Source organism: Taudactylus pleione, unplaced genomic scaffold, assembly GCF_031769625.1.
Source record: "Taudactylus pleione unplaced genomic scaffold, aTauple2 ptg000372l, whole genome shotgun sequence".
In the NCBI taxonomy this organism is placed as follows: domain Eukaryota; kingdom Metazoa; phylum Chordata; class Amphibia; order Anura; family Myobatrachidae; genus Taudactylus; species Taudactylus pleione.
Genome location: NW_028284773.1, coordinates 2,019,284 through 2,307,641, shown reverse-complemented (window position 1 = coordinate 2,307,641; position 288,358 = coordinate 2,019,284). Strand labels below are relative to the sequence as shown.

The window sequence follows — 288,358 nt, the reverse complement described above, 5'->3', positions numbered from 1 at the left end:
CTCCGGCCAGTAACAGCACGGCATGGGGTATTTAGGAAGGGTCAGTGCCTTCCTTCTTTGCCAGTGCAACGTGTATCTCAGCCTAGCTGAGAGGGAGTTCTCTGTGCTTTCCTGTTCCTGTGAATTCGCTGTCTGCCAGTCTGCCTGTCAGCTCCTAGTTCCCACTGGACTACCCCGCTACCTCCACCACCCTTGCCCATACCTGAGTGCCTGAGCCTGCTGACATCCTACGCTTCAGTTCACTACCTGCAAACCTGGCTTGATTATTTTCAGTTCACTACCTGCAAACCTGGCTTGATTATTTTCAGTTTCACTACCTGCACATCTGGACAGCTCTAATTGTTTCTACCTGGACATTAACCCTTTTGCTCCCACCACAGAACTCTTGTGCACATTTATATTTTCCTCGACTTTTATTTACTGCCACATTATATGTCTACTCAAGCACTTATTAAAAATCCTAGTTTTATTTTCAAATCTGCTTCTGTGATCGCTCCTGCTACCACCCTGGGTCCACAAGCAACCCAGAACATAACAGCCCAGTTGTGTCGCTTAGCATAGTCATCCAGCTACCTCGGTGCAACCTTTTGGCCTAAAACAATATTGTGAGGTGTGAGGTGTTCAGAATAGACTGGAAATTAGTGAAAAATAATGTTATTGAGGTTAATAATAGCATAGAAACAAAAAAAAACACAAATTCTGTGATTTTAGCTATTTTTATGCTTTTTTCCAAAAAAATACAGATCCAAAACACAAAACCCAGAACCCAAAACATGGAAGGGTGGTTTTGGCAAAAAAAATCCAGATGCAAAACACGAAGAAAGATCCAGATACAAAACCAAAACACGAAAAGTGGCCGGTGTACACCCCTAGTACAAATACATTCTGCATCTCGGAAAAATGGGGCCCTAGGCAAGATGCTGGTCTATGGCCCCCCTCCTTCATCACATCCACATAACAATTTACTTGTCCTATACATTCCCCTTCAATTATTTTTTTAATTTTAATTCCTTGTATTTAATACTAGGACACATATAGCCTAGTGCTGATATCAGTTTTTTCAGGGGGACTCCTTCTGCTTGTTCCCCCAATTTTGTCAAACACACGCCCAGGCTAGGAGCACTAGTTCCATTTGAGGTTTTAGAAGGGAAAGTGGTGCGCTTTTTTAAAAAAGTAAAAAAAAATGTTATTCAATTATGAGGCACAAAGCAAAGTGCTTCTGTTTTGGACATATAGCAGTTTTGTGTGCTTGAATCTTCATCTTACATTGATCTACAGTAAGTGCACCTGGAAATGCTCATGTCTGTAACAATGCAACTGGAAGGCGCTAGATGTGTCCCGTTAGAAGTATGGAACGAGACCAAATCTCTGCCAGCTGCAGCGCATGTACCGCCCCAGCTATGCTATGCATGCCTTTTAAAGGTGCTTGTGGCTTGGGGGAAGTTCCTAGACTGTAGAGTAGGTTGGCTGTGTTTTGATCAACTACAAAGTACACTGAGAGGCTTTTTTAAAATCTTGTTTCCTGCTAAATATTTCTTTCTTGTCTCATTACAGTACATGTAAGCAGACACTGTGTTGCATTGCTGCTCTGCTTGAGCTGCATTCTGTTCAACTCCTGTTAAATAGAAAGATAGATACAGAACAGAATGCAGCTAGAACAGAACATTAAAAAGAGATAATTGATCCCTCTAAGGACCACAAGGGCCATTCACATAACCGTTTCCCATGTGCATGTACCCTTAGGCTACTGACATTACAATTCTGCATTTAAGGTAAAAATCATTGTACCATTGTAGTGCTGGTTGGGGTATAGGAATAGTATATGGGAGGATGGTGATGGGGACCAAGTTGTATCTAAAGTGAGATATTGTTGAAGTGTGGAAATCACCAGTCTGAGCTGAGGCAGAACTGAATGCACACAGTTACTTCTAGAGATGAGCGGGTCCGGTTCTCAGAGAACCAGACCCACCTGAACTTCTAGATCTGAAGCGAGAATTGAGCTCGGCTCGGGTTTTCCCGCCTGACTTGGATCTCAACATGAGGCAAAACTTTATCCTCCCGCTGTCGGATTCTCACAGGTTTTGGATTCTATAAAGGACTCCATTGGCGCCATTTTTACTATGGGTGCGTATGGTGAACTGAACAGACGTGTTGCTGTCACAATCTATGTCAGTGTGCTGACCAACTTGTCCTGTCGGGCACTGGGGCTGAAGGCTGCTGCTGTGTTGTCCATAAAGGGGCTGGGGCTGCAGTACATAAAGGGGAACTACAGTGGGTGCTGCAGCTACTGTGTCACTTGTCCTGTCAATCAAGGGGCTGCTGCTATGTTGTTATCCTGTCTATCAAGGCGCTAGGGCTGCAGTCCATAAATGGGTGCTCTGTCAACCTGTCAATGGGTGCTCTTCCCCAGTGTAAAAAAAAAATAAAAGTGCTTTTTTAAGTGCATTAGCAACTTAGCTGCGCTATTATTGATTAGTGACACTGCTGGCCAGAACGCAGTTTATCATCCACATATTTGTGACCCTGCACTGCAGGTGTTCTGTCCACACTCAGCAGGGGTGCTTTGTTATCCATAAAGAAGGGGTGCTGTCTGTGTTGTTCATCAAGAGGCTGCTGTTTCATTCAGGGATGCTCTTCTCCAGTGTAAAAAAAATAAAAGTGAAATAAAATTAATATTATCAATCTACAAAAAATTATATATCAAAACATTAAAATAAATAAATTAAAAACTAATCAATCCTTCCGTCCGTTCCCTGTCTTCAGTCCATAAATATATTCCAACTCCGTTGGGCCTCTGACCTAGTTAAAGAAAACATTCTTGGTTTTCAATCTTCCACTGGCATCCTGTCTATCACTGCAGTGCCACTCTGTGCCATGTTGGAAGATGAACTGCCACATGTTAGTGCCGCCCACTGCTGTTGCTTAGCTTAATCAGCCAGCTAGCTGGATGCAACCTTAAACAAAATTAAATGTTATTGAGGTTAATAATACTATAGGACCAGGTACAAAAACAGGCCCAAATTATGTGATTTTAGCTGTTTGTATGATTTTTTTTAGATAAAAATACAGATCCAAAACCAAAACATGCAAGGGCGGTTTTGGCAAAACCAAATCCAGATCCAAAACACGAGGAGATACAAACCAAAACCAAAACACGGGGGTTCGGCGCACATCGGAGAGTACTTCTTGTGTGAGGAGATGGAAAAGGAGAGTACTGGGAGTAAAGGTGAGCAATCTGGGGAAGGGGATGTGAGCAGGGGCGCCGAGAGGGGGGGGGGAGCGGGTACAGATTACCCGGGCCCGGGCTTCCTGAGGGGCCCGGCGGGGGCCCGGGTCCGACGCCGCCCCCCCCTCCCTCACAGCAGCCAAGCACACAGCGTGTGCTTAGCTGCAGTTGGAGACTGCTCGTGGCTGCTGGGCAGCAGCCACAGCAGTCTCCTATGCCTGTGCGGGGGAGCGATCACACTGATTGTGCCCCCCCTGGCTTTGCGCCGGGCTGAGGGGGCTCAGAGCGCCCCCCTCCCCGGTGGGCAGCGCCGCGCAAATCTTTTTTGTTAAATTTTTCCGTCAAGGGGGCGTGGCCACACCTCCCACGATTAGGCCATGCCCCCTATTACCGGGGCCCGCCCTGGCTCTTGGCGGCACTGGATGTGAGCGGAAGTAACTGCACACAGTGCACAGGCATGATTACTTCATGTGTGAGGAGATGGCAGAGGAGAGTACTGGGGGAAAGGTGAGCAATCTGGGAAAAGCCGACAAACCATTGTGCAGATTACAGAGCAATTGCCACCCTAAATCATTCTTGCGCTACGAGCATGCAACTTCTGCTGATGTCACATAATAGCAAGAGCCAATTTGCTAAGTAACAGTGATGAAAGTAGTCAGTTTTGTAAATGATCACAGTAATTTTTTTATTACATAAAAGCATAATATAAAACTGTAAAAAAATATATTTATTTTGGAACAGGTAACATTTTGAATTTAATACAGATTTGATCACAAATTTTGCATCAATAAAGCCACAAAAAAAGCATTATATTCATATGCCTAGACGTACACATGTCAAAATGTGTGCAGGTCAGCATTGCCAGCATATGCTCCCAGTTTACAAGGCACATTGAATCTTGTCATTGTGGCTCCGCCCTCTGCTCTACAATGCCGTTAGAGTAACTCCCCCACAATGACTGTTGAGCTTGTGTTTCCCTAATTTGTGTTTTCAGAGTGTGTTTATTTTATGATTAAAATCAAGAATTCAACAAGAATTTTAAAGAACAGTTTTTGACAGGTATCATTTTTTATTTGCCATCAATCCTGGGTACGTCACTGCATATTACTCTAATGTGCAATACATCATAAACTTTGTTTTCCAATAACGTGTTGTGTATTAGACAGTAAACAAGAACATCTTGCACTTTAAACATTCAACACTAGCTTATCTCAAGTTCATACAGTTTACATTTCAGGAAGTTGTTTGAAAAGGTGTGCAATACAAAGTTTCCGGATGTGCAGTACATAGGTAGAGTAAACACAATCTGACTCTCTGGTTGTGAACTGTAATCTCTGCCTAAAGTTCTTGTGAAACTTCAGTTCACAGAACCGTATTTAAGCAGCACTGCACCACGAAGAAGTCCGCTTGTTCACTTCCTTCAAGAAATTTGTTATGGAGCTCAACAGAGACCAATGGAGAGCCATGATCTTCTACCACTACAAGAGTAAGCAGGATAGTTTAGACCATCTGCGAGCTGCTATTGGGGAGGAAGCATCTTCCGAACCACAATGTTTGAGTTGTTTGCAGAATTTCAGCGCAGGAGATGGTCCATGGAACGAAGAGTGCTGTGGCCGACCTGTGTCTGCCATCACCGAGGACAATATTGCTGCCATAGAGATGGACACCAGAGTGACTATGGAACAGTTAGAAAAGGAGATAGGTACAGTATCTTATAAGGATCCATCCGCTCAATACTCCACAAAAAACTTGACCTGAGCAAGGTTTCTGCATGCTGGATGCCCGATCAACTGACTCGAGAGCAGAAGGAGGCATGGATGACTTGGAGCTACAACATGCTGGCCAGGTTTGAATGCGGTCACTCAAACTCTGCATGGGAGATCATCAGTGGTGATGAATCCTGCATCTACAGTTTTGACCCCGAGACCAAACAACAGTTGGGCCAGGGGCTGTTTTTATAGTATGCCAAACAATGCCTGCCGGAAGTGCTGGGACCAATTTCCAGGTGCTGTTCAAGAACTTGCTCAATTGGTGCCCTTCTCCTTCACAACACTGCACCTGCCTACAAGTCCAGTTTCTGGTCTATGAACATATCCAGGAGCTTGGTCATCCACCGTAAGTCCAGACCTGGCCCTATGCGACTTCTTTGTGTACCCACAAATCAAGCACAAGATGTGTAGGATTAGTTTTGAATCACCAAAAGCTACATCCAGCATGTAGAAGACATACCTGCTAAGGGCTGGACCAACTGCTTCTCGAGATCACATGCAACTTTGCATAGACTCCTCTGGCGAATACTTTGAAAAAATATAATGTCCACTTTGTTTGTAAATATAATACATTTTGTGCATCTGGAAACTTATTGCACACCTCCTAGGTTGAGAGGTATTTGATATATTTTACAAATGGATATTGGGCCTGATTCAGAGATGGATGCTCTTTAAGAGTGCTTGCTCTCACAGGTTTTGTGAGCTGCCAGGTGATGGTCGCGATGGTCGCGACCATCGAGGCTTGCAACGAGACCTTTGTGGTAGGGTCTCGTCCGTCGCAAGCTCCAGAGAGCTTCCTGCTCTCCATTGACATCACTGGTGATGTCAGTGGTGCCTTCCCTTCGGCAACGCCTCTGTTTGTGTAGCCACCCTGTTTGTGTAGCCGCCTACAAAACGGGGCGAGCTGTCGATCAACATCGACAGCCGCCCCTTTTGTAGTGAGTCCTGGAGCAAGAGAATTTCTCTCTCGCTCCGGGGCTTGCGCATGCGCACGGCGCGCGCCGTGCATGCGCAGTAACCCACCATCGACCCGCTTGCGAGCGCTATGCTCTCGCGAGCGGGTCTGAATCAGGCCCATTGTTCAAACATTGTTTAATCAAAGTAATAAAGAGACAGCCTAGCTTTCAATTCTACTGTAAATGCAGATGTAGACATGTATAACATTTATTATTTCAGTGACCAAGAAAAACTAGTTAGCACATTCTACCAGATATTTATTACGTTGTGTGGATACAAATTTGAAATGAGATATATTAATATATTAAGTAATCATTTCAGACTGCCTGTTGTTTTTCTGTAAACCCCATACAATCGGGCACCATGGTCTGTTATGCAGTCAGGCCATACCTTGGGCCGGCATTGCAGAGGCCAATATGCTGCTATCCTCGTTATGCTTTCAAACATTTCACTTTTGCTTTAAGTGCTGGCACATTTAATTTCACATGGACTTTGTTTAGTTGAAACATAAAAGTTCAAATAACTGTGACCTAGACATATGAAAGAACATGCTTCTTGTCTGGGCTTGTAACAGGGGCGCATTTATAATGGGTGCAGGGTGCGCGGGCACATGGGCCCCTGAATCTAGTGGGGGCCCGCACCACACACCCTGCACCCATATTATATTTACGTCTTCGCAGCCCCACGTCAGCGCCGGTTTCTGCGCTGTAAAAAATGGCTGGAAAATGGCCGACACAGCCATTTTCCCGTCGTTTGCGCATGCGCAGTACAGTACAGGGAAATTGGTCGCCACGCCCATTTTCCTGGTAACCTGCCCATGCGCTATAGACTCTGGGCACACTCTAGTGCCCATAGTCTATAAGTGCGGCGCTGGCCATGCATCGTTCAGTGCGCTGCTGGCCACCAGACGAAGAGGAGGGGGCACGTGACGGAGACTGCACACGGGCCCCCTCCTCTCTAGAAACGCCACTGGCTTGTAATACTACTTTCTTTATCTCATACATATTGGTAATACATTTTTTAGAAAGTTCCCTAAGACATTCCAATATTCTGCTATGTTCTGATTCCTTTCTGCCAACACATATACAAGATAAGTAAAAGTTAACTGCTGAGGCTGAAGGCAATAGGACATTATAGTCAGGATTGCCAAAAGAGAGTTAAAGTTATTATCCACTAGAGGTCAGCAAAGTGCACTGGAGTACAGTCATTTATTAGAAAACATACTGTACAACTTTACTCTTAACTGCCTGGAAACTTTGGGTGAGATTTATCAAATCTTGGTTTTCCCTTTTTTGCAAGGGAGGGAAATTTGTTACTACAGAGGTGAGCGAGGATAATGTGTTACTACAGAGGAGATGGAGTGGAATGTGTTAGTACACAGATGAGTGAGGGTAATTTCTTACTAGCACTGAGGGAGAGGATACATTACTATAGACAATAGAGGTAAAGGAGTAATGTGTTACTGGAGTGGTGAGATTGAAATGGAAACAGTAAAGGTCTGTTCAGTTGAAACCAGATGCAATAGCTAGTATTATATTGTATATGTAAATATATATATATATATATATATATTTTTTTTTTACAGTGGTGTATCTCTAATGGGTGTAGGGTGTGCGGTTCTCGCGGGCCCCTGGGTCCAGTGGGGCCCACACCACACACCCTGAACCCACATTTATATAGTGTTATACTTACCTGTCCATATATACGCGTCCAAGCCGCCGCTGCAGAGTAGCAAAAATCACTTGGAAAATGGTGGCGGCCATTTTCCCAGAGACTTGCACATGTGCAGTAGATTTTGGCACCAAGCCAGAATCTACTGTGCCATCAGAGAAGAGGGTGCCCATACTGAATCTGCACATAGGACCGCTCCACTCTTAAAACACCCATGTGTATATATTGTGGTGGGAGGGGTTGGCTCTCACCTGAATTGCCCACATTCTGGTGGGATCAGCTCCCTCCAAGGGAGTCTGGAGTGAACCCTGTCCAGTTTGCAGCAAGGGAGGTGTGGAACTGTCCAGCTGCAACTCATCACTGAGCAATAGAGGAAGACTTTAAAACTCTTACACACCTGTTGCTTCTTGCCCTCATACTGACTAGCGGCCAGGTAGTAGCTGCAGTGTTATACTGCCAAGGTCCAAGGGCTATGCTGGGAAAGCATGGCCAAATGTAATGTGGCTGCAAGCCACTGGTGACTGCTAAGCACAAGGAGTGCTGGAACCTTTTATGTTTGTTTGCTTATTTTCTGTTATGTGCCTGTGTGTGTCCAGGCCTATGCTCATGTATGCTAAAGTGCAGTGTTTGCTGCCAGTAAAAGCCACTGCTTTACTAAGTACCAGACCGGCGACACTCTAAAATTATTATCACACACGCAACAGGACAGATGCTTCAAAGTTTCGATGTTTAATACATCGTCATCAGGATACAAAATATGTTAAAAACAGATGCTTACTTTATACCTTCACCACCCCATGTGCATGACTGCGGTTTCCGGGTCCAGTCTGGTGGCGCCCACTGATGACGTCACCGTAGCGACCCGTTGCCACGTTGACTATGTGTAACTAAAAACAAAAGGCATATACAGGAAGTCAAGAATGGTGGACATTATAATAATGGCAAAAAAGACACACATAAGCAATAAACCACATTAATAACAAACTAGCCACTGTTTTCATATTTGAACTCAGGAAATATAACTCTTAATATAAAATACACATCAAAATGAATGATACATCCCCCAGCACAGTACCCTCAAACTATATCACATTCGCCGTTCAGTGTCAAGAAAATATTGCTCGGGTCCGAATTTCAATAGTCATATCACAATTAATGTCAGCCTAAAGGAAATTACAATCACTAAAAAAGGGAGCCTTAGATGAACTATGCTAATACTATAAACATATGACATTTATTGTTACCACATCAACAACCCCTGGACTGACATATGTAGGGAAAGAGAGGCAATCCCATGTGATCAGACCAACCGATGTTGTGGTCACTAAATAATAATAAAGTAATATCTCCTAGCACATGTAAGACATGTACTACCAAAGGATCCTCACAAGATCATGGTATACAAAATGATGCTGACCCGTTTCAAAAATCTCTTCCTTAAAAGTAGACAGAATGGTTACAAAATATTGCATTACTAGTGTCTGCTTCACCAAAGTGAATTTTATTCAAACCATGGTATTGAAGAAACCTTAATGCGGATCTCCTAACCCTACTGTATCTTATCTTACCTTCACACACCACAAGTACTAGTGTAATCTTTGAAAATTAGTGTATTCTTATACTCCAAGACTGCACATCTAATAAGGCACAGTGAGGGTAAGACCTATTATATATATATATATATATATATATATGCTTTGTGTTAGTCTTGGGACTGGTATTGGGGCGCGGGCCTCTCTTGGCTGGTGTGGCTGGACTGTTTCATGGCAATATAATGTAAATTTTTTCACTTCTTTAGTTTGTTTTTTATATATGTAGCACTTTATACACTTTTGATTATAGCCTCTTGCTGCCTGATAGAGGTCACCAGGATGCGGTGGGGAGGCCCATAATTCTGGCTATTATTATGCTAAGAACCTCTATGATGCATTTTAGCAGCATTATTATTAGGTTTAGCATAGTTAGAGTGTGCACTTGCATTTTTCTCTTTCTGCTTGCAGCACTACAAGTCTCAGCAGGTAGCACCTCACATTGTGCTTAGGGTGTGCAATCTAGGGCCCCTCCCCCTATGTATTCTGTATTCTTTCATAGACCACAGACAGTGGAATTCCATATAAACTTATAAAAAGCAATGTAGACTCAAACTATCATTGAAGCCTCTTGGACACAAAGTGCCCAATCTATGTATCCAACATGACTCACATTGAAGCAATTTTTGGGACCTATTGCCCCTTCTACTAGATGGTGGAATATGGTCAATAATGATGTCCCGGAGTGGTGACAGATTGTGACCTTTGTGGGCAAAATGTCTATCCACAGGTAGGTCACTAAACCCTGAGCTAATGGCTGACCGATGTAATGCCATGTGGTCCCTCAAATTTCTATCTGTCTTGCCCACATAGCTCAAGTTATCAAGTAGACCACATATTTAGTAGAGCAACTTAACCTTTAATGCCATGAATTCACCTTTACTTAAATTGTTGTGGGTCTTAAACCTATCTACAGAAATCAATCTATTCACATTCCTGTCCAACATATTCATATACGGTTTGATAGATTAATTATGTGAATTAGGATCAAATACTGATTTATGAGATCATTTCTTTAAGGCCAGTGGGACATCAGTATTTGCTGTGTCCATCTGTCTGGCCTTTGAGCCTTTACATAGTTCATGAAGTTTGAATTGGAGATTTAATTTATATTTCTCGATCTCCCAGGAGAATCCATCAAATTTAACTGTGGGTATGTAAAGTAATCCTTTAGACAGTACCATGATGCTTCGGGGTAGGGGTGGTCTCCCTGGTCTTGTTCTTCCTCGACCACTGTCTTCCATGCCGCGTGAAATATTGGGGTGGTGGATAAGGGCCGGACACCAAACAGTTAAGCTTTCAACTGCCGGGATGCAATGGTCCTTCCCCCCTACACCCTGAGCCTGAGGCAAATCAGTTAGTTAACAAGCCCAAGGCAGGAGGAGGAGAGGACGGAAGGAAGACTGGAACACAGAACAATCATACCTCACATCAAAGAGATGGAAAACCAATGACCAGGAAACCCAACCCAGAGAAGCCAGGGGGTCAGAGCGGGCGCCCTGTGGACCCTATGGACTTTGAAGAAAGAGAGTTAACAAAAGTAATTTTTTAACATAACTCTAATTTTCTTCTTCATGGTCCATAGGGATCCACAGGGATACCATGGGGATGTCCCATAGAAGTATACAATGGTCGGGATGCTCCTGAGCTGAGAGGAGAATCTGGCATCCAAATGATGCATCCTGAGAGGCAAAGGTGTCGAAGGAATAAAACCTAAGAAAGGTGTGGACAGGATACCACGTGGCTGCCTTGCAAAGCTGTTCAGCTGAGGCACCATGGCAAGCTGCCCACGAGGGACCCACAGAGCGAGTGGAATGAGCAGTGACAGTAGCCGGTACAGGAAGGCCCGTCTGTGTGTAGGCCTGTGAGACAGTCATGCAAAGCCATCTGCCTAATGTCGGTTTATTGGCTGGCCATCCCTTCTTGTGAAATCCATAGAGATCAAATAGGGAGTCTATTTCCTCAGAGAACTGGTACGGTCCACGTATCCTGAGAGCATGGACAACATCCAAGGAGGCCTCACCTGCCGAGAGGTTTGGTGAATGGAAGGCCGGAACTACGATTTCCTCATTAACCACTATGGAAAGGAAACCAGGTTGAGTTCGGAGAACAGCCCTGTCCTGATGGAAGATTAGAAATGGGGAGCGACATGAGAGGGCCCCTAGATCTGACACCCGAAGAAAAAGAGTCTTTGCTGTGAGACACTTGAGATCCACAGATTCCAAATGTTCAAACGGAGTGCCCTGTAGGGCATGAAGAACCACTGACAAATCCCACGGAGCCACAGGGGGGAAAAGGTAGGTTGTATGCGAAGGACACCTTGAAGGAAGGTGTAGATATCCAGCAGTGAAATTCAAATACAAATTCATAGCTGCGGCGGCATTAGTGTACATTACTGACTCAGGCCCATATGTCAGTATTATGAATAATGGGATTCAATAGACCAAAGATCCAATGCCAATAAGTTAAATTGAATAACTACAACTACTTAACCGTAGCACCTACCTATTTATTTCTACTTGAAAGTATCATTTGTTTTTATCCATTATTTTATTTACTTGTTTTAAAGATATTTTATTGTACATTGTCATATATCATTAAATGACTTTTATTAAATTTAACTTATTGGCCTGGGATCTTTGGACTATTGGATCCCATTATTCATAATACTAACAGACATCAGGTTTTGAAATGAATGTCCAAAACATTCCTCAATCCTATTGATAGTGAACATACTATGTAAGATCTACATCTCAGTATCATTGGATACACTGATCTGCACTATGCTGGCACTTTATTTTTCTTCCCTTGGAACTTTTGTGTATAAGAAGAACCAATGGGAGCCCAGATGACATCTACATTGTTTACACAATCACCATGGGACAAGCAGGGGTGTCGAGAGGAAGGTGGGGAAGCGGGTAAAATTCACCCAGCCTGGGCTTCCAGAGGGGCCCAGTGGGGGCCCGGCCAAGTACCGCCTCTCCCTTCCTTCCTCCTCTCTCGCATCAGCCCAGCACACAGCGTGTGCTGGGATGCAGTGGGAGATTACTCGCGGCTGCTAAGCAGCAGCCACAAGCAAGCTCCTATGCCTGAGGGGGCCCCCCAGCTTTGCGCCGGGCTGAGGGGCTGCGGCACTGCAAAAGTATGTTTTTTGTTTTTGGTTTTCAAAGGGGCATGGCCATGCCTCCTGCGATTAGTCCACGCCCCTCTTTACCGGGGCCAGGCGGTGCTCTCTACGCCCCTGGGGATAAGTGTGACAGTTTGTCCAACGCCTACCATTCTTTTTATAAAGGAACACTATTGGAAGAACTACTCATAGGCTGAAGACAGTGTGAGAACCATTTTCCCTATTGATAAACTACTCCTGAGGGGCCAGGTAGAAATGGTCCTGCTGTTCCTGGCTGCATACCTTTGTCATGAACTTTTGCTCCCCAAAAGGGACCTGGCACCAGTCATCCACATCTCCAGTGTACATTTCTGTACTTACTGGGTGTAGTGTTCCTGTCAGCTGAAATTTCTGGTTTCAAAAAACATCTCAAGTCCTTTAATAAAATTGCATGGTAAAGGTAACAGTTCCGCAATTCCCTATCTCATTGTAAATTCACTTGGTGCGGTGGCAGTTAAGTTGAACTACAGCAGCTTTACTCCTGTCCTGGTGTAAACAAACAAAAACAATCATTAATAAGGCAACAGAACAGAAGCAACCCAGTGCTAGTCATAGTAATTCTGTAAAATCTACTTTTAAAACAGGTCAAGGTATAAGAAAGGACACTCCAAATCTAAACAATGTTAGACAATCTTTAAGAAAATACCACCTCTAATTATAAAGGGAAAATTTATTGATGAAAAATGTGAAATTGCTAATATGCCATACACCACACACAGTGGCAAGTAAAGGCTCACAGCATGGCCTTTATTTCTGAGTTGTGGTACTGCTTTTTCACTAGAATGCCTAGTGCGAAAGCCAGGGCCAAACACAGTCAGGTATTTTCTGTAATCTCGCATGCACCACCTTCTCACTCTGTGTCAAGAGGTGTAACCTTTAAAACAGGCAAATCAGAGCACAAAAAGAACACTAAAGATGAAGAACAAACCGTGGTTTCACAAATTTAACAGATCCCTGGGAGATTCTAAGGTTGTCCACGAGTGCTATGTATGAGTCTCACATTTGTGATCCTGACACTGTAATCATAGAAAAGTTTCAGGAAATATGCATATGAGTAGTAGTAAAAGTAATGATGATGATGATTTAGACATATAAATCGAGGATGCTACAGTGGAAGAGCAACAGTATGAGGGGGATAATTGTGTATCTGACACTAATGAGGATGTTGATGATGAATGTGTTGGACAAAAAGAAGTTGATCAAATTCAAGAGGATGTTGTTTTCTGTGTTGAAGAAAGTCAGTCATCAGTGCTAGCAGTTCTTGAGATAAAAAGAAGCACATTGTCATGCCCGGGCATAAGACATAAAATGTAACCTCTTCTGTGTGGAATAACTTTTACCCAAATCCTAACAACCTTTGTCAAGCCATCTGTACTAATTGTACTACCAAAGTAAGTAGAGGTAGGGAGGTTAACCAACTAAGCATCTCCTCTTTGTTAGGTCAGTTACAGCAAATGCATGTTAATTATTTATTCAAATCTGGAAACACATGTAAAATAATAACAAGCAGGTCAACATCAGCTATCAGAAGCATGGACAGATACCAGATCATGCAATTTCCACTGCCATCACCTTCATCATCAACCTCCTCTTTAATAGCTGCATCCAATTTGTAAAAGCAAACTAATTCCTCCCCTCTCTAGGATTCCTAAGAAGAATCCTTGTGTGCTAGGACTATTGCTGGTGCTGCTGGGGGTGAATCTTCATCACATAAGGGGACCAAGAAAAAGACAGCAGTTTCACACAATTGTTTGTGAAACAATCATTATGAAGAGAAACCAAGTATGACAGCCACCATTCTGTTGCACAGTGGATCACTGAAGCTATGTTGGCTATGATAACATTAGATCTGCATCCAATATCTGCCATCAATGCATCTGGTTTTGGATGATTAGCTGATGTCATGAGTCCATGCTGCCACAGTCCATCTTGATTCTATTTTACCAGAACAGCAATTCCCCACCTGTACTTGGACATTAAACAAAAAGTTATTCTTTGCCTAGAAAATGCCATTGTACCAACTATCCACTTACTTTCAGATATGTAGACATGTGGTACTGACCAAACTAGAGATTTCATGACTGTGACAGCCCCCTGAGTGGGTGTGTTGCCTTCAGCAGTAGCAGTATCTAACACACAATGCCAGCTCATTGATAGACTACTCTCTGAAATACTGACTTCACTAAGAGGCATACTGGTATCAGTCTGTTGCATAAACTCAGGGATGCAATAATGGCTTACCCCTAACACGCTCCTCAGAATTTCTAACTTCCGATAACGTAAGTTACATTGTACAAGCATTACAACTGGGTGAATTTAAACATGTACTAGAGATGAGTGGGTCCGGTTCTCCGAGAACCGGACTCACCTGAATTTTGGGGATCCGGAGGGATCCAAGACACAGCTCGGACCTCCCTGCCTGCCCCGGATCCTTAATCTAGGCAAAACCTCATGATTCCACTGCCGACACTGCTGGTTCCCTGCATTGAGGACACCGCCAGCACCCATAAACTGCCGACACCACCAGGACCCTCACACTGAGGACAACACTGGCACCCCTGCTCTGCTGACACCACCAGCACCCTGCACTGAGGACACTGCCAGCACCTTTGCAATGCTGCCCCACATACTGAAGACACCGACAGCAATCCCACACTGCTGGCACTCCCACACTGAGGACACCGCCGGCACCCACATACTGCCGACACTGTTGGCACACTTGCACTGAGTACACCACTGGCACCCCCACTCTGCCGGCACTCTTCACTGAGGACCCTGCCAGCACCCCAGCACTGCTTCCTCATGTACTGAGGACGCTGTCAGCAACCCCACACTACCGCCACTCCCACACTGAGGAAAACCCCGCACTGCCAACACTGTCAGCAGCCTTGCACTGAGGACACCGCTGGCACGCCCACTCTGTCGACACCCTGTACTGAAGACACGGCCAGCACCGCCACACTGCCAACATCGCTGGCACCCCTGCATTGAGGACACCACTGGCACTCTTGCATTGAGGACACCACTGGCACTCTCACATTGAGGACACCGCCAGCACCCCACACTGCCAACACTGCTGTCACAGTAAGAGCACTCTTGGTGTATCCAAACTACATTTTATAACACACTGTATCTGACCCGCACTGTATTCAACCCACACTGTATCCGACCTGCACTATATCAGACCAGCACTATATCCAACCAGCACTATAAACTGGACTGTATCCGACCTGCACTGTAACCGACTCACACTGTATTCAACCCAAACTGTATCCCGCATTATATCAGACCTGCACTGTATCCCACCTGCACTGTAACTGACTCACACTGTATCCAGCCCACACTGTATCCAATACTATATCTGACCTGTACTGCATCCAACCCACTATGTATCCTGCACTGTGTCCGACCCGCACTGTATTCAACCCACACTGAATCCGACCTGCACTATAAACTGCACTGTATCCGACCCGCACTGTAACCGACTCACACTGCATCCAACGTGCACTGTATCCAACTCACACTGTATAACACACTGTATCCGACCCGCACTGTAACCGACCCGCACTGTACCCTGCACTGTATCCGACCTGCACTGTATTCAACCCACACTGTATAACACACTGTATCCAACCAACACTGTGTCCCGCAATATATCAGACCCGCACTGTATCACACTGAATCCGACCCGCACTGTGGGCCTGATTCAGACCCAGTTGCTAAGCTGCGCTCGCTTGTTGCCAAAAGGGACCGGGTATGCAAATTCAGCGATCAAATTGTGTGGCTTAAGGATGCCCTCTATGTCTTAGAGAGTGATGGCACTATCTGTCACTCAAAGTAGTATCCAGTCTGTGTACTACGAGTGCACGATTCCTGGCCGCAGTGACTGGTTCGCGCATGCCTACTTTGAAGCATACGCATGCACAGATGTGCAATAATCACCCTAGCGAGCGTGCGCAGCTTAGCAACCAGGTAGTCCCTGTATCCGAACCGCACTATATATGACATGCACTGTATCTGACCTGCACTGTACCCTGCAATGTATCCGACCTGCACTGTTTCTGACTCGCAGGTACAGAGCACTGTTTTTAATGGTTGTGGAGATTTTGGGGATCTGCTTAATAAAAAGGCTGATTGATCGGGGCTTTACATGGGCCAGTTGTTGGTGGCCCAGCACCACCAGGAGGAAAATGCAGATTGGGCACTGAGAATAAACATGTGCTGTGGGCATGTGCACTTGTGTAGGGGCATTCATGTCTGCTGTTGCTATTTACACATGGTTTAGGAGTTTTTTTGTTTTCTGCTTGTTAACTACAACTAAGGGCGGTATTCAATTAGTTTTGCACCCGCGATAAAGTTTTGCCTGCCGGACGTTTTGCCTACATCGCATCTTTTGCCTGCGGAAACTTATCGTGCGCGTCCCTGCTATTTGCCATATTCAATTCCAATGGACACGAAAACGGTGACTCACGAAGTCAGAACAGGCTGAAAGTGGTGTCAGAATCTGGGAAATCAGCCTGAACTTTCCAAAAAGATGCAGAAACATTGGGGATCAATGTAATAGTGCCTGATTAGCCATATTAAAACTGTTGCCTCTAATTAGCGTCTTTGCACAAGTGGTGGCATAAAGCAGTATGTTTTGGAGAAAATATGTAGTCCTGCCAAATTTGGAGTACCTGAAAATGGGTGCAAACGTCTTTTAATGTCTATAAAATGAAGTTTTAATAAAAGTGAAATTCCTCCCTCATAAAAGCACCTGCAATCCCAAAAACTCTTGACCCCTTCTTAGGGCACCCCCAGAACCTTATTACGCTAGTTTGCGAAGTTGTCCCCCCAGAAGTTGTCCCCCCACTTTCTGCTTTTTCGCTCCCAAAATGAAAGTACTTTTTTGGGGTGTTCTTAATTTTTTTCCTGGAATTTGACGCAGTTGTCCTTTGGGGGGCTGTCCCAAGGGTTCTGAGTGGTTTCCCCTCCTTTGCACCCCAAAATCTTTTCTCCTGCTATTCAGAGGCAAATCTTTTTTACCTATTACATTGCATTGACTTTCCGCGTACACGAAAAGTGGTTGGAATTTCCGACAGGTGAAAAGACGCAATCGGCGATACTTTTTCGCAGATCTCGGCTTTTCGCGTCTAATTGAATATGGCCCTAATAGTTTTAAGCAAGGATATGCTACGTACGATTTTTAGTAAATTTATGTGTTTGTATTATTTTCTATTGAACGTATTTGAAGGTAGGTTTGGCCTATGTTGGTGAACAATATTGTTTGAGGTGGTCAAAATATACTTAAAGCGAGTGGAAATTAATGTTATTGAGGTTAATAATACTGTAGGAACAAAAAAAAGCACAAATTAATTAATTAATTTTAGCTATTTTTATAAATTAAAAAAAAAAAATATAGATTCAAAACCAAAACCAAAACACGCAAGGGCGGTTTTGGCACAACCATATCCAGATCCAAAACACAAAGGAGATACAGACCCAAAACATGGGGGTCGGCGTACATCCCTAACATGTACAGATATATCCTCATACTGTAGATCTAGCCTCAATATGCCACGTGGCATGAGATGCCTGGTGGGAGTTAGCCACCAAGCACCATGCAACTGCCAGCGTTAGGTGTCTTTTTTTGCCAAAAATGCATCTTACTTGAAATTTGATACAACTAGGACACTTCAGGAGACTGTACTAATTAATTTGATATGCAACACTTATCTGTGCAACTGAGTCTATGGACCTGATTCAGAGCCGGACGCTATTTGCGCTCGCTCGTCCAGAAAAAGGGGCTGGCTATTTAAATTAACCGTTCACTCTTTGCGGTCTGTTCACGCCTCTATGTCTGAACGAGCGAACAAAACATGCGAACGTAATTTTGAAAAAAACGCCCCCTGGCCGCTCGCATCATACATCATGTCCGCTATTTATTAGATTAATCGAGTACATCGGACGGCGTATGAACTGCTCGCTATTCTTGTGGTTGGTTTTTCCTACCACAATCATACGAGCAGTTCTAACTATAAAACAACCAAGTGACGTGGTCGATCACGCTGCTTTAGTAATTATGCACACCCTTTAAACGCCCGTTTTGACCTTTAGGCACGCCTGCGTTCGGATCTCCACTCCCCGTTTTCAAGCACCTTCCCCTGTTACCATCCACAAATGCCTCATTCTGTCACTCAAAATAGCAGGCATTCGCTATTTAGCGAGCACACGATTTTCGGCCGCACTGACTGGTACGCGCATGCGTATTAAAATCTGTATGCATGCGCAGTTGTGCGAACATCGGTCGGAACGAACGGCCGCTTACGAGCGGCTCTGAATCAGGCCCTATATACGATGCACAATGAAACTTGTTTTAAAAAACTGCTGCATCGTAGAACTTCATATACAGATTCAGATACTTAGTCGCACACAGATATACAAGTGTCACATTAATCAGCATAGTCTCCTGGAGAATCCTAGATGAATTGCATTGAGACTAAGACATATTTTCAGCAAAAAAAATGCAAAAAAGACAGTCCTGGTGCGCTGAGAGGGGCCATTTAGGGCGACTGCAGCAATGATGTGTGAGTACACATCATTATCATGTTTTGTGCACACAATAAACTTGGTGGTTCCATTTTTTTTTTTTAAATGACAGGTCCATGCAGGAGATGCTGGCTGTGGCCCTTAAACTTTCTGGGCATCTTCAGCATTCAGCAACCACATGTATAAGATTGCAACAGCTGCAAGTACAGTTTAATTTGTCATGTTACCAACAGAAGCAAGAGATAGCAACCTGGTGGAATTTGCACCTTTTATATGCTTCAGTGACTGGAAGAACAGCAACAAGCCATCAAAATGTACACATCATGCAATGATATAGGGTGAGGAGGACATTACATTACTGCAGCACACTGGAGAATACTCTTGGTTTTATACAAGCTACTGAAACCATTTGACATTGTAAACAATGAAGTGAGTTCAGACACTACCAGCCAGGTCATACTCTTAATTAAACTACAAACTACTGGAAAAGCAGCTAGAAAAGCTTAAGTAGAGGATTAAACTAAGCATTTCTGCTAAGTATGTTAGACTTGTAGATCAAGGTTTTTTTTTTGCATCATCAGGACCCCAAATGGTTTGCAACATCTTGCAATTGAATCCATACATTTTGGCAACCATGCTTGATCCTAGGTTCAAGTTGTATGTAATGTCTTTCCAACTGGCACAGATCTTAAGAGATGCGAGCAAGTTGTCAGCTCAAGTAGCACATGACACAATGTCTTCAGTTTCCCCTGCAAATGCTGCTTCTAGAAATGAAAACTGACCATCTCTAAGAGACCCATTGGTGATGATAAAGAGACAACTCAGCACACCAGAGTGAAACATTATGACTGTCACAGCACGCCGGATGCCAGAACACACTTACCGTGTCTGGCGGCGCTGGTCTGTGAGGGGATAGTGGGTGGGGTGTTCCCAGCACCTGCTGCTGGTCCCCATTGCTCGTCCTCTCTCCTGATGCAGGCAGGTGTGGCTCCCTATGGGAGCACGCCAACCTGTTAAATATTTAAAGGACCATACATGCCCCTTTTGTGATGTCACATGAAGTGACTGGAATTGCTCTGCATATATAAGGGAGACTCTGGGAGCACTCCAGTGCCAGAGTATAGGCTCCATACTATACTCCAGCGTTCCTGTGACTATGTTATTCTTCTGTACTTCATCCAGTGTGCACCAGCACCTGTATAGGGGAACCTAACCTGAGGGCCAAGACCTGTGTGTCAGACACAGCCAAGTCCATGCCTTCTTGCGAGGGTCCCTGTTGAAAACTGCTGGCACATTAGACTCAGGCATAGGTCTAGCCAATTCCCTAAATACGGGTCGCATCCATAATCGGTCCAAGAGTTTGTGACAGAATACTCTGGCCATAAAAGAAACATGGATGCCGCTGGTAATCTTTCACCTCGAGATCTATTGTGAAATCCTCCTCACTAGAGTCGAGAAGCAGGAACAAGATGAGGCCCAAATTATGCAGTGCCTTCAGACGCTTAGGCAAAAGGTGAGACCTGCTCAGCCACCACCGGTACAACCAGCTCCACCCCCTGTGGTGTACGTACAAGCTGCAGGAACTTCCTGCTCCATACCGGTCCTTTGAGGATGTATTCAGTAAGAAAGCCGCGGAAACACTTCCGTCCCATAGGGAGTGGGACTGCGTTATAGACTTACTTCCAGGGAAGATGCCTCCTCGATGAAGAGTGTTTTCTCTTTCACTTCCTGAAACCCAGGCAGTGTCTGAGTACATCCAGGAGAACCTGGAACGCGGATTCATCAGAGAATCAAAATCACTTGCAGGAGCGGGGTTGTTTTTCTTAAAAAGAAAGATGGTGGATTGAGACCATGTAAAGACTATCGTGGCCTGAATGCCATCACTGTTAAAGATCGATACCCACTACCACTGATCTCTGTGACGGTCTACACAAACCACAAGAATCTTATGTACCTCAGGACCGCTCACTGTCTAAACTATTGTCAGTCCAGATGGTCTCTGTTTTTTGATCGTTTCAATTTGGTAATCACCTATCGTCCAGGCAGCAAAAATATCAAAGCTGATGCCTTGTCCCGGACATTCAGTTCCGCTGAGGAGGAAGAAGTTTGGGAGAAAAAGCAAATTCTGAACCCAACGTGCTTCCTAGCGGTAACCACTAAGGTCAAGATACCACCAGGGAAGTCATTTGTGGCACCTAAACTCCGTGCAAAGCTGTTACATTGGGCACATGGTTTGTGCTATTCTGGGGGTGAAGAAAACTCTGGAGTTAATCCTAGGAATTATTGGTGGTCTACTATCCATCAAGATGTCAAGGATTTTCTGGCAGCTTGCACTGTTTGTGCTCAACATAAAATCCCACACCTCCCACCCTCGGGAGATCTGCATCCTTTATCAGTACCCAACTGTCCCTGGACTCATATTTCTATGGACTTTGTCACCAATTTACCATTATGCCAGGGTTTCAACACTATCTGGGTAGTGGTGGACAGGTTTTCCAAAACTGCTCATTTCGTCCCATTAAAAGGTATACCTTCGGCCCCAAAGCTTGCAGAGGTGTTAGTAAGGGAAATTTTCAGGTTGCACGGATTTCCTAAAGACATTGTGTCAGACCGTGGGGTGCAGTTCACTTCTAAATTCTGGCAGGCATTGTGCAGATGTTTTGGAGTCAATTTGAGCTTTTCATCAGCCTACCATCCTCAGAGTAATGGTCAGACAGAGCAGGTGAAACAAGATCTGGAAAAATTCATTCAAATGTATGTATCGGCCAATTAGGATGACTGGGTCTCTTTGTTGCCATGGGCCGAGTTTGCTCATAATAATTTGTTACATGAGGCAGCAGGTCACTCTCCATTTTATATACAGTATGAACTTCACCCTGTGTTACCAGAATTGCGAGCTTCAAGGTCGGTTTCATTTCCAGTCATTCATGATATGGCTAGATGTTTCCTCAGTACTTGGAAGGAAGTGAAAAAGAACTTGTGCAGAGCATCTTCTAGGTACAAGATGTTTGCAGACAGGAGCAGGAGCAGGATGCCTTTACTACAGTACATGCGGGCAACAGAGTCTGGCTATCAACCAAACATTTGCGACTGAAGGTACCTACAATGAAATTTGCCTCTAGATTTATTACTCCATTCCAGATTCTGCAAGTGATAAACCCAGTGGCATATCGCCTAAAGCTTCCTGACACGCTTAAAATACCAAATGTTTTTCATGTCTCCCTCTTGAAACCATTAGTTCTGAATCGATATTCAAAGCACAATGATCCTCCTGCAGCTTTTCCAGTAGATTATCAGGAGGAATATGAGGTAAAACAGATTTTGGATTCTAGAATATCTCGAGGTACAGTCCAATTCTTGGTAGACTGGAAAGAATATGGTCCGGAAGAGTGCTGTTGGATCAAGGCCTCAGATATTCCCGCACCCCAACTTCTTCAGAAATTCCATCGGAAGTTCCCTGGCAAACCATTTGTGGGGAGTTCGGTGCCCACCCCTAGAGGAGGAGGTAATGTCACAGCGCGCCGGATGCCGGAAAACCAGGTCCGGCGGCGCTGGTCTGTGAGGGGACAGCGGGTGGGTTGTTCCCAGCACCTGCCGCTGGTCCCCGTCACTCACCCTTTCTCCAGATGCAGGCGGACGCGGGCGGACGCGGGTGGAGCGCGCCGACCTGTTAAATATTTAAAGGGCCATACATGCCCCTTTTGTGATGTCACAGGCAGTGACTGGAATTGCTCTGCATATATAAGGGAGACTCTGGGTGCACTCCAGTTCCAGAGTGTAGGCTCCATACCATACTCCAGCGTTCCTGTGCATTACCTGTTATTCTGATCCTAACCCTGGCTTGTTTGTGACTGTAATTTTGTTTGACTCCCTGGTACCGCTTCTGTTATCTGGTTAGGACCTCAGCTATTCCATCTGACTTGTTTACATCTGCTCCCTGGTACCGTCTCGCCTGTTGGTATTGTCCCGACCTGTTGAGTACATTATTCTTCTGCACTTCATCCAGTGTGCACCAGCACCTGTATAGTGGAACCTAACCTTAGGGGCGCGACCTGTGTGTCGGATGCAGCCAAGTCCATACCTTCTTGTGAGGGTCCCTGGTGAATACCGCTGGCACATTAGACTCCGCACCTCAGGCATAGGTCTAGTCAATTCCCTAAATATGGGTCGCATCCATAATCCATCTGAGAGTTTGTGACAATGACATCTGGGCAGGCTTAAAAGAATTGCCCATATATATTGACATCTCTACTGTGGAGTATTACGTTAATGATAATGTTCAAATCATCTCACATAGTCTCTTTGAATACTGGGTGGAAAAAAAAGGGAATTTGGAGACCCTAGTCCAAACTAGCTATGGTTTACTTATGCTGCCAAACCTCCAGTGTGTACTTGGAAAGAGTGTTTACTAAAGCCAGGAACCTTTTAAGTGATCAGTTCAGGTGTCTACTTCCAAAAAATTTTGAAAAACTGACGGTCATCAAAATGAACTACATATTCTATTCTATGCCATCAATTATAACAAAGTAAAGAGACATCTGTAATGGTGGATTCCATTGTGGATGAGCTAATATTGTGTGATAATGATGTTAACAACTTTGATGAAGATGATGATGAGGATGATGGCATCTTCCAACTGTGATGGTGATTAACACTGTTAGTATTAAGCCCATTGGTAGCTTGGTTTAACCATTTGTGGGGGCCCAAACAAATCAAGAATTTCAGCCACAAAGTTGCTATTCCTGTAACTGAAGTGCTTGGTTTGAAAAACTGTGCATGACCTTTTCAATATACAACAAAAGGGTGGGTAGGAGGGCCCAAGGACAATTTCTTCGTGTATCACTTTTCATTATTGGCATTTCCAAGATTTGTGAGTTTGATAGGAAGCAGATATTACTGTACTTTCCTTGGGGTTTCAGCCCTGAATCAAAATTATATTAATACAAAGCAAATTTCTGACCACATGAAGACAAGGTTGCAAGTCTCTATGCGATTATCACCACTATGCTCCCGTACAATGAATGTGAATAGTGACAGAATGAATATGGCTTATAGTGGATTATCTGAGCTATGTCAAATTTATGGAAATACTAATATCTGGTAATGAGACTCTCTGTTATATTCCCCGTTAATTAATTAATTCCTTCCACCTCCAATCACCTGTCTTGGCCTGAAGCCTGTGATTTGCTGGTTGGAGAAGTTTGTTGTTAATCAATTATTTTTTTATTTTATTGTCTTTTCTACTAGGCTATTACAGTACTCTGACTTAATCTTTATTGGTCTGAGTCCTGTGATTTGCTGTTTCAAGAAGGGAGTTGGTAATATAGTATAATTTCTACTAGGCCACAGGTTCTCAAACTTGGTCCTCAGGACCCCAAACTTTGCATGTTTTTCAGGTCTCCTTACAGAATAACAAGTGATATAATTAGCTCCACCTGTGGAACTTTTAAAATATGTCAGTGAGTAACATATGGTTAAAAAAAGAGCTCTTAAACAATAATTTAATTTCTTGAGGGTATTAAATTCTGTACTCCCTCTTTTGTGTCATACAGGTCCATAGAAGATGTATATACATCCATAAGATACCAATAATGTTGCCTCATTATTGATGTAAGACATATGTCAAGAATGATTTTCACTATATCTTCCACTGTTGGATGTGAAGACAGTTTGGATTATTTAAAAATAAAAAACACACACAAGGCTATTTATTATACTGAGAAACATATTTGTATTCCTTAAAACAAAAAAGTTAAATTTTAATATAAATTCAGTAATCATTCCACATTGTTTGTTTTCTGATTCCAGGGAGCACCACTAACCATATTTCTTTGGGGAAAAAATGCTTCTTTTTCACATTATCTATGTATGAGTTGGTTATATACAGTACACTATATACCTTTAATACCCTTTGCAACTTTCCCTATACATGCTAGTGGTAAAAAGACATCACCTGTGCAGAATCCACCCAATACCCCATCCCAAACAAAAAGATACCTAGTTCTGTGCTACCACAGAGTTTGAAAAGTCATTATGTCATAAAACTGGAAGCAAGTCACTGGTCATTGTTATACAGTCCCCATGCTCATCACTATGGTACATTTATAATATAAAACACAGGACAGCAGTCAATCTGAAAGTAAAATTTAAATGAAATAGAAACAGTTGTGTGATCTCAAAAAATTATCTTAAAAACATACAAAATGAAACTCACAATGTAAAAATTATAAATACAGAATTCCTATTAATTGCTAATAAAAAATACTTGCTCATATCAAATGCATATAATAGCATATTTATTTGAATATGCTGTCAGACGCATTTCATGTTGCATTCAGCTCTGCACCAGGTCCATATGCACCTGATTTATGTCAAATGCTCATTGTATACATACTGTATAAGGAAAGTCAAGAAAACAATGCAATGTGGGAGAGGACTACAATAATAATACACTCTTACTACTGCTTGAAAATAAAGGTAATGTATTAATGATAGCTAAAACATTATGAGAATGATAAATTAACAAGCATGATATCAAAAATAATAATAATAAATAAATAATAACAAATTGTTTTAATAAATCTATTCTCTAAGATCATATTCAATTGTCATAAGCTCCAAATTTGTTCTCTGACAAACAGCTATTGAGAATTAAAGACACTATAATGAGACAAAAAGTTCCCACATTTTGTAAAAAAAAGTGATGAATGGGTTACCAGCTTAACCTAGTTCAATAAAAGAGAACCAGATGGAGGAATCTCACATCGGAGTCAAAGTGAACCACAGTCAGGGGCGGGCTGGGCCAGGATACCATCCACCCCCCAGGCCGGTACTATTCTAGATTTGTGGAACTGCCAGCACCCTAAGCATGCATATAAGTACCATACAAAGCCCTGCATCCAGTCATGCTGCCGAATGACAGCACTGCTACCTGCCCTGCTGGATTGGACAGACGTCCTACTACTCCAAGCGTTAATGAAGAGACGGAGCATCAGTGAGAGCCAGAGCAGGTTGTGCCGTATGGGCCAAATTAGAAGAGTGACTTTACTCACACATGAATTGGTATAACACAAGTACAAAATTGCAGATGAAGCACTACGGAATGTGGTGGGACTAATAGCTGTAGCCACTCATATCAGACATAGTCGCAGACAGTTGTTCAAATATCGGGATCTTTAGTGGTCAGTGTATACTAGCAATGTAGTTTTGTCACTTCTAAGTATTTTAGTAGTTAGAATAAGATGTACATTGTGAGTGAAAATACATGAGCCTGGAGCACCGAGAGGGCCTATATGAAGAGATTTCAGCCACAGTGTGAACACATTTTCCCTCCTCCTGAGTTTACTGTCATAAGGAGTAAGGTAGCTCAACTGTGGCAAGCAAAATCTGTATAAAGACATAGATGTATGCTTATTTTCTGGCCATTACAAATTTGCATATTTAACTGAAAAAGGTGTACACTGTGCTTAGCTTGAACTCCACTAACAGCATTTATTAGGAATCAATATTGACAATGATGTCTGTATTTTTGTTGTCCCACAATGTCTATCAAAGAATTAATACACAAGAATTCTGCCGAAATATAACAAAGAAGAAATAAAATATATATTATGGGCCTGATTCATTAAGGATCGCAACTGTTAAAGCGTATGCAGATGGCCGATTGTTGTGTACTGCGCATGCAAAGCAGTGTGCAAAGACACCACTGCTATCACCCAGAGCATGGAGAGCCATCGCAGAGTGATTGTCAGGCACTAAGCGCTTGGGGGTGGGGGTGGTGGTCAGAGAAACGCAGGTGTGCCTGTCCGTTCAACGCCGTTGCATGGGCGTGTATAAATTAGCTACTGTGATTGCATACGCTGCTTGAGTACTTACTGTGTGCTACAAGGTTAGCAATTTCTAAGTAAGGTCAGGGCTGCTGTAATTGTACACGAGGGGCCAATGGTACTCAATGTTACCAATGTTTATGGAGGTTTGCAGTGCATAACGGATATGAGATAGCGGTAGTGGGAGACAGTGGGCGTCTTTATGCTGACAGTGTGATGGCATTGCAATTGCAATCATTAGCATATTTTCGCAGCAGCTGCGGGCGAGTTCAGAGCTGCGATCACAATAGTGATCCTTAATGAATCAGGCTCTGTGTCTTTAGATGCTGAGTATCTAAATTTTTTGATTTACAGTATTAAAAATTACTTACGCCTCATGTAATTCCAGCACAACTGAACATCTGGAAACTCAAAAAAAAGGGAGTACTACTGTGTATGATAGGAAAGTACACACAGCATAAACATTTATATGATGTCAGCAAAACAAACAATACAGTGTATTTCCTTTTGTTTTACATATTTATAATTACTAATATTGTTTTACTCTTTCAGTATACAATTACTTATTTATAGCTTTATTTAGTGTGGAGGTGTAGTGTATCTCAAATAACTGCCCATATTAGTAAATTTTCCTCTCTCTCTCTCTTTCCCTCTCTCTATTTTTTTTTACTCATTAGGTACAGTTCTTCGTGACTTTTGAGACTATCAATTTCCATTACACATCGTAAACATAATTTTCGTGCATCTCTATCCAAATGCGTATATGTGTACTAAGTCAAAATGCACTTTTCCTGGATACACGACAGTTCATTAACCGCAATAGCACTACTCCAGGGTGTAGTTCATACAGTGACCTTTGCATGCTGTGTTGTATTTATAGGACTGTAAAATACAAACTTTCCCTAATTAGTGGGTAATATTTGGTTTCTGTCAATAATATAGGTGATTATTTCTAAATGATGATGACAGTTTAAGGTAGACATGTGTCTTGGCTCATTTTCTCATTGTATTTCTATATACATTAGAAATCTATGTTTTAACAATATATCCTAGAACTATGAATTCTCATGAGGTTAATCCACAGGTCATATATGTCTCATTACTGTGCCAATATTTTGGAATAAATTGGTAAAGCTATCCATCTGTCTGTCTGTCTGTCTGTCTCAGGAGTGCATCTGGGGGGAGAGGCAGATTGATCATGTGTCCCAGGTGACAGAGAAAGAGGGGGACACCAATAGGTGAAGTGTAGTTGCAGCTGCAAACCTAAAGAACAGTGAGAGCACGGAGGGGACGGAGTCAGCAAACAGTTATCTCCTCCTAGGGTCCATGCTCTGCAGCAATAGGCTGCACGGCCCCTTTCTCCCCTGACTGTGCATGGCCCCACCTCCTCCTCATTGATAGCAGCAGCCTCTGTGGGATCAGCCTGACAGGCAGCTGCATCCTGGGCATGGGGTATGGGGGAGGGGGGGGTTGGGTATAGTTTATGGTAGGTAATACTAAGAATAGGGGCTAAGAAGTTAATGATTTAATGGGGTTAATCAGGATTATGGGATTTTTTTAGAATGAGGGATGAAATTAGGAGTTTAATGCTGTCTGTATTATATGGAAGTCTCTAATGCTGTCAGTAGTATATGGCAGTCACAAATGCTGTCTGTATTATATGGAAGTAACTAATGTTGTCTGTAGTATATGGCGGTCACTAACACTGTCTGTATTATATGGCGGCCGCTAATGCTGTCTGTAATAAATGACATACACTAATGCTTTTTGTAATGTATACTGATCGATCGCTAATGCTGTCTGTAGTATATGGTTGTCACTAATGCTGTCAATAGTATATGGTGATTGCTAATGCTGTCTGTAGTATATGTGATCACTAATTATGTCTGTCATATATGATGGTCACTAATGCTGTCTGTAGTATATGATGGTCACTAATTATGTCAGTAGTATATGGTGGTCACTAATGATCTCTGCAATATATGGTGATCACTAATGCTCTCTGTAGTATATGGCAGTCCCTAATGCTTCCTATTATATGGTAATGTCTAATGCTGTCTATGGTATATGAAGGTCGCTCATGTTATCTGTAGTAGTTAGCAGTCTCTAATGCTGTCTGTATTACTTGCCGGTCACTAATTCTGTCCATATTACATGGTGTTCACTAATGCTGTTTGTATTATTTGTCAGCCACTAATGCTGTTTGTATAATATAGTGCTTATATAGATAGAGGGTGACTAGACTACTATCTACTTGGTTAGGCCGGACACCATCCCTGACCTATTGCATAACTATGTATCATATACATACATACCTACAGTAGCTGTCATCATTCTATCTACTGTATATAGATATTTTTTAGCTAGAGTATGAGTATATATCATATTGCTCTATCTGCCTACTGATTTATCTGTTGCAGAAAAATTCTGAGGTGGTTATATTTGCCTTTCAGCTCCAACTCTTTGCATCCCACTTCAAACACAAACAAATTGTAAAATAGATCTTTCTGAAAGGGTAAATAACCAAAGACACTTTTATTGTATTGAAGTAGATGCAAGAGAACTCAAACTACAAAAGGATCCTTTCAAGTACTGAAAAATCAGTTATGTACAACAAAAGATTGCCACCTGTATAGCTACAAGTTACAAAAAGAGCTTGAACAGAAAATTGCGCTTTTATATAAGTAACATCTGTTACTTTATGATACTTATTATGATGAAAAAGCAATGAAATAAGTGGAGAAGTGGACCTGTCGAGAAGTTGCCCATAGCAACCAATCAGCTTTGAGGAAACATTTATCAAGTACATTTTATAAAATAATAGACAGATGATGATTGGTTGCTATGGACGGGATTCTCCACTGGACCACCACTCCACTCTTTACACTGCTTGAAACATCAACCTCATAGTGTTTAGAACAAAACAGTTTACACTCCTCTTATCTGACACATAAGCATTTTCTCTTATCCCTAGTCATGGGGGTATATTTACTAAAGTGAGAGTTTTTAGAAATGGAGATGTTGCCAGGGCCAAAACTAGGATCATTGTCACCCGGGGCAAGGCAGTAATTTGGCGCCCCCCCCCAAACAAAAATGAAAAAAAAAACAAAGAGGATGTTCTTCTACATGGGCCGAAGGTGCACACACTCCCGAAAAGGGTGTTTGGTTTCGTGAAACACTAATGCCCTTTGTAACACATTATGCCACACATAATACCCCTTGTAACACAATATGCCACACAGAAATGCTGCTTGTAACACATCATGGCACACATAATGCCCCTTGTAACATTTTATGCCACACATAAATACCTCTTGTAACACATGCCACACAGTAATGCCCTTTGTAACACATCATGCCACACAGTAATGCCCCTTGTAACATTTTACGCCACACATAATGCCTCATGTAACACATTATGCCACATATAATGCCTCATGTAACACATTATGCCACACAATGCCTCTTGTAACACATTATGCCACAAATAATGCCCCTTGTAACACAGTCCACTCATGCCCAGCTCCTATCATTTGTCACTCCCCAGCCCCTCCATACATTACTCCAGCCCAGCTCGCCCCATGTGTCACTCTCCAGACCCCCAATGTGTCACTCCAGCTAGCCCCCTCATGTGTCACTCCAACATGAGCCCATATGAACTTACCTTCTAGGGCTTCAATCTGCACCTGTTTTAAATAATCCCCAATGAGCACACAACATGTAGCACCACACGCTGCCTCTAGAGACTCTTCCCTGTATGAGTTAAACCACTGGTGCTGCCTACCCATAAATCTACGGTGGCTGGCCTATTAAGTAGTGTAATCTATGTCACATGTTGAGATGTAGGCATTCCTGGATGTCAGGCATACATGGCCTGCAGCCGATGTCATGAAAACTGGCAGTGTCCGGATGTCAGGCATGCAAGGCCGCAGTGGATGCCATGGAAACCGACAGTTATACCTGGGAAGCTAGCAAGGTACCGGTAGGTACCCTGGTTCCTGCCAGAACATAGCCACTTCCCTCAACTCCCTCCTGCAATCCTTACTACTAGCCCATGAGCCCTAGTAGTGCCCTGATCTTCAATTCTAAAGTAAAAGAGATACACCCTATTATATGAATTAACCCAAAACCCATGTAAGAGTCTTAGGGGTATATTTATTAAAATGCAGGTTTTTAGAAGTGGAGATGTTGCCCATAGCAACGAATCAGAATCTACTTAACATTTATCTAGCACCTTCTAGAAGCTAATAGCTAGAATCTGGTTGGTTGCTATGGGCAACATCTCCATTTCTAAAAACCTGCACTTTATTAAATATACCTCTTTATGTTTAGGCAGATACTGAAGGATCCTCCCTTATTCACTTAAAAAGTACAATTTCAAAGAAAACTTCTGTGGCCAGTCTGATAATTGGACTAGAAGATAAGTGAGCTGTTGCTGCCTCTCGTCCAATAAGCAAACCACACTGAGCTTTATCTGCTAACTAAAATATTGTAGTTCAGACATCTAGCAGCAGAGAGTGAAAGGAAACTGGTTACACTCACAAAACAGAAACAGTGGGGTTGGTTGTGAGTCTCATGCTGCCCACTTGCAGAGTATTGCAGCATTACAAATTTGTCTGTGCATTTTCTCCACCTGACCGTGGCCTCCTGTGTGAGTGGTTGTGCATCTTTGGAGGCAGCTGCTTACAATGTCATGTCTGTATCTACTTAGCCACCCCCCTGGCACTTTCTAGGAACGCCCACTGAACTTAACAGTTGTGCGTCCGAGTCTGTTCTGCATTTAGTAGAGCTAACATTCAGTGTGATTCAGCTGCATGTGCAGACTTAATAAACATTGGCCACCTGCGTGTGGCATCAACACTGTGTGCTCCAAAGCAGTGGCGTAACTAGGGGGGGTCGGGCAGGGTGCGTGCCCTGGGCGCCGTGCGGTCCAGCCCGCCCTAGTTAGCCACCAGTGTAGCGCCGACAGCAATGAGTGCGGTCAGCGCTACACATTTACACAGGACCGGCGCTAGGCTTCCAGCGCCGGTCCTGTGCTGCACGCCTGAGCCCGTTCCCTCCCCCTGAGTGCTTGCCCAATAGCGCCAGGAGGCGGGCTCAGGCTGTGCATAACACACGCATCACCGCCAGCGCTGGCGGCGATGCGTGTGTTAAACAGCAGCCAATGAAAGTCAGACTCTCATTGACTGCTGCAGCACCCACTGCAAGAGCCGGACTTCCGTCCGGCTCCTGCAGTGGGTAATGGGACAGATGTCATGACGTCATGACGTCTGTCCCATTATGCTGAGCGCGCCAGCCCGGGAGGACTGGCGGGCGGCGGCAGCGGCGGGAGCGGCGGCGCGGACTGGAGGAGCAGCAGTAGCAGCGTGGATTCAGGTAAGTATGTTTTTATATATATATTTTTAAAAACCTGTCAGCACTACTGGGGGCACAACGGGGGTGGCTACCACTGGGGGGACCTCTACTGGGGTGGGGGCACAACGGGGGGGCTACTACTACTGGGGGCACCATTATTAGGAGGACCTCTACTGGGGGGCTATTACAGGGGGCACTTAATCGGGAGGGGGAACCTCAACTGGGGACCACTACTTGGGGGGGGAACTACTACTGGGAGCATTATAAAATGGTCCTACTACTAGGGACACTGCACTGGGGGGACCACAACTGGGGGCAATAACAGGAAGGACAACTACAGGGACCACTGGAGGTCACTACTGGGAGCCTGCATCAGGGGGACCACTACTGGGGGCACTGCATGGGACGGGGGACTTCTGCTGGGGGCACTATATAAGGGGCTTACTGCTAGGGGAACTGCGGGGACCACTACAGGGGGCACTAGATAGGGGGGATCACTACTGGGTGCCTGCATAAGGGGGATCACTACTGGCAAACCTGCATGGGGGGGACTACTGCTGGGGGTACTATATAAAGGGCACTGCATAGGGGGGAGGACTACTACTGGGGGCACTATATAAAGGGCACTGCATAAGGGGATACCACTACTTGGTGCACTGCATTGTGGGGACTGCTACTGGGGGCACTGCATAAGGGGGAACACTACATAGGGCACTGCATTTGGGGGGACCACTACTGGGGGCACTGAGTAAGGGGAACTAATTGGGGGCTGTATAAGGGGGACCACTACTGGGGATACTGTATAAGGGGCACTACTATGGGCCTGCATAAGAGGGACCACAACTGCATACTGGGGGTTCTGTATAACGGGTACTACGCCCATTTTTTCCCGCGCGCGCACATATCGGAGTCGTGGTGGGGGGCTCCCTTTTCAAATTTTCCCTGGGCTCCAAATACCCTAGTTACGCCACTGCTCCAAAGCCACCGTTCTGTCTCTTCAGTGTCAGATCTGAAATACCACAACCCTCTGGTTTCCAGACTACAATTTGCCTCTATGCATTCTTCAATCATACTTCCTCAACAAAAATATAGATATCAGAGTAAATGTATAGCTAGTTATCACAGCCTATGATCTAGAACAGGGATGGGGAACCTCAAGCCCGGGAGCCATATAAGGCCCGCAAATCATTTGGTCTGGCCCTCTGAGCATTTTTCTGATAGCCTATTCTGGCTAGCAGGGTGACTAGAATGGCACCCTGCAGCCAGAATCTATGCAGCAGTTCTTACAGCTTCCCGGAGCCTCCTCAGAAAGCTCCGGGTATACTGTAATCCCTGGTGATTGTGACCCCACCCCATGTGACATCAAACAGAGGGGCTTGGCCTTCACCGGGCCCACGAATAATGTTATATATATCAAAATGGCCCTCGGCAGAAAAAAGCTTCCCCACTCCTGATCTAGAATACCATATAAATACTCACACACCATACATCTAAACAGAATTTCCAAATAACTTATTATCAATTAATCACAACTCATATGTAATTAAAATCATAAATTCTACAGTTAAATAAATACATAGAAGATAAGATAAATAAACTTAAATAAACATACTCATAATCAACATATATTAATTTTAACAGTTTACTGAATAATGGGCTGAAGTAGACTTGAATGCAAATCATCTGCGTTTTTTCACTTGGAGACCTATTTATCAAGCTTTTTTTCATAAAATTATGTACAAATTGCAGTTTCTGTGAAATTTTATGAATTGTTGCAATGTGCTAACAGCCTAATGCAGGAAATTTCACAAAAATCACCTACAAAAGGCTAATTTGTGCTGCAGACCACAGTCCCCATTATTATCAAATGGAACTATGGTCTGACCCCTATGTACTATATGCCAAAAAGAGGAGCTTTTTGGAGTTTGGAGTGTTGGTTTATGCTACCCTCAGATGGAGAAACCTGCTCTATGCCTATAGAGGTATTCTCACAGGAGCTGGATCTTACGATCCCTCTCCCGCAGCCTCTGCTGGAGTCTGGAATCTGACATATGCACAATGTCAGATTCTTTGAAGAAGTCTTTCTAAAATGTGAAAGACTCCTCCAATGTGCTGGGGATGTAACTCCCAGGGTCATTGGTTATCACTCTCGCTATCCCTATTAGCTGATTATCATATACACAGACGTTATCATATACATAGGCCACGTTTCTAAAAAAAAAACCATCAGCATTTGCTGGGACACAGGGCCTGTTTCATCAAGGATCGCAACTGCTAATACGCATGCAATCAGCTGATTGCTGCAGTACGCAACAATCAGCCGATTGCATGCGTATTAGCAGTTGCGATACTTGATGACTCAGGCCCTTGGTATATGCATCGCAGTGCGCATGTGCGGACCAGCCACTGCGATTGGGACTGTGATCACAGTAACTACGCAGGCCCATAGCAGAGTGATTGACAGGAAGTGCCATTTGTGGGTGGTGATGGGGGGTGGTCTGTGAAACGCAGACGTGCCAGTGCGTTTGAACACCGTTGCATGGACATGCTTAAATTATCCACTGAGATGCCCTACACAGCTTGAGTACTCATAATGTGCAAGGAAGTTAGCAATTCCTGAGCAAGGTCGGAGCTGTGCAAGTGTGCATGAGGCTGCGATTGTACTTGATGGTACAGATGGTTTTGCAGTCTTGCTAAGGATTACGGATGTGTGTAAGGTAAAGGGGGCATCCTTATGTTGTTCTGCGGTGGTATAGTAATGGATTAGCATACTATCGCAGTGAGACTGCATGCGTAGTCGGTATTTAATTCGCAGTTGCGATCCTTGTAGAATCAGGCCCACAGTCTGATCTTCTAATGAAAATTATTCAATATGTTTAATTGTGTGTATGTCTGCAGAATAGTCAGTTTAAAAAAGAGCATTTACCACCATGGTACCAGATACTTTGCATGATTTTATATGAGTGACTGATACTCTGCATAACAACTTTATTTGCGTACCCTCTAATTGTACAATATAAAGAGAAAATGTCTGAAGCATGTAATGGCATTTTTGATAACAATCAATAATACAACAGTGTGGATTATACCAGTGTAACAGTAATTAGACATGATTAATAATACTACCTTACAAACAAATGTACATTTTGGAAAATATGTGACACTTCAATAGAGAACAAGTCTTATCTAAACATTTAGAAATAGAGGGACTGATTCAGCATTGAACGTAAGTAATAACCCAGATTTGCATGGAGCTTTTGATACCTGCCCATGATGCTCCCATAACACTCCCACACGTCAGGGGGGTTCCATGCAATCCCATTGTCGCCGTCCATTTCATGACCTGAAACATCCTATTTAATGTAAACAGATCAAGACAAGTTGCTTCCACCTCAGAATTGGACGGACATGCACAAAGTTGCGGAAATTCGCATCTGTAGATGCGCTGTATGCAAATACTCTCTGTTTGTATCCGTGAACAGTGGGCCTGATTCAGAGCCGGACGTTATTTGCGGACCGTCATTCAGGAAAAGGGGGTGGCTATTCAAATGAACCGTTCGCTCTTTGCGGTCTGTTCACACCTCCATGTCTGAACGAGCGAACAAAACTTGCGGTCGTTTTTTGGATAACTATGCCCCCTGGCCGCTCGCATCCTACGTCATGTCCGCTATTTTTTAGATTAATCGAGTACATCGACCAGCGTATGAACTGCTCGCTATTCTTGTGGTTGGTTTTTCCTACCACAATCTTGCGAGCAGTTCTGACTATAAAATAACCCAGTGACGTGGTCAATGACGCTGCTGTATTAATTATGCACACCCATAAAACGCCCGTTTTGACCTTTAAGCACGCCTGCGTTCGGATCTCCACTCCCTGTTTTCAAGCACCTTCCCCTGTTACCACCCACATACGCCTCCTCCTGTCACTCAAAATAGCAGGGATTCGCTATTTAGCGAACAAACGATTTTCGGCCGCACTGACTGGTTTGCGCATGCGTATTACGATCCGTACCCATTCGCAGTTGGGCAAACATTGCTCGGAACGAACGAGCGGCCGCTTATGAGCTGCTCTGAATCAGGCCCAGAGATCAGTGTGACTCAGAATCAGCCCCAACATCTGATTCTTACTGCAGGATATACTAGAAACTGTTTCAACTATGTATCAAGATATTTGCTAAAAATGAAACATTTAATTAGTTGGCAACCATAGCAATAACTGTATCAACTATCTGAGAGCTCTGAGAGCTCAGAACACACACCAAGAATCTCTATTATAATAGGAATCAGTGAGACTGTACAGCATTTTGAAGTTTCTTCCTTAAGGTGCCTACACACTTACCGATCTGCACACGATCCGACATCGTGTACAATTTCCCTTGAAACTCACCCCCGGCAACTCTGCACACGATTTGGTGTTTAAAGTGTCCAATTTACAAACGATCCATCGTGCATCCAAACTTTTTCCAGTGCATTTGTGTCCCAGATTGGCAGATCTGCCCTACAGCACACGCATCGCATCGTGATCGTGAGTGGGGACTCACGATTTGGGCATTTTTTTACACGATCTGTTGTGTTGGAATCGGCCAGATCGTGTAAAAAATCGGTGTAGGCACCTTTACACTTTCTATCAGATGTTTGTCTATTTGTTATAAAATATTTTGCTTGAGGATTAAACAGAAAGTTTTAGGAATTTCATTTATAAATATTATATTGCAATAAAATAAAGTACAATAATGTACAAAATGAGAGAAAACTCTCTTTTTAAAGTACAGTATATCCAATAAAATCTACAGATTTAATAAATGCGCCAATAGATGAATTTTTTTCTTACATTGTGTGTATACTCAGGGTAACACATTTGCCGTACTGGCTTTCTGAAGTTCTCGTGCATGTGCAGTTGCTTAAAATCATTCCACTGTGCCCGACATCCACAATGTGTGTGACTCACAATGAGGCCCTTATTCTTCAGATACAGCATTTTTTTTGTTTATTATTATTATTATTATTATTATTATTTTAATTAATTTTTTGTTAAATTTATCATCCAGTTTTTCTTTATTTATTTATTTTTTAATAAAACTGAAACACAAACCCAAGCAATATTTTATTAATACATTTTTGTGGTAAGGGATTTTTTTGTATTTCCACAATATTGTAATTGGCAATATGTTAAACCACCTTTGTACGGGCTGCTGAACAAGGGCCAGCGCTGTGGGCTTGCTCCCCAGTCTTAAGTTTGCCAGCCAGCCCCTGATTACTGCAATCTGCATTTTTGCTAATTGTCATGTCAGTAAATGCCCCCATACATCAGCAATTGATTGCAGCAATCGTGCAATTGATTGTGTATAAAAATCTTTCCCTTTTTCAAACGATTGCAGATTGCAAAGATGCCACAATCGATTGAAAAAGGGAAAGATTTTTACACACAATCAATTGCAAATTGCACGATTGCTGCAAACAATTGCTGATGTATGGAGGCCTTAAGCCCCAACCTGTATGCAGCCTTAATAATGGTCTCACTCCTACAAATCTTTGCTCGAGCAAAGTTGCAATTGTGCATCTCTGTTGGTTCTTCAGAGACTTGTTTTGTTTGACTTCATCATTTTCAACTTCGTCCCTTATTATTCTAACTTCTCCAACTCATTGACTTCACAGCTTTGTCCCTCTCAATTCTACCATCTGCAAACCTTCAGTTCAGCCTTGTCCCTGAGAAAGATTGTATGATTACATTTGTGTTATTCAACGACCACCAGCAAAGGAAGGGTTAAACTGCTACAAGCAGATATATATTTTTTTAATATACTTGGATGGAGTCATGCAGGAATCCTGTGGTATTTACAATGGATATTCATATAAATGTTTTAATGCAAACTTAATGCTTCAAAACAGAATAAGCCTGGGGATATCTTACTTTGAAAATGATTGAAAGCCTCTTATCTATTAGACAATAATGTTATTCACACACCAAAAGCATCTGAAGAAGTGTGTCACACAACAAAGGCTTTAATGCACTCACACATTAGCCAGAACTTATCCTATTTTGATTTTCTCACAGCTGCATCCTGAATATAATGATGAGATGGGTTTGTCACTGGTTGTCTATCTGCATTCCCACCACCTGAGGGCCTCTTGTGATTGTTTTCAGTTTTTCTTTCAAGACACCAGTTCTTTGATATAGAGTTCTCTGAAAGCGTCTTTTAAACATTTTTTTTAAATGTTTCTGTAAAACTAGTTAAATCTTCATTTGTGTATATCTTAGCAAAAATCAGACATTAGTTCTTACTTTCAGAGCCAATAGCACACAAACAGGTCTATTTAGTATAGGTATTGACCGGGGATAGGGCTTATCCTATTGGACTATAATGGGTCCAGGGGGGCCAAAACTGCACACCCTGCAACCATTATTAATACTTACCTCTCCAGAGTCCTGCGTTGGTGCTACAATTCACCGAGAAAATTACATGGCAGCCATTTTCCCAGAGATTTGCACATATGCACTAGAGTTATCTCCAGGACCATGGCGTATGCACAGTAGACTCTGGTTCAATGCCATAGTCTACTACCCCTCAAAGAGGAGAGGTCAGACATAAAGTAGTCCGCACATGGGCCCACTCCTCTCTTAGATGCCCCTTGCTCCTCTCTATCTATCAAACCCTCATAGTTGGTGAAGACTGTCGTAGGGTATTGCCAGTGATAGCCCTGATTAAGCTTCATGATACAGAGCAAGCACATGTGCCACCACAGTCCTCCTATTGCTATCGCCATAGCGATAGCAGGAGAGAATACTTAAAGAAAGACTTTATTTACATAAAGCCATTCCACATATTGGAATGGACAGATGAAATTAATATTTTGTAAATGTCTTATTTTTATTTATTTAAATATAACAAAGTGGTGTATTTCATTGATTAAATGTATTGTTGTAATATATTAGGATTAATGGCAATGTGAAGGAGTTATGAAGTTTTTCAAGTTGTATGTTGCTGCTGTAGAGCCTATGTCACGTCACTGGTGTTTTGTAGATTCAGGGCCTGATTCATCATGGATCGCAGTTGCAAAGACGCAAGCAATCAGTCGATTAATTTGCAATGCACATGCATCACAGTGCGCGTGCATGAGGCAGACGCAGCGGTCAGAACTGCTTGCGCAGAGGCTATGCAAACTTATGACAGAGTGATTGACAGGAAGTGCCATTGTGGGTGGTGATGGGGGTTTCCGTACAAATGCAGGCGTGCCATCACGTTTCAATGCTGTTGCGTGGGTGTGCATAATTTAGCCACTGCGATACCAGAAGCCTCCTGAGGTCTCATAGTGAGCTCAGAAGTTAGCAATTTCTGAGTGATGTCTGGGCTTCCTTAACTGTGTGTATGGGTCCGATGATACTTGATGTTACCGATTGTTTTGTTATGTTGCCCTAGTATACGGATGTGAGTAAGGGGAAGTGGGCTTCCTTATGTTAGGCTGCGCACACAATGTGAATGTACACATTTAAATATCACCACTGATATTAGCAACGCAGTTGCGTGCGTATAAGCAGAATTGCATTCCGTAGCGAATCAGGCCCTCAGATTGGAAAACCCTTGGGATTATGGGCCTGATTCAGCAGCAATCACAATTGCAAGTACAGTATGTATGCAGATCGAGCGATTTTTAGCCATTGGGTATTCGAATGCACTGCACGTACATGATGATTATGCACGCAGATAGGAATCCATTGCAGAGTGAGTGACAGGCTGTGAGCGTTTGAGGGTGGTGACGGCTTAGTGGTTGGAGAAAGGTAGACATGTCTGTCCATTTGAACACCGTTGTAAGGACGTGCATAAATTAGCCACTGCGATGGCATACGCAGCTTGAGAGCCTTCTGCGAGCGACGAGACTTGCAATTTCTGCGACAGGTCAGACCTGCTGTAATTGTGTGTGACTGGCCCATGTGTTTTGATGTTACCGATGTATACGCGGGACTGTGAGGTATTACGGATATGCGAAAGCAGCAGTAGGTGTTTCTATGCTGGCTGAGCTGTGGCAGACATTAGCATATTTTCACCATTACATTACATGCGATTGCACAGATTGAGATCCTGACGCCTGTCATTTTACCTATGCCAGGAGACCGATGCCCGGCATTCTGATCGAAGGTAAGCCGGGCGCCGGGTACGGACAGCCTCGCGGTGGAGGGATAGGTTAGGGGGCTCCTGGGGGGGGGACTTAGGGTTAGGCACTCAACCGGCAGGTTAGGGTTAGGCTAGGGGAAGGAGGCATTAGGGTTAGGCACCCCCAGGGGGAGGTTAGGGTTGGGCACCCCCCAGGAGACTTAGGTTTAGGCTGCGGGGAAGTGGGGGTTATGTTTAGGCACTTAGAGGGGGCTTAGGGTTAGGCACTTGGGGGGGGAGGTTAGGGTTAGGTACCCCTAAAGGAGGGTTAGGGTTAGGGGGTAGAATTAGGTTAGTTTATACTTACCTTAAGACATTCGGGATTTCCGCCTCTGCGGCCTGCGGTAAATCATACCGATCCCATGAAGTGGCCGTGGCAGTGGTGACAGGCAGTACAAAGTGTAAACACTTGCAGCTATACACTGCAGAGAGAAGAATGTAGAGGACTGTACCCCCATATAGTGAGACACCTGCTGGAATAGGTGTGAATTTTATAACAGCCCAGGTGGTAGATACTTGTGATAAATGCAGACTGAATAGGCTGCAGGATGAACTAATAGACGCAGGTGGTTGGTAACTGCAGACAGATACTGAACTGGAGCAGATGCTGGAAGCCACCATAGCCAGGAGTCAGGATACTGCTCTCAGGAAGAAGAGTGTTGTTCTGGCAATAAACTGGACACTAGAGAGGGTTTAAATAGGGTCTTCTAGTGCCTATTGATTAAAACAGGTCATGTGAGCATGACTGCTGGGCTCTGGTTGGCAAATGCAAATGTGAAGAATTCCATGATGGCAGTTCCCATGCTTCAACACCGCAGAAACTGCTAGGAAGCAAATGCCAGACCCATATGCAGAAGTGCCTGCATAGGTCTCAGGGATGCCAGACGCAGCCAGGAAAGGACCAGATGGCAGTGGTGGGATACCGCTAGACCCAATAACTGGGCTAAGATCCCATTGTGTGATAGCCTAAACTTTTAAATGAGGCTGGCTCAAACTACTGTTAGTGGACTTAACTGCAGTGGCATAACAAGGGTGGGGCACTTGCCCTGGGTACTGGGCAGGCCAGACGGTAAGGAGGAGCCAGTGCACCATGAGAATAATACTGGCCAGACCTGTTAGGGTTCTCAAGAGGTCCCATGTGGATGCTGCTGCTGGAGGATACCACCCTGTGTAAACTGCTCCCAGCATGCAGCTTTGCACACATGATATAATTACTTTGTGATGTGGCTGTCAGAACAGAGGAGTCAGGATGAGTTAGCCAAACAAGAACAAAGCTGTTCAAGTAATACAGGGGTTGGTATAGGGGCAGGCTGAAGAGGACTGGTAGGCCATCTATTGAACAGCCCTGTCCCACCGCCATTACTTCATATATCTTAAACTGTTCTGATGGGGGCTTTCTACTCATAAATCACCCCTTGTCTCCTCACTTTGATCTATAATTTTTCATAGGTAGCACAGCTGAGGGATTAGGGTTATCATACATTGCAGACTGGCTCTTCCCTACTTTACCTACATGTTGTTATTTGTCAAAGGCTCAGTGGCTATTAACACTCTGCAGAGTGTGCCCAATGGTTATCAATCTCACTTCTAGGGATTAACTAATTATGCAATTACTTTTCTACATGCCCTTTACTCCTTGCAGAAGCTTTTGAGAACACACATCTGTCATGACTGTATTAGATTGTGAGGTCTTTGGGACAGTACTGTAATTATTCATCTGTTACTGGAATCGCTTGCCATATCATGTATGCACACTTATAATGCTTATATTATTACGCTAATCACTAATGTGATTTATGCTCACATTAGTGACGTCCTCAATCTCTACTCCTATAATAGTAATTGAGATGTGTGATTGGATTATACAGCCCACCAAGAACATCTGCAATCGGGCTGGACCAATTTGCAATATGTAGCACCTATCCTTGTGTATCAACAACTATTTCCCTATAGATTGTAAGCTTGCGAGCGGGGCCCTCTCACCTTTATGTCTGTCTTTTACATATGTCTTTTATCTATGTATGTCTTTTGCAACCCAGTAAAATGTTAATGTTGATTCAAATTGTAAAGCACAACGGAATTTGCTGCGCTATATAAATAATTGTTAATAAATAAATAATAAATAGATGTCCCTTCCTCAAAATAATATAATGTTGTGCAGAGGAGGATGCCACATGATGTACTGCTGGTCCTCCCCAGCCACCACAAAGGCACAACTCTGCAACCCTGCTGTTACTAACAGAAAACATGTAGCAGGACCTACTACATGCAAACAATATCAGCGCCATAGATGCTTGATTGGTCATAGCGCTTCCAGGGTAAAAGAGACTCTATGAGGAAATTCAATGAACTCACCCCCACATGCAAAAGGGGCGAGTTGCCTTTGCAGCAGCATGTAAATGCTGTCAATAAAACTTGCCCCACTCGTGGCTTGCGCTCACACATTTTTGTTTACAAAAACCTGCAAGTCCGGAGGTACTGCAATATAGCCGCAATTACTCATGGGTGCAATATAATTGCACCTAATTGAATTCCACCCTAAGGGCTTGATTCAGAGGTGCAATCATGAAGGCGGCATGCACTCAATCTGTACTGTGCATGCATCTCAATGGTTACCGTTGAAAATGCAGAACAAATTTGAATGCAGAGAAAGGCAACTTCAGTGGGCATTTCTGGGTGGTAACAGGGGGCTGTCTAGCCAGTATCGGGCATGTAACGGTCAGTGACGGACACAGGTGGCCATGTTCAGATGGAGATTTTGCACCTCCATAGGGATCGTGCAATCTCCAATAGTGCTAACAATGGTGCATCTTAATATGCACAGTAGTGGATTAGTGCCACTGGGCATCTCAGTACGAAAACCATCGGCCACTACATTAGCATAAAGATGCAGTTGTGCTATGACAAAAGAGTTTTAATCTGGCCTAAAGTCTGGAATTCCATCTCATTAGTACCTTTTTGCTTCAGTTGGTGTAGACAGTGGGCCTGATTCAGACCCGCTCGCGAGTGCATAGCACTTGCAAGCGGGTCGATGGTCGGCCAGTGCACACGCAAGGTGTGCTCAATGTGCATGCGCGAGCCCCGGAGCGAGTAAGAACTTCACTTGCTCCGGGGCTCGCTACAAAATGGGGAGGCTGTCGATGTTGATCGACAGCTCACCCCGTTTTGTAGGCGGGGAGGGGGGGTGGCTGGACAAACGGAGGCATTCCCGAAGGAATGCCTAGCATTTGTGGGTGGCCCTACTGACATCATTCGTGATGTCAGTAGTGAACTTCCTGCTCTATTAGAGCAGGAAGTTCACTCGGGCTTGCGGCAACCGAGACCCTACCACAAGGGTCTTGTCGCAAGCCCGATGGTCGCAATAATCGTGACCATCACCAGGCCGCTCGCAAAAGCTGTGGGTGCTCACCCACAGCTATGCGAACGGCCTGGAGGCGGATTTTTTTTTTTTTAAATCTGCCCTGATTCAAAGCAAGCGCTCGCAAATAGCGAGCGCCTCTGAATCAGGCCCAGTATCTCATGAACAGACCTCTCATGTTGAAATTTGTCCAGTCATAATGCAAAAAGAATGGTCACTCCATTATCAGTAATAAGTTTTAACGAGGTGAGACATTTTGCTGTGACATTCCTGAGTTTTATCAACAAATTAACACTGGTATTTTCTTAGTAAAGCCAGTGATGCAAAGAGTAACTTGCCTGTGAATAACCTGGCATTGTGTACTAGCACTACTATGCTGACAGTAGGGGAAATTGGAGTGAGCAGTGGTCAGGGCGGAAAGGTGAAGTTTAGGCAGGTGGGTGGGATGACTGTCTTACTTAGAGCCAATGGAGGAGGCCAGGGAAAACTGAAAATAGGAAGAATAGAGCTGAAATAGAGGTGGTGGTGGGCACATCATGCACTCTAGGCTGAGAGAGTTGACCCGGGAACATGCCCCCTGTTCTCTGAAATCTGGCTCTATAGATCCTGGTCACAAACTGCATCTGATTCACAGCTGTATGTAAATCAGAGGCAGTTTGTTTCCAGAATCATTTGGTCGACCTGTCAGTCCAGGACCCTTACTATTATAACTCCCCTATCTCCCCCCCGTACTACCCTGTATGTGCCCCTCCCCAACTTCTCCCTACTTTCCAAAACCCCACTAGACTCTACATAGAGACTGTAGTAAAATTAGTAAACCTAAGGTAGTCCTGAATCAGCCACTGAATATCAATTCTGATGGTAGGCTTAGTGATTGGTGAATAGATGGGGAGTACAGTAAGGAATTCACCACGTAAAGGGGTTCAGAATCATTATTAAATAGCATAATCACTCCCCTATTTCTGTATATTATGAAATACATCCCAACAGTCCTGATTATAGAGAGTCCTGATTCACAGACTAAGATAATGTGGAAATTGGCATGGTTGGGTGGAATAGGTGTTTTGTTAATGTTGAAAAAAATGAATTGGAATACCATGTAGAAGTGGTGGTATGGAATATAAGTTTGCAGTCAGTCATTACTATACTTAATGGGGTAGTACCTAATTTGCATGACTGTAAGTGGACTTGAATCAAATGTGTCTGATGTCACTCTATTAAAATGTAGGATGTCATGATTATGCTATGGATCAGAAGATTTTAGGCAACATGTAACCATTTGTGTTTATTAAGTGTATTATTAAGTACTAGCATGATGACCTGCAAATGACCCTTGATTTTAACAGATAATGGTCATAGTATGGGCTTACACATTCTGTGTTTGCCCTTCACACCAACATGAGGTTGGCTTTTGTAGTATCAACCCACACCAAAAGAATGTTGCATTGGCAAGAATGATTTGGCTAATTTGCATTGACCCCTGAAGTCAAGAAAGGGAGGGGGGGGGCAACCTGTCATCCAGATAGGGGTAATTACCATATCCCACATGCAGAACTTTGTACAATTATTGGAAGCCAATCTGACATTGGGAATTGCTCCAACTTCTTGCTTGCCTCCGCAAACAGATTCATGTAAGTGAAACTGATATTTTTTCTTTTTGTTTATGAGAAAATTATTTATTAATTGTTTAATCAATGTATATACTTTAAGCATTGTGTCTTTGTCATTTTAAACTTAAATTAATAAAATTGTTCTCTGATTATTATCAGAACCATTTTACCTGTGGATTTGGCTTATCCATGCTACAAATCTGTACTACATGTAATGATAACTGGGACTTAATTGTAGTTGTAGCGAGGACTTAAGGCTTCCTATTTGAAGTGAGCAGCACTTGAAAAATCCTTAAGTTTAATTATACAAATTAAGGCCCTCATTCAGAGCCACTCGCTATTTGCGGTCGTTCGTTCTAAAACAAGGGGTGGCTATTCAAATGAACCGTTCGCTGTTTGCGGTCTGTTCACGCCTCTATGTCTGAATGAGCGAACAAAACTTGCGTTCGTTTTTTGGAAAAATACGCCCCCTGGCCGCTCGCATCCTACGTCATGTCCGCTATTTATTAGATTAATCGAGTACATCGACAAGGGTATGAACTGCTCGCTATTCTTGGGGTTGGTGTTTGCTCCCACAATTTTGTGAGCAGTTCTGACTATAAAATAACCCAGTGACGTGGTCAATGACGCTGCTGTTTTAAATATGCACACCCATAAAACGCCCGTTTTGACCTTTAAGCACGCCTGCGTTCTGATTTTCACTCCCCATTTTCAAGCACCTTCCCCTGTTGCCACCCACATACGCCTCTTTCTGTCACTCAAAATAGCAGGCATTCGCTATTTTGCGAGCACATGAATTTCGGCCGCACTGACTGGTTAGCGCATGCGTATAACGATCCGTACGCATGCGCAGTTGGGCTAACATCGCTCGGAACGAACGAGCTGCCGCTTACGAGCGGCTCTGAATCAGGCCCCAAGTTAGTGGGAGAGATAATGGGAGTGAAATCATTTCTGTAGACATAGCAGGTGGTTGTTTTTTGATTAACTATCTGTTAAGGCCCCCATACATCAGAGATGGATTGTAGCAATCGTGCAATTTGCAATCGATTGTGTATAAAAATCTGCAATGTATGGGCTTCACAGATTGCAGATTGCAACCAAAAAGTGATTGGAATTGTTTAATCAGATTGTCCAACATTTTGGATTTCACAGATCGATTGGGGCTGTAGATTGCTAGTGTATGGATATGATCAGCAGATTTGCAGACCATTACCATGAAAATGATGGAGTCTTACAAGATTGTCAGATCTGTGTTTGCTGCAATCGATCTGCAAATCACTGAAAAAGATCTGTAGTGTATGGGCGCAGATTGCTCGATTGGGAAATCCTAAGATCGGGCAATAAATCTTCAAATTGTTCAATTGTGGTTTTCAGATTGCTGATGTATGGGGGCCTTTAGACCCAAGTAAAGGCCCCCATACATCAGAGATGGATTGCAGCAATCGTGCAATTTGCAATCGATTGTGTATAAAAATCTGCAATGTATGGGCTTCACAGATCGCAGATTGCAACCAAAAAGTGATTGGACTTGTTAAATCTGATTGTCCAAAATGTTGGATTTCACAGATCGATTGGGGCTGTAGATTGCTAGTGTATGGCCAAGATCAGCAGATTTGCAGACCGTTACCAGTAAAATGATGGGCCTTTCAAGATTGTCCGATCTGTGTTTTCTGCAATCGATCTGCAAATCACTGAAAAAGATCTGTAATGTATGGACGCAGATTGCTCGATTGGGAAATCCTAAGATCGGGCAATAAATCTTCAAATTGTTCAATTGTGGTTTTCAGATTGCTGATGTATGGGGGCCTTAACACAGGTTCAAGTGAGTGCTGATTTTGACAAAAGGCCCCCATACATCAGCAATCTGAAAACCACAATTGAACAATTTGAAGATTTATTGCCCGATCTTAGGATTTCCCAATCGAGCAATCTGCGCCCATACATTACAGATCTTTTTCAGTGATTTGCAGATCGATTGCAGAAAACACAGATCGGACAATCTTGAAAGGCCCATCATTTTACTGGTAACGGTCTGCAAATCTGCTGATCATGGCCATACACTAGCAATCTACAGCCCCAATCCATCTGTGAAATCCAACATGTTGGACAATCAGATTTAACAATTCCAATCACTTTTTGGTTGCAATTTGCGATCTGTGAAGCCCATACATTGCAGATTTTTATACACAATCGATTGCAAATTGCACGATTGCTGCAATCCATCTCTGATGTATGGGGGCCTAAAGTTACGGACAGCAATTAGAGATATCTTGGAACTGGGTCTGTGACATAAGAGTACCTTATACTGCACATAACTAGTACTTGCAGTATAACTGTGGGTTTGGAAAACTGTAATCTTGTGTCATGAAAACATTGTCACTGATCTGCAGAGCAGAGGCATTGTCACTGTGTACAGTACAGGACTGGATCCCAAATTCTGGCAGCCATATGGGCAAAGGAGGTGTAGCAAAGATGGAAAATATGTGCCCAGGCCAATCCAAATTAAAATATAATGAAGATGCATCTTTAGTATAATGCATAGGTGCCAGCCATACAAATGCACTCCAACCTCCCCATGATACTTTTATAATAACCATCACTTCCTCCCACATGCAATTTACAAGGCATCAAACCTCTTCTGCATATAAGCAATTACAGTTACTGCATCTATAGAACATTTTTTTTTATTCTAAAGTCAATATCATTCCTCGCCCAATGAAACAATGAGCCATCCCACCACTACACAGCTTTCCTTGACAGCTCAGGCAATCGTCCATTATTAATAAAGATGTGCACCGACCCCCGTGTTTTGATTTTGGTTTTGGATCTGGATCTCCCCTGGTTTTGGATCTGAATCTGGTTTTGGATTTTTTTTCCTTGGTGTTTTGTTTTTAGGTTTTGGTTTTGGATCTTTATTTTTTCCCAAAAATTATATAAACAGCTAAAACTACCTAATTTGGGACTGTTTTTGTTACCACAGTAATATTAACCTTAATAACAATCATTTTCAGGCATTTCTAAGCATTTTTAACCACCTGACATCTCACAATATTGATTTCACTATTTTTCACCAATACAGGCCAAAGGCTGCAGCGAGCTGGCTGGCTAAAGAAAGCAACAGAGCAGCACCACAAACGCATGGCAGTGTAAAAAAATATAGGACATCTATGAAACATTGCCACACAGCAGTGGCAGACAGGATGGCAGTTTAATAAACTATAATAATGTCAGTCGGCAATGCCCCAAATTGTGCCAAATGTAAAGGAAAGAGGTGCAAGATGGAATTGTCCCCCCACCCAATCTTATGTGGGATATTAAAAAGGACATGCACAGTTTAACAAACCAAGCACTTTAGCCCCTAGGACTGACACTTTCATTGTTGAACGCCTTGGTTTGATTGGGCCCCCACAAAACATTTTTTTGGAAGGTCTACCTTCAATTATTAAGGAGTAGGTTGATGATGAGGGTGTTGGTGGTGGAGATTGCATGTGCTGGTCCAAACTGCTGGTAGCTGATACTGGAGTGCTTGTTATTAATTTACAAATTATAATTTTGTTAAACAAATTGGATGAACTCGCTGCAAATGATGTAACAGGAAGGAGGTGCCTAGATTGTTAACGTCCCTTCCTCTGCTAACTTTGGCTTTACAAATGGAACAGATGCCTTCACAACTTTTGTCAGAATTTAGATTAAAATAATTCCACACCCAAGACAATGATTTCTGGCTTTCTTTTTATCATTAGCAAGAACTGCTGCCACTGGTGGCTGATCTACGCAAACCACATCCTTATCGTCAACATCCACATTAGCATCAGATAGGACACAAATTTCCCCCTCATCCTCCTTTTGCACTTCCTCCACACTATCATCCTCATTTTTTATTATTTCACCATCTAATACTAGCACAGCCATCATGCGTCAGTGATGCGCTGTGAAACTGGGTGACAGCTGTTATACTTACTTCCTCTATCAAAGGACTGTTTAATAATCAGTTGTTTTTTTAAATTACTTCTGATCATGAATGAGGATGTTGAAGATGATGCAGGTGTTGGTGTTGGAGATCAAAGGCACTTGGATCCCACAGAGAGGGAGCAGGTAAGTGACACTGGACTTGTTACGTTTTGAGTTTTGGAACTTGGTGACATACACTTTGATATTTGATGAATGCGCTCCAAGTGATGTAACAAGGAGGAGGTTCCTAGGTGGTTTAGGTCCCTCCCTCTACTCACTCTTGCTTTGGGGTGGAAATAATTCCACACGTGAGAAGTGGATTTTTTTGTATTTTGCCCCGGCATGACAACAATGGACTTTGGCTTTTTCAATCCATGGGCAACAGCTGTTGCCTTACTTACACAAAGGACATCCTCAGCATCAACATCCTCATCACCAACATCTTCATCATCAACATCCTCATCATCCTTAGCACCTTCAACTACCAAAATAACCTCCTTCTCCATGTGCAATTCCAAAGAAGCATCCTCACTGACTACATCTGCAAGATGTTGACTGCCCTTCCCTACATTTATAGAGGGCACAAAAATGTTGGAACTTGGAGGATCCTCCAGTACGCTAGTATTTGGTCAGGATCACAAATGGCAGCCGCATACACACTTGCACTCTCCTCGGAGATTTGTGACTTCGATTTCTCAGGGCACACAGTTGTTTTTTCCGAAGGGCTATCAGAATCAGAACCAGCAGTCTTCATAAAGAAAGAGCAAGGCCTTATCCTTTCCTTGCCACTTTGTGTAGTGAATGGCATATTGCCAATTTTTTGTTTATCTAAAGGCAAATTTCCTTTCAATTTTTTTTTCTTAACTTCAGTAAAAGTAGCTTTACCATATTAATGGCGTGACTTAAGTCCTGGGGCATGGGCCTTCATAGAGGACGAGGAAGTTGATGGCCTTGCACTGCTGGCGACAGCTACAACATGTGGTTCTTGGCCTTGCTCTCCTGTCATGTGACAGCCCTCCATATTTTCTGCGGTCTTGAAGCAGTGTCACAAGCACCAATAGTGTAGCCAAGGTGTGGTTACAAAATTCACACACGTGCAGTCATGCATACACAGAAAAAAAAGTAAAAAACAAGACACTGTTTTTTTTTTTTTGAAGGCCCACAACTTGGGCCCAGAGCACGGATTGATGATGACTGGAGTCGGGCAGCACTAGGTTGCGTTGCCAACTTGCTAGATCTTGTGCGGTTAAGCCTAACACGCACACAGACAAATGTATATTATACAAAAAAATATATATTTTTATTTTTTGGGGGGGGTCCAGAACTTGGGCCCAGATGGACGCAGCAGACAGCACAGCAGACAGCACCAGCCCAGATGGATCAGCAACAGCCCAGATGGACACAGCAGACAGCACAACAACACCAGCCCAGAATGGATAAGCACCAGCCCAGGACACAGCAGACAGAACAGGACACAGCAGACAGAACAGCACACCTCTCCCTAGCCCTACACTACCCACCCTCCCTGTTTAGTCTCCACAGCCGGAGTGAAATGGCGCCCGCCGCGTCCCTTATATAGAGAGACGAAAGCTCGCGAACCATGAGATTTCATCTCTATGGTTTTGCCTCGATTTGAAAGATCCGAGTAACGTGGGAACATCTGAGCCAGCTTGGATCCGAATCGGATCTACAAAATTTGGGGGGGTTCTGATCTCTGAAAACCGAACCCGCTCATCTCTAATTATTAATAACATTTATTTATATAGCACTACCAATTCACTCAGTGCTGTACAGAGAATATTTATATCAGTCCCTGCCCCATTGGTGCTTACTGCCACATCACTGGGGTTTTGTAAATCTGGATCAGGACCCTTGGAGTTAGCTTTGTATATGGGAGAGTAACTGAAACTTAGGGCCTTAATTAAGCTTCTACTTATCTAGACCACTATAAGAATATGTATGGGTATATGTAATTGAACAGATATAATGCAGTATTTAGGAGAATACTCGATAGAGTGTCGGATGCACAACAGGTAAAGTCTCTTGATGGTACTGTACTAAGAACTGTAGTAATCAGAGGCAAGCAGAAGATCTAACCACAGCAAAGTGCCAGTAGTAGAGGTGTCAGCCTTCAGGAGGTGAAGATTCTGGAGTGCTGCACAGTACTGAGAGTAGGATATAGATGGATGCACCAGTTTATAGTTGGATTTCTGCTGGAATGGGTGCAAAGTGCAACCCAGATGGAAGATGTTTGAGATGAATGTGGACTGAATGGATGCAGGATGCACTTATATGCAGATAACTGAAGACTGAGGGCCTGATTCAGAGATGTACGCTAACCTGATGGTTAGAGGATTGCGCATGCACAGAATGTGCACTGAGCATGTGCAGCCCTCCATCTGTTAATCCAGCGTTTGGGAGGCAGAGTGAGGAATTCCTGGGCATTGTTCCTGGAACTGAGGCCGTGTCACCCCCATTTTCCGGGAGGCCAGGGTCTGCATAGGTGGACGCAGGTTTCCTGGCCTCACAAGCTGCCAGGACCCTGTCAGGATGCGTTAGGCTTCAGCTACCACAGTTTGGCCAAAGGTGCAACAATCGCGGTTATTGCAATGGTGATCGCAGGCTGCGACCTCATTTGCAGCACTGGGATCACAGATACAGCAAGGAGGTATCTGTCTACTATAGAAACCTCCTGCTGCATTTGAATTATAGATAGACGGAATTGCACAGCCGCTTGTGTGCTTCTCTGCAATTCCATCCATCTCTGAATCAGGCCCCGAGTCTGATACAGTATGTACATTGTAAATGCAGAACACTGGAAACTGAGGCAGATGCAAATTCATTCTGTAAACACAGCAGACTGGAAGCAGAGTTTGATGCACTTTGTAAGTGCAGATCACTGAAGGTTGAGTCAGATGCAGAAACTGGAACAAGGCTGGAAGCCACTGCAGCCCCAGACCACAGGGTGAACCATATGGCACGGACTGTAAAGATTCTGGTGCAGAGATATGGGAAGCTATTACAACACTTTACAGCATCTTACCCCTGGACAAACAAAAGGAGAGTCTCGGCACTATACATATCATAATTTAATATAAATATCAGATAACCAGTATAGTAATGCCTGTTATATCAGCCAAAAAAGGAAAGTATATTTTTCTCAAAAATATTATATATGTATAGTAAACAGCACAACTCAAAGAGAAGAAGAATACTCATTTGCGCGGGCACTCTTGAGAAATTATTTAAAAATAAACCAACATTTATTAGTACCATATACATAGTACACAAGGACTATGACCGACCACTATATTAGACATACATTAAAAAAACATATAACATACACATGGGGTAGGTGGATTTAAGCAAAGGTACATCACCATGTATGTTGAAGCGTTAATCATATTATTCCATCCAAAACATATTGCATTGTCATGTGAATGTATCATATTTTAACACTGGGTATAGATAGCAACCAGCGTTGACATTTAAACATTTATCAATTAAGCGATTGGCATTATTAACACGTTATCAACATATAAACCATTACATCAGCCAAACCTGTATATGTGTGTGTACCGCAAATGTATAGTTTAGATTGGATAAAAATTAAGAAAAGATACCTACCAATAATTGGTAAGCATCTACTGTTCCTCGTGTGTCTTGCGACAGTGAGTGAGTGATGAGAGTACTTTCTCCACCCAAGTCATACGAATATCAAAGGAATAGTCTGCATCTGCTGTCACCCAGGGGGATGGATAACCTAATGGAAGTATTGCCCTGTTTCAAATGCTCATCAGCATTTGAAACAGGGCAACTCTTCCAACTGTACCGCTAATTGGCACAAATATTTTATTTTGCCACATTGTTTTAAAAGGAATAACTTTTCTTCATACATGTGCAGGTTTAAAGATTGTACGCTGATGGTGGTTCACTGTACCTTAGTACTATTTGCTTGAACCCACCTGAGCCATGTGTATGTTATATATATTTTTTGTATATATAAAATAGTGGGCAGTCATGGGCAGCACAGATGGTGTAATGGTTAGCATTACTGCCTCACAGCACTGAGGTCATGGGTTCGGTTCCAACTATGGCCCTAAATGTGTGGAGTTTGTATATTCTCCCTGTGCTTGTGTGGGTTTCCTCCGATTACTCCAGTTTCCTCCCACACTCCAAAAAATATACTAGTAGGTTAATTGGCTCCCCACAAAAGTAATCCTAGTGTGTATGTATGCGTGTGCATGTGTAGGGAATATAGATTGTAAGCTCCACTGGGGCAGACACTGATGTGAATAGCCAAATATTCTCTGTAAAGCGCTGTGGAATATGTGCGCTATTTAAATAACTGGTAATAAATAAATATTCCTTGTTTTTATATGGTACTAATAAAAGTTAAGTTTTAATTTGAAATAATGATTTTTTTCTCAAGAGTGCTACTGCAAATGAGTATTCTTCTTTTTGAACATCTAACCCCTGGTCAGAGGGAGGTCATAGAAGGAGGGGGCCACAGCACCAGCCAAAGCAGGTGCTGTACCATAGGAGACAAAAAAGGTCCATAAATCACACAACTAGAGCCCACCATGTCCAGCATCTGCCCTTTTCCTAAGATCGGATCGGTAGCTGACCGACCAAGGGGAGGAAGCAGTCGGAAGACAAAAAAATACGCCCCCTTCTCGTACGCATTACATGTCATCTCTGGGCATATAAGGATTAATCGAGACCATAGGGAACCATCGGAACTGGTCGTAGAGCTTAAGGTTGACCATACTGTCTCTTAAGCTTTACGATCATGTCAGTGTACAAACCTCCCATGTCACGTGTGCCATGACACTACTTTGTTAATTATGCACTCCCATAATCCGTATGCACTCCCATAAAACGCCATTCGCATAATGAGGCACGCCTGCGTTCGGATCTCCACTCCCCCGTTTTCAAGCACCTTCCCCTGTTACCACCCACAAACGCCTCCATCTGTCACTCAAACTACCGACCTGGCTGTGTTCAAGGAGAGAGAAATTTCTGATCGTAGCGGCTAGTTTGCGCACGCACATTGCGAACTTTACACATGCGCAGTATAGTGAACATCGGTGGCGTACAACCGTGCGGCCGCTTCGACCGACTTTGAATGAGGTCCTAAGTGAGAGCAGCAAATGCAGATACAAAGCAGGGCCTATAACCAGAGACCCAACTTTGTGAGTGGAAGTAGACTACAAAAGCATAAGGTATGAATGCTTGCTGAGGTAGAGGGAAAGGAGGATCCAGAGGTACAGTAGAAATGGAAAAGGAACATTGGAAAAGAAGAGGATTGTGTCACAAAGATACTGTACAGGAGGAGAGGGAAGTCCAAAATGAGGTCCAGAATGGTGAGCAAGGAAAGTGTTCCTTTGACTTCACTGAGAGGATATTATTTGTTCTTTAGTAAGTGAAGTTTCTGCGGAGTACAGTGGAGTGTGTCACGTTCTGGGTCTTAAAAACCACTTTCTTACCTCTCCGGTGTCTGTCCAGGCTAGCGCTGAGATCTGCTCATGCTGTGCATCACTCCTGGATAGCACAGAGGTCTGCTCATGCTGCACATCATTCCCGACTAGTGCTGAGGTCTGTCTATGCTGCTCCTGCCCCATCCATCCTCCTTTCCCTCTACCTCAGCAAGCATTCATACCTTATGCTTTTGTAGTCTACTTCCACTCACAAAGTTGCCAGTACAATGGCCCTCATTCAGAGCCGTACGCTCTGAGCAGAGCGCACGCTCTGAATGAGGGCCAGGCTCCATTTTCATGGAGCGTCCTCCTGGACGCTCGTATAGCTGTGGGTCACCACCCACAGGCTATACGAGCGTGCTTTTTGATGGCCGCGATGGTCGAGACCATCGCGACCATCGAAATTGCGAGCCGGAGCCTGCGGTTGAGGTTTTCAACCGCAAGCTCCAGAGTGATTTTGGCTCTATCAGAGCCAAAATCACTCCCACTGACATCACTAGTGATGTCAGTGGGCCAGCTTCTGACGGGAGGCGTTCCCGTGGGAACGCCCCCGTCAGGGAGGCACGCCCCCGGCACGCCCACCAATGTTGATTGACAGCACGCCCCCTTTGATCGGACACAACGAGCGAAGGACTTTCCTTCGCTCGTCGCGTCTGGCGCATGCGCACGACGGAGCTCCCTCCGTCGTGCGCATGCTCAGTGCAGACCATCGACCCACTTGCGAGCGGACAGCCGCTCGCGAGTGGGTCTGAATCAGGCCCTATGTTGCTTCTGCTAAAGTTACAGCTCTGTGCTGAGCTCCCAGGTACTTTGTATCTAACACTCCAGTCTGGGTTTACCACAGAGACTCACTCATTTCTACCACCATTTGTTCCAGCCGACATCTTCAAACATTGATCCCAGCCGATACCTCCAACCATCGGTCCCATTTGATAATCAAATTATCGGTTCCATCCGATATATTCAACATCGGATGCAAACCGATCCAGTACTGCAATTTATCATCATTGGTCCCAAACCGATCCAGTAGTGAAATTCATCATCATTGGTCTCACACCGATTCAGTACTCAATTCATCATCATCAGTCTCAAGCTGATCCAGTACTACAGTTCATCGTGATCCGTCTCAAACCGACCCAGTATTCATCAACATCGGTTTCAAACCGATCAAGTTCTTCAATTCATCAACATCGGTCTCAGGGCCTGATTCAGACCCGTTCACTAGAATGTGTTCGCTTGTAGCGAGCCAATGTCTGGAGTCTGCACATGCATATAAGTCGCAGTGCACGTGCACGAACCAGTCCATGTGATCACTAAGCGATCACCCCTTATACAGACGCCTCGGTAGAATGAGTGACAGGACGAGCCGTTTGTGGGTTGTGACGTGGGCTGGTTGATGGAAACGGGGATGTGGAGGTGCGAATGCAGGCATGTCTGTGCATCTTAACTCCAATTTAAGAGGCATGCATAATTAAGACGCAGCATTATAATACACGTCACATGGCTGATTTACAAACTGAAGCACTTGCAGTGCTTGCGGCAGGGTATGGTCAGCCACAAGTGCTGCGTATGGGTCCGATGGTACTCAATGTTACCGACTGTTACATACACTTCCTGGAGATGATGTGTGTAACTAAAGGAAAGTGGGCGTCTTGTGACAGGCTGGTGGGCATCTAAATAAACACCGCGATCACACGCCCTGACATAGTGGGCGTGCTAATGTCTTGCTGTGCGATCTCGGGATTTGCATACTTTCATCAGGATCAGTCTCAAACCAATCAAGTTCTTCAATTCATCAATATCGGTCTCCAACCAATCCAGCTCTCAATCCAGCATCATCGGTCCCAATCAGATTCTGCCCATCTCTTCAGTGTCTTATGTCCTGTTCCCATTCCAACCTGCTGTTCAATAAAGACATTTACTTTACTGTCCTCGCCTTTGGGCCCATCATCCTCTACAGTCCATATAACTCCTCACATCATACATGAGGATGTCCTGGCTCAAGCCACCCAGTTTCATCCATGCCTCCCAAGTCTCCCCTTTGCTTCTCACATCTGTTCCAAATAAATCCAAACCTCAGATAAGAGAGAGTGGAGGGGACAGAAGTCAGAGTGGAGTTGGTCAAGTAGGGATTGAAAGGAGAGGAAGCTTGTGATGCATTTGTAGACAAGCTGGGCAAGTAATTTGAAGGCAAAGGAGAGGGCAGATATTGGGCAGTAGAGAAGCAGGGTTAAGAGTGGGTTTTTAAGGATGGTAGATTGGAAAATGTGAAAGGGCATAGGGACGGTATATGTTCGGGAAGCCGGCGGACGCAATACCGACCGCCAGGTTCCCAACTGCTTAATCCCAGCGAGGGTTAAATGACAGGTGCTTAAATCTAGATGCCTGTCATTTTACCGATGCCGGGAGACCGGCGCCTTGGAATCCCGATCAAAGGGATGCCGGGCACCGAGCGCGGACAGCCACAGGGGGGGGTTAGGTTTAGGGCTTCCGGGGGGGGACTAAGGGTTAGGCACCCCCCTGGGAAGTTATTGTCAGGCTAGGAGGAGGGGGGGTTAGGGTAAAACTTCCCCGGGTGGAGGATAAGGTTAGGCACCCCCCCCCGATGGAATTAGGTTTAGGCGGTGGGGAAGGGGGGTTAGGTTTAGTCACTTAGTCACTTAGAGGGGGATTAGGGTAAGGCACAGGGGGGGATGTTAGGGTTAGGCACCCTAAAGAAGGGTTAGGGTTAGGGGGTATATTTAGGTTAGTTTATACTTACTTTTAGGATGATCTGGATTTCCTCCTCTGTCAGGCTGCAGCAGCCGGGATTTGGTGAATCATACCGAATGCATAGGGACAAAGGATAGCAAAATCTTGTGTGGAAATGGAGGAGTGTAGAGGAAGAGCATCATGGTGAGGAAGGAAAAGTGTGTTGATGGGGGAGGGAGCCAAAGGTAGCAATGGTTTTGAAAGACAAGGAAAAAAATTAGAAAATTTAAGTAGGGTTGTTTAAAGAGGGAGTGAGGGCAAAACAGTAGAATTAATCTAAAGGGAGAAAGCTTGATTCAGGCAACTTAGGGCAGTTATTGGTGAGAACAGTGTTTCAGGTGAATATGAGAAGATGACAAGGTCAAGATCATTAAGGTTACATTTAGTGAGCATGGATTGAGGCTGCTAGAGGCCGAAGCAAAGGCCAGAGCAGTTGAATTAAAGTCCACTGTGAGAAGCCAAATAAAAACTGAAAAGAAAAACAGGTTGTTAATGGCAGCATCAGTGAGATTGTCAAAAGGATATTGAAGTCTCTCAGACGAGGGAAGGAAAAGCCAAGGAAACAAAGAGAGGGAGCCAAGCTAGAAAAAGTTTTCATAGATTTGGGAGAGGGGACCTAGGGGATCGTAGTTCGTAGATTACCTTGAAGTGAAGATAGACTGGGTAGATAAGGCAGATGGAGTGGAGCTCAAAGAGGAGAAAGAAAGAAAGAAAGAAAGAAAGAAAGAAAGAAAGAAAGAAAGAAAGAAAGAAAGAAAGAAAGAAAGAAAGAAAGAAAGAAAGAAAGAAAGAAAGAAAGAAAGCTAGGTCATAAAGGGTATAGTTTGTCAGGTGCAATAAGGAAAAGAAGGATGCCCACACCACCTTGCAGCTATAAAGGTCTAGGTGTGTGCAAAAAGGAGATGTCCCCATAAGATAGAGCAGCAAGAAATGAGGTATCAGATCAGAAAAGGAGAAATAGGTTTCGATTGTGGTAAGAATGTTAAGGAAGTAAAAAATGTTTACATCATTAATGGAGGACAGTTAATTGCACAGATCTGGCATTCCGGGGACGACAGGAGACAGGGAGAGAGGGAAGAGGAGAAATGTAGCTTAGATTAGCAGGATTGCAGGTACATAAGGTGATTGCGACAAAGGGATTGGAGGGAGCAGATTGTGGGAAAGGGGCCCATGGTTAGGATAGAGGACCTCGGCAATGAGTAAGAGGAAGGTGATAAGGAGAATGTGGGAAGAAGAGATGTGTGTGAGGGTTGGGATAGGAGCAGGAGAATGTTTAATACAAAAAAAATGAAATTACATACATACAAAGCACTGGTTAGGTTAATCTTTGCCAGAAGAGCTTACAATCTAGACTGCACAGAATAAAATAACAAGGTAAATTAGATTTTCAATTGCTGAATTGCAAATATTGCTTTTGAAGTGTTTCACTTACAAGGTAGTTTTTTAATTATTGTAGGTGTTAAATATTAATTATAGTACTTTAGAGTTTTACTTTGAAACAGCTAGAGCCTATTTATTACAACCTTCTTTCTTTCAAACTTAAGTACTTCTTTTAAAGTCCTGTCAGGTTTTTTTTCCGCTTCTGGTGAGGAACAGTTACAGACTGGGAGGCGTGACCAGGGTACAGAGTAGCAGCATTTACTCCCAGGCACACAACACAGGAACAGCAGAACAAAGATAGATCCAGGCAGAACAGCTATTGGGACCAGGCACACACACACATACACAAAGGAGATACAAGGCAGAGAACAGCACAGACTGCTAACATGAGGTTAGTAATAAAAGCACAAAGTGCCAGGTGCTGGGAAAACTTTATTAAGTCAGGACTAAGATGCTTTATGATGATTGTTTGGCTGCTAGTGCTCTGCTAGGGAGTTAGAAGACAGTTGGTATTGGGAAACTGTTTCATTATTAGCATCTAGTTCAAAATGTAATTTGCTCACACATACCCCTCTGTAACAGATGTATTAGTTAAGTTTAGGTATCTTGCTTAATTAAAACAATTAAAAAGCAATAAGCAGGTGACAGTATTACAGTCTGGTTCTGATCATGTTTCAGTGTGGTGGAAGGAAATGTGACCTAAAATGATGATAACTAGCTAACATACAGTCCTGTCTAAGAAGGCTTAGAGGGTCTATTAATTACATTTACTGTACTGACTGGTAGTGAGCACCACTTGTCTGTTTATTCTAAAGATTAACTAGCTTCTAAACCTTTACATTTTACAATGTGCAGTACGACGATTATATACAATGCTTTTCTCATTTCAGATGATGATGAATGGTAATTTATTTAATATAATATATAGAACATACAGCATTATACATTATACAGAAAGGATAAATTAATGAGGCATTGGAAGTACTCAGGTTATAATAGTGATAAGCAGAAAACTTTGTAGTGAGAACTTATACTGGAGGCCTTAATTGCAGAATTAGCAAACATACTTGATTTGTATAGATAGAAAGACACAATGTTTCTGGTTGATTCCTTTACACAGGACACTAGATAACTTAATGATAACTTTACATCACATCTAAGCTAAATAGTCCAGTATTTCTTATAATACTAAAATGTCATATTTAAAATCTTCAGAATAATAAGATCCGGAAATGCACTGGTCATAGTGTTCGGTTAAAAACAATCATTTTAAAAGTGTGACTGAAAAGCAAGATGTTAAGTGAAGAAGGAATATAGTTTATGTCCTCCCTGTAGGGGTTATGCTAGGTTTCCAGAAACAATCTGGAGTCTGGCCCTACAACCATATTTACCACATTCATAGTCATTCCTTCCATGCACATGGTATAAAGTTCTACAATATACAAGCAGAGGACATTTCTGATGTAAAAACTATATTGAAATATCTCAAGTAAATTTCTATAAATAAACTAAAAAATAAAATAGAGGAAAAAAAAATAACCTAATAAAATGGCAGCACAATATCTTGACTCAATTTCTCCTCTTATACTCACCTGCATCAGTCCATATGTAATTACAAAAACTCATGGCCTGCTGGGGTCACATGGCTGACACAGTTGCACAATGCAGTGCGTTATATAAGTTATGAGTAAAGCTATGAATTCGGAATTATAGTGCTGCTGATAATAGATGTTGTTATTTTTTATGTCTACCAAAATATTTGACAGATTTCCTTCTTTATAATATAAAGTGATATAAGAACTAACCAATTATAACTGTGTTTTGAACTGATAACCATAGTTATATTTACCTTTAATAGGTTAATTCTGAGGTTCCCAAACTCAGTCCTCAAGGCACCCTAACTGTCCAGATTTTAAGGTTATCCATGCTGGACTATAGGTGACTAAATTAGTACCTCAGTAAATTTGATTTATCCATCTGTGCTCAACCATGGATATCTCTAAAATTTGAACAGTTGGGGTGCCTTGAGGACCGCATCTGGGAACCTTTGGATTAATGTATCCCTACGATGTAAGAATATTGGATGCCCTAGGAAGTTCTGTTTCTACTCAATTAACACTCAAAAGTTACATAATATACAATTAGGTTTTAAGTAGGGGTCCTTTACTTCATAGTATTTGAGTATACACATTTGGGTTTCTTTTGAACTGTGGAGTATCTGTCTGCAGTAACTAAACACCCAAGGCCCAAATTTAATGGCCTGCGGGTTCGGGAAAGAGTTGACATTTCGGTGATTTAGCAGTTTGGGTTTGCCTTTAAAAAAATTGGTGCTTTAAGTCTCACAGCTAAATTCACTAAATCAACTTTCCACAACCTGCATAGTGATGAAAAACTGACAACTGGTTGAAAATTATATTTGCCTTTACTTAGAGGAAGATGTATCAAGCCTTGAGAGAGATAAAGAGGAGAAATTGCCCATAGCAACCAATTAGCTTCTGCCATTTTATAGCCTGTGCTAAGTGAAATGATATCTAGAAGCTAATTGGTTACTAATGGGTAGCATTTGCACTTTACTTTCTTGAAGGTTTGATACATCTCCCTTTTAACAAATATAAAGCAATGACATCACTAATTTACAAATATAAAAATGTGTTTCCCAGTGGTTTATACAGTACAAGTGTTCACACCACTTCTGTATATAAATAAATCTATACTGTGTACAGTATGTAATGTATACATACATGCCAGAATAGAATGCAAAGTGTATAGTTTTCTGGGACAAGGATAAGTTAGAGTTAGCTGTTATACAGAAAGATTCTTCTGGTGAATAATACAATTTCTACCTATTTTTTTACAATTAGCCCTATGAAAACTAATATAAAATCATAACACACTCTTTATGTATGTTAACAAACTCAGTACACAAAGTGAAGTGTGAAATAAACAAGTTTTAAGCTTGCCAAGAGTTTTTAAATTATTACTTTTTATTCTTTGCCAGTGAGAGTCAGGGGAGTATTAGTGAAACCTGTTACATTTTACAGCATCTCACCACCTGTATTTAAGCTGCCAAAGAAATCTCAAAACATGCAAGAAATGTTCTTTTATACTTTGAATAAGCTAAAAAAAAACAACTTAAAACAACTTGAAAATAATAAAAAAATAGCAAAAAATGAAAACAGTGGAACAAACAGTGTAGACGATTTTAATGTAACTAGTCTCAATTTACTAAAATGTATAATTTTGTTTGCTGCTAGCTTCTAATTGTTATGTAAGTTTGTTCTACTTCATACAAATGTGCATCTAAATCACTTGACTTATTCCAAAGACCACAATGAATGAGCTAATTTACATAAGAATTATATGCAAGAAGATTGACATCCATGTGCAAAATGGAAATCATTCTTGCAAATGCAGTTTTAAAAAAATTCTTTGAAATGCAAAGTGCCGCAGTAATGAAATCATTTTCACAGAAACACACAGCAACACCAAAATCTCAGCCCCCTGCCCCAGTTTGATTTTCTTGCCATTTTATAAACCCAGGTCATTTTGTTTACAACTAATATAAAAAAATGACTCTCCGCTAAGATCTACTTTTAAAGTTGGCAAGATTCATGTACTTTTTTTAGATATTAAATTCCTTTTTCATTCAACACATTATGGGATATTTATTTAGTAGGTGAAAACATTTTAAAAGTATATGCAGCCAGAAGACAAGCTTGGAAAGAGGGGAATAATTTAATAAGCATTTGTTTGTGTGGCTTGATTAACGTCTTTGCATCCAAGAAAACAAACTCTCTATAACACCCATGCTGTGGATTCATTATATCCTACAGAAATTTTATTTTTTATTCACTTCAAACATGCGGATACGTCCAAAAATTAGAACATGGGCCACTTCTTCCTGTAAACAATGATTTGCGTCTGATCTTCCTACTTGTTTTTCAGAAGGAAAAATATTTTTCTTAAACAGAAATAAAAGTAGAAAGAACAGTTGCAGAGAATCTTGCACGCATCTTTTACTCTTTAATATTTAGTGATTGATTCTGAATCACACACAGAGCCAGCTCTAGCATTAAGCAGCTGTTGGCAGCTGCCTATGCATACTGGCCCCTGAAGGGCGCCACTTACTCAAAAGGAAACTGAAGGATATCTCTGTACGAGACATCCTCCTTTTATAGTAAACTGGTGGCAGCGGGTCTGCTCATATGCAGCCGCAGCCTCAGCACTTCCTTCAGGCATCACCACAGCTACCCCTCATACATCTAATCCATGCGCCTGGATCCTGGCAACCAGGGCCAGCAAAAGAAGTTTTTGAGGTGCCCCCCTCCATACACCACCACCCTCGATATGTGTGTGTGTGTGTGGCAAGCACCGTCAGAACCCAAACTCAGTAATGGCTGCAGCCAGGAAGGTTCAGTGGAGGACACAGCGTGTAGCAGCAGCAGTTTTCTGATCCCCCACAACCTAGAGGACATGGGGTATAGCCTGAGCTCACAGAGCCAGCCGCCCGGCTCTCCATCCTGGCAGTGTGCAGGCATACATTACTCCCCTCCTCTCACACATCCACAGTGGGGATCGGGCAGCTCGAAACATGGTAAGGAACCATAACTGATTTAATGAGCCATTCGCAGTTTTACTGTACCGGCCATGTGTACTTACACGTGCATGGCTTAATCTTTGAGACAAGCATATGCTACTGGCATGATCAACCAGGTAGCTCTCACATCACCCGGCAGCAGCAAATCCCCGGCAGTGGCGTCAGATCCTGGGGCATGCTCAGCTCAGGCCAACATCCTTTCCATCCACACTGGGACTGGGAGGGTTACCCTGGCTGGCGGCACTATAGCCCCCGTTTTGTGCCCTTGAACCTCGGGGCCTCTCTAAACCTTGGTATATATAAATATATTAGGGATGTGCAGGCTCGCATAGGTTCGAGTTTGCACGTGGAGTTCGGATTTTTCCCTCCAAAAAAACGGAACTCAGAAAGAGGCAAAACGTCATCTTGCACGGACGAACATCATCATTCCTGGACTTTTGTCGCCGCCGGCCGGTGAAAGTGTGCGGACACAGAGAAACGCGTTGAGCAACTAAACTTGGACTCGTGGCATTCGACTTACAAGAAGCAACACCACTTCTCTTTTGAGCCGATCTATCACCTAAAGATCATCACCCAGATAATCACTACCTCCAACAGGGGGATCCCGGCAATAGGCTAACCGGCACAAAGTCTTCACTGTTAGCCACGCAATCACATCGTGACCGCAAGCACCTGCCCACAAGCGGGTCCCCAGTCAAGCCGGCCGGCGGCTCCGCTAGCCAGGGACACATTGCCTGATACGGAGCGGAGCTTTAATATCGGGAGTTCCCGCGATGAGAGGGGAAAAGGTTTCCATCCAGTGACAGATACACTTTCGGAGGAACGAAGGTATATGCACAGGGATTAACACAGCCATCTACACGTGAATATTGGTGTCTCTGATCTGCAGATCACGGGCTGTCACGCTAACCAGCATAATAAGAGACACACCCAACAAAAGCAGAATCTGGTGAGCTCATTCCATGTTGCCTTAATTTTTACAGCAACACTAAATAAGACTGTTGCATTAGTCACATTATTGCCACAGAAACAGTGTATATTTATTCAAAGGACACAGGGCCTGATTCAGAGCCGCTCGTAAGCGGCCGCTCGTTCGTTCCGAGCAATGTTTGCCCAACTGCGCAGGCGTACGGATCATAATACGCATGCGCGAACCAGTCAGTGCGGCCGAAAATCGTTTGTTCGCTAAATAGCGAATGCCTGCTAATATGAGTGACAGAATGAGGCGTTTGTGGGTGGTAACAGGGGAAGGTGCTTGTAAACGGGGAGTGGAGATCCGAACGCAGGCGTGCTTAAAGGTCAAAACGGGCGTTTTATGGGTGTGCATAATTAATACAGCAGCGTCATTGACCACGTCTCTGGGTTATTTTATAGTCAGAGAAACTGCACCTGCCATGGGGATCGTACAAATTTTGATAGTAGCGCATAAGGACTCACCAATCGGTATTACAGCATGCATGGATGTTAAAAGTAGGTGTCTCAAACCTTGCACATTCAGCACACGGATGTACACAAGGGAAGGAGTTTGTAGCGACATTGGCATAAAGTCGCAAGCAGGTGACCACCAACAGACGCTGCTGCGTGCGCTTCTGTGTGCGACTCAGAATCAGACCTTTATGTTTACATATCCTCTGATTTCAAAAAGATAAGCCCGACATACACTTTCTGCATTATGCTTTTGTATTTTCCAGGTGCACTTCATACTGTTTGAAAAAATGTTTTTATAGGCTCAATTGTATGTTCTTTAGTAACACATGAAGCAAAAGTAATCTCAGTGACTTTTCACTCTCATAATTTAAGCTCTAAATGAGGACTGACCTACAGAGTAGTATTTTTGTTTAAAAGTGATTAAGTTTATTTCAATAAAAGAAATGGCCCTATCAGTAGCAGGCACCATGTAAAAGTAGGGGACAAGTGATGATACAGGGGTAGTAAATAAGCAGCATGTGCATAGTAGCCAATATTTTAAAACGGGATGTAGTTAGTTTCCCGACTGTGAAATCCCGGCATGGGACTAATGATAGGTGTCTAAATACCAACGCCTGTCATCAGCCCATGCCGAAAATTCCGAAGCCCGGCATACCTACTGTATCTTAGGTAAACCAGGCGTCGGGAGCGCTTAGCCGCGGGGGGAATGGGTTAGGATTAGAGACTCCCGGGGTTACTTAGGGTTAGGCACCCCCCCCCGGAGGGTTAGGTTTAGGCTAGGGGAAGGGGTGTTAGGGTCAGGCTATACCAAGGTCAGCACCGTTCACACTGGTCTGCAGTGACCCGGCTCTTAAGGTAAGCAGCACTCTTCCGTTCCCTCCCCCTCCCTCTCCCTCCCTCTTACCTCACTCTCTGCAGCGATCCAGAGGCAGGGAGGGCAGGTGGTGAGCGCTGGTTGGGCCGGCCCTGGTTGCAGTGGATGCTTGGAGATGATGTCATTTCCAAGCACCACTGAAGCCGGCCAATCAGGCAGCATGCAGCACGATCCAGGTCATCCCATGTTTACACTGCAGGGTGACACGGGAACGACCTGTGGCCAACACTGCAAGCTACCCGAGTTGGATCCCCGGGTCCCTGGACCTGGATGGGTCCATTTACAGTGACAAAAATCCCGGGTTGATGCGCATTCATGTGCATCAACCCAGGATTTTTAAGTTGGTGTAAAAGGGGTATTAGTGAGTTACTTAACTTTGAGACAGTGGTGAATATTCAAATACAAAGAACAGATAAATTCCCCTCTCAATAACAACAACAAAAGATATTAGTGATGTTTAGGTTTTTGTGAATCAAAATGGTTAAAAGTAGTTTCTCATTCTCCCCTTTAATTCTGTTCACATGAATCATCCTGGATTTATTTTTCAGCACATTATTGGAAACACATTTAAGAAAAGAATATTCTAAAAACTGTAGAGTATACTCAAGAAAAAGTAGTAATTTGTAACAAGGAAGGAACATCATACTTCTTTTATGTACATGTACTGTAGCCAGTCTTTAGATTTTATGCAAATGTAAAAGAAAATGTAAATCTCAAAGTGAAAGCAAAATAAAAGTAAATTATATTGTCCCAATTTGTGGATATAGGGCCTGATTCTGATATTTACGCAACGCTGATATTTACGCAGACGATTGATTGTTAGCCATTGTGCATGTGCGAGTGCCACACTGTGCGTATACAGAGATTATATTGTGATTATGCTTGCACAGTGGATTCACTCGCAAAGTGAGTGAAAGGTAGTCAGCGTTTGGGGAAGGTAACGGGGGTGGCTAGGCAAACGCAGGCGCGTTGGGACCGTTTAAACTCCATTTCATGGGCTTGCATAAATTAAGCATTGTGATCTCCTTTGCAGCATGAGAGCTCTCTGCATGTCAGGAGAGAAACTATGTTTGAGGAAGGACAGACTTGATTTACAATCGGCATGGCTGGCCGATCTGCGACATTGTTATTGATATTTACGCTGTTGTGCATCATCGGATGGATATGAGAAGGCAGCAGTGGGCGTCCCTATGCTCGGCTAAGCTTTGGAAGGCATAAGCATATTTTAGCAATTGCGCTCTGTAAGAGATTGCAGCTGCGATTACGTTAGCGTAAATCTCGGAAATCTGGCCCATACTGCATTGAGGATTTCAAAGTCCTCAAAAGCCACAATTCCAACAGCTCAAAGGATTAAAGTTGTCAGCTACGGTTTTATCTTGGCAGTCTCTAGCAGTACTATAGACACGTTTCATGTAGTGCTACAAATAAAATTTAAATAAATAAAATCCTACTTGCATGCAGAGTTACATTTCCAGACTACAGTATTACAAATGTTAGGATTACTACTTTTGGTGGAAAATTTGATTAATTTGTTTATATTAAAACTAGGAGGCTAATAGTCTCATAAATGTTCAGTAAATAACTAATTAGTGCTGAATAGTTTCTATTATTAGGATACTATAGACCAGTGGTAGCCAACCCTGGTCCTCAAGAGCTACCAACGGTGCATGTTTTGCAGGTCTCCTCATAGAATCACAAGTGATATAATTAGCTCCACCTGTGGATCTTTTCAAATGTGTTAGTAATGAATACACCTGTGCACCTGCTAGGTGGTCTGGAAAACGTGAACTGTTGGTAGCTCACGAGGACCGAGGTTGGCTATCCCTGCTGTAGACCTTCCGGTCGGTAGACAATTTGAATAAGTAATACTGTTCCATCAGTTTTGGGTTTAATAGCTAGAGATGTGCGCCGACCCTCGTGTTTTGGTTTGGGTTTTGGATCTGGATCTCCCCAGGTTTTGGATCTGAATCTGGTTTTGAATTTTTTTCCTTGATATCTTGGTGTTTTGTTTTTCGGTTTTGGTTCAGGATTTTTTCTTAAAATATCACAAAAACAGCTAAAATCACATAAAATGGGCCTGTTTTTGTTCCTACAGTATTATTAACCTCAATAACATTTATTTCCAGTCATTTCAAATCATTTTTGACCACCTCACAATATTGTTTTATTCATCTAGTTAAGGCCAAAAGGTTGCATCCAGCTAGCTGGCTGACTAAGCTAAGCGACACAGTGGGCAGCACTAACATGTGGCAGTTCAGCTTCCAATTTCCAACATGGATACAGTGTGTTATACAGTGTGGGTTGGATACACCAATAGTGCAATTACTGTGACAGCAGTGTCGGCAGAGTGGGGTTGCTGACGGTGTCCTCAGAACATGGAATGGCAGTCCTGCTGTGCTGGCAGTGTCCTCAGTGCAGGGTACCGGCGGTGTCAGCAGAGTGGGGATGCCAGCAGTATCTTTAGTGCAGGTTTGCTGGCTGTGTCTGCAGTCTGGGGGTTGCTGACGGTGTCCTCAATACGTGGAATGGCAGTGTTGTGGTGCTGGCAGTGTCCTCAGTGAAGGGTACTAACGATGTCGACAGTGCGGGGGTGCCAGTGGTGTCTTTAGTGCAGGTTTGCTGGCTGTGTCAGCAATGCAGGGGTTGCTGATGGTGTCCTCAGTATGTGGAATGGCAGTACTGCGGTGCTGGCAGTGTCCTCAGTGAAGGGTACCGGTGATGTCGGCAGTGCGGGGTGCCAGCGGTGTCCTCAGTGCAGGTTTGCTGATTGAGTTGGCAGTGCAGGAGTGTTCTCAATGCAGGGTGCCAGCGATGTTGGCAGAGCGAGGGTGCCAGCGGTGTCCTCAGTGCATGTGTGCTGACAGTGTCGGCAGTGCAGGGGTGCTGGTGGTGTCCTCAGTGCGGGAGTGCTGGCAGTGTCGGCAGTGTGGGGGTCACTAACGGTGTCCTCAGTACGTGGGACAGCATTGCAGGGGTGCCGGCAGTGATGGCAGCGGTGGTGTCGGCAGCGGGGGATGCTGCCATTGGGGGTGCCGGCGGTGTCAGGCAGCGAGGGATGGCAGGCGCCATCTTCTTTTGCTTCCTGTGTGCATATTAAATAGGCTTAACGCTGATTGGCTGAGAGCCGTGACAGACGGCTCTCTCAGCCAATCAGCGTTAAGCCCCCTCAATGAAAAACCTCGCGACCCAACAGCGGCATCGCAAGGTTTTGCCTTGGGTGAGGGATCTGGGGCAGGCAGAGAGATCCAAGCTTGGCTCGGATCGCTCCGGATCCCCGAAATTTGGGTGGGTTTGGTTCTCTGAGAACCGAACCCGCTCATCCCTAGTTTGTACAGATGAATTTCATATAATTCAGATATATAAGGCCCCTTACTCACTGGTGTAAAATATATTATGTTTTTTATAAGCAGTTTCATTGATCTTAAAAGCATGTAAACAGGATTGTAGATGGAAACAATTGGTTATGACACCATACATAATAATCTTGTGTCTGTGGTTGGTAGCTGTGTGTCTTTTGGCTGCTGACTGCTCTGTTTACTCATATTCACTACAAGTAATTAAAAGTTATTCAGTGGAGTGGCCTCCATTTATTCCATTGTCCCAACAACAATAAACAAGTGCAATTGCTGTTTACCACCGCAGGCCAAGCACATTTGACATGCAGTGTTACTGGTGTTTTCCTAATGCCAGTTGATAACCAATTTTAAGCATAAAAAGTCCATATGGTTATGTAAATGCCATACAGTTACATACATTAATACATTTTGTAAATAACTAAATCAAAGCAGTTGTGAGTAGTTAGTGCGTTAAATGAAGTAACACTAAACCGAAACTACTAATTGCAACGACTTGACAGAGCTTGACCTATCTGACCTTGTATTTACATTGGCTATTTAGCTGATTTCTATTACTGTTCTCTATTATTTGCCATTTCAGACTGAGAAATAACCATCCTTGTTGTCCTTAAGTAGGCTTTTAAAGTGTTTACACAAATGACAATATCTGTTTTGGAACAAACTGATGAGAAATGTTTATGTTTTTGGAATCAAAATGTTCTCTAGGTCAGATCAGAATATGAAAGATTGGATGCAATAAACTACCTTACTGGCCGGCTTGTGTAGATATTGGCAATCAGGCAAAATTCTGGCTCTAACCATGTATCCAATTTTGCGGCCTTATAAAGTAGGAAATCTGCATGCATTGGAAAAAACATTCTACAATTATAACTCTTTCCCATATTTCTTCAGTTCTGATAATGTCCTGAAACTGTAAATATTCTTTCGGTTGGAAGAAGCTGTTTTATACAAGGCACATTGGCTTTAAGTGTTATCAAACTCTAGTTTAAAGGTGCGTATGCACTAGCAGATAGTGGAACGACAGTACAATTAAAACATTGTAATCGTACAGTCGTACCTCTTCCCCTGCAGTGCCTACACTGAACGTTCAGTGCACGTACCCTCCCTCATCCCTGAACTTGGTCAATCTGTCGTTATCGGCAGATTGATCTGCATGTTCAGGCGATGGTTGATGTCGGAAACGACCAGTGGGAGCACGCATCGCTGTACGCTTCCATGCCCGATTTGTGAACGATTAATGAGTGATTGAATGATTATGATGTTGTAATCGTTCAATCGCTCATTTAAATCGACTAGTGGATACACGGCATAACAGTCTATTTTTCAGTTTACTTGACTAGAATCAGATTTACGTTTGTTATCAGTATTCCTATCCTGTGCATCCATTAGTCTTCAGCTTTGAAATTGGTGGGGACCTACAACCAATTATAATACGAGAATATTCACAGCAAAAGCAAGATTTCAGGAGATGATTATGCTGCTGATTGTGAAGAATGCAATGACCTGTCCACTCATGTAATTATTTTAATGAGGACATTCTATCAAACCAATTTGGTGCATAGTACCTGTTTGCCATGCTCATCATCAGAGCCATAACTAGACTTTTTGATGCCCTGTGCCAGAGAGAGAATTGGCGCCCTCCCATCCCTATTTTTAAAATAGGGACAAAAGATATTGCACCTGAAAAAGGGCCATGGCTTCATGGGGAAGGGCCAGGGAAGAGATAGGGGAGGCCAGGAGATGCTGGGGATAAAAGAAGAGGAAGCTACAAGTGAGAATTATAATAAACAGGAAAATTGACAGGCACAAACAGTGCCCCCTGCCCTGCGGTGCCCTGTGCCATGGCACAGGTTGCACTACCCTAGTTAAAGCCCTGCTCATCATATACCTATCTACAAACATGTTTAATTAGGCATTTGAGCAGATAATTCTAGATTATTTCAATCCACTCTAAGTTTCTGCACATGAGCAATACTGTATGTTCTGCACCCTAGCTATTTGTGCTTCATATGGCTTATATCTCTATCCCAGTGTTGCCCAACCTCGGTCCTCAATGCACACTAACAGTCCAGCTTTTAGTAATACCCTTGCTTGAGCAAAGATGGTTAAAGCAAAATAACTGAGGTACAGTACTAATTAAGATACTTGTGCTCAAGTATGGCTATCCTTAATACGTGGACTGTTAGTGTGCCTTGATGACAATGGTCGGGAACCCCGGATCTATCCTCTAAGATTCTCTGTGTATCAGTGCACCTTGTTTGAAACATTTTCTTGCCACTGACCCTGACTTTTTTTTACCATTTGTGAGCCAAAGCCCCAAAGCGCCATATATTTGGACTATTAGATTATGAGCACGATTCATTTTACAGAAATGCTGGGGTTAAAAGAATCACCCATAACATATTAGGTAATAATTGTTGACAATTTTATTTTTTTTCATGAAATGTAATAATATTGTATCATTTTCTTCCAGGCTTTTCCTACTACTCTCTCCTTTCTTGTGGCTGCTCAGTAAAGGAGACATCATCGTGCTTAGGGAAATGTATGGTGAGATCCGAACACCAAATTTTCCAGATTTGTATCCCAGTGACTCAGAAGTGACCTGGAACATTACTGTGCCAGAGGGATTCAGAATTAGGATTTACTTCATTCATTTTGATCTGGAGCCCTCTTATCTCTGCGAGTATGACTATGCCAAGGTAAAATAAAAATACTCTGTACAGTTCCAAACCACAGAGAGAAACCAGTTTGTAGGAGCTGATTCACATTATTGCATTGTTTGCCAAATCCAGTCCTGCTGAAGCACAGGTGAATTCATTAGTGACTGACACATTTTCAAAGATTCAGAGACGGTGCTATTTATTTATCTTGTGACTCTGTAAAGAGACCTGGAAAACATGCACTGCAACTAGCTTTGGGAAACATTGCATTATTGTTTGCTTGTCATCTCTCCTGTAATGTCCAGAAGAGTCACAAATTTAAGGGGTCTATCCCGGTCTCTCACATGCCGCTCACATCCTGAGTGAAGTGGGTGGCTCGAGGCTTTGATGACGTGATTTGCATTGAATTGCATCATTATAGCTCCCATTCTTCAATGTAAAATGCTGCAAATTACAGCTTTGAACAGCAGGAGGGAGAGTAGTGATGTTGCAAATGTAGTGTAACCCCACCCCCTGCACACACAATACACACACACCCTCCTGCACCATGGACCAGAAAAGTCTGCAAGTATGCATTATAGTGATATCACTCTGCAATCAAATGCACATATCATACTATGGGCCTGATTCAGCATGGATAACTAGTCTGCTTATACGCACGCAACTGCATTGCTAATATCAGCGGTGCTATTTAAATGTTTGCATTCACATTGCATACGCAGCCTGACATAAGGACGCCCACTTCCCCTTACTCACATCTGTACACTAGGGCAACATAGCGAAACAATCAGTAACATCGAGTAACATCGGACCCAGATGCACAGTTAAGGCAGGTCAGACCTCACTGAGGAACTGCGAATTCTGCGCACGCTATGAGACCTCAGGAGGCGTATGATATCGGAGTGGCTAATTTATGCATGTGCATGTAACGGCGTTGAAACGCACTGGCACGCCTGCGTTTGCCCGACCACCCCCACGTCACCACTCAAAAACAGCACTTCCTGTTAATCACTCTGCTCTGGTTCTGCGCAGCCTCTGCAAATGCAGTTCACATCGCAATTGCTAGTTCGCGCGCTGTGATGCATGCGCAGTGCGAATTAATCAACCAATTGCGTGCGTATATGCAACTGCGTTCCTTGCTGAATCAGGCCCAATAAGCACAAGAATTCACTTTTTGGAAATGTCGTGCCTGGCCTTAGATTATTGTTCTCCAGAACTAAAAAATCGTATAGTACTATACTATAGTATACAGTAGGTATTGAGAATTGTGTAAATTGAAGTCTGATTACAGCTGGATGGGCTACACAGCGAAAGTATTATCAATTTGTTACGGAGGCTTAACACTGATGCACTTGCTCTCTCGTGATGTGCTTGTTTGTAGAGGATGAAAAAACTGTATAATGGAATATCACTTTAAATGCTTCATTCCAAACCAATTATTTAATTAAATTGTGCACAGAACCCTGAAAACAGTCAGGAATGTCTTTTTAAATATTGTAGAAAAGTAGTTAAGGACCTTATCTATTGCAGGGTTCATTCTATAGTATGTAGAGCAGAGAAGTGTCCTCTGCCCTAGAATAAACATAGTGGTCTCTGGCTGAGTTAATATTTGCTGTTTCCTGTCCTATCTCATCTCGCTGGCTAATGGATGTGCCAAGAGAGTTTGTTACTAATGAAATGTTTTTCTTGAACCCAGATAATGATGTAAACACGTTAACATGATTGACAGTTGTACCATTTGTCTTGCGGGAGATTGTCCTTTCCAGCAAAGTAAGGATTAAATAGCACATGGGAGAGGAAAATAGGTCGGGGGAGGGCAATAATCTCATGCACTGTTCACATAGCTGTGATTTATATATGTCAGTATTAATTATACTACAAATACTAATCATATAATTTATTTTACTTCTTACACATCAAAAGTACTATTGTGTTTAACAAAATCACGGAATCGGCGGCAATTATTTTCAATATCTAAATAGCACTATATTCTTACCCTTTGTCAGCAGTGCACACATCTCTATTCCCTTTGTGCACTGGAGAAGTTGGAGAACTGCTCCCCGCTGATTTGTCACAATACTTGGGACTGCTGACTATCTGAATGCAGCCTCCTATTGTTTCCTTTCATGCTCTCTCCATTCTTTCACAGCTTGCATAACCTTTGCCCTTAAGACATGAGTTTGGCGTCACTAGATCAAGTGGGCCTGTATAATTTATATGAGAACAAACTTCCTAACTCAATATTAGACACATTCATTTAAGATTCCCCCCTTTGCTGCTACTTGCTGCCTTCTGATAGATCTTTTACCCCCCTATGTCACATTGATAGATACAACCTTAAATTACTTTCAGTGACTGGGTGTTTGATGTACATGCAGGTCTTGTGGAATGTCCTTGACTCTACGCCAGTGTCCTTCACTGATGTGCAAATTTATGTGTACAGTACCTCAGACTTTTTGTAGCTAACAAATCAGGGAAACACAAAATAAAGAGAAACTAATGTCAAAATAAGTATATTTGGTTATATAATCAGGAGATGGTGTAGTTCGGTACCCTTTATTTCCCTAGCTACCACTTCTCTGCAATTGATAGCTATTTTTATACAATATGAACAAGGGGTACACTTTAGGCCAATGTTGTCTTTAAATGTTTGGCAGCAAAAGTGTCTTGGGAATTTGGCATGGTGGTGTATTTTGACCTGGATTAGGTTTTGGGCTATGTTTGAAGTTCGTCAGGGCCATGGAGGTCTACATGGTGCACATCAAGTAGGCCGTGGAGTCTCTGATTTAATTTTTTAGTTTAAACACAAGTGCTGCGTATGGGTCCGATGTCAGCCGATTGTACCGATTGTTTAATACACTTCCAGGAGATGATGTATGTTACTAAGGGAAAGTGGGTGTCTTGTGTAAGGCTGGTTGGCGTCTAAATACATAACACGAACCCACAGCAAAACAGTGGGCGTGCTAATGTCTTGCTAGTGAACGTGGGATTTGCATACTTTGGATGTGGACAGCTGCGTGTGAACGAAGCCTTGAGAACGGGTTTGAATAAGGCCTTAGGTCCCAGAGGATTACTGTGTACATAGAAGTAAAAATATAATAACATTCATATATAAAAAATTTATAAAACCACAATCTACATCAGTTTAAAAATCACTTCAACTCAATTTCACTGTTGAGACCCCTTGGGCACAAGGACATCAAATTGAAAATCCATCTTATTTCTGTTTTAGATACTGTAGTCTTAACTCCAAATCTTTGGCTCTACATGTGGGTGATACTTTTATTATTATTATTATTATTTATTTATATGGCACCACAAGTGTTCCGCAGCGCCTTACAAAGTACATGAACAAATAAGTAACCAGTGACTTACAATACAAAGCAGGACATGGACATGTATAATAAACATTGCTATATTAGCAAACTTTATGCCCACATAAGCAGCCGAGTGTTGGTTGCCCTAGTGGGCAGTAAGAGATAAATTAAATTACAGTAGGGAGAAGCACAAGAGGGTAGAGGGCCCTGCTCGAAAGAGTTTACATTCTCTAAGGGAGGAGCAGACGAACAGGAGTGATACAGATGGGGTAGGCGGGGAGGAAGGAAGATGTAGCAGCAAGTTTGGATGAGAGCTGGAAGGCTGTAATGAAGTAGTGGGTCTTAAGAGCTCATTTGAAAGATTGTAGAGAGGTGCAGAGTCTGATGGGGAGAGGGAGAGAGTTCCAAAGGTGGGGAGCAGCGTGGGCAAAATCTTGGAGGCGGGAGTGGGAGGAAGTAATCAATTGGCATGAAAGGCAGTGTGTATTAAGTGAACGAAGAGGGCGGACAGAAGAGTGAAGGGAGAGGAGATCAGAGATGTAAATGGGAGAGGAATGGGTGAGGGCTTTGTAAGGGAGTGTGAGGACCTTGAATTGGTTTCTGAAAGGGAGGGGGGGCCAGTGGAGGGCCTGTAAGAGAGTGGAGGCAGATGTAGAGCGTTTGGAGAGGAAGATGAGCTGAGAAGCAGCATTGAGCACAGACTGGAGAGGAAAGAGATGGGATTTGGGGAGGCCAGATAGGAGGAGGTTACAGTAGTCCAATCTGGAGATGACCAGTGAATGTATGAGGGTTTTATTGGCATCCTGGGTGAGAAAGTGTCTGATCTTGGAAATATTCTCGAGATGGAAACGACAGGACTGAGAGAGGTTCTGAATATGTGGTTTGAAGGAGAGGGAAGAGTCCAGGATGACTCCAAGACAATGCACTTTGGGACTAGATGAGATAGTTATGCCATCTATTGATAAAGAAATAGTGGGACATGATGTTATGTGGGAGGGTGGGAAGATGATCAGCTCAGTTTTAGACATATTAAGTTTGAGAAATCGCTGGGACATACAGGAAGAGATAGCAGAGAGACAGTTAGAGATATGAGTCAGTAGAGAGGGGAAAATATCAGGTGAGGAAAGGTAGATCTGAGTATCATCAGCATAGAGATGATAATGGAGGTCAAAAGAGCGGGTGAGTTTACCTAGAGAGGACGTATAGAGTGAGAATAGGAGAGGTCCAAGAACAGCACCTTGGGGAACACCTACTGTAAGAGGCTGTGGTGGGGAGGAGTTGTCGTGAGAGGAAACAGAGAAGGAGCAGTCAGAGAGTTAAGAGGACAGCCAGGAGAGAGCAGTGTCACGTAGACCAAGGGAGTGAAGGATATGCAGCAGCAGAGGGTGGTCCACAGTGTCAAAAGCAGCAGAGAGGTCAAGGAGAATGAGCAGGGAGTAATGGCCCTTGGATTTGGCAGCAAGGAGGTCATTGCTGACTTTTGTGAGGGCAGTTTCAGTGGAGTGGAGTGAATGGAAGTCAGACTGAAAAGGGTCAAGGAGGGGGTGGGAGGAAAGAAATGTGGTAAGGCAGTTGTAAACAATATGTTCAAGGAGTTTAGAGGCAAAAGGGAGGAGAGAGATTGGTCGGTAGTTAGAGAGAATTTTAGGATCAAGGGAAGGTTTTTTAAGAATGGGGGAGACAAGTGCATGCTTGAATGATGAAGGAACAGTGCCAAACATACCCCAAAACATAATCTTTATGTGACATTCTTTACAGTTATGTTTGGACTTGAAATTAGCAGACACTGTGGGCCAAATGTAATAGGGTGAGAGTTTAGAAAATGTGAGCGAAAACTCTCACATATTTAAACTCAGCCATATAATAGTCATGGAACATGCAAACTTGCATGTTTTTCAGACTCAAATAATTCTCGAGATTGAAACTCTCATGCAGGTGTTTCCTGTTTTGAAAATACAACTCGATCATTGTATTAGTGTGAGTTTTACTGCTAAACTCTCACATTTTCTAAACTCTCACCCTATTACTTTTGACCCTGTATGTTTCAAGACTGTTTCTAATATTGTTTATGTGTTCGGATAGATGTGTTTTCAGTTTTCCACCTATCTTCCCCACTGTTATGAATCCCGGATAAGATTCACCTTTGCTGAAGGCATTAGTGCTGAGAATTATATGATGCAATGGAGTCAACAGAAAAGATTGTCCAGTTGCAGCCTGGAGAACTGATTGATGTTTTGCAATGATGTGGCCCTGTGGCTAAGTTGCATCCTTGAAGGCTGGAGATGCTTGGCAGGCATGTGGTCTTGCGGCCAAATTGCAGCCTTGAGGGATGGAGATGCTTGGCAGAGATGGGGCCCTGTGGCCAAGTTACAGCCTTAAGGACTGGAGATACTTGACAGGGATGTGGCCTTGTGGCCAAGTTGCAGCCTTGAGGGCTGGAGATACTTGGCAAGAATGTCTGGAGATGCAGAGTGGTGTAGGTAGCTGAGGTGTATGGCAAAGAGCACTCAGACGCTGCAGTGCGACTGATGCCGCCGGGATGTAGTATGGCAGCTGAGATGACTGGAGACGCAGATCAGCGGAGATAGCCGGGGTCTTATGGCTTAGGGTACTTGGACGCTGCAGTGCGGCTGATGCCGCCGGGATGTAGTATGGCAGCTGAGATGACTGGAGACCCAGAGCAGCGGATATAGCCAGGGTCTTATGGCTTAGGGTACTCGGATGCTGCAGTGTGGCTGATGCCGCCGGGATGTAGTACTGCAGCTGAGATAGCTGGTGTCTTATGGCTGAGGGTACTCGGACACTGCAGTGCGGCTGATGCAACCATAATGTAGTATGGCAGCTGAGATGACTGGAGATGCAGAGCAGCGGAGATAGCCAGGGTCTTATGGCTGAAGGTACTCGGATGTTGCAGTGTGGCTGATACCACCGGGATGCAGTACAGCAGCTGAGATGACTGGATGCCACCGGGATGCAGTACAGCAGCGGAGATAGCCATGGTGTTTAGTCTGAGTACACTCAGATGCTGCAGAGTGTCCTGGAGCAACAACACAGCCAAGACAGGAGACACTGGAGTAACACAAGGAGAGAAACCAATACTATGGAACCGGAAACATGTGTAAGATGCTATCACCATCATCTGAGAAAAGCACAAGCGGGAAAGAAAAAGGAGGCGGAACCAATCTGATCCAGATAGAGATGACGGAGAAGCCAAATGGGAGGACTTCATGGATTGGCAGCATGGTATCCATGTCTCCCAGCAACAGCCCTAAGAGAGTTGCCAGGAGCACCGTTGTCCAACAAGATGCATTGGCGGCTTGTGACACCCACATACAACAAACCACATGTGCAATCAAGAACATACACAATGTTACTCGTGTTGCAAGAAATTCAACTTTCATATTTTCTCCCATTTGATGTAAAATCATTAAAATGTATGGTGTTGCTTTTTACCTGTTTTGCACATTAAACAGGTGCCACACCTATGAAAACACTTTGTACATATATTAACGCCTTTTATTTTCCATTAAGCAAATTTTCACAAGCTTATTTTTCATAGAAGAAGCCTTCCTATAAATAAACAACATATTTTTTGGTATTTAGTAGAATCTTTTAAAACCTGACCTTTACATAAAAGTTTCCAGTTGTTATTAATATTTTTCTCTATCTCCTTATATTAAGAATTTTATTGAGAAACAAAAGTCCACTCAAAGTGTGTGTTTTTCCCTGTTGTTTTTGGTTTACAGTACCTTTAAGGAGTTCTTACCTTTCTATTGTATCAATGCTTTAAAAAATCCAATGGTATTAAAAGCAAAAAAAACAGAGAAAATACTTGAGGGATGATCATCTTATTAAGTAAATCCCATGAAAAGACAAAGAAGAAAGAGAAGAGTCAGACTATAAAAGCTTTTAGTAGACCTAGGAATATCCAATATGAATTGTCTTATGCACAAAGAGAAAGAAACTGTTCTTCCTTTTCTATTGTGTCAATGCTTCCTTTTGCTTTTTAAGGGGTTCAAGCCTTTTACCATTACTAATATATCTTCCATTTAAATCTATGATTTGTTCTTTGTACGTACATATTTATGAGCAGTTTATTTTAACAAATGTAAACTATCAAAATGGAATACCCTCCAACCAATTATCATGATGTAAACTATCTCTTGATGAAAAATTATTGGAGTCCATATGTTTACAGTCAGTTTTTGGATGGATACCACCATCCCTGATGTAAATACTAAGGTCAAGGAAAATAATTTACTGTAAACTTTACTTATGGCATAGGTCAATTTGATATTACAGTCATTCACATTGAGTGAACTGCAAAATTGTGAGTCTCCTCACTGCCTCTTCGAATGAGGAGAATATCATCTATGAACCTCTGCTGTAGCACTTGGCATGCCCCCAGTTCATTGCCAACCAACACTATCTGTACTTGCCAGGGGAGTTTATCAAACAGTCAGAGAAAGACTAGAGGAATACTAATTACAAGATACTAATTGGAGATATTATACTTACCCACAGCTTAAGTATAATACATCCAACCTGGAAATTAGGAGATGGAGGAGTCATTAAATACTTCAAATAGATTCCAGAGTTTAGAACAAGAGAGTGACTCTTGTCTTCTCATGGGATTTACTTCATTCTTAATGATATGAACATCCCTCAAGTATTTTCTGGTTCTTTTTGCTTTTAATACCCTTCTATTCTTGAAAGGATTGATACAAAAGAAAGAAAATACCTCCTTGAAAGTAAGCCCAAAACAACAGGGTAAAATGCTAAATTTGAGTGGTCTTTTATTTCCCAATGTAGCTCTCAATATAAGAAGATAGAAAAGATTATTAAAAAACAACTGGAAACTTTTACGGGAAGATCAGGTTTTAAAAGATTCTAAACATGAAAATTGTACATTTATTTATAGGAAGGCTCCACCTATGAAAAATAAGATTGTGAAAATTTATTTAATACAAGATAAAGGGTTAATACAGTGCAAACAGATAAAAGCAACTCCATACATTTTAAAGATTTTACAGAAAATTGGAGAAAATATGAAATGAAAAGTTTACTTTCTGGCAACTTGATTAACATTATGTATGTTTTAATTATCAAATGCACATGTGGTTTGTTGTATGTGGGAAGATGGGTAGAAAACTTAAAACCCATATTGCTGAATACATATATAATATTGGAAAGGGTCTTGAAACACAAATGATCCAAACATAACTGTAAAGAATGTCCCATAAAGAATATTTGGAGTATAGAACAAGTAACACCCACATGGAGAGCCAAAGACTTGGAGTTAAGACTATCTAAAACAGAAATGAGATGGATTTTCAATTTCAAGTCCTTGTGTCCAAGGGGTCTCAGCAGTGAATTCGAGTTGAAGAGGTTTTTAAAATGATTTAGATTCTGGTCTTATTATGTTTTTTTTTATAAATTAATGTTATTATATTTTTTACTTCTATAGTATGTACACAACAATCCCCTGAGACCTGAATGTCCTTCAAACCTTCATTGATAATCTATCAATTCAAACAGACTAAATGGTGGAATGTAAACAAAATATGGCCATCTGATTTCCACTTTATGGAAAACATAGGGGAACACAAATATAATAGTGACCTTCTAATTTCCGGCAATCGGGAGATGGAATGCAGGGGGGAAGGTGCAACAGGATTTTCAGTTGTCATCATGCTTCGAGATTAACTGACATCATATCCAGAAATGGAAGGCAGGGTGGACTGCATAGAAAGAAGCCCTTGCTTCCATCTTGCTTCTTGTGTTTTAATGATATCGTATCCAGCTAATGCAGAATCTACAATGGAGGTATTATGGGGAACTGGACTAATTAACTATCTTTGTATGGGTATATAAGGAGTGAATGTTTAATATATCACATCCGCTTTGAGAAAAAAATATATTATTTGAAACGCGTCAGTTGGAAGAAAGTGAACTCCTGCCTTTTCATTGCTATATTACATCTAACCTATCATTGGTCCAGGGGGTATCCAACCACCTGCTGGCTCCAAGGAACCAGGCTTGGCACTTGCCTGATGTGTTCATCTAATCTATAACATCTGGTAGGCAGACTACACCAAGGGAAAGGGAGGAGGACCCATCTGTGTTTTTTTCTGATGAATTGCAATTTAATTATTTATGTTAGTGCATTATTTAGAGAATTAAAAGATGTTAGTTTTTGCCATATGGTGTTGCACTAGTGCAATGTTATCTTTCCCTTTTTATATCTACCGAGGAGGATTCCTGAGAGGATCTTCTAATGAGGATTAAAGAGGGACCTGTATTTTATTTATGATACGTCTATTGAAAAGGGATATCTAGTTAAGAGGACAACCCAGAGAGGGTTCTCTGTGAACCTTTGTGCTGTGTTGGTGGAAGTGACACACAACACTATTCTATATCTATCACTTGGGGAGCCAATCAATATTACTTTAGGTTGTGGCTCTTTTTGTGTTTTATATTTTGTGTATGAAAACTTATGAACACGTTATCAGTGGAAGCACCACTGTAGATCAACACTCAACATTCAAACTATGTATCTTAAAAAGTAAGGTGCATCTAACTTTGTTTTTTCCACAGGCTGATTTTATCTGTTTTATAAACTCAATACTATTGTACTGGTTAACAAAATAACTGGCAAAGGATCATCTGGTATTTTGTATACAATGTAAAACTCAAATTGTCTTCTCATGCTTTGATCTTCCACTTTCATTGGAAGTGGTAAGTTACTGCATAGAGATGAGGTGCCAGCACCTCCCACACTGTCGTCGGTTTTCTGTGTGTTAGTTTAACAGTGTTATGTACAGCTTCTGTTATGATGTGTGAGAGCTGCAAGAGTAAGGAATCTGACTACTAGGACAAAATAACAGCAGACTTCTGATTGGACAAAAGCAGAATTCTAATCTTTTTGCACACATATTTATATCTTTAGCTACCTTTTTCCAGAACAATTATTTCTGTTATTGATTCAGTCATGGTACCTTAAACCCTACTTTAACCATTCGTTATTTTTAATTTATGTATGACATTTGAAAAAAGTACAGTATCTGGGAAGTTGTTTATTAGTTTTTTTTTTCTTATTTTTTATTATACTGTACCACTAAATAGAAAGCTATATGCTGCTCACAGGGTTAGACTTATAATGACACAAAGCATCAGACTGCAGGTTCTGGGGAATAGGACAATGTAGGGAACCAATGAAAAAACACTATTTTGCTGCCTAAAGAGCCTATTTATTATTGTTTGCAGTTTTGCCATGTTATCTAACATCTGTTAATGCCACTATTTGAAGCGGGGACAGATTCGTTCGTGTGACTGTTTATCATTAAAGTTATGTCAGGAGAGTGCATCCAATAAGGCTGCATTGGCGAAACTGCTCTTTCCACGTGATGTAAAGGGCTGATAAGCTTGATAAATAGGTCACTAAGTTTGGGAGAAAAAAAATAATAAGGAAGGTAAGATAAAGATGCACCCTCGCCACCCTTCAAACTCAAGAAACTCCACACAGTAAAATCTTGCGGCAAATCAAAACACATAGCTCTGCCACAATATCTCGCTTTCCTAATGTGTGTTCTTTAAGCCTCTTGAGCTTATATCATATGTGCACTTACAAGAATAACCGTTTCAATATTATGCTGTAACTGGTCAAAACGCTGTGGGCTCTATTTATTAACATTATTTTTACTAAAATAAAGTGAAAAAGGGTGTTTTCACACCCTTTTCACATTATTTTAGTTTCACCTGTATTTATTACAGGGCAATTGGAGTAGAATTAGTAAAATTCTACTCCAACCCCCAGTATCACTTATTTTTAGTAAAGCAGATCGCATTTCCCATAATTGTAATGGGAAATGTGATCTGTGTGCAAGTTACTAAAAATAAATTGTAAAAAAATACCGGGGGAAGCCCTGTGATAATAACGCCACCTGGAGGTGGCGTTATCCAGGGTCTCCCCCGGTTACCGGGCTCCCACTCTGCTCTAACGGGGAGAGCAGAGGCGGGAGCCGGTACCAGTAATCAGCTATGTGGTCTAAAGAGACCACAAGCTGATTGCTGTAAAAAAAAGAAAAAAAAAATTAAACATTTTTTTTTTCACTTACCTGAATCCAGGCACCGGTGATCGGGCCTCCGGTGATGGCTCCTCTCCGGTCAGCTGGTCTCCCACAGTGCACTGGGGCCCGGTCATCAGGTGATCGGGCCCCAGTGCAGTATGGGAGATCACCTGATCGGGAAGCCCGGAGAAGACCACCGGAGGCCAGGAGGATGCAGGTAAGTGTAATGAAGGGAGGGGGGGTCGCGGGGGGGGAGGGGGGGTAGCAGTGGTCCGCGATCGTGGGGGCGGGGCTTAGCACCAGGGGGCGGGGCTTAGCGTCGGTGGGGGGGTAGTAGCGGTGGTCGGTCGGCGCATGCGCGTGCTCTTAGTCACGGTATTTTTTCCGAAAATACCGCGACTAGAGTGCGGATGGGATCCGCAGGGACAGAGCTTTATCGCAAGCTCTGTCCCTGCAAGGGATTTATAGTAAATCCCTGTGATATTACCTGAATTCGCAATGCGAATTCACTCGGTAATATCACACTACAATCCGCATTCAATATGCGGATTGTAGTAAATAGAGCCCTATATCACAGAATAGAGAGAAGTGATATAATGCTTTTAAGTTTCTTTGGATGTAAAGGCCCCCATACATCAGAGGTGGATTGCAGCAATCGTGCAATTTGCAATCGAGTGTGTATAAAAATCTGCAATGTATGGGCTTCACAGATCGCAGATTGCAACCAAAAAGTGATTGGAATTGTTTAATCAGATTGTCCAACATGTTGGATTTCACAGATGGATTGGGGCTGTAGATTGCTAGTGTATGGACATGATCAGCAGATTTGCAGACCGTTTCTAGCAAAATGATGGACCTTTCAAGATTGCCAGATCTGTGTTTGCTGCAATTGATCTGCAAATCACTGAAAAAGATCTGTAATGTATGGGCGCAGATTGCTAGATTGGGAAATAATAAGATCGGGCAATAAATCTTTAAATTGTTCAATTGTGGTTTTCAGATTGCTGATGTATGGGGGCCTTAAGAAGAGGGGAATGAAGGAGCCACTGCACTAGCTATTTTAAATCAATTAACCCCAATCCTATAAACTCAAAACAGGAATTTGTAATAATAAGTGGGGGTGCTGCCAAGGACACTATACAGATTCATATACACATTTCCAAAGGAGGAGAAGAAATGTCCTGTGGTGGCGAACAAGGAGCAAAAATATATACACCATAAAATACACCAAAAAATACATTGATTATATATATTTCTCCAGTTGAAGGTTTAATATATTCACATACTGTACACATGATATAATGAATGAAGGTTACCAATACTCATAATTAGGGGTGAGCGGGTTCGGATTTCTGAAATCCGAACCCCCCCGAGCCCCCCCGATCCGAGGCCGATCCGAGTTAGGCTCGACTTTTCCCGCCTGACTCGGATCTGAAATCTAGGCAAAACGTCATCATCCCGCCTTCCGGATCTCGCGGGTTTTGGATCCTATATAAGGTACCCGCGTCGGCGCCATTTTCTCACTCGGCTGTGGACAGTGAAGAGGGAGGGTGGGAGTTAGAGCTGGCTGGGCTGTGTAGTGTAGTGTAGTGCAGTGTAGTGTTGTGCTGTGCTGTGCTGCGCTGTGCTGCTGTTGTCCATAGGGGCAGTGTCCACTACTTCAAAGTCCATAGGGGCTGGCTGTGTTGTGCTGTGCTGCTGTTGTCCATAGGGGCTGTGTCCACTACTTCAAAGTCCATAGGTGCTGGAAGGACTGTGTTGTGCAGTCAGTTGTCCATAGGGGCTGTGTCCACTCCAAAGTCCTGTGCAGTGTCCCAGTCCTAAAGGGGTGCTGTAGTGTTGTCAAGGGGGTGCTCTGTCCATCAGAGGAGCTCCCCCCAAGTGCTAAAAAAAAATATATTTTTTCTGTGTTTGTGAATTGTGTGCGCAGTAGCCGCACGTGCATCAACAAAGTAGTGCCAAGCGTGCGCCTGTTTCATAAGTAAAGGGCCGGCTGGCTTGACCGTTAAAGGGTGCTGTAACCCCCAAAGTACACTCCAAACCAAATAAAAAAAAATATTTTCTGTGTTTGTGAATTGTGTGCACAGAAGCCGCACGTGCATCAACAAAGTAGTGCCAAGCGTGCGCCTGTGTCATAAGTAAAGGGCCGGCTGGCTTGACCGTTAAAGGGTGCTGTAACCCCCAAAGTACACTCCAAACCAAATAAAAAAATATTTTCTGTGTTTGTGAATTGTGTGCGCAGTAGCCGCACGTTCATCAACAAAGTAGTGCCAAGCGTGTGCCTGTGTCATAAGTAAAGGGCCGGCTGGCTTGACCGTTAAAGGGTGCTGTAACCCCCAAAGTACACTCCAAACCAAATAAAAAAATATTTTCTGTGTTTGTGAATTGTGTGCACAGTAGCTTCACGTGCATCAACAAAGGAGCAGCGCCAAGCGTGTGCCTGTGTCATAAGTAAAGGGCCGGCTTGCTTGACCGTTAAAGGGTGCTGTAACCCCCAAAGTACACTCCAAACAAAATTAAAAAATATTTTCTGTGTTTGTGAATTGTGTGCGCAGTAGCCGCACGTGCATCAAAAAAGGAGCAGCGCCAAGCGTGCGCCTGTGTCATAAGTAAAGGGCCGGCTGGCTTGACCATTAAAGGTGCTGTAACCCCTAAAGTACACTCCAAACAAAATAAAAAAATATTTTCTGTGTTTGTGAATTGTGTGCGCAGTAGCCGCACGTGCATCAACAAAGGAGCAGCGCCAAGCGTGCGCCTGTGTCCCATAAGTAAAGAGCCGGCTGGCTCATTTCTTAAAGGGTGGTGTAACCCACAAAGTGCACTACTCTCCAGCAAAAATAAAAAAATATTTTCTGTGTTTGCGTGCGCCTTAGCCGCACGTATATATCAAATCGATATAACATAAATGGAGGACCAAACTTTCTCCGATAAAAATAAAATAGAGAAAGATCAAGAACCACCTCCTCCTAGTGCTGAAGCTGCTGCCACTAGTCATGACATAGACGATAACATGCCATCAACGTCGTCTGCCAAGGCCGATGCCCAATGTCATAGTAGAAGCCACATACAATCCCAAATGACAAAGTTCAGGAAAATGACCTTAAAAAAAACATTTAAATCATCTGAAGAGAAACGTAAACTTGCCAATATGCCATTTATGACATGGAGTGGCAAGGAACGGCTAAGGTCTTTCCCTATAGCTAGTGTGTGTCATACTAGTATGACTAGTATGTTCATGACTAGTGGTTCAGCTTCACATGACGATGGAAGCCCTCCTCCCGCTAAAAAAATCAAACGAGTTAAGCTGGCAAAAGCACAGCAAAGAACTGTGCGTTCTAAGAAGATATCACAAATCCCCAAGGAGAGTCCAAGTGTGGTGGCGGTTGCGATGCCTGACCTTCCCAGCACTGGACGGGAAGAGGTGGCTCTTTCCACCATTTGCACGCCCCCTGCAAGTGCTGAAAGGAGCACCCACAGTCCACTTGCTGATATGCAAATTGAAGATGTCACTGTTGAAGTACAACAGGATGAGGATACTGGTGTAGCTGGCGCTGAGGAGGAAGTTGGCGAGGAGGATCCTGATGGTGATGTGGTTTGTTTAAATCAGGCTCCGGGGGAGACAGTTGTTGTCCGTGGGATGAAAAAGCCCATCACGGTCATGCCTGGGCAGAAGACCAAACATTCCACCTCTTTGGTCTGGCAATATTTCTATCCAAATCCGGACAAGAACTGTCTTGCCATATGTACCATATGTAAAGGTGGAATAAGTAGGGGTAGGGACGTTAACCACCTAGGAACATCCTCCCTTATACGGCACCTGCAGCGCGTTCATAAAAAGTTACTGTCAAGTTCAGAAACTTTGGCTAAGACCGTAAGCAGTCCAGGGACACCTAAATCCCGTTGTCCTGTTGTATCCAAGCCCCTGCAAACCACACCGTCAACTCCCTCCTCGTCAATTTCCTCCTTAGTCAGGATCGGAAGTAGTCCTGCAGGCCATGTCACTGGCATGACTGACTCTCCTATCCGGGATTCCTCCGGAGGATCCTGCATTGCTACGCCTCCTGCTGCCGCTGCTGCTGTTGCTGCTGCTGGGAGTCGTTCATCATCCCAGAGAGGAAGTAGGAACACCACTACTTTTACTAAACAATTGATCCTCCAACAGCCCTTTAAGTACGACAGCAGTCATCCTGAAGCAAAACGTATAACTGAGGCCTTGACTGCTATGTTGGTGTTAGACGTGCGTCCGGTATCCGCCATTAGTGCAGTGGGATTTAGACAATTGATGGAGATAGTGTGTCCCCGGTTCCAAATCCCGTCTAGATTCCACTTCACTAGGCAGGCGATACCGAGCCTGTACAGAAACGTCAGAAAAAGTGTCCTCAGTATCCTGAAAAATGCCGTTGTACCCAATGTCCACTTAACCACGGACATGTGGACAAGTGGAACAGGGCAGACTAAGGACTATATGACTGTGACAGCCCACTGGGTAGATGTATCACCTTACGCAGCAACAGCAGCAGCGTCACCAGTAGCAGCATCTCAGAAATGCCAGCTCGTTCCAAGGCAGGCTACGCTGTGTATCACCGGTTTCAGTAAGAGGCACACCGCCGACAACCTCTTAGAGAAACTGAGGGAAATCATCGCTCAGTGGCTTACCCCACTCAGACTCTCCTGGGGATTTGTGATATCTGACAACGCCACCAATATTGTGCGGGCATTACATCTGGGCAAATACCAGCACGTCCCATGTTTTGCTCACACAATAAACTTGGTGGTGCAGAATTTTCTGAAAAGCGACAGGGACGTGCAGGAGACGCTCTGGGGGGCCCGAAAAATTTCTGGCCACTTTCGCCATTCAGCGACTAGGTGCCGAAGACTGGAGCACCAGCAAACAGTCTTGAACCTGCCCCGCCATCACCTGAAGCAAGAGGTTGTGACGCGGTGGAACTCAACCCTCTATATGCTTCAGAGGATGGAGGAGCAGCAAAAGGCCATTCAAGTCTATACATCCACCTATGACATAGGCAAAGGAGGGGGTATGCACCTGACTCAAGCACAGTGGAGAATGATTTCCGTATTGTGCAAGGTTCTCCAGCCCTTCGAACTTGCCACACGTGAAGTCAGTTCAGACACTGCCAGCTTGAGTCAGGTCATTCCCCTCATCAGGCTTTTGCAGAAGCAGCTGGAGAAAAAGAAGGAGGAGCTAAGTCAGAGCGATTCCGCTCGGCATGTGGGACTTGTGGATGAAGCCCTTCTTTCGCTTTGCCAGGATTCCAGGATGGTCAATCTGTTGAAATCAGACCACTACATTTTGGCCACCGTGCTCGATCCTAGGTTTAAAGCCTATGTGGTGTCACTCTTTCTGGCCGACACAAGCCTGCAGAGGTGCAAAGACCTGCTGGTGAAAACACTGTCAGCTGAAGCGGAATGTGACACGTCAACAGCTCCTTCTTCATTTTCTCCCGCAACTGGGACTGCCAGGAAAAAACTTAGGTATCCTAAGCAACCCGCTGGCAGTGATGCAGGGCAGGCAGGACCAAGTTTGGACATCTGGTCCGGACTGAAGGACCTGGCAACAATTTCTGACATGTCTACTGTCACTGCATATGATACTGTCACCATTGACAGAATGGTGGAGGATTACATCGGTGACAGCATCCAAGTAGGCATGTCAGACAGTCCGTACCTGTACTGGCAGGAAAAAGAGGCAATTTGGAGGCCCCTGTAAAAACTGACTCTATTTTACCTGAGTTGCCCCCCCTCCAGTGTGTACTCCGAAAGAGTGTTTAGTGCAGTCGGGAACCTTGTCAGCGAAAGGCGTAGGAGGTTGCTTCCACAAAATGTGGAGAAGATGATGTTCATAAAAATTAATTATCAACTCTTCCAGGGAGACCAGCCTCCAGAACGTACAGAGGGACCTGTGGTGGTGGATTTCAGTGGGGACGAGTTAATACTCTGTGAGGATGAGGATGTACACAACACTGAAGAGGGTGAGGAATCGGTGGATGAGGATGAGGACGACATCTTGCCTCCGTAGAGCCAGTTTGTGCAGGGACAGATTAATTGCCAGCTTGTTTTGTGGGGGCCCAAACGAAACAATCCTTTCAGCCACAGTCGTGTGGCAGACCCTGGGGCTGAAATGATTGGTTTGTTAAAGTGTGCATGTCCTGTTTATACAACATAAGGGTGGTAGGGAGGGCCCAAGGACAATTCCATCTTGCACCTCTTTTTTTTCTTTGAATTATGTACTGTTTGGGGCCTAGTTTTTCAAACTGCCATCCTGTCTGCCACTGCAGTGTCACTCCTAGATGGGCCACGTGTTTGTGCCGCCCACTTGTGTCGCTTAGCATAGTCATCCATCTACCTCGGTGCAACCTTTTGGACATAAAAACACTATTGTGAGGTGTGAGGTGTTCAGAATAGACTGGAAATGAGTGGAAATTAAGGTTTTTGAGGTTAATAATAGCATAGGAGCAGAAAAATCAACACATTCTGTGATTTTAGCTGTTTTTATGGTTTTTAAAAAAAAATACAGATCCAAAGCACAAAACCCAGAACCCAAAACACCGAAGGGTGGTTTTGGCAAAACCAATCCAGATCCAAAACACGAAGAAAGATCCAGATCCAAAACCAAAACACAAAACACGAAAAGTGGCCGGTGCACACCCCTACTCATAATACTGTATAAGCATTTTACTATAAGATAGCAGCATTCTTGAATCTATTTACTGTTTTTAAATATTTCACTAAACAAGGTTTTAAAATGAAGATAATAAAAGTGATATTTTATGGTGTATATATTTTTTCTCTTGTGCGCCACCACAGGACATTTCTTCTCCTCCTTTGGAAATGTGTATATGAATCATTACAATAATTGGAATAAGGAGAAATCTGTGAATGATTATGGTCCTTCTCTAGTTCAAAATATAATATAAGGCTAGAAGAAGTCACATTTTACCATCATTATCAGTCACCTAAAGTGTGATTATGACCTTTAGGGCATCTTTTTTTTTCAGTTTCCGGAGGAAAGATAAAAGTGGCCACTGTGGGAATGGGCGAAGAAATTGCATCATTACAGCCATAATTATGTGATTCACCGAAAATCACGCAATCACCCTCCTCCCGCAGTATTGCACTAGGACATTATGGACATTATGGACGTTAGGGATGTTAGCCACTACTGTGCTTTTGCCAGAAGTTCTGTCTAAGTATAACAAAATTAAGTTTTGAGCTGTTTTATTTGTAACAGTTTGTTCAGTTCTTTAGTGACTCGGGCTGATTCAGAGATGGGCGCTAATGCGATTTTTACACAGATCGAGCGATCATTTGCCATTATGCATGCATATAAGCTGCACTGTGTGTGCGCAGCGATCGCATTGTGATTACAGATGCACAGCGAATTCCATTGCAAAGTGACTGACAGGTTGTCAGCGTTTAGGTGTTGTAATGGGGGTGGTCAGAAAAATGCTGGTGTGTCTGACTGTTTGCTGTTACATGGGCGTGCATATATTAGCCATAATAATCACCTATGCAGCGTGAGAGCCCTCTGCGTGTCAGGAGAGCTGTTGATGGACGCTTGATGTGTGCCAATGTTACCGATATTTACGCAAGTAAGCGATGCGGTAAGCAGGTAAGAAGGCAGCAGTGAGTCTACCTATGGTCAGGAAAGCTTTAGAACCATTAGCATATTTTTGCAGCTGCTTTCGATGCGAAATCGGAGCTGCGATCGCATTAGCGTCCATCTCTGAATCAGGCCCTCTGGACACAAAAAAGATCTCTTGATTTATTTGGAATTACCAGTCTATATGGAACATTAATATTAGTTTATCTGTTACAGTCTTTGCAGAGGTATAGCCTTCAATAACAAGAATATATTAGTGTGCCCTGTCCAAGTCTATGGCTATTCTCACAAAAGCATGTCAATTATTGTAGGGACACAAGTAGACTGCAGTTTACCATAAAAAAATGTTGGCATTTGGGACCGGAAAACAGTAGCTATTTATAGCAGCCATAAGTTCTGGCTAATAAAACCTCTTTAGAAGTTGTTCTGCTGTTTTTCCAATCCTAAATTTTCCTATAATATGTTACTGTGAGCCAATTTTAACACTGTATTACAACAGGCATGGGGAATCAGCAACTGTTTGTTTAGAAAATCCTATCTTCTCTCTATACAGTACAAAAGGTTACTGCACACTTAAAAATGAGGAAAGTGGAGTCTGGAATACTGGGAATGGGGAGTCTGGAATACTAGGAATATAACTTGGGAATGGGGAGTCTGGAATACTAGGAATTTAAATTGTTGCCTCTAACCACAGAATTGGGATCATGCCACTAAACACTCAACAAGGCTGGCGTCAAAATAAATTAGTACCCAGTGTGGCTCATCATACAGTAAGTACCAGAATTAATATTATGCTTTGGTTCATCTCCAATAAAGCATGCAGTAGGCTTGGATTTATAATTAACATTGCCACTGTGATCTCTTTTATATTAGTATGTCAGATAAGGGAAATATGGGATGTAGTTGGCATCCCGGCGTGCGGGATACCGACGGTCTGAATACCAGCGCCAAAATACCAACAGGTCGGGATCTCGGCACCAGTATCCCGACTGTTGGCATCCCGAAGGTAAGTATCGGGGTGGTTAGGGTTAGGCACTAGGGGGAGGGTTAGGCACCGGGGAGAGGATGCTAGGTTTAGGGTGCGGGGAGGGGGAGGTTAGTTTAAGCACCCTAGGCAACATTTTATACACCACCCCTGCTCCCTCCAATGCTATGCCATACATTAGTGACGCCATTTATAATATGCCACACAGCAGTTTTGCAAATTCATAATATACTATCTAGAAATGGCCCAATTAATATGCCACACAGCAGATCCTCAAAATCATATTGTGCCTCATAACACTGCCCCAATTCATAATATGCCACACATCTGTGCCACAAATTCATTATATGCTACACAGCTGTAAACCCAATTCATAATTATGCTATACATCAATGCCTCCAATACATATGCCACACAGCTGTGCACCAAATTCATTATACGCTACACAGCTGCATCCCCAATTCATAATTATGCTGTACATCAATGCATCCAATACATATGCCACATAGCTGTGCATAAAAAATGTATTGTATGCCACATTGCCATGAATTATGCTATACAGTGCCCTAATACATATGCTACATATGTGTCCCAAATTCTTTATATGCTATACAGCTGTGCACCAAATACATTATGCCACACATCCATGCCCCAATATATGTTTATGCCACACATCTGCACCCCATTATATGTCAGCACCAATTAACCCCCCCACACACACACACACCCACACCTCTCCCTGCCTGCACTTATTAAACCTACACACACACATACACTTACCCTGTCAGCACTCAATAAAACCACCACCCTCACATGCATCCTAAACCTGTCTGCACTCATTAACACACCCACACACACCTGCATTAGCCTTGCTCATCCTTCTTTTTTTGTGGACTCAGTGGTGCCCTCCAGTGGCCGGCACTCCTAGGCAGCTTGGTTTGTAGAGTAGCCTGCCAGGAGGGCAGGATTTCTTGGCTAGATGAGTTGCCTGCCAGGAGGGCAGGATAACTTGGTTTGTAGAGTAGCCTGCCAGGAGGGCAGGATTTCTTGGCTAGATGAGTTGCCTGCCAGGAGGGCAGGATTTCTTGGCTAGATGAGTTGCCTGCCAGGAAGGCAGGATTTCTTGGATAGATGAGTTGCCTGCCAGGAGGGCAGGATTTCTTGGCTAGATGAGTTGCCTGCCAGGAGGGCAGGATAACTTGGCTAGATGAGTTGCCTGCCAGGAGGGCAGGATTTCTTGGCTAGATGAGTTGCCTGCCAGAAAGGCAGGATTTCTTGGCTACATGAGTTGCCTGCCAGGAGGGCAGGATAACTTGGCTAGATGAGTTGCCTGCCTGGAGGGCAGGATTTCTTGACTAGATGAGTTGCCTGCCAGGAGGGCCGGATTTCTTGGCTAGATGAGTTGCCTGCCAGGAGGGCAGGATAACACAGGCTGAAAATAGTTCAGGTGTAAATGTACAGTTTGATTAAACACAGTAGGGCTGAGAAAACTGTAGCTGCTGATTATACAGAGACACACACACAGACAAAAAATAGGCGCTGGACTATAACCACCTCAGTGGACCAGGATAAATGTAGGGAGTGTGTAGAGGACCAGGGGATTAATTAGTATAAAGCAGCCGTCATAGAGGTGGAGGAATCTGGACCCTCCCAACAATTACCAAGAAATCGAAAGCACAGATAGACAGGCGCTAAAGATACTAATATTTAATAAGAAGACCACAGTAAATAGTAAATTAGACACTCAAAAAATTAATAAAAATACATATAGGATAGGAAATGCTAAAATGACATAATAATGGGATAATGAAAATAAAAATAAAAAATAAAGAATAAAAATATATATATAAATAAATTAGAGAATTGCTTCAACTAAGACAATAAAAAATGAATAGGAAAATAAAAGCAATACTTGTTGTAATTGCATACAATCTGCACCAAGCAGAGAATAATAAACCTGCAAGATAAATTGTAAATATGTAGCAACAATGGCAGTGTATAGTGGCTTGCATATAAACAATCACAAATAACATTAAAGGTGTTGATGTTTACATAGCTCTTAGATGGTCCGTGTAGACATATATATATTAATGTCTCTCACACATCTGAGACTGTAGGAGAATGTTAATTAGTACACCATAATAAAGGTATTCCAGCCTATGTGGCACAACGGATTTTTAGGGGGACTGTTGATGTCCAGTGATATTCTGAAAAAAAGTTAGAATATAGATTGAGCCCTTAGGAGCTGGGCTTAGAGATTGTTCATCTAGGAGCATTGGCTGTTTCTAACATTTGAAGCCACTCCTAATACGTGTAGACCGCACAGCTGCAGACAGCTCTGTTCAATATATCAGAGAATAAAAATGTAAAAATTTTTTTTAGAATAGTGCACATTCAAGCATGCATGCTTTATAGGGTCTGTCACTCATGATCCAGTTGTGACCATAAGTCATACCGTACTCCCCACTTATCTTTCACATGCAGTGGCCTCACAGTAATCCACGGAGGAGAGGGATCGGCTCCGGTGCAATCACCCGTCGGTGTGCAGCGTGCAGCGTTATTGTTCTTCCTCCGTGTAAAGTGGTCAGTGTAGAGTGGTCAGTGACTCACTTGCCCGGCTTGCGGTCTCACGTCCCGTCCTTCTCTCTACGCGTTTCTCCGCCTTAGAAACATCGGCGGCTTCTTCAGGAGACAGAGTACTATGGTACTGATGTAGTTCCGTTTATATCAGCATAGCTCTAATTTGCTCAGCTGATTGTTAATTAGAGACATTATTCAGATGTCGAGTTAGTCAGCTACTGCTGCATTGCAAGCCAGATTTTTCTGACATAGATTTCAATCTTTTCTATGTCTAGATATATTCGGAACAAATAGCTATTTAGCCATTTTTATACATTGTATTAAATATATAGTTACAACAATTTAACACTTTTAACATATATCTTTTGGGACACAAGATATCAGGTGGTTTAGATCCTATAAATACTGGATATTTGTAACGATGATTATCAACATACTTATTCCATCGTATCCAGCCCATATATATTTCTATTTAAAGACCAATACACAACCTGATATCAATATAAATCCCACTAATCATTACAATCATCAACCCATTTTAGATGTATATATATAATTCAAATAACAGGTATTTGACACTCTTTAAAATATCAATCAAAAATTCCTTAAACAACATATCACACAGTTATTTTACTAATCCTTGCTATTTTCCCCTCTTCACCTACTATAATAATTTAGGTCATTATTTTCCCTATAGCTATTACATAGAGCTTGAGTTGCTACAAAATGACCGCCTATCTAGTCTGCTTAATCTAGATCTTCTGCAGACTTCAACCACAATATATAATGCTCCACCTAACAGAACAGCATACTAAAAATCTGTTCTATTTCAACATATGTATTGTAACGATGACACTAACAATACTAAGTGATAAATATACATGAATTACAATAACAAAGAATGAAGAGATGAGGCAGAGAAAAAGAAAATGTCCATATCAAAATATACGTTCCAGAGACACGAAGATGGACATCATTCTAACCCTAGTCGTATAACTCATTGATACAGCCTAAAATCCAAAATGCTGATGGAATAAGTATGTTGATAATCATCGTTACAAATATCCAGTATTTATAGGATCTAAACCACCTGATATCTTGTGTCCCAAAAGATATATGTTAAAAGTGTTAAATTGTTGTAACTATATATTTAATACAATGTATAAAAATGGCTAAATAGCTATTTGTTCCGAATATATCTAGACATAGAAAAGATTGAAATCTATGTCAGAAAAATCTGGCTTGCAATGCAGCAGTAGCTGACACACCCGACATCTGAATAATGTCTCTAATTAACAATCAGCTGAGCAAATTAGAGCTATGCTGATATAAACGGAACTACATCAGTACCATAGTACTCTGTCTCCTGAAGAAGCCGCCGATGTTTCTAAGGCGGAGAAACGCGTAGAGAGAAGGACGGGATGTGAGACCGCAAGCCGGGCAAGTGAGTCACTGACCACTCTACACTGACCACTTTACACGGAGGAAGAACAATAACGCTGCACGCTGCACACCGACGGGTGATTGCACCGGAGCCGATCCCTCTCCTCCGTGGAATACTGTGAGGCCACTGCATGTGAAAGATAAGTGGGGAGTACGGTATGACTTATGGTCACAACTGGATCATGAGTGACAGACCCTATAAAGCATGCATGCTTGAATGTGCACTATTCTAAAAAAAATTTTTACATTTTTATTCTCTGATATATTGAACAGAGCTGTCTGCAGCTGTGCGGTCTACACGTATTAGGAGTGGCTTCAAATGTTAGAAACAGCCAATGCTCCTAGATGAACAATCTCTAAGCCCAGCTCCTAAGGGCTCAATCTATATTCTAACTTTTTTTCAGAATATCACTGGACATCAACAGTCCCCCTAAAAATCCGTTGTGCCACATAGGCTGGAATACCTTTATTATGGTGTACTAATTAACATTCTCCTACAGTCTCAGATGTGTGAGAGACATTAATATATATATGTCTACACGGACCATCTAAGAGCTATGTAAACATCAACACCTTTAATGTTATTTGTGATTGTTTATATGCAAGCCACTATACACTGCCATTGTTGCTACATATTTACAATTTATCTTGCAGGTTTATTATTCTCTGCTTGGTGCAGATTGTATGCAATTACAACAAGTATTGCTTTTATTTTCCTATTCATTTTTTATTGTCTTAGTTGAAGCAATTCTCTAATTTATTTATATATATATTTTTATTCTTTATTTTTTATTTTTATTTTCATTATCCCATTATTATGTCATTTTAGCATTTCCTATCCTATATGTATTTTTATTAATTTTTTGAGTGTCTAATTTACTATTTACTGTGGTCTTCTTATTAAATATTAGTATCTTTAGCGCCTGTCTATCTGTGCTTTCGATTTCTTGATTATACAGAGGCAGCACGGACCCAAAGGCTTGGGCCTGCATACATTGAGCACAGCATGTGGATGGTGAAAATAGACAGCAAGCTAACAGCAATCAGAGCAGAGTGGAACAACAGTCTTGAATAATTGAGCTACCTGCTGACGCCTGGAAGGCAGCGTGGAGGGAGACGGAGAGTGGTAAATAGAAGCAGCGGCTGAAGTGTAGACAATCACGGAGGATAGCTGGAACAACCAGACCGAGCTGTAGGAAGAAACTCTATAACCAGCGAGGGGGAATGAATCTGGAAGCTACAAATAGGAGGAGCAGCCAATCAGCAGCATATGGAGTATGAGTCACTCTCTGCAGCATCCCCGGTGCTTGGTAATCAGCGGAACAGGATTCTGAGTCAGTGTAGGTCCCAAGCCGGTGGGAAACAAGCCACTGCCATGGTTTGTGACACTAATGTAGTTAGTAGATAGTGAACTGAGGGCCTGATTCAGATCCGGTCGCTCTGACAGAACACTCGCTCTGAATCAGGGCCGGGCTTTTTTCTTTTTTTGAATGGCCTCCTGGCCGCTCTCATATTGCGAGTGGCCATGATGATGGTCGCGATGGTCTTGACCATTGGGTTTGCGACGAGACCCTTGTGGTATGGTCTAGTGGCCGCAAGCCCCAGAGAGATTTCGGCTCTAACAGAGCCGGAATCTCTCCACTGACATCACTCGTGATGTCAGTGGGGCCGCCCCCAAATGGTAGGCGTTCTCATGGGAACGCCTCCGTTTGGGCAGCCACCTCCCCCGGGCCCGCCCACCAAAGGGGGCGAGCTGTCACTCAACATTGACAGCTCGCCCCCTTTGGTGTGAGACCCGGCGCGACGGATTGCCCATCGCTAGCCGGGACTCGCACATGCGCACGACGGAGCCAGCTCCGTCGTGCAAATGCGCTGTGGGCCACCATCGACCCGGTTGCGAGCGCTCATCGCTTGCGACCGGGTCTGAATCAGGCCCTGAATGTCGAAAATCACAAGAGAAAGTTGGAATGGATTCATGATGGACAATTAAGAACTTGGGGCTCTGTCTAAATGCCCTTTTTGTCTTTATTCACCTTCAAATGTCAGCATTGCCATTGACCCAGAGTTTACTATATCCACTGTAAATCATGCGTATACACTGCAAACAAGGCTTGGTTCTATAATGATGTTAATGAAAATATTAGTCAGTGTATTCAGCTGACTCACTGATCGGTGCTGGGATGTGATCAAGAGTTGGAACGCTTTATCTCAGAGTGTTTACAGCAAGTGACAATGACCTGGAGGTTGACTTTTTACCAGGAATAGAACAGTATGAACTAGTATATATAGTTTGCTTTTAACTCTTTATTCATAAAAATGAGAATATAATGCTCCCCTAGCTGCCAGGTCATCACAAGCATTTTACACACTAAGGGGAGACCAGCTTAATCTTGGTCATATTCATTCACCAATGTGCATTTGTAATCAGTGGCGTCCCTCCCCGTGGTGTCACATGGTGCTGGGACGGTCGCTTTGCACGTGGTTCAGCCGCGCACCGCCAAAAAGAGGGTATGGCCACACAGGAAGCTGGCATAGTCATGCGGCCCGAACCCCCCTGCCTAGTGCTTGGGGAGGAAGGGGGGTTGCAAGAGGTTCCTGTGTGGAGTGCTGGCTGGCTCCCTCAGTGATAGGAGCCGAGTGTTGCACTTAGTGCTACAGTGCAGCACCCTCGGCAGGTGACACCCGGGTGAGGACCGCAGCCCCCGACCCCCCAGCTTGTAATGTTTCCGTAGCATCACTGGATATTTTTCTGTTTTTTTCTTAAACCCAGGGCCGTAACTAGGGTGGTGCGACCAGTGCCATGGCACAGGGGGCATTGTTGGGGCCTGTCAATTTTCTGTTTTACATCATTCTTACTTGTAGCTTCCTCTTCTTTTATCCCCAGCATCCCCTGGCCTCCACTGTCTCTTCCCTGGCCCTCCCCCATGAGGCCATGGCCATTTTTCAGGTGAACTATCTTATGTCCCTATTTAAAAAATTGTGGGGAGGGGGGTGGGGTCAAGGCTCTCTCTGGCACAGGGCACCAAAAAGTCTAGTTACGGCTCTGCTTAAAACCCTATTATGGAACACAGCAGCCCCATTAAATCACACTGTATGAAGCACTACAAGGATTTTGGGGGTCTGTTCAACAAACTTAATTTGCCATCAAACACGGGAGACAATCATATATGTATCCAGGCAGAGCTGGCCCTAGGCATAGGCAATATAGGTAAATGCCTAGGGGCTTTGGAAAAGATCTGGAAAATCCTAGGGGAAACTGGGAAGGCTGGACATCTAAGCTCCACAGCGCCAACTACAGATTTTACAAGTCCCGCATGGCAGTGGCTGTCCTCCGATGGGATGGCTTTCCGGCACTGCTGCCTGTTATATTATAGCAGCAGCAGAAAGCATGTACAGCCCAGCGCCAATCATACAGCTTCTGCAGCTTCCATTAGTGTGATGCTGGTGTGACCTAAAGTAACTTCAGCATCATTCACAGCAGAGAGAGCGCCACAGAGGAAAGAAGCATTGGGAACAAAGCAAAGGTAAGTAAACTACAGGGCCATAACTAGGGTGGTGCGGCCAGTGTGCCAGCACAGAGCGCACATGCCCTGTGGGCGGAACGGGCCACCTTCAACCACGATCACAGCCACTACCTCTAACGCCCGCTACAATGTATAATGGTAGCGGTGTGCCCGGCTCTTTATCTGCTGGCAGGGCTATAACTAGGGTGGTGAGGCCAGGGCCGGATTAAGGGGAGTGCGACATGGGCGGTCGTCCAGGGGCCCCCACACACAGAGGGGCCCCCATAACTAGAGCACGCAGGGGGGGGGTTTGTGAGTACTTAGACCAAATACAACCCCCCCCCCACGGACCAATTTCCCCTTCCGGTGCCGAAATGGGGACGGGGCCAACACAAGCCCCGCCACCATATGACCCGCGAAAATCACGGCATTACGACATGAAGGGGCGTGGCCTAATGTACTGATCAGCAGCTGCATGGAATGTAAGTGTGTACAGTATATGTACTGTTTTATTATTTATATATGTGTATGTATATGTGTTAGTGTGTTTATACTATGTATGTATGTGTGTGTATATGTGTGTATGTGTTATTGTATATACAGTATGTGCTAGTGTGTGTATATATGTATACTGTGTATGTGTTAGTGTGTATGTATCTGTTAATGTGTATATATGTGCTAGTGTGTGTACTGTATACTGTGTATGTATGTGTTAGTGTGTAAACTGTATATGTGTGTGTTAGTGTGTATGTTAGATTAAATATATGTTTTCTACATATATATTATATGTGTGTGCGTGTTTAACGTGTGGCGGGGAGGGGGCGTAGGCTCCTTGTGGCTTGGTGGGGACCCCACAACTTAGTTGCCCCAGGGCCCCCACAAGCCTTAATCCGGCCCTGGGTGTGGCCGGTGCACCCGCACAGAGCGCATATGCTCTGTGGGCGGAACCGGCCGCCTCCACCAGCAATCACAGTCACTACCTCTAACGCCTGCTATTATGTATAATAGTAGCAGTGTGCCGGGTGTTTATCTGCCGTGCGCACCTCTACTAATACACTTTACAGTGAGGCCTGCAGCGCTGCAGCTGCCTGCCCCTGTGGTACGCCCCCTCCCTGTTTCAAGTGTCAGGAAGGGACTGGGAGAGATGTCATGATGTCTCTCCCAGTTCAGTCCCACAGTCACCTGCACGGATGAGCTCTGGCGGCACTGATATGCTACTCCGCCGTCACCTGCTCCAGTCAGACACTCCCCCCCCCTTCCCCGGCTCCCACAGTGACCTGCTGAAAAACTTTATTATGAAGGTAACTAAGTACTGCTTTTGGGAAAGAGTACCTATGTGTAGAATCAGGGGCGTATCTATAATGGGTGCAGGGTGTGCGGTGCACACGGGCCCCCGGGTCCGGGGGGGCCTGCACCGCACACCCTGCACCCATATTACTTAAAACTTACCTCTCCGAGGTCCCGCGCCGGGTGTCAGTGCTGTACAAAGAGCCAGAAAAATTGACGCAACGGCCATTATTCTGGCATTTTGCACATGCACAATAGACTCCGGGCACACTTTACTGCCCAGAGTCAACTAATGCTCCAGTGGCTGGCCAGCCACGTTAGTCGGCTGCCAGCTGCCAGCTGCCAGGAAGAGAGGAGGGGGCCCCTGACGGGGAATGCACACGGGCCCCCTCCTCTCTAAAGATGCGAATCCAGCTTTTTGCTGTTTTGGAAAGGTGGATTAATGCCTTAGAAGGACCATAAAGTATTTATTGGTGGTGGTTAGGAAAAAAATATATATACAGCATTTTTAGGTAGATTGCTTATTTCTCCTCATAAAGCAAAACCAAACTAATTGCTTAATTGCGTAATGTGAGAAAAAGTTTTCTGAAAAAATAAAAGGAATAATTTGGTTGGGTACTGCATAATAAAAACTGATCTTGATGTTTCATATGACCGGCACAAAAAGTGTCAAAATAGGCTCAGCAGTAATGGGGTGAAAGACTCATTAAAGCAGTAATTCAATCAATTTGAAAGGTCTTCAAACTTTTTAGCATCACTGTATTACTGTTCTATTAAGGATGATAATTCTTTCATTTATGTGTAATCTTGCTGAGAGTGTTCAGCGGATACACTGTACTGTAAATTGAAGTTAATGTAATGGATTTGCTGCTGTAGCACGAACTACCAATTCATTGGACACTTGGTACTTGTAAATAATTTTATAATAAAATGTATTTACCATGTACATATAAGTGTTTGCATAGGCAAACACATAGGGGGGTTTCAGTTGTCCGGGAACCCTTCATTCCCCCTACCCAACCAGCATCTCGAATCATGACAACAACAGCAATATTATATATAATATGAATTTAATAGAACTGCAGCCACAACATGAATTATAAGGAATGGAGCTACTGTGCATTACCAATATAAGGCCTGATTCAGCACAGATTGCACTCTGAGAACTGCTGAGCTGCTCCCTGCCACTTCCAGCACAGTGTGGATGATGTCCACTTATACCCCTTTTACACCAGAGCTAAAACCCGGGTTTTTGAAGGGTTAACCCGGGCAGCTCCCTGGTGTAAAAGGGGAGAGGGTTGGATCGCCGGGTCGAGTGACCCGGCAATCCAACCCAGGTAACTAGCAGGGTTTAACATGTGCGTAGCCCGTGAAACCCTGCTGTGAGAACAGCGCACTCCGGGTCACGATGACTTGGAGTGCGCTGCTAGCCGGCCGATTGGTCCGGCTTCAGTGGCACTTGGAGATGACGTCATCTCCAAGCGACCACTTTCACTCCACAAAAGCCGGGTCTATGCAGACCCGACTGCGGTGTGAGCGGCGCTGGCTCGGGAATATTCCGAGTCGGCGCTTGCAAAATTCCGGGTCTGATCCGGATAGGAACTTTGTTCCAACTCTGGGTCAGACCCGGAATTTAGGTGGAAAAGGGGTATAAGTCCTACTTCTATCTAATGGCTTACTGTGATTGATGGCCCTGTATATGTCTGTACTTTGTATGAAGCAGACTATAGCTTATTAAGTGCTAATTATTCCCTCTTCAGTGGCTGGCCACACTCACTCTAATGTCATGTATTTGGAAATCCCATCTAAAAATCCTGCATTTGCCCCTGGTTTTGGTAGGTTTTTGTTTGTATATGATACACTAAATGGTCTTCATTCTGAGTTGGGAGCAAAGCAAAAAAACAAGTAACTTTGCACATGGACAAACCACATAGCAATGCGAGGGGTGCAAATAAATGTATTTATTTAATTATTTATTTGCATGCTTGGTAGTTACTGGCTTCTTTTGCATGTAGTCCATAAATGCTGGACAGCTTTGTTGTTACACTTCAATTTAGATTTGCGTTTGGACACGTCCCTGCCAACTCTAAGGGCCTACAGCCGCATTTGAAATGCGGTCGTAGTGTGACATTTTCGCTGGAATTGATCAAAAATCCATTACAGGGACAGAGCTTGCAATAAAGCTATGTCCGTGCAAATCCCCTCCACAGTCTTATCACTGTATTTTTTGCAAAAAATACAATGAGAAGGTGTCCGTGCATGCGCTACCAACTCACCAACCCTGTAACCCCCCTGAGCCCCCCACTCACTTACACTTACCTCGGTGATCGGTGCTCTGTGAAGTCTTCCCTCTGGGGCTCCTTTCAGCTGGTCTCCAGGGTCCTGCACTGTGACCCCGGTCAGCTGCTCTATGCAGCAGATGACCAGGGTCACAGTGCAGGATCCAGGGACGTATCTATAATGGGTGCAGGGTGTGGGGAACAGGGTCCCTGGGTCCAGGAGGACCCCGCTCCGCACACCCTGCACCCATAATATTACTAACCTCTCCGGAGTCCCATGGTGGCGCGGGGGACCGACGCTGTAAAACGACTGGAAAATGGCCACGACAGCCATTTTCCCGTCATTTGAGCATGCGCAATACAGGGAAAATGGCTGCCGCGGCCATTTTCCCGGTGACCTGTGCATACACTATAGACTCTGGGCACACTCTAGTGCCCAGAGCCTATAACTCCGGCGCTGGCCGTGCACAGCTCAGTGCGCTGACAGCCGCCGCGCGGAGAGGAGGGGGCCTGTGTCGGAGACTGCACACGGGCCCCCTCCTCTCTAAAAATGCCCTTGGCAGGAGCCCAGAGACCAGCTGGCCAGAGCCCCAGAGAACTTCACGTAAGCACCAATCTCCGGTCCCTGGAATCAGGTAAGTGTTTGTTTGTTTTTTTATATTTTTCTATTCCAGTGATCAGTTTGAAGTCTATTTTGACCACACAGCTGGTCACAGGGGACGGCTCCCAGGTCTCTGCTCTGCCTGTCAGGAGTCTGGGGACCGGGGGGGGGGAAGCCCTGATAATGCCATCTGAAGATGGCGTTATTATCACAGGGCTTTCCCACTTATTTTTTTTACAATATATTTTTAGTAAATCTCAGGCAGATCACATTTCCCATTACAAGTATGGGAAATTCGATCTGCATACAAAAATATGCAAATTAAAGTGCATAGAGTAGTTTTTCAAAAAAGTACTGTAATTGCCCTTTAATAAATTTATGTGAGACTAAAATTTTGTGAAAAGGGTGTTTTTAGTAAAAATAATATTGATAAATAGGCCCCTAAATCTCTCTGCACATATTTTATCTGCTCCACCTGCAGTGCAACATGGTTTTGACAAAGTGCAAAGTTACATGTTTTTTTCTTTACTCCCTACTGAGAATCAGCTCTTATATGTTTTTTATAAAACATATACATATTGTTTTGAAACAATCAAGCACAGTACGAGCTTGGTCCACTGAGTCAGATAGCTGTAAGATTTGGCAGTAATGTCATGTACATTTTTATCCTGAAAATTTAAACTGTTTGAAGTGTCGCATGTATAAACATACTTGCTTGCTTTCTGGTGCCCCACAGCGGGGGTATGGATCTACACAGGTGGATGGTGCGGGTGGGGGTGCATCATCGTGGCCACATGCCCTACTTTGCAAAGCCGAGATTACCAACATTGTAAAACAGGGGGCGTGGCTACGATGACAATTCATTGTGAATCACATCATAGAATGTCCGGACTATCCCCTTTACTCGGGAAATGGGCAGTTCCGGGCAGACTAGAGTGCTCTTCAAGGCGGTTGAGAGCAGTACCTGAGGTTTGGAAGCCTCCCGGCAGTTTCAGGTGAGTAGGCAAGTACTTGTATACCTTAAGTTGAGGGATGACAGGGCCCAGCAATGACAGAATCATCAACATGTCCTCAAATGTCATTCTGCTATGATTATAATCCTGATATTTGCTGTCTTGTATTGTATGCAGGCTGTGGATTGCACTGTGGATCATTAGAGTTCTCTGAGTGTTTGCTATTGTTTGGATTCCAGGTGGAGACCGATGAACAAGTGTTGGCTATTTTCTGTGGAAGGGAAAGTACTGACACAGAACAGGCTCCAGGGAAGCAGGTGATTGTGTCCCCTGGGAATTTTTTGAGCCTAACTTTCAGATCAGATTTCTCCAATGAAGAACGATACACTGGATTTGATGCACATTACAGTGCAGTTGGTATGTTCTCTTCTGTCTCCATTTGAAATTGATAATATAATAATTCATAGTACCTGTCATATTTTGATAACATTTCCTGTTTGCCTAGTTCATTACTTGATAGATAGCCACAATATACAAACTGTATTCCAATTTTGTTCTATATGAAGATGTAATATTAGTGTTTTTAAAGGTTCATAAAATGGTAAAATCAAGAGCTTTATATCTCCAAGGCCGAAACTATTTGTTGGCCTGGATGACACTTGATCAGATGCGCCGGCCATTGGGGGGGTCTTTGTGCTAAACAGGAGGAACACCTTTCTCCGGGAAAATAAAAAAAAGAGAAAGAGACTGCTTCATAAATAGACTCTTTAATTTCTTTAACACTGGGGAACAGTCAATCTGTTGCCAGGGATTTAAGAGTCGATTTCAATTAATTTTGTGCTCCTGATCATGAATATGCCATGTTTATTTTTCAGTTGGCTCTAGTTTTTGAGATATGCATGTCTTTAATATTTATGAAAAATTAAATTACACAATGTTAAAAATAGCTAAAAAGATATTTTTTTATTCTGATTAAATTTTATTTGTAAAATGTTATAAAAAGACACAGGATAATTACATAAGGGTTAGGATTTCCTTTTGTATTCTTGTTGCAGGCAGTCCCTCTGCAGACTCCAACAGTAATCGGCCATCTTGTAACGATCCCACCTTCCTTGATATCTTTTTTCCATTACCTGAATATCCTGGTGGAACCATTCACCCTGTTCTTCGCTTAAATCTCCTAGATTGGATGGGAAGTGTTCTAAATGGCTGTACAAAAAATGTACTATAATACTCATGTTGGCACCTACTTTCTCGAAACATTTTAGCATGTTGTGGACTAATTCATGATAGTTGTCTGCCTTGTGATTGCCTAAAAATTTTTGAATGGCAGACACATATATTCAGTTTCAGTCATAGATGTGGTAAAATTTGGATCCTTCACCAGTTTCCGTATCTGTGGGCCGTCAAAAATTCCTACCTTTCATTTTTCAATAATAAGAGATGGAAATGTTCGACAAATATATGTGAAACAATCGCCTGACTTGTCCAATGCTTTTACAAATATTTTCATTAAACCCAGTTTGATATGGAGAGGCGGCAGTATGATTTTTTTCCTGTCAATTAACCACTTGCCTGGCATGGTCGTATCAGATACGTCCATACCAGACTGGGCTTTCCCTGACATGGTCGTATCTGATACGAGCAGTCAGGAAAGCTCTGTGGGCTCCTGGTCCCTCTGCACACTTTGTCCCTCCCCGTGGGCCGATCACTGCAGTGATCGGCCAGCCCAGCGCCGGCGGCTGCTGAGAGGACAGGGCAGAGAAGGCAGCACTGACAGCGCTGTCCTTCTCTCCCTCCTCCGGCAGCTAGCAGCAGCCCAGCGGCTGCTGACAGGGCAGAGAAGGCAGTGCTGGCAGCGCTGTCCTTCTCTCCTTCCAACTCCGGCTAGCAGCAGACGCCGGGCAGGGAAGGTAGTGCTATCAGCGCTGTCCTTCCCTCACTCCACATCCGCTATCAGCAGCCTCTCCCCCAGTTTTGAAAGCCCCACCCCCATGAATAAAGCAGAGCCCTGGCCATAATATATATATATATGTGTGTGTATATGTGTGTGTGTGTATATATGTATATATATATATATATATATATATATATATATATATATATATATACATTAGGGGTGTGCACAGGCCACTTTTCGTGTTTTGTGTTTTGGTTTTGGATCTGGATCTTTCTTCTTGTTTTGGATCTGGATTGGTTTTGCCAAAACCATCCTTCCGTGTTTTGGGTTCTGGGTTTTGTGTTTTGGATCTGTATTTTTTTTAAAAAAAGCATAAAAACAGCTAAAATCACATAATTTGTAGGTTTTTCTGCTCCTATGCTATTATTAACCTCAATAACCTTAATTTCCACTCATTTCCAGTCTATTCTGAACACTTCACACCTCACAATAGTGTTTTTATGTCCAAAAGGTTGCACCGAGGTAGCTGGATGACAATGCTAAGCGACATGAGTGGGCGGCACAAACACGTGACCCATCTAGGAGTGACACTGCAGTGGCAGACAGGATGGCAGTTAGAAAAACTAGGCCCCAAACTGTACATAATGCAAAGAAAAAAAAGAGGTGCAAGATGGAATTGTCCTTGGGCCCTCCCACCCACCCTTATGTTGTATAAACAGGACATGCACACTTTAACAAATCAATCATTTCAGCGCCAGGGTCTGCCACACAACTGTGGCTGAAATGATTGGTTCGTTTGGGCCCCCACAAAACAAGCTGGCAATTAATGTGTCCCTGCACAAACTGGCTCTACGGAGGCAAGATGTCATCCTCATCCTCCTCATCCACCGATTCCTCACCCTCTTCAGTGTGTACATCCTCATCCTCACAAAGTATTAACTCGTCCCCACTTGAATCCACCACCACAGGTCCCTCTGTACCTTCTGGAGGCTGGTCTCCCTGGAAGAGCTGATAATTCATTTTGATGAACATCATCTTCTCCACATTCTGTGGAAGCAACCTCGTACGCCTTTCGCTGACAAGGTTCCCGGCTGCACTAAACACTCTTTCGGAGTACACACTGGAGGGGGGGCAACTCAGGTAAAATAGAGCCAGTTTGTACAGGGGCCTCCAAATTGCCTCTTTTTCCTGCCAGTACAGGTATGGACTGTCTGACATGCCTACTTGGATGCTGTCACCGATGTAATCCTCCACCATTCTGTCAATGGTGACAGTATCATATGCAGTGACAGTAGACATGTCAGAAATTGTTGCCAGGTCCTTCAGTCCGGACCAGATGTCCAAACTTGGTCCTGCCTGCCCTGCATCACCGCCAGCGGGTTGCTTAGGATACCTACGTTTTTTCCTGGCAGCCCCAGTTGCGGGAGAAAATGAAGAAGGAGCCGTTGACGTGTCACGTTCCGCTTCAGCTGACAGTGTGTTCACCAGCAGGTCTTTGCACCTCTGCAGGCTTGTGTCAGCCAGAAAGAGAGACACCACATAGGCTTTAAACCTAGGATCGAGCACGGTGGCCAAAATGTAGTGGTCTGATTTCAACAGATTGACCACCCTGGAATCCTGGCAAAGCGAATGAAGGGCTTCATCCACAAGTCCCACATGCCGAGCGGAATCGCTCCGTCTTAGCTCCTCCTTCACTTTCTCCAGCTGCTTCTGCAAAAGCCTGATGAGGGGAATGACCTGACTCAAGCTGGCAGTGTCTGAACTGACTTCACGTGTGGCAAGTTCGAAGGGCTGGAGAACCTTGCACAACACGGAAATCATTCTCCACTGCGCTTGAATCAGGTGCATACCCCCTCCTTTGCCTATGTCATAGGTGGATGTATAGGCTTGTATGGCCTTTTGCTGCTCCTCCATCCTCTGAAGCATATAGAGGGTTGAGTTCCACCGCGTCACAACCTCTTGCTTCAGGTGATGGCGGGGCAGGTTCAAGAGTGTTTGCTGGCGCTCCAGTCTTCGGCACGCAGTCGCTGAATGGCAAAAGTGGCCAGAAATTTTTCGGGCCACCCAAAGCGTCTCCTGCACGCCCCTGTCGCTTTTCAGAAAATTCTGCACCACCAAGTTTATTGTGTGAGCAAAACATGGGACGTACTGGAATTTGCCCAGATGTAATGGCCGCACAATATTGGTGGCATTGTCAGATATCACAAATCCCCAGGAGAGTCTAAGTGGGGTAAGCCACTGGGCGATGATTTCCCTCAGTTTCTCTAAGAGGTTGTCGGCGGTGTGCCTCTTACTGAAACCGGTGATACACAGCGTAGCCTGCCTTGTAACGAGCTGGCGTTTCTGAGATGCTGCTACTGGTGACGCTGCTGCTGTTGCTGCGTAAGGTGATACATCTACCCAGTGGGCTGTCACAGTCATATAGTCCTTAGTCTGCCCTGTTCCACTTGTCCACATGTCCGTGGTTAAGTGGACATTGTGTACAACGGCATTTTTCAGGACACTGAGGACACTTTTTCTGACGTTTCTGTACAGTCTCGGTATCGCCTGCCTAGTGAAGTGGAATCTAGACGGGATTTGGAACCGGGGACACACTACCTCCATCAATTGTCTAAATCCCACTGCACTAATGGCGGATACCGGACGCACGTCTAACACCAACATAGCAGTCAAGGCCTCAGTTATACGTTTTGCTTCAGGATGACTGCTGTCGTACTTCATCCTCCTCGCTAAGGACTGTTGGAGGGTCAATTGTTTAGTAAAAGTAGTGGTGTTCCTACTTCCTCTCTGGGATGATGAACGACTCCCAGCAGCAGCAACAGCAGCAGTGGCAGCAGTAGGCGTAGCAATGCAGGATCCTCTGGAGGAATCCCGGATAGGAGAGTCAGTCATGCCAATGACATGGCCTGCAGGACTACTTCCGATCCTGACTAAGGAGGAAATTGACGAGCAGGGAGTTGACGGTGTGGTTTGCAGGCGCTTGGATACAACAGGACAACGGGATTTAGGTGTCCCTGGACTGCTTACGGTCTTAGCCAAAGTTTCTGAACTTGACAGTAACTTTTTATGAACGCGCTGCAGGTGCCGTATAAGGGAGGATGTTCCTAGGTGGTTGACGTCCCTACCCCTACTTATTTCACCTTTACATATGGTACATATGGCAAGACAGTTGTTGTCCGGATTTGGATAGAAATATTGCCAGACCAAAGAGGTGGAATGTTTGGTCTTCTGCCCAGGCATGACCGTGATGGGCTATTTCATCCCACGGACAACAACTGTCTCCCCCGGAGCCTGATTTAAACAAACCACATCACCATCAGAATCCTCCTCGCCAACTTCCTCGTCAGCGCCAGCTACACCAGTATCCTCATCCTGTTGTACTTCAACAGTGACATCTTCAATTTGCATATCAGCAAGTGGACTGTGGGTGCTCCTTTCAGCACTTGCAGGGGGCGTGCAAATGGTGGAAAGAGCCACCTCTTCCCGTCCAGTGCTGGGAAGGTCAGGCATCGCAACCGCCACCACACTTGGACTCTCCTTGGGGATTTGTGATATCTTCTTAGAAAGCACAGTTCTTCGCTGTGCTTTTGCCAGCTTAATTCTTTTGATTTTTTTAGTGGGAGGAGGGCTTCCATCGTCATGTGAAGCTGAACCACTAGTCATGAACATACTAGGGATCGACCTTAGCCGTTCCTTGCCACTCCGTGTCGTAAATGGCATATTGGCAAGTTTACGTTTCTCTTCAGCTGATTTAAATGTCTTTTTCAAGGTCATTTTCCTGAACTTTGCCATTTGGGATTGTATGTGCCCTCTACTATGACATTGGGCATCGGCCTTGGCAGACGACGTTGATGGCATGTTATCGTCTATGTCATGACTAGTGGCAGCAGCTTCAGCACTAGGAGGAAGTGGTTCTTGATCTTTCTCTATTTTATTTTTATCGGAGAAAGTTTGGACCTCCATTTATGTTATATCGATTTGATATATACGTGCGGCTAAACACAGAAAATAATTTTTTTTTGGGTTTGGACTGGAGTGTACTTTCGGGGGTTACAGCACCCTTAACGGTCAAGCCAGCCGGCCCTTTACTTATGACACAGGCGCACGCTTGGCACTACTTTGTTGATGCACGTGCGGCTACTGCGCACACAATTCACAAACACAGAAAATAATTTTTGTTTTTGGTTTGGACTGGAGTGTACTTTCGGGGGTTACAGCACCCTTAACGGTCAAGCCAGCCGGCCCTTTACTTATGACACAGGCGCACGCTTGGCACTACTTTGTTGATGCACGTGCGGCTACTGCGCACACAATTCACAAACACAGAAAATATATAATTTTTTTTTTGGTTTGGACTGGAGTGTACTTTCGGGGGTTACAGCACCCTTTAACGGTCAAGCCAGCCGGCCCTTTACTTATGACACAGGCGCACGCTTGGCACTACTTTGTTGATGCACGTGCGGCTACTGCGCACACAATTCACAAACACAGAAAATAATTTTTTTTTTGGTTTGGACTGGAGTGTACTTTCGGGGATTACAGCACCCTTTAACGGTCAAGCCAGCCGGCCCTTTACTTATGACACAGGCGCACGCTGGGCACTACTTTGTTGATGCACGTGCGGCTACTGCGCACACAATTCACAAACAGAAAATATATAATTTTTTTTTTGGTTTGGACTGGAGTGTACTTTCGGGGGTTACAGCACCCTTAACGGTCAAGCCAGCCGGCCCTTTACTTATGACACAGGCGCACGCTTGGCACTACTTTGTTGATGCACGTGCGGCTACTGCGCACACAATTCACAAACACAGAAAATATATAATTTTTTTTTTGGTTTGGACTGGAGTGTACTTTCGGGGGTTACAGCACCCTTAACGGTCAAGCCAGCCGGCCCTTTACTTATGACACAGGCGCACGCTTGGCACTACTTTGTTGATGCACGTGCGGCTACTGCGCATACAATTCACAAACACAGAAAATAATTTTTTTTTTGGTTTGGACTGGAGTGTACTTTCGGGGGTTACAGCACCCTTAACGGTCAAGCCAGCCGGCCCTTTACTTATGACACAGGCGCACGCTTGGCACTACTTTGGTGATGCACGTGCGGCTACTGCGCACACAATTCACAAACACAGAAAATATATAATTTTTTTTTTGGTTTGAACTGGAGTGTACTTTCGGGGGTTACAGCACCCTTTAACGGTCAAGCCAGCCGGCCCTTTACTTATGACACAGGCGCACGCTTGGCACTACTTTGTTGATGCACGTGCGGCTACTGCGCACACAATTCACAAACACAGAAAATAATTTTTTTTTTGGTTTGGACTGGAGTGTACTTTCGGGGGTTACAGCACCCTTAACGGTCAAGCCAGCCGGCCCTTTACTTATGACACAGGCGCACGCTTGGCACTACTTTGTTGATGCACGTGCGGCTACTGCGCACACAATTCACAAACACAGAAAATATATAATTTTTTTTTTGGTTTGGACTGGAGTGTACTTTCGGGGGTTACAGCACCCTTAACGGTCAAGCCAGCCGGCCCTTTACTTATGACACAGGCGCACGCTTGGCACTACTTTGTTGATGCACGTGCGGCTACTGCGCACACAATTCACAAACACAGAAAATAATTTTTTTTTTGGTTTGGACTGGAGTGTACTTTCGGGGGTTACAGCACCCTTAACGGTCAAGCCAGCCGGCCCTTTACTTATGACACAGGCGCACGCTTGGCACTACTTTGTTGATGCACGTGCGGCTACTGCGCACACAATTCACAAACACAGAAAATATATAATTTTTTTTTTGGTTTGGACTGGAGTGTACTTTCGGGGGTTACAGCACCCTTTAACAGTCAAGCCAGCCGGCCCTTTACTTATGACACAGGCGCACGCTTGGCACTACTTTGTTGATGCACGTGCGGCTACTGCGCACACAATTCACAAACACAGAAAATATATAATTTTTTTTTTGGTTTGGACTGGAGTGTACTTTCGGGGGTTACAGCACCCTTTAACGGTCAAGCCAGCCGGCCCTTTACTTATGTCACAGGCGCACGCTTGGCACTACTTTGTTGATGCAGGTGCGGCTACTGCGCACACAATTCACAAACACAGAAAATAATTTTTTTTTTGGTTTGGACTGGAGTGTACTTTCGGGGTTTACAGCACCCTTAACGGTCAAGCCAGCCGGCCCTTTACTTATGACACAGGCGCACGCTTGGCACTACTTTGTTGATGCACGTGCGGCTACTGCTCACACAATTCACAAACACAGAAAATAATTTTTTTTTTGGTTTGGACTGGAGTGTACTTTCGGGGGTTACAGCACCCTTAACGGTCAAGCCAGCCGGCCCTTTACTTATGACACAGGCGCACGCTTGGCACTACTTTGTTAATGCACGTGCGGCAACTGCGCACACAATTCACAAACACAGAAAATATATAATTTTTTTTTTGGTTTGGACTGGAGTGTACTTTCGGGGGTTACAGCACCCTTTAACGGTCAAGCCAGCCGGCCCTTTACTTATGACACAGGCGCACGCTTGGCACTACTTTGTTGATGCACGTGCGGCTACTGCGCACGCAATTCACAAACACAGAAAATTATTTTTTTTTTGGTTTGGACTGGAGTGTACTTTCGGGGGTTATAGCACCCTTTAACGGTCAAGCCAGCCCGCCCTTTACTTATGACACAGGCGCACGCTTGGCACTACTTTGTTGATGCACGTGCGGCTACTGCGCACACAATTCACAAACACAGAAAATAATTTTTTTTTTGGTTTGGACTGGAGTGTACTTTCGGGGGTTACAGCACCCTTAACGGTCAAGCCAGCCGGCCCTTTACTTATGACACAGGCGCACGCTTGGCACTACTTTGTTGATGCACGTACGGCTACTGCGCACACAATTCACAAACACAGAAAATCATTTTTTTTTTGGTTTGGACTGGAGTGTACTTTCGGGGGTTACAGCACCCTTAACGGTCAAGCCAGCCGGCCCTTTACTTATGACACAGGCGCACGCTTGGCACTACTTTGTTGATGCACGTGCGGCTACTGCGCACACAATTCACAAACACAGAAAATATATAATTTTTTTAGCACTTGGGGGGAGCACCCCTGATGGACAGAGCACCCCCTGGACAACACTACAGCACCCCTTTAGGACTGGGACACTGCACAGGACTTTGGAGTGGACACAGCCCCTATGGAGAACTGACTGCACAACACAGTCCAGCCAGCCCCTATGGACTTTGAAGTAGTGGACACAGCCCCTATTAACAACAGCAGCACAGCACAACACAGCCAGCCCCTATGGCCTTTGAAGTAGTGGACAACAGCAGCACTACACTACACTACACTACACAGCCCTAACTCCCACCCTCCCTCTTCACTGTCCACAGCCGAGTGAGAAAATGGCGCCGACGCGGGTACCTTATATAGGATCCAAAACCCGCGAGACTCGGAAGGCAGGATGATGACGTTTTGCCTCGATTTCAGATCCGAGTCAGGCGGGAAAAGTCGAGCCTGACTCGGATCGGTCTCGGATCGGGGGGGCTCGGGGGGGTTCGGATTTCAGAAATCCGAACCCGCTCACCCCTAATATACATACATACATACACTGGTGGCCAAAATTGCGGACAGATTTTGAAAAATTTGAATGTTCTCCATCTTTGAATGCTTGTAAAAACTGTTTCACTTCACGCAGTGAAATGATTCATATATCAAGTGAAAGGAAACTTAATGCTGAATTCAACACAGTAAACAGAGGTCAAATATTTGCATTGCAAGGGAAGTTATGCTACTTTCAGTCAGACAAAGAAGCACAGATGTGTTAGATTCAAGAAGCGGATTGTAGTAACAGCTACTACCAGCCAATCGGAATCGTCGTTCTGAGGACTATGTAGCTGTCATTTATGAGCAGATGCAAGGTCATGTTCAAAAGTGGGAAAGGTCAGTTTGGCTGTTTCATTTTGCAGAATAAAGTTGGTTACTGAATGCACTTATGGGTGGATGTCGTGTGTATTGTTTAGTGCTAACGACGGTGTAAAAAATAAATACAACAATGTCATCCAGGCAAAGTGGTGACTGGTCATCCAGGAAGAGATCCAGGATTGTGGTGTTACGTGAAAATGGTCTTTCGTATGCAGCAATTGCGAGAGAAGTTGGTGGGAATGCGACAACATCAGGAGTAGGAAAGTTTTGTTTAAGCTATCAGGAAACACAAACTATACAAAACAAAGAAGGATATGGTCAGAAAAAGTGCACAACAGCTGTTGATGATAGGAGAATAAAACGAATTTGCGTCAGGGACAGATGGATGTCATCTGCGGCCCTTAGCAGTGACCTGAGTGCAACTAGTGTTTTTGTCAGTGCAAGAACGGTACGGAGAAGACTAACAGAGGTTGGCCTAAAAGGTAGGATTCCCCAAAAAAAACATTGCTGAATAAAAAGCAGCAGCAGAAATGAATACAGTGGGCAAAAGAACACATTGCATGGACAGAAGGTCAGGGGAAACAAGTGATATGGAGTGACGAAACTAAGATATCGATATTAGGCAGTGACGGGAGAAAATATCGGAGACGTCACATCGGGGAAGAGGTATATCCAGATTTCATTCAAGCGACAACAAAGAATCCTATAAGTGTTATGATCTGGGCATGTATGACAGCAAATGCTGTAGGCTGCCTTTATGTCATAGATGGCACGCTGAACAGCAGAAAGTACATGGACACCATCCTACAACCAAAACTTCTATCTTTTATCAGGGATCTTTTTCCAGATAAAGCCCCATTTTTTTCCCATCAGGATTCAGCTCCCTGCCACACTGCACGCATATGCAACCGGTGGTTCAGGGAGAATGACATCCAGGTACTGGGATGGCCAGGAAACAGCCCAGACCTGAACCCCATAGAACTTTTGTGGTTCTGTTTGAAAAAACTGGTACATCTGAGACGTCCATCCAATAAAAGAAAATTAATTGAGGCTATAATTGTCTCATGGGACCACATAATAAAGAAGGAAGAGGTCCAAACTGGTTGGCTCAATGCCATGTCACTGTGCAGCTGTCTTGAAAAATAAAGGATACCCAACGAAATACTGATAGGACAGTAACATCATAAGTACACAGGAATTTCACCCTAAGTGTGGTTTTCACTGCATAACTTCCCTTGTAATGCAAATATTTGACCTCTGTTTATTATGTTGAATTCAGCATTAAATTTCCTTTAATTTGATATATGAATCATTGCACTGCATGAAGTGTAACAGTTTTTATAAGCATTCGAAGTTGAAAAACATTAAAATTTCAAAAAGTGTCCGCAATTTTGGCCACCACTGTATGTATATATATGTATATATGTGTGTATGCAGCAAAACACAGCGGCACTCACGGGTCTTGTAACAAAGAATGACACCAACGAAGGGCACGTTCGCTCTCTGCTCAACGTTTCAGTCGCTAAGACTTTTATCAAGAATTCAGGGCCTGATTCAGAGCTGCTTGCTCTGACAGAGCGCTCGCTCTGAATCAGGGCCGGGCTTTTTTTTGGAGCGGCCTCTTGGCCGCTCGCATAGCTGTGGGTAACCACCCACAGCTAATGTGAGCGACCAGGATGATGGTCGCGGTGGTCAAGACCATCGCGACCATCGGGCTTGCTACGAGACCCTTGTGGTAGGGTCTCGTGGCCGCAAGCCCCAGAGAGCTTTCGGCTCAAACAGAGCCGAAAGCTCTCCCACTGACATCACTTGCCTCCGTTTGGGCAGCCACCCCCCGGCCCGCCCACCAAAGGGGGCGAGCTGTCACTCAACATCGACAGCACGCCCCCATTGGTGTGATACACAGAGCGACGGATTGCCCGTCGCTAGCCGGGTCTCGTGCATGCACACACCGGAGCCGGCTCCGTCGTGTGCATGTGCTGTGGGCCACCATCGACCCGGTTGCGAGCGCTCAGCGCTTGCGACCGGGTCTGAATCAGGCCCTCAGTGTGAACACAAAGACACGTACCTTATACAAGCATGGTAGTTAGTTACAGCCCAACTGTTTCATCTGCATCTCGGTCGGCGCCACCCAGCAGATGACATCATCGGCATGCGTCCCATACACTCCAGGGTGCGTGATGACATCACACGGCAAAGGACCGCGGCGCTGCTTACTGTCGTCAGTATGTGTGTATTTATATATATATATATATGTGTGTGTGTATATATATATATATATATATATATATATATATACATATATATAGAAGCCAATGGTACTCCGGCACTCACATGACTTTAATCCAAGAAAACTTGCTCAGGTGCCTTCCTTTATAGGGAACAGCGTCCCCACAATACCAATCATAAAAAGGCGCCACTCAGAGTCCATGTACTAATGTAAATAGGTGGTGTTTATTCACACATTCATTGACGTTTCGGGGCCATCTGCCCCTTCTTCAGGATGACAAAAAGAATGTGACATACAGATCGATTTAAATAACTTACCCCACCGGACATGTAACACCTCCTCCACACCGTTCTGGATCCCGGAACTCCAGTGCTCCCACGTGATGGAAACCACACGTGACTGGTGCTGCCTTAACGCAGTCCGGCGCACCGGATGATGTCCTTAGCACGTATGCTAACATGTTGCCGTGGTAACATCATCTAGTATACAAACAAAGAAACGTGAAGACAACACAAACAACATTGGCTAAATTTAGTATACATGTATAATAACATATTTCAATTAATGATCAAAACACCACTGATATATGACTAATGTATTCTCAATAAGAAGTCTAATAAGTTAAAAATAGCAGGACTGCACATTCCAATTAAACTATCCGTTCCCACAATAAAAATGACCTACTGTGTCAACATAAATTTGTAAACATCATTCAATAAGTATCAATATGATACAAAACCAATATATGTGTTAATATGATATAAACTGTGACAAAAAAATATAACTTGCCACAAATGTAAAAACCTATAAATGTGTGACGTGTATTGATCACTGCTAAAATGCAGTGAAAATTATATGTGTAAATCGTGTGTACAAACCAAATGTGTGTGTCAAAAAAAGTGATGAAAAAACTAAAAAACAACAAAAAAACAACAAAATCAGTATGTCTAGGTGTGATATAGTAAACCTATCAACTAAACGTGTTAAATAAACCCATTAATATGACTCAATGTGTATACCTGCAATATTAAATGAAATGCCATCAAAAGGCTTAAGATATAATACTTATGTATAATCAATAGTGTTGGCAAATAAAAAATAAAGTATCAGAAAAAATATATCCATAACCCTAGAGAATATATGGAGTATAGAATTGATATTCTCCTCTGTAGAACCACAGTCCATAATGTATATACATTATCTCATGCGTGTGTGGTCTGTGCCAATAGTTACCAAAAGTAACATACAATACCATTATAGCAACTCAAAACATCTTATAATACTACATACTGTTACTAATTTACTGTAAAATCATCAGAATCCGATATTATCCTAAGATCCCTGGACACACCTGTCCTCCATAGAATAATGAAGTGAACCACTGGATCACAAATAGCATTGTAAGCCCAAGGACTCATTTAGACCACAGGGGGCTAGAGTGTCTAACCTGAAAATCCAGGAAGCCTCGAGTTGTAACCTAACAACCTTTTGGATCTATTGCCCCCTCTGAGTGAGATGGGTACCAGGTCAATGACTTTATATTTGACTGAAGCTAAATTGTGTTTTAGCTGAACAAAATGTCGAACGACAGGTTGGTCGCTAGTTCCCGCAATAAGAGCAGCCCGTATGGCTGCACGATGCTGTGCCATCCTCTCTTTAAATTGTCGTTCTGTCTTGCCCACGTAGTGTAACCCACATGGGCAAGACAGAACATATATGACAAATCGAGAGCTACAAGTAAGTGGCCAATTAATGGTAAATTTCTTTCCAGAATATGGATGATATACATGTGTACCAGTCAACATATAGCTACAGGTGGTGCACCTTAAACATTTAAAACACCCGTTTTTCCTACTGAGAAAATGTTCTTTAGTGCCTACTTTTTTAAACGGGGTGATGTCGGTTTTTACCACGAAATCTTTAATGTTGCGACTCCTCGAATAAGTGGGCATCACTCGGGTTCCCTGTACTAACGACATGTCAGGGTCCGTAGCTACTAAAGGCCACCATTGTTTCACCTGCGTGGATAGTTGTCGGCTTTTTGTATTAAATTCACTAACCCAAGGTACCATTTGCTTCAATTGTTTTTTATCTTTTGATACCAACAAGGATGCTCTAGTTTTACTCAAGGCCTTCAATTTAGCTTGCCTAAGTAATTTAATTGGATAACCTCTATTGAAAATTTTTTCCATCATTATGTCCAGTTGTTTCACAGTTTCATTTCTATCACTGGTAGTTCTACAGACTCTGATGAATTGAGAGAATGGTAACCCTACCACTGTAGATCTAGGATGAAAACTGTTATACCGTAATAGAGTGTTTCTGTCCGTCGGTTTAATATACAGTGAAGTTTGTATTCTGGATTCAATAATTTTGATGTTAATGTCCAGAAAATTAATTTCACTGTTACTGAACTGAGCTGTCAACTTAATGGGACTAGAAGTCGCATTATGTGTTTTAACCAATTCCAACAGCATGTTCACATCTCCATTCCAGAAAATCAATTAATCGTCAATATAACGATAATATAACAGAATTTTACTGGACACAGCCAAATTTTCAAAAAACAAAGCTTTTTCTGTTTCCCTCATGAATGCATTAGCGAAGGACGGGGCAGCTGGAGAACCCATAGCACACCCCGTCTTCTGTCTATAGAAGACCCCATTAAACAAAAAGTAATTATGAGTTAACGAGAACTCTAATAAAGATATAAAGAACTTAATGTCTGGGCCCTCATATTTGGGGTTATTAATCAATAAATGCTCAATCGCACTTAGGCCCTCATTCAGAGCCGTACGCTCTGAGCAGAGCACACGCTCTGAATGAGGGCCGCCCTCCATAATTATGGAGTGTCCTCCTGTACGCGCGTATAGCTGTGGGTCACCACCCACAACCTATACAAGTGTGCAGTTTGATGGCGGCGATGGTCTTGACCATCGCGATCATCGCCACTGCGAGCCGGAGCCTGCGGTTGAGTTTTTCAACCGCAAGGCCCGGAGTGATTTTGGCTCTATCAGAGCCAAAATCACTCCCACTGACATCACTAGTGATGTCAGTGGGCCGGCTTCTGACGGTAGGCGTTCCCTTGGGAACGCCCCCGTCAGGGAGGCACGCCCCCGGCACGCCCACCAAAGGGGGCGTGCTGTCAATCATCATCGACAGCACGCCCCCTTTGATCAGACACAACGAGCGAAGGAAAGTCCTTCGCTCGTCGCGTCTGGCGCATGTGCACGACGGAGCTCCCGCCGTCGTGCGCATGCTCAGTGCACAACATCGACCCACTTGCGAGCGGACAGCCGCTTGCGAGTGGGTCTGAATCAGGCCCTTAGTCCTGCTGTGTGTGGAATGCATGTGTAGAGGCTTGTCACGTCAAGCGTGACCATGACCATATCACAAGGCACGCTTGACATAGCAGTCAAACGTCGTAACAAAGTAGTCGAATCTTTGAGGTAAGTAAATGTATCCTGTATCCTGTATACAGGGTTGCAAAAACATATCAACAGAAGGCAGAAACGCAGGCAGACCACCGAGAGGGAGGAGGATTTAATATTCAATTTATCCTCAGTACCATTAACCTCCATTGAACAACAAGTTCTTAGTAAAGGACTTACGTTTGTGCCCACCCACGATGTTAACATGTTTAAGTGGAAAGTCGATAGCTATAAATTCTGCAGAACTTTAAAAATAAAGGAACATTTCAGCAAGAACAACGCATTTCAATTGGACACAGCACTTCTGCTCTATCTAAAATAGGAGCAAAGTCCACATTTGACCCGTCATCTACGAATTCTTCTATTAAGACGTTTCACAGGATGTTGGATTCTGCACCTCAAAGGATACAATCGGTTCACTCTGCCCCCAATATGTCCAAAGATGAGCTCACAGCTCTTAAATCATTGGGTTCTAGACAAGACATTGTCATAAGGGGCGCTGACAAGGGAGGGTCCATAGTTGTGATGGATACCTCCTTTTATCAAGAGGAGTGTGACAAACTGCTTAGTGATCAAGCTACATATTGTTCTTTATTGGGTGACCCTACAGCTGAATACAAAAAATGTCTGGACAATTTGCTGAAACAAGCTGAGGCTGAGGGTATTATTTCAGAAAGCATTAGTAAAAAATTGATCACTGATTTTCCAATGGTACCGCTATTTTACATAATACCTAAGATTCACAAGGATTCACAGAGACCCCCTGGCAGACCTATTATCTCAGCCAGGGGTTCTGTCTGTGAATCTATAGCGAAGTATCTTGATATGTTTTTGCAACCCTGTATACAGGATACATTTACTTATCTCAAAGATTCGACTACTTTGTTACGACATTTGACTGCTATGAGGGCCCAGACATTAAGTTCTTTATATCTTTATTAGAGTTCTCGTTAACTCATAATTACTTTTTGTTTAATGGGGTCTTCTATAGACAGAAGACGGGGTGTGCTATGGGTTCTCCAGCTGCCCTGTCCTTCGCTAATGCATTCATGAGGGAAACAGAAAAAGCTTTGTTTTTTGAAAATTTGGCTGTGTCCAGTAAAATTCTGTTATATTATCGTTATATTGACGATTAATTGATTTTCTGGAATGGAGATGTGAACATGCTGTTGGAATTGGTTAAAACACATAATGCGACTTCTAGTCCCATTAAGTTGACAGCTCAGTTCAGTAACAGTGAAATTAATTTTCTGGACATTAACATCAAAATTATTGAATCCAGAATACAAACTTCACTGTATGTTAAACCGACGGACAGAAACACTCTATTACGGTATAACAGTTTTCATCCTAGATCTACAGTGGTAGGGTTACCATTCTCTCAATTCATCAGAGTCTGTAGAACTACCAGTGATAGAAATGAAACTGTCAAACAACTGGACATAATGATGGAAAAAATTTTCAATAGAGGTTATCCAATTAAATTACTTAGGCAAGCTAAATTGAAGGCCTTGAGTAAAACTAGAGCGTCCTTGCTGGTATCAAAAGATAAAAAACAATTGAAGCAAATGGTACCTTGGGTTAGTGAATTTAATACAAAAAGCCGACAACTATCCACGCAGGTGAAACAATGGTGGCCTTTAGTAGCTACGGACCCTGACATGTCGTTAGTACAGGGAACCCGAGTGATGCCCACTTATTCGAGGAGTCGCAACATTGAAGATTTCGTGGTAAAAACCGACATCACCCCGTTTAAAAAAGTAGGCACTAAAGAACATTTTCTCAGTAGGAAAAACGGGTGTTTTAAATGTTTAGGGTGCACCACCTGTAGCTATATGTTGACTGGTACACATGTATATCACCCATATTCTGGAAAGAAATTTAGCATTAATTGGCCACTTACTTGTAGCTCTCGATTTGTCATATATGTTCTGTCTTGCCCATGTGGGTTACACTACGTGGGCAAGACAGAACGACAATTTAAAGAGAGGATGGCACAGCATCGTGCAGCCATTCGGGCTGCTCTTATTGCGGGAACTAGCGACCAACCTGTCGCTCGACATTTTGTTCAGCTAAAACACAATTTAGCTTCAGTCAAATATAAAGTCATTGACCACGTACCCATCTCACTCAGAGGGGGCAATAGATCCAAAAGGCTTCCTGGATTTTCAGGTTAGACACTCTAGCCCCCTGTGGTCTAAATGAGTCCTTGGGCTTACGATGCTATTTGTGATCCAGTGGTTCACTTCATTATTCTATGGAGGACAGCTGTGTGCAGGGATCTTAGGATAATATCGGATTCTGATGATATTACTGTAAATTAGTAACAGTATGTAGTATTATAAGATGTTTTGAGTTGTTATAATGGTATTGTATGTTACTTTTGGTAACTATTGGCACAGACCACACACGCATGAGATAATGTATATACATTATGGACTGTGGTTCTACAGAGGAGAATATCAATTCTATACTCCATATATTCTCTAGGGTTATGGATATATTTTTTCTGCTACTTTATTTTTTATTTGCCAACACCATTGATTATACATAAGTATTATATCTTAAGCCTTTTGATGGCATTTCATTTAATATTGCAGGTATACACATTGAGTCATATTAATGGGTTTATTTAACACGTTTAGTTGATAAGTTTACTATATCACACCTAGAAATACTGATTTTGTTGTTTTTTTTGTTGTTTTTTAGATTTTCATCACTTTTTTGACACACACATTTGGTTTGTACACACGATTTACACATATAATTTTCACTGCATTTTAGCAGTGATCAATACACGTCACACATTTATAGGTTTTTACATTTGTGGCAAGTTATATTTTTTTGTCACAGTTTATATCATATTAACACATATATTGGTTTTGTATCATATTGATACTTATTAAATGATGTTTACAAATTTATGTTGACACAGTAGGTCATTTTTATTGGGGGAACGGATAGTTTAATTGGAATGTGCAGTCCTGCTATTTTTAACTTATTAGACTTCTTATTGAGAATACATTAGTCATATATCAGTGGTGTTTTGATCATTAATTGAAATATGTTGTTATACATGTATACTAAATTTAGCCAATGTTGTTTGTGTTGTCTTCACGTTTCTTTGTTTGTATACTAGATGATGTTACCACGGCAACATGTTAGCATACGTGCTAAGGACATCATCCGATGCGCCGGACTGCGTCACGGCAGCACCAGTCACGTGTGGTTTCCATCATGTGGGAGCACTGGAGTTCCGGGATCCAAAACGGCGCGGAGGAGGTGTTACATGTCCGGTGGGGTAAGTTATTTAAATCGATCTGTATGTCACATTCTTTTTGTCATCCTGAAGAAGGGGCAGATGGCCCCGAAACGTCGATGAATGTGTGAATAAACACCACCTATTTACATTAGTACATGGACTCTGAGTGCCGCCTTATTTGGATTGGTATTTATATATATATATATATATATATATATTAGGGGTGAGCGGGTTCGGATTTCTGAAATCCGAACCCCCCCGAGCCCCCCCGATCCGAGGCCGATCCGAGTCAGGCTCGACTTTTCCCGCCTGACTCGGATCTGAAATCGAGGCAAAACGTCATCATCCCGCCTTCCGGGTCTCGCGGGTTTTGGATCCTATATAAGGTACCCGCGTCGGCGCCATTTTCTCACTCGGCTGTGGACCGTGAAGAGGGAGGGTGGGAGTTAGGGCTGGCTGGGCTGTGTAGTGTAGTGTAGTGTAGTGCAGAGTAGTGTTGTGCTCTGCTGTGCTGCGCTGTGCTGCTGTTGTCCATAGGGGCTGTGTCCACTACTTCAAAGTCCATAGGGGCTGGCTGTGTTGTGCTGTGCTACTGTTGTCCATAGGGGCTGTGTCCACTACTTCAAAGTCCATAGGGGCTGGCTGGACTGTGTTGTGCAGTCAGTTGTCCATAGGAGCTGTGTCCACTCCAAAGTCCTGTGCAGTGTCCCAGTCCTAAAGGGGTGCTGTAGTGTTGTCAAGCGGGTGCTCTGTCCGTCAGGGGTGTTCCCCCCAAGTGCTAAAAAAAAATATATTTTTTCTGTGTTTGTGAATTGTGTGCACTGTGGCTGCACGTGCATCAACAAAGGAGCAGCGACAAGCGTGCGCCTGTGTCCCATTAGTAAAGGGCCGGCTGGCTTGTCCGTTAAAGGGTGCTGTAACCCCCAAAGTACACTCCAAACAAAAAAAATATATATTTTCTGTGTTTGTGAATTGTGTGCGCAGTAGCCGCACGTGCATCAACAAAGTAGTGCCAAGTGTGCGCCTGTGTCATAAATAAAGGGCCGGCTGGCTTGACCGTTAAAGGGTGCTGTAACCCCCAAAGTACACTCCAAACAAAATAAAAAAATATTTTCTGTGTTTGTGAATTGTGTGCGCAGTAGCCGCACATGCATCAACAAAGTAGTGCCAAGCGTGCGGCTGTGTTATAAGTAAAGGGCCGGCTGGCTTGACCGTTAAAGGGTGCTGTAACCCCCAAAGTACACTCCAAACCGAATAAAAAAATATTTTCTGTGTTTGTGAATTGTGTGCGCAGTAGCCGCACGTGCATCAACAAAGTAGTGCCAAGCGTGCGCCTGTGTCCCATAAATAAAGGGCCGGCTGGATTGACCGCTAAAGGGTGCTGTAACCCCAAAGGGCACTCCAAACAAAATAAAAAAATATATTTTTTTGTGTTTGTGAATTGTGTGCGCAGTAGCCACACGTGCATCAACAAAGTAGTGCCAAGCGTGCGCCTGTGTCCCATAAATAAAGGGCCGGCTGGATTGACCGCTAAAGGGTGCTGTAACCCCCAAAGGGCACTCCAAACAAAATAAAAATAAAAATTCTGTGTTTGTGAATTGTGTGCACTGTGGCTGCACGTCCATCTACGAAGGAGCAGCGCTAAGCGTGCGCCTGTGTCCCATAAGTAAACGGCCGGCTGGCTCATTTCTTAAAGGGTGGTGTAACCCACAAAGTGCACTAGTCTCCAACAAAAATAAAAAATTATTTTCTGTGTTTGTGTGCGCCTTAGCCGCACGTATATATCAATATAACATAAATGGATGACCAAACTTTCTCCGATAAAAATAAAATAGGGAAAGATCAAGAACCACTTCCTCCTAGTGCTGAAGCTGCTGCCACTAGTCATGACATAGACGATAACATGCCATCAACGTCGTCTGCCAAGGCCGATGCCCAATGTCATAGTAGAGGGCACATACAATCCCAAATGACAAAGTTCAGGAAAATGACCTTGAAAAAAACATTTAAATCATCTGAAGAGAAATGTAAACTTGCCAATAAGCCATTTACGACACGGAGTGGCAAGGAACGGCTAAGGTCTTTCCCTATGTTCATGACTAGTGGTTCAGCTTCACATGACGATGGAAGCCCTCCTCCCGCTAAAAAAATCAAACGAGTTAAGCTGGCAAAAGCACAGCGAAGAACTGTGCGTTCTAAGAAGATATCACAAATCCCCAAGGAGAGTCCAAGTGTGGTGGCGGTTGCGATGCCTGACCTTCCCAGCACTGGACGGGAAGAGGTGGCTCCTGAAAGGAGCACCCACAGTCCACTTGCTGATATGCAAATTGAAGATGTCACTGTTGAAGTACAACAGGATGAGGATACTGGTGTAGCTGGCACTGAGGAGGAAGTTGGCGAGGAGGATTCAGATGGTGATGTGGTTTGTTTAAATCAGGCTTCGGGGGAGACAGTTGTTGTCCGTGGGATGAAAAAGCCCATCACGGTCATGCCTGGGCAGAAGACCAAACATTCCACCTCTTTGGTCTGGCAATATTTCTATCCAAATCCGGACAACAACTGTTTTGCCATATGTACCATATGTAAAGGTGAAATAAGTAGGGGTAGGGACGTTAACCACCTAGGAACATCCTCCCTTATACGGCACCTGCAGTGCGTTCATAAAAAGTTACTGTCAAGTTCAGAAACTTTGGCTCAGACCGTAAGCAGTCCAGGGTCACCTAAATCCCTTTTTCCTGTTTTATCCAAGGAATCGGTGGATGAGGAGGATGAGGACGACATCTTGCCTCCGTAGAACCAGTTTGTGCAGGGACACATTAATTGCCAGCTTGTTTTGTGGGGGCCCAAACGAACCAATCATTTCAGCCACAGTCATGTGGCAGACCCTGGCGCTGAAATGATTGGTTTGTTAAGTGTGCATGTCCTATTTATACAACATAAGGGTGGGTGGGAGGGCCCAAGGACAATTCCATCTTGCACCTCTTTTTTTTCTTTGCAGTATGTACGGTTTGGGGCCTAGTTTTTCAAACTGCCATCCTGTCTGCCACTGCAGTGTCACTAGATGGGCCACGTGTTTGTGCCGCCCACTCGTGTCGCTTAGCATAGTCATCCAGCTACCTCGGTGTAACCTTTTGGCCATAAAAACAATATTGTGAGGTGTGAGGTGTTCAGAATAGACTGGAAATGAGTGGAAATGAAGGTTATTGAGGTTAATAATAGCATAGGAGCAGAAGAACCCACAAATTCTGTGATTTTAGCTGTTTTTATGCTTTTATTAAAAAAAATACAGATCCAAAACACAAAAACCAGAACCCAAAACACGGAAGGGTGGTTTTGGCAAAACCAATCCAGATCCAAAACACGAAGAAAGATCCAGATCCAAAACCAAAACACAAAACACGAAAAGTGGCCGGTGCACACCCCTAGTTAAGTGGTTAAGGGCACATGAATGATTTTGGCTTCTCCTACAGTTATAACTTCTCTTGGAGGCCATACAGTTTGCTGCCAGTGCTTTTGGTTTGCACGACTATCCCATAAGCATGTATGACAAGGATACTTAGGGGCATATTCAATTGGGTGCGAGAATAGCAAAAAACCCGCACCTGCGAGGCTTTTCCTGCAGGTGTGTTTTTTTTTGCTATTCAAATAGTTTTTTTTCATTTTGTACGCGCCGAGAGGTTTTAATTCTCGCACCTCCCGAACAAGTGTGTTTTTTCTTAAAATCGTTAATTTTAGGAAAAATCAATGGGACTTGCTCTGGCACCCCGGTGGAACCACCCCTGTGGACTAATCACCTTCCAAAGTCTTCTTCATCCAGCGTCAGGTCCTGGACTACTGCAGCAGCGGTGAGTATTTAAGTGTGTTTGAGTGTGTATGAGTGAGTATGAGCAGTGGCGTATCTATAATGGGTGCAGTGTGTGCGGGGCACATGGGCTCCCGGGTCCGCACCGCACACACTGCACCCATATTTTTGTAAACTTACCTGTCCGTGGTCCCACGTCAGGTGTCAGCGCTGCTCAGAACACTGGAAATATGGCCGCCGCGGCCATTTTTCCGGCATTCTGCGCATGCGCAGTAGACTCCGGTCACTCTCTAGTGCCCAGAGTCTACTAATGCTCTGGTGGCTGGCCAGCCGCGTCAATCGGCTACCAGCCACCGGGGAGAGAGGAGGGGGCCCAGCACGGGGAGTGCACACGGGCCCCCTCCTCTCTTAAGATGCCCCTGAGTATGAGTGTGCATGAGTATGTGTGTGTGTGTTACCCCCGGTGTATGTGTGTTCCCCCCAGTGTGGCCCCCAGAATGGACGCTGGGAGAACTACATCTCCGAGCAGCCCTTGCCCCTCCCACCAGCCCCTAGAGCCTCCCAGTAGCCCCCGGGACTTCCAGCAGCCCCCTCTCCAGTAAGAAGATTGAGGGGAGGCCAACGGAAGCTGCGTAGACCACCGGAGAACCCCGGAGACCCTCAGGCAGGTAAGTGAAGAATTATTTTTTATGCGGCGCTGGGTTTTCAGAGCTGAAAACCCTGCGACCACTTTATTTTTTATTAGATACCGCGTGTATTGGGAGCGCGCATACCCACGGTATTCCAAAATTAGAAGCGATGGGCGCAAAGTTTTGTAGCTCGCTAAACCTTGCACCCAATTGAATATGCCCCTTAGTATATCCACTTTGCTGCCCAAGAAGAAAGTTTACCATTTTTAAATTGATGCAAACAGACCACTGATGCTGAGAATAAGCTATTTTTTCTAAGACTAACTTCATATTTTCATACTGTTCTTAAACTTTTGTTGAATGACCAATAGGAATCAATGCAAATGTATTCCCACTGTGCAGTAATACGCATTTTAAGCTTCTTTTAGAACTATCCAAAAAGAGCCGCCAGTCTTCTGCTCGATTTTCTGGTAAGCCCATCCTCTGGAGAAGTTCCGGGATATTGTTGCAATACACAAGATTGTTATCTTGGCTGAAGAACGGCAGTATGGCTTGCTCTCTATTTTTATATGACGCTATAGTAACATCTGGCACAGGACAGTGCTTTTCTTGAAGTCTGGATGCTAAGAGCTCAGGGCCTGATTCAGAGCCGGACGTTCTGACCAGAGCGCTCGCTCTGAATCAGGACTGGCCTACCTAAATTTGGAGCGGCCTCCTGGCCGCTCGCATAGCTGTGGGTGACCACCCACAGCTTATGCGAGCGGCCAAAAAGATGGTCGCGATGGTCAAGACCATCGCGACCATCGGGCTTGCGACGAGACCCTTGCGGTAGGGTCTCGTCTGCCGCAAGCCCAGAGTGCTATTGGCTCTATCAGAGCCAAAAACACTCCCACTGACATCACTAGTGATGTCAGTGGGGCCGGACTCAGACGGTAGGCGTTCCCATGGGAATGCCTCCGTCTGGGCAGCCACGCCCCCGGCACGCCCACCAAAGTGGGCGTGTCGTCAATCACCATCGACAGCACGTCCCCTTTGGTGCGATACCCCGAGCGACGGGGAAGCCGGGTCTCGTGCATGCACACAACGGAGCAGCCTCCGTCGTGCGCATGCGCATTTGGGTAACACAGACCCGCATGCGAGCGTACAGCGCTCACGAGCGGGTCTGAATGAGACCATCAGCTCCTTTTTTCGATAAATTCAAGTCACGAATGAAATCGTTTAGTTTCTTTTGAGAAAATTTGTTTGGAGTGGAGGAACTTTCTTCACACTCACTTTCATCTGTGTTGTCACTTGCACTGGATGAAATTAACATTTCCACATCATCACATTCAACTTTGCATAAAGAACTGAATGGTACAGGTAAATCTTCGCTATATGGTATAGGTTATGTTGCAGAATTCATACTTGGGTATTCCCATTTGCGTTTCTTAAATCGATTCAGACCCTTCGCACTTGCAGCACAAAAATAGCAGTCACTCAAGTGATTTTTTGGCTCACACCACATCACATGTATGCTGAAATGAAGTCCTTTTCGATCACTTTTAGTCCAATTGCGGAGTTATTCCACGCAGATTTTATAAACTTTGTGAGGCACCCAACTCTTCTCTTGCTGGCTTATGTGACGTCCAGTATAAGCCTAATACGCTTGTTTAACGAATACAGGGCCTGATTCAGAGCTGAACGCTCTGACCAGAGCGCTCGCTCTGAATCAGGGCCATCCCAGCTAAATTTGGAGCGGCCTCCTGGCCGCTCGCATAGCTGTGGGTTATCAGAGCCAAAATCACTCCCACTGACATCATTACTGATGTCAGTGGGGCCGGACTCAGACGGTAGGCGTTCCCATGGGAACGCCCCCGTCTGGCAGTCACGCCCCCGGCACGCCCACCAAAGGGGGCGTGCTGTCAATCAACATCGACAGCACGCCCCCTTTGGTGCGAGACCCGGATAGCGACGGAGAGCCCGTCGCTATCCGGGTCTCGCGCATGCGCACGACGGAGCTCCCTCCGTCATGCGCATGCGCAGTGGGGCAACATCGACCCGTTTGCGAGCGTACTTTGCTCGCGAACGGGTCTGAATGACCCCCACAGTTAGATTTTTTTCTTTCTTTTGCAACACTATATTTGCCACAAATATAACAAACATCAGGGTTGTTAGTACACTATCTCTGAGAAGAACTAATTTTTATGGCAAAAACATTTTGTTTCACACATTCAGTGCTAACTCCCAACAAAAGCCGAGTACGTACTGAACAAAACAAGCCCAGTGGGAAATTGTTTGTGGTGGGACAGAGGCCCTGATTCAGAGCCGGACGCTCTGTCAGTGTGCTCGCTCTGAATCAGGGCCGTCCTTCTCTTTTTTTAGAGCGGCCTCCTGGTCGCTCGCATAGCTGTGGGTGACCACCCACAGCTATAGCGTGCTGCCAGGAAGATGGTCGCGATTTTCAAGACCATCGCGACCATCGGGCTTGCGACGAGACCCTTGTGGTAGGGTCTCGTTTCCGCAAGCCCAAGAGTTGTTTCGGCTCTGACAGAGCCAAAAGCACTCCCACTGACATCACTCAACATCGACAGCACGTCCCCTTTGTAGTGAGAAACGGAGCGACGGCTTGCCCGTCGCTATCCGGGTCTCGCACATGTGCACGACGGAGCCAGCTCCGTCGTGCGCATGTGCACTGGGCCAACATCGACCCGCTTGCAAGCGCATAGCGATCGCGAGTGAATCAGGCCCAGAGAGAGAGCAGAACAAATGAACAGAAAGTGTGCTAACTGCGTCACTCGGTCCTCTCTGTATACTGGGAGGAGGCGTGGCTGTGGTCTCTGTATGTCCCAGCAGGCTCAGCAGTGCAGTGCCACGCCTCCTCCCAGCGTTAGTGAGGAGATTTGAATGTGTTATGTGTCTCAAACGTGATTACCAGCTATGTTATCACAAATAAAACAAATTCTTGTTATTGTTGAAAGAGGGTAGTTGTTAAAAAAGCAAAACTAAGTCAATTCTGTTAAGTAAAGCAGCCTAGACTAGTAAGGTACTTCAAATGGAGAAAAAATAGAATTTTATAATTTTTAATTAATTTGAAAACTGGAGCCAATTCATCTATAGCGAAGATCTAATGCAACTATAGGACCTGCGAGTACTCTCAAACCGATCTTAAATCCTTGGCAAGAAAAAAAACATATTTTTTTGTTCCCCAGTGTAATCTATTTATAAAGATGCATACACACACAACGATTTAGTTAATGAACGATTTTAGTAAACGATTTTCTACCTTGAAAAAATCAACTAAAATCATTTACTAAAGTTGTTCATTTACTATGTTCATTTAAATGTAATGAACGATTTTTAAGAACTACAAACGATTTTTGCATATTAACTTAATGAAAATCGTTGAGTTGACAAGTCTGACTGAACTACAAACTACAAACGTGAACGCGCATGAACAATAACCGTTCATCGTTTGACTCAGAAAGTTAACGATTTTTTCAAACGATTATCGTTAAACGATATTGTTTAACGATAATCGTTCAAAAAATCGCTGTGTGTGTATGCACCTAAACACATCATTGAAAGCAAAGATTAATATACTGCCCCCCAGCAGAGCAATGTACACAGTACTTAATTGGAAAATCACAGTTAATATTATTTTACTTGAAAATGATCATTTAGGCCATGTAAAATTTGTCAGGTTTATGTAAGTATATTCAGAATTCTAAAGGGGTATATTTAACAGTGATGTGCGGTGAGGTAAATGGCTGGGGAGGCACTGGTTACTATCAGAGCCAGATTTACACATACAAAATATTTTGAATAGTAGATAATGACTATTATGTGATGCACCTTTCCCCAGATGTAGATGAATGCGCAGAGCGAAGTGACGAAGACATGGTATGCGACCATTACTGCCACAATTATATTGGGGGATTCTATTGCTCTTGCAGATTCGGCTATCTTCTCCACTCAGATAACAGGACATGCAAAGGTGCTTCATAATATCATTTATATGTCGTATTGCTTTTATAGTGTGTTTATTAGCTTAGTCAAGTGTGTGTGCTGCATTGTTGTCTGTCTCCTTTGTGATACAAACAAAAATACAGTGCACTTATAGTAGGATTAGTAAAACTCCATTAGGATAACTGACTCAACATGCGGATAGAATAAATAAAAATACACATTTATTATTTCACACAACAAAATGTAAAACATTGTACACGTACCCAACCATATACATAATATAAACTATAAAAATATGTCTTAAATGATGAAATTACAGGCAGCAGAAAATAAAATGTTAGAGAACTGTGGAGATGGTTTGTGATGTCAGATAAATAAAACCATCTACACAATATTTTACATTTTGTTGTGTGAAATAATAAATATGTATTTTTAATTAATAATAAATATGTATTTTTAATTATTCTATCCACATGTTGAGTCATTTATCTTAATGAAGTTTTACTAATCTTTTGTGTGCTGTATTGTTGTTTGTATCATTTGTTCCCTTTTTTGCACAGTGACTAACTCATTTTTTACAGCTACCATGGATAAAACACCCTTAAGGTGCGTATCCACTACTCGAGAAAAATTTAACCATTCATTAATCAAGCAGTGAATATGCCGGCAACGACCAGCGATGCGCGCTCCCGCTGGTCGTTGCCGACATCTGTCATCGCCTGAACAAGCAAGCCAAAATGCCCATATCGACAGGATGTGCACTAGACGATGTCTAGTGTGTACTGATCTCGTTAGCGACGGACCCAGCAGGGATGCCGGCATCGGCAAGTGCATACATACCTGCCGATGCCGGCAGCGCCGGAGCATCAGCGTGGGGGTAGCGGGGGCCATGCTGCATTCAGCGGCATGGTATCGCTAGCAACATCGTCAGATCTTTCTGCATGTACAAAAGACCTGAGGCTGTGACTGACGATCGGCAGGAGCACGCATTGGGATCATGATAGTGGGTACACACTACACAATTTGAACGATTTGTCGTTCCGATGCATCAGAATCGGCCAAATCGTTCAAAATATCGTCTAGTGCGTACCCAGCATAAGAGTATGATTTAACACATTTGCTTAAACATAACTATATCTTAACTACCTTGTGTTTCATCTGTTCTTCAATGTTTGACTCTAGTGGAATGCAGTGATAACCTGTATACACAGAGGAGTGGAATCATTTCCAGTGCCGATTATCCTAGGCCATATCCAAAGAGCTCTGACTGTCTGTACAGAATTGAGCTGGAGGAAGGATTTGTGGTCAATCTTCAGTTTGATGACAGCTTTGATATTGAAGATCATCCGGAAACGTCATGTCCATATGATTACTTAAAGGTACAATAGCTCCATGCTTCACAGGGATTAACAGCATAACTAGCGTGGTTGCATGGTATGTGCCCGTAGTCATCTGGGCATTTGCTGATGCGACCGTGTCATCTGTCTCCATCACCTGGCTTTTAAAACAGAAATCTGTTATGCATATGTTCAAAATTGATTTCCTACTGCTGCACCAGCCCCCCAACAATGATATAGCGGTCTGTGACTGCCAACATCGTTGCCTAATTTGTGCCCCACAATGTCATTCAAGTACCGTTCTAGGACGTTTGCACCACTTCTAAAAGTGCGAGGAGGAATCTTCTGTTCTCCCTGAGCACTGATATGCTGATCTCTGCGAGATTATCTGTAGCAGGTGGGACTAACCATCAGTTCCTCCTGAAATACACTCTGCTGCACTATGAATATGGGCAGGATGTAGATATGTGCCACTGGGGGTGGTTAATGCACCTGAGGCCAACTGTTGGTATGAGGTAGGAGGGGTGTAATGCCTCATAAGGGAGTAATAGTCCTTGAGAATGAGGGGGGATTGTTAAAGTACCTATATCATGACACAGGTCACTGGAGGTGGGGGGTAGTGCCACAATGTGGACTATGGACACTGTAGTTAGGAGTAGTTATGCCACTGGGGGTCTATTACCACTAGAGGCTTGGAGATAATGCTATTGGGGATCTTTGTCACTGTGGAATATATTGCCACTGGGTGGAGGGAAGTAATGTTACAATAGGGGCCTAAGGACAGTGGGGACACACCCAAGGAATATATTTTTTTCAAAAAATGTTTAATACATTTTTGAAACTATTTGTTTACCAAATTTAAATAGATTAACAACTTTTGAGGGCTTCTTTGAAAAACAAGTCGTTTGATAAGTGGTTAATGGAAATCGAGGATGACACTAATTGAACATTGAAGAATTTACATCAGTAAACAAATGAAGACCACCAGATTAAAACAACACATGACACATATGTTAACCTCGAAATATATATATATATATATTAGGGGTGAGCGGGTTCGGATTTCTGAAATCCAAACCCCCCCGAGCCCCCCCGATCCGAGGCCGATCCGAGTCAGTCTCGACTTTTCCCGCCTGACTCGGATCTGAAATCGAGGCAAAACGTCATCATCCCGCCTTCCGGATCTGGCGGTACCCGCGTCGGCGCCATTTTCTCATTCGGCTGTGGACAGTGAAGAGGGAGGGTGGGAGTTAGGGCTGGCTGGGCTGTGTAGTGTAGTGTAGTGCAGAGTAGTGTTGTGCTGCGCTGTGCTGCTGTTGTCCATAGGGGCTGTGTCCACTACTTCAAAGTCCATAGGGGTTGGCTGTGTTGCGCTGTGCTGCTGTTGTCCATAGGGGCTGTGTCCACTACTTCAAAGTCCATAGGGGCTGGCTGGACTGTGTTGTGCAGTCAGTTGTCCATAGGGGCTGTGTCCACTCCAAAGTCCTGTGCAGTGTCCCAGTCCTAAAGGGGTGCTGTAGTGCTGTCCAGGGGGTGCTCTGTCCATCAGGGGTGCTCCCCCCAAGTGCTAAAAAAAAAAAAAAAATTCTGTGTTTGTGAATTGTGTGCGCAGTAGTCGCCCGTGCATCAACAAAGTAGTGCCAAGTGTGCGCCTGTGTCATAAGTAAAGGGCCGGCTGGCTTGACCGTTAAAGGGTGCTGTAACCCCCAAAGTACACTCCAAACCAAATAAAAAAATATTTTCTGTGTTTGTGAATTGTGTGCGCAGTAGCCGCACGTGCATCAACACAGTAGTGCCAAGCGTGCGCCTGTGTCATAAGTAAAGGGCCGGCTGGCTTGACCGTTAAAGGGTGCTGTAACCCCCAAATACACTCCAAACCAAATAAAAAAATATTTTCTGTGTTTGTGAATTGTGTGCGCAGTAGCCGCACATGCATCAACAAAGTAGTGCCAAGCGTACGCCTGTGTCATAAGTAAAGGGCCGGCTGACTTGACCGTTAAAGGGTGCTGTAACCCCCAAAGTACACTCCAACCAAATAAAAAAATATTTTCTGTGTTTGTGAATTGTGTGCGCAGTAGCCGCACGTGCATCAACAAAGTAGTGCCAAGCGTGCGCCTGTGTCATAAGTAAAGGGCCGGCTGGCTTGACCATTAAAGGGTGCTGTAACCCCCAAAGTACACTCCAAACCAAATAAAATGTTTTTTCTGTGTTTGTGAATTGTGTGCGCAGTAGCCACACGTGCATCAACATAGGAGCAGCGCCAAGCATGCGCCTGTGTCCCATAAGTAAAGAGCCGGCTGGCTCATTTCTTAAAGGGTGGTGTAACCCCCAAAGTACACTCCAAACCAAATAAAAAAATATTTTCTGTGTTTGTGAATTGTGTGCGCAGTAGCCGCACGTGCATCAACACAGTAGTGCCAAGCGTGCGCCTGTGTCATAAGTAAAGGGCCGGCTGGCTTGACTGTTAAAGGGTGCTGTAACCCCCAAAGTACACTCCAAACCAAATAAAAAAATATTTATGTGTTTGTGAATTGTGTGCGCAGTAGCCGCACATGCATCAACAAAGTAGTGCCAAGCGTGCGCCTGTGTCATAAGTAAAGGGCTGGCTGGCTTGACCATTAAAGGGTGCTGTAACCCCCAAAGTACACTCCAATCCAAATAAAAAAATATTTTCTGTGTTTGTGAATTGTGTGCGCAGTAGCCGCACGTGCATCAACAAAGTAGTGCCAAGCGTGCGCCTGTGTCATAAGTAAAGGGCTGGCTGGCTTGACCATTAAAGGGTGCTGTAACCCCCAAAGTACACTCCAATCCAAATAAAAAAATATTTTCTGTGTTTGTGAATTGTGTGCGCAGTAGCCGCACGTGCATCAACACAGTAGTGCCAAGCGTGCGCCTGTGTCATAAGTAAAGGGCCGGCTGGCTTGACCGTTAAAGGATGCTGTAACCCCCAAAGTACACTCCAAACCAAATAAAAAAATATTTTCTGTGTTTGTGAATTGTGTGCGCAGTAGCCGCACATGCATCAACAAAGTAGTGCCAAGCGTGCGCCTGTGTCATAAGTAAAGGGCCGGCTGGCTTGACCGTTAAAGGGTGCTGTAACCCCCAAAGTACACTCCAACCAAATAAAAAAATATTTTCTGTGTTTGTGAATTGTGTGCGCAGTAGCCGCACGTGCATCAACACAGTAGTGCCAAGCGTGCGCCTGTGTCATAAGTAAAGGGTCGGCTGGCTTGACCATTAAAGGGTGCTGTAACCCCCAAAGTACACTCCAAACCAAATAAAAATGTTTTTTCCTGTGTTTTTGAATTGTGTGCGCAGTAGCCACACGTGCATCAACAAAGGAGCAGCGCCAAGCGTGCGCCTGTGTCCCATAAGTAAAGAGCCGGCTGGCTCATTTCTCAAAGGGTGGTGTAACCCACAAAGTGCTCTATTCTCCAGCAAAAATAAAAAAATATTTTCTGTGTTTGTGTGCGCCTTAGCCGCACGTATATATCAAATCGATATAACATAAATGGAGGACCAAACTTTCTCCGATAAAAATAAAATAGAGAAAAATCAAGAACCACTTCCTCCTAGTGCTGAAGCTGCTGCCACTAGTCATGACATGGACGATAACATGCCATCAACGTTGTCTGCCAAAGCCGATGCCCAATGTCATAGTAGAGGGCACATACAATCCCAAATGGCAAAGTTCAGGAAAATGACCTTGAAAAAAACATTTAAATCATCTGAAGAGAAACGTAAACTTGCCAATATGCCATTTACGACACGGAGTGGCATGGAATGGCTAAGGTCTTTCCCTATGTTCATGACTAGTGGTTCAGCTTCACATGACGATGGAAGCCCTCCTCCCACTAAAAAAATCAAAAGAGTTAAGCTGGCAAAAGCACAGCGAAGAACTGTGCGTTCTAAGAAGATATCACAAATCCCCAAGGAGACTCCAAGTGTGGTGGTGGTTGCGATGCCTGACCTTCCCAGCACTGGACGGGAAGAGGTGGCTCTTTCCACCATTTGCACGCCCCCTGCAAGTGCTGAAAGGAGCACCCACAGTCCACTTGCTGATATGCAAATTGAAGATGTCACTGTTGAAGTACAACAGGATGAGGATACTGGTGTAGCTGGCGCTGAGGAGGTAGTTGGCAAGGAGGATTCTGATGGTGATGTGGTTTGTTTAAATCAGGCTCCGGGGGAGACAGTTGTTGTCCGTGGGATGAAAAAGCCCATCACGGTCATGCCTGGGCAGAAGACCAAACATTCCACCTCTTTGGTCTGGCAATATTTCTATCCAAATCCGGACAACAACTGTCTTGCCATATGTACCATATGTAAAGGTGAAATAAGTAGGGGTAGGGACGTCAACCACCTAGGAACATCCTCCCTTATACGGCACCTGCAGCGCGTTCATAAAAAGTTACTGCCAAGTTCAGAAACTTTGGCTAAGACCGTAAGCAGTCCAGGGACACCTAAATCCCGTTGTCCTGTTGTATCCAAGCGCCTGCAAACCACACCGTCAACTCCCTCCTCATCAATTTCCTCCTTAGTCAGGATCGGAAGTAGTCCTGCAGGCCATGTCACTGGCATGACTGACTCTCCTATCCGGGATTCCTCCGGAGGATCCTGCAGTGCTACGCCTACTGCTGCCGCTGCTGCTGTTGCTGCTGCTGGGAGTCGTTCATCATCCCAGAGAGGAAGTAGGAACACCACTACTTTTACTAAACAATTGACCCTCCAACAGTCCTTAGCGAGGAGGATGAAGTACGACAGCAGTCATCCTGAAGCAAAACGTATAACTGAGGCCTTGACTGCTATGTTGGTGTTAGACGTGCGTCCGGTATCCGCCATTAGTGCAGTGGGATTTAGACAATTGATGGAGGTAGTGTGTCCCCGGTTCCAAATCCCGTCTAGATTCCACTTCACTAGGCAGGCGATACCGAGACTGTACAGAAACGTCAGAAAAAGTGTCCTCAGTATCCTGAAAAATGCCGTTGTACCCAATGTCCACTTAACCATGGACATGTGGACAAGTGGAACAGGGCAGACTAAGGACTATATGACTGTGACAGCCCACTGGGTAGATGTATCACCTTACGCAGCAACAGCAGCAGCGTCACCAGTAGCAGCATCTCAGAAACGCCAGTTTGTTCCAAGGCAGGCTACGCTGTGTATCACCGGTTTCAGTAAGAGGCACACCGCCGACAACCTCTTAGAGAAACTGAGGGAAATCATCGCCCAGTGGCTTACCCCACTTAGACTCTCCTGGGGATTTGTGATATCTGACAACGCCACCAATATTGTGCGGGCATTACATCTGGGCAAATTCCAGCACGTCCCATGTTTTGCTCACACAATAAACTTGGTGGTGCAGAATTTTCTGAAAAGCGACAGGGGCGTGCAGGAGACGCTTTGGGTGGCCCGAAAAATTTCTGGCCACTTTCGCCATTCAGCGACTGCGTGCCGAAGACTGGAGCGCCAGCAAACACTCTTGAACCTGCCATGCCATCACCTGAAGCAAGAGGTTGTGACGCGGTGGAACTCAACCCTCTATATGCTTCAGAAGATGGAGGAGCAGCAAAAGGCCATACAAGCCTATACTTCCACCTATGACATAGGCAAAGGAGGGGGTATGCACCTGACTCAAGCACAGTGGAGAATGATTTCCGTGTTGTGCAAGGTTCTCCAGCCCTTCGAACTTGCCACACGTGAAGTCAGTTCAGACACTGCCAGCTTGAGTCAGGTCATTCCCCTCATCAGGCTTTTGCAGAAGCAGCTGGAGAAAGTGAAGGAGGAGCTAAGACGGAGCGATTCCGCTTGGCATGTGGGACTTGTGGATGAAGCCCTTCATTCGCTTTGCCAGGATTCCAGGGTGGTCAATCTGTTGAAATCAGACCACTACATTTTGGCCACCGTGCTCAATCCTAGGTTTAAAGCCTATGTGGTGTCTCTCTTTCCGGCCGACACAAGCCTGCAGAGGTGCAAAGACCTGCTGGTGAACACACAGTCAGCTGAAGCGGAACGTGACATGTCAACAGCTACTTCTTCATTATCTCCCGCAACTGGGGCTGCCAGGAAAAAACTTAGCTATCCTAAGCAACCCTCTGGCGATGATGCAGGGCAGGCAGGACCAAGTTTGGACATCTGGTCCCGACTGAAGGACCTGGCAACAATTTCTGACATGTCTACTGTCACTACATATGATACTGTCACCATTGACAGAATGGTGGAGGATTACATCAGTGACAGCATCCAAGTAGGCATGTCAGACAGTCCATACCTGTACTGGCAGAAAAAAGAGGCAATTTGGAGGCCCCTGTACAAACTGGCTCTATTTTACCTGAGTTTCCCCCCCTCCAGTGTGTACTGCGAAAGAGTGTTTAGTGCAGCCGGGAACCTTGTCAGCGAAAGGCGTAGGAGGTTGCTTCCACAAAATGTGGAGAAGATGATGTTCATCAAAATGAATTATCAACTCTTCCAGGGAGACCAGCCTCCAGAACGTACAGAGGGACCTGTGGTGGTGGATTCCAGTGGGGACGAGTTAATACTCTGTGAGGATGAGGATGTACACAACATTGAAGAGGGTGAGGAATCGGTGGATGAGGAGGATGAGGACGACATCTTGCCTCCGTAGAGCCAGTTTGTGCAGGGACAGATTAATTGGCAGCTTGTTTTGTGGGGGCCCAAACGAACCAATCATTTCAGCCACAGTCGTGTGGCAGACCCTGGCGCTGAAATGATTGCTTTGTTAAAGTGTGCATGTCCTGTTTATACAACATAAGGGTGGGTGGGAGGGCCCAAGGACAATTCCATTTTGCACCTCTTTTTTTTCTTTGCATTATGTACAGTTTGGGGCCTAGTTTTTCAAACTGCCATCCTGTCTGCCACTGCAGTGTCACTCCTAGATGGGTCACGTGTTTGTGCCGCCCACTCGTGTCGCTTAGCATAGTCATCCAGCTACCTCGGTGCAACCTTTTGGACATAAAAACACTATTGTGAGGTGTGAGGTGTTCAGAATAGACTGGAAATTAGTGGAAATTAAGGTTATTGAGGTTAATAATAGCATAGGAGCAGAAAAACCAACACATTCTGTGATTTTAGCTGTTTTTATGCTTTTTTAAAAAAAAATACAGATCCAAAACAAAAAACCCAGAACCCAAAACACGGAAGGGTGGTTTTGGCAAAACCAATCCAGATCCAAAACACGATGAAAGATTCAGATCCAAAACCAAAACACAAAACACGAAAAGGGGCCGGTGCACACCCCTAATATATATATATATATATATATATATATATATATATATATATATATATATATAAGAAAGTCTGTGTGCTGACGGTTATCAGTTCAGCAGCAAGGGTGCTTTTCTCAGCTAGACCCAAAGTCCATTGTTTGCAAGGGTAGCCAGAAATAATCATGTATAGGCATTCACCAGACATTAGGGATGGTGGTGCAGTGATCATGATTAAGGTCCCAGCGGAGGGTCGAAATGTCGATTTGTGATATCACTGCTATGCACATTGTTTATTGACAAATATCTTCCACAGCTCTCAAGGTAAAGCTGCCAAATCTTACATAGTTATTTAGTATCAAAAAAGTAAGCTATTAGATTACATAGCGACAAAGCGACAGAGTGAATTCATTGCTCTGTTTGTTTGTTTGTCTGTCTGTCTGGTTATGCATTTGTACACCCCAGCATCGATTGGGAAGAAACCAACACAAAGTGGTCCAGTTGGATCCTGGCCAGGTTTTATGGGGTTAGGGTCCCACTTGGACCTCCTGTTGGTGTACGCCGGGCAGAACTTTGACCCGGGGAGCCAGTTCGGAGCCTTCCACTAGATAAATTTGGATGAAAACGTCTCAGAAAAGGTAACATTGGATCCCAGAAGACATACTAGGGGGCTGAGGTCCCTGTCGGACCTCCCGTTTGTATACCATTGGTGTATGCTGGGCAGACATTTGACCTGGGTAGCCTGTTCCGGGCCATCCACTGGATGGATTTGGATGAAAACTTCACAAAGTAGTGGCAATTGGTCCGGGATGCCTAATGTAGTGGTTGAGGTCCCGGTCAGACCTCACTGTGGAGTGGGGCAGAACTTTGACCCAGGGAGCCTGTTCTGGGTCTTCCACTGGATGGATTTGGATGACATCCCATAATAAAACTTAAAAACTTGAAGATTTAAACCTGGGCAACGCTGGGCACTTTAGCTTTTTATATATATATATATATATATATATATATATATATATAATTACTGTGTATATATATATATTATATAAACAAATGTCCTTGCTCACTGACTCAGCAACGCCAAACGCCAAGCCAAAACCCCTGCACCTAGAAACATGAAAATCGTGGAGTATATGCCTTCCATGTCGTAGGTACTCACTAAGCAAGGATTTTTTGAAATTCGGCTCCTAAGGTAGTGAAAAGGTCTAAAATGTTTCCTCGCCCTGTGCACTGGCCTAACTGACTGACTCATCAATGATCATTAGAAATCCAAGGACCTGAGAACTTGAATTTCAGGGAGTATATTTCTTCCATGATGTAAGCACCCACTAAACAGAGATTTTTCAATATTTTCCCCTTTAAGGGAGTGAAAAGTGGTAAAATGTTTCCTCTCGACCAAGGTTATTGGGTGACAAAGCAACATGTCCCAAGTGCTGTGGGACTGACTGTAAACTCATTATCTGGGGTGGGATGTAATAGAGTTCTGGATCAGGCTCCTTTCCACCACAGATGACACCACTCAACAGCCAAAGCGTTTCAAGCATGTGGTTCTTCCTCAAGGCAATATGTGATGGAGTCCCATATTGTGAAGTGGTGTCATCTGTAGTGGAATGGAGCCTGAAACAAAAGTTGGTGACATTAGATGCCAGTTGTGTGGTGTTCCAAAGCCTCGATTCACTTTCAATCTATATGTATCAGACATACTGCTTTCTAGTAAAGTCTCCAATCTACATTATTTTTCTGTGGAAATGTGTGTTTAGATTTTGATAAATACATTTTTGGAAACAATATTTCAATTATATATATATATTGAAAGCCTTTTGTCCTGTGGGAAGCTTGAAGTGAACACCAAGCAAACAAGCAAAATATTCTGATTTCCAGTATTCACCCTTATCACATGATGTATAACCATTGAGCACCTTAGTACATGCTCCATTGCCCTATCCATCTTACCTGTATGCTGTTTTGAATTAGTTCTTGGGTGGAACTTCAGGTTTTAGGACTAGGCAACTATACATAAGGTATTTTAGCGCCATCTAGTGTTCCTATACATTACATTTAGTTTAAAAAAAACCTGCGTGTGTTAATAGGTGCACAGTGAAAAGCTACGCGCACACAAACACATTTTGTAGTTTTTATGACCTTTATTGTACTGTATGTGTTAGAAATTATGTGTATGCAGTTGTTGATACTGTGGAGTTACAGTATATAGGCTCACACCAGCAGATGACTCAAACTATGAACAGCCCAGTTACTTAACCAGTGGTGTTGGCTTATTGATAGACAACAGGTACAGCCATACTCACTGTTACATGTACAATTGTAATGGAGTGAAGCTTGAGCGGAACAGGGTCCTATACTGTACAACTCACCAGCCAGTTAGTGTATGCTGTGGGTAGTGGTGCAGGATGCTGGAACAGCTTTATGCAGGTATTCACTGGGGTTTCTCACATGGAGGTAAGCAGGAGACTACTATCTCCCACCATGTCATTCATGCACAGTATTTAGCAGTTGCGTCACAAGGGGATGTGGACCAAACCCGCCGAGGTGTGACACCAAAGTGCCGACTCCTCCTCATTCACAGGAGCCGGGTGCACACATTGTAGCAGTACTCTGCTCCTGACACAGTGAGGGAGCCGTCTCTGCACACAGAGAGGCTAAGGCCCCTGTCCGCGAGGCCACGTCCCCTTTTTTGCCCTCCCCCACACTGGGTGTCACTGCATGGAGGGACGCCACTGGTACTAAGTTGGCTGCAGTCACATGTGCAGGAGCACATCAGGTTGAAGGTCAGACCTTCCTGCAGACTCTGGGTCCTAGTACCCAGCATGTATGCACAGTATGAACATGTGACAGCTGATAGTAAAGAATGCAGTGAATTTCCTCTTGCCCCCATTAATGTTTCCTGAAGAGTGTGAAACAGTGATGTCATGGGATAGGTTGTTTTTATACTACATTGTCCTTTTGAACTACAGTATGAACAAAAGTGTAGCTGCTTTTATATAGGAAACATACTTTGCCTTCTGCTGATATATATTCTTAATAATGTTATTGTTTACTACTTTTGTCAGTCTCTCTCACTTGTGTCCTAAGGATGGCCTTTGATCAATATGATATGCCATTGATGGTTGATGGTTTCTCCGGTTGATGGTTTTTCCAGTTGATGGTGGAGAGCTGATGGTTCTGTCATTGATGGATGCCTGTCAGTGATGGGGTTTATTTTCCCTATGCAGGCGGCATTGGAGCTTAGCCCCTTCACAATATGTCGCTAAGCCCCATTCCCAAATCATGTTAAGCCACACCCCAAAAGTGATTGGCCCACAACCCGCCGAGCTCTACAGCAATGATGGACATCTATAGTTACAAACCATTGATGGTTCACTATTGATAGTTTCATGTCATCAATGTTACTCACCAAAGGCACCATTGATGGTTAACCTGCCGATGACTGTCCCTACTTTATCCCTACTGTCAGCACCTGCAGCATTTGCAGTACTGGTTGCTGATGGTGCTAACAGGAGGTAATAGTCCTGTCCTAACATCTCAGGGGAAGAAGACAGAAGTGAGGCTGTGTATGGAAATTTGCCAGCCAGTGAGAGCTGTAAGGGGAGGAAGGGGCCCCTTGTACCTAGACACACGCTGTTGGATATTATATAATAGATTGTACTTTATGGGCCTGATTCTGAGTCACACACAAAAGTAGATTCAGCAGCGTCTATTGGATGTGCTTGTCTGCTAGTGTAAGCTAATGGCCTACAATCTCCATCCCCTGTATACATCCATGCAGCCGAATGTGCAAGGACTGAGACACCCTTTTAGGACCCATGCATGCTGTGTAATACTGATTGGTGTGTCCTTATACGCCACCTTCGGTGCCACCATCGAAACTTGCACTATGGCAGGAGCAGTTTCTCCTTCTGACCATTGCCTCCTATGCTTGCAGCTGTGCATCTGTGAATGCTGCTGCTTGCATTGACATGCCCGCAACACTCATTTAATACGCTCACTGAATAGACCATTGTCATGTGCACTACTAGCCACTTCGCAGTATTGCCAACATATACCCATCACTTTTTCATACATACTGTTTGAATCAATTGCAACATCATCTTTGTTGGGGGTTTCAGAAATGTTCTCACATGTACAGTCGCAGATAATCACTGAACTACATGAACATTGGCATTGAGTGTGCTTTGCGTGCAGCTCAAAATCAGGCCCCATGTGATTATTACCTTTATTGTGTTTCATGGTGTATGGCCAGATCAAAGCTGGAAGAAGAGAATTTGGCCCAATATGTGGAGAGAAATCACCAGGAAGAATAGAAACTGGAAGCAACAGTGTTCAGATTCTTTTCCATAGTGACAATTCTGGGGAGAATGGAGGATGGAGGCTGTCTTATACAGTCACAGGTAACTTATTTAGTATAATTGTTATAGATGTTGACGTTGCTCACTTCATGTACCAATTTTAGGGACTCTTCCAGGAGCCCTTTAACTCTAGCCCAATAAGCCCCCGCTCACCACTATTAATCATTCACAGGGACATTTCTAAGGGAGGGGCTCCCAGTGCGAACAGTGAAAATGTGCCCCCTCCAACTCAGCATAGAATAGTAAGTTTGCGCACGCCCTGGAAAGGGGCGTGATCTCAAGGTAAGGGGAGTGGCCTCACATTAAAAGACTACATTATGCATAATTTACATTAACATAACCATAGAAATAGGGACAGCAACCAACTGCTGTTATCCTGTTAAAATTTCCAAGGCACACCATCAGCCAACCACACAGGAAAAAAAATTCCACATTGCTCCCCACAGAGGAAATAATATTGCTGTAAATAGAAGAAATAACTTTGCTCCCCACAGAAGAAATAAAATTGCTCCCCACAGAGGAAACAACATTGCTCCCCACAGAGAAAATAACATTAGTCTCAATAGAATAAATAACTTTGCTCCCCATAGAGGAAATAACATTGCTCTAAATAGAAAAAGTAATTTTGCTCCCCACAGAAGAAATAACATTGCCCCCCACAGAGGAAATAACATTGCTCCCCACAGAGGAAATAACACTGCTCCCCACAGAGGAAATAACATTGCTCCCCACAGAGGAAATAACATTGCTCCCCACAGAAGAAATAACATTGCTCCCCACAGAGGAAATAACACTGCTCCCCACAGAAGAAGTAACATTGCTCCCCAGAGAAGAAATAACATTGCTCCCCAGAGAAGAAATAACATTGCTCCCCACAGAAGAAATAACATTGCTCCCCACAGAAGATATAACATTGCTCCCCACAGAGGAAATAACATTACTCCCCACAGATGAAATAACATTGCCCCCCACAGAGGAAATAACATTGCTCCTCACAGAAGAAATAACATTGCTCCCCACAGAAGATATAACATTGCTCCCCACAGAGGAAATAACATTGCTCTCATTAGAAGTAACATTTCTCCCCACAGAAGAAATAACATTGCTCCCCACAGAGGAAATAACATTGCTCCCCACAGAGGAAATAACACTGCTCCTCACAGAAGAAATAACATTGCTCCCCACAGAAGATATAACATTGCTCCCCACAGAGGAAATAACATTGCTCTCATTAGAAGTAACATTTCTCCACACAGAAGAAATAACATTGCTCCCCACAGAGGAAATAACACTGCTCCCCACAGAAGAAATAACATTGCTCCTCACAGAAGAAATAACATTGCTCCCCACAGAGGAAAAAATATTGCTCCTCACAGAGGAAAGAACATTGCTCCCCATAGAAGAAATAACATTGCTCTCATTAGAAGTAACATTGCTCCCCACAGAAGAAATAACATTGCTCCCCAGAGAGGAAATAACACTGCTCCCCACAGAGGAAATAATATTGCTCCCCACAGAAGAAATAACATTGCTCCCCACAGAAGACATAACATTGCTCCCCACAGAGGAAATAGCATTGCTCCCCACAGAGGAAATAGCATTGCTGCCCACAGAGCTAAATGATATTGCTCCCCACATAGATAAATAACATTGCGTGGTGTCATGCAAATAATATAGAGATGTGCAATGTAAAATACTTACAGTAGTTGCGGAGCCCTGCTCGGACTATGCATCCTTAAGGCCATCCTCAGAATGCCGACAACAGGAGCTGCTCCTGCTCCAAAAAATAAAAGCTGCCTCTCCTCTCCTTACTCTCTCTCAGAGAGAGTGGCTGCCTGCCTGATCTGATCTCTGCTGGGTGCCCGGCCAGAGGTGGTGTCTCTCCCGCCCAGTCCCACTCTCAGATATGGCACGCTGGCTCTTCGGCATCTGGGCGTGCCTTAAATAACTTTCTCCTCTGCGCGGCTGCTCAACGTGACGTTGTGATGTCACAACACATGCAATGGATGGGGACGAGCCGGGACAGATAGGGAGGAGGAGCGGCAAACGCAGCAGCAGAATGTCAGCCGGCCAGTCCCAGCAAAGATACTGTGGCTGTGCTGTGAGTGACAGTAGGGGTTGGAGGCGGAGCGCCCTGTGCGGTTGCACGGGTCGCCCACCCCTAGGAATGGCCCTGATTATGCACAAGCCTGTCACATCAAAGTAAAGTCCAAAAATAGCTTCAGTGCACATGAGCTGACTCATACGTGCTCAGACATGCACAATGGACCCAGAATATCCATCCCTTCTACTTTCTCAAAACCACACATACTTTCACACATACTTTCCATGGTACTCCTTGAAGGCGGAACAAGTATAGTTTAAATAAGTGCAGCTACTACAGAAACCCCCCCCCCCCTATGGTGGACCACAGAACAGATGCACATCCTGAAGCCACACAGTTGGTCATATAGGCCCTTCAATATCACATGCAGATATATAACGTACATAGATGAAGACCTGCTAGCATTTACTATCAACTAATGAATGATATTAGAGTCACCCACTCTTTTCTAAAAATTGTAAGATTGTATCAAATCAACATTCTGAACCGAATGTCATTTTAGGAATTTCCTGTCCTGACCTCCAGCCTCCCCTAAATGGGAAAATGGAACCTCCTCAATCAAAATACACATTTAAAGACCAAGTTGTAATTAGCTGCAACGATGGGTATAGAGTTATTAAGGTGAGTAAAGTTTATTCATATACACACCTTAAAGTGATATATATAAGTCCAAAAACATATTGGTGGTGAAAATAATTTATAATATACATAACTAATGATGACACATTTATAGTAGTATAGCAGAGACAGGGCACTTACCATGAATCTCTGGACTATAGATTGCCCCTGATGATTATTCTCATTAACATGTATGATAACCATGAGATGCAGACTATAATAATAATAATAATAATAATAATAATAATAATAATAATAATAATAATGATGAGGTATTTAATAATGTAAATTATTTGAGCTGCCTGCTACTTCTTTTGATACCAAGGGTTGTATATAGTACTGTAATATGATGTTACTTAATCAATAAGATAAATGTTGTTTTTAACTAGGACAATATAGAGATGGATAGTTTCCAGATTGAATGCAGGAAAGATGGAACATGGAGTAACCAGATTCCAAGATGTCAAAGTAAGAAACTCACGATTTAATGAGTGTTGTTGATATCTGCCATTTGCACCTATAAAACATCTGCAGAGCATGTGACTCACTCATCTTGTGAAGCCTGTTCTGCACTATTACCATTACTCAAGCAGGCATAATGTTTGATGTATTGACTTAGCTGCTGGTTTTCAATACCTGTGTTTCTGCTTCAATTTTTATTGTGTTAATGTCTTTTCATCTGCATTGCCTTCATTTGTTCTTACATTCAATCACAAAAAAGGACAAACACTCTTACATTGCAGGGGCAAGCAAAGGATTCTCATAAAGGAGGGCGGAGATGGGATGCAAGTGTGTCTTTCACCAGAATCCTCATATTCTCTGCAAAACTATGCTGCACATTCAACATGTATATAGCACGCAACATTTCCTGCCGTGGGAAAACCTGTAAATCACACTATGCTGTAAAGAGGACCATTGCAAGTCTTTCTAAAGAGATAGGATATAAGTGTATATGCTTTTCTTAAACATACAATTTATGCTATCTAAGAGGAGCTTCTAGGAAATATTAATAACAAACTGTTCCCCCTCTCTTGCATATGAAACAATCAATTAACTAACTTGTTAATGATGTCTATACTCTGGTGGTCAGGTTTTTGCATGGAACCTATCTGCATGAATACTAATCTCCCTTTCCTCTTTTCTTTTCTTTTTTTTGTCTCCCCCCTACAATCCTCCCATTCCTCTCTTCTTTTCACAAAACTGCAGAGAAAGATATGAGGATGAGCTGAAGACTGGAATGAGAACAAGCTGCCACTGGCCTGTTGTCATTTGTCCCAATGTTACAGAACATTTTGCATACCTCTTATTTTAACAGCACAAGCTAGATGTGCATGTCATACACCACTGGAAGGTTTCCTGCAAGAGTGAGGCTGTACAATAAGCAGCCACTTCATCTACCAGTTCAGCCTGTTGCTCTCATTAAGTACTCACAGCACATTTGCCAGAGGAAACAATTATTATTACAGCGACTGGACAGCCTGTCTGCTGACTGCCTGCTCCACTAAAATGTAATTTGCATATACTTAGCTTTGGGTTTAATATTCAAGCAGCATTCCTTCCGTTAAAGAGTCAAATTTTGAGATCTGGGCATGTTGACAGGAATCTTGCTACTGAATATAGCATATGTTCTTTCAGGAAAAAAAACAGTTTGCTCATTATTATTATTATTATTATTATTATTATTATTGTTATTATTATTATTATTTTATTATATTTTATTTATAAAAGATCTATCAAGTCCATACCTCACACAATGGCTTTGTTTATCAGCAAAACATATATAGTTATATGTATGTTTTCAAGGAAAATGATAGCAAACAATAGTTGAATATACAGAAATGTCTTTTTTATTGTGTATTGATTATATTTAATGAATTAATAAATACAAAAGTGTTGACATTTATTTTTCACAAGCATTTATTATTAGAAAGCACTACTATCAGAATTATTACATAAGTCTATAAGAGCAGTTTAGCTAAATCCTCTAGGGGGAGAAAGTTTTAATTCATTTATCAGAAGGTCAAAAGAATTCTAGAAGAAAAAAACAATGATTCTTAGGAGGAAGTAAGTCAGCCAATATACTGTACAATTTAGCAACAAACAATATTTTATATGGGTGTTTTATCAATATTTTATCCTTACTGTGTGTTTTCAAAGGGAAATAATATCCAGTCATTTTAAGATGTAATAAAATATGGGCATAACTTTTGGACAGAGGATCTTTTCTGCTGTTTCTTCATCCTTGGTAAAATGAAATCAGCCACAGACTACAGTTGTATATGGAATAATAGTTTAATTCAGAAGGGCCCTACAAAACACAGCAAATGTAGCTTAAATATTAATTCAAATAATTATGTTTTAAGAGGTTGTTAGTGATGGGTTTGGGTAAAACTACATCCTTAAAGCCATCCTCAGAAAAGCCCCCTCCTTGATTAAGTCTGTATTAATGAGCAAAACATTTGGAGCTAGTTAATATTAAGATAGAGCAAACCTCGTCTTGGGGTGAAGCTGCTGGACTGAAAGACCTGTTTGATTTGGATATGTCTCTTTCTATTGTAAGTGGTATTAATAGAGAGAATGATAATGCTTTATTTTCAGTGCTACCCCAACATATGTTGATAACTCCCAGAGTTAAAGAAATCTGGTATGGGAGACCAGCCCAACAACTTTAAAAGTGTGTACCAGTTAATAGTAACCTGTAAATAATTATGATAATTGAAAATGAGAAATAATCTATGTTTAATACATTATTATTCACAATTTAATCAGAATTTGAAAATTCTTAGTTATTTCAACTGTAAATATAAAGTATATGAAATAACAAAGCCATATACAACATGAAGCTGCTTTGTTGAGCTAAACTCACTTCAAGTCACCAGAGTAATATATTACTCAGCACAGATGGTGTAATGGTTAGCATTACTGCCTCACAGCACTGAGGTCATGGGTTCAGTTGACACTATAGCCCTAACTGTGTGGAGTTTGTATATTCTCCCTGTGTGAGTTTCCTCTGGGTGCCCTGGTTTCCCCCCACACTAACAAACAGTTAACCCTAGTGTGTTAGGAATATAGATTGTAAGCTCCACTGGGGCAGGGACTGATGTGCATAGCCAAATATTCTCTGTAAAGCGCTGCAGAATATGTGTATGCTATATAACTAACTGGTAATAAATAATAATATTTACCATTTTGTATGTTGAGATACAGGTAAGTGAATAATTACATATCACTTTTTGGCACAACCCACACAATTTATTGAATAGGCTGTTTCATATATAAACATATACAGTAAAATAAAGTAAAATAAAGTGTACAAAAGTAAACTATACAAAAGATAAAGCTGATCTAATGTGAATAATGCGTTTCGTGATATACCAACATTTACATATCCTGCCTCCCCATTATTACCCAAGGTCTTACTGAGGAAAGAAAAACAACACTCACTAGTGGTCACTCTTTCCTTGTCTAGACAAAAAAGTCCTATAACATTATATATGCATAGGCGTCACTAGGAGGGTGCAGGCTGCACCGAGAGACACGATCCAAGGGGGTGACACCAAAATAGCAGAGCTGCTCTGCTGTTTTGGTGTCATACCCTCAGTTGGTGTCATCGAACAACACTGCTGTAGTGATAGAAGGGGCTCACATGTGCATGTCTTCCACACTGTGCTGGGAGATGCTGGGGGCTTTCCAGCCACTGCCAGAGCGCTGTGCAAGCCCCCAGAATGATGAGGATGGGGACGTGACATGCAGTAAACCCCCCAAAATGGCAAAAATAAGGGGCCATGTCCTAGTAGGCACAAGGCCACTCCCCCTTTCATTGGTGAGGGGTCGGTAGTTGCCGTACCGGGTGTCACTATCCATTGTGACGCCCAGAGGTGTCTTAAGAGAGGAGGGGGCCCATGTGCATTCCCTGTCCGGGGCCCCCTCCACTCTCCCGGGTGGCCATCCACCTCACTAGCCTGTGCCCAGAGTCTACTGTGCATGCGCAGGTCACCGGGAAATTGCGCTGCCACTGTTTTACCTGCGATTTTCCTAGTGTGCATGGGCAAAATGCCAGAAAGATAACCGTGCCGGCTATTTTTTAGGAGTTTTGTCCAGCGCTACAGCCCGACGCAGGACTTTGGAGGGGTAAGTATCAAAACATATGGGTGCATGGTACACCCTGCACCCATTATAAATACGCCCCTGGTGATGGCTTTGATATGATGAAAGACATTTCTATACTGCTAGTGCTCATTGTGTAGCAGGTCCTAACCAGCATTCTCCTATGATGGTTCTGGAGGCAAAAACTTACAGTAAATTTAGAGGCACTGTCTACAGCACCCCAGGGGTTCCATAGGCACATTTACAGATTACTTCACTTTGCAGAACAGGAAATGTGATGTACAAAGAGGTTCGCTTTCTAAATTAAAACAGACATAACTTAAATATATTCAAATGCTATGGATAGATGCATAGCCATAGCCATTATTATTATTTTAATTATTATTATTATTATTAACACTCATTTATATTTTACCAGCATATTCCATAGAACTTTAAAACACAACAAATGAGACTGATTAGTACATTGGTAAAAAAAAGAGGACAATCTGTCTAGCCGACAATATTAAAAGACACTGTAGGGGTCGAAAATCTGGTCAGGGGAAAACCAGTAAATAGAGAATTGCAATGTGGGAGATAATGAGTGCATGAATGAAGGTGCTTATTCTGGAAATGTTTCTTAAATGTATTTAATAGAATTTGCTTACAGAATGATATGGGGAACCAATGATAGTTTTTAGTCAAATATAACATAAAGGTAGAGCTTGATGGGTTTATGTCAGGATTTGATGTGGTTGCATCTCCGACCCTGTGTATGGGTTGTGTGAGTTTGGACTGGATGAGTGTGAGAAGCTGGATGGCTTTATATAGTTTCTTTGCATTAAGTAGAATACAGTACTCTCAGCCAGTGGCGGCTCCTTATCTGTCTAGCCTAGGGCTCTGCAGTACAGATTATCCCTCTCCTCCCTTGCCATCCCAGTGATTGACAGGTGATGTAACCGGGAGTCAGAGCTTAAGTCAGGCCGTGGGGCATGGTCTAAACAAGGGGGCATGTCTTAAGCACAGAGCTACAGCTAGGCTAGGTGACATGCTGGCTTTTAGGGGCTGCATTAGCTGCAACCCCTATGAGTCAGATAAGGCTGCCATTATAGCAGGGGAGTGGCTTCCCATGGGAAGCCCTCTCTCTGCAATTGCAGTCCGGACTGGCAGTCCCAGGGGGAGAAAACACCTCCCCATGGGACTGTCTATCTGTCTGTGATTAGCAGTAAGTACTTCCAATAAGAAGTCACTACCACTGCTGCTAGCCTAGGCAGTCCCTGTGGCTGGGGGATTTTACTGGGGGGCTGCAGTCCCCCAGCCCCTAGGTAAATCCACCACTGCTCTCAGCTGGAACCACGGAGGAGAATGATGAGAGAATACAATGGGGGACCTAAAACAAGCCCCAACGTGTTGGCAAAGACCCAGAGCAGTGGTGTGGATTCTTACCCCACCGGTGGTCTTCTCCAGGGAATTCTGCAAGAGAATATCGGTTCAGCTGTGCCCGACGGGCCGGTTGCAGACCCCTGACTGGGTCACCTGGGCTAGCACTAGAGGGATGACTGAATGGGACTTGCACCAATGACTGAAAGATATTGGACTTGCACCAGAGACTGAGGAATATCGGACTTGCACCGATGGCTGAGGAATATTGGACTTGCACTGATGACTGAGGAATATCGGATTTGCACTCATGGTTAAGGAATATCAGTCTTGCACCGATGGTTGAGGAATATCGGACTTGCACCGATGGTTGAGGAATATCAGACTTGCACTGATGGTTGAGGAATATCAGAGTTGTACAGATGGTTGTGACTAAGGAGCCAATTCAGAGTTGACACCAGAGGAATCGCTAACAGATACAAACCAGCAGTCAAGATCTGCTGGGACCATCTGTGAATATAGAGGAGTACAGCTTAAAAGCTCACATGCAGAGCTATGTGATTTATGGCACTGAGAATCCAAGCCCTGCTGACCTGAGCAAAGACTGAGTTTGACTTGGCAAGAACACTTCCAAAATGAAAATGACAAAAAAACAATTAGTAATATGGGCCAACACAGCTGGTGAAAGGCCCAGATAAATTTGAATATGATGTCATAATAATGAAATCAAAAGAGCTTTTTACTTTTGTAAGAAAAGAAACGTAGGACTGAGCCTTATGGTATTCCCAACTGATAAATTAAGTGGAAAGGAGTTATGTCTAGTGATCTGAATACTGAAATTTGATAAGTAGACTGAGAACAGCATAGGACAGTGTTATGAAGACATAGGGAATGCAGCATTTGTATGAGAATAGAGTGGTCAATAGTGTAAAATGCAGCAGAGAGGTCCAGGAGACTTAGAAATGAGTAATAGGCTATAGATTTAGCAGTGATTAAATCATTGACCACCTTAGTGAGTGCAGCCTCTGACTGAAGAGGGTCCAAATGGCTGTGTGAGAACAAAAAGTTTGTGGGTGTAGGCAAGACTTACAAGAACTTTGAAGGACCAATGGAACTGAGAAATGGAATGGTAATTTTAGCGAGACTTTGGGACAAAATTTAGTTTTACTGAATAGAAGTAATCACTGTGTACTTCATGAACGATGGCAATAGATAGTTTTCAGATTACAGATTTTGGTTAAAGCTGAAATGAGCACATGAAACAGGGATCAACTGATTTTTTTAAGGTATAGGGTCACAAGGGCAAGTAACAGAGTAGGAAGATGAGAATATAGAAGGATAACCATATATAGAAATTCAGATAGGTAGATGCAAATGCTTAAATCTCACTGGTATTGTATGATGGATAAGTATCTGCCTGTATTTGGGGCTGCATTTCAGCAAATGAAGTTGTGGATTTGGTCATGATTATTGGTGTCCTCAAGCTGAGAAATACAGGCAGGTACTTATCCATCATGCAATACCATTTATTCTGCAGCAGGACAACAACCTCAAACATACATTCAATGTCATTAAGAACTATCTTCAGCATAAAAAAGAACAAGGAGTCCTGGAAGTGATAATATGGCCCCACAGAGCCCTGTGGTCTCAATGATCTATTGAAGTTAACAAAAGAACTGCCCTAAAAATCTATAATCAGCATTAACTCCAGTGTTATTTTTCCTTGGCTGGTTCCCACTAAAACAAGCTTTGAGTGTCCCTGCTACTTTGAAAATCAGCACCCTGCTAGGCAGTCTGGGCAGTGAACTTACTAATTGGAAATCTGCAGCATGGGGTCCCTCTACTAGAGTAGGAACCAAGAGCAGCCTGGTCGATACAGTAGTTACTATGGGGAGAATGGGGGTAGAAAAAAATCTACTAACTCTCCCAGCCATGTGCTGGAAAGCTCTTTTTGGACACTCTTTGCAGTTGGGTCCATACTAATGAAAAAGACTGAGATCTAAGGAGTAGTAGCTTTGCCACCTTGGTGGTCCCAGTTTGATGGATGCATTTTGCTTTAGTATTATGTAGTTCCCCCATTATGTGTCATCTCCAACAGGAATTGCCTCTTTTGCCCAGTGTTACCCTTAGTGCATGAAAATAGCTGCACCACCTGGCAATTTTGTGAGTAGGATAAGTAATCCATGGAATTTAGGGCCCAGAATGGCTGCTTCAACACTGTATTATGGTTTTTCTGTATTCTGTGTCATTAAGATCTAAACCTCTGTATTATTTTATTGTTTCTGTATCTTCTGATAAGCTAAACTCCTGTATTATGTTCATGATTTCTGTAAAGATTCTTGAGTCATTCTACAGAAAAGTGCAATATAATAAAATTATTATTATTATTATTATTATTATTATTACAGGTTGAGTCTCCCATATCCAAATATTCCGAAATACAGAATATTCCGAAATACGGAATATTTTTAGCATGACTGAGATAGTGAAAACTTTGATTTTTGATGGTTCAATGCACACAAACTTTGTTTAAGGCACAAAATTATTAAAAATAACGTATAAAATGACCTATAGGCTGTGTGTATAAGGTATATATGATACATAACTGAATTTCATGTATTTACATAAACTTTGTTTGAGCCACAAAATGATTGAAAATATTGTATAAAATTACCTTCAGGCTGTGCGTACAAGGTGTATATAAATCATAAATGCATTCTGTGTTTAGATTTGGGCCGTATACCTAAGACATTTCAATATGGTATGCAATTATTCCAAAATACGGAATATTCCGATATCCAAAATACCTCTGGCCCCAAGCATTTTGGATATGGGAGACTCAACCTGTATTATTATTAGAATATGGTTCAAAATATATGTGACTAATTAAGCTAAATTATATTAAAAAAAAACATTTTCAGTCTCCAGACCTATAAAAGTCAATTGAATAACTTGCTTAGTGTGCTCTGTATTAAGTGTATGTGACTTGGAGTGCCTGAGAATTGCATTTAGTCACTCAACCAATCACAAGCATTTTCCTATGCTGACCCTTGTGGTTGGCTAGCAGCTAAGGGAAATACTGACCAACATTCAGACAGTCAAGGAGGGCATTTGCTTTTGTGGAGTTATTTTTTTGTTTTCCTCGCTTGGCTTTATAAAAATAGAATAATTTCCCTTTAGATTACAAAAACAGGAGAATTTCCATTATTTCTATAGTAGAAAAAAATATTTATAATAAATAGGGTTTGTGGAGTGTTTTATTTAATTAAATGTTTTGTGTTTTCCTATTGTGTGACTATGTGTCCCAGCATGCAGTGGCATTTATTGGCTGTGGTGGTTTAACAGGTACCAGCCCCTACAAGTCAAAGGAAAAAAGTCTGGCGAATGAGCACTACGCACAAATAAGCGCAAACTCTAAAATGTTCACCTTCAGCTTCCCTGCTCACCAAACCCTGTCCTTTTCACGTAAGGTCTGCTGAACATGCAATTGCATTAAATAGGGTGAATATTCGGATGTCATATGGGGATCTTGAGTGCAAACCGATGCAATATTTTGTGTGAACAAAAAGTTCCCTTATTACGCCAGATTTAATCAGTTCCAAAGAGTTGTTCAGGAGCAATTTTTCTTCTGTAACTGCACCTGTGTACTGACTAATGTCATACTAAGGGAATGCTGTATAGATTATCCTGTCAATTTTCTTAGACCATAAACCGGCTTGTGGATTGATCATTAATTTATTACTGACTGTACCATTAAGGACTAATTATTGCACCAGCTGTAACCGTAATGAGCTGAAATGTTTTCATATAATAAAATATTCCATTAGATTGTTCAGGTAAAATAATACATAAAGGATTAGCCATTGCTATTATTATTATTAGCACTGAGAGGAGCATAGTCACATTCTCCTGACACTTAATATGTGTTACTTTTCTAGTTGTAGACTGCAAGTTACCAAAAGAGCTTGAAAATGGATTTGTGACCTTTCCTACACCAGCAAATATCACCACTTACCAATCATCTTGTACATATACCTGCCGGGAACCTTACTACACAATGATTCCAAACATGACTGGTAAGAGTACACTTCTAAAGATACATAGCCAAAATAAAAATTAAAAAACTGATTTGGTTGAAGTTCACTAAAATAAGTGCTTGCTTTTCAATATTTATAAAAGATAGTATTTATAATCATGTATAACCAGTGGCGGATTGGGACATGAAGGGCCCACGGGGGAATGCAGTGGTAGGGACCCATGCTTAAAGGGTGTGGTCATCCACCAGAGGGGGTGTGGCCAGCCACCACAGATGCTTGGCTAACCAATGGGCAAATCTTGGTGTAGTTTCTATAGAAGAGAATCAAGCCTCCATGCTGATCAGTGTTCCTGGTAACTGACCATCTAAGGAGTAACAATCTATAATTTGAGGTCTGGAACCTGACACCTAGAGGAGGGGGATTGGCCCACAGGCACTGGGGCCCACCGGGGATTCCCCTGTACCCATGTTGGCCAGTCCAACCCTATGTATAACACAATATGTATACTGTTTGTAAAATGTGATGGTGTAAAATAAGCTTAATTATATTGCATATTAATGAATGATCTAATGGGTTCCTTTGTCTTCTAATATAGATGCATACACTTGTGATGTTAGTGGATTGTGGATAAACTCAGAGATTGGCGCTAAACTTCCATTGTGTCAAGCAGGTAATAATAAACATTTCACTGTATGCAGTATCCATATTCCCAATATATAATTGAACTACTTATACTGCCATGGGTCAAGAGAGTTGAAGCAAACTATCTACAACTATGGTTTGAATGATATGTGTTTTATTTATAAGTTCCTGCTTCCATATTGTAAAAACATCTTTGTGTTTTCATATTATTTATAATAGAATCTCAAATGTAATTATTGTGGTAATCAGAAATTATCTATTGAAACCAATGGTTAGTTGAGTGAATTTACTGTATATTTCTATGTTATTTATATTTATCTTCTAAAATAAAAATGTTGCATATAGATTTATGTATGTTGCTACTAGTTCATTTATATAATGTTTCTTTAAATTATGTGTAAAGTACAAGGCAATGACAAGGGGTGTGTGACCGGTGCCACCACCCAAGTTGCAAGGCAGGCCGCCACCCTTTTCCAACTTGCGGAATGCCAGGAGAGGCACCCTACTACATAGAAATTCACAGGCTGCGTCATTCCAATGCACCCAGCACACATCTTACTACTCCCAGTGCACTCCAGTTGCTTATAGTGTGATGTCATGATGGATGTCAAGTGTGTTGTGGGGGGCAGGGGAGGGGGGTGCTGGCCCTGGGTGCAGAGGTGCCCTGCTATGCCACTAAAGGTACAGTGCATAGTTAATGCATCTTTACATTTGAGTCCAATGATGTCTTACAATTGGTGCAAAAGACACATATTTAGAGTTTGCTAAAACAATGTGTACTCCGTTGACAAATATATCATGCTACATTAAAAAATGTCAAATACAGCATTAAAGGTTTAGAACTCAATAGTGCTAACTAGCCCATTAGAAACCATTCATCTTATTTTTAATTCGGTTTTAAGGTGTTAATTATTTTGCGGCTTAAAAGTCCATTAACAGTGCATAGGTATAAACAAGCGCTTAAGTGTAATGGGACTTGGAACGTATATTCAAATTGTTGCTAAGCATAATTATCTGATTTAAAATAACTAAAATACTTTTTGCAGAACATTTTCCGGAAGATGAAATTCACTGAAAATTATAGTGTCTAATGTAAAAGTTGATTCATTTTCTATGTACTGTATAAAATCTGCATTCAGCAAAGTACAATAGTACAGATTTTCTAATTCAAAAAGGATATCAATCAAATTGAATGCATGTATTACATATATTAAAGTAATAAATTGTTTAGAGATTTTCATTGAGAGTATATAAATAGGTCTATGCTTATATGTCTTTAGGTGTCTGTGACTAAATTTTATTTCCAGATCGCATTGAGCAATTGGCCTCATCACTGCCAGGAGCTGTAGTTTACTCATTATTTCAGCAGAACTTTGGTGATTTAGTAATATACAGTAATATACCACCTAGAGATGCCTGACAGAATATTGTCGTGAGAGACGTCCAAACATGTCTCGGCCCCAGACAACGGAGAGACTATATTTTCCAGCCATTTTTGGTCTCCATGGAAAGCTCAGTGTTTTCAAATTCAGCTCAGGCCAAGAATTGTGGAACATATTTGTGGCTAAGATGTAGGGCCTAGCATTTAATGTGTGGTTATAGCTTGCGGCTCTTCACTTTCTCTGGACTTTATGAAGGCATTGCAGCTCTGCCATGTTTTATCTGCTGTTCTCTTATTATAATTTTCTTTATTTGGAGTTGGTCTCTCTGGAGAAAAAGGAGCATAATGCATAAACAGGAGGATCTTCCTATCCTTATTGAGGGTTTGGGCTCAGACAAGGATTCTGAAGAGCATCCTCTGTAAAGACATATTGCTATTGTCTTGGTGCTATGAATCATGTCATTAAAAACAAGGGTTCTTGATGGACCAATAGCAACATTGGAAGGTATTCAAGGTTTCAAGCACACAATGATGTATCACACCATTGATACATCATTGTTAGTGGATTATGCCTGGATAAAAATTTTGTGTAGCCCTCACATTATGCAAAAACATTAATATCATACATGACTGTGAGAACTGCTCATGCCTAAAATACACTGCAACATTGCTTAATGCTGAATTTATGCGAATAAGAACCCAATGATATTCAGACACATAAACATGCATGTATGGCAAAAGGATTAGAAAACACACATTGTTAGTAGTAGTACTTATTAGAAGAAACTTTAAATCACACTTGTAAACAGAAAAGAGGCAATGGAGGACTCTGCACATATCTGTGCATTTTTACATTTTTGTTTTTCAGACTTTTATTGAGGACAAATAAATAAGTAAATAGATCTAAACTCAGGTGTTAAATGGACACAAACAGCTGGCGTATTGAAGGGCATTCTCAGATTTTATGATAGTGCCACGCAAGTGCTGTATTTAACAAATAACCACATTTTCTGTGCACATGATCTTGAAATTGGAGTAACAAACCTGGCATAATCTACTTGGGTATACATTATTCTATATTTAGTATAACTTACCACTTGCTGATGTTTTATTTTACATTCTTTGCTTTTATTTGACAGTATGTGGAAAGCCCACACAATCACTCCCAGGAATTGTCAAACGCATCATTGGAGGTCGCAATGCAGAACCAGGATTCTTCCCCTGGCAGGTCCTGATTGTGGTGGAAGATATGTCCCGTGTTCCAGAGAATAAGTGGTTTGGCAGTGGGGCTCTACTGTCAGATTACTGGGTCCTCACAGCAGCACATGTGTTGAAATCTCAACGCCGTGACAACACTGTAATATCTGTTTCAAAGGATCATGTGACTGTCTACTTGGGGTTGCATGATGTGCGAAATAAAAATGATGCCATAACCAGAACAGTAGAGAAGATTATATTACATGAAGCATTTGATCCACAAATGTATAACCATGATATTGCCTTGGTAAAATTGAAAGAAAAAGTTCTAATGAACCAATATATAATGCCAGTATGCCTACCTGAGCTCAACCATGAGTTAGATGGTCCTCAGCCTAATACTCTTGGTCTTGTAGCTGGATGGGGTATTTCTAATCCAAACATCACTGTGGATGAAGTAATCAGCTCTGGCATGAGAACACTATCTGATGTGCTGCAATATGTGAAACTACCAGTGGTGCTCCATGCTGAGTGCAAGGCAAGCTATGAATCCCGCTCTGGAAATTATAGTGTAACTGAAAACATGTTCTGTGCTGGCTATTATGAAGGTGGGAAAGACACCTGCCTTGGAGACAGTGGAGGCGCCTTTATAATCCAGGATCCTGATACAAAAAGATGGGTGGCTCAAGGTCTGGTGTCTTGGGGGGGACCTGAAGAATGTGGAAGCAAACAAGTGTACGGTGTATATACCAAAGTGTCAAACTATGTGCACTGGTTGGACAATCAGGTCAGCTCCTGAAGAGTTAAATAGTTTAAAATGTAGTGATGCATGTATAGTAGACTTCATTGATGCCATGAGACAGTCCAATGGGTGTTTTGTGATAAAGTACTTTATATCTAAGCAATGTACTGTAGGACTGGGAAACTATTCCCACTGACATGATACACAGGCTCATAGTTCTAGAAATGATGTCTTCTACATCTGTAGATTGTCACATAAGTATTTGCATGGAGCTTTCAACATTGATTACCAACATTCTTAAAAAGTAAACGCTTATACAATGTAGGTGCTCCATTATCATTTTATGCAAGGCTACTGTACAGTACAGTATATGAGCAACTGCTATTGGCCCTTTTCCTACTTGCAGTTTATATTGTTTCTGTGATATCCATATCTTGGGATCTATTCATAAAGCAGAGAAAAGCCCTGATTTACGGTAAACAGGATAATTCTCTGCTTTCGGCTAATCATAGAGACGGTAATGCATGGAGAAGCATGTTGTTTCTCCAGCACTGCCTCTACTTCATTCATGTATCGCATCACCATACTGTAGTATGATGACCGCAATTCATGAAGCAGGAGAAAAGTTAATCACCCATGGCTGCTAGAAGTCCCAAGGGATGGCTCCGCCCCCCACCGGATTCCCATCAGTCCCTGCTTTGCACTCAAAAACCTCAGAATACAAATTACTAAAATGCATGCGCGAAGATTATAAAGAAAAAAGTAACGAAAAAAACGCAGTGTCCACAGAGAACACCTGATCGCTATTTCTCTATATACCGCCTTGCATGGCATCACTGATAGGCATACATTAATTACTACTAAAATAAACTATAGGTCGCAACAAATTGTTGCAATGTATAGAAAAAAAGAACAACTCTTTACCGCAGTTTTTTATGAATAAACCTTTAGGGGGTCTATTCATGAAGCCGTGAAAAGCCCTGTTATCACCGATAAAGGGCTTTTCATTGCTTCATTAATAGACCCCTATTCATAGAATGGGTTACTGTGGAGAAATCTCAGATTTCTGCAGCGGTGCCCCCGATTAGTATATAGTAGTTTTGGGAGAGCGATTCATAGAAGCACGGAAAGCTCATCTTTCTGTTACGCTTCTATGGGGTCTATTTCATGTAGCAGTGAAAAGCCTTTTATCAGTGATAACAGGGCTTTTCACTGCTTCTCCCTATTCATAGAAGGGGTCACCGTGGAGAAATCTCAGATTTCTCAAGTGGTGCCCCTGATTAGAATACTGTAGATATCGCTTCCCCATATAGTAGTATGGGGAGAGCGATTCATAGAAGCACGGAAAGCTCAGCTTTACTTTTCGGTTCTAAAATTATTTTCACCAGCTCAGGATGGCGTAATGAGCCTCCTGAGGGGAGAAGCGCAGTGAAGACAACTGTCTCCCTGTCTTCTCCCTGCTCTCTCCAGCCCCTTCAGCTGCAGCAGCAGATCAGACGAGCCCTCGGCATATGCATATGCTGGGCAACCTCCTCCTTGCTGCCCTAGTGCTCTGCCTAGTGCCCACTTGGTTTACCACTAACCCAGCTGCCGCCATAGTAAGGTGACCCAACATATACATATGCCAGGTCACCTCCTCTGTACTGCTCGCTGCCCCAGTGTGTCCTCTCATTCCGCTATACTAAGGTGACCTGCCATATGTATATGCCAGGTCGACTCCGCGCTGCCTACTGCCCCAGTGTGCCTCTACCTCCACCGTCATTAGTAAGGTGACCGGGTCACTTCACACTGCTGCCTCCCGCTGCCTCCATGGCCGTCTCCCATCCTCGCTGCCATACATTTTGCCCCCACCGGTATTATTAAGATGATCCGGTGGGTCACTAAGTTCCTCCTGACTGCCGGGTGCCTGCTGCCCCAACTAGTGTCTCGTCTCCTTGCCCCTATCACACACTGCAATGATGACCCAGCGCATGCACAGAAGTAGGGAACAGAAGCCACAGGACCTGAACAAAAAGGAAAAGATGGGACCGATGCAGTGGGATTTACCGCATTGCTTCTCCAAACAGGTAAGTGTACATGAATTGCTACTTATCTAAGCTATAGATGGCATCAAAGTGATGCGATCTATAGTGATAAGTAACAATTCAACATCACACATGTACATGAATAGACCCCTGCATTTTTTTCAACAGACTCCTGTCTCCCCACCTCCTCCCTGTACTCTCCTCACTCCTTCTGTAATGATGGCCAATCAGAGGACCCCCAGGGAGAATAATAAAGTGCACTGCCTGCCTGCATGCTACTTGTGTGACCAAGACAGAGCAGGTTCTGCATCTTAATAAGTGACCCAGAATACGCCGGGTCACTTTAGACAGCAGTGCTGACTGCTGACTTCCTGAGTCCCTAATGCCCGCACTACTGTCCCAATGCCACCACTCTGCACCCCCCACTACCACTCTGTTCCCACCCCCACTGCTGTCACCCCACCACCGCAACAGCTGCTTTGTCTTCAGCCCGCTGTTCAGTCAGACCAGCAACACACTGCCTGCAGCCCCCGATGTTACTGAAGTGACCCGGCATATACCGGGTCACTTCACTGTTCACTCCCTGCTGCCAAGGGCTTTCTTAGCCCTCCTCCTTGTCCCTGATGTGCCGATCGGTGTTATGATTGTGCTGCTCCCAGCTCACTCAGCTCCACCTGTCCCTGATCTGCAGGAGGGTACTGCCGGTGCATGCGCACACTGAGGATCCAGCACCATTGGAGCTAAAGACAGGATCGCAGAGGACCTTCTCCTTCGCATTGCAACGCCGAAAAGGTAAGCGTACCTTTTGGGCCTATTCATCAACACTAAAATAACGTTTTTAAGGACATTTTCCTTAAATAACGTTATTTTGGTATTCATGAACAGACTTAACACAGATATCTCCTTGCTAAGTTCCCCTGCGTTAATTTCCACACTCCCCATACATTAGTATGGGGATGTGGAAATAGTGGTATTCATCAAATTCCGAAAATTATCAATTTTCGGAATTTGATGCAGTTACTATTCGCCACTGTGAGGTGGCGAATAGCAGAATCCACTTACCTGTATCAGCGTGTGCAGGTCCCCCGACGAGTCCCTCCGGTGCTCTGCTCCGTCCTCAGGCTCCGGAGGCTGGTCGGACATGTGTGCTCCCCAGCAGAGCACAAGAAAGTTTAGAAAAAGAAAAAAAAATGTTTTTTTTTTTCTAATCTGTCATGTGGTCTGCTGGGAAACCACATGACAGACCAGCAGGATGGAGCCGGAGGCTGCTGCGCGGACAGGTAAGTCGGGGGGGGGGGGAAAGGTGAGCGGAGGGGGGTGGAGGGGATCGGGGGGGGTACGAAACTTAACGCATCTGTAGGCAGTGCTGCGCATGCGCTGGTTTTACAGATGCGATAAGGTAGTGTAGGCAGGGAAAAGTATCTATTTCCCGAAAAGCTGTCATCGCAAAAATGACAGCTTTTCGGAATAGATACTTATGGAGAGGTGGAATGATGAATTCCACCTATAATTAGCTAGAACTCCATGAGAGTTCTAAAGCTAATTATCTCCATTGAATTTTTATGTTTAATGAATAGGCCCCATGAATTGCTACTTACCAAAGCTATGGGGGTGTATTCATAGAAAACTGCGGTAAAGAGTTGTTATTTTTCTCAATAGATCACAACAGTTCGTTGTGATCTATAGTTTACTTTAGTAGTAATTAATGTAGACCTACCCCTGACGTGAAGTGAAGCGGTATATACTGCAACAGCGATCGGCACTTCTCAGAGGAGACTCCGTTTCTTTCATGCAGTTTGACATGAGAAGAAGCCACAGCTGGGGCAGATGGGAGACTGGGGGACGGAGCCATCACTTGGACCAGGGGGCGGAGCCATCACTCAGGATTACTAACATTGCTTTTTCTGCTCCTTCGCATCTCAGGGTAATGATTACGCCGTTCATTACCGCATCTGTGATCCTTTAGAATTAATTTTCTCCTGCTTCATGAATCGCGGGCACCATACTACAGTATGGTGATGCGATACATGAATGAAGTAGGCGCAGCGCTGGAGAAACAACATGTTTCTCCATGCGTTACCCTCTCTATGACTAGCTGAAAGCAGAGAATTGTCCCGTTTACAGCAAAACAGGGCGTTTCTCTGCTTTATGAATAGGCCCGTATATATCGCATCAAACTGATGAGATATATAGTGAAAAGTAGCAATTCATATTTCACTTTCTTCATGAATAGTCCCCCATAGGGTTTAGGCTAGTGATATGGTGATTTTTGGACATAGAAAAGCAATGGATCTGTAGGTTAATTATACAAAGAAAAGTGATTTAGTAATAGTAACACCTTTACAGAAGCTAGTAATCTCTAGTAATCTCTGCTGCAACGTGGTTGTTGTTATTATTATTATTATACAGGTCCTGATTCAGAGATGTACATTATTGCCACCACAGCTGCGTTCCTGTTTGAAAATTTGTTAATAAGGCGCAGCTGCCGGGAAATGGATTGAGACGCCCACCAGCGTCTTTGCAAATCCAAGTATCAGCGTAGAAAGACCCAGCATCGGTCACCGATCATTCGATACTGGCAGTCCTGAGAAACTCAATGGTCACATGGAATGGCCGCCGGAACTGAGATGTGTGTTGATATAAGTGCTAGAATAATTACTGTGCTGTTGGATTGTTGGATGATGATATCTCCTGAAATGTTGGACTTCCAAGCATGGTACTTCCACATTTCTACCTGTGGGGGAAAGGGAATGTAGGTTAAAATTCAGTCTTTAGTACCTTCAGCCTTTTCATATTTTCTTATAAAAATATCACCCAGTATTGCATTATACTTAGGGGTATATTTGCTAAAGTGAGAGTTTTTAGAAGTGGAGATGTTGCCCCTAGCAACCATTCAGATTCTAGCTGTTATATTCTAGCAATAGAAGGTGCTAGTTAATGTTAATTAGAATCTGATTGGTTGCTCTGGGCAATATCTACACTTCTAAAAACTCTCACTTTAGCAAATATACCCCTAAGTATAATGCAATACTGGGTGATATTTTTACAATAAAATATGAAAAGGCTGAAGGTACTAAATACTGAATTTTAACCTACATTCCCTTTCCCCCACAGGTAGAAATGTGGAAGTACCATGCTTGGAAGTCCAACATTTCAGGGGATATCATCATCCATCAGCACAGTAATTATTCTAGCCCTTATATCAACACACATCTCACTTTAGTAATTATACCCTTACTGTAGGTAAATGTAAAATGCTGGCATGAGCACAATATTAAACTAGTGGCAAATTATACAGCAGTTATATTGTTATAATGCAGCTATATATATATATATATATATATATATATATATGTATATATTTTTCACTTATATGTTATTTTCATCTATATTTATTCATTTTACTAAGCATTTTGCATGAACAAGATAAACCAATTCATTATAAGCCAAAAACAGCTCTGAAACCATAAATTGTAATGCTATAGTCTAGCTGTGTCTCTGGTAGTTGAAAAATTAAATGCTGATCTAATGAGACTTCTGCTGTGAAGGGATGCATTGATTATAAGCATTTGCAACACGTTCAGTTTTTAACACTATCTATCAATGAATAAAGGGAACAAATTATTATATGTCACTTTCTGTATATCTGTATGAAATACTGTAAACCACTGATACTGGATTTTTGTATCAAAAATGTAATTGCTTTATACAACCTTTATTTTACTTGCGGAAAAAAATAAAATATTTTTTTCCAGTTGTATCATTTCATATAAATAGCATTTAACTTTGACAGAATGTACAATATACTTTGACTAATTATGTGTGCATAATTCAGTATGGATGTCTTTTATATAGGGGTGCAAACCTAAACATACAACTTACACCATACTTACCTACTCTCCTGATTTGGCCGGGCGAGTCCCGAAAATCGGGTTCTGCTTCCAGCCTCCCGGAAAGGCAGACAAGCCTCCGGCCACCCCCCCCACGTGCGGTTACAAGAGAATCCCCCACAGTGGGGTGGCGGTGAATCTCGTCAATTTGGTCCCCCTCCTGGAAGGTGCAGCCAGAATGTCTGCAACCCTGACTTGACCTAATATGGAAAGGTAGGACTTAGAGCATTCACAAATATAACATATATAACCACATTGAGAATTAGCAATTTTATCATGTGATTGTGCGGGCCAAGATTAGTGGAAAAATCACATAGGCATAGGCCTAGGCAGGTAGGTTTCCCTTTTTTCATAATGTATTTAAAGCGTGTGTGTTCTGTGGCACGTGGCAATGGCTGTGGCTATGGAGCTTTGTGACGATAAGGGCTGGAAACAGGCAGCACAGGAATGACTTTCTTGTGCAATGTCTGATTGCTATATTTAATAGCAAATGGACCATGACAATTTCGAAGTCAAATATATTAGGAAAGGCAGGGGCGTATCTATAATGGGTGCAGGGTGTGCGGGGAACACGGGTCCCTGGGTCCAGGGGGGCCCCGCACTGCACATCCTGCACCCATAGTATTACTTACATCTCCGGAGTCCCACGTCGGTGCGGGGGTCCGGCGCTGTAAAAATGACTGTAAAATGGCCGCCGCGCCCAGTTTCCCATCATTTGCGCATGCGCAGTACAGGGAAAATGGCCACCACAGCCATTTTCCCGGTGACCAGCGCATACTCTATAGACTCTGGGTGCACTCTAGTGCCCAGAGTCTATAACTCCGGCACTGGCCGTGCACAGCTCAGTGTGCTGCCGGCTACCGGACAGAGAGGAGGGGGCCCGTGTCGGAGACTGCACATGGGCCCCCTCCTCTCTTGAAATGCCCCTGAGGGAAGGTGTTGACACATGATTGGCTAGCCAGATTTCTGCTCCAATCACGTTTGGAATGTTCTATTTTTATACTTCTTACTACGTGACTACTATAACTAAACAATACAGTAGGATGTGAAAAAAAAACTCTAAACAAAAGTAAATATTTAGGTTGGGCATGTGCAGGTATAGAGCAAACATTTTTCCTAGCACACCAACAACTACAACAACCATCAATACTAAATATGTGCCTATATACGAAAGTTTAGCATGCTTATTTTATTAGACGAACATGTGTGTTCTGAGTTGAATCAAAGTCTAAACATTTCCTACATGCACCCCTTGGTCCATTAAATGATTATAAATTAATCAGAAAGAGTTTGTGCTTTAATCACTTTCATATTCAAAGCAACACAAAGGGGAGAAAAAGTTGACATATGTAAAGACAAATTGCTTAATGTCTGCAATGTGAGCCTGATGTACAGTTGAAATAATTTATGTAAAAATGCATAAGTATCGTCTGAGAAAAATAATCATTTTATACATCATTTTATACAGTATATCATCTTAAGATACCTGCGATTCTGCATAGCTCATAAGCTTTAAGCGTATTAAATTACACAAAACCACCAGTCATCATCAACAACTTGTTAAGCCTGAGGGTTGGTTTGGGTTGGAACAGGCGTGGAAGGCTGAAGAGAAGACTTGATAGGCGTGGATGAACTTAGGTGGTTTGAGCCAGGACCTCCTCATGTATAGATGTGAGGTGGTAGACATACGGCAGTGGATTATGGGCCCGAAGGCGAGAACAGGAATAAAATGTCTTTATTGAACAGCAGCTTGGTATGGAACTGGATATATAATACTGAATGAATGAGCAGAATCGGATTGGGACCAATAATGCTGGATTAAGATCTGGATCGGTTTGAGACCAATGTTGATGAATTGAAGTACTTCATTGATATGAGTCCACTGTTAATGAATTGATGAACTTGATCGGTTGGGAACGATGTTGATGAATTGAAGAACTTAATCAATAAGAGTCTGATATTGATGAGCTTGATCAGTTAAGACCGATGTTGATGAAATAAAGAACTTAATTAATATGAGTCCAATGTTGGAAGCATTGAATGAGACCGATGGTTGGAGGTATCGGCTAGAACCGATTGTGGCTGTAAGAAAAAGTCTCAATGGTAAAAACTAGACTGGTGTGCAAGAAGATATTGGAGACTTGTTTACCAGATCTAGGAACTGGATTTAATGGACTGGGACTGTTCAGATACAGAGTACCTGGGAGCTCAGCACGGAGCTGTAACTTCAGCAAGAAGCGACGTTGTACTGGCAACAGAGGCCAGTCTGGAAATGGAATTTATAGGTGAGAATCCCCAGGTATTGGATGCTACGATCAGCTGGTCTGGGAGCAGCGCTCTAAGTGGAGGAAGAGCATCAGGTGATAGAGTCCAACATGGCTGCACCCATACTGTTGTTTAGGAGGGAACTGTGTGCCATCATGCTGGGCAGACACGCTGTGAGCATGGGGCTGTGGAGAGCCATCTCCATGCTCAGTAACAGGACACTGAGCGAACAGGGCAAGAGCAGCACAGACAGACCTCAGCACCAGCGGGGAGCGGTGTGCAGTGTGAACAGACCTCTGTGCTATCCTGGAGTGATGCACACCGCAAGAGGACCTTAGCACTAGCCTGGACAGGCACCGAAGCGGTGAGAAAGTCTTTTTAATAGTCCGGAGCATGATACAACTTTTATTCCTGATTACGATAGGGCAAAAAAAGAAATCACCCCACCACTATTTAAAATTGCTCCATTAGAGGATGAAATGTTGATGAGGTCATTATGGCAGGGTGACGCCATAAATAGCATATTCCAGATGGACCCATGCTGTTTTTCCACCTGAGAATTAGCGGAGTCAGTACTTTGGGAGAAGGGGTGGGGACACATTTTTTATTTTTATTATTTTTTATTTCTTTTTTATCTGTTTTATACTATACTGGGAAGGTCCGTGCTGACAGTCATCATCATCAGCATGGATCTTGCACCAAGTGTAGAGCAGCAACAACATATACACTTCCTAGTGTATCCAGGTGTATCTGCGGCTGTGTACACTACTGCATAGTCAACATGTGTAATACCCTTATGCTACTTCCTCTACATTAGCTCATCCTTCCTTTCCCTGCCATGGCCCTCTAATAATAAGTTAGAGATGCGTCTCTGCATAGACATGTGTGCTTATACAGTAGGAAAAGTGCATTTAACACAACAAAATCATATCAGAAGGCATTTCATATGTTTGAAGAATGAAACCCCTTAACATGTGGAAGACTTCGTTGCCCTCTGTCAGCAGAAACATTAATAAAGGGGTTGGGTTCATTTTTATTGCCAGTAAGTCTTCTTCTGGAAATTTCTAGGTGGTATGTGTACTTACAGCTTGGCTGTGTTTCTGTTAAATTTCCTGCACTTTCGTCTTTTCTGTCGATTTGTCTTTCCTTATTCCTGTTTTCTTCCTGTTATTCTCCTTGCTGTCCTCTTTTCTATTTCTTTTCAGTTCTTATTCCTATAGCCATCCTTTTTTACACCTTGTGAAATAATGTACCATCCTCATCTCTTCGCTGAGGGGCCTGGGAATATCAGCCTGGCTGCGACAGCGTCCCCCATTGCGGCTTCTAGCCAGTGCCATACTGCTGCCTGCCACAACCCGCCTGATTCTGGTTTTGGAATCAACTGGCAGCACTGGAGCTCAGCTTGTGGAGGAGGCTGCATGCCACACTGCACTGCGCCAATTCCGTGACACTGATTCTGGTTCCGCCAGGCACCGTGGAGCTGCTGATGGGCTTTGCGTTACCTATAGTTGGCCACCTTCAGAACTGTGTGTGGTGGCACAGGTCCAATTAGGATACTGCTGCTAAATGTGTTATCATTCTGTGTTTTTGTATATACCTTGTTGTTACAGGATTACTCTATTAGATGCTGAAGTAATATCTGTTTTTCATGTGTATAGCTGTCATGTTTGTATGCTGTTAAACCAAACCAGTTTATTATTATATATAGTTTTGCCTCAAAGAGTTTCCTAGTGTGTGCCTACTACCGGGGAATGCAGTCGGGAAGCTGGAGGACCTAATCTCGACAGCCGGCTTCCCGACTGTCATATCCCGAGAAGGGTCTAAAGACAGGCGTCGATGTGCCAATGCCTGTCATTAGACATATGCCGGGAGACCCACGCCCGATCGAAGGGACGCCGGGCGCCGAGTGCGGATAGCCGCACGGGGGGGGGGAGGGATAGTATCCTGACCTTACTGTCAACTCACATTTTTTTAAATCTGCTATTGGTTCGGCTATTGTGATTTTGGTTCCTTTACATCGCTTGGCATATCTTTTGTTTTTACTTTGGGCCAAGTTACCTCCCACACACACACCTCCTCCATCCCCAATTTAAATCAATGTAGCACAGTGTATACAATGCTTGGTTGCTATGGGCAATTTGCATGTAGAAAAACCCAAAGGACAGCTCTCTCTCGGTAAGAGCTGTACTTTGTGAGTGAGGGTCTTCCAGGTCTATGACCCAGATGTCCCTCTGGCTTCCTTCTGCGCATACGCAGATGGACGCACGTGCCTCTGGGGGTGCTGGGAGGGGTTTACGAACAGACGCCCATAGGTTTGTATTGGGCATCGCTATCTAAAGATGGAGTTGCCGACCACATCCAATGGTGCATATGAGAAATGTGGTGAAACGCTCCAAAAAAGGTATTTTCGGTGGTTTGACCACATTTCTGACATTGCTGCATCCAGCCCTTTGTCTTTTTGCAGAGCGGGAATGGCCTCACATGGAACACACTGAAAATCTTCCCAAGTTTCCCTCATTTCATTAATTCTTTATGTGTGACCTGCATATGCAGCCATCTTGCTGAGAAAACCTATTCATCCCGGCAGAAATCTACCCAAACTACCACAAATCAAGACACACAGTGGGTCCAAAGATATATTTGCACTGCATCGCAGCTTTTTTACTCTTTGTAAATGACCTAGGTGCATTCCATACTTGCTGACTCTCCCGCAATGTCTGGGGGACTCCAGAAAAGTGGGTGGTGCTCCCGACCCCCCGCAGCCCCACCACCCTCCTTACCTGACCAAAGTGGGCAGTCCAGTGGGGTCCAATAACGCGATTAGGACTGAATCACATCATTGTATCCCCGACCCCTGCTTTACAATGCCGGAAATCTTCTTGGCATTGTATAGAGGGGTGTAGGGCCGCGATGATGTGATTGTGCCTCCACCCCTCCACCCCCCACACCACTCACCATTGCCCCCGCCACACCCCCTTAAGTGCCAACCTGGCTGCTCATCTTGGAGGGGGTAACAACCGGAAAGTCAGCAAGTCTGCCTAATTGTCTATTACAAACTCTAATATTGCTACAGTTTCCCTATAACCTCTATAGAAGGGAAGCTAATTACTTAAACAAACACCAAGCACAGAGTAATACTGTATAGTAACTAGGGGTGTGCACCGTCCACTTTTCGTGTTTTGGTTTTGGATCTGGATCTTTCTTCGTGTTTTGGATCTGGATTGGTTTTGCCAAAACCACCCTTCCGTGGTTTGGGTTCTGGGTTTTGTGTTTTGGATCTGTATTTTTTTTAAAAAAAGAATAAAAACAGCTAAAATCACAGAATGTGTTGGTTTTTCTGCTCCTATGCTATTATTAACCTCAATAACCTTAATTTCCACTCATTTCCAGTCTATTCTGAACACCTCACACCTCACAATAGTGTTTTTATGTCCAAAAGGCTATGCTAAGCGACACGAGTGGGCGGCACAAACATGTGGCCCATCTAGGAGTGGCACTGCAGTGGCAGACAGGATGGCAGTTTGAAAAACTAGGCCCCAAACTGTACATAATGCAAAGAAAAAAAAGAGGTGCAAGATGGAATTGTCCTTGGTCCCTCCCACCCACCCTTATGTTGTATAAACAGGACATGCACACTTTAACAAACCAATCATTTCAGCGCCAGGGTCTGCCACACGACTGTGGCTGAAATGATTGGTTCGTTTGGGCCCCCACAAAACAAGCTGGCAATTAATCTGTCCCTGCACAAACTGGCTCTACGGAGACAAGATGTCATCCTCATCCTCCTCATCCACCGATTCCTCACCCTCTTCAGTGTTGTGTACATCCTCATCCTCACAAACTATTAACTCGTCCCCACTGGAATCCACAACCACAGGTCCCTCTGTACGTTCTGGAGGCTGGTCTCCCTGAAAGAGTTGGTAATTCATTTTTATGAACATCATCTTCTCCACATTTTGTGGAAGCAGCCTCCTACACCTTTCGCTGACAAGGTTCCCGGCTGCACTAAACACTCTTTCGGAGTACACACTGGAGGGGGGGCAACTCAGGTAAAATAGAGCCAGTTTGTACAGGGGCCTCCAAATTGCCTCTTTTTCCTGCCAGTACAGGTACGGACTGTCTGACATGTCTACTTGGATGCTGTCACTGATGTAATCCTCCACCATTCTGTCAATGGTGACAGTATCATATGCAGTGACAGTAGACATGTCAGAAATTGTTGCCAGGTCCTTCAGTCCGGACCAGATGTCCAAACTTGGTCCTGCCTGCCCTGCTTCACCACCAGTGGGTTGCTTAGGATACCTAAGTTTTTTCCTGGCAGCCCCAGTTGCGGGAGAAAATGAAGAAGGAGCTGTTGACATGTCACGTTCCGCTTCAGCTGACAGTGTTTTCACCAGCAGGTCTTTGCACCACTGCAGACTTGTGTCGGCCGGAAAGAGAGACACCACATAGGCTTTAAACCTAGGATCGAGTACGGTGGCCAAAATGTAGTGGTCTGATTTCAACAGATTGACCACCCTGGAATCCTGGCAAAGCGAATGAAGGGCTTCATCCACAAGTCCCACATGCCGAGCGGAATCTCTCCGTCTTAGCTCCTCCTTCACTTTCTCCAGCTGCTTCTGCAAAAGCCTGATGAGGGGAATGACCTGACTCAAGCTGGCAGTGTCTGAACTGACTTCACGTGTGGCAAGTTCGAAGTGTTGGAGAACCTTGCACAACACGGAAATCATTCTCCACTGCGCTTGAGTCAGGTGCATACCCCCTCCTTTGCCTATGTCATAGGTGGATGTATAGGCTTGAATGGCCGTTTGCTGCTCCTCCATCCTCTGAAGCATATAGAGGGGTTGAGTTCCACCGCGTCACAACCTCTTGCTTCAGGTGATGGCGGGGCAGGTTCAAGAGTGTTTGCTGGTGCTCCAGTCTTCGGCACGCAGTCGCTGAATGGCGAAAGTGGCCAGAAATTTTTCGGGCCAACCAAGGCATCTCCTGCATGCCCCTGTCGCTTTTCAGAAAATTCTGCACCACCAAGTTTATTGTGTGAGCAAAACATGGGACGTGCTGGAATTTGCCCAGATGTAATGCCCGCACAATATTGGTGGCGTTGTCAGATATCACAAATCCCCAGGAGAGTCTAAGTGGGGTAAGCAACTGGGTGATGATTTCCCTCAGTTTCTCTAAGAGATTGTCGGTGGTGTGCCTCTTACTGAAACCGGTGATACACAGCGTAGCCTGCCTTGGAACGAGCTGGCGTTTCTGAGATGCTGCTACTGGTGATGCTGCTGTTGTTGCTGCGTAAGGTGATACATCTACCCAGTGGGCTGTCACACTCATATAGTCCTTAGTCTGCCCTGTTCCACTTGTCCACATGTCCGTGGTTAAGTGGACATTGGGTACAACCACATTTTTCAGGACACTGAGGACACTTTTTCTGATGTTTCTGTACAGTCTCGGTATCGCCTGCCTAGTGAAGTGAAATCTAGACGGGATTTGGAACCGGGGACACACTACCTCCATCAATTGTCTAAATCCCACTGCACTAATGGCTGATACCGGATGCACGTCTAACACCAACATAACAGTCAAGGCCTCAGTTATACGTTTTGCTTCAGGATGACAGCTGTCGTACTTCATCCTCCTCGCTAAGGACTGTTGGAGGGTCAATTGTGTAGTAAAAGTAGTGGTGTTCCTACTTCCTCTCTGGGATGATGAACGACTCCCAGCAGCAGTGGCAGCAGTAGGCGTAGCAATGCAGGTTCCTCCGGAGGAATCCTGGATAGGAGAGTCAGTCATGCCAGAGACATGGTGTGCAGGACTACTTCCGATCCTGACTAAGGAGGAAATTGACGAGGAGGGAGTTGACGGTGTGGTTTGCAGGCGCTTGGATACAACAGGACAACGGGATTTAGGTGTCCCTGGACTGCTTACGGTCTTAGCCAAAGTTTCTGAACTTGACAGTAACTTTTTATGAACGCGCTGCAGGTGCCGTATAAGGGAGGATGTTCCTAGGTGGTTAACGTCCCTACCCCTACTTATTTCACCTTTACATATGGTACATATGGCAAGACAGTTGTTGTCCAGATTTGGATAGAAATATTGCCAGACCAAAGAGGTGGAATGTTTGGTCTTCTGCCCAGGCAGGACCGTGATGGGCTTTTACATCCCACGGACAACAACTGTCTCCCCCGGAGCCTGATTTAAACAAACCACATCACCATCAGAATCCTCCTCTCCAACTTCCTCCTCAGCGCCAGCTACACCAGTATCCTCATCCTGTTGTACTTCAACAGTGACATCTTCAATTTGCATATCAGCAAGTGGACTGTGGGTGCTCCTTTCAGCACTTGCAGGGGGCGTGCAAATGGTGGAAAGAGCCACCTCTTCCTGTCCAGTGCTGGGAAGGTCAGGCATTGCAACCGCCACCACACTTGGACTCTCCTTGGGGATTTGTGATATCTTCTTAGAACGCACAGTTCTTCGCTGTGCTTTTACCAGCTTAACTCGTTTGATTTTTTTAGTGGGAGGAGGGCTTCCATCGTCATGTGAAGCTGAACCACTAGTCATGAACATAGGGAAAGACCTTAGCCGTTCCTTGCCACTCCGTGTCATAAATGGCATATTGGCAAGTTTACGTTTCTCTTCAGATGATTAAAAAAAAATTTTTAAGGTCATTTTCCTGAAATTTGTAATTTGGGATTGTATGTGCCCTCTACTATGACATTGGGCATCGGGCTTGGCAGACGATGTTGATGGCATGTTATCATCTATGTCATGACTAGTGGCAGCAGCTTCAGCACTAGGAGGAAGTGGTTCTTGATCTTTCCCTATTTTATTTTTATCGGAGAAAGTTTGGTCCTCCATTTATGTTATATTGATTTGATAAATACGTGCTGCTAGGCGCACACAAACACAGAAAATATTTTTTTATTTTTGTTGGAGACTAGTGCACTTTGTGGATTACACCATGCTTTAAGAAATGAGCCAGCCGGCCCTTTACTTATGGGAAACAGGTGCACGCTTGGCGCTACTCCTTTGTTGATGCACGTGCAGCAACAGTGCACAGAATTCACAAACACATAAAATATTTTTTTATTTTGTTTGGAGTGCCCTTTGGGGGTTACAGCACCCTTTAACGGTCAAGCCAGCTGGCCCTTTACTTATGACACAGGCGCACGCTTGGCACTACTTCGTTGATGCACGTGCAGACACAGCGCACACAATTCACAAATACAGAAAATATTTTTTTATTTTGTTTGGAGTGTACTTTGGGGGTTACAGCACCCTTTAACGGACAAGCTAACTGGCCCTTTACTTATGGGACACAGGCGCACGCTTGGCACTGCTACTTTGTTGATGCACGTGCAGACACAGTGCACACAATTCACAAACACAGAAAATATTTTTTTATTTTGTTTGGAGTGTACTTTGGGGGTTACAGCACCCTTTAACGGTCAAGCCAGCCGGCTCTTTACTTATGACACAGGCGCACGCTTGGCACTACTTTGTTGATGCACATGCGGCTACTGCGCACACAATTCACAAACACAGAAAAAATATATTATTTTTGCACTTGGGTGGAGCACCCCTGATGGACAGAGCACCCCCTGGACAACACTACAGCACCTCTTTAGGACTGGGACACTGCACAGGACTTTGGAGTGGACACAGCCCCTATGGACAACTGACTGCACAACACAGTCCAGCCAGCCCCTATGGACTTTGAAGGAGTGGACACAGCCCCTATGGACAACAGCAGCACAGCACAACAGTACACTGCACTACACTACACAGCCCAGCCAGCCCTAACTCCCACCCCCCCTCTTCACTATCCACAGCCGAGTGAGAAAATGGTGCCGACGCAGGTACCTTATATAGGATCCAAAACCCACGAGACCCGGAAGGCGGGATGATGATGTTTTGCCTCGATTTCAGATCCGAGTCAGGCGGGAAAAGTCGAGCCTGACTCGGATCGGCCTCGGCTCGGGGGGGGGTTCGGATTTCAGAAATCCGAACCTGCTCACCCCTAATAGTAACTCAAATGCACTGTCCCAGCAGTATGATGGAATGAAGACCGCGGCGCACTCGCTGGCTCTGTGCTGAGGAATAGCAAGTTGGTATGCAGAGTGGAAGCTGCCGCACTGATAGACGATGATATACAGTGGGAGATGGAAAGCAGGTAACAGTTATACTCGCTGCCTGGATTAAGTGGTTGGAGTAGAACTGTTTGCAGCATGGAAGTTGTGGTGCTGACAGGTGATGATACACAGCAGCAGATGGACAGCAGGTAACAGTATACAGCTGCAGATGATAAATAGCGAGTCCACGGAGTAGCAAAGAGAGTCACGGAGAACATGATCACAGGTTACAGAGAGCCTAGAACTAGCCTGGGTAAGGAACACGTTGTTCAGGCATTGGGTTACTCCCAGGAAATGGTCTGACTGAGGTGCATAAGTGCATTTGTTAATCACAAGAAGCTGTCCCTGGGATATCTTGGAAACAGAAATAAAAGAATATCTGAGTCTGTAAAGGATGTTAAGACCCTAATTCGTGACACTCTGGGGTCTATTTACTAAGCAGTGTTAGGAGAAAGAGTGAAAAGTGATAAGAAAGTGATAAGGTGCCAGCCAATCAGCTCCCAACTGTCATCTCACAGGCTGTTTGAAAAATTAGAGTTGGGAGCTGATTGGCTGGCACCTTATCACAGACTTATCACTTTTCACTATGGCCCTCATTCAGAGCCGTACGCTCTGAGCAGACCGCACGCTCTGAATGAGGGCCGCCCTCTATAATTATGGAGCGTCCTCCAGGACGCTCGTATAGCTGTGGGTCATCACCCACAGCCTATACGAGCGTGCAGTTTGATGGCCGCGATGGTCTTGACCATCGCGACCATTGCCACTGCGAGCCGGAGCCTGCAGTTGAGTTTTTCAACCGCAAGGCCCGGAGTGATTTTGGCTCTATCAGAGCCAAAATCACTCCCACTGACATCACTAGTGATGTCAGTGGGCCGGCTTCTGACGGTAGGCGTTCCCTTGGGAACGCCCCCGTCAGGGAGGCACGCCCCCGGCACGCCCACCAAAGGGGGCGTGCTGTCTATCAACATCGACAGCACGCCCCCTTTGATCAGACACAAAGAGCGAAGGAAAGTCCTTTGCTCGTCGCGTCTGGCGCATGCGCGCGACGGAGCTCCCGCCGTCGTGCGCATGCGCAGTGCACAACATCGACCCACTTGCGAGCGGACAGCCGCTTGCGCGTGGGTCTGAATCAGGCCCTATGTCTCCTAACACTGCTTAGTAAATAGACCCCTAAGCCTTGGAGAGAGATAAAGTGGATGGAGATAATGTACTAACCAGTTAGCTCCTGACTGTTATTTTTCAAACACAGCCTGTAAAGTGACAGTTAATAGCTGATTGATTGGTACTTCATCTCCGTCCACTTTATCTTTCTCCAAGGCTTAGTACATAGACCCCTTTATGCTAATGTGAGTATCCGTTCAATAGCGGAAACCAGTGGCGCCCTTTGATTGTGCACTGACTGAAGCAAATGTCATCATCAGTATCAGCACTTGCACCAGCCCCATGCCAGGTTGAAGAGATCCTTCTGAAACAGGCTTCCCTTCCCATATGCAAGACTAAGAATTGCACCTAGTTGTTGATACACGCCTTCCGACACTCCCATGACACTCCCAAAAGTCAGCCTGGTTCCGTGTGATCAATTTGTCACCACCCAGTGCACACACCAAAACTCACAGAAAAACAAAAGTTGCATCTGACTCAGAATAGGAGAGACATATGCACAGATACATACATTTGCTTCTGCACATGTGATCATGGGAGTAACTACCATAGGTGCAAAGGGTGCAGCTGCTATGGGCCCAGAGCTGAGGGGGTCCCATCTTCCTTGTCAAAGTTACATGTGTTATATACATTTTTCACCACAGGGTGGTACATAGGGCTCTTACAAACTTTTGCTATGGGGTCTTTGTTCTGACCCTTCATGTGCTGTACACAATAACATGCTACTTGTGTCCGTGAAGAGTGATCCATACATTTCAGAATCAGGCCCATTGTGAGTAAAAGCTAGATGGAATAAGGCAGATGCTGTAAAGCAGTAATAATTGTACTGTTAAGGACCCCATACATGAGGCGATATAGCAGGCGATCCGACTGATTGGTGAGATTTGCCTGCTATATCGCACCATGTATGGCCCTGATATTGGGACGAGTGCGCTCCCGCAGGGTCATACATCGCACCCCCGATCTGCCTGTAGGACCATGAGATCAGGGGATGCGATGTGCGATCCCATGGATTGCTATGCGGGTGAGACGGTGGAGCCGGCATATCGGGCGGCCGGCCACCCGATCGCACAGGGAGCCTGATTCAGAGCCGGGCGCTCTTTAAGAGCGCTCGCTCTGAATCAGGGCATTTTTTTTTGTAGCGGCCTCCTGGCCACTCGCTAAGCTGTGGGTGACCACCCACAGCTTTTGCGAGCGGCCAGGTGATGGTCGCGATGGTCGCGACCATCGCGACCATAGGGGCTTGCGACGAGACCCTTGTGGTAGGGTCTCGTCTGTCGCAAGCCCCAGAGAGCTTCCTGCTCTAACAGAGCAGGAAGCTCTCCACTGACATCACTGACATTGGGAACGCCTCCGTTTGTGTAGCCACCCCCCCTCCCAGCCTACAAAACAGGGCGAGCTATCGCTCAACATCGACAGCCGCCCGTTTTGTAGTGAGTCCCTCAGCGAGAGAATTTCTCTCTCGCTCCTGGGCTTGCACATGCACGTGGCCCACTATCGACCCGCTTGCGAGCGGGTCTGAATCAGGCCCAGTGTGCAGACCGTCCGATATGTCGGATGATGGATCCCCTATCGCCTCGTACGCTACAATCGCACCTTGTATGGGGGCGTTAAGTAACACTTTCTAAATTACATAATCTTTATCAAACTGTTTTTTAAGATTACTAATGCTTTTATATAAAATCACATTTTAGTGTTACTTCAGTGACATCTACTGGTGAAATTAAAGAACATTATCTAAAGTTAGAAAATGTTTACTATACAGTATTCTGCATTGTTAATTACATATGGGTGATTATCAACATACTTACTGGCATTTTCTGGGCATATTAATTATATGCATTCCTCCTGAAAATGTGTCAGTTTCTGCATGATTTCAGTATTGTGCTGTGTAAGACACTCAATGCAGAAAATACGAGCGATCTCTCATGTGCTATGCAAACTAATGCTACAAACCCCATAAGTGGTAAAGAACTTAGGGGGCGATTCAAACCCGTTAGCTAGGCTGCGTTTGCTCGCAGCTGGCTGATTTTTGCAAACTGCATGCGTGTAAGCTGTAGTGCAAGTGCGCAAGCCAGTCTCTGCGATCGGGATGTGAAGGCACGCCAGCCTTATTCTGGACGTTAGGTTAAGTGACAGATAGTGGCATTTGTGGGTGGTGACATGGGCTGGTCTTTGAGAAGGGGGAGTGGATGTGCGACCGCAGGCGTGCCTGTGCGTTCTAACAGCGTTTTATGGGCGTCTATAATTTGCACGGAAGCGTCATTGTACACGTCACCTGGTTGTATTTCACACTGCAGTGATCGCAGTGCTTGCGGCGAGGTAGGGTCGACCTCAATGACTGCGTGCAGCTCTGATGGCTCTCAATGTTACTGTTTTTACAATCACTTCCTGGAGATGACGTGTGCTGCGAAGGAAAGGGGGCATCTTTAGAATGGCGTGCGATCGCTCTGCCATCGCACACTAAGATATAGTGGGCGTCCTCATGCCTTACCGTGCGATCGCTTCTTATGCTTCTTATATATATTAGCAGGCACCTGACAGCTGCATGAGAACGCAGATTAGCGAGCGGGTCTGAATCGGGCCCTTAAAGTCAGTCTCTCTCTCTTTTTCTCTCTCAGATTCAATTAGGCACTGTGTTTATTCCACAGCTAATTGAACACACTGCCCAATTTAATTAGCCACGACTACCTTGCTTGCTAAGCCCAGAGAGTGCTCTGCTTTTAACTCACGGGAAAACCCATAGATTCTTCAGCTATGCAGCCCTATAAGCAGCAAGCTGCAATGCACAGTGTGCTCTGACACCTTTTATATTATAGCCAACATTAACTTTTTCAGAAATTTGTGCTACAGTAGTTCTTTTCAGGTATAGGACCAAATGGACCAGCCTTCACCCCTCACGATGATCAATGAGCCTGGAGCACCCATGGCCCTGTCGTTATTTCATCAGTTGTCCTTCCTTGGACCACTTTTGACAGGTTCTAACCACTGCATACCGGGAACAACCCGCTAGACCTTGGTCACCTCAGTCTGCCCCCGCCCCCTCTATCTCTTCCCACCCCCTCTCCCAGCTGCTCCACTAACACTACTCTGCTCTGTCCCATCTGCCACTCACTATTGCCCTTCTGCCACTCCATCTCACTCCCATACTTACCATGTTCCCTTTACTCTTCTGTGGCTCTAGGTCTGTCCCATCTCCCTCACAGTGGGACCCATTGGATCGGCGGCTCGCACCCCAGCTCCCACTGCAAGCACATATTGAGGATGGGACCAACTCTAGAAACATATTATATAGATAAAAACATGACAAAACTCCATAGAATTACTAACACTTTACAAATATTGCACTGATCCAGGAACAATGAACAAATTCACATGTACACATAAAAAAGGCCTCTCAAATAAGGGGTCCCAATAAAATGTTTGCATGATGATAAGTCATTCAGATGTCTATTACCAGGAGAGTTATTCCATGTAAAATTATGCAAACATTATTTTTCATTATTTTTTAGTGTGTGGGTTGCCACGTTTTTCCAGGTCAAAGCTGGCAAGAATAGCAGGTGGGAGTACTGCAAAGAGAGGGATCTCTCCCTGGATTTCCATGCTTGCCAAGGCTGACAGTGGGCGTGCCTTCTGTGGTGGGTCTCTGATCGGTAAGAGTAATCACACACATACAAATCAAAAGTTATAATTCCTGATGTGTCTAAACAAAAACAGTTTTATTTTATTAGTGTGTCATATTTGACTTTCCCGAGGACTTATCTTATACAAGCACAACTGTGTTTTTAACAAAGGGATAAGGCTTAAGCTGCATACACACGATATGCTCTGTGCCACCAACGACTTGAAAGATATCTTTCAGTGAAGTCATCCTGCCACATCTCTGAACAGGCAAAGTTGACAATATCGTGCAAGTTGGCCTGCATGTATGGACAATCATAGATATCATTATCGTTCATGCGGTAACGTGCATCGTTGGTTGTTCACTGCATAAAAATTAACGATATATCATTAAACGATATCATTATCGTTCATAGATATCGTACCGTGTGTTCGCACCTTTATTCATTATTTTGATGTTACTCCCTTTCTCCAGTCATCCAGGCTTATATATACCTCTAAATCAGGGGTTCCCAACCATGGTCCTTAAGGCACACTAACAGTCCAGGTTTTAGGGATAGCCGTACTTGAGCACAAGTGACTTAATTAGTACCTTAGTTATATTGATTTAACCATCTGTGTGCAATCATGGATATCACTAAAACCAGGACTGTTAGTGTGCCTTGAGGACCGAGGTTGGGAATCACTGCTCTATATAATACTGGCATGTTTCTAGCAGGATAATTAGGAAAACAATATATCAACATAGTCATGATTAGATAAAATGGTTTACAGCCAACTACTTTATACTTAAATAATGGGTTAATGCAGTGTTTGATGTAGTAGACAAAAATGCATTAGGGTTTTTTTTTCATCACCTGAATTTGATTATTTACTGAAAGTGTCCTGTTGTCACAGAAGTATAATCAGGTCTTTAATTATCCCAACAAGAGTCAAGGATCATAAAAGCTTGGGGACTGAATGTAATAAACATAAACTGGGCCATTGATAGATGCATGTCATCTAGGAAACCTATGGGAATAATTTTTTTCTTCTCGGAATAAATATAGCATTAATCATGTTTCATATGTATAGATGAAAAAAAATCATATGTCTAGAGAAAGTAATGTTGTTTTGCAATGGCCGCAGCTTTCCAAAACTTCCAGCATTTTCATTGTCTTCAACCACTACAACCACCTCTTCTTGTTCTTCTCCTCCGCTGCTCCGCTGCTCCTCAGGGCTTCACTCCATTCACTTAAATCTGCTGTCAGACTACCCCACGGCACCTTGCTCTGGCCAATATAAGCAAACACCTAGGCCCGATGTGGACTTCTTGAATTTTACCTGCTTCAAGCTGGCTGGTCACTGTGCCTTTTTCAAAATGCCTCTGATTAGTGGATCCTGAATTACTTCAGGACATGGGCAGGACATTAGAAAAATGTTAAAAAGAGGACAAGTGCAACATTTTTTCCATACATTTTCTGTATTGTTTTTGCACAGTTTACCTATGTAACAGTTTTCATAAAGATCTCCAGTGTCATATGTTGTATAGAAAAGACATAGGGTCCTATTTATTAAAAAACAAACAAGAGGCTTTGCCATTGAAGTGCTTAACAGTGAAGTAAAACCTACAGTATTGCTATCAATTCATGGCAATTTCTGACATTACACATACGTGTCCATTATGCCATACATGTATCGCGCCATTTTGAGAAAAAGGCCACATCATTGTACAGAGGCTATTGGAGATGGACTGCGGAAATGCCTCCATGGGGACACAGCTGCTAACAATATCTTCAGATGGTGTAAGCACTGTGACCAAGTTTGATAAATAGAGCCAAACTGGAGTCTTTATTAAGATTAATAGGGACCATGATCTATCACATTAGTTAGTGTAATGCAGAATGTTATCTCCTGCATACCTAAATCATTTGGCATTTTCTGCATTATTTTTAGGTAAAAGGTAAACTTATTTTCCTTCCAGCTTTATTCAACCAGATGAGCGATGCAAATATGCACACCGGTCTAATATGTACAGTATGGTTGTATGCAGTGGAGGCTCCAGAGGTGGGGCTGCAGCACAGTTCAAGATTCAAATAGGGGAGCCACACCAACTGCCAGTGATTCCTGGCCAGCGATGTTAGGCAGCGTTTGGAACGGCAGCTGGTGTGGCTCCCCTATTTGAATTTTGGACTGCGCTGCAGCCCCAACTCTGGAGCCGCCACTGGTTGCATGGATTCATTAAAAGTTATTTATAAAAGTATAGATACCACATGGATTCAGCCATTTGTACAGGAAACTGCATGAAAATGTGGGAGACTCATTTTTTGGGTAGTCCACTGGATGAGTGGGTGGATATCACTTACTTCCTAGTAAAATGGGCAGGATGGGAAGATCATACTGAAAATAACATGTCTGTTTGGAGGGGCGAGGCTAAAATTACATGAAGAGCCCGTCCACACCCCAAAAGTGTTCAGCTGCATATCCTCTCAGCGCTATTACCAGAGAGGAGAAACATAAAGTCAGCAAGTATGATGTAGCATCTTCTGATGGGAAAAGTAGGTGGACCAATGTTACATCTTGCAGAGTGTGGGCTAGATTGTGTCTACTTCATAAGGTCCTGAAGCGTCCCAAATTTGAAGGTAGTCCCCTGGATTCCTAGAGGAGTAGGCAGCCCTCTCACATCCTGCCCACTTGCGAGTGAAGTGGGCAGGACAGGGAGGATAATGCCGGGAATAACAAGTCCTTGGGGAGGGGGTGAGGCCAATATGACATGTTTCTATGAAAAATAAGAAGAACACTTCAAAACACATCAGTGGACTGTGGAAGAGATCCAATTGTCAGGATTGTGTGGGAAAAATACTTGATGGTTTCCTGAGACCTTGAAGGGATTTTCTCTCTTTTCATGCCCTAAAAGTTCTGGGATCTGGTAGGAGAATCTATATACTCTATATGAAAATGTTATTATATCTATTACATTTTAATGGATGTGAGTGCATTGCCAAAGAAAATATTGTTCATTGAAAAGGTTAATGTACTATATGTGTTTTTTTATATATTTAATCTGTATATACATAATAGTTGAGCCCTGTGAATTGCTGAATAGCCTCTGCATAGTTTTATATGTTATATACCTGCAAGAAAGTATATTGTAAGCAAACTACCAAAGGGGGAAAGGCCTGGACTATACTGTAGGATGTTCTCCCTTACAATTTTGGTTGTTGGGTGCTTTTCCAAGTCTGCTGTTTGGACTTCAAAAGCATTTGAGTGTGAAGTGATACACAAAGTGGTTTATTTCTTAATTTTTGTAATTTTTTCACTATATTCCCCTGTTACAGAAGTACAAAGAGGATGATGGAAGGACTATTGTGAATACGGACAGTCTTTCCCCATATGGACATTTGCTAAATAATATTTCCGATGAACTTGTATATCTATTCATAAGCACCGGTGTGTTCCGGATCAATCTTTATTGCATGTACTAACTTGGTTCCTAGAGTTTAAGTTTTCCACACAAATGCATTTGTGGTAAATAAACCTTATTGTATATATTTTCTAGGTGACAAATGGATTGTTACCGCTGCCCATTGTCTGCACCATGAAGTGGACTCGGAGGTCACAGGTTTTACCTCTGCAGACATTTTCTCTCCTTCATCATTCATAATTATATTAGGTAAGTGCCTTTTAAAAGCATAGCTTTTTAGTTCTGTGCTGCACAGCCGATGGACAGATATGTCTGCAGACATATCTGTCCATCGGCAGGTGTGTACGGGCGGTCTGCCGACCGCCCATGCACACAGAGCGACAGCCGCGAGGAGGGGGGTGGGACACGTCCCCCACCCGCCGGGACATGCCACGACATGGCCCCTGGTCACTAAGACCTGCGGGCAGACACAGATGATGGTTGTTCAGTCTATACGAACAACCATCATCTGCAGATATATCTGTATAGCGTGTACCCACCATTAGAATACACAAATAAACAAAAGTTTATGACAGAGTTAAATATTATCTCTACTAAGCTGGGCATCCACTATACAATTTTCTGTCAGATATCTGCCCAATCTGGCTGGTTGGAATGAATACCTGGTAAAATCAAGAATAGGGTTCTGAAAAAATAGATTTATTTGAACAATGAGTAAATAAATAATAAATGATATAAAATTATTTATTTATTTATTTTATTTATTAACAGTTTCTTATATAGCGCAGCATATTCCGTTGCGCTTTACAATTGGAAACATTGATAGAACAAAACAGGGTAATAACAGACAGACATAGAGGTAAGAGGGCCCTGCTTGCAAGCTTACAATCTAAAATGGAAGTTAAGCATGTCTGCTGGGCACTGGCAGAGGCGGATAAAGATCACATGGACCCTAGGCCCCATGGACCCTAGACCCTAGGCCCCATGCAGCTACAGGGTGTCGTTCTAGAGAATGATTATAGTGAAAATGATTTGATACTGTGAAAAATGAACATAAGATAAAAAAGATGGAAAGGATGTGTTTACAGATACAGTTCCCTGTATTATGGCCAATGCATACAGATGTTTCTCAAAAAGACTAGATTCCGAAGCACTAAATAGGCAAGTAAGAGAACTTGTGTAACTAAACAAGCATTGCAGGCATATCTATAATGTGTACAGGGTGAGTGGAACAATTGGACTCATGGATAAAAGGGTGCAACAAGCAACACATCCTACACCCAGAACAGACAACAAAAGTACAGTATGTGCCAGATACTTTGCTATCTTCTGTGCATGCACCATCTTTCAAAATACATCATCAGAAAGATGGTGTTGCTGGCAACATGTCCACTGTCCATGAAGATGGAGTGTGCATTCCTTAAAACACCCCTGATTGCAGGTCTGCACCTTGTTTTTGTGTAAATTATCATTTCTGTGCGCTGACTTCAAAAAGTGTTTGTCTACAGTGTATTAAACTAGTTGTACGCTTCCTCCAGGAAAACACAGGACACTGTTAAAGGATGACACTGAACAAGTATTGCAACCCAAGAACATAATTATCCACCCCAACTACAACAGCAGCACATTGCAGAATGACATTGGACTGGTGGAGCTATCAAGCAAAGCTTTCCTCAATGATCATGTGATGCCTATCTGTTTACCTGAAGAAGAAATTCAGTCAGGTATTTAACTTTTCAAATACTGTATATAAAAAACACATTTTTGTTGTTGTTATCATCATCATATCTATTAAAGATGTGCACTGGGCCCCACGGTTTGATTTTGGTCTTGGTTTTGGCTCTGTAACAATCTTCGTGTTTTGGTTTCAGCTTTGCCAAAAAAATCCTTGTGTATTATGGTTTTGGTACTGATATTTGTTTTGTTTGGATCTAATTAAAAATGGTGAAACACAGGTAAAAATCATGTAAATCTATATATTTGAAATATGTTCAAAAATGAATTCTGCATAACAAATTTAATACTCATTAAATAATAATCTGTGCTATCTTTTCAGATGAGTTTGTTATAGTCAGTGGATGGGGAAAGCAATTCCTAAGAAAACTGCCTGAGGTCCTCTTAGAGGTAATTGTAATTATTATTATTATTATTATATTTTAATATGGCAAGTTATGTTTATATCCTGATGTATGTCGTGGTCTATCTTTAAAGCATCCTAATAATTGTGAATAATTCCTAGTAAGCTTTGTGTCAGGTGGGCAATAACTGTAGGATGGATATTCCTTAACAGTGCATTATGAACTTGCACTTCAGTCCTATATCAGCTCAGCAATAACTTTTGGCAGTGTAATCTGATGGTGAAATATGCAACAACTCTGTGTTCTTACACCAGGTGAGCAATAACTTTGGGCAGTGTGTTCAACAGGTGGAGAAATAAACGCATTGACAACTGTAATCCAATTGTCCTTGTAAGCAGGAAGTCTCTGAGTGTTTCTTCCCTCCTTTCCATAATGCACTGTTAAGGAATATCCAGCCTACAGTTATTGCCCACCGGACACAAAGCTTACTAGGAATTATTCACAATAATTAGGATGCTTTAAAGATAGACCACGACATACATGAGGACGTGAATAGAATACTAATTTCAGTACCTTAGAGCGCTTAGCTTAAAATTTTCTTCACAATATATTTGGAGAGGTTTGGAACACCTCATAAAGCGAGCAGCACTTGGTACATTTAGCGGGTTACTTAGTGTGCGCAAACCGTCCATTCATATTACCAAGTTATGTTTATAAACCTCCTGTATTCAGTACATGAACATTTTCATGTGGATCTAAAAGTGAAAGACAGCATACTATAGATAATTGCACATTACAATGAATTCTTAGTACTAATACACCTATGCACTTGCACTTTACTTTTGATGAAATAAAACTAGAGCAGAACCATTTAATCAATAGCAAAATGCAATAGCAGATTACAATTTCCACAGTATTCGACAAACTTCAATACAATAACTTATAAATTATTTTAACCTTGGCCCCATAAAGTATAGTGTGCAGTTTAGCTGAATATTTCTCGTTGGTGCACTCTATAAAGCTGTTAAAATGTGCGCGAGCCGTCCACTGCGATCGGGACTGTGACCATACAGACCCATCACAGAGAGATTGACAGGAAGTGCCATTTGTGGGTGGTGACAGTGGGTTGGTCGGCCAAATGCAGATGTGGCAGTGCGTTTCAACGCCATTGCAGGGGCGTGAATAAGTTAGCCACTGCAATACCAGGCGCAGCCTGAGGCCTCATAGCGTGTGCTGAAGTTAGTAAATACTGAGTGAGGTCTGACCTGCCTTAACTGTGTGTATGGGTCTGATGTTACTCAATGTTACCGATTATTTTGCTATGTTGCCAAAGTATGCAGATATCTTTAAGGGGAATCAGGCCCTCTGATCTCTTCCTTTAAACCGCTCACGGCTATCTGTCACTGGCATGAACCACTGGGAAGCAAGCGGGTCGATGGCCCAGTGCGCATGCGCACGAGGGAGCCGGCTCCGTTGTGCGCATGCGCGAGATCCGGATAGCGACGGGCAAGCCGTCGCTATGGGTCTCGCTACAAAGGGGGCGTGCTGTCGATGGTAAGTGACAGCACGCCCCCTTTCCCATGGGACTGCCTACCGTCTGGGGCCGGCCCCACTGACATCACAAGTGATGTTAGTGGGAGTACTTTCGGCTCTGATAGAGCCAAAAGCACTCCAGGGCTTGCGGCAATGAGACCCTACCACAAGGGTCTCGTCGCACGCCCGATGGTCGCGATGGTCTTGACCATCGCGACCATCTTTTTGGCCGCTCGCTATAGCTGTGGGTGGTCACCCGCAGCTATACGAGCGGCCAGGAGACCACTCTAAAAGCTAGGAGGGACGGCCCTGATTCAGATCGAAAGATCTGTCAAAGCGTCCGGCTCTGAATCAGGGCCTCTGTGCATCTTTGCTCCCACCGGCAGTTACCTCACCACAGCGCAGCCACCAACTGCCATTTTCTCTAGTTCCAATCCTTGAGCCTGCCACAGTACTCACTGGTCCCTTAATGTCCTCCACCGCTGAGGGGGCCAGAGCAAAATCCCTGAACCCCAAACAGTTAAATCATGGCCTATATTAGACAATGGCAGGAGGCACATTATAAAGTTACATTTTTGTAGGCGCACCTACAAAGTGTGGGTAGGCACAAAGGGGCTTGGTGGGGTGCCACAATATTTGCTGACAAGCAGGGGCGTAACTAGGTATTGAATGTCCCATAGCAAAAGTTTGTAAGGGCCCCTATGTACCACCCAATGGTGAAAAATGTATATAACACATGTAACTTTGACAAGGAAGATGGGACCCCCTCCACGCTGTGCCCCATAGCAGCTGCACCCCTTGCACCTATGGTAGTTACGCCAATGCTGACATGGCAACTGCACATTATGTGCTGTGGGGGTGGTTCATTCAATGGTTGGTTTTATTAACCTGCTCTGTTTTAAATCAGGCCTCTTACCTGCTGGCATTTTCTGGCAGAGAAGTATTGTTTTGTTGCTGCGTATTGACTATTTTGTATGTTCTCCCTTGTCTTTGCATTTTCTTCTCTAACTCACTTTGTTTCTACCTGCCTTTTCCCTGTCCTTCTAGCACTTCCCTTGTCTGTTGCTTTTGCCTTGCTTATTTCCTTCTCCCCCTCTATTTTCTCAGGTTTATGTATCACCATAGTCCACGCCATTTGGGTATAGCCCTGTTTAGGGACATCACAATGTTTTTAGGTTGGGGGGGCAATATATAATTTCATTTTGGCACCCCTAAATTGCTGAATGTTGCCCCTTCAGCGGCAGCTGGAGTATCCTGCCACACCACCTACCTGATGACATAGATCACTAAGTCAGAGAAGCGTACGATGCGCTCCACCAATCAGAGCTCAGCACATGCCTCTCTGACCTTTTGTAGTGTCTCATGGGACTTACTCAGCTCCCACTTGTCCAGGGGACTCAGGGCCTGATTCAGTACAGATCGCAAGTGCTGCGATTACGCACACAGTGTCACTGCGAAGATATACTAATGTCTGCGATCGCAATGCCATACGCAGCCTAACATAAAGATTTCCTCCTTAATTTACACTCATCCGTAATACTTAGCAAGACTGCAAAACCATCGGGAACATTGAGTACAATCGCAGCCTCACGCACACTTGCACACAGCCTGACCTTACTCAGAAATTGCTAACCTCATCGCACGCAGTAAAAGCCCAAGCTGCTTATGGCATCACAGTGGCTAATTTATGCACATCCCCCAAATGGTACTTACTGTCAATCACTCTGCATTGGGCCTGCGTAGTCACTGCGATCACAATCCCAATCGCAGTGGAGTGTTCGCACACGCAGTGGATTGTGATGCATACGCATACACAGAACGCAACAATTAGTTGATTGCGTGCGTAATCGCAGTTGCGATCACTGCTGAATTGGGCCCTCAATGTGCCCCTGGTGCCTCTCTCAAAGGTTGTGGGGGCAACCCCAGTGGCATGGTGCAGGTGGCTGCGGCTCCCTGAGGGCGCGCGCGTGTCAACCTTAATTAGATTTCAAGGGCCAGACACTTCCCTAGTGATGTCACAGGAGGCACCTAAATTCAACCCCTGCCTATAAAAGGAAGTCCCTGTGAGAATTCCTGTGCTAGAATATAGGCTCCCAAACCTTACTCCAGCGTTCCTGTGTATAACCTCATTGCTTGTTCCTGACCTTGGCTTTGTCCGTGACCTGATTTTGTCTGCTCCCTGGTATTGCGCTTGCTATTCCGGTTTTGACCTTGGTGATCCTCCGTGACCTGGTACCAACTTTTCCGTTTGGTTCTGACCCGGCCTGTCGACTATGCTGTACGTCTTCATCATACCATGCTCCATCCAGAGCTCACCAGCACTTGTATTGGGGAACCTAGTCTGAGGGCCATGACCAGAATGTCGAATGCAGCCAAGTCCATACTTCCTTGCGTGGGTCCCTGGTGAACACTGCCGTCTGTCACGGGTCTCAGCCAATCAGCGTTAAGCCCATTGAATGCAGGGAAAAAACAGCTAAAAGAAGATGGCGCTGGTTCCCGCAACCGGCACCTCACGCTTGTGACACACCTGCTGCTGACACTCCCCGCTGCCGACACACCAACTGTCGGCACCCCCACTGCTGAGACTGCTGGCTGTCCCGCTGCTGACACCACTGGCTCCCCCATGCTGCCGACACCACCGGCACCCTGCATTGAGAACACTGCCAACACAGTCAGCAAACCTGCACTGAGGACACTGCTGGCACCCTCGCTCTGCTGACACCATCGGTACCCTGCACTGAGGACACTGCCAGCACTCCCACACTGCCATTCTATGTACTGAGGACACCGTCAGCAACTCCTGCACTGCCGACACAGCCAGCAAACCTGCACTGAAGACACCGCTGGCACCCCTGCACTGTTGACACCGCCGGTACCCTTCACTGAGGACACTGCCAGCACCGCAGCACTGCCATTCCATGTACTGAGGACACCGTCAGCAACCCCCGCACTGCGGATACTGCTGTCACAATAAGTGTGCTTTTGGTGTATCCAACCCACATTGTTTCCAACTTGCACTGCATCCAACTCACTATGTATCCCGCACTGTATTCAACCCACACTGCAGCTGGCCTCCACTGTATCTAACCAGCACTGTATCCCGCACTATATCAGACCCGCACTGTATCCAAATCACACCGTATCCCGCAATATATTAGACCCGCACTTTAACCCGCACTGTATCTGACCTGCACTGTTTCTGACTCACAGGTACGGAAGGTGCAAAGCACTGTTTTTATTGGTCAGGGAGATTTTGGGGAACTGTTCAAGAAAAAGTCTGATTGATCTGGGCTTTACAAGGGTCAGTCATTTGTGACCCGGCACCCCCAATGAGGAAAATACAGATTGGGCAGTGAGAATAAGCATGTGCTGGGGTCGACTAATTGTTTTGAGCAAGGATATTCCATGCTTGATGTCGATTTTTAGTAAATTTCTGTGTTGCATTGTTACTTTCTATTGAACGTACTTATGAGTTGGTTTGGCCTATGCCTATGTTGGTGAACAATATTGTGTGAGGTGGTCAAAATTGACTGGACATAAATGGTATTGAGGTTAATAATACTTTAGGGACAAAAAAAAGGCCCAAATTAGGTGATTTTAGCTGTTTTTATCATTTTTTTGAAAAAAAAATCCAGATCCAAAACCAAAACCGAAAAACAAAACACCAAGGAAATAATCCAAAACCAGATCCAGATCCAAAACCAAAACACGGGGGTCAGTGCACATCTCTAGTAACAGGCGGCACTCATTGCAATAAGAAGGCAGGAACCCAGATGGTTACCAACGTTTCAATGTTTATGAAAAAAACATTTTCATCAGAGCATTTTCATAAACATTTTTAACCAACTGGGTTCCTGCTTTCTTTTTGCAATGAGTTCCGCCTGTTACACTTCTACATGATCCGTGTTCCATAGTTAAGGGAATTCCTGAGAGGAGGGCATCTGCTTTTTGTACATTTTGGAAGTGATGAAAAGTGCTGCTGGATGGCTGTATGTATATACTGTATAATATATATTTTATCTGGATTCCTGCTTTCTTATTGCAATGAGTGCTACCTGTTCTATATATATATATATATATATTAGGGGTGAGCGGGTTCGGATTTCTGAAATCCGAACCCCCCCCGAGCCCCCCCGATCCGAGTCCGATCCGAATCAGGCTCGACTTTTCCCGCCTGACTCGGATCTGAAATCGAGGCAAAACGTCATCATCCCGCCTTCCGAGTCTCGCGGGTTTTGGACCCTATATAAGGTACCCACGTCGGCGCCATTTTCTCACTCGGCTGTGGACAGTGAAGAGGGAGGGTGGGAGTTAGGGCTGTGTAGTGTAGTGTAGTGTAGTGCTGCTGTTGTCCACTACTTCAAAGTCCATAGGGGCTGGCTGTGTTGTGCTGTGCTGCTGTTGTTAATAGGGGCTGTGTCCACTACTTCAAAGTCCATAGGGGCTGGCTGGACTGTGTTGTGCAGTCAGTTCTCCATAGGGGCCACTCCAAAGTCCTGTGCAGTGTCCCATTCCTAAAGGAGTGCTGCAGTGTTGTCCAGGGGGTGCTCTGTCCATCAGGGGTGCTCCCCCCAAGTGCTAAAAAAATAATATATTTTCTGTGTTTGTGAATAGTGTGCGCAGTAGCCACACGTGCATCAACAAAGTAGTGCCAAGCGTGCGCCTGTGTCATAAGTAAAGGGCCGGCTGGCTTGACCGTTAAAGGGTGCTGTAACCCCCGAAAGTACACTCCAGTCCAAACCAAAAAAAAATTATTTTCTGTGTTTGTGAATTGTGTGCGCGGTAGCCGCACGTGCATCAACAAAGTAGTGCCAAGCGTGCGCCTGTGTCATAAGTAAATGGCCGGCTGGCTTGACCGTTAAGGGTGCTGTAACCCCCGAAAGTACACTCCAGTCCAAACCAAAAAAAAAATTATTTTCTGTGTTTGTGAATTGTGTGCGCGGTAGCCGCACGTGCATCAACAAAGTAGTGCCAAGCGTGCGCCTGTGTCATAAGTAAAGGGCCGGCTGGCTTGACCGTTAAGGGTGCTGTAAACCCCGAAAGTACACTCCAGTCCAAACCCAAAAAAAAATTATTTTCTGTGTTTGTGAATTGTGTGCGCAGTAGCCGCACGTGCATCAACAAAGTAGTGCCAAGCGTGCGCCTGTGTCATAAGTAAAGGGCCGGCTGGCTTGACCGTTAAGGGTGCTGTAACCCCCGAAAGTACACTCCAGTCCAAACCAAAAAAAAAATTATTTTCTGTGTTTGTGAATTGTGTGCGCAGTAGCCGCACGTGCATCAACAAAGTAGTGCCAAGCGTGCGCCTGTGTCATAAGTAAAGGGCCGGCTGGCTTGACCGTTAAGGGTGCTGTAACCCCCGAAAGTACACTCCAGTCCAAACCAAAAAAAAAATTATTTTCTGTGTTTGTGAATTGTGTGCGCAGTAGCCGCACGTGCATCAACAAAGTAGTGCCGAGCGTGCGCCTGTGTCATAAGTAAAGGGCCGGCTGGCTTGACCGTTAAGGGTGCTGTAACCCCCGAAAGTACACTCCAGTCCAAACCAAAAAAAAAATTATTTTCTGTGTTTGTGAATTGTGTGCGCAGTAGCCGCACGTGCATCAACAAAGTAGTGCCAAGCGTGCGCCTGTGTCATAAGTAAAGGGCCGGCTGGCTTGACCGTTAAGGGTGCTGTAACCCCCGAAAGTACACTCCAGTCCAAACCAAAAAAAAAATTATTTTCTGTGTTTGTGAATTGTGTGCGCAGTAGCCGCACGTGCATCAACAAAGTAGTGCCAAGCGTGCGCCTGTGTCATAAGTAAAGGGCCGGCTGGCTTGACCATTAAAGGGTGCTGTAACCCCCAAAGTACACTCCAGTCCAAACCAAAAAAATAATTATTTTCTGTGATTGTGAATTGTGTGCACAGTAGCCGCACGTGCATCAACAAAGTAGTGGCAAGCATGTGCCTGTGTCATAAGTAAAGGGCCGGCTGGCTTGACCGTTAAAGGGTGCTGTAACCCCCAAAGTACACTCCAGTCCAAACCAAAAAAAATTTTATTTTCTGTGTTTGTGAATTGTGTGCGCAGTAGCCGCACGTGCATCAACAAAGTAGTGCCAAGCGTGCGCCTGTGTCATAAGTAAAGGGCCGGCTGGCTTGACCGTTAAAGGGTGCTGTAACCCCCAAAGTACACTCCAGTCCAAACCAAAAAAAAAATTATTTTCTGTGTTTGTGAATTGTGTGCGCAGTAGCCGCACGTGCATCAACAAAGTAGTGCCAAGCGTGCGCCTGTGTCATAAGTAAAGGGCCGGCTGGCTTGACCGTTAAGGGTGCTGTAACCCCCGAAAGTACACTCCAGTCCAAACCAAAAAAAAAATTATTTTCTGTGTTTGTGAATTGTGTGCGCAGTAGCCGCACGTGCATCAACAAAGTAGTGCCAAGCGTGCACCTGTGTCATAAGTAAAGGGCCGGCTGGCTTGACCGTTAAGGGTGCTGTAACCCCCGAAAGTACACTCCAGTCCAAACCAAAAAAAAAATTATTTTCTGTGTTTGTGAATTGTGTGCGCAGTAGCCGCACGTGCATCAACAAAGTAGTGCCAAGCGTGCGCCTGTGTCATAAGTAAAGGGCCGGCTGGCTTGACCGTTAAAGGGTGCTGTAACCCCCAAAGTACACTCCAGTCCAAACCAAAAAAAAAATTATTTTCTGTGTTTGTGAATTGTGTGCGCAGTAGCCGCACGTGCATCAACAAAGTAGTGCCAAGCGTGCGCCTGTGTCATAAGTAAAGGGCCGGCTGGCTTGACCGTTAAAGGGTGCTGTAACCCCAGAAAGTACACTCCAGTCCAAACCAAAAAAAAAATATTTTCTGTGTTTGTGAATTGTGTGCGCAGTAGCCGCACGTGCAACAACAAAGTAGTGCCAAGCGTGCACCTGTGTCATAAGTAAAGGGCCGGCTGGCTTGACCGTTAAGGGTGCTGTAACCCCCGAAAGTACACTCCAGTCCAAACCAAAAAAAAAATTATTTTCTGTGTTTGTGAATTGTGTGCGCAGTAGCCGCACGTGCATCAACAAAGTAGAGCCAAGCGTGCGCCTGTGTCATAAGTAAAGGGCCGGCTGGCTTGACCGTTAAAGGATGTTGTAACCCCAGAAAGTACACTCCAGTCCAAACCAAAAAAAAATTATTTTCTGTGTTTGTGAATTGTGTGCGCAGTAGCCGCACGTGCATCAACAAAGTAGTGCCAAGCGTGCACCTGTGTCATAAGTAAAGGGCCGGCTGGCTTGACCGTTAAGGGTGCTGTAACCCCCGAAAGTACACTCCAGTCCAAACCAAAAAAAAAATTATTTTCTGTGTTTGTGAATTGTGTGCGCAGTAGCCGCACGTGCATCAACAAAGTAGTGCCAAGCGTGCGCCTGTGTCATAAGTAAAGGGACGGCTGGCTTGACCGTTAAAGGGTGCTGTAACCCCCAAAGTACACTCCAGTCCAAACCAAAAAAAAAATTATTTTCTGTGTTTGTGAATTGTGTGCGCAGTAGCCGCACGTGCATCAACAAAGTAGTGCCAAGCGTGCGCCTGTGTCATAAGTAAAGGGCCGGCTGGCTTGACCGTTAAAGGGTGCTGTAACCCCCAAAGTACACTCCAGTCCAAACCAAAAAAAAAATTATTTTCTGTGTTTGTGAATTGTGTGCGCAGTAGCCGCACGTGCATCAACAAAGTAGTGCCAAGCGTGCGCCTGTGTCATAAGTAAAGGGCCGGCTGGCTTGACCGTTAAAGGGTGCTGTAACCCCAGAAAGTACACTCCAGTCCAAACCAAAAAAAAATTATTTTCTGTGTTTGTGAATTGTGTGCGCAGTAGCCGCACGTGCATCAACAAAGTAGTGCCAAGCGTGCACCTGTGTCATAAGTAAAGGGCCGGCTGGCTTGACCGTTAAGGGTGCTGTAACCCCCGAAAGTACACTCCAGTCCAAACCAAAAAAAAAATTATTTTCTGTGTTTGTGAATTGTGTGCGCAGTAGCCGCACGTGCATCAACAAAGTAGTGCCAAGCGTTCGCCTGTGTCATAAGTAAAGGGCCAGCTGGCTTGACCGTTAAAGGGTGCTGTAACCCCCAAAGTACACTCCAGTCCAAACCCAAAAAAAAATTATTTTCTGTGTTTGTGAATTGTGTGCGCAGTAGCCGCACGTGCATCAACAAAGTAGTGCCAAGTGTGCGCCTGTGTCATAAGTAAAGGGCCGGCTGGCTTGACCGTTAAAGGGTGCTGTAACCCCCAAAGTACACTCCAGTCCAAACCAAAAAAAAAAATATTTTCTGTGTTTGTGAATTGTGTGCGCAGTAGCCGCACGTGCATCAACAAAGTAGTGCCAAGCGTGCGCCTGTGTCATAAGTAAAGGGCCGGCTGGCTTGACCGTTAAAGGGTGCTGTAACCCACAAAGTACACTCCAGTCCAAACCAAAAAAAAAATTATTTTCTGTGTTTGTGAATTGTGTGCGCAGTAGCCGCACGTGCATCAACAAAGTAGTGCCAAGCGTGCGCCTGTGTCATAAGTAAAGGGCCGGCTGGCTTGACCGTTAAAGGGTGCTGTAACCCCCGAAAGTACACTCCAGTCCAAACCAAAAAAAAATTATTTTCTGTGTTTGTGAATTGTGTGCGCAGTAGCCGCACGTGCATCAACAAAGTAGTGCCAAGCGTGCGCCTGTGTCATAAGTAAAGGGCCGGCTGGCTTGACCGTTAAGGGTGCTGTAACCCCCGAAAGTACACTCCAGTCCAAACCATAAAAAAAATTATTTTCTGTGTTTGTGAATTGTGTGCGCAGTAGCCGCACGTGCATCAACAAAGTAGTGCCAAGCGTGCGCCTGTGTCATAAGTAAAGGGCCGGCTGGCTTGACCGTTAAGGGTGCTGTAACCCCCGAAAGAACACTCCAGTCCAAACCAAAAAAAAAATTATTTTCTGTGTTTGTGAATTGTGTGCGCAGTAGCCGCACGTGCATCAACAAAGTAGTGCCAAGCGTGCGCCTGTGTCATAAGTAAAGGGCCGGCTGGCTTGACCGTTAAAGGGTGCTGTAACCCCCAAAGTACACTCCAGTCCAAACCAAAAAAAAAATTATTTTCTATTTTTGTGAATTGTGTGCGCAGTAGCCGCACGTGCATCAACAAAGTAGTGCCAAGCGTGCGCCTGTGTTATAAGTAAAGGGCCGGCTGGCTTGACCGTTAAAGGGTGCTGTAACCCCCAAAGTACACTCCAGTCCAAACCAAAAAAAAATATATTTTCTGTGTTTAGCCGCACGTATATATCAAATCGATATAACATAAATGGAGGACCAAACTTTCTCCGATAAAAATAAAATAGAGAAAGATCAAGAACCACTTCCTCCTAGTGCTGAAGCTGCTGCCACTAGTCATGACATAGACGATAACATGCCATCAACGTCGTCTGCCAAGGCCGATGCCCAATGTCATAGTAGAGGGCACATACAATCCCAAATGACAAAGTTCAGGAAAATGACCTTGAAAAAAACATTTAAATCAGCTGAAGAGAAACGTAAACTTGCCAATATGCCATTTACGACACGGAGTGGCAAGGAACGGCTAAGGTCGATCCCTAGTATGTTCATGACTAGTGGTTCAGCTTCACATGACGATGGAAGCCCTCCTCCCACTAAAAAAATCAAAAGAGTTAAGCTGGCAAAAGCACAGCGAAGAACTGTGCTTTCTAAGAAGATATCACAAATCCCCAAGGAGAGTCCAAGTGTGGTGGTGGTTGCGATGCCTGACCTTCCCAGCACTGGACGGGAAGAGGTGGCTCTTTCCACCATTTGCATGCCCCCTGCAAGTGCTGAAAGGAGCACCCACAGTCCACTTGCTGATATGCAAATTGAAGATGTCACTGTTGAAGTACAACAGGATGAGGATACTGGTGTAGCTGGCGCTGAGGAGGAAGTTGGCGAGGAGGATTCTGATGGTGATGTGGTTTGTTTAAATCAGGCTCCGGGGGAGACAGTTGTTGTCCGTGGGATGAAAAAGCCCATCACGGTCATGCCTGGGCAGAAGACCAAACATTCCACCTCTTTGGTCTGGCAATATTTCTATCCAAATCCGGACAACAACTGTCTTGCCATATGTACCATATGTAAAGGTGAAATAAGTAGGGGTAGGGACGTCAACCACCTAGGAACATCCTCCCTTATACGGCACCTGCAGCGTGTTCATAAAAAGTTACTGTCAAGTTCAGAAACTTTGGCTAAGACCGTAAGCAGTCCAGGGACACCTAAATCCCGTTGTCCTGTTGTATCCAAGCGCCTGCAAACCACACCGTCAACTCCCTCCTCGTCAACTTCCTCCTTAGTCAGGATCGGAAGTAGTCCTGCAGGCCATGTCACTGGCATGACTGACTCTCCTATCCGGGATTCCTCCGGAGGATCCTGCATTGCTACGCCTACTGCTGCCGCTGCTGCTGTTGCTGCTGCTGGGAGTCGTTCATCATCCCAGAGAGGAAGTAGGAACACCACTACTTTTACTAAACAATTGACCCTCCAACAGTCCTTAGCGAGGAGGATGAAGTACGACAGCAGTCATCCTGAAGCAAAACGTATAACTGAGGCCTTGACTGCTATGTTGGTGTTAGACGTGCATCCGGTATCCGCCATTAGTGCAGTGGGATTTAGACAATTGATGGAGGTAGTGTGTCCCCGGTTCCAAATCCCGTCTAGATTCCACTTCACTAGGCAGGCGATACCGAGACTGTACAGAAACGTCAGAAAAAGTGTCCTCAGTGTCCTGAAAAATGCCGTTGTACACAATGTCCACTTAACCACGGACATGTGGACAAGTGGAACAGGGCAGACTAAGGACTATATGACTGTGACAGCCCACTGGGTAGATGTATCACCTTACGCAGCAACAGCAGCAGCGTCACCAGTAGCAGCATCTCAGAAACGCCAGCTCGTTACAAGGCAGGCTACGCTGTGTATCACCGGTTTCAGTAAGAGGCACACCGCCGACAACCTCTTAGAGAAACTGAGGGAAATCATCGCCCAGTGGCTTACCCCACTTAGACTCTCCTGGGGATTTGTGATATCTGACAACGCCACCAATATTGTGCGGGCATTACATCTGGGCAAATTCCAGCACGTCCCATGTTTTGCTCACACAATAAACTTGGTGGTGCAGAATTTTCTGAAAAGCGACAGGGGCATGCAGGAGACGCTTTGGGTGGCCCGAAAAATTTCTGGCCACTTTCGCCATTCAGCGACTGCGTGCCGAAGACTGGAGCGCCAGCAAACACTCTTGACCCTGCCCCGCCATCACCTGAAGCAAGAGGTTGTGACGCGGTGGAACTCAACCCTCTATATGCTTCAGAGGATGGAGGAGCAGCAAAAGGCCATACAAGCCTATACATCCACCTATGACATAGGCAAAGGAGGGGGTATGCACCTGACTCAAGCGCAGTGGAGAATGATTTCCGTGTTGTGCAAGGTTCTCCAGCCCTTCGGACTTGCCACACGTGAAGTCAGTTCAGACACTGCCAGCTTGAGTCAGGTCATTCCCCTCATCAGGCTTTTGCAGAAGCAGCTGGAGAAAGTGAAGGAGGAGCTAAGACGGAGCGATTCCGCTCGGCATGTGGGACTTGTGGATGAAGCCCTTCATTTGCTTTGCCAGGATTCCAGGGTGGTCAATCTGTTGAAATCAGACCACTACATTTTGGCCACCGTGCTCGATCCTAGGTTTAAAGCCTATGTGGTGTCTCTCTTTCCAGCCGACACAAGCCTGCAGAGGTGCAAAGACCTGCTGGTGAACACACTGTCAGCTGAAGCGGAACGTGACACGTCAACGGCTCCTTCTTCATTTTCTCCCGCAACTGGGGCTGCCAGGAAAAAACTTAGGTATCCTAAGCAACCCGCTGGCGGTGATGCAGGGCAGGCAGGACCAAGTTTGGACATCTGGTCCGGACTGAAGGACCTGGCAACAATTTCTGACATGTCTACTCTCACTGCATATGATACTGTCACCATTGACAGAATGGTGGAGGATTACATCGGTGACAGCATCCAAGTAGGCATGTCAGACAGTCCATACCTGTACTGGCAGGAAAAAGAGGCAATTTGGAGGCGCCTGTACAAACTGGCTCTATTTTACCTGAGTTGCCCCCCCTCCAGTGTGTACTCCGAAAGAGTGTTTAGTGCAGCCGGGAACCTTGTCAGCGAAAGGTGTAGGAGGTTGCTTCCACAGAATGTGGAGAAGATGATGTTCATCAAAATGAATTATCAGCTCTTCCAGGGAGACCAGCCTCCAGAAGGTACAGAGGGACCTGTGGTGGTGGATTCAAGTGGGGACGAGTTAATACTTTGTGAGGATGAGGATGTACACACTGAAGAGGGTGAGGAATCGGTGGATGATGAGGATGAGGATGACATCTTGCCTCCGTAGAGCCAGTTTGTGCAGGGACACATTAATTGCCAGCTTGTTTTGTGGGGGCCCAAACGAACCAATCATTTCAGCCACAGTTGTGTGGCAGACCCTGGCGCTGAAATGATTGGTTTGTTAAAGTGTGCATGTCCTGTTTATACAACATAAGGGTGGGTGGGAGGGCCCAAGGACAATTCCATCTTGCACCTCTTTTTTTTCTTTGCATTATGTACAGTTTGGGGCCTAGTTTTTCTAACTGCCATCCTGTCTGCCACTGCAGTGTCACTCCTAGATGGGTCACGTGTTTGTGCCGCCCACTCGTGTCGCTTAGCATAGTCATCCAGCTACCTCGGTGCAACCTTTTGGACATAAAAACACTATTGTGAGGTGTGAGGTGTTCAGAATAGACTGGAAATGAGTGGAAATTAAGGTTATTGAGGTTAATAATAGCATAGGAGCAGAAAAACCTACAAATTCTGTGATTTTAGCTGTTTTTATGCTTTTTTTCAAAAAAATACAGATCCAAAACACAAAACCCAGAACCCAAAACACGGAAGGGTGGTTTTGGCAAAACCAATCCAGATCCAAAACACGAAGAAAGATCCAGATCCAAAACCAAAACACAAAACACGAAAAGTGGCCGGTGCACACCCCTAATATATATATATATATCTATATAGCCACTGAGAGCGTGCACAAATACAAAATACAGATGTTATTACACTAAAACAAAGAAATACCTTGAAGCGGCAAGGTTATAGATAATGGTGAAGTGATTCTCTAATCACGATAATATACTTATGCCAAAGATGTAAGAAGTATTAGGTGAATACATTTCTTACATCTTTGGCATCAGTATATTATTGTGATTAGAGAAACATTTCACCATTATCTATAACCTTGCTCCTTCAAGGTATTTCTTTGTTGCAGTGTAATAGGTAATAACAACTGTATTTTGTGCGCCTCTCCATATTATATATATCATGTCTAGGGATGTGCGCCGGACCATTTTTGCCGGATTTGGATTTGGATTTGGTTCTAATTCGTCGTCCGGCTTTGGATTTGGATTTGGATTTGCCAAACTGCGGTGACTGGCTTTGGATTTGGATTTGGATTTGGATTTTTTTACAATAATTGACAAAAAAAGCTAAAATCACATAAATTGGTCTTTTTTTTCTTCCTAGAGTATTATTAACCTCAATAACATTAATTTCCAGTCAATTTAGACCATATCACAGCTTATAATATTGTTTTCAACATTATTGGCCAAAGGTTGCAGTGAGCCGACTGGTTACACTAAGCGACAAAGCAGCGGCACAACGACACAGACACCACAGTATAAAGCACATCTATGACACATTGCCACACAGCAGTGGCAGAAATGAAAAGTAGTGCACCCACCCAGTGGGGTACGGCCAGCAGAGTCACAGTACTTGTTTACAAAGTGGGCTACGGCCCTAGGAGTCACAGTGCACAATCTTATTCGCATTACACCGCACATAGGGCCTGATTCACATTACACCATAAAGTAGTGTCTCTTATTTATGTTACGACACACAGTAGTGCCCCTTTTACACAATGCCCACAGTAGTGACCCTTTTACACAATGCCCACAGTAGCGGTGTCCCTTACACAATGTCCCCCAGCAGTGGTGCCCCCTATGCAGTCCCTTTAGTAGTAGGGTCCACTATGCAGTGCCCCCAGTAGAATGCCCCCCAGTAGTATGCCCCCCATTAGCAGGCCCCCCCAGTAGTATGCCCCCCATTAGCATGCCACCCAGTAGTATGCCCCCCATTAGCAGGCCCCCCCAGTAGTATGCCCCCCATTATCATGCCACCCAGTAGTATGCCCCCCAGTAGTATGGCCCCCCCAGTAGTATGGCCCCCCCAGTAGTAGGCTGCCCCAGTAGCAGGCCCCCCCCAGTAGTAGGCTGCCCCTGTAGTAGCCCCCCCTGTAGTATGGGCCCCCCCTGTATTATGGCCCCCCCTGTAGTAGGCTGCCCCAGTAGCAGGCCCCCCCCCCAGTAGTATGGCCCCCGCCAGTAGCAGGCCCCTCAGTAGTATGGCCCCCCCAGTAGCAGACCCCCCAGTAGTATAGCCCCCCCAGTAGCAGGCCCCTCCAGTAGTATAGCCCTCCCCAGTAGCAGACCCCCCCCAGTAGCGCCCCCGGCCCTTGCACAAATTAAAAAATAAAAACTTACCTGTATCCCCGCTCCCGCGCCGTCCGCTCTGTCACACGCTGAGGAGGGAGCCGGAAGACGGAGCTCATGTGTGAGCTCCAGCCGGCTCCCTCCGTGCAGCAGCCAATGAGAGTCTGTGTGACTCTCATTGGCTGCTGTAACAAACACACAGCTGCCGCTGGCGGCTGTGTGTCTGTGTCTGTGTAGGGCAGAGCGCTATCACTGCGCTCTGCCCTACACACGAGGAGACCTGATGTCGGATTCTCTAGTGAGAATCCGACATCAGGCGGCCGCCGTTCGGCCCCGAACGGGGATCCGAGTCAGGCGGTGAACACCCGAACAGGGTTCGGGTGGACTCGGATCCCCAATGTTCGGAGCGGTTCGGATTCCACAGAATCCGAACCGCTCATCTCTAATCATGTCTATGAAAATAAAATAAGTATATGAAATCATACCATATTAAAAAGAGCCTCTTAAGAACACCTATACAAAAATCTTTCAAATTATGGTATTAGAGGAACCATTTTAATTCAAAGCCTTGATTTAGACCCAAAGTTATCAATGACTTTCATTTATAAAGGTAATGCATTTCAGCTCTGGCAAGTCTTCATTCCTGTTTCTCCATTTACCTAAAAAAAAAAATATTTCTTTTGTTAAACAGTTACGCCTCTCTTTGAAATGGTTGAATAAGGAATGTGTAGTTAATCCCTTTTTTTAATGTTTCTAAGATGTTCACTTAAGCTGGTCTTCAGTGCTCTGCTTATTCTTCCAGTATAGAGAAGGTTGCAACTGCATTCTATTAACGCTACCACATTTGTTGTTTGGCATGTCGTAAATTGATGAAGTTCTTATTCTTTGCCATTCACTTTGAAATTAGTGCATTTAGTGGTTGTTGCTTTAATTTCTCTACACGCTTGGCAGTTTCCACCATAATAGAAGCCCTTAGTTGTTAGTGGATGTAATGAGGTTTCTGGAAGGACAGTTTTTGTTAGTATATTATTTACATTTATTTTACATGTATTCTGTGTGTTGGTTGTTTTGATTATGTTGTCAAAATCTGAAAAACATAAATGCATTAACATAAATCTAATTGTTAAACTATTTTACAAGTCCTTACACATTTTAACAAAAAAAATAAATTAAAAGTAGCCAAATGGTAAAGTTTTTACAATCACTGATGTATTGTTGAGAGAGTTTTAGGAAGTGATTATTAATTTTTTTTTTTAATTCTTGGATTTTTAGATTGAAATCCCTGTGGTGGCACATGATTTGTGCAAAGATGTATACAAGAAGATGGGCAAAGTGATAACTGAAGATATGATTTGCGCAGGACTAAGAGAAGGTATGAATGATTAGAATCCATGTCTATTAACCGCTTAAATGATTATTATTTTCAAAATAACATGACTTTTTTTTTTTATTTAAGACAAGAAAAAGTTTATAAAAAAACTTTACATACTTAAGTAACCCCCACTTTTGTCCATATGTTCCCATTGTAACATTACCACCCACTCCTTGACTGGGTCAATAGACAAATAACCTCCTGGGATAAGAGTTGTTCGCAAAATTGTTTGTCTATGCCGGTTTGTGTTACTGAGACTCCTGAAACAAAACTTCCTCCACAATACTCTGTTTGCTGAACATGTCAATAAATGAAGTCAGCTGAAGTCCTGCCACCACACAGAGACTATGAGTCTGCGGTGGATATAATTCCAGTTCCCAAATTACACAAGGGACGCCTGTTTTCATTATAGCCTCCTAAACTCCAAATGGCTTTTCTACCAGCTCATTGCAATGGGGAAAGACACATGATAATAACCTCTGTAGGTGTGGTTTGTCTAATGTGGGTGTGCTTTAAATAGCCAATGAAATATATGAAAAATTGTTTAGTCAAAGAGCTATAACCAAATACACCAACCAGCCCTATCTAATAAAGCAGACACCATTCTAGTGATCCCTGTAAAATGCACACAGGGATCTAGTTATGGATCTACAATACAGGGACCATTCTTGTGAGCAATCTACAATACAGAGACCATTGTCATGATCGATAGTCATTGATATTCAATATAGGGCACAGTCTACTGACCAGTATAGAATACAAGGACCATTGTAGTGACCAATATATAATGCAGAGACCATTCTAGTGACCGATACATAATACAGGCACAATTCTAGTAACAGGTATATAATACAGGCACAATTCTAGTAACAGGTATGTAATATAGGAACTATTCTAGTCACTGGTATATAATACAGGAAGCATTCTATTGGCTGATAATTTATTAAAAGTATGCTTAAAAAAATGTGGTTAATAGCCCCATTTTATATGTAAAAAGAATGAATAAAAACATTACAAACATAACATAAAATAATGTATTCTACTACTTGTTAGTGAACGATGGGCAATACCATCCAACTAAAATGAAAATTCAGCAGGAAATAGACACATCTTGCATGCATCTGTGATTCCAGTGCAGCGTCGGATCACCATAATCAGTTGTGATGGCCAGGGTGTGTAAACCGAGGCTTACTGTCGGAATCCCTCTGCCAGGTCCATGAAGTCTTCATCCAGCGACACAGACCCTGGGCTTGCCACGCTTACAAAACAGGGGCAACACGCCCTCATTTTGTACAATGGTCTTGGTCACCACCCCCATTCTGCCACGCATCACCACAGCATGTCAATCATGCTGCGGCTAGGAGGGGACTGTGAGTGATCACGCAGGACCCATTCTGCATATGCGCAGAATGGTTCCTGCAGGACCATTATCTGCACTATACTCATAGGCTATGAAGCTGCAGAACATGTACGGTTTTCATTGATAAGTTTAAAGGCTATGGAACTGCAAATATCAATTAATGAAAAAACCTCAAATGAGAAATGATAGGCCACAGTCAAGCAAGAGTTAAAAAGCAGCTTTTGCACATCTTACAATGGCAGCAGCAATGAAAGTGCGAAATACATTTTACTCATTCACCAACTTAAAATAGTTTAGCAGGGACTTGTAAATATAAGCAACTTATCCGAGGTCCTGGAATTGGATCTGGCTCTTCAGCAGGGCTATGTCCTTTGACTTGTTATAGTTGCGCTGTCATATACATAGCCGTACCTATACATTTCTGAGCCCAGGGCACCCTTTTTCTAACAAAATGTAGGAGAGACTTTAGGTGATTCAAACAGTGGCCCTGGGTGTAGAAAGTTTGCAAGAACTGCAGCAGCTAACATGTGAGACTTCAAAAAGTGGTCAGCAGTAGGTCACCTGGGGAAGTGTGGAACATAATTTCATTATGATGTCAATTCAATAGCAGGCGGAGTTCGCAATGTGCCATGACGATGGTGTTGGAATGCCAGCAACAGCATATGAAATTATCCCTGATTTTGTCCCAAATTCGCATATTTTCCTTAGCAGTCTATTAGCAGAATATTCACACACTAAATCATGGCATTGACCGCAATTGTATTGACAGGGCCGTAACTAGGGTAGTGCGACCAGTGCCATGGCACAGGGCACCACAGGGCAGGGGGCGCTGTTTGGGCCTGTCAATTTTCCCATTTATTATCATTCTCACTTGTAGCTTCCTCTTCTTTTATCTCCAGCATCTCCTGGCCTCCCCTATCTCTTCCCTGGCCCTTCCCCATGGGGCCATGACCCTTTTTCAGGTGCATTATCTTATGTCACTATTTAAAAAATGGGAGGGGGGAGGGGGGCGCCGATGCTCTCTCTGGCACAGGGCACCAAAAAGTCTAGTTACGGCTCTGTGTATTGACTATCATGAGTTCAAAGTGTGGGAACAGAAGTCCCAATCAAGGATTGGATGGACAAGGCACCCAGGTACATGGAGAAAGATGAGGGTTCCTGGAACAGCTGCTGACAGAGGGCCTGATTCAGACCCAGACGCTATGCTGTGCTCGTGATTTTTCGCAATCTGCGCATGCTTATGATTCGCAATGTGCATGTGCGAACCAGTCAGTGCGATGGGAAAGTGCTCACCCGTAGCCCGCAGTCGGGCCGCTACTTTGAGTGACAGATTCCACCGTTTGTGGGTGGTAACAGGGGAAGGTGCTTGTGAATGGGGGAGTGGTTGTGCGAACGCAGGCGTGTCTGACCGTCAGAACAGCATTTAATGGGCGTGCATAATTAGCAAAGTAGCATCATTGCACACGTAACTTAGTTGAATTTTAGCCAGAACTGCTCGCAGTGCTTGGGGTAGCTTAGATCAAACCCCAAGCGCTGCGAGCAGTTCCGATGGCCCTCGATGTTTAGGATTAATCAGACACTTCCCGGAGATGAGGTGTGCTGCGAGTGACAGGTGGGAGGTTTTATAGTCCAGCGTACGCTAACTGCTCACTAAGACATAGAGGGCGTCCTTACAGCGCAAAGAGTGAGCGCTTGATTTGCATACCCAGACCCTTTTTGCAAGCGAGCGATCGCATCTTGCGAGCGGCTCTGAATGAGGTCCAGAGTCCATTGCAAGGCAATGTGAGCAGCAGGAGTGAAGAAAAATAATTGCTTTAAGTGGCTATCTAAGCAAAGGTGCGGAGTATGATGAATGCAGGTCCTGCTGCATTTTCATTTTAGTTGGATGGTATTGCCCATCGTTTACTAACAAGTAGTAAAATACATTAATTTATGTTAGTAATGTTTTTATTCATTCTTTTTACATACAGTATAGAATGGGGCTATTAACCACATTTATTAAGCATACTTTTTATAAAATTATCAGCCACTAGAAAAGTTCCTGTATTATATCCCAGTCACTAGAATAATCCCTGTATTATATACCTGTTACTAGAATTGTTCCTGTATTATGTATCAGTCACTAGAATGGTCCCTGCATTATATATTAGTCACAACAATGGTCCTTGTATTCTATACTGGTCAGTAGACTGTGCCCTATATTGAATATGAATGAGTAAAATGGTCCTTGCATTGTATATCGATCATGATATGTAGTGGGTCTATGTGGAGCAGGGAAGCTGTGTAAGGTAGCTCAGTGTAGGAAGTGAAGAAGGACTCAACAGCTGGTCAGAACAGCATCCACCCATGTTGAGTGATAGCGCACCACTAGTCACTCAGGGCAGCCACCAGAAAGCAGAGACAGCATTGGAGACAGCTTTTGTGTCCGCAGTTCTTGCAGAGATGGCCCTGATCACCGATGGCAAGAGATCAGGGACTGAGGCAGCTGCCAGCACTTTTATGCCAGTAAAGCAAAGTGACCAGGGCCCAGGCATAGTGCAGGACCCAGAGAGCACTTAGGGTCCAGCAAGGGGAGGAGTCAGCAGAAGTCATTCAACTCTGACAGCCAGTCAGCAGCACAATTAATTTCCAATCCATAGCAGCAGCCCTCTCTATCAGGTAGCATGGGAATGGAGCAGATAGCAAGGTTCAGGCATGGGTGAAGCTGGTCTTTCTGTCACACAGGGCAAAGACTTGGCTCAAAAAACCCCTCCCACCCTCTTCCTCCACCTGTAGATAGTAATCATCCTTGGCTAGCTTGGTTACAGCTGTCAACATTGTAAGGACTGAAATGTATGTAGGGTGAGGGGAAAAAACTTTTTAGTCTAGTTAGATTAAAATGCCAGTGCCTGCTGAATTTTTTCTGTGGTTCTGGCTATCTACGCTTTTCAGCGGAGCATGCAGTTTCAACTGCCTCAAATCTCAATGGCTAGTATTGCTGCCTGTACTACACTACCTCACCTATAGCAAATCATCACAGTAACTGCCATATACTGTACTGCAGAGAGCATCAGTGACCACTATATAATGCAGAGAATATTACGTTGACCACCATATGATGCAGAGTACATCACAGTGACTGCCATATAGTTCAGAGAACCTTGCAATGACAGCCATATAATACAAAGAATATTACAGTTACCACCATATTATTCAGAGATCATAACAATAACCACAACATTATGCAGAGAGCATCACAGTGACCATCATATAATGCAAAGAACTTCATAGTGATGGCCTGATAATGCAGAGAGCATTGTATTGTCCACCATATAATATAGTGAACATCGCAATGACCACCATATAATGCAGAGAACATAGCAGTGGCCACTATATAATACATGGAGCATGAGAGACCACTATTTAATAATGCAGAGAACATAGCAGAGACCACCATTTAATACTGAGAATATTGCAGTCACTGCCATATAATACAGAGAACATTGTATCTATACATGTATCCAGGGTACTACAGATGTACCCTTAAATGGAATGGGATTGAAATGCTGGTTCAAATCCCGACAGCGAATGCCCGACAGGAGGAGAACCCAACTGGGGCAGGTAAGTATCCTAATCCACCCCTAATCCTAACCCTCCCTTAGTGGTGCCTCACCCTAACCTGCCCCCTAGTGTCTAACTCTAACCTCCCCCCAGGGGTGCCTAAACCTAACCCCCCCTCCCTGCACCTTAAACCTAACCCTCCCGGGGTGGTGCCCAAACCTAACCTCCCCCCAGTGGTGCCTAACTCTCCCCGCTGAGGTGCCTCACCTTAATCCCCCCCAAACCTAACCCTTAACCCATAATTGTAACCCTCCCCCCCTCGCAGCTAAGGGCGCCCCGGACTTACCTTTGTTCAGCCTGGCGTCCTCTGTGTTCCGGCATCGGGATTAACATAGGCGTTGGTATTTTGACGCCTATGTTAAATCCCTTGCAGGGATTCCGCCAGTCTCATATCTACAGCCCTCTTCTAAATTATCTACTAAAAATGCTTTTGCATTACTGCTAAACTGTCTTCAATTCACTGTTTATGCAGCTTCTACGTTAACATATACAACATATGGACTTTACTAAGAGACCATAACAATTTCTGTTTTTTAATTGATGTATTATCTTATCTAGCAGTTTTTGTGAAAAAACTGTGATTGTTAGAGTATTTGTGATATATTATGGATATATAATTTGTTTACAGTTGGCATATATACTCTTTTTGGGTTATGTACAGAAAATATTTTAATAAATGTATTAGCTTGCTAAATGCACAGTAGCAGTCTTGTCAGCACATCTATATTTTCTCCATTCATCATCACTTAATTTCTATAAAAGTGGGTGAAGATTAACATTTTCACCTACTGTTGAAGAAGTTAAGGACTGGGCTATTCATTATAAAGGCAATGCAAGAGATATCATTGATATCTCCTGCTTACCTTTCAGCCCCAATCTGTCCTGCAGTCCCCATGCACTAGTAGGGACTCACATGGGGTTTGCCAGATGCAGGATGGAGCAGTGTATGGGATGGAGTCCTGGGTTGCAAAGACGGATCCTTTCGGATACATCCACTCCTGGTTGGCACCTTCCGCCGGATGGCAAGGCTTTGTGCACCTGCGTGAAGCTCAGTTCACACAGGCGCAGTAGCACTGCTGAAGTAGACTCGGCAGTGCTAACTTTTACTGCTTCAAAAGGAGCAGTGAAGAGAATCGCTTTTCTGATCAGCTGTCTCTGCACTGAGCAGAGCCGTAACTAGACTTTTTGGTGCCCTGTGCCAGAAAAAGCATTGGCGCTCCCCTCATTTTTCAAAGGGACATAATGCACCCAAAAAAGGGCCATGGCCTCATTGGGAAGGACCAGGGAAGAGATAGGAGAGACCAGGAGATGCTGGGGATGAAATAAGCGGAAGCTACAAGCAAGAATGATAATAAACAGAAATTTGACAGGCCCAAACAGCGCCCCTGACCTGTGGTGCCCAGTGTGATGGCACCAGCTGCACTACCCTAGCTATGTCCCTGGCACTGAGCAATGTTTAATTGCTCCGGTGAACTTGTATCCAGTGCTGATACTCGCAGGAAGTTGAATACTTACTTATCAGGGGCCGCCCAGCCTCCAATAATTAACATAATGAATGGACCCCTAAGAAAGATGGATGCTTTGTCTTGTTATTTTTATGATTAAATAAACATCATTCAACTTTTAACAGTAAAGACAGCCATTTTGTTAGCCAAATCAATAATAATATGGTTGCAACTTATCATTTTCAACAGGAACCAAAAATAATTAGCTATGAATAGATAACAGAATGTGATTTTATGTATATATTGTAACTCTATTTTGAAAATATGTTCAGAACATATTTTTTGGATCTGTGTTTCAAATAGTTACTTTACAAGGCAGTAATGTACATACAGTATATATATATATATATATATATATATATATATATATATATGCATGCTCTCTGCTTTTTTCCAGGAGGGAAAGATGCCTGCTCCGGTGACTCTGGGGGGCCAATGGTCACTTTCAGCCAGCAGAGAAATAGCTGGTACCTGGCAGGAACAGTTTCATGGGGAGTGGGCTGTGGGGAAAGTGATAAGTATGGGGTATATTCAAATGTTTATAAGAAGCTAAACTGGGTAAGAACAAAAAGTGGCATAATATATTAACAGTACATTTTCTGCTAAATTATAAATTAGCCATACTATTTTATAAGGACAGATGGTACACACGTTTACATGTTTTGTTACATGAGAATTTTAAATCACATTCGCTTTAAGTTTAAAAAAATTAGTAAATCCACTAATTTTATATGGTTTGAATTCCTTTATAATGAATAATCAGTGTTATTATCTTAAGATGAATTTGGGATTGATATTGAGATCAAAGTTGGTACATTTAAGAAATATTTGGTATAAAATTAAGTAAAATTAGTGTGAGTGAAAACAGAAAAGTTATAAGCAATACATGAAAATGGAAATAATACTTTTATTTTTGTGGAATTACTCCAAAAGATAACACTTTACAACATTAAAATTTTCAATGTAAACGTAAAATAAAAAAGCAAGGTGGCTGCAGTGGTGTGACCTGTTTTCTTATGTCTGTGCAGTAAATAGTTGCAGGCCACAAGGAGAAATACAGACATACTGTGCATTATTCTTACCCTCTGACTTCCGAACAAATAAATGTAAATTTAGGGGCAACTGTACAAATCAGAGCAGCAGATTTATGCTATTGTAATTTACTTTGATGTTTTCTGAACCTTCTTTAATTTCAATAGTCCAACACTGGTCATATATTGTTTGCACTAAGTAATACAAATTTTTAATGACTGGAGATTATTTTTGTAACTCTTCATTATTTAAGAAACTGAAATTCTATGTTTAATTTATTATTCAAATAAATTGAGGTAATTTTATATTGTACTCAAATCATACAACAAATGGATATTGTATAAAAACTTGTGTTCATGTAAGCATGCAATCAATGTGTTTAATTGCATCAAATCCATCTACATAATACAGTATCTGTGATGACACTGGCTCTTCATTTATCAACATTCTCATGAATCTATACTTTTTTACATTTGTACAACAGAGTTGTCTAATCCATACTTGCTGACCTTTTGTCTGCCTCCTCCAGGAGAGGGCATCCAGGTCGGCCCTGCGGGGGTGGGAGGGTCTAAGGGCATGATGCTGTTATTGTGCCATTGTTGCTTCGCCCCCTGCAATGCAATGCCACAAATACTGACATTGCAAAGCGAGGAGTGGAGCCACAATGACACCATATGACATGAATTGCACATCAACCGCCTGTGCTGCCCACTTCACTGGAGAAATGGGCGGCCATGGCCAGGTGGCCCCAGCCTCCTGGAGACTTTTACTTCTTGCCAAATGGCCGGCCACGCCACGTGAGTTTAGGAAGCCTCCTGGCCATTCCAGTATTGTAGACAAGTATGGTCTAATCTCCTGGTACATCCCAGAGACTCCTGAAATGAAGGGACCCCTCCCAAACTTCAGGTCTGGGAAATAAAATCAGCAGTAAAATTTTTAAATATCAAATATCTTTAAATGTCATTTTTTGATGCATTTTACAATAAAACAATAGCTATAAATAAAAGAACTATGATTACTACATTGTAGTATATATGAAGGACATGCAAACCAATGATAGTTTTAGGACAACTTGTTGCAGCTCTTAAGCTGGGTATACACTAAACGATGGGAGTACCCAGCGATGGCACGACGCAATGAAACGAAACATTGTGCTGGCCATACATACTACACAATCCTGTGTAGGACCGTGCAATATATTGTTCTAAACTGCATTTAGCAGCATAGCGCCATTTATTGCAATGTCCCATCTGTTTTGCAGCACAGCAGATTGGAAGATGCCATGAATGGCTTGTGGGTACATGCAACAGAGCATACACACTATACGATCCACATGATATATCCCTCCAATCCCTGTCCGAACGATATATTGTATAATATGCATATCTTTTAATGTGTACCTGGCTTTACTATAACTAAAGCTAAAATCTGAGCTGTAACAAAAACATAAGAAATAACCACATACCTTAGCAGAACATACCTAAAATCTGAGTAGCGATTAAAACATAAATATAATCCCATATATGGTTTCTTGCTCATCTTCATTTATGCATGTCTGTGCTCCACTTCAATCATCTTCTGTTCATCATTGTCAGTTAAACTGAACGGAACTTCCCTTTTATTGTCTTCATAACACAATATCATTGTTGGACTACCATTTGGGGAAGTTTGTATTATTTATGAGTCTGCATTGTCCCAGGTAGACCAGGCTCTGTTATGCCAATACATAAATCTAGGCTACAAATCTGATCTGCAACTGAATTGCCTAATTAATATTTTTGTAAATTGATGCTGGCTTGTCAGTCACAGACGGTAAACTGGAATTTAATCATTTAGCTAGTTAAAGAAGAGAATACATAAAACCAAGCTCTAAAACCATAATCTTCCACAATCTCATGAAAACTGGAACACAGAAAACAACAACTAAATTTTTGAAGCTTGTTACTTTATCTTGTATTACTGTAGCCATTGTCTCAGGTGTCTTGTGATACCTCAGGGTTGTGGTGAGAGTCATAGTGACAGAAATGTTCTCATGGGAAACCTTATGATCACTATAAAACTTATGAAACCAGCTGGAATGGCATGGTGCTAGTGTGTAACCCAATGCTAATTATTTTTTTTATCTTCAATAGTTTGTATTAAGTTTTGTTCCATTAACAACAACATGGAAAGGGAAGGGAAAAAATACAGAAAAAAAGGGGAAATATGAGGGAGGGGGAGGAGGAAGAGGAAGGAATCAGACAGTGCTGTCTGTCACGGCCAGGGTTTCTCAGCATGGTAGTCACCGGGTATTACCTGTGAGGTCGTTATGGTGGGGGGTCTCTGGCAGCCGTGCTGGTGTTTGGCGAGGGGCATTGGCTGCACGTGGTTCTGTGCGGGCACATTGTCACTAGGCCTGGTGAGGTCTGGCGGTGTTTCCGTTCCGTTGGCATGGGCGCCGCCATCTTGCCTGCGGCCGTGTGATTCCAGCTGTCCAATCCTGGTAGGTCATGTGCTCATTCCAGCCAGTCACAGCGCGGCACTGAGTATTTAGGAAGGTCCAGAGCCTTCCTTCCTTTGCCAGTGCAACGTGTTTCTCAGCTGCGGCTGAGAGAGAGTACCTGTGCCTGCCTGCCTGCTTGTAATACGCTTCTAGCCTGAACCTTGCCTGCTCCAACCTGCTGGACTTACCCTGCACCCTCCATATACTTTCTCACCTGCCTGAGTACCTGAACCTGCTGTTTCCCTGCACCTTGCTTCATTTCACTCCCAGCTGGACTTCACTACCTCTGCCTGCATCAGTTACAGCTCACCAAACCTGCATTCAGTTACAGCTCATCAAACCTGCATTCAGTTACAGCTCATCATACCTCCATTCTGTTTTCAGCTCACAATACTTGTATACTGGACTGTTCCTGCTTGTCACTATCTGGACATTTCCTTATTAACCCCCCACTACAGTTATCAAGTGCACTTTAGTGCTATACCTGGACTTTTTATTTGTCATTCCCATGTCTTCTAAGTCACTTATTAAAAACTCCACTTTTTCATTTAAGTCTGCTTCTGTGTCTGCTCCTATCACCACCCCGGGTCCACAACAAATTCAGAACCTCACACTGTCAATATAATAAACATCTTAATTACAATAATTCGAGAAAAATACAAAAGAACCCACATATCATAAACACAATATTACATAGAAATACAGATATAAATACATATAATAACAAACTCTCAATACTGACAATTTACTCAGTATACTAGATAATAAAGTATCCGGCACACAATAACATTGACCTCAATAAAGGCCAGCTCATAGATAAAGATCAATTAGACTCAAGGAGCAGTGCGGCACCCTCACCATCTGTGACAAAATTGTGCCATTTAGACCATTTTACCAATGGGGAGGAGGCCGCAGTGGAGTATGGAATACCTAAAGTCTCCATTTAGAAAGCATATTGAATTTTACCCAAGATTTTATGCAGGGATGCGAGAGCCTGGCTTTTCCAATTTTGTGCAATAGTCGCTCTAGTGGCAATCAAAATATGACCTAAAATATATTTATCTGAGGTGGACATCTCTGTGGGATAAATATGAAAAAGAGCTATGGTAGGGGACTCTTGAAACTTTGTATTAAGAACTTTATATGTTAATGCAAATACTTCATGCCAGAGGTTTCGGATTTTTGGACAATTCCAAAATATATGGAATATATCTCCCTGCTCCGAACAGTTCCGCCAACAGAATTTTTACTGTGATGGCCATATCTTGTGTAGCTTAGTCGGTGTAAAATACAACCTATGTAGCAACTTGAATTGCATCTCCATATGTTTAGAGCATTTAGAGAATCAGTGAGCTGTTAAATAGATTCCTTCCCACTGTTGGGGAGTGAATATAATCTTTAAATCCATTTCCCATTGTAATTGTGCAGAATAGTTAGTAGGGGTCTTGTCCTCTACATATAAGGAATACCAAAATCTAATAGCCCCTCGAGCAACACCAGATGTCATTTTAGATAAAGTAGAAGAAGGGGGCAGAGCTAAAGAACCATTGATTCGAAACATAGCAGAGACCCAACCCAATGGTTAATACGTAAGTAAGTAAAAAATTCACTTGAGGGTAAATTATACTGTGTCTGTAAATATAAAAAGGGACACATAGAAATGTTATTAAGTACTTCTGCAATTGAGTTTATACCACTAGAGCGCCATATTGTAATACACAAATCTGGGATTAAACGGGAAAGAGCCAAGAGAGAGAGATTACGTGTGGGTAAAATCATACATTGTGAAGTTCCTATAGTAGCATCCCATGGTTTAAGGGAGTCCGATATTGCTCTAGGTGATTCTGACAAAATTGGCCAACGTTGCTTAGGGGTCCAGATCATTTCTGCCAGGGGGAAGTGGGGAAACAAAGCTCTCTCCAAATCAACCCACGGCTTCAAATTGCTATGAAGCTCCCAATCGCTGATCTGGGCCACCAATCATGCATGGTGGTATGCCAAAAGATCTGGGACATCTAGGCCACCCTGGTGTTGTGACGTGTTAAACGGCTATAAGCAATTCGTGGAGTCTTTCCCTTCCATATATACTTTACTATAAGTATATGTATTTGGGCTATATAGCGCTGTGGAACCATATAAGGGCTTGTGTGGAACAGATACATTAACTTGGGTAGTACCATCATCTTAAATGCTGCCAACCTGCCCAGCCAAGAGACCTCAAACCCCATCCAACTTTTTAAAAGACCAGCAACGTGTATTATAATGGGAGAGAAATTAACCTCAGCAAAATTGGAATCATTATTTGGAATATGGATACCAAGTGTCTTCTGGGGGATAGAAAAGGGTAATGCCTCTGTCTTGGAGGTGTTTAATTTATAGAAAGATGCACTGCTGTATCTATCTATAACTTCATGTAGGGCAGGCAGAGAGGTCTCCGGGCTGCTAACAAATAGTAAAACGTCATTGGCAAATAAACATAGTTTGTGCAGCATGGACACTACTGCAATCCCTTGGAAACATAACAAATCTCAGATAAAAGCAATGAAGGGCTCAATGGCCAACACATACATTAAAGGCGAAAGGGGGCAGCCCTGTCTCGTGCCGTTTGAAATAGCAAACAGGGAAGACAAGAAACCATTGCTCAATACTTTAGCAGTTGGATTGCTATATAAGGCCACTAACCTCCTTGATAACCAAACTTTGTTAATGTAGAGGTAAGGAATTTCCAATGTGCTCGATCAAACACCTTTTCGGCATCTAGGGAAAGTAAAAGAGCTTCTTGTTTCCTTTTAACTAACTAACTAACTAACTAACAGTTCAGCCAAGTCAACAACCCTTCGTGTATTATCTGCAGCCTAACAAACCCCACCTGATCAGGATGTATGAGTTGGGGAACAAGTGGAGAGAGGTGGTTAGCAATTAATTAAGTGAAGATCTTCACATCAGAATTGAATTGGTCTGTAATTCTGACATAAAGAGGAATCTTTCCAAGGTTTAGGGATAGTGATAATCTGGGCCTCCAACATCTCAGTTGGTAAGGACCCTTTTCTAGTGCCTCAATAAAAAAGAGTGGCGAGGGTAGAGGCAACTTCATGTGAAAAATGTTTGTAAAAAGAGTTAGTGAATCCATCTGGACTGGGTGCTTTACCCAAAGGGAGTGCCCTAACAACATCTAGTACCTCTCTTTCCGACCATGAGGCGTTAAGAGACTCTAACTCCTCCGCTGTCAATTTGGGGAGATTAAGTTTTTCCAGAAATGAGGAGATAAGTTCATGCGTGGGTTGAGGGGTATTAGGATCACTGCATAGATTATACAGTTTTCTATAGTAATCGGCAAATGCGTCTGCTATGGACGAGTTGTTAAGTAATCTCTGTCCGTCTGGAGTGATAATGGCCTTTATTCTATTCCTTGTGTGACATAAACGCAATTTACGAGCTAAAAATCTACCTGATTTGTTGCCTAAGGTATAGAATTTCTTTTGCAGTTTAGACAAAGCACTTTTCACACGGTTCATAAACATTTTTGGAGTTGATTTCTAATAGATACCAATTCTCTCTTAAGGAGACGAGATTGACGGGCCCGATTTAGAGATTCTACCTGTGCCAGTCTCTTTTCTAAATCAGACTGTTGCTGAAGGTATTGTTTACGTAATCTGTAACCTGTTTTCTCTAATCTGTAAATAGCCACCCCTCTCAGTACTGCCTTTAAAGCACACCAATATACAGAAATTGACGTGTCTTCTGGGGAGTTAGTGGCCTTATATGTGGAGAAAGCATCCAGCAGAGGGGTGGTGGCTTCAGGGGATTGCAACAGGTACTCAGGGAATCTCCATTGTCTAGGGGGAAACTGAGAGCAACCGTAATCCCACGTCCATGTCACAGCTGCATGATCAGACCAGAACACAGGGACAATTTTGTCGTGTATTTTGTAGTGTCCATTTATCTAATAGAATTAGATCTATCCGAGAGTAGGAATTATGAACATGCGAAAAATATGTAAAATCTCTAACCCTCGGGGACTGAATTCGCCATACATCGTAAAGATCGAATTCAGTCAATAGATTACATAAAGTAAAGGAAGGGTCTGGGCCTGTTCCTGTAGATCTCACTACATTTGATTTGTCTAGTTTAACATCTAGAACTAGGTTAAAGTCACCCATGATCACTAAGCTACCTTTTTGAACTTTTCGCAGGGCCTCCAACATCTTCCTTTAAAAAAGTATCTGTCTCATGTTAGGTGCATAAAGAGAAATCAAAGTAATTTCTCTCTCATCTAATTTCCCAACTAAAATCAAATATCAGCCATCTCTGTCTGTTATCTTGCAGGAAAGTTCAAATTGTATAGACGATGGAATAGGACAGCTACCCCATTATGCTTAAAAGGACCGTTAGCATAATAGGCGGTTGGGTATCTAGAATCATAAATCACCAAGGGTGCTAGTGAAGAAAAATGTGTCTCCTGTTGGGCCTCCACCTTCGCCTTCTCCTTATGAAATTTAGCCAGGGCCAGTCTTCTCTTATTGGAAGAATTAAGCCCATGAGTATTCAATGAAAAAAATGTAACCACTTGGAGTTAGAGAAAATCTGTAAATAGCAGCATATCTAGATTCCTTAACATTAACAAAGACAGAAAGGGCAGGGGGAAAGCAAAAAAACATCAGGGAATACAAAACACAAGAGGGAATGAACAGAATTAGCCCAGAAATCAGGGCTAGAGTGCTTGCCACAAAAAAAATATAATGGCAAACCAAAAAACATTGGGGTAGTGGCCCAGCATAACAGCCACCCACCCATGCAGCTACCGAAACATAAACTAAAAAACAAATGCTGGGAGGCACTGAAATTGCTACTTATATCAAACCTAAAAATCCCAGTATAGAGAACAGTAATATAATCACTACCTTTAATTGAGAAATAAACATCTAGTTTATAGAACATTTAAATACAAATTGCTTCTTAAAATTAATGAACTTCCCTGCAGACTAGGGTGGTAGGATATTGGGAACCTCCTACAATCCTATAAACAAGAAGCAGGCACATCTCTATTGAGAACCTAAAATATAAACAGTAGTTGTAATATAAAATTACATAGACACCTCTATTAGCAACAAAAATTATAAACAGTAGTTACGGTGTGAAATTACAAATTGCAAATAGAAATAGAGATCTGACAAATCTAATAAGGCAGTAGCATCGTCAGGGAATCTGTATTTATCGAAACATCGGAAAATATAACATTCTCACGTGCACCAGGTCAATCAGGTGGAGCACTTTTTGAGGATCGAGATGTGCCTGGATTGATAGGTATGTCCCATTCTGCCAATAATTTAACACCGGCCTCCACTGAAGAAATTACATATGAAGAAGATTCATAATGAACTAGCAATTTAACCGGAAATCCCCAGCGTTAGGCAATCTTGCAATCTTGTACTGACGTGATGGCGTGAAACGAACGTCTCTTGGCCAATGTGTGAGCCGATAAATCCGGGAAGATCTGGAGACCTCCCAGATTGTCAGAACCTTCTGCTTGTCTGGCCGCCTTTAGAATGAGTTCTTTAATGTGGAAGAATTGAATCCTCATTAGAGTGTCCCTAGGGAAGACATTGTTCCCCACTCTTGGCTTAGGTAGCCGATGAACTCGGTCAATGAGTAGGTCTTGTGTAGAGGCCGAAGGAAGGAGTTTTTTAAATAACTTGGTCACATATTCTTGTAGTTCCGCAGGGGCAACTGAGTCAGGAATACTGCGTATTTTTATGTTATTCCGTCTCAATCTGTCCTCTAGGTCAGCCATTTTATCGCGGATTGAGGATACTTCAGATTGTAACTCAGAATGTGCAGTGAGAAGATCATTATGAGAGGAGACCAATTCACTCATCTTTCCTTCCAAATGATCAGTACGGCTGCCCAAACCCATGATTTCAGTTCTAAGCGATTGAACCGAGGTTTCCACTCCAGCTAGAATATCTGTGCGGGATACTGTGAACATTTGGAACATTGATTGAGTGGTTAGAGGAGCCGAGACATCTATGTCTAGACCCAAGTCAGCTGGTGACATGGAGCTTTTAGAGAGTGAAGCTACAGGAGTCGGGGCGGACTTCAGTAATGTAGAAGAGGATGCCTTTTGTTTATTTGAAGATGGATTTGAAAATTGGACTGATGACGGTAACCACTGTGCTTTCCCTCCACGTTTAAGCGGCATTGCAATAGAGAATGTAACAATATTAAATGCTAGAGAGGGTAATAGAAAATATATGGCACTTGGTAGTGATGTGGTAGATATTTCTGTCAGTTTACTGCATGGGTGAGGGTGTCTTCATCCCTAAAAGGGAAGCATGCTGTGAGAGAGCAAAATAGCTCAGGAGACAAACATCTGCACAGTTAGCACTATACAATCATGGTGTATTGAAATACAGCTTCCTCATGCATCTGGTAGGGAGATATCATAAACTGCAATAGGTTGTTTATCAACTTCTCCAGAGAGGACCTTATACTACTCACACAGGAGGGGGTGCAGGGAAACGGGCTGCTCACTCTTAATGCGGCTACTCAGGAATAGCAGGTGAGTGATAGGATGTATGCCAGCAGGAGGGTAGAGATACAGGGAGCAAGCCCCACTTAAATAGCAGTTAGGAGCTCTGGAATATCAGAGCTGAGGAGCTACACTTCTGCTCATATAGCTGTCCAGGTCACACCCCCCCAATGGCTGCCAGCTCTTACCCGGACTTGTTGCTTCTGCAAGGCCGTCAGCAAAGTGGAAGACTGGCATTGAAGAGACCCGTCCAGCCAACCGGGGCTGGTCTCCCCACAGGGCAGAGAAGGGGCTGAAGGCCGGCGTCCAGCCGTGGTGTCCGGCAGCAAGGAGAGGCAGTCACGTGGGCAGACGCAAGCAGCAGCTCCGGCCGGGGACAGATCCTCGAGAGACCGTCAGCGCCGGCAGGAGGAGGTGAGAGCCGCGTCAGGGACCCAGGAGGCACTGCAGCCAGTGATCGGGCACCGCATCCAGCAAGCAGAGGATGGATCTCCGGTAACGTGGGGACACCGGGGTTCCACTCTGGAGCAGGTAAGTAACGGAGGCTGCGACTTCTCCAGGTCGGACAGGCCACAGGCTGTGGGGAGGCAGGACGTGACCCCCGACTTTGTGTCAGTGGTTTCCAACACGGACAGGCACCAATGCCCGAGCCCCAAAACAACCAGAGGCTCTGTGTACAGAGGAGGGGGCCAAAAAAACGATTCTCTGCAGACGCCAGGAGCTCAGGCAACACACGTCTGCTCAGTTTGACTGCTAGGTCATGCCCCCCCAATGCTAATTATTAAGTACATTACAACTGGGTGCCCACTGTTTTAGTGTTCCTTCATTAATTCTACTTGCATCATTTGAGGGCTATTGTTTGAAGTCGAGACATTAAATTTATTTTCACATGATGGCGTCACTTGTAGACCAGAGGTCCACACCCAACACACTGTCTTTCCTTTGAACTTCTCCTAAAAAAAAAAAACAGTCACGATTAACATAAACCATCAGGGTGAAAAAGGGAAGGATCCCTAAATGCAGATTTCCACACTCACTACTGAGATAATGTACAACGCAGTAGATAATAACTATTAGGTGAATCCAGGCTGCCGTCAAGCGCGCCCATTGTCACAATGACTAGCACCCATGAGTACATCATGTACAATAGGATTGATCCCCAAGTTTATATAAATTCAGTCACGTGTTTGGAAAAAAAAACAGCAACAAAGTGGCATAACGGAAAATAAACAACAGCATTATCCTTTATATTGGCAACAAAAGCCATGTGTACGTTAAGGATGACATATAATGGATTTAATACATGTTAATGCATTTTAATGAGGTATGAAGAGAGCACTAAATTATTTTAGCAAGGAGAACAGTAAATTATACTGAACACTAAAAGGGTTATATGGGCATTTCCAATGGAACATGAGAATCAAGCTGCTAAATACCAACCCCTTTAGTTGGTGCCTCTATCTGTGTGCTTTCCCTCTTATCCTCACTGCTGAAGCTGACTAGTAGTGACTTTATACAGGGACTGGTTTTGATGTTATCTACCCTGAGTAAGCAAACAGTGCAATTATTAGCTTATTGTGCTTATACCATGGCTATTTTTATATATGCACAACGAACCCAGAAAATCATCCTGAAATATCAAATATGTGATCTTTTACGCTAGTTCATAGGGAGTTAAAAGAACATAAATATTATTCTTTTGAACCAGGAGTAATCTCAAACTCCAATTGATCTCAAACTGACTTCCCTAAGGTCTATTCCATCTCCAACATGCATGAGCAGTGGGCTCCCACTGAATGATAGTGCAGCCAAGTTAGGCAACAATGCCAATGTAACAATATATTGCATTGCCATACACACTACATGATTCATTGTGCGAAAACTTGTTCCATCTGCATGTAACACTGCGTCATCCGCGGAATTATCCCATCAGACATGCAGAACACCAATGGGACGATGCAACGAAAGTAGCATGAAAAAAATAGATTGGGTGTACATACTATACCATTTTCATGCAGATTGGTCAAAAGTAGCAAAATTGCACTATATATAATGAATAGCTTGTACCCACCTTCAGAATCGCTTCCTCATGCAATAGTATGGGGAGAGCTATTCAGAGAAGAACGGAAACGTCATCTTTCTGTTTCATTCCTCCATTTCATTTCACCATCTTTAGATGTAGCTGAAGTTTACCTCGGTAGTGGCAGAGAAGCAGTGAAGTTCACTGCTCTTGCTCAGTCTTCATTGCTCTGCCCCTTTGTGTACAGCGTCAGCCCTGTGATGTGGGCAAACGCTGGATCGCAAAGCACTGTCGGCACATGCGTAGGGAAAAGATAACACCACCAGTGCATGCACAGTGTAAATACCACTTATTGGACTCCCAATATTTCAGTCTTAATGCTACTTACCAGGATCATGGAGTGGCCGCTTATTGGAGGACAACACGGGACAAGTACATTTTTATGGATACAAAACATTACTATAGAGTATATTGGATTAATACAATGCAATATAGTGATATATATGAGTTCCGTTGTATACATTCAGACTTAGTCACACACATATATACAAATGTCACATATCAACTTATCAGTGTGGACACATAAAGCGGTTTTGTCACATTGCATTGCAACTAAGAAACACATTCAAGCAAAAAAGATGCTATACCGCTCAGCACAGCTCACTTATGCCAGGCATCCCATGTTACAGGGCATAATGAGGCCAAGGGGTAAATTAGGTTCAGGCACCACCTGGGGGGTTTCGGGTTAGGCACTAAGGGGGGAGGTTTAGGGTTAGGCACTTACAGTGGGGGTTAGGGTGCAGGGTAGGGAGGGTTAGTTTTAGGGTACATGAAAGGAGGGTTAGGGGGTAAATAGGACAGGGGAACAGTACTCACCATTCCCCTGTCGCGATATGAACCTTCGGGATGCTGCTGTCAGTGTACTGACAGACGGCACCCGTCCATCGGTATTTCATACCGAATCTGTAGGATACATCTTTACCTGTATAGAAATATTATTGTTTTGATTTGTGATGTTAATGTTGCAAATGTCCTGAAGATGCCAGATGTGATGATTATAACGACAAATTTATCATGAAATATAAAGCAGCTGTTCAGTTTCATTATTATTTGTTACGCGTGCATATTATTGTACATTGATGGATATTTTAAGTGCATTGCCATGTTCTTCACACATTGGAGATAAGTGAGGGTTTTCCCAGGATAGCCCTCAATCTAAGTGACCTTATCCTATTACCTTGTGTGGAGGCACCAAGGAACTACATTGGGAGTGGTAAGATTGTAAAACCTACATAAATCCTTAAGTAGCCAAAGGCGAGTTACATAGATATCAATGATCTGATTCAGAGTCACAAGCTATGTCGATATGAGCGCAGCCAGTGTTGCAAGTACTGTGCATGTGTCCCGAATGTTACTACATGGACACACAGAACGAATTTTGATGTAGTAGGTGTGGATTTCAGTGGATGTTCCTGGGTGGTAACGGGGTGGCTAGACAGACAGATTGCAGAGGCACAAGGTGCTGCATGCGGGAGTATCAATTTTAAAGTAATTGGTTGTAGCATTAGCATAAAGGTGCAGACGCAGCTGCCCCAAATTCTCTGTGACACCACCCTGCTGTTAATATTTATAGGGAAAATATGGCATCACATCAATAAAGAAATATCCAATTCTATCAGCAAAGTCTATCAATCTCAATCATTTGGCAAGTCAATCGCTTTTTCACAAATGTGTTATAACTCAGGAACAACTGTATTAGTGGTTGGTAACCAAATCATACTGTGTGGGTAGTTTATTACACTATTAGAGAAATTAGGGATCATTGAGTGCATGGTACAAGTTGATACAAGATTTATAGTAGCATTCATCCTCTGGACAAGTTTTCAGACACTTAGGGCCTGATTCAGAGCCGTTCGCTATTTGTGGTCGTTCGTTCAAAAACAAGGGGTGGCTATTCAAATGATCCGTTCGCAAATTGCAGTCTGTTCCCACCTCTAAGTCTGAACAAGCGAGCAAAACATACGCTCGTTTATTTGATAAAAACGCCCCCTGGCCGCACGCACCATACGTCATGTCCGCTATTTATTAGATTAATCGAGTACATCGTACAGCGTATGAACTGCTCGCTATTCTGTGGTTGGTGTTTTCAACCGCTATTTTGCGAGCAGTTCTGAGTTAAAAAAAACCAAGTGACGTGGTCAATGACGCTGCTGTATTAATTATGCACTCCCTTAAAATGCCCGTTTTGACCTTTAAGCACGCCTGCGTTCAGATCTCCACTCCCCGTTTTCAAGCACCTTCCCCTGTTACCACCCACATATGCCTCATTGTGTCACTCAAAATAGCAGGCCCTCGCTATATTGCGTACCAACGATTTTCGGCCGCACTGACTGGTTCGCGCATGCGTACTAAAAACCGTACGCATGCGCAGATGTGCGAACATCGCTCGGAACGAGCGTACTGCCGCTAGCGAGTGGCTCTGAATGAGGGCCTTAATCACTAATTAAATTATTTCACTGATTTGTTCCTCTTTGCAGATCTAGTGAAGAATTATAAGTTGCATCTCTTGTGTATCATTGAGTACCATAAAAATAAAAGCACTACTTATAATGATTGCTTCATATTAGAGGCATAAAGGTTGCTTATCTCTGTTTTACCTTTTTGAATGCTTTGTCTGTATTTTGGTTGTCTTTCTTCATCTGTGATACTTGATTATGTGTTAAATTCAATACATTTGTTTAGAAGGTGTACAGTATGTGTATTTTTGTTCAATGAACGAGTTTCTCTTCTCATCTTGATTACACTTTTGGCCTCCTCCACCACAGGGTAGTGCAGTTCAAATACAGTAAAGCTGGGTACACACCTAAATATTTTCTGTCCAACCATCCAACTAGTTGATTGGTTGGAATGAAAATCAGGTAAGGTATGAAAACAAATGACAATCAGCAATTTGCTCCCAAACACCGGAAAATGGACAAAAACTGGTGTTTGAACAAATTGTTTATATCAAACATTTAACAAACTTGTCTAACGACCATTTTCATCTGTTTACTGACATTTAGGAGCAAATTGCTGATCATCAGTTACTCCCATATGTTACCAGATTTTCATTCCAACCAATCAACTAGTTGGATGGTTGGACAGAAAATCTTTAGGTGTGTACCCAGCCTAAGGAGCACAAAAGTGTAGCACACTCTCTGGAGATGCAGCTAATGCAGCTACAATCCCTTAAGTGGAACACAGCCTTGATAAATAAAACCTTATTACAGTGCCCATAGACAACTATTTTGGTCTGCTGCTGAAAATGTAATAATAATAATTATTATACTTTACCTATAGGACCATACACAGTGGTCATAAAGGGCAGTAAATAACTTCACAAAAGACATAAATAGAATCTACAGAGTACATAAATATGTGATGACCACAGAGGGAGAGTGGGCCCTCCTTGCAAGAGTTTACATTTTAGAGGTTCAATGGGTGGACACATAAAAGTAGAAGATAGCAGAGTTGACTACTGCAGAAGCTGGAAAGTTTGGAGTGGGCTGGTAGATGTATTTGATGGCAAGAGTGTCAGAGTATGAGAGGGCACTCCAGAGGATAGGAGAAGCAGCACTAGAGAAATGTTACAGTCTAGTGTGGGAAGAGGAGATCAGAGGGGAAGACAGAAGGCAGTCATTAGAAGATGAAATGGGCATGAGGGAGTGTGTGGAGAGGCCTTTGAATGTGAGTGTGTACAGTTTGAATTTGGTTCTATGCAGGATCAGTAGCCAATGGAGGAAATGAGAGAAAGTCACAGCTGCGGTAGGACAACAAGAGAAAAAATAGGCAGGTAGCAGAGTTGAGAATAAATAGAAGAAAACCAGGTAGCGCTACTTAAACATTAAATACATCAAATGAGTTATAAATAACAATTTTAAAAAAGTACAGATAATAGTAACTCTCGGAAGTGGGGTTATTATAAAGATTATACATATACCAATATCTAAGCATTTAGTGATATCACACATAAAAAATATCATTCAGTGCAGCACTTTAAAATTGGATACAACACCATATACTGTTTAGTATGAAACGTGGCACATAGTATCACTGTTTCAATAAATATCATATATGTATCAATGATAATATGTGAAAGTGCAAATAACCCCGACTGACTGCATAGAATGTCCATAGTCAATTTCAATGCAGTCTCTGTGAGTAACTTATAGTTGAATCACAGTCCGCCCTTAAAGGGAACATTGCTTTCTCACCACATTGACGTCCGGATGAAAGGTTCTGTGGGTAAATTAATACTTTAGCGGCCTGCCGGGACCAGCAGTGCGGCCCGGATCAACGGTATGGGCACGCTGAGATAAAGTTTGAAAGCACTTGCTGTTGTGTCAGCTCATTTCAGGATCCATTATGGTGCTGCACAGTGTGTGCACGAATAAGCCGGTAATTTCATCAAACCACAACAGATTGAATCCAAGGGGCAAGCCAACACAACAATAATGGTACTGTAAGCCACTGAATGAAATAAAGGGTCAATCCTATTAGGTGCTATTTTCAATTTGAATTCGCATAGCAAATTAATTTTGCAATCCAATTGGTAACTCGCACTGAATTCCCACAAACAGCCTTCTATACGGTCCTGCTAATGAAATTATCCATTTCTAGGATGGTCTCCCCACATTTTCATGCATTTCTCTCAAATCTCATTTGACATTCAATTCGCACCCCTCCGCTGCGAGTAGTGTGAATAGGCATTTTTTATTGGATTGGAGAATTCTCCGGTGTGAGATTCAAGAAAAAAACTTGTTACTCGCAATTTGCACCTAATAGGATTGACCCCTAAGTCTCAAATCCTAGAAACTCTGTATCTTCTACGCATTTCACCGCACAGTAGGGCGGTTTTGTCAAGAAGCAGAAGATGAGGCAGGAGATAAGTAGGTAGGTTTGTGAGGAGTAGATCACAGTAATTCAGGCATTGATGAGGGTTTTAGTGACATTCAGGGAGGTAAAGGTGTAGATCCTGGGAATGGGTGTGGATTGAAAGATCTACAGTATTTTGATAGAGAGTCAATAGGTTGACACCAAATGGTTAGCAGGCAATAGGTAAACAGGGTGAAAAGGTCAAAAAGGTCATCAGTTAACATGTCAACATGGACTAAGGTCAACACAGAAAAGGTCAACACATGCGTTTTCTAGTTATTTTAACCCTAATCCTCTTCCCCCTGGTGCCTAACACTAAAACCACTGGTGTAACTACTGTAGGAGCAGGTGGTGCAGCTGCTATGGGGCTTGGCCCTCATCCCTAATCCCCATCATAACCTTAACCCCTACAAATCCTTAAAAATAATTAAAAAACATGAGTCGACCTTTTATGTGTTGACCATTTGTGTTGACCTTTTGACTCTGTCGACCATTTGACTATTGCCTGTTGACCATTTGGTGTTGACCTATTGACTGTCTATACAGACACTGTAGATCTTCCATCCCTGTACCCCTGGGAATATTGCAGAGTTGGATTATAGTACACAATTGGGAGATGGACTGGATGTGGGGAGAGAAAGATAGGTCATTGTCGAGGATGACACACAGACATCGGATGTGGGGAGAAGCAGAAAAGTATTGGCAATGGCAAGGGAGGTGAAGAGACTGGGGGAGAGATAATTTCAGTTTTAGAGCGTTTGCGAATGGTCAGCATGGGTGCGCGATTTCCTTCTGTGCATGAGCATTTTGTAGATAGCAGGGTCAGACATCTTTACAAGTCTGAAATAAAATAAAAATAAAGTCAGAATTACTCCAAAAATACCCCACAAAGCCCCTCAAAGGTATATCTAGCACCAGGGTTCATGTCGTGGTCTGATTACAGCAGATGGAGGTGATGAAAAGCATGAGAATTGCAGAAAAGAACCACAACCAGCACCAGTTTATGCCAGGCTGGGCTAGTCGTACTATAACAATTTAACGTGCAGCATGGATTACCCTGTCATAGGATCCAGTACCAGCCTAATCACTAAAGAGCTGAATTCCCTAGGACAGTGAAGAATGATAGCACATTGGCTTCTCCCAACTTGCCTGAAGGTTAAACTGATAAGCAAACTAATTTATTACAATTAAAAACTAGTAATTTCCAAATTGTGTTTGTAATTTGATGCCTTAGTCCTCTGGTATCTTCTGTTCTTTTTATGTTCCTCTTCCAAGGCATTTTGATCATGTGGCAAAAAAGTCAGCATGTTCAAAGTGTAGATATCCTATTCGTACACTGACCCTAATACTAATCCTAATGCTAACCCTAACATTTCTATTGTTAATATGTCAACCAAGGAGGCCTGTCAAACTGTGGGAAATGTGTTTGATGGATTCTCAATGATTGCGCAAAAAGCAGCTTCTAATCATGTCAAACCCCGAGAATGTCATCACACTCTTAAATAATATTAGGAAAATGAAGTGGATGGAAATGACTCAAAGGCGCTGATAACAATAACAAATATATATATAGGTAAAAATGCACATAGACAACTCTGAATAAAATAGATCAGAAACAAATTCTGTAATACATTCATTGATACAAAATGAGAGTCCGTTCAACGTCCTTTTGTCTAGTCAGGTGTCTCCAATTCGCTCTTCTTTTATTCTCCTCACACACAAATAGGAATAAATCAGAACATTCCAATGTGTAGAATGTTTATACAAAATTTTAAGTTACACCATGTGAAGCATATGTTGGAATGGTGATGAGAGAAGAGTAGCCCCAGTCTCCTGACCTTGATTCACACCAATAACTGAGAAGGTCATAACTCACTTACACTAAGAAGCCAATTAATGTGCACATCAAGGTATCTTTGTGTTCCTTATATATCCTTATACCCCACAGGTGGAATAAAATACAAACAGGATAAGGCATACCGCACTCACTTAAAGTAAGGAGATTACATGCATATAAAGGTTCTTTACAAATCAATGTAGGTCAACAGCATTGGGCATACCCCACTCATGTTAATCTAATGGATATTAAATGTTTCTTTAATCTTCCCCCTTGTTGATAATGAATACTTTCTTCACACTCCAAATTTTCCAGGACAATATGATGAAACAAAAATAACATGTTCCAAAAAAGTTCCAAAAAAAGAGTTTTTTAAAAATGTTTTTGTTCAAATCCAAATCCCAATGCAGAAATGTAAAACTAAAATACTGCAAATTGCTCAAAGCATAAATACTCCAGAGGTAGATGGAAAGTTAAGAAACCATGCACAAAGAAAATAGAACCCGAACTACCATAAAAGTGCAGGTTTAACATACCTTTATTGCAGACATAATGATATATAACCCGCACTTTCTTCTGTCATCGCATTTCAGTTCATAAAGGTACCTATAGTTGTCTCTCATTGTCCTAACACAATATCTTCCTTATCTCTTTTAATGAAACATTCTATAAAGTATTAACAACCTGCAACGAAAAAAATTCATCTATGCTATAGAATGTAAATGTGTTACATTTTATATAGGCAAAACTACTAGACCCTTAACATTTAAAATGAATGAACATTTGAAGAATATAAAAAGGGGTCTTGAAATCCATCCATCAGCACATTTCAAAAAGAAATATGCTTGTTCTATTGAGGGTATAAAAAACTTGTGTGGCATTAAATTAATTAAAAGTAGTAAAAGATGTACTGATATTACAAATATGATTGCTAAAACTGAAGTGAAATTTATTTATATGTGCAACATTTTATCACCCAGGGATTTAAATCATGATTTGAAATAGATACGGTTTTTATAAAATATCTTGAAAATATTTTTTCAATATTTGAAGAAATAGTTGAGACTGTTTAACATTGTTTTTATATGTGTTATCTATGGTTGTATTGGAGTTTTTTCCAGATTATGGGCACTGCAACAATGAGTTTCATCCGATTTGCGGACATGCCATTTCCGTGATGTTAATGATATCAAGGATAAAATCAGCAATACTCATTTCCTATTTCCTGCTGTGTGTCAGCACAACATCGAAAGGGAACCGGCGGCCATCTTCTTTCAGTTCCCGCTGCCTGGAATGATTGGAATAAGTAACTTTCAGTTTTCGGCAGTGCTGGGAAAGGTGTCATCCCTGGCCTTCGGTACAGGAAGTCCAAATTAGTGGCGGGCCACATGGAGACCACTGGGAGAATATATTGAAAAGTTGTTTTATAGTAAATGTGGACTTGGATGTTTAACATGATTGGTTGATAGATTATGTCTATTGGTTAGGGTATATATACAGTAGATATTTACCCAGATATCCCTCATACCTTGAGAAAGATCCCAAAGAGGATTGAAACACATTGGTGGGGGATCTCTGACTTATGGAAAAGGACCAATCTGGAGGGAAGGATTAACTGTCTGCAGTGCTTTTTCTGGGATCCCATATAGAACAATCACTGCTTAATACCTTCTTATTTCTGGTAGGAGTCCTTATCACCCACTTGAGATGGTTTTATGCGAATTATTTTATTAAAGGGTTTTAAGCTATGAACCATGATTCTGTTTGTTTATGGATACACAAATAAAAACTGGTGAGAACTTGAATAAAAATAGGTGGTTCCTGAATCTATACAAATGTTTTCCCTGCATGTCTTACATTCATCTGGGGAGTTTAATGTTTGGAGGGCAACTCTGTAATATATCATCATAAGTGGTGGTGGTAAAGAAGTTCTCACTACTGTCTTTTATACAAAGAACAATAATACTCATTAGAAAAAGAACATTGAGACTGTTAATACCTTTAATAAAACAGGATTACATGATTTGTTTTTATTTTTTCTCTTTTTTATTGTTTGAAGTGTCAATCTACTGTGAGAAGAAAAGTTCCTACTGGAAGGGAAGTATAGTATATTCCATATTTTGTATATAAGCAAAGTTGTACTCAATTTGTGTTTTTATATTTGTACCACCCAAAAACGTCCATTAAAATTGCTTGGCTCTCCATGCAATTTCTATCTGCATCTCTGGGCCTGATTCAGCAAGGATCGCAGTTGCTAATACGCATGCAATTTGCTGATTGTTGCGTACTGCGCATGTGTATGCATTGCAGGGAGCATGTCGCGAACTGGCCACTGCGATCGAGACTGCAATCGCAGTGACTATGTAAACCCATCGCAGAGTGATTGACAGGAAGTGGCGTTTGTGGGAGGTGACAGGGATAATCGCTATTCCATTCATAGTTTTACTACTGTTAGTTACCTGCTTTATCTCAGTAAACACTGGGATATAGCAGGTAACTAATAGTAGTAATATCCAGGGGCGTAGAGAGCCTTGCCGGGCCCAGGTGCAGATGGGGGCGTGGCCTAATCACGGTAGGCATGGCCATGCCCCCTTCAGAAAAGCAAAAAACCACAATTGCAGCACCACAAAGCGATGTGAGCCCCTCAGCATGCCGCAAAGCCACGGGGGGCACGATCAGTGTGATCGCTCTCCCCTACAAGCATAGCAGCAGCCACGAGCAGTCTCCACTGCAGCTCAGCACATGCTGTGTGCTAAGATGCTGTGAGGGAGGGAGGGGCAGCGCCGGACCTAGGCCCCCGGCGGGCCCCTCAGGAAGCCCTAGCCCAGGTAAATAGTACCCGCTCCCCCCCCTCTCGGCGCCCTTGGTAATATCTATGAATCAGTGAGTTGCAGTCTCTTTATCCGGAGAGAAAGAGACTAAATACCTATCACGAAACCCACTAACACTGCAGTAGGTGGCCAGATGGTCTTCTGTACAAACTCTGCTTCCTCCACTACTGTTATTAATACTATAAGTACTGCTGTACAACTGTTACACTACAATAATACTGCAACCCTGGTTAAGTCTCACTGCATGATCTACTTCATATGCTGTTTCTGCTGGTGTCTACTATTAACCATCTTGTGTGTACCACAAATAGAACACAGATCAACACATTTAACAGCCATGACTTCTGGGACTCAACTATTATTACTACAATGTTAATTCTGGGATCTTTTTGCTGATGGATCAAAAGGCAACACTCACATAACCAATGCATATGCTCATCCTTCTGGTGTGCTTATTGTGCCTCATTGTTTGCTACACCTACCAGTGCAATGCTTCACATACCTGTTTTAGCTTTATCTAGTAGTGTGACATGCTCCTCCTGCAGGTGCTGTGACTCTGTCTACAATGCTACAGTGACCTTTCTTACCACCTTTGTGGCTACAGCTAATAGTTTGCTTTCCCTGCTTGCTTTTGTGTTGGACCCATCTGGCAGTTTATTTAGCCCTGCCTAATGTCAATAACTTCATGGTTCAATTAGCTCCTGTATTTATACAATACTGTATACTAGAGCACATTTCTGCTCTTTTGCAAACACTGTAATAATGGCTGTGGTAATTAAACAAATAAAATCACTACTGTAGAGAGTAAATTCAGTTACATAGACTGTAAATTCATCAAAGTCTTGTTTGATCAGTAAGCTGCAATCAGTAAGGGTTAAAGCACTAAGAGGGGTATTCAATATGAAACGTTAATTTCACTGCCGAAGTTAACGTTTCATATCAGAGTTTTTTTCTGCGTTAAGTCTGCTGCGCGCTCCCGTTTATCCCCGTATTCAATATCAAATTAACGAAAACGGGAAACTCCGAAGTTGGATTTGCGTAAAGTTACGAATTTTTCCTTAAAATAATTGTAAGACCCCCCTAAAGTTGTAAAAACATGGGGGAACACTATGGGTACCCCCGTTTTAGCCTTTAATTGAAAGTCGGGATTTAAATAGCCGCAGCAGGTGTTTTTTTCCCGACATTGAAGAAGTGATGCAGAAGAGCACTTATGTTATTTTTTTCATTTTTTTAAGTGGTCCCATCAAATTTGGGGTACATGAAAATGGGTACTAGCATATTTTGATGTCCCTAAAGTAATTTTTAAAAATTCTGCATTTGTGCACCTGCCGCTATAATTCTGTTCTAGAAAACACCTGCCGCATACTTGCAGAATAGCCCTGAACCTATTTCCCTATTGTTTAACAATTTTTTCCCATTTTTTTTTTTTGCACCCCAATTTTTAAATTAATTTTTTGGGGTGTCCCTATTTTTTATAAAACTTTTTTTGACACAGTTCTTTTTAAAATGTCAATCTCAGGGGTGCAGGCTATTTTTTTTAAGCCTGCACCCCTAAACCCCAATTCTGCACTTTTTTTCGACATCTATTCAATGGTGAAAAGTTATCACCGTTTTTTATCAAAGACTTGTCAAAACTGCGATAAGTCTTTGAAATTGAATAGGTTGTAAAAGTAAAACAAGTGATATTAACGCAAAAACGTTAAAAAGTGCGATATTAACGCAAAAAACTATGTTATCGCACCCATATTGAATACCCCTATAATAGGGCGGCTGTTCAAATCCCGACAGTGGCTGGCCAAAGGAAGGAAATCCCGACAGCGGAGGTAAGTACAGCTAACCCTTCCCTCTCCCCCCCTTACCCTAACCCTAACCTCCCACCGTAGTGCCTAACCCTAACCTCCCCCCGTTAGTGCCTAAACCTAACCCCCCCCCCCTCCCCACACCCTAAGCTTACCAGTAATATCTAACGAAACGTTCAGGGAATATGCCGATCTCTCTCCAGCAGCCTCCGGCCGGCGGTGGAAAGAGACAACCGTGTGCGTGCGCAGTGTCAGCTTCCCCCAGAGAAGACTTCTACAAAATGCTGGGGATATAACTGGCAGGGAGAGTGGTTATCACTACCATAAGAAAATGGATACTTAATAATCATGGCAGTTCCACGATTATTAATATATTGGCCCCTTATTGCTTTAATCCTTTACTGATTACAGCTGATTTTGGATAATCTGTTACTTTTTACTCATCAAACAAGACTTAGATGCATTTACATTCTGTTTGCTTAAACACGGCACCCATCAAAAATAAAAAAAAAGCATCACTACTGTTAATTAAATATCTCTAGCATATTGTGTGTTTTTCAGGAAACAGTTACTATTACCAATTATATGTGTTACACTGTATATCTGTCTTGTGGTTGCTGCAATATGACAGTGTCCAATATTATATAATAATGAATAATATTGTATCAACAATGTTTCCATGTGCTGACTGTCTGTTGGGCTGAAGGATTAATATACTCAACATATGTTGTAGTGCCTGTCAGACTGAGCCAATCAATATACTTATTACATCCATTGTTTTGGCATTTAGGCCCAGATTTATAAAAATATATATATTCTTGTTATCACTCATTACTAGAGATGTGCTATTTGGTTTTGGCTCAGATCTTCCCGCCAAGTTCAGATTTCAGAAAGAAACAAAACGTCATCCTTCACAGACAAACATCATCTTTCATGGTCATCTGTGCCGAGATGTCTGTGAAAGATGATGGTTTACCTCCTTCTGAGATCCATACTTGACGGGAAGACCTGAGCCAAAACTGACCACGCATCTCTACTTGTTACTAATCTTAAATGGTGCTCCAACCAATCAGCTACTAACTGTCATGAGCACCGTTTAAGATTAGTAATGAGTAATAACAAGAATATCACTCATTTATAAATATGGGCCTTAGTGCTTAAATCATTTGCTGAATATGGCTGACTATTTGGATCATTTTTATTTGCTACTTGTTGCTGATCAAACAAGACTTTAATGCAATTACAGTCTATGTACTGTAACTGAATTTACTGTCTACAGTAGTGTTTCTATTTGCTTAAACGCTGAAACCATCAGAAAATCTTTATTACTGTTATTTATCTGAATTACCACATCTCCAGCATAATGTATGTTTTATTTTTCTTTCAGTAAACAGTTACTATTACCAATGAATGTGTTACACTGCACATATGTCTTTTGTGTAGCTCTAATGTGACAAAGTATTCCATATGCTATAACAGTGAATAGTATTGTATCAACACTGCTCTCATTAGAGACACTTTTCTAAATATATGAATTCCAGTGTTTTGTGAAACAATTGTGGTACCCCTGTTCTTTCCATCGGTCAAATGCTCTTCTATGGTACTCACGAGGCCCAGATCCCCTGGCGTGTTTTCAGTGCTTTCTCCAAAGATGTTTCCTGATCTACAACCACAAGGCCTGAAACAGCACACCGTGACAGAGAGGCAAGTCCAAGTATTTTGCCCCTATTGCAGACTCAATGACACACAATGAAGGAGGGTGCCGCGCTATTTTATTTACGGACTTGAAGTGTGTTGACGTTGACTTAAAAGAAATAAAACAACCACTAAGGCAAATGAAAAAACAATACTTAGCAGTATAACAGTTACTAGCGATGAGTTCCATATATGCAAGATAAACTGTTTTTTGGAGCAAAGAGTTCAATACATGCAAGATATTTTAGTACTTATGGTGCACCAAGGTAGCTACTGGGGATAAAAACAGTATTTTGTACTGTAGCAGAGAATTCAACACATGCAAAATAAAAATCAGGCTTTCAGCAGCACAATATAATAAAACAAGAACATAAGCCTCTCAGATTTGAGTTTAAATTAGCAGGAAAATCAGGATAACAGTGCACCCTCAACAATATGGCCGACAATAGAACTTTATATTAGCAGAGAATCAGGTTTATCTGAATATCTGAGTTTAAGCTCTTCTGGCAACAATACATTAACAATGTGTAAGCTTTCTGGTACAGACACTGTATTTGGCAATACTTTAGCAATGTGTAAGCTTTTCTGGTACTAACACTAATAGGTCTCGATTTTGTGTTTTTTTGCGAGTTTGATGTTTAATTCGCTATTTTTTTGAACTCTCTAAAATAATAGGGTGTGAGAACAGGCAATTTCACATGTTTCTAACCTTTTGCAAAGTTGCAATTTTCAAACTCGCATCCAGATGTTTTCCAATGTTAAAGATACAACTGGACAAATGTAATAGAGTGCGAGTTATGATTTCGCCAAAAATTTAGACAAGGTTCAGATAGGCGAGTTTTATGACACTTTCATAAATTAAATAAATCTGAGGCTGATTTACCCAAGTGAACTCCATAATTCACAATAACATCCCTATATAAACCTCACCTACAGCCATTGCACCTGTGAGGGTTGGAGTTTGTACTGTCTTCATTGGAGCTGTATGCTTGTGGTCTGCTTACTATGGAGGAGCTGCACAGGAGGAGGGTGCAGGAGCATCACCATATCCAGGTCCCTATTAGGCTCCATGCCACGCGGGGATATAGAGTAAGGATGGACCTGGACTCCCTCTCAGATCATAAGGTGGTTCAGTTATTTAGATTGAACCGCACAAACCTCATGACCCTATATGAGCAGGTGAGAGATGATTTGGAGCCTTTGGGGTAAATTTACTAAGATGGGAGTTCTATTAAGAAGTGATGTTGCCCATAGAAGCCAATTAGATTCCAGGTATTATCTTCTAGAAGGTGCTAGATAAATGAGAAGTAGAATCTGATTGTTTGCTATGGGCAACATCACTTCTTAAATAGAACTCCCATCTTAGTAAATGTACCCCTTTATCTGGTAGTAACTATGCAGTGCCTGGGCTGCATAAATTAATGTGTGCCCTGCATTTTTTTGCCACTGGCGCATTTCCGTCAGTGAGCGCTAGAGTGCTGGGGATTACACAAGCCACTTTCTCCAGGCATTTATCTCAAATGTTATCTGCCCTGAAGAAGTTGTGGCGAACATATATCTCATTCCCTCATTGTGAGTCAGAGTGGCTGGACTAGAAGGTAACTTTCTAGCGGCTCTCTGCACTGCTTAATGTGCTGAGAGCCATAGACTGCACTCACATAGGGATCAGATCACTGCACTTGAGGGGGTATGTCTACGTAAATAGACATGGCTACCACTCCCTCAATGTGCAGATGGTCTGCGATGCTAACCTCAAGATTCTCAGTGTGGTTGTAGGTTACCCAGGGTCTTGCCATGATGCCTATATCCTGCGCCAATCATCCCTGTGGGAGAGGTTTGAAGAAGGACAGATATCGGAGGGGTGGCTACTTGGTATGTTATTTTGCCTGTATAAAATATCTAACATTTTAGCTGTAATAGGTGGGTGTTTCTCTCTATTGCTGTACTGATGGTACTTGCTTTTGTCAGCATGTTTTTGGCAAGCCCAAAATGACAATATTGCAATTAGTACTGAGTTTGTCTTTACAGTTAAACAAAGTGTTACCATTTGAAAAATGCTCTTTGGGTATTTGTAATTTAAGTATTTTAACACCCTCTTTCATCATTTAGTGACTCAGGAAATGGGTGTCAGACTTGGCTCATGACACCTCTGTTGAGGCCACGAGGCCCCTCACAGCACCGGTACAACAACGCACACATTGCTACAAAGTCAGTAATAGAACCTTTGGGGTGCTGAAAAGCAGCTTTCGTTGCTTGTACCGGTCGGCTGGTATCCTCCTTTATTATGTGCGTAAAGTGTGATACATCATCCAGTCATGCTGCATGCTCCATAACATGGCCTTTGGGGACATTGCAGCAGTTGTAGAGGAGCCAGACCCTTTACCATCAGAGAGTGTTGTCAATACAGAGGGCAGGAATGAGGTTCATCATAGGATCATCCAGCAGTATTTTGCACTAATTTTTTGTCACAATGTTAGAGAATGTGTATGTGTTCAAGTTGTATTATGATGCCGTTTTTGAGATCCGAACATATCCGAGTAAATCCGAGTAACACCGAACTACACATCTCTACTTAAAATCTCTGTACATTACACAAGGGACTGATGGCCTGATTCATACCCGGTCGCAATGCTGCGTTCGCACAAAGCCTGCTGATGTTTGCAATCTGAGCATGCGTACAAGACGCAGTGCGCGTTCGCGAACCAGTCACTGTGATCGGGAAATGTTTTCACCCAGTACATAGATGCTCCGCAAGCATGAGTGACAGGACGTGCCCTTTGTGGGTGTTGACAGGGGGTGGTCGATGCTAACGGGGGTGTGGTGGTGCCAACGCAGGCGTGCCTGAGCATTGGAACGCCATTTCAGGGGAGTGCATAATTAAGACGCATCGTCAGCATACATGTCACATGGCTGAATTAAACACAGCAGCAGTGCTTGCTGTAGGGTATGGTCAGCCACAAGTGGTATGTATGGGCCCGAATTCAGACGATGTTACCGATTGTTTCATACACATCCTGGAGATTACATTTGTTACTAAGGGAAAGTGGGCATCTTGTGTCAGGCTGGTGGGCGTCTAATTTCATACCGCGATCGCACGCCAAAACATAGTGGGTGTGCTAATGTCTTGCTAGCGATAGCGGGATTTGCATACTTTGGCTGGGGACAGCTGCATGCGAATGCAACCTTGTGACCAGGTCTGAATCAGGCCCTGAGCTCTATCCGTGGAAAATGCTGCATGCTATATATATATATTTTGGGCGTAGAGTATCTGGTAAGTTTTTTACTTTCAAAATCACAAACCCCCTTAAAATAACTATTGTACAAAGATGCTTTGGTAAATAACTTCAAAAAGACAAAAATATATCCTTTGCCACAGTTATTGCCCTGTAACATGGCTGCAATCAAATTTGCATAGCAATCAAAAAGTGCAATAATTCCAAATAAACTAAGGGGCATATTGAATTTGTTGCACCGAGCATCTTTTCGTGTGATTTTTTTATTTCCTTCTGCGTCTTTCTTGCACTGTGATGTGAATAGGTAGCACAAGCAGCTTCTGCTGTTTCAAATTATATGCAGCATGCCTATATTCTGTTAGCAACACAAAACATAGGCATGCTGCATATCATTTTAAAAAGCAGAAGCTGCTTGTGCTACCTATTACGCATTTCAAGGTAAAATGTCGCACAAAAAGACGCTCAGAGCTAAAAAAGTCATACCATGACAATGCTAACCATGCTCAGTTTCATGACCCTGGTTTCTTCCAGCCTGGTGGCAGAGCCTCAGGTATCTCACAGCACCCACAAGATCTCCATCCAGCACAGAAAACTCTGCCATGCTTTGTTTCTCTTTGTAACAAGAGAGAAGTGTATGCATATGCTTAACCCCCTTTTAGTGGCCACAGATTTGATTTGTCAGTGATGGTTAAGTACTGTATGTTCAGATGTCAAACTCGAATTGAAAAGTTCTATTTCAGATATCTATTTGGGTTAGTTTTAGCATCTTTTGCGGCCGATAGCAATATATTTCAAACGCGATGATAAATTCAAATTCTTAGTAAATTTCCAGGTCCTATTGATGTCTATGGCAAAAGGCTGCCGAGTTGGATTGATGGTCTATTTGTCCGAAAACATGTTACCATCCGAGTTTTAGGTGTTCTCGACAGATTTTTCCCTTAGAATGGGACAAACTCAGCTGATTTTAGTGTTTAGTAAATTGCGAATATAACGTGTGATTTAGCCACATTCGAATTCATTCGAGCTTAGTAAATATACCCCTTACGGTTTGGCCACTGAACCTACTCTACTTCTAACTACGTCTTTAAGCACAAAACAACAAGTGCATAGACTGCGGTGGGGTGGAGTGGTAGGTGATGGACTTTGTGAAGTTGTATACACACTACTAATAGTGGAAGCTGATGTAGCCTTTATTATGCCCCTCTGCCCAACTAACTCTCTGTGAAGGTTTATAAGTGCCTTAGTCTGTGAACGAATAGCCTGAGTGAGGTCAAGCAGCCTTAAATCAATATTGTTAGCCATTTATGTACCCTCCGCCACTCTGTTAGCACTAGCTATTTTTTTTTTAACATGATTAATGGAATCCGTTTCCCAGGACCGCAACTAGGGGGGCTAGGGGTGTGTGTGCACCGGGTGACAGATTTGAGTGGGTGAAGGCATAATAGCACTGGCATCACAAGATTGGCACACATAAGGGGGCTTTGTGGGCCGCACCTGCAACCCTTCAGCAAAGCCATGCCCCCTTTCTGGAGTTCCTGCTTTACTCAGGTGCGGTCGGGACTTTGAAGTCCCCGGCACGAAGACTACCATGGTAACCAGTGAGGAGCTTCCCTGGCCCCTGCCTGCCAGATCATCCCAGCCCTGCAGATCACATCACAGCCCAGCTCTGCCTGCTAATGCAAGTAGTAAATTAAATATTTTTATTTATGTGTGTGTCTATATATATATATACAAACACACACATACATATATATATATATATATATATATATATATGTGTGTGTGTATGTGTATATATATATATATATATTTATATATATATATGTGTGTGTTTGTGTATATGTAATATATATGTATATATATATATGTATATATATACACAAATTCAGGAAAAAAGGGCACACTTGTCAAAAAACACAATTCCTTTTTAATGCTTTCAAAGACAAAACAAAATTGTGATTCGGGTGGCGGATAAGGGCAGAGCGGTAGTGATGTTGGACTGGGATCAGTATGATGTTGATATTAGAGCACAATTGGCAGATACGGTCGCATATCAGCAGGAGACACAAAATCCAATGTATGCAATAAAATCTAAAGTGGACAGATTGTTGAACTTGGGACTATCCCACAGGTGGATTGACAGCAATTTGGTCAGGTTACTGATGGTCGACCATCCTGTATGTCCAATTTTTTACAGTATACCAAAAATCCATAAGTCCTTAACATCGCCGCCACCCGATTGTGTCAGCTCGTAATTCGGTTCTCCAACCACTTGCACAGTTTGTGGAGTTGGTATTACAACCAGTGGTAGTCCAAAGTGAAAGTTACATCAAAGACATGCCACATCTCCTACAGAAATTAAGGGAAATAGTTGAGATACCAAACAATTTTTTGTTGGCGACTATGGACGTTATGTCCTTGTATACCGTGATTCCCAATCAACATGGGGTCCAGGCGGTAAGGGACATTTTAGTTAACAGATTTTGTTGGTCCACAAGTCAACTTTATTTGTGATGTCATTGAATGTGTTTTTGCCAATAATCACTTCCAATATTGCAATTCATATTATGTGCAGAATACTGGGACCGCTATGGGTTTGAATTTGGCGCCGGTGTACGCCAATCTGTACATGACGCAGTACGAATGCACGTACATTTACCCCAGGTTTGGTCCCAGCATTCTGCACTATTTTAGATATATTGACGACATCCTTATCCTTTGGCGTGGCACCATTGAATCCTTTAAAATGATGGTGGATGAGCTTAATTCACTTGATACCCCTATCAGATTTACGAGCAGGGTTGAATGCAATAACATAGAGTTTTTAGATGTGTCAATATTTAAACAGGAGCATTTTCTTGGTACAACTCTTTTCCGCAAGTCAACTGACCGGATACTTTTTTGTATGCGACTAGTCACCACCCCAAGGCATTAAAAGAGGGGCTGCCGGTCTCACAATTTGTTCTTGAGATTCACGACAACACGCTTGAAGAGACGACTGAGGTCCAGCTGGGAGAAATGGATGCAAATTTTATTGAAAGGGGATACTCAAATAGAGTGGTGGCCAGATGTTTGAAAGTGGCTAGAAACATCTGCATAAGAACCTCACCTGTGAGAGGGGAGAGGATTGAAGAATGTTTGATTGTCACCACCCAGTATAATACCAAAGCACCTATTTTTGCAAAAGCTGTCAAAAAACACTGGCCGATTATAGGAAGTGATCCTAATCAAAAAATTCTAATGAGATCTCTGTCACGAACCTGTCTAGTTTTCACCTTTTGCCTGTTGACTTACCACTGCCAGCTGTCTCCATGGATCTGTATGTGTAATTTGCCTGGAGGACCTGTTCTGATCATGCTGCTGCAGCACTTCTCTATGCATTCCTTTCACAGTGATTATTTCACCTGGGTCCTTTCCTGTCTGTGAACACTGCTAGCCCTGATTGGAATCACAGGTGTAGTTCTGACTCAGTTCTGCAGAGATGAATACTCCCTCTGCATGTTGTGCCTTCCACCACTCAGAATGCTACTGCCAGACCACCTGTCCATATCCACCAATTGCAGCCAGACCCAGGGTATATATATCCTCCCCTGATAGCATTCTGGGCCTGAACATCTCGTTACTTCCCGTGGTGTATGGTTCATGCTGTTTCCGTGTACAAGTGTATCCCTGTCTCCTGCTGACAGCAATACCTGGCAATCCAGGAAACCTGCTAGAGCAATACCTGGCAATCCAGAAAACCTGCTACACGAATACCTGGCAATCCAGAAAGCCTGCTACAGCAATACCTAGCAATCCAGAAAACCTGCTACAGCAATACCTGGCAATCCAGACATCCTGCTACAGCAATACCTGGCAATCCAGTAATCCTGCTAGTTCCCAGGCCAGTGCAACTCCTGTGTTTTCAGGTTCAGTTATAAGTGAGTTCCTGTGCCCCTGACCTTAGTCCTGTGCTCTGCTGCTAGCCCTACTCCTGGTTGGTCCCTGGCACCCTGCAAACCTGCATCGTGCTTCCTGCTGTGGATCAACTCCTGCTCCTTCTACCTACCCACTCACTCCCTGAACCTAAAATCCCAAACCTACCCTTCCTTCCTGAACCTGTTATTCCCAATTACCCTATCCAGCCTGCACCTGAGTTCCAGTCTTTGTCACAGCATTTCCGGATTACCCTGTTTAGCTCTCGTCTCAGCAGTACCTGATTTCTCTTCAGCCATTGTCGCATCACTCCAGTCCAGAGTCAAGTTCCAAGTTCTTCAGTTCAATCCACGTTATTCCAGTCCAGAGTCAAGTTCCTAGTTCATCGGTTCAATCCACGTTATTCCAGTCCAGAGTCAAGTTCCAAGTTCATCAGTTCAATCCACGTTATTCCAGTCCAGAGTCAAGTTCCAAGTTCACCAGTTCAACTCAACAAGTCTCCCTGCCGGTCCCAATCCGGTTCCTCCAAGTTCCTGTCATTTATCATCAAAGGCAGTTCTCACTGCTACATAAATCTTGCAATAGAGCTATCTACGTCATCTGTGGTTCCAGTCATGCCAGTCTCCATTGAATCCCGCTCATCACCTGAGACAGGTAACTCACAGACACCATTCGTGACATAATGTTCAGGCCCAACGATGGTGGCGGATCAAGCACCTATTAAGGGATTAGATGCTTTCCGTAACCTGGTCACTCGCTTGGATTCACAGGAGGCCATACAGCATCAAGTGCTACAGCTTTTGCAAAACCTGAATAATCAGCTAGATGGTACTCAAATCACACCTGAACCTCTAACTACCTTCCATCAACTGCTGGAGCAGCTACAGACTTTACTCATCAACATTTTTCAGATCATTCCCGAGTTTCTTAGAGCTACCCCTGTCTTAACTAAAATCTCAGCCTTGGAAATCCCTGAAAAACAAGGATTCTTCCGAACCAAGTAATGTCAGACATTGTAGTTACCCACGCCCCAAGCTCTCTGTGGCCAAATGCCAGCGGCGCAAAGATTTACAGCTCTGTCTCTATTGTGGGGGTTCAGACCACTTCATTGAAGACTGTTCCCTTTGCAACTCCAGCAGTGGTTCCAAGTGTCAATGTCTCAGTGCCTGTTCTGGTCTCAGCCTGGATTCTGCCCATTCCGGCCGCAGCTCGGATTCTGCCCGTTCCGGCCGCAGCTCGGATTCTGCCCGTTCTGGCCGCAGGCCGGATTCTGCCCGTTCCGGCCGCAACCCAGATTCTGCCCATTCCGGTCTCAGCCTGGATTCTGCCCGTTCCGGTCCCAGCTCAGATTCTGCCCGTTCTGGTCCTAGCCCGATTCTGCTTGTCCCAGCAGGGGACTCCAGGGGACTCCAGTTGGCAACCCCAGGAGGGGTCTCCAGAGCCTCAGCCCCAGGAAGGGTTTCAAGTCGTGTACCCCAGCAAGGGGTCTCAAGTCTTGCACCCCAGGAGGGGGTCTCAAGTCTGGCACCCCAGGAGGGGGTCTCAAGTCTTGTACCCCAAGAGGGGGTTTCAAGTCCCATTCCCCAGAAGGGGATCTCAAGTCTGGCACCCCAGGAGGGGGTCTCAAGTCTCGCACCCCAGGAGGGGTCTCAAGTCTTGCACCTCAGGAGGGGTCTCAAGTCTCGCACCCCAGGAGGGGCTCTCAAGTCTCACACCCCAGGAGGGGATCTCAAGTCTGGCACCCCAGGAGGGGGTCTCAAGTCTTGCACCCCAAGTGGGGGTTTCAAGTCCCATTCCCCAGAAGGGGATCTCAAGTCTGGCACCCCAGGAGGGGGTCTCAAGTCTCGCACCCCAGGAGGGGGTCTCAAGTCTTGCACCCCAGGAGGGGGTCTCAAGTCTCACACCCCAGGAGTGGCTCTCAAGTCTCGCACCCCAGGAGGGGATCTCAAGTCTGGCACCTCAGCAAGGGGTCTCAAGTCTGGCACCCCAGCAAGGGGTCTCAAGTCTGGCACCCCAGCAAGGGGTCTCAAGTCTGACACTCCAGCAAGGGGTCTCAAGTCTCACACCCCAGCAAGGGGTCTCAAGTTTTGCACCACAGGAGGGGGTCTCAAGTCTTGCACCCCAGGAGGGGGTCTCAAGTCTCCTGCCCCAGGAGGGGGTTCCAAGTCTCATACCCCTGGAGCGGGTTTCAGATTCCAGTCCCCAGAGAGGAGTGTCGTGTACTACTAATCCTGATCATGGTTCCTGTTCACCATCTCCTACAAATATCGTTCCAGAAAATGACAATCTCTGTAGTCTATTCTCAGCTTTGATTGTTGATGCTACTGTCTCTAGCTCCTCTAGACCCCTCCCAGTCCCATCAGTTGGTCCGAATACCGAACATCTGTCAGCTTCAGTTATTTTGACTCCTCATCAATCGGAGCATCCTCTAGTCTCTTCCAGCCCTGCACCTGAATGTGCTCCACAGTCCTTGAGCACACAGGATTAGTCGGATACTACACCATGCATTTATTTTGATGGGGACTTATCTCAATACTATGCTCTATTGAAACAATTCTTTGCTATGATGAATTCTTCTTTGCCATGTGGAGTCAAGCCTACTAATATTGTAGAGTTTATTATCCCATCTTTTCAAGGTAAAGCTTGGGACTGGGTTACCCCTGTTTATGCCTCCAATGATCCAATGCTTCTAAATATAAAGACTTTCAGTGAAGCTGTTGTCAATGAATTTGGTCCTTACCCTGTAAACCAAAATTCTAGCGAAGTTCTCAGTTCCAAAATATTGTCCAAACAGTCTGTTTGTGCTACCAAGAATTTGTCCTCAACTCCCCTGAAGTCCGAACAAGGTCAAGTTTTTAAGGGCCAGCGTGCTGAATCCCAAGCATCCAAGGAAAGTAGTACTACAGAATCGGCATCCCTGAACATGAGATGTGCGCACACCTCCTTGTTACCTTCATACAACTGTACCTCCAAAAATATAGACTCTGACAAAGTTTCTAGTAAGAGGTTGTCACCCTCTGATGTTATGCTCCAATATACCGCTTGTATGGTACAGAATGAAACACTCCTCTGAGAGAAGAAGTCTTGAAGGACCCTTAGGAATCAACCTTCTAACACCATTAGAACTGGTCAAGTTTCGTTTAGATCCTCCCAGGTGTCCTATCTATCTTCAAGCAATACTAATTCTTGCATTTCACCTTTAGACACTGACTCGGAATCTGAGTTCGATCATGCACACGATAATTCTCCATTCTCTGAAGACCATCTGTCATTTGACCCTGTCCTTCCCAGTCATGTATTTCCTCAGGAGTTGCCCGAGAGAAATATGGCTTTGCGGGGGAGACGGTCATCTTCCCACCAAAGATACCAAAGAAATAATGTTGGTTCTACATCTTCTCATACCAAATCTTTGTGTACTACATTTCTAGAAGAGTGTCCTCATTTTGGGATTACTAAAGACTTCCTAGGTGATGAAGGTTCCACCTGTAGTGAGGAAGAATGGTCTACTTACTCTGAGGATGAAGATGTCTGAAGAGATGTTTTCAGAGTTATGGTGTCCCTGGAATGTCATGTTTGGAAGAAAGTTTTTTTTTCTCGGTGTCCGGAGTCCACCCATAAAGAGGGTGGTACTGTCACAAACCTGTCTAGTTTTCACCTTTTGCCTGTTGACTTACCACTGCCACCTGTCTCCATGGATCTGTATGTGTAATTTTCCTGGAGGACCTGTTCTGATCATGCTGTTGCAGCACTTCTCTATGCATTCCTTCCACAGTGATTATTTCACCTGGGTCCTTTCCTGTCTGTGAACACTGCTAGCCCTTATTGGAATCACAGGTGTAGTTCTGACTCAGTGCTGCAGAGATGAATACTCCCTCTGCATGTTGTGCCTTCCACCACTACTGGTTGGTCCCTGGCACCCTGCAAACCTGCATTGTGCTTCCTGCTGTGGATCAACTCCTGCTCCTTCTACCTACCCACTCACTCCCTGATCCTAAAATCCCAAACCTACTCATTCCTTCCTGAACCTGTTATTCCCAATTACCCTATCCAGCCTGCACCTGAGTTCCAGTCTTTGTCACAGCATTTCCGGATTACCCTGTTTAGCCCTCGTCTCAGCATTACCTGATTTCTCTTCAGCCATTGTCGCATCACTCCAGTCCAGAGTCAAGTTCCAAGTTCTTCAGTTCAATCCACGTTATACCAGTCCAGAGGCAAGTTCCAAGTTCATTGGCTCAATCCACGTTATTCCAGTACAGAGTCAAGTTCCAAGTTCATCAGTTCAATCCACATTATTCCAGTCCAGAGTCAAGTTCCAAGTTCACCCATTCAACTCAACAAGTCTTCCTGCCAGTCCCAGTCCGGTTCCTCTAAGTTCCTGTCATTTATCATCAAAGGCAGTTCTCACTGCTACATAAATCTTGCAATAGAGCTATCTATGTCATCTGTGGTTCCAATCATGCCGGTCTCCATTGAATCCCGCTCATCACCTGAGACAGGTAACTCACAGACACCATTTGTGAGAATTTCCACTTGTTGCCTTTAGAAGGGGCTGAACCTGAAGCAGCTTTGGAAGAGTTCTACCAATAATTTTAAAAAAGAAGGTGGTTCATCTTGGTTGACTAATAAAAAGGTTGGATGCTTCTACTGCCTTGGCTGCACCACCTGTGGGGGTATGATAGCGGGCAAAGTATTTGCCCACCCCCATACAGGTGTGAAGATTGGCATAAAACATTGGCTCACATACATATCTTCGTATGTTATCTATGTGCTGATGTGCCTATGCGGACTCTATTATATTGGGAAAACATCCAGAAGTTTCCATGAATGGATGGCTAACCACAGGAGCTCCATTATGCAAGCCTTGCATGACGGACAGAGTGATAAACCAGAGGCACATCATGTTTTGCAATGCAGATACCAGGTGGCCACTTTGAGGTCCATCCTTATCGGTCATGTCCCTAAGCCTGATAGGGGTGGTGACCGGAATAAAATGTTGTTGCAAAGAGAAGCACACTGGATATTTAAATTGGACACGATTGCCTCAAGAGGGTTAAATGAGAACATAAACCTTAGGTGTTTTTTATGAGTTATGGGTGATAGTTCTTGATTAGTGGTTCATTTATAATTTATTGTTTTTTACTTATTTTTTATTAAATTTTTAATTTTCTCTTTTTTTAGGTTGGTATTTTTCTGTTATGTATATTATTGTTTTATGTGTTCTGTATTGTTTCTTGGGTAATGGTGTATGCTTTAGTTTATGTATTGGGGCAGCACAGTCAGTGTAATGGTTAGCGTTACTGCCTTACAGCAATAAGGTCGTGGATTTGATTCCCACCACGGCCCTACCTGTATGGAGTTTGTATATTCTCCCTGTGTTTGTGTGGGTTTCCTCCGGGTACTCCGGTTTCCTCCCACATTCCAAAATTATACTGTCAAGCTATTTGTATCCCCCAAAAATTAACCCTAGTATGTATGTGTGTGAGCATGTGGTAGGAAACATAGATTGTAAGCTCCACTAGGGCAGGGACTGATGTGAATGGGCAAATATTCTCTGTAAAGCGCTGCGGAAAATGTGTGCCCTATATAAATTACTGGTAACAAATAAATAATAATGTATTGTTACACATGGCACCTTGTTACAGTCACTCACCCCAAGGGCATAATGGATGTGTGCTCTAATATTTGGCAATTAGATCACCCCACTGCTTTGATCTATGGGGATGTTAGTAGTTTGTGATGCTGCAAACACGTGCACCGGTGTAATCGTCGGGTAAGCAGGCTGGACTGTGGTGGATGTGCATGCGCTGGGTGTTTAATGGAGTCATGTGCATTGACCACTGAGGCTGCGTCTTACGCAGCCGAGCACAGATTAAGCGCATGATGTCAGATGCACAGATGGAGCACAGAGACACCCGGAAGTGTGAGAACTCTGGCGTGGTCTGGCTGGAACGCACGCAGTGTTCACTTTGAATGCCACACACGTGTGAACTGATTGCCTCGTAGAGGATGTATTTAGGATGGCTTGAGGTGAGTGATTCTTTTAGTTTACTTCAGATGCTACAGGTGGAGATGTTATGCTGCTGGTCTCTAACGGCCCAACACTAAGGGAACCGAGGTCGACAGACAGTATGAGTATCTTAAGATTGATTTAATCAATATGATGGATTGTCCACTAACTTATTAGCTGGTGCACTCATTTTTGGTATTGACACCATGTCATACTGTTGGAGGATGTTTTTTGTCTGCATTGCTGCTATCTGACTGGCATTACAATAACATGTGCCAGGAGTTAAACTTATCCTTCACTGGGTGGTGATGAAGATGTTGAAAGCATTAAAAAGGAATCGTGTTTTCTAACATTGTTTTTTGACAAGTGTGCCCTCTTTTCCTGGATTTGTATCAATGGCTGCAGGTATACTGTGAGCTTCTTGAGGGAGCACCTTGCAGGTGGAAGACAAGAAGGATGAGTGCATTCATTTCTATGTGTACATATATATATTATATTACATAACTTCTAACTGTCCCCATTTCAGCAGGACAGTTCGACTTTTTGGACATTGTACCACTGTACCACCTGCAGGCCACAGTCACGTATGTGCCCGTCATCGCATTGTGACAGGGGCTGCCCCAGCATGACGAGAACAGAGACATGGGGCCTGATTCAGCAAGGATCGCAATTGCAAAGCTGCAAGCAGGCAGTTTTGCAATTGGGATCCTTGCAGATATGGTAATGCAGCAGGAGGGATCACGCCACCTGTGCATTACTTATCCAAGCTGCATTGTCCAATGTAGCATCGGATAAACTGCGTAACATCAGCAAGGTTAAAGTGACCCATGGGGTCACGCAACCGGCCGCCGCAGTTTAGAGGAAGAGGCCAGAAAATCTCCATCTGCCGACGGAGATCCTGGCCTCTTCCCTACCCCCCAACGACGGTGTCACACCTCCGGTTCGGGTAACGGAGGCTGTCACCACGCCCTCCCCACCCCCAAACAGCAGCAGACTGTCATACACTAACAGTCTGCTGCCAGTTTACGAGCGGGCTCGCAGTCCTGTTCTGTACATGTGCAGAATGGGTCATGCGTCTGCACAGATTCCCGAACACTGATGAATCAGGCCCATGATGTGCAGCCCCATCCCCAAAATATGCTTACAAGGGGGTGGGGCTGCGCATCAGAGACACAGGGGGGAGGGGGCGCTAAATTACTGCCTTGCACCGGGTAACAAAGCTTCTAGTTTCGGCCATGCATTTGCTGTGTTTGTCTCTTCATAAAGAAGACCTGCTTAGTTCTAAAGCTATCAAAGGATAAAGCTATTTCCTCAACAGAAGGGGGTTGTTGAGGTATAGGTGTAGGATCTGGTGATGTGCGGTTCAGTTGCTGGTTGTTGTTTGTAACCATTTAATTTCTGTATTTTCATCCACAACCATGCCAGGATCTACTGTGACTAAGACGATCTCGTGATCATCTTCTTCTTGACGATGGAGTTGAGGAGTTGGTGGATGTGGACGTGCAGGACCTAAAAAAACATAAAGATTATTAATGGGGGCTTTTTTGGGTGGGGTGGGGTGGTGGGGTAGGCTAGACAGTTTTATTGCTACTGCATTGTTTGCAATTTGTGTCCACATGAGATTTTTATAAAGTTATGTGGATTAAAATCTTAGGATAGTATCCTCATTAACAGTGGCGTCACAAGTGGGATGCGGGCCGCACATGGGTGTCACCCGCCGAGGGGTGACACCAAGGTGCAGACTCCCCCCTCAATGACAGGAGCTGAGTGCTGCACTATAGCATTACATGCAGTACTGGGCCACTGACTCAGTGAAGGAGCCGGCACTTCAGACAGGTTGGCCCTCGGGGGCAGCCCGCACCTCCAGCACCCCTGGTGTGACAAAAACGGGGCTCAGACCGCTATGCCACACCCCATCCACTGGGCCACGCCCCCTCTCACGAGACCATGTCCCTCTTACAAGGCCATGCCCCCTTCTCCCCTGCGCACGGCCCCGATGTGCGAACTACGAACCCAGCCATCACTACTCCCCGCACCGGGTGTCAGATGAAGTAGGGACGACACTACTCATTAATGCATGTTTGCTTTTGGGCTATTTCTAACAGCCAAGTAAATTATGCTAGCACAAATATGTAATATGAGTATTGTTATGTTACTCACCAATAGGGGCCGGGGTTGGAGGTCTGTCTGTATCCTCAATATGAGTCCCGGGTAGGATCTCTGGTGGAATGATCTGTTTGAGCTCTTGTTCATAAGATATATAGTGTACGGGGATGTGACGGCCATGACCGGTCTTGCAGGACTGCGTAACTTCATCCATCATTTTCCCCTTTATCACACGTTTTATATCGTTGAAATGTTTTTTAACATTAGAAACGTAATGTCTGCAGCTACTGACAGCGTTAACAGCTTCTGTGATGCCAACCCACATTTGTTTCTTTCTGGCCAGGGGGGTACAGTGTGTGAGTTCTCCCAGGACACATGTGAACACTGGTACCATAGCATGTACCAGTGCTGAATTTTCCTCACAGGTGAAGCGAATATTGCACCCACAGCACATCTTCCCAGGCAAAGGACAAGCAGACTCACCCTCCTCCACTTTATCCTCCCCCTTATCTTAATTTTCCTTCTCCTCTTCCACCTGTGTGTCTTCATCCTCCTCCAGCGCTTCCTGGTCAGACAAACCTTCCTCCTCCTGATGACTGTGACTCTGCCTGACAAACACCTCCTAATCCTCCTCCTCCAGCCTCTACTGAGCTCCCCCAAATCTCCTGTTTGCCATGTTGCGTCACTGTCTGTGCAGACCACACCTCCCCTCTCATGCACTTAGCTCCTCACTTGCTAGCAAACAACAAAATGGTGGCTCTGGAGTTTATATAGTGTGTGATGCCTAAGTCATGAGACTTTGCCCTGCCAATGGGTGATTATCTTTTTTTCTTGCTGAAATGAATTCCGGTTGGTCTAAAATTTGTGGATTTTCTTGGGAGTTTTCTCGAGGGACGTCACATGCGAATAGCGTATGTGGCTGAAATATCGCTACCTATTACATAGGCGAATTGTGAGTAATACTCGCAACTTTAAAACCTACGATGAGGTGCGAATCCATATGTGCGAATAAACTCACAGCCTATTACATTTGGCCCTGTATCTGAGTGCAAGCTCTTCTGGCGACAATACATTAACAAACTATAAGTTTTTCTTGTACAAACATTGTATTTGAGTCTAAGTACTTCAGGCAACAATACATTGGCAATACTTTAGCAATGTGTACGTATTTCTGGTACCAACGCTATATCTGAGTGTAAGCTCTTCTAGCAACAATACAATAATAAACTGTAAGCTTTTCTGGAACAGACATTGTATTTGAGTGTAAGCTCTTCAGGCAACAATACACTGGCAATACATTAGCAATGTGTAAGCTTTTCTGGTCCCAACACTATATCTGAGTGTAAGCTCTTCTGGTAACAATAGTATAAAACATCTGGGAACAGACATCTGGGGGGGGGGGCACTATCATCTATATAAAGACCACAATTACTGAGAGCACAGACCCTGTGGTCGGGAAATATGGGCCCCAAATTTTTTAACTCCTAAGCCCCCCTCTTGTTTTGAATGCCAGGTAATTATGCCCCACTGCTAACTGCATGGTGGCAGTATTAATTTCCCAATAAGGCATGAGCCTAACACTCAGCCTAGAGAGGGTAGCTAAAACACAGGTCTCACCCCCAGCTGCAGCTCTTCTGCCATCTCCTACCAGACTCTGGGACCTCCGACACCCAGCACTGCCCGGGATGTGAAACACTGCATTGGGCTGCACTTCTCTCTGGGATCCTAACGCTAGAGGTCCTCTCCGGTCACTGCAGGGGATCATATGGCAGGGCTTTGTAATCCAGGAGTCCTCTGTGCTGGGGTTCTCTTTGCTGGGGTCCTCACTCTGGTGTCTCAGCTGGGTCCTCTTGGGGTCCTTCAGTCAGGTATTTGACCCCCGCAGTGCCTATGCTATGTGATCCACAGATGCAGGAGTCCCAGATTAATCCTCTTCCTCATAGGGTCCTCATTGGGTATTGTAGCTAGGGGGGTCCCCTCTCTTCAGCAGGAGCAGGGTCCTCTACTCCGGCAGCCAGTCCTTCGATGCCAATGCAGGGCTTCACACGTTAGTTCTCTCACCTCTCTCTCTCCATCCAGCAGCACTTCCCGCAGTCCATTCACAGCCCCAGCTCCCCTGCTGGAGCTGTTCTTTTAAATAGGAGCCGGTGGGCTGGAACACCTCTCCGGGCTGAGATCCTGTGCCCCCACTAGTCCTGGTCCCTTGGCAGCTGCCAGCCTCAGGGGATTTCTGCCCCATGACCCCGGCTACCAGTCAGGTAGGGGCAATTTTCCTGGGCTTCAACTGTTACTGACCAGCCCAGGGTCCTGCCAGCCAGTAACAGATGTGCAGTGGGTCTACCAGTAGGTAGGGTCACAGAAAGTTCATCCCACTACTACTATAGGGCTTAATGGGAGCAGCACATATGTGTATAATAAAAAAAAAGACAGGGAGCTGCTGGCTATTTCTCTATATGATACCCTTATACAATAGGGTCTCCATGAATACATAAAAATAATAATAATTGCTACTTAGAAAGAAAATAAAGATTTTCTTGAAGCTAAGTAGAAAAAACATAAACAAGGGTCTGTGGCAAAGAACAAAGTGGTATCCTTAAACCACAGTACGTAGGTAACACATACACTGATTAGTTTCACCTTCTGCATCATAAAAAGAATTGTAAGAAAAATATTAACACTGAACCCTTATTTTCCCAAACTGTCCAATAAAACAAACAGCAGCAAGTCATGCTATGTGATGGCAATACCAGGGAAATAATTAATTTAATTGTGTGTGTCAAAGGGGCAGTGGCAGATCTAGACTATTCATTTGGAGGAGGGGGCGGTTTAATGATAATAACCCTGACTCCTCCTCTTTTCTATCCTGGCACCACCCCTTTCTGGTCCTGGCTCCTCCCCTTGGTGACTCATACTGTGCCTCACACACAGCCAGACGTCAACCCCTCCACAGTGTCTGGCCATGAGCAAACGCAGTATTCGTAGGGGGGGTTTCCTTGTGTGTGTGTGTATTACATGTATGTGAATATATATATATATATATATATAGTATAGCACAATCATATATTACATAGGACACACACATGCACATACACACACCCCCATATATATATATATATATATATTTATTGTATAGCACACACATATATCACATAGGAATATATATAGATATGTATATATTCACAGATACCATTTCACTTACTTTGGCATCCTGACATAATGCAGCAGGTTGTTGATGGGGGCGAGGCTGGGCAGTTTACATCATTAGGCTCCGCCCCTGCAGTCAAATCCTGCAATTCGCGGGTTTGGGGCAGTGGGTGATTCTTATAAATTCTAATCATTTTGGCTGCGCCCCCTCCCCATAGACTCGCAAATCGTGGCATAATGCCACAAGGTGGCGGGGCTATAACCATGGGTGAAAAAAATAGATTTTGCAGGGGGGGTTCCCGAGCTACTGGCGGCACCCAGGGTACTGATACAAGGGGCAAGGCGAAGAGTCGAGCCGCTGTCATGCCGCTGCTACTTGGACATTGTAATCTGTGACCTAGTCAGGAGGAGTAATGTGCATGGCTGCATTGCATTGTGCCAGAACATACGAGCAGAAGGGGGAGGAGCGGAGTGGGGGGCGGGCCCATGAGTCAGCAGCACTGCCACGGTTATGAATGCAAATGAATGATGACTCTGCGCAGTGTCTGGGGGAGTTTTTGGTTACTCCCAAGTCCCAGAGCCAGAGCAGAGAAAGAGAGAAAGTTAATGACGCTAGGGGGGGATTGCTCCAATTGCCCCCCCCCTGTAACCGCCACTGCGAAGGGGGGGGGAGTAGGTAAGTAATTCATTCTTTTACCAGTCCAACTGAACGCCAATCTTGGAAAAATAAATCCCAGCAGTCTGTGCACAGAAGTCAGAGGAGCATGTGTTGAGCTCTCATTGGTGGAGCCCATCACATGCTCCTCTGACCCTTGGAGATCAGCAGCAGCACAGCCTCATGGGAGTGACTCATTGTGGCTGTGACTGCTGCTCTGCCTGCTGCCTGAGGCTGCTGTGGCTCCTGGTGAGTACACTGTGTGGACACTACAGTGTGGCATGATGTGTGGGCACTACAGTGTGGTATAATGTGTGATCACTACAGTGTGCTATGTGTGTGGCACTTCAGTGTGGTACAATGTGTGGGGCAATACAGTGTGGTATATGTGTGGACACTACAGTGTGATATAATGTGGGGGCACTACAGTGTGGTATAATGTGTGGGCACTATAGTGTGGTATAATGTAAATGCTCTACAATGTTGTATAATATGGGGGGCACTACAGAATTACAATTAGTTTCAGACATGTCAACTATATTAGTTACAAATCTATTATTCAGACACTTAGGTCCGAATTAAGGGCCATCTGGACCTGGGGCTGAAAGTGTTAAGGGCCTATAATAAGAAGGGGAGGAGCTGTGACCAGTGCGCTGTGGGTGCGACCAGAGACATGTGGTCATGTACACTTCCTACACCAGTGATTCCCAACCTCGGTCCTCAAGGCACACTAACAGTCCTGGTTTTAGTTATATCCATGATTGTGCACAGATGGTTAAATCAAAATAACTGAGGTACTAATTAAGTCACTTGTGCTCAAGTATGACTATCCCTAAAACCTGGACTGTTAGTGTGCCTTGAGACCGTGGTTGGGAACCCCTGCCCTACACTATCGGCCTCACTGGCTCCCTGAATATATACAAATAGAAAAATTATAGAATAGTGTGAAAAAAAATAGCAATACAATTTTAACACTTATGATTTATGGACAACTGTGTAACCGGCTAGGCAGCTGGTCATCATCATGCTACCACGACAATGGGCCTATTTTATGTGGAGTCCTGGAGCTGGAGCTCCATCTGCTGCATTGTTAACCCTAGAAAACTGACCTTATAAAGGTTTCATAACAGCTAACCTGGGTTTGTGATACCCGTAAGATGAAGAATCCGTAGTACCAAAACTAAACATTTATTGAACAATGGTGCAATGCATGGCTACAATATGTTCTAAACAAGAAATTACAACTGAAAAAATAAAGATTTTGTTCATTCAAATACAATCAGAACAATACATTGCACGATATTCTATGCACATTGGCTTGTGAAACGTGTTACATCGGTATGATGTCTTTCGGTTCTTTCTCAATAGACACATTACACATCTCCTTTTTGGTAGACTTATATTGGTTCCAATTGCTGGTGCATTTTTTGCAGAATGGCCTTTAACAACATCTGAGAAAGGTAACTTTGCCACTTGAATATTCTTTATTGAAAAATTAGAAATGGACGGGTGCGTCAGACCCATGGTTAGCTTTCTAGGGTTATTCTGGCCCTGCAGACACTTTATATTGCCAAAAATTAACATACTACATCAAACAATCAATATACAAAATTGTTCAGCAAATAAAGACACACATGAACAAAATGCTTTAGCACTCTAAGTAATGTTCTTTTACACCAGCTATGGATATTATGATATTATGAGAAATATGGTAATAATTGGTTCTTACAGAGAAAATAAAGATATTTTTGAAGCTAAGTAGAAAAATCATAAACAAGGGTCTGTGGCAAAGAACAAAAAGTGGTATCCTTAGACCACTGTACGTAGCAATACCAGGGAAATAATTAATTTAATTGTGTGGGGGGGATAGGTAAGTAATTAATTATTTTGATAATCCAACTAAACACCAATTTTGGAAAATATATTTGCTGCATTTATGAATTAGGATATAAAGCAATAATTTGTAATATCAAAAGTAATGACAACTATAACACCATAATTTTTGGCCTGTAGTGTATTTATATTTAAAATCATTTTTTTAGGAACCATAGAGCCAATGCTGCAAGTCCCGTGATAAGAAGGCCAACCATATCTATTCCCGAATTTTCTCCTTCACGTTGTCGTGGGGGTGAGGTTGTTCTTACACTTTCTGGTGGGAGCCTGTCTGTAAATGAGACTGTTGGCCATGATTGATGAGGAGTACTTGGAGATTCTTTTCTCTCTGACTGGATTTTTGCCGTCACTGTCTGCCATTTACAGATGTCTAATCTGCAAGCCTCGCAGTGCTCCCTATCATGAGGACCTTCCATTTTATTATTGTATAGCTCAGGCTTTAGGTCTGGATTGATCTTCTTCTGTCCATAGAACACTTGCTGTATTCGACTACACAAGTTTTTGATGGTTCTATTTATGTTTTCAAAATCAATGTCTGGATTCTCCAGCAAAGGAAAACTGCATTTCTTACATTCCTGCTTGAAGATCCTCATCATCACTTTTCCTTGTTTCATGTATTTATTCAGATTAATAAGAAATAAAACATGTACTTCTGCAGAATTCCATGAACGTCTACAACGTGAACACCGAAACCTGCACAAAACATATAATTTGTAATATAGGAGTAAATGAACTGGAAATAAATCAAAACAATGTTCAAGTAAATAAAATTATATATACAGTCAGATCCATAAATATTGGGACATTGACAGAATTTTCAGATTTTGGCCTCTATTCACCATCACAATGGTTTTGAAATGAAACAAACAAGATGTGCTTTAACTGCAGACTTTCAGATTTAATTTGAGGGTAATTACATCCAAATCGGGTGAACGGTGTAGGAATTACAACAGTTTCAATATGTGCTTGCCACTTTTTAAGGGGCCAAAAGTAATGGGACTATCAACTCAAAAGCTATTTCATGGACAGGTGTGGGCTATTCCCTCATTATTTCATTATCAATTAAGCAGGTAACAGGTCTGGAGTTGATTCTAGGTGTGACATTTGCATTTGGAATCAGTTGCTGTCAACTCTCAATATGAGATCCAAAGAGCTGTCACTATCAGTGAAGCAAGCCATCATTAGGCTGAAAAATCAAAACAAACCCATCAGAGAGATAGCAAAAACATTAGGTGTGGCCAAATCAACTGTTTGGAACATTCTTAAAAAGAAAGAACGCACCGGAGAGCTCAGCAACACCAAAAGACCCGGAAGACCACGGAAAATAACTGTGGTGGATGACAAAAGAATTATTTCCCTGATGAAGAAAAACCCCTTCACAACAGTTGGCCAAATCAAGAACACTCTCCAGGAGGTAGGTGTACATGTGTCAAAGTCAACAATCAAGAGAAGACTTCACAAGAGTGAATATAGAGGGTTCACCACAAGATGCAAACCATTGGTGAGCCACAAAAACTGGAAGACCAGATTAGAGTTTGCCAAACAACAACTAAAAAAGCCATTACAGTTCTGGAACAACATCCTATTGACACATGAGACAAAGATCTACTTGTACCAGAGTGATGGGAAGAGAAGAGAAGGAAAGGAACTGCTCATGATCCAAAACATACCACCTCATCAGTGAAGCATGGTGGTGGTAGTGTCATGGCGTGGGCATGTATGGCTGCCAATGGAACTGGTTCCCTTGTATTTATTGATGATGTGACTGCTGACAAAAGCAGCAGAATGAATTCTGAAGTGTTTCGGGCAATATTATATGCTTATATACAGTCAAATGCTTCAGAACTAATTGGACAGCGCTTCACAGTGCAGATGGACAATGACCCGAAGCATACTGCAAAAGCAACCAAAGAGTTTTTTTAGGCTAAAAAGTGGAATGTTATGCAATGGCCAAGTCAATCCCCTGACCTGAATCTGATTGAGCATGCATTTCACTTGATGAAGACAAAACTGAAGGGAAAATGCCCCAAGAACAAGCAGGAACTGAAGACATTTGCAGTAGAGGCCTGGCAGAGCATCACCAGGGATGAAACCCAGCGTCTGGTGATGTCTATGCGTTCCAGACTTCAGGCTGTAATTGCCTGCAAAGGATTTGCAACAAAGTATTAAAAAGTGAAAGTTAGATTTAGGATTGTTTAGTTTGTCCCATTACTTTTGGCCCCTTAAAAAGTGGGAGGCACATATAGAAACCGTTGTAATTCCTACACCGTTCACCTGATTTGGATGTAATTACCCTCAAATTAAATCTGAAAGTCTGCAGTTAAATCACATCTTGTTTGTTTCATTTCAAAGCCATTGTGGTGGTGAATAGAGGCCAAAATATGAAAATTCTGTCAAAGTCCCAATATTTATGGACCTGACTGTATATGGGGGTTTGCTTTGCTGAGAACCAAACTTACCAAACTTGGGGGTTACGAATGGAACTGAGGGCCTGATTCTGCAAGGATCGGAATTGCAGAGCTGCAACAATGTTACAAATCACGAGTTATGTAGTAAGCGAGCTCACTCACACTGCAGAGTCCTGTTTCAAAACAGGTCCCTCCGTGTGATTAGTTTGATGATATATTACATTAGATTACAACATATTGATTATTTCAAACATTACATTACAACATATTAATTATTTCAAACATAGAGTACACATGGCGGGCGTGCCGACGTGCGTTTCTCTGTGTGCTTTTTCAAGGTCTTAACGTCACGAGCGCTGACTGCTGGGACGTCTTTAGTGTACATAGGGCCCGGCAGGTCTCTGTGTGCCCGGCTGTAGGATGGAGGAGCGGCCCAAGCGGGCGCTCCACCATTTACTTAAAGAGGACCATGTCTGCGGCGGCCAGTATCATCGGTTGGCTGTGCCCAAGTAGTTGGAGCCGGCGGTCCCCCCCCCCCCGTTCTGCCAGCGTCCGTCCGGGACTCAAGTCCTGATGGCGGCCCTGCCAGTGAGGAAACATAACTCACATATCCTAATATCTATGGGGTCTATTTACTAAGCAGTGTTAGGAGACAGAGGCCCTCATTCAGAGCCGCTCGTAAGCGATGTTCGCACATCTGCGCATGCGTACGGTTTTTAGTACTCATGCGCGAACCAGTCAGTGCATCCGAAAATCGTTTGTTCGCTATATAGCGAGGGCCTGCTATTTTGAGTGACAGAATGAGGCGTATGTGGGTGGTAACAGGGGAAGGTGCTTGAAAACGGGAGTGGAGATCAGAACGCAGGCGTGCTTAAAGGTCAAAGCGGGCGTTTTATGGGTGTGCATAATTAAAACAGCAGCGTCATTGACCACGTCACTTGGTTGTTTTATTGTCAGAACTGCTCGCAAAACTGTGGTAGGAAAAACCAGCCACAAGAATAGCGAGCAGTTCATACGCTGTTCGATGTACTCGATTAATCTAATAAATAGCGGACATGACGTATGATGCGAGCGGCCAGGGGGCGTTTTTATCAAAATTTCGACCGCAAGTTTTGCTCGCTCGTTCAGACTTATAGGCGTGAACAGACCGCAAAGAGCGAACGGTTCATTTGAATAGCCACCCCTTTTTATTAAACGAACGACCGCAAATAGCGAGCGGCTCTGAATGAGGTCCAGAGTGAACAGTGATAAGAAAGTGATAAGGTGCCAGCCAATCAGCTCCCAGCTGTCATTTTTCAAACACAGCCTGTGAGATGGCAGTTAGGAGCTGATTGGCTGGCACCTTATCACTTTCTTATCACTTTTCACTCTGTCTCTTAACACTGCTTAGTAAATAGACCCCTATTTCTTAAAGATGTCATTAGGACAGAGATAATTAGAGTAGATAGATGGAGTGGGTGGGAATGGTGACTCAGGTGCAGGCATCTTTCTCACTGTGTAACATACTTTTGAAAACTAGGTTCAGGGAGATTCTACATAGTAGTAGATTGCAGTACGTGCGCAGCGCTGTCCAGGGGGCATGACTAGCTCCGCCTAAAGAGTGTGTCTAGCTCCACCTATGGGCATATCTATTGCCACCCAGGGGTGCAGTGGAAGGTGAAAACTACCATCTAGTGGGAAAAAGTCAGAACTGGAACAAGAGGAGTGATTGTGATTCATGGTGATTTATGCTACTGTAGGGACAGTAGCAAAAGTGCACCAGTGTCAGTATCAGTGGGATTATATGGTCGGCTCTTGTAAAATGGTGGGCTTTCAGATAGTGGATGTCTGTGTATGTGTGGGGTGGGTTCAGTGTGAGGCTGGGGCTGTGTGAACTAACTGGGAACCTGCAGACAGCCTGTCCACTGAGATCATAAACTTGCAAGATAAGCCAAAGCAATCCTTATCTCACAAGCTTTGCTTCCACCCAGGTCCCAAGAGAAATTATTATCTGCACCAGATCAAAAAATCAATGTAACTAAGCTCTGACTCTGAGTCTCTACTTACATTTATTTTTTACTAAGGTGGGATAATGCATAGGCCACTTATGCTTGGCGGGCCACCGGCGGGGAGGAGAGAACCTAACTGGGAACCTGCAGACAGCCTGTCCACTGAGATATAAACTTGCAAGATAAGCCAAAGCAATCCTTATCTCACAAGCTTTGCTTCCACCCAGGTCCCAAGAGAAATTATTATCTGCACCAGATCAAAAAATCAATGTAACTAAGCTCTGACTCTGAGTCTCTACTTACATTTATTTTTTACTAAGGTGGGATAATGCATAGGCCACTTACGCTTGGCGGGCCACCGGCGGGGAGGAGAGTCCACTGCTACCACCGCCAGTCACTGTCATTAGACTCCGGGGAAGGCAGTGTGACTGTGTGCTGGGGCCCGGATAGGCAGCCACCGCTACCCACAACCTGCGGTGGCCAGCCTATAGTATAAAGTGAAATTACATCACGCATTGTGACGTCCTCGAGCCCCGCCCCCGTCACATCCAACTCGCTCATGCGCTGTCAGGAATTTCAACAGGGCAGTGGGGTAACCAGTGGATTCTCCTTATTTTCCAAGGCAGCATGAGCTTCCTGCTTATAGCATGTGCCCAACCGCCCGTGGACACTTCGCCACGCGGATGGAACAGTGGGGCAGTGCCTGAAAACGGGACTGTCCCGCTGAAATCGGAAATGGTTGGGAGGGGTGCGCCCTCTATGGAGTGTCTCCCCGGTTTGACCGCACTGGTCGAACATGCCTCGAGCCGGCCCTGACTAGTAGCCCCTGCAATCCAGTGCTGCAGTACAAACAGGATCTTGTGTATGTATCAGTGGCGTAACTATAAGGGGTGCAGGGGGGCGCGCTTGCTATGGGACCCGAAGTCTTAAGGGATCCGTCGGCCCAACAAGTAACCCACTGCAGTTTTTTTTTCTCATTTCCCACTGTGTTTATTTAAACTCTGGTGACTGCGGGCAAACGGCGGACGGGGGAAGGGGAGGTGTGTCACTCACTGACACTGTCCTTCTTCCACCCGACACACAGAGCTACTATTCTCCTGAGATGATGACATAATCTTGCGAGTCTCTCTCTTCTTTGGGTAGCAGGCAGGGACTGGTAGTGGGCTTCTTTGGGTAGCAGGCAGCGGCTTCCGAGTGGCACCAGTGTTTAAAGAAGTGAGTGCCTGTGGGTGAAACAAGCTGTGCTGCTGCAGCTGCTGGCAGCCTGCTCATGGAGCTAATTTATCATTTCTTTATAAATATAATATGCCCATTAATATTATATATATTATATACAGTAACATGTATATACCTATATACAGTATATGTATATTGAATACATATATGTATATACATAATATATATGCATATAGTGCAACAGATGTGTGTGTGTGTGTGTGTGTGTGTGTGTGTAAATCTGTCTGTCTATCTGTCTGCAGTGCTGTTTTTATTTTCATATGGGGGCCAATGTGTTTTTATCATATGGGGTCAATTCTGTTTTTTTTTTTACCTCTCTGTGCCAGTGGGGGGTAAGGGGGGGCCTTACAAGATTTTGCTATGGGGTCCACAAATTTCTAGTTACTCCCTTGCTATGTAAGTCTGTTAAAGTGAACTCACAGTTGTTTATATATCTATCTACACTGCAGTATATATATTTTCACTTGTGTATGAGGGCAGGGCCGTAGAGAGCCCGGCCTGGCCCGGGTAAAGGAGGGGGCGTGGCCTAATCACAGGAGGCGTGGCCACACCCCCTTGACCAATTTTTTTTATAATAAATTACTTATGCAGCACGCTGGGGTGTGGGGCACTCTAACCCTCCCCAGCCCGGCGCTAAGCAGGGGGGGGGGCGCGATCTGTGTGATCGCTCCCCCCCCACAGCCATAGGAGACTGCTCCGGGCTGCTGCAGCAGCCGCAAGCAGACTCGCACTGCAGCCCAGCACAAGCTGTGTACTGAGCTGCTGTGAGGGAGGGGGGGGGGCGACGCCAAACCCGGGCCCCACCGGGCCCCTCTAGCAAGCCGGAGACGGGTAAACTGTACCCGCTCCCCCCCCCTCTCGGCGCCCATGTATGAGGGTATGTGCTGTGCTTGAGTGAGCTGCACCACAAATAAGGGAATCGGTATGAAATACCGACGGAGGAGATGGCGTCTGTCAGTACAGTGACAGCGGCATCACAATGGTTGGAACTGTTCCCCTGTCCTATTTACCTCCTAACCCTAATCCCCCTTTTTTGTACCCTCATACTAACCCTACCTACCCCGCACCCTAACCCAACCCTCCCTGTAAGTGCCTAAACCTAACACTCCCCCTTAGTGCCAAACCCTAACCCTCCCCCTTAGTGCCAAACCCTAACCCTCGCTCCTTAGTGACTAACCCTAACGTCCCCCCGGTGGTGCCTGAACCTAACCCCTCTGTTTGGAGCCTAACCCTAACTGCCCCCTCCCACAGACTAACCCTAAGTCCCCCTGGGGAGCCTGAACCTAACCCTCCCCCCCCGCAGCTGATACTTTGCCCCAGTCTCCTTACGATCGAGATGCTGGCTGCCGGGATTCCGACGTTGACATCCTCAGTCATGTCGGGATTCCGACGGCGGTGTTCTGTCAGTGATCAGGATTCCGGCACCGGGATGCCGGCATCCTGATCGTAGAGATATTAACCACATTCCCAAATAAGTCCTATTTTCCTGTTACAAAAAAATAAATGCAAATACACTTTTTTTTCTGGTGTCTAGTGAAATCTTCTGTCTAATGTCATTCAATTTAAATTATTTTTCTAGTAGAGCATGTATTTTTGGGAGGCAGCACATATTACTGTGCTTAAAGGTGTGGTCGTGTTCCCGTCAGCTGCACCCCAAAAAATATAAAGTGCAAAAAAGGCATTTTTTTCTGGTGTATAAAAAAACTTCAGCCTTTTATAATTCAATTTAGATCATATTCTTTCTGCTGGACCATTGTTTTTTTTGCTGTGTTATGTTGCAAGGGATAATGCTATTTGCGGCCAAAGAGCCTCTCTCACCTCCACCTGCCCGGATCTCCTGGAGTGCAGAAAGACAATGTAGGTAAGTAGGAAATGTTGCATTTCCACTGTAAAACTCTCATGAAATTAACAAAATACAACTCTTACACACATACTGTATATGTGTGATGCATTACAGACACAAAGGTGGTCAGCAGTAATGTGACTGCTCTTTACATGGACATAATTTGGAAAATACAATAGGGCTGATTTTATATTGGGAGCAAAGCAAAAAAAAACAAGTAACTTTGGGCCTGATTCGGAGCTGTACGCTAATGCTGTCACTGCTGTGTCTTTGTACGCAGCTGCTGTGTGAAAATAAGCAGATGTCGTAGACTTCAGTATATGAATTAAGTTGACCACCTGTGGCTTCACAAATCCAAGCGACTACGTACAAAGACGCAGCATTGGTCACAGATCCTTCTCTAATCTGACTTCTGAGTAGCCCTATGGTCATACAGAATGGCTGAGTGTACTGAGATGCTGGAGCAATGTCATTTGTGTAATGGATCACAGGCGCAGGCTGCAACCCGCCCTAAAAACAGCTGCGACACACCTGCATTATTGCCGCCATTCTCCCGTTACTTACCCCAAATGGTGCCCAACTGTCAATAACCCTGCGTGAAAATAGTCGCTGTAAGAGAATACGCTAATGAGACGCATGCGCAGATAATCGGTTATTGCTCAACTGTGTAAACATCGAAATACCGTACAAGGACCTTTGTACCTTGACAAAGCCAAGTTGTACTGCAGGTGGGGCAGTGTAAAAATAAAGCTGTCCAGCATTTATGGGATACAAGCAAGCACGCAGCCAGTACAGTATTTAACCTGTATGCAAAATAAAAAGTATTTGCACCCCTTGCAGCACAATATGGTTTGGCCAGGTGCAAAGTTATTTGCTTTTTTTTTTGTTTTGCTCCCAACTCAGAATCTTCCCAATGCAGGCTCATCCTAAGGGCAAAGCAACCCAATATAATTAAATTAATTCACTTTAACTTAGTCAAAGAACAGACATTACAACAGTGTAACCTGATGTATCTATTTAACCCCTAAATTAGTCTTAGACTATCAGTTCACACTCCACTTTTTTGCTAACAATTTTTATTTATTTAAAATAATTAAAATAATGTAAATATTTTCATTGATTGTCTAATTAAAAATAATATTTTATGTCAAATTAACATTTATTCATTTGAATATATAGAAAGGGACTTACATATTCATTTCTCTAACATTCACACAGGTGCATAATTAGCTTTTTTTGGAGGATTCACGTAAAAAATAAGTATCCCCGTTCTATATGAAGGGAAAATGATGGAGGCTGCTAAACTTTGAAATATGCCAAGATCCGAAAAGCTTAACTTTTCCAAGTTTTTCCTGATACCTGACGCCATCTTTAGATGGAGTTAGCCATTGTAGCCCATGGAAAAAGGTACCCAGCACTTAATTGTACACAAGATATGGGTACTTAATTCTGCTGCAATCGTTACTCTCTCAAAGATAGTGTTGCCTACCCTCCCACATCCTGTGGGAGACTCCCGATTCCCTGTGGAGTGTACCGCCACCCCGTACAGATCAAGAAATCCCCCGGATTTCTCCCCACTGTCCGCCGAGTAACCAGACAGACTGCGAATGTGTCGGGGGGCGGGGCCTAGATAAAAGAACGTCACCCGTAGGCAGCTGCTGAGGACCAGAATGGGTTTACTGTTGTCATTACAGGGAGGAGGATCCCTCGAGCCGACAAGGAAATGGACTGTGCATGTGTTGGGGGCAGGGTCTGGCCAAGAGGACGTCACCCAGAGCAGAGGCAGCCACTAAGGACCAGAGCGGGCGGTTTACCGGTGTCATTACAGGAAGGAGGAGCCAGGAGCCGTCCGTGTAATCCCATCACAGAGAGGCATTGACATGATACTTGGCTGGAGAGTGAGAAGAGAGTCTGAAAGTCTCCTCCAGGTACACGGATCTCAACTAGTGGGTTGAGTAAGTAGTCAGAATAATGCTTTCCTGTGAAGGCATCCATGGGAGGGTGCTGTAATGGTAGTGGGTGGGTGACAGAGAGGGGGAGCTGCACTGAGTGACAGAGAGGAGTTGTGCTGAGTGACAGACAGGGGGAGCTGCAGTGAGTGACAGAGAGGGGGAGCTGCGCTGGGTGACCGAGAGGAGGAGCTGCGCTGGGTGACAGAGAATGGGAGCTGCACTGGGTGACAGAGAAGGGGAGCTGCACTGGGTGACAGAGAAGGGGAGCTGCACTGGGTGACAGAGAGGGGGAGCTGCGCTGGGTGACCGAGAGGAGGAGCTGCGCTGGGTGACAGAGAATGGGAGCTGCACTGGGTGACAGAGAAGGGGAGCTGCGCTGGGTGACAGAGAAGGGGAGCTGCACTGGGTGACAGAGAAGGGGAGCTGCGCTGGGTGACAGAGAGGAGGAGCAGCGCTGGGTGACCGAGAGGAGGAGCTGCGCTGGGTGACAGAGAATGGGAGCTGCACTGGGTGACAGAGAAGGGGAGCTGCGCTGGGTGACAGAGAAGGGGAGCTGCGCTGGGTGACAGAGAAGGGGAGCTGCGCTGGGTGACAGAGAGGAGGAGCAGCGCTGGGTGACAGAGAGGAGGAGCAGCGCTGGGTGACAGAGAAGGGGAGCTGCACTGGGTGACAGAGAAGAGGTGCTGCACTGGGTGACTGAGGAGGAGCTGCACTGGATGACAGACAGGGATCTGAGCTGGGTGACAGAGGAGGAGCTGCACTGGATAACAGAGGGGGATCTGAGCTGGATAACAAAGAGGAGGAGCTGCACTGTGTGACAGGGGGAGCTGCGCTGGGTGACAGAGGGGGAGCTGTGCTGCGTGACAGAGGGGGAGCTGTGCTGCGTGACAGAGGGGGCGCTACGCTGGGTGACAGAGAGGGGGAGCTATGCTGGGTGACAAAGAGGAGGAGCTGCGCTGGGTGACAGAGAAGGGGAGCTGCACTGGGTGACAGAGAGGAGGAGCTGTGCTGGGTGACAGAGAAGGGGAGCTGCACTGGGTGACAGAGAAGAGGTGCTGCGCTGGGTGACAGAGGAGGAGCTGCACTGGATGACAAAGGGGGAGCTGCTCTGGTGAGAAAGAGGAGGAGCTGAGCTTGGTGACAGAGGAGGCACTGCACTGTGTGACAGAGGGGGAGCTGCGCTGGGTGACAGAGGGGGCGCTACACTGGGTGACAGAGAGGGGGAGCTATGCTGGGTGACAGAGTGGAGGAGCTGCGTTGGGTGACAGAAAAGGGGAGCTGCACTGGGTGACAGAGAAGGGGTGCTGCGTTGGGTGACAGAGGGAGCTGTGCTGGGTGACAGAGGGGCAGTTGCACTGGGTGACAGAGAGGAGGAGCTGTGCTGGGTGACAGAGAGGGGGAGCAGCGCTGGGTGACAGAGAAGGGGTGCTACATTGGGTGACAGGAGGAGCTGCGATGGGTGACAGAGGGGTAGTTGCACTGGGTGACAGAGAGGAGGAGCTGTGCTGGGTGACAGAGAGGAGGAGCTGCGCTGGATGACAGAGAAGGGATGCTGTGCTGGGTGACAGAGGTAGCTGTGCTGGGTGACAGAGGGGGAGCTGCACTGGGTGACAGAGAGGAGGAGCTGCACTGGGTGACACAGAAGGGGAGCTACGCTGAGTGACACAGAAAGGGAGCTTTGCTGGGTGACCGAGGGGGAGCTTTGCTGGGTGACATAGTGGGAGCTGTACTGGGTGACAGAGAAGAGGTGCTGCGCTGGGTGACAGAGGAGGAGCTTCACTGGATGACAGACAGGGATCTGAGCTGGGTGACAGAGGAGGAGCTGCACTGGATGACAGAGGGGGATCTGAGCTGGGTGACAAAGAGGAGGAGCTGCACTGTGTGACAGGGGGAGCTGCGCAGGGTGACAGAGGGGGAGCTGTGCTGCGTGACAGAGGGGGAGCTGTGCTGCATGACAGAGGGGCGCTACACTGGGTGACAGAGAGGGGGAGCTATGCTGGGTGACAAAGAGGAGGAGCTGCGCTGGGTGACAGAGAAGGGGAGCTGAGCTGGGTGACAGGGAAGGGGTGCTGCGCTGGGTGAGAGAAGAGGTGCTGCATTGGGTGACAGGGGCAGTTGCACTGGGTGACAGAGAGGAGGACCTGTGCTGGGTGACAGAGAGGAGGAACTGCCCTGGGCGACAGGAAGGGGGAGCTGCGCTGGGTGACAGAGAAGGGATGCCGTGCTGGGTGACAGAGGGAGCTGCGCTGGGTGACAGAGGAGCTGCACTGGGTGACAGAGAGGAGGAGCTGCACTGGGTGACACAGGAGGGGAGCTACACTGGGTGACACAGAAGGGGAGCTGCACTGGATGACACAGAAGGGGAGCTGCACTGGGTGACACAGAAGGGGAGCTGCACTGGGTGACACAGAATGGAGCTGCACTGGGTGACACAGAAGGGGAGCTTCGCTGTGTGACAGAGGGGGAGCTGTGCTGGGTGACATAGTGGGAGCTGTGCTGGGTGACAGAGGAGGGCTGTTGCGCTGGGTGACACAGAGGGGGTACTGCGCTGGGTGACACAGAGGGGGTGCTGCACTGGGTGACAGAAAGGGGGAGCTCTACTGAGTGTCCCAGATGGGGTGCTGTATTGGGTGACAGAGGGAGAGCTGTACTGGGTGACAGAGGAGGGTTGTTGCGCTGGGTGACACAGAGGAGGTGCTGCACTGGGTGACACAGAGGGGGTGCTGTACTGGGTGACAAAAAGGGGGAGCTCTACTGAGTGTCCCAGATGGGGTGCTGTATTGGGTGACAGAGGGGAGCTATGCTAGGTGACACAGATGGGGTGCTGTACTGAATGCTGTGACAGGTGATAAAGTACTGAGTGACAAAGACCTGCCCCAGTTACACACTGACAGTATGGGACTCGGAAAACAGGATATGAGTTGGAGGAGGGTGGAGGCAGAGACATATGGAGAGTGGGGGCTCAGGGGTTGACGACACTGCTAGAAAGGGGACATAGACCTGGAGAGTGGGGCTAAGGGGGAAACACCCTTGAGTGGCCATAGATACACCTATAGGTGGAGCTAGATATACCCTTTGTGCGGAGCATGATATGCCCCCTCAATGGTGTGCGCAGCGCATTCTATTACTGAATATAGGGCCTGATTCAGACCCAGCCGCAAGCGCTGCGCGCTCGCAACCGGGTCGATGGTGGCCCAGAACGCATACGCATGACGGATCCGGGTCTCGCACCAAAGGAGGCTGTTGTCCTTTTGATGTTGAGTGACAGCACGCCCCCTTTGGTGGGCAGGCCGGGGGGGTGGCTGCCCAGATGGAGGTGTTCCCATGAGAACGCCTACCATTTGGGGGCGGCCCCACTGACATCACAAGTGATGTCAATGGGAGAGCTTTCGGCTCTGTTTGAGCTCTCTGGGGCTTGCGGCCACGAAACAAGAGACCCGGGCCCTCATTCAGAGCTGTACGCTCTGAGCAGAGCGCACGCTCTGAATGAGGGCCAGCCTCCATGAAAATGGAGCGTCCTTCTGGACGCTCGTATAGCTGTGGGTCACCACCCACAGGCTATACGAGCGTGCATTTTGATGGCCGCGATGGTCGAGACCATCACGACCATCAAAATTGCGAGCCGGAGCCTGCAGTTGAGGTTTTCAACCGCAAGCTCCGGAGTGATTTTGGCTCTATCAGAGCCAAAATCACTCCCACTGACATCACTAGTGATGTCAGTGGGCCGGCTTTTGACGGGAGGCGTTCCCGTGGGAACGCCCCCGGCAGGGAGGCACGCCCCCGGCAGGCCTACCAAAGGGGGCGTGCTGTCGATCAACATTGACAGCACGCCCCCTTTGATCGGACACAACGAGCTGCGCGCTCGCAACCGGGTCGATGGTGGCCCAGAACGCATACGCATGACGGATCCGGGTCTCGCACCAAAGGAGGCTGTTGTCCTTTTGATGTTGAGTGACAGCACGCCCCCTTTGGTGGGCAGGCCGGGGGGGTGGCTGCCCAGATGGAGGTGTTCCCATGAGAACGCCTACCATTTGGGGGCGGCCCCACTGACATCACAAGTGATGTCAATGGGAGAGCTTTCGGCTCTGTTTGAGCTCTCTGGGGCTTGCGGCCACGAAACAAGAGACCCGGGCCCTCATTCAGAGCCGTACGCTCTGAGCAGAGCGCACGCTCTGAATGAGGGCCAGCCTCCATGAAAATGGAGCGTCCTTCTGGACGCTCGTATAGCTGTGGGTCACCACCCACAGGCTATACGAGCGTGCATTTTGATGGCCGCGATGGTCGAGACCATCGCGACCATCGAAATTGCGAGCCGGAGCCTGCAGTTGAGGTTTTCAACCGCAAGCTCCGGAGTGATTTTGGCTCTATCAGAGCCAAAATCACTCCCACTGACATCACTAGTGATGTCAGTGGGCCGGCTTTTGACGGGAGGCGTTCCCGTGGGAACGCCCCCGTCAGGGAGGCACGCCCCCGGCACGCCTACCAAAGGGGGCGTGCTGTCGATCAACATTGACAGCACACCCCCTTTGATCGGACACAACGAGCGAAGGACTTTCCTTCGCTCGTCGCGTCTGGCGCATGCGCACGACGGAGCTCCCTCCGTCGTGCGCATGCTCAGTCCAGAACATCGACCCACTTGCGAGCGGACAGCCGCTCGCGAGTGGGTCTGAATCAGGCCCCCTACCACAAGGGTCTCGTCGCAAGCCCGATGGTCGCGATGGTCTTGACCATCGCGACCATCATCCTGGCCGCTCGCATTAGCTGTGGGTGGCAACCCACAGCAATGCGAGCGACCAGGAGGACGCTCCTTAAAAAAAAAAAAAGACGCCCTGATTCAGAGCGAGCACTCTGTCACAGCGTCCGGCTCTGAATCATGGCCATAATCTCCTTGAAACTACAGTAGTTTTCAAAAGTAGGCAAGTATGCTCAAAGAACATGTAACAGTAAAAGAAGACTGTGCTGAGAGTGCCCAAGGAACAATATCGAGCCAGTGAGAATATTTCTATTTAATATGTATTTAATTATAGAAATAACATACAAAAAATATATAGAAATCAGCAATATCCTTTACACTCCTGTAAACATAGGAGCCTATTCATCATACGAAAAATGGCTCGTTAACCATGGGGAAATGCTAATTTCCGCGTATTTAAGTTACCGGGCCATTCATCATCAGGCGTCCGAAAAGGACCACTTGATATTCAGCAAACTTTGCCTTAGAGAACAAGCGCTATCTTCAGATCGTGGGGACTGCTGCTTTTCGGAGCAGCTGTCCCCACACCGGAGCAATGATGAATAGCTCCGGTGATAAGTATCCCCCGCTGCAAGCTGGATACTTAAGTATCCTCTGCGGCGAGTGGTTTTGATGTTTGTTTTGACAGTGGATGCCTACATGGACAAAGAGGACATGACACAAGGGCTAGGTGAGTATGGAAATTTCATTTTACAGATCCCGATCTTGGATTAAACTGGAGAAGGGGACAGACCAGTGCTAGGAACAAGGTAAGTATGAAGTGAGTACAGGTGAGAGTGAGTGAGTGTTGAATAATATATTAAAACCTTCAGTGTGTGTGTTCTGTCAGTTTTTAATATTTATTTTACAGGTGTACTAGAGGTACCAGCGGGCCCTTAATGCCCCACATGCTGGTACTTGTGGTTCTCCATGTACCAGCATGCAGAAGAGGCTTGCTGGGGCCTCTAATTCTCCTGTAAAAGACCACAATATTATATCTATTTTTACACACAATCAACCCGGCACCCACTGCCCAGGAGTGCCGGGGATAACACGGGCTATCAGCCCAGGCCTGGGGTGCCCTGGAGAGGGGGAACCCCTTTATTGGGGAGGACCCAACCTCCCCAGGGATCCCCGGCCTGGGCTGACTAGCGTGGGGTGATAATGTTTTGGCCTGGGGACCCCGTGAAGCAGGTCCCACGGCTGTTGCATTACACCCTCATTAGAAAAAGTCTGGTGCTGGTTGTGTTTGATACGGGGAACCCCTACTCATTTTACCCCCGTATTTCCACAAACCAGGACTGGCTCAGAAAAGCCAGGTGCTGGTTGTGCTTTTAGGGCCGGACCCCTCATCATTTAAAAAAAAAAATTTATAGCTTTTTTAACACTGAAGCATGCATGGATCTCACTGATCTGTGCATGCCTCTGTGTAACTCACACCTGCTCAGGCTATACTTGCTAGGTCTATTTTGTTGCGAGTTTGCATTTTCTCACACCCTGTTACATAGAGTGAGTTTTAAAAATGTGCAGGTATAGCGCTATACTCGCACATTTTCAAAATTAGGACCCTATTACATTTAACCCTATGGGGTAAATTTATTAAAGGTCGATTTGAATGTCGATTTGAAGTTCAATTTAGCTCACCTCAAACTGACTCAAATCGAATTTTGAAAACCCTCTGAAATCTTCATCTTGGTTCGGTTTTGAACAGTAATTTGCTGTTCGATTTGACATGTTCATGTACAAATCGAATGGCAAATCCCACTTCAAAACGAACTGCAAATCTCCGACAGCATAGAACTGCTTCATGCTTGCACTTTCAGCATGAGCAGTCCATTTTCACACAGATACATGCAGACATCAGTGAGAAAATTACGTAGGGCTCCACTGTACTTAATACAACCAGCACTGGGCTTTGGGAACCAGTCCTGGTTCTGGACTTACAGGGAAAAAATCACGTAGGGTTCCACTGTAAGTTCCAGGACCAGCACCGGACCCTTTCTAGCGGGGGGCTGATGCCACAGCCAGGGGAGCCCTATCACCGGGCCCCCCAGCCGCAGCATCACCCCTGACCACTAGTCAACCCAGGCCCGTATCAGTGGCCATTGATATGCAAACTACCTCTGAAATTCTATATTATAAATTTATATGTATACAGTAATGATCGCATAGTGCATCTGCAACTCTGTTTTTTGTATATGCCACTTTGAAATCTCAGCATGATGGCACCTTTCATTACTATTAGGGTGTGCAGTCTAGAGCCCCTCCTTATACCCCATATTGTGTATTTATACACACATCTGAAGCCTGAGATTGCTCCAGTCTAGATTTGCACCCCTCCCCCCACCCCCTCATATGTTTTTAAGCAGGGACCTAGCATTTGACTGCATAAGGCAACAGGCATAATTACAAGTAAGTCCTATTTATATTGTTAGTATCAGTTTATTTGGGGTGAGCGTTTGGGTGTGGGGCCCCCTGAGCTGTTTTGGCTGGACCTCTCCAGGGCATCACCATTTAATACATATAGTCACTTTGTATATCACCTTCATGATTGTTTATTATTTATGTATGTGTATGTATGTATGGATTAAAACTTTACTGTGTACGGTGTGTGTGTGTGTTTATTTCAACATTTCTTTACAGATGAACTACAGGTCCCAGTGGGCCCTTAATGCCCCGCATGCTGGTACTTGTGGTTCTCCAAGTACCAGCATGCGGGGGAGGCTTGCTGGGACCTGCAGTTCTACAGTAAAGACAATGTTTTAATTCTTATATTTTTACACTACATTTACACAATCAACTCACCGCCCAGGGGTGGCAGGGATAGCCCCGGGCTAACAGCCTAGGCCAGGGATGGCAGGGATAGCCCCGGGCTAACAGCCTAGGCTAGGGGTGCCCTGGAGAGGGGGACTCCTTTATTGGGGGGGTCCCGAACTCCCCAGAGATCCCTGGCAGGGCTGACTAGTGGTCAGGGCTGATGCTGTGGCTGGGGGGCCCAGTGACAGGGCTCCCCTGGCTATGGCATCAGTCCCTCGCTAGAAAGGGTCCAGTTCTGGTTCTGGGAATTACATGTAGACCCTATGCAAATGTTTCCCTGTAATTCCAGAACCAGGATTGGTTCCCAGAGCCCAGTGCTGGTTGTATTAAGTGCAGTGGAACCCTATGTATTTTTTTCCCTGTACTTAAACAACCAGGACTGGCTTTGCAAAGTTCGGGGCTGGTTGTGTTTTGGGGGGGTACCTCACGTAATTTTTTTTCTACATTTAACTCTTTATTTGTTTTTTACAGTCAGATACATGCAGGCATCTCACTGATGTCTGCATGTATCTGTGTCAATTGTACCTGATCATGCTCAAATTGAAAGCATGAAGCAGGTCTATTCATTTGGGGATTTGAAGATCGATTTTGTTTTCGATTTCAAATCGAATAATAGTAAATAAGAGATTTGTGTGTTGGTCTATGTAAAAGTACCAATGTATCCCGGTGTTCGATTTGAGGTCGATTTGACTAAAATTCGATTTGAAGTTCGATTTTACATTCGGTTTGGCCTTTAGTAAATACTCAAAAGCAAAATCGCATGCAAATCGCATGCCAAATCACTCAAAATACCAAATCGACCCTTAGTAAATTTACCCCTATATGTTAATTCAGTATCAGAGAGTGCATCCATAAAAACTGGTTACTGTTTCTCCCTTTCCTTCACATAATAAATATTATAAACGGACTCAATTGCATTATTGTAAATAGTACTAGAAAGGTGAGCAAGCATAAATGTCAAATAAAATGTAACATCGACATTTGTGTTCCTACAATAAATCTGGTAAGGCAAATGTATTGTAACTTTGTATAATACTGTGCACTTATAGACACTTGATTGTAATAGAAATAGAAAGTATAACACACACGCATGCCATGTGTCTATCTATGTAAGGTGTCATATACAATTACTTTTATTGTATTATATTTACCTTCCAAATGTTTTCTGTGTATACCGCATACCTTTCTCTTGTAATTGGAGATCATCATCCACATACAGTTTCCATGTATCACGGATTCCCCTTTCTTCTATTTCACTGTCAAATTCATCTGTCCAGGTTTCTGCATCCATGTTTAGTCCTGACAGCAGCTTTGAGAGCTGAGAGCTGAGAGCTGGGAACTGGGCAGGTCTAGCACTGACATTTCCAGAGAAACGAAACTTAGAGAACAGCCAATCTCAGCCAGCCTCATTTAACTAGTGCATATCTCCTAAGATGAGAAGACAGAAATGTATTCTGTTTTCACATCACATTTGTTATAAAGTAATCTTGCACAGTGCTGGATTAAATTGCAAACTTAAAAGCACCATATGCATTAAATCTACGCATGTGTCAGACACACTGTGCATGTGTCTTGATGGTTAATGCGGGGGAAACAGATCAGAATTGCATGGAGATCTATGCAATTCTAATAGGCATTCTTGGGAGGTGACTAGGGGTGTTTTTACATGCATACACATGTACATAGTTACATATACAGTACTCATAGATCAGCATGTTCAGACTCATACATAGGTATACATACCTAGTGGGAAACATGCCACCTGTGTGTTTATAGTACTGTACATCTTTATTACATAGGTATATATATACATACACTAATATACATGGAAAAACAGCCGCATACAGACTCCCATATACATATTTGTGTATATATATATATATATATATATATATATTAAATAATGAAAAAATCCCAAATGCCAGAAGGTGAACTGATCATAAAGATAAAGTGAAAAATACGTGATTTACAAATGGAAAAGCAATTTATCTTTAATAGAAAATCTTTGATCACCTGACGAACCATGATTCAAACATAAAAAGAAAAAAGTAAGGCAAAACATTGTGTGTAATGTCTTAATACTGCATCAATCAAACAGCCGTCTCTGTGTAAATTAGGAGTTGATGGAACTAAAATCAGTCCCCCATATGTAATAATACTCCAAATATGTATACAAAAAACACAGTTTAATTTATAAAATAAGGTCCACGATTAAATACGAACAAGAGCAAAAAATTGTAAAAGCTGATCTGTCCATCATAAGAGGGTCCAGGATAGCAGGGTCGCAACGTGTTTCGTCTTGGTAAGGTACGACTTCTTCAAGGGGATATGAGATATTACTCTAAGGACATATTTATATCTATGGTAATTAAAAATGGAGGATCTACATAGACCAAACAAAAAACATCACTTCCTGTCCTCAGGGAAAAAAACGTGACTTCCTGTCCTCAGACCGGGAAAAAACTTTCTATTTGGAGTAAACACTTTAAAATGCATTGTAAACATATAAGATATTCCTAAACATATATACTAAAAGAGCCCCATCCACATATAATATTGGAACTGGAGTGTAGCATTAATCACGTCCCCTCCGGTTTGGGGAAACAGAGCACCTACTAAAGAGTCCGTTTTTCTAAAGGACTGTCCCAAATGTCATTTCCTTATAGACGCTGAAACGAATGACAGCCGGGACTTCACTTCCTGTCCGGATTGTAGCATAATGGCACACGGACGTCACAGTAGCGGCAAGCAAATATAGGTGGAACGCATAACGCATGTGTGGAATCTCCTTCCGGGAGCCGTGGAGCGCACGGCCATTTTGCTTCCGGGATCTTGATGACTGACGCATGCGCGGTCACTAATTAGATGCCGAATAACGGCAATTAAGGGCAGCTGTTTTATGTATTAGGGAGGGTATATATACCTTGTATGTTTAGCCATATACATGCTTCTGATGAAGGACTGATTGTCTGAAACGCGTTAAGCGTGGGCTAAGTGGTGGAGCGCTGTCTAAAGTACCCCTTCCTGTTTGGCATATCCGAGTATCCGGAGCTTGGTTATTGCCTTCCTCTATTGTCATCTAGGAGGTGGACGGAGTCTTTGGGAGTGCTGTCAGCTTACCACCATTGATGATTTTAAACAAATGCTTGTTTAAACCTACACTTTGTAAGTGCAATTTGCCATTAAAATTTATGTGTCCAAGTTTGATCTCAACTATTTTTTGTTTCTCTTCTTATTCTCCCTATTGGTGTTGTTTTGATTAACACACAAACGGAGGAGATTTTTCTATATAGATGCCATCAATCATCTGTCTATAAGAAGTTCCCATTGGATTTATTATGCATTTCCTCATTATCAAGTGGAATCATTTATGGTGATTATTTTTAATACATTTTCTACACGGACCTATGTGAATTTGTGTTCAGAGGAGCGCTAGAGGTGGACTCACATATTATTGATAATCTGTATGTTCTTGGAGTTTTGGGTGTTTACTCTTTTGTGTCTTCACCACCTGCTGCACTTCTGAATTTATTGCGCACTTATTATCAAAATTGTCTTTTTGGACGTCACATCCTGTCCGGGTTAAGGCGCACTTGTCGTAACGTCACTTTCGCAAGTCCTCTGCATACAGTTCGATGGATACTAGGGAAATCTCTACCTTGGCACAGTCTGTCCTTGAAAAGCAGCCATTTTACACTCGACCAAAGTGTTTCAATGTGGTATAAAGTCATGTCCACATGAAACAGTGTCCATTTTTAGAAGGGCTTGTAATAAATAGCATTAAAAATATAAGAATACAAGGGTGAGTATAGATCCTACTAGTAATTATCTATATAAATAAAGGGAAGAATGCAACCACCATTAAAGTCTAATAAATACAAATATCTAAAAACTTTAAAAAGTTTTTTATGTTAAAAAAGAGAAATGAATAAAGATAATAGAAAATAAATAATCACAAATATTCATAAAAAAGATTCACATAGTAATCATAAAAAAGGTGCAATTTCAAAGGCTTCATTAAAACCACTGGGGGAGAGAGTGCCTAACTCAAAAATCCAATACATCTTTCTTTTGGATAATTTATTGAGAATGTCTCCCCCTCTCTCTCCAAGTTTAACTAATTCTATCAGTTTAAAAGATAAGTAATCGGGATCAGAATTATGATGTTCTGCAAAATATCTGTATATAGCATGTGTTGTTATTTTATTTTTGATTATTATTATTAATATTATTATTATCGTTTATTTGGCGCCACAAGTGTTCCGCAGCGCCTTACAAAGTACATAAACAAATAGATTGATTTACAGTGACGTACAGTACAGTACAATACAATACAGTACAGGACATGGATAATATACATTGCTACATTCGCGACCATAACACCCAGATAAGCAACAATGCAAAGCAACCAAGTGTTAGGTGCCCTGGTAGAGAGTAAGAAGAAGATGAAGGTAGAGTAAGGAGAAGCACAAGAGGGTAGAGGGCCCTGCTCATAGGAGCTTACATTCTAAGGGGGAGGGACAGACAAACAGGGGTGACACAGATGGGGTAGGCAGGGAGGGAGTATGTAGCAGCAAGTTAAGATGAGAGCTGGAAGGCTTTGATGAAATAGTGGGTCTTGAGAGCCCGTTTGAAGGATTGAAGAGAAGTGGAAAGTCTGATGGGAAGCGGGAGAGAGTTCCAAAGGTGGGGAGCAGCGCGGGCAAAATCTTGGAGGCGGGAGTGGGAGGAAGTAATCAATTGGCATGAGAGGCGGCGTGCATTTCTTGAATGAAGAGGGCGGACAGGAGAGTGAAGGGAGATGAGATCAGAGATGTAAATGGGAGAGGAATGGCTGACGGTTTTGTAAGTGAGCGTGAGAACCTTAAATTGGGTTCTAAAAGGGAAGGGGAGCCAGTGGAGAGCTTATAGGAGAGGGGAGGCAGATGCAGAGCGGTTTGAGAGGAAGATGAGCCAAGCAGCAGCATTGAGGACAGACTGGACAGGGGAGAGAAGGGATTTGGGGAGGCCAGATGGGAGGAGATTACAGTAGTCCAATCTAGAGATGACTGATGAGTGTATGAGGGTTTTAGTGGCATCCTGGGTGAGAAAGGGTCTAATCTTGGAAATATTTTTAAGATGAAAACGACAGGACTGCGAGAGATTCTGGATATGTGGTTTGAAGGAGAGGGAGGAGTCCAGGATAACTCTTGATATTACGAACATGCTCTTGAATACGTAATTTTAATATTCTCTTCGACTATCTTCGCCCCAAGTTTTGCCAATTTGGTGATGGGCAGTTGGGAAGAAGAAATTATTCATTACAATAATCCCTATGATTTTTTTCAGCTCCTGCCATGGATTCTACTTGGAGAAGGGGAAAGAAACATCTGGAAGCAGGTAAGTATGTGTGAGTGGGTAGGTGTATGTAATAAAGTTTTACTAGGCAAGGTGTGTGTGTGGTGTCTTTATTTAACTATTTATTTTACAGTGGGGGTATGGGTGCCAGCCACCTGCTGGCACTTGTAGTTCCACAAGTGCCAAAGGGCAGGCATGCTGGCACCTGTAGTCCCACTGTAAAATACAATAGTTTACTTATATTTATCACTTTATCACCTCTGTACCCACAGCCCAGGGTTACGGGTGGGGGTGACCCCTTCTTGCGGGGGTCCCCACTTCCCCTGAGATCCCCGGCTTGCCTGACCAGCTTGGGCTAATAATGCTTTGGCCACGGAGCCCCGGTAATAGGGTCTCAGGGCTGTGGCATTACAGCCCAGCCATTTTGGGTCCGGTGCTGGTTTTAATTATATGGGGACCCCTACGCAATTTTTTTCCCCCTGTAATTAAAACCAGGACTGACCCTGCAGCCTGTTGTTGGTTTCTAAATTACAGTGGAACCCTACTAATTTTGTTCCCCGTAATTTTAGGAACCATGACTGGCTGGCAAGTCCGGGGCTGGTTAAGCTTTAGGGGGGGACCTGATGTAATTTTTTTTTCTAACATTTAACCCATTTTTTTACAGCCTAGAACACAAGCAGCCTTCACATATCTCACTGATATGTGCAGGCTGCTTCCTCGGGAGAGTTTTGCAGAGAGAAGACGTTGCAATCTCGGGTGAGTAATCTGCAAAACATGCTACTCGGGGGAGATATCTCGTTCTGCTTCACCATCGGCCATCTCACTCTCAGCTAAACTCACTTTTTGCTAAATTTGAGAATTTCAGGAGCCTCAAATCACCCGAGTTTCGGCAAAACTAATCGAGTTAACAAAAGCAAACTCTCCCAAACTCGATTCTTAGTAAATTTACCCCTAGAAATTCATATGTTCCTATTACAGTATTCCAATAGATAAAAATAAGTTTGCGTTAATTTGTCACGGGTTTATCCAATTTGCAAGCTATCTTAAACTAATTTAGTCTAACCTTAAATGAGCACAAACTAGTTTTCTCCTGGTGGAACTTTATCTATCTATCTATCTATCTATCTACTTTAAATGAATAGGAAACTCTTGGTTAAATGGCACATTTATAGTGATGCAGCCAGGGGACTGGTCAGCAGCACTGACAGCTAGAATCTTACCGGGGTATAGGATTTTTACCAAGGGACTAGCATTCTCAGTATCTGGTACCAGAAATCTGAATGGCAAATTTGTTTACTTACAACTTTAGATTATTTGCAGAACTGGTAACTATGGTTATTTGCCAGGGTAAATGTTTTGATAAAAGAATATTGTTACATTGTGATAAAATGGGAGTTAATGGGATATCAAATATAAACTTCATAACTGAGGGGTCTATTTACTAAGCAGTGTTAGGAGACAGAGTGAAAAGTTATAAGAAAGTGACAAAGTGCCAGCCAATCAGCTCCCAACTGTCATTTTTCAAACACAGCCTGTGAGATGACAGTTGGGAGCTGATTAGTTGGCACCTTATCACAGACTTATCACTTTTCACTCTGTCTCATAACACTGCTTAGTAAATAGACCCCTAAAAGTTTTCACATTATTGATAGCATAGGGTAGGATGTACTAAACCTTGGAGAGAGATAAAGTGGAGAGATATAAAGTACCAGCCAACCAACTCCTAACTGTCAATTCACATGCTGTGTTTGAAAAATGACAGTTAGGAGCTGATTGGTTGGTACTTTATATGTCCACTTATCCCCCTCCTACAGTATATCTGATTTGATTTATATTACTAAAACTAACTATTATTTTACAACTTTTCTTCTGACACTGTGATTCTTCTTTCCTTTCCCCACTGTTTGGCAGCTGTCCACATCCTGTCTGGTGACTGGCCATGCCCTTTTAGGGGTACTCCACTATTTTGTGGGCCCCTACCATTACATTCCCCTGTTGGGCCATTGATGTCCCAGACCATCACTGCTTATACACTATATTCCCTACCACACGTACACACATACACAAACAAAAAGATACATTTTATCAAAAGCCAATTAACCTAACAATGTGTTTGAAGTATAGGAGGAAAACCCACAAAAGCAGTTGGAGAACATACAAACTCCACACAGATGGAGTTTCAGGTTGTGTTTTCTGTATTTACATGCAAAAGGTTGTCTGTAAGAAATATACCTTACCATCCTCTTTCTGAAGATTTTCATTTATAAATAATCTTATACATCCGTTACTCCTGATTGCTCAAAAAATGAATATAGACTTCACATTGAATTAATACCCTCTGCAGCCCCAGTTTGTTGCCCCAACCAGAACCGACATAAATTCAATGCCCACACCAACACCCACATAACATTGATACCCATCAAAAAACACTCACATATTCTCCAGCCAGCAGGAATGATTTTTCATGGACAAGTCCTTCCCCTACAGCTCACTTTATTCTCTGATGTTTGTGACATGGGAATGACTGAGAGTAGATGAGGGGAGGTTCTTTACCACTAAATGGCATAGCTTGCCTCAGAATACATGATTTTTAATGATTGAAAGTGACTAAAGTAACACTGAACAGCATGCAGGACCTGGCAGGGATTACATTATACTAGGAGTGCTGAAGGGTAATTCACAGTTGTCCAGAATATGCATGTTCTCATCCGTGTATACAATGTGTGTATTCTGCAGATACAAGTGTTTCTGTACTATATTTCCCATATTCAGCTTCCCAGTATCCTAGGACAAACTGGGGAAGAGGAAGAGCCTGATCACAGACACACTGAATACTGTATGTACACCATGTATAGGTAACCTGTCCTCTGTCTAGGTTTCCATACTCCCTTGTAAATAATTTCAGGGGTCTGTGTGGATATCCAAACTGCTGTCTGGAGTTTGTGTCAGTGTCAGTGTCTTGTGAAGGAGTAGCTGGTCTTTGGCCCTCATTCAGAGCCGCTCGTTAGCGGCAGTACGCTCGTTCCGAGCGATGTTTGCACATCTGCGCATGCGTACGCTTTTTAGTACGCATGCGCGAACCAGTCAGTGCGGCCGAAAATCGTTTGTACGCTATATAGCGAGTGCCTGCTATTTTGAGTGACAGAATGAGGCGTATGTGGGTGGTAACAGGGGAAGGTGCTTGAAAATGGGGAGTGGAGATCCGAACGCAGGCGTGCTTAAAGGTCAAAACGGGCGTTTTATGGGTGTGTATATTTAAAACAGCAGCATCATTGACCACGTCACTGGGTTATTTTAGAGCCAGAACTGCTCGCAAATTTGTGGTAGCAAACACCAACCACAAGAATAGCGAGCAGTTCATACGCTGGTCGATGTACTCGATTAATCTAATAAATAGCGGACATGACGTAGGATGCGTGCGGCCAGGGGGCGTTTTTAACAAATAAACGAGCGTATGTTTTGCTCGTTCGTTCAGACTTAGAGGTGTGAACAGACTGCAATGTGCGTACGGATCATTTGAATAGCCACCCCTTGTTTTTAAACGAACGACCGCAAATAGCGAACGGCTCTGAATGAGGGCCTTTGTCTCCTAACTCACTGAGTGGGATCTTCATAGCTAACTGACCAGCCTGCGGAAGTGCCCCATGTTTGTTTCACTTACCGTTTGTTTAGTGAAAATGCTGTGCCTGCCGGGTGAAAGGATACAATCTGAAGGATTGAAGCGAATAATCGCAACAGGGGCGGATTGGGATGAAAAACCAGCCCGGGAAATTTCTGGAAGCAGCCCTAATGGAGGAGGGGTCTGTTGAGGGGGCAGGGTTTGTCAAGAGGGAGGTGGCGGAGGGAGGGAAAGAAATTTTCTGAGTTGGATGCAGTGGTGGCTTTCCTTGTGTCTTTTGCTGCAGTTGTATAGGCGACTTAATGCTAATGCTGCTACAGAGCCCTTCCCTGGTGTATATCCGGGTGTCTGAGACGACCACTTTTAATGTCTACAGATGCTGCAATCATGCTTTGTGCGTTTTTAAACCCCCCCATCAGTTGCACTGTTGAGGTAAGTTACAGCATCATTCATGTCTCAACCACTATCAACAACATGCCTGTGTCACTCTAATAACACCCTCACTCTATTTTACATCTGCATTTGATTAGCCAAACCCCAGTAACCACCCAAGTACAGTACACAAAGCACATTTCTAATACACTACTTCGTGCATGCGTCCAATCCTGTACTGTGACTCTGTACTAACATTATCAGGATGCATGATGCAGAAAACAAACACATTGTCCCCAATAAGAAAAGACAAACATTGGCCCCTGACAGGAAAAAACATAACACATTAGCAACCACAGGAAAAAACAACACACACATTAGACCCTCAAGGGAAAAAAAACAAATACATTTCCCCCCTACAGGAAAAAATAAAACACATTAATACATTTACCCCCAGAATGACAGAGGATGAGAAAAACATGGAGGGTGATGTAATAGAAACATAGAATTTGACAGCAGATAAGAACCACTTGGCCAATCTAGTCTGCCCTAAGCACACGCACACGTACACACTAGGATTATTTTTTTTTTTTATTAGACACCAGTATATTTTTGGATTGTGGGAGGAAATCGGAGTACTCAGAGGAAACCCACGCAAGCACAGGGAGAATATACCACACCGTTTAGGGCCATGGTGGAAATTGTACCCATGACCTCAGCAGGGGCGTCTTAAGAGAGGAGGGGGCCCGTGTGCACTCCCCGTGCAGGGCCCCCTCCTCTCTTCCCGGTGGCCGGCAGTCGACTGACGCGGCTGGCCAGCCACCAAGGCATTAGTAGACTCTGGGCACTAGAGTGTGCCCGGAGTCTACGGCGCATTCGCAGAACACTGGAAAAATGTCCGGACAGGTAAGTTTGAAATAATATGGGTGCAGGGTGTGCAGTGCGGGGCCCCCCTGGACCCGGGGGCCCATGTGCCTCGCACACACTGCACCCATTATAGATACGCCACTGGACCTCAGTGCTCCACACATTCCTGGTTGTGCTCAACTCCTACACTCCCCCCACTACACTCCTTCTAATGCCCATCTACTGTATTCCCCTCAAACTCTTGGTAATGCCCATCTCCTACAGTATATCCACCTCACACTCCTGATAGTGTTGATTCCTGTAACCCTCACTTCACCCACATACCTATTAGTGCCCATGTACTGCATCCCCCCGTGCACACTCCTGGTGATGCCTATCTTCTACATACCCCTCCACACACAGTCCTGGTGGTGCCCATCTTTTACATACCACTCCCCCCCTCCCCCACACATACACCTAGTAGTGCCTATATTCTGCATAACCCCCCTACACACACATACACACCCGAACTTGGTAGTGCCTACATTCTGCATATTTCCCCCACTACACACACACTCTCTCTCTCCCTCTCCTGGTGGTGTTCATCTTCTGCATACACCCACCCCCCCACACCTGGTACTGCCCATGCCCACCCCCCTACACACAGACACTCTTTCTCTCTCCTGGTGGTGGCCATCTTCTGCATTCACCCCCCCTTCACACACACCCGGTAGTACACATACATGCACACAAGTGTAGTAGGATGTATCATAAGAAATGGAGTATCGGAGGGGATTAAGGTAGACTCTAGTGGGAAATAAGTTGGTTAGAAGAAGTTGGAAGAGAAGGGAAGGTATGGAGCACAGGTTCTCAAACTCGGTCCTCAGGACCACATGCAGTGCATGTTTTCTAGGTCTCCTCACAGAATCACAAGTGAAAGAATTACCTCCACCTGTGGATCTTTTTAAAATGTGTCAGTGAGTAATGACTACACCTGTGCACCTGCTGGGTAACCTGGAAAATGTGACCTGTGTAGGGTCCTGAGGACCGAGTTTGAGAACCATATCGCACAGACAGGGGTACAGGCAAGCCCATACAGATAGTAACACAAGAAAGCCCATACCCATAGACAGGGGCACAGGTAACCTCATGCGCACATTTGCACAAGCATACTGCACAAGTAAACACAACACACTACTGTACAGGGAGCTGAAAAAACCCAGAGCGCCACAGCCAACTCCCCATTCTAGTGTGATAATCAAGGTAAGGGATGTGAATGGTGACAGGTCTTACTCTTTAAAATACAGCCAACCAGTAGAAAGTGTAATTTGTGTTATACATGTGTGTATACACAATATACATGTTTCTTTAGAAGCATGTAGATAGGTCATTATTATTATTTTTTCACTTTTCCAATTTTTGTTATGTCAGGTTGCCGTGTGTATGTAATGACTGCTCCAATCAGAGAGCACAGATTTAAGGACTGAGGGCTATCTTGGCACACACTTCCATGTACACCGAACACACACGCGAACTCAGAATCTCAGCACACTCGCGAGTTCCAGCAGACATCATGCAGTCTCAGCACACATGCACATAATATGCAGTCTCAGCAAACATACATAGACACACATGCAGTCTCAGCAAACATACATAGACACAATTGCAGTCTCAGCAAACACAGACACACATGCAGTCTCAGCAAACACACATGCAGTCTCAACAAGCACAGACACACATGCAGTCTTAGCAAACACATACAGACACCATGTAGTCTCAGCATATAGACACACATGCAGTCTCGGCAAACACAGCCACACATGCAGTCTCAGCAAACACAGACACACATGCAGTCTCAGTACATATACACACATGCAGCCTCAGTACATATACACACATGCAGCCTCAGTACATATACACACATGCAGTCTCAGCAGACACACATGCAGTCTCAGCAAACACAGACACACATGCAGTCTCAGCACACATAGACACACACACACATGTAATCTCATGACACATACAGACACCATGTAGTCTCAGCATACAGACACACATGTAGTGTCAGCAAACATAGCCACACGTGCAGTCTTGGCAAACACAGACACACATGCAGTCTCAGTACATATACACACATGCAGTCTCAGTACATATACACACATGCAGCCTCAGTACATATACACACATGCAGTCTCAGCAGACACACGTGCAGTCTCAGCAAACACAGACACACATGCAGTCTCAGCACACATAGACACACACACATGTAATCTCATGACACATACAGACACCATGTAGTCTCAGCATACAGACACATATGCAGTCTCAGCAAACATAGCCACACATGCAGTCTCGGCAAACACAGACACACATGCAGTCTCAGTACATATACACACATGCAGTCTCAGCAAACACAGACACACATGCAGTCTCAGTACATATACACACATGCAGTCTCAGCAAACACAGACACACATGCAGTCTCAGTACATATACACACATGCAGTCTCAGCAAACACAGACACACATGCAGTCTCATTACATATACACACATGCAGTCTCAGCAAACACAGACACACATGCAGTCTCAGTACATATACACACATGCAGTCTCAGTACATATACACACATGCAGCCTCAGTACATATACACACATGCAGTCTCAGCAGACACACATGCAGTCTCAGTAAACACAGACACACATGCAGTCTCAGCACACATAGACACACACACACATGTAATCTCTTGACACATACATAGACACACATGTAGAGTCAGCTCATATACATAGACAAACATGCAGTCTAAGTATACATTTTAAGCCTCAAAAGATGCATACACACATTACAGTAAAGAAGGCTGTTAACAATGGGTAGTAGCTTTGTGTCAAACCACCCTTACTTGGCAATTATTGTAGTCTGGCTGCAGCAGCTCTTCTTAGTACTTCAGTACTGTCGCGTCTCTCTGAGTGCAGGGGATGGACTGGAGGAGGCCAGATGGGAGGAGCCTGGAGGTGCACTGAGCTAGAGAGTAGTGTGCAGCTGCCTAGCCCTATGTTCCCCGAGAATGATGTATGTCGCTGGTCCCTGCTCCCGCCGGTGACAACACCCGGCAACCTTTGCATCAGCAGCTGCCGACACTGGTACATTTATAAGCGGCCTGGCTGTCAGACTGTGTCAGGCCAGCCGGCCTGGCAGAGGAGGGGATGGGACCAGCCCAGCGGGAACTTACCCGCTGTCCCGGTGGCCCAATCCGCCCCTGAATCGCAATGTCAGTGAGTGAAAGAGTGTAAGAAGGGGAGAGGTGTAGGGGGAAGTGAGAGGGATGGGAGTGGATGGAGACAGAGGAGTAGAAAGAAGGGCAGACTCTGGGCCTAATTCAGACCCGCTCACGAGCGCTCGCAAGCGGGTCGATGTTGGCCAAGTGCGCATGCGCGCGATGGAGACGGGTCCGTCGTGCGCATGCGCGAGACCCGAATAATGACGGCCAAGCCGTCGCTATGGGTCTCGCACCAAAGGGGGCGTGCTGTCGATGGTGAGTGACAGCACGCCCCCTTTGGTGGGCGTGCCAGGGGCGTGGCTGCCCAGACGGAGGCGTTCCCATGGGAACGCCTACCGTCTGGGACTGGCCCCACTGACATCACAAGTGATGTCAGTGGGAGTGCTTTTGGCTCTGATAGAGCCAAAAGCACTCCAGGGCTTGTGGCAACAAGACCCTACCGCAAAGGTCTCGTCGCAAGCCCGATGGTCGCGATGGTCTTGACCATTGCAACCATCTTTTTGGCCGCTCGCTATAGCTGTGGGTGGTCACCCACAGCTATGCCAGCGGCCAGGAGGCCGCTCTAAAAACTAAGAGGGAGGGCCCTGATTCAGAGCGAGCGCTCTGTCAGAGCGTCCAGCTCTGAATCAGGGCCTCTGTCCGATCCGTGGTACAATCAGAATCAGGTTATTGATCGTGGCCCGGGGGAAGGGGCAGCTGCTAGAGGTACAGCGCTGCTTGTAATTAAGAAGATATTGGAGAATCAACAGAATGGGGCTCCTGACAGTGCCTGTACATTCCTGTGACCAGGAGCACTGATAGC

At 43.9% G+C, this 288,358-nt stretch overlaps 2 protein-coding genes across 3 annotated transcripts; one reads left to right on the top strand and one right to left on the bottom strand.

Annotated features, from left to right (window-relative positions):
- The first annotated feature begins 59,085 nt into the window (after window positions 1-59,085).
- MASP1 (MBL associated serine protease 1) lies at window positions 59,086-211,623 on the top strand. Its single transcript, XM_088444715.1, has 16 exons — window positions 59,086-59,157; window positions 71,495-71,720; window positions 104,559-104,736; window positions 131,352-131,483; window positions 132,638-132,834; window positions 144,277-144,424; window positions 146,989-147,107; window positions 147,494-147,572; window positions 156,509-156,646; window positions 157,203-157,277; window positions 181,554-181,694; window positions 185,201-185,314; window positions 186,604-186,789; window positions 187,122-187,189; window positions 204,471-204,570; window positions 211,433-211,623. Exons 1-16 carry the CDS (start codon window positions 59,153-59,155, stop codon window positions 211,621-211,623), a joined length of 2,097 nt encoding a protein of 698 aa, XP_088300841.1. The 5' UTR covers window positions 59,086-59,152.
- Window positions 211,624-256,406: 44,783 nt separating this feature from the next.
- On the bottom strand, window positions 256,407-287,214 carry LOC148508242 (receptor-transporting protein 4-like). Of its 2 annotated transcripts, XM_088444714.1 has the most exons (3): window positions 287,179-287,214; window positions 275,255-275,531; window positions 256,407-257,820 (listed from the first exon to the last, which is right to left on the bottom strand). In XM_088444714.1, the coding sequence occupies exons 2-3, from the start codon at window positions 275,392-275,394 to the stop codon at window positions 257,265-257,267; spliced, it is 696 nt and encodes a 231-aa protein (XP_088300840.1). In that variant the 5' UTR covers window positions 275,395-275,531; window positions 287,179-287,214; the 3' UTR covers window positions 256,407-257,264. The 2 variants fall into 2 exon arrangements, with proteins under 2 accessions (XP_088300840.1, XP_088300839.1); XM_088444713.1 differs by lacking the exon at window positions 287,179-287,214 and having other exon boundaries at window positions 275,255-275,672.
- Window positions 287,215-288,358: the final 1,144 nt, after the last annotated feature.

Bases quoted from the DNA above. Each gene is read 5' to 3' on its own strand.
- MASP1 (XM_088444715.1), top strand. The intron at 147,108-147,493 runs GTGAGTAAAGTT...GTTTTTAACTAG, and splicing joins ATGGGTATAGAGTTATTAAG to GACAATATAGAGATGGATAG. The intron at 187,190-204,470 runs GTAATTGTAATT...TTGGATTTTTAG, and splicing joins TGCCTGAGGTCCTCTTAGAG to ATTGAAATCCCTGTGGTGGC.
- LOC148508242 (XM_088444714.1), bottom strand. From the start codon at position 275,394: ATGGATGCAGAAACCTGGACAGATGAATTTGACAGTGAAATAGAAGAA. The intron at 257,821-275,254 runs GTAAATATAATA...TGTTTTGTGCAG, and splicing joins ACACAGAAAACATTTGGAAG to GTTTCGGTGTTCACGTTGTA.